This window comes from Giraffa tippelskirchi, chromosome X (assembly GCF_054371585.1).
Source record: "Giraffa tippelskirchi isolate mGirTip1 chromosome X, T2T-mGirTip1v1.2.pri, whole genome shotgun sequence".
Taxonomy (NCBI): Eukaryota; Metazoa; Chordata; class Mammalia; order Artiodactyla; family Giraffidae; genus Giraffa; species Giraffa tippelskirchi.
The window spans coordinates 112,042,849-112,331,206 of record NC_137289.1 but is presented as its reverse complement, the minus strand read 5'-3'; the positions used below and the strand labels follow the sequence as shown (position 1 = coordinate 112,331,206).

At 41.1% G+C, this 288,358-nt stretch overlaps 2 protein-coding genes, 1 long non-coding RNA gene and 1 pseudogene across 9 annotated transcripts; 2 read left to right on the top strand and 2 right to left on the bottom strand.

Moving 5' to 3' along the window:
* Window positions 1–54,778: 54,778 nt before the first annotated feature.
* Window positions 54,779–58,895, bottom strand: LOC145535728 (prostaglandin E synthase 3 pseudogene; annotated as a pseudogene).
* Window positions 58,896–60,517: 1,622 nt separating this feature from the next.
* On the top strand, window positions 60,518–190,929 carry TSPAN7 (tetraspanin 7). Of its 3 annotated transcripts, none has more exons than XM_081565121.1 (8): window positions 60,518–60,601; window positions 166,409–166,597; window positions 170,780–170,854; window positions 173,604–173,699; window positions 175,593–175,748; window positions 181,459–181,542; window positions 189,643–189,715; window positions 190,763–190,929. In XM_081565121.1, the coding sequence occupies exons 1-7, from the start codon at window positions 60,521–60,523 to the stop codon at window positions 189,709–189,711; spliced, it is 750 nt and encodes a 249-aa protein (XP_081421247.1). In that variant the 5' UTR covers window positions 60,518–60,520; the 3' UTR covers window positions 189,712–189,715; window positions 190,763–190,929. The 3 variants fall into 3 exon arrangements, with proteins under 3 accessions (XP_081421247.1, XP_081421246.1, XP_081421245.1); XM_081565120.1 differs by having other exon boundaries at window positions 189,967–190,929; XM_081565119.1 differs by lacking the exons at window positions 189,643–189,715; window positions 190,763–190,929 and having other exon boundaries at window positions 181,459–182,281.
* On the bottom strand, window positions 176,493–285,033 carry LOC145536228 (uncharacterized). Of its 2 annotated transcripts, XR_014075708.1 has the most exons (10): window positions 284,923–285,021; window positions 241,720–241,805; window positions 234,897–234,986; window positions 189,599–189,850; window positions 188,541–188,765; window positions 186,271–186,347; window positions 185,094–185,221; window positions 183,341–184,157; window positions 182,191–182,256; window positions 176,493–177,560 (listed from the first exon to the last, which is right to left on the bottom strand). It is a non-coding gene; the product is annotated as an uncharacterized LOC145536228 (long non-coding RNA). The 2 variants fall into 2 exon arrangements; XR_014075707.1 differs by lacking the exons at window positions 186,271–186,347; window positions 241,720–241,805 and adding an exon at window positions 187,962–188,066 and having other exon boundaries at window positions 284,923–285,033.
* MID1IP1 (MID1 interacting protein 1) lies at window positions 284,439–286,762 on the top strand. 4 transcript variants are annotated; one of them, XM_081565123.1, is made up of 2 exons: window positions 284,439–284,695; window positions 284,969–286,762. In XM_081565123.1, exon 2 carries the CDS (start codon window positions 285,230–285,232, stop codon window positions 285,776–285,778), a length of 549 nt encoding a protein of 182 aa, XP_081421249.1. In that variant the 5' UTR covers window positions 284,439–284,695; window positions 284,969–285,229; the 3' UTR covers window positions 285,779–286,762. The 4 variants fall into 4 exon arrangements, with proteins under 4 accessions (XP_081421249.1, XP_081421248.1, XP_081421250.1 ...); XM_081565122.1 differs by having other exon boundaries at window positions 284,966–286,762; XM_081565124.1 differs by having other exon boundaries at window positions 284,439–284,816.
* Window positions 286,763–288,358: the final 1,596 nt, after the last annotated feature.

The following is a 288,358-nucleotide window of genomic DNA, read 5'->3' as shown; positions in this document are numbered from 1 at the left end:
CATATGTCAGCTGCCTGCCTCACAATAGGCTTGATCCTTTCGTTCTGGTTCTAACTTCCAGAAGAATATAAAGTAAGTCCAGCCCACCTTCCCTCTGATATAAGGTTGCCCCTCCCCATCTAAACAGGCCTGGCTGGCTTCCTTTACCACTGCTCTTACAGCCTGCCTCTGTGGGCCTCTGTTCTCTAGTCACTCTCCAGAAGGGAGTCGAGTTCCCCCCAGGAGACAGCTTCAACTACCTCCTTACCTGGGACAACACATATCCTTTTAATTTTGATCCATGTGCATCAAAATGAGATCTGTATGGAATAGTGTTCTCTTTTAACCAAAAGGAAAAAAGTCTGCCTATATGGGAAAAGAATTTTAAAAAGAGTGGATATATGTATAACTGAATCACTTTGCTGTACACCCAAAACTAACGTAACATTGTAAATCAACTATACTGTAATAAAAAACTGTGTAGTCAAGAAAGGAAGGCACAAAATGATTTTTTTTTCTTTCCTTACCATGCTCTATTTTAACTCTTGCAAATGTTTATTCCAACCTGCACTTACCCCTTAGCCCTCCATGATGAGAAGTGCTTTCTGTTCATTTTCAAAGGGAAAAATGTAATGCTTCATAGAAAGAAACAAGATTCACATTCTGAATAGAGGTGGCCTCATATTTCAGAAGTGCTGGCAAGCCAGCCCTTGGTGGTTGCCAAGAGTTGGGTTGGACAGACACAGCTTGTGCTGGAAAGAACATCCAGCCTTGAAATTTGAAGTAGCAACTTTTGCAATGCCACTCTCCCTTTTCCTGCTTGAAGCCCCTGGATGTTCCTTCTGATCACGCTGACATCTGGCTGACGAAGAGAATCACCCAGCAAGAGATGTTGCTTTTCCTTATCTGTAACATGATCTCATTTGTGTGTGTGTGCATGTGTGTGGAGATGTAAAGACATATACCAAAATGTTAATGGTGGTCTGTCTCTGCCTGTGACCAATTTGTTACTTTCTACCTTCCTATATTATCCAGATTATTTTGGCAATGAGTATGTATTTAAAATTACTGCCGACATGAAAAGATGTTCAACACTGCTAATTATTAGAGACATGCAATTCAGAACTACACTGAGGTACCACCTCACACCAGTCAGAATGCCAATCATTAAAAAGTCTACAAATAACAAATGCTTGGAGAGGATGTGGAGAAAAGGGAACCCTCTTATACTGTTGGTGGGAATTTAAGTTGGTACAGCCACTATGGAGGTTCCTTAAAAAACTAAAGCTAGAATTACCACCCAATCCAGCAATCTCACTTCTGGGAATATACCTGGACAAAACTATAATTCAAAAAGACACATGCACCGGAATGTTCATAGGAGCACTGCTCACAATAGCCAAAACATGGAAACAACCTACATGTCCATCAACAGAGGAATGGATAAAGAAGATGCTGTGTATATATACAGTGGAATACTACTCGGTCATAAAAAGGATGAAATAATGCCATTTGCAGCAACATGCACGCAACTAGAGATTATTATACTAAGTGAAGTAAGTCAGAAAGAGAAGGACAAATACCATATGACATGATTTGTAGGTGGAATCTAAAATATGGCACAAATGAACCGATCTACAAAAACAGAAGGAGACTCACAGGCATAGAGCAGAGACTTGTGGTTGCTGGTGGGGGGAGTGGGAGAGGGTAGACTGAGAGTTTGGCATTGGTAGATGTAAACTATTATATTTGGAATGGATAAACAACAAGGTTCTAATCCATAGGGATTATGGATTAATCCACAGGGAAATATATCACGTATCCCATGATAAACCATAATGGAAAAAAATATAAAAAAGAATGTATATATGTGTGTAACTGAGTTACTTTGCTGTACAGCGGAAATGAACACAACACTGTAAATCAACCACACTTCAGTTAAAAACATTTTGTAAAGGTCTACAAATAACTAGCTCTGGAGAGGGTATGGAGAAAATGGAACCCTCCTATACTGTTGGTGGAAATGTAAATTGGTGCCACACTCTTGAAAACAGTCTGGAGGTTCCTATTTTTCTATTCCAAAAATAGAGTTGCCATATGATCCAGCAACACCACTCCTGGGCATATACCCAGATAAAACCCTAATTCAAAAAGATAAATGCACCCCCATGTTCATTGCAGCACTATTTACAAGAGCCAAGACATGGAAACAATCTAAATGTCCACTGACAGATGAATAGATAAAGAAGATGTGGTATAAGCACAAACAATGGAATATTACTCAGCCATCAAAAGAATGAAATAATGCCAATTGCAACAACACAGATGGACCTAGAGATTATACTAAGTGAAGTAAGTCAGAAAGAGACAAATACCATATGATTTCACTTATATATGGAATCTAAAATGTGTACAAATCAATATATCTAAGAAACAAAAAACAGACTCAGAGAAATAGAGGACAGACTTGTGGTTGCCAAAGGGAAGGAAGGGTGAGGGAGGAAGGATTGGGAGTTTGGGATTAGCAGAGGCAAACTGTTATATACAGGATGTGTAAACAACAAGGTCATACTGTATAGCACAGGGAACTATATTCAATATTCTGGGACAAAACATAATGGAAAAGAATATGAAAAAATATAAACGTATAACTGAGTCACTTTGTTGTACATAAAAAAATCAACACAACATTGTAAATCAACTATACATCAATAAAATTTTTTAAAAATTAAAAAAATAAAATTACCTCCCCAAACTCAGGAATTAAAGACATGTTTCTATTTTCAAAGGAAAAAAGGAAACTTGTTCCCCTTCTTTCAAGTAGGTTATGTGCTCTTGGTCCACAGACCAATGGAGAGGACTCACTGTTTGTCTCCTGGAGCCAGAGCTGGCTTGATGAATGGCACCCTCCAGCCTTGTAAGTACCAAGCTATTGTACTTTGCATTTGAGAAATTAAAATTCAAGAAAAATGAAAAATGAAGGATGTCTCTCTCCATGTCACCTCTCCTACTCCCTTGGGACTTCACTGGCAGTCCTTTTACCCCTCACTAGCCACCAGTAACCTGTGGTTCAGTCTAGGGACTGAGAAGAGAATCCCCACTGGGACTGAGGTGACTTGTAGGGCAGGGTTGCCGCCTCATGCTGCTGCGGCTGCTGCTAAGTTGCTTCAGTCGTGTCCGACTCTGTGCGACCCCATAGATGGCAGCACACCAGGCTCCGCCGTCCCTGGGATTCTCCAGGCAAGAACACTGGAGTGGGTTGCCATTTCCTTCTCCAATGCATGAAAGTGAAAAGTGAAAGTGAAGTTGCTCAGTCGTGTCCGACTCTTCACGACCCCATGGACTGCAGCCCACCAGGCTCCTCCATCCATGGGATTTTCCAGGCAAGAGTACTGGAGTGGGTTGACATTGCCTTCTCTGTAACACCCACTAGCCAACCTGAAAAAATGACCGTTAGTTATTTAAAAGAAAGAAAATATTCTTATCAGTGACCACGAGTCAAGTCATTAAAGTCTCAATTTGCAGCCATGATGTCACTGTGAACAGTGACTTAGCTTGAGAAAGTAAATGTTTATGAAACCCTCAGTATTACTGCTAAGTAAATGCCGCCTTATACTTCTTCCTTATTTCCTGTTGAGCCTGGCACTGTGATTGACACAAAGAGTCACAAATTCTCAAGCATGATGAAAACTCAAAGGTCACTTGATCCCAGTCTTTATCCCCATTGTCAATGCTTAGTCATTACTTCATGAACAGATTAAATGTGACTACTGGTCACGTTGGCTGCTCAAGAAGTTTGAGCCACAGTCAGATGTCCCAGTTCACCTAGACACCATCCCCGGCCAGTCCCTTTTGCCAATGTCCAGGTATTCAAAGACATGATTCAGCATTTTATGTCTCTATGACTGAGGGGCAGGAGAAGAGGCCACCAACCCACGGTGGGACCAGCACCAGCAACAGGTCCCATTTACAGCTTCAGGGGCTGGGCGTGATTGCCTGTCTGGCATTGGTACAAAGCTCCCCTCCCACCTCACCCCTGCCTCCCTCCTTGGGGTGCCTGGACATGGCTGCAGGCCAAGACACAGCACTATTCCCCAGTTCAAGATAAGGAAATATCTATCTGGGCCTGATGCTCTGTATAAGCACCAGATGGCAATGATTAAAATTAAATTAAATTAATGTTTGACAGTCCGTGAAGGGCATAAATTGCATGGTGTGCTGCTTGTCCAATCTGTCATCTTGTTTCCCTTGGCTCAGGTCAACAAACAACAGCCGAAATCTCCCTCTCTGGGTCAAACAGTAGCTCATTTCTCTGCTATGGAGATGGCTGCTCAGTTTTCCAGGTTGAAGGCTCCTATGCTGCCCAAATCATAATTAAGATGCCTTAAAAGGGAGAGAATTGAATTCTATCTTCTTGCCACATCTCCAGCAGCCATCACCCCAACACAGTATAACAGCAATTACTGGTTAGAATTCAGAAAGTGGGAAATCGGAACGTGGCCTAGGAGCAAACCATTGCTAAAAATCTCAAAGCAATTTCCAGCTCTAATGACAGCCTTCTTCATTCACATGGTTTCTAGAGCATGTGGGCAGTGCTGATGTGTTATCAAGTTGCAAAAGGATCCATGGTACCACATTTTAAAATCATCCATCTGCCAAGTACTCCCTTCCGGAGAACGGGCAGATTTAGGCTTATGCTCTTTCCCTCTGTGTTATTCGGGAATCAGCATTCAAATATTTACATTGTACTTGAAGCTACTTGCATCTGAAGAAACATTTCAACCTTAGTGCTTTTGCACAGCTACTTCAATTAAATGTGCAAAATGTTTAGCATATATTCTTTGGTGACAAAGATCCATTTTTCCAGGAGTTAAGCCAAACGGTAGGACAAGGAACTGAAGCACAAAGAGGGTGATGGAAGCTGGGATGTGCCAACCAGATGGCCCTTGTGTGTGTGTATGTGTGTGTGTGCGCGCGCGTGCATGCACGCACTAGTCATGTCCGACTCTTTGCGATCCCATGGATTGGGATCTGTAGCCCTGCCAGACTCCTCCATCCATGGGATTCTCCAGGCAAGAAAACTGGGGTGGGTTGCCATTTCCTCCTCCAGGAGATCTTCCTGACCCAGGGATTGAACCCATGTCTCCCTCATCTCCTGCATTGCAGATGGATTCTTTACCACTGCACCACCTGGGAAGCCCTTAAGGAATGAAACACTTATTCCCCGGGCTGCTGGGAACGCAGCCGGAGGTGGCCTTTGGCTGTCAGCCCACCTTGGGGATTGCCTCTGCTGAAGACCACTGCCCTGCCCCAGATCTCCTCTCCTTCTGAAGATAGCCCACATCTCCCAACTCAGTACAGCTCCAAGGGGCGGGCTTTTCTCACTATTTTCTCTGCCTGGGCTTGTCTTCCAGATTACTACCTGACTCCTTCCCTGACACATCCAGGCCTCTGCTCAAATGTCGCCTCATCAGAAAGGCTTTTCCTGAGTTCTTTTTCTAAAGTAGCACACACTTGCCCTTTCCCCACAGTCTACCTCCACAGCTTCCTGTGCCCTGATCCTGCTTTCATTATTTTCATAATTCTTACCACTACCTGACATGATTTAGATATTTGTCTGTCACTTAGTTGATGGAGTATCTCCCCACTAGAATATGAGCTCTGGGATAGCTGGAACATTAGCTGTCTTGTTCATAGCTTTATCTCCACTACCTAGAAAAATGCCTAGCACACATATATAGAGGTACTCAGTAAATATCTGTGAATAAGTGAATGAATGAATGATTAGTTGCCTAATATCTTAGCTACTTCCTAGTACTTAGGCTGGTTAGGTATCTCTCTCCATGTCCTGAGAATCCACATCCTGCCAGGGTAGCATAATAGTTAAGAACATGGGCTTTGGAGTTAGGCTGACTTATTCATTTAGTTCACACACAACCACATAGCTCTTAAGCAATGCAATTGCTTGGTATTTTACTGATATTAATGTATTTAATACTTATAACAGCTGTAAGAAATAAGTATTATTATTGTTTCCATTTTTAAAGATGATACTGAGCAACAGAGAGGTTAAGCAACTTGCTCAAGGTCACATGTTTAGCAGGAGCCAGAATTCAAACGCAGGCAGTCTGTTTCCAGAATTTCTCCCACTTACCAGCCATGTGATTTTCAGTAAGTTCCTCTCTGAATTTGTTTCTTTGCCTATAAAAATGGAAATGGAGATAATAATACCTGCCATACAGAGTTGCAAGCTGGAAATGAGATGATGTGTATGTATCAAGTCCTTAGCGGGGTCCTTGATCCACATAGTTCAGTTCAGTTCAGTAGCTCAGTTGTGTCTGACTCTTTGTGACCTCATGGATTGCAGCATGCCAGGCCTCCCTGTCTCTCGCCAATTCCCGGAGTTTACTCAAACTCATGCCCATCGAGTCAGTGATGCCATCCAACCATCTCATCCTCTGTCATCCCCTTCTCCTCCCGCCTTCAATTTTTCCCAACATCAGGGTCTTTTCAAATGAGTCAGTTCTTCGCATCAGGTGGCCAAAGTATTGGAGTTTCAGCTTCAGCATCAATCCTTTCAATGAATATTCAGGACTGATTTCCTTTAGGATGGACTGGTTGGATCTTTTTGCAGTCCAAGGGAGTCTCAAGAGTCTTCTCAGTTCAAAAGCATCAATTCTTCGGCTTTATAAAGCCATTGTAATCATTTTTGTCCCAGTGCATGACCTTCCAAGTGTTACCCCCACCTGATTTTTGTTTCTTTTCTTCTTTTTTTAAAAAAATCTTTCAGCTGCACCATGTGGCATGTGAGATCTTAGTTCCCTGACCAGGGATTGAACCCAAGTCCCCTGCATTGGAAGTACAGAGTCTTAACCACTGGACCACTGGGGAAGTCCCTGTTTCATTTTGGATGTCCTATATTAATGGCTTGACTACATTCTACCCTGTGACAGACCTTGGGCCGGATCCACAACTAATCACTTCTGCTCCTCCCTGTCAAATCTCAAAAGAAAACCATTCTTACAGGCAGAAGGAACCCAATTCAGGCTGCACGACTTGTCTTTGACAACTAGCCTTGCAGTCCTTCTTGGTTGCCATTAACTTGGCAAATCACTCAGATAAGCCACAAGCCCAAATATGACCAGGTGTGGTGGCCACTTTCAGGCACTTCCCAGTTCTTCCTTCAATGAAGTCCTTGTTGTCCCAGCTGCTAAGACTCCTGGGGGTGACAACCCTGAGCTCTCTGCCTCTTCGGGGACTGCCTCAGGTGCAGAGAGCCACAAAACCCAAAGGCAGGGTCCCTGATCACTTTCTGAGGTGGTTCATATCCAGTGCTCAGTGCAGAAATATCCACTTCCAGCCATTTGAGCCTAGCTGAGGACAACTCTGAAGGGTCATTCTAGCTCCCAAGTTGCTTGTGGGTCAGCCAAAGCTGTTGCTGGGCCCACATCACAGCTCAGCTTCTTCTTCTGCCCGTTCTTTCCTCCTTCCCCTTCTTTCCCCAGGAGTTGATCTCAAGAGCACAGCGCAAGAAGTATCCTGCCTCCATGCTGTGTCTCAGAGTCGGCTTTCTGAAAGCCCAGCCTACAGTACCAGGTCTAGGCAGATTCACTCACAGTCTGTGTCATGATCTCTGGAGTCCTCCAGAAACTTATTAAACCCAAGACACAGAATGGCCTCCCAGAATTACAGCTGCCCGGATAACTTCCCAACTCATCCCCCATCATGTTTTACTTTTGCTCAGAGGCATGGCTAGAGTAGCTTGCCTGCTTACACAAGCATATAAATGAAGTCGGAAAAATGATTTTTCTTCCTGATGCCTACTAATCAACGTTCCGCCTACCGTACATTGCCTCAGCTCAGAGCTTTTCATTCTTCAAGGAAGTGAGACAGATGATCACAGGATGCACACAACACTGGTCCTTTCCTTTGACCTATTGACTCCTAGGAGGATTTGTCAGCAAACAACAAGCTTGTGTCACTATACATCAGAAGCAGACAAAGAGTCAGTCATTAAGGGAATATAAACAACGAGGTGCTTCATCCATTTTGTAAAGCTGGTATATTTATAAGCATGCCCTAGGGCAAGGGTCAGCCTCAATGATACCTCCTTTGGGAATAACAGATCCCAAAATATGTATTTGTCATGACCATAAATGACATTTTGATCTGAGTTATCATTAAAATAGTTATACCTTTAATGGTCCGTAAAATCATAACATGCTTCCTTACATGTCAGATTTCCTAAACTACAATCGGATAAACCTTCCATCTGGTCTTGAAGAATAGAAAAAAAATAACTTCCCTATTTAAGTGTGCAGTACTGTGTGTCTGATAAGATAATAAAATCATAAAGGGTGAAAATGCAGTAGAGTATAACTGCTTATTTTCTTAAGATTTTCTGTGGAAAGATACTTTATCTTATTAAGCAGATCTTCCTAATAAATCCTTTCCTCTCCCAGCATGCAGCCTAGTTCTTACAAAGGAATTAAAGGAACGCTTGATAGTCTATTGGTTTCTCATATTAGTTTTTGTTGCATTATAGCCCTTTGGAAATATCATTTCATTTCATTTTTGATTTAAGAGTCTGTCGAGATATCCAAAATGAAGCTGGTATTGTTAGGAAGGCTTAGGTACTGATCAGTATTCTGTCCTTTCTGTGAAAAATGCTATAATTGATGCTGACCTGAATATGTATGGACAATTACAACTGTAAAAACAGATGCTTCTCTCCCAGGCCCACCCCAGCCATATGTTTTGATTCCTGGTGCTGGGCACTTGGCAGAGATGGGCATTTTGTGTCAGTCAGCCTCTGAGACTCCTGGACTGCCTGAAGATTATTTTTAAAATGTTATGATTCACTGCCAATGATGCTAGCTGCCTCTATTGCCTTCTAGGATTCTGTGACTCCTATGGTTCATGCTCTGAGATTGTTTTTGCACCCTAGATAGGTATAACCACTTCATTTCAGGCTCTCATAAAGCGGTTACTGGGATCACTGGAAGAGTGAATTGAAAGGGCTTTTAAAAAACATCCAATATAAAAAAATATATATATATATGGTTGTGAACATCGCTATAGGAAAAACTACTGAAGTTTAACATCTGCCCTTAGAAGCTTCAGATGTATTGAGGGAGACAAAATTAAGACAGAGTGATGTTTGCCATCATTGAAACAGGTTGGGTTGTATGACCACTCAGAATCTCAGAGGGCATCATGGAGTTCCTTGTTAAGATGCCGTTCTCGCAGATCTACTGAATACAAATATAGGCATTGTTGCTGGAATCTGCATCATTAACAAGTTCTCTAAGTGATTCTCATGCACACTAAATGTTGATAACCATGGCCCTAGAGGCTGATTATTTCAGCCTGGGCATGGTTCTTGCAACACCACGGCTAGTTAGTGGTCCTCTATGTTTTGGAAAGAAATCGGGCATTCAGTGATGATCACCACTGAAATGTATGATTAATCATTATAATAATGATGCTGACGCCCCACCCAGAGTTCCTTTACCACTCTATCCCATCCCCCAGCTCCTGACTCCATCTTCCTCAGAACCAAGATCAGCTCTATTTATTTTATATTTAGCGGCTGTGAATGTTGGCTGCTAATGGCTTACAGCTGCACTCTTCTATGGAGACGTGTTCTCTGCTGACAGAACCCACCACACTCAGAGATGCCTTGTTGTTGCTTAGTCATTCAGTCATGTCTGACTCTTTGTGACCCCTATGGACCGTAGCTCGCCAGGCTCTCTGTCCATGGGATTCTCCAGGCCAAGAATACTGGAGTGGGTTGCCATGCCCTCCTCCATGAGATCTTCCCAACCCAGGGGTTGAACCAGAATCTCTTGAGTTTCCTGCATTGGCAGGTGGATTCTTTACTACTGAGTCATCAGTGAAGCCTCAGAGATGCCTAAGAGGTCATATACCCACCAACACAGCCAATGAGTGACTGGTATTAAGGAGCACAAGGCCAGCCCCTTTGCCTCAAGGGAGACAACTCTGGTGCCATCTTTGCTCTAGAGCTCTCTATGGAATCAAGGCTGATGCTAGACCTCTGCTGAAACCACTTCTTTGGTTAGCTTCTTCTCCAGCTTTTCCTGCTTCTTCCCCTTCCTTCCTTAAAGGTTTCTCCTGAGAACACTCCTTCAGTAAGAATCCTAGTCTCCTTATCTACTTCTCCATTACCTGAGGCAATATTGCTATTCAGGAGTTAAGAGGATTTTCCAAAAAGAAAATGTTATAAAAGTACAAGAGAGATTTTATGAATAAATAGAGAGACATATTTGTGGCAAGATATAAAAGAAATAGGAGGTTCTGGTTTCAAGTAAAATGGGGTAACTTTGCCCTGTCTATTTCACTCAATGCAGCTGTAAAACCTGGACAGAATGCATAGGGCAGCTATTTGAGGACTCTGAAAAGTAAACTGCTTGTGGATTGGGAAAGAAGACATATCAGAATCCAAAGCACTACCAAACTGGTCCTGAGTTTATCATTTCTTTTTTCTCTGCTATCCCTGGCCTAAAATCAAGGCAAGCCCAAAGCTAGGAATGGATACTAGGCAGGGACAGAGAAAAGCCCTCTAGTTCTGTCTGGAAGGCCAGGAAAGAGATCTCCTGAGGCTCAGAGAAAAACAGAGGAAATCTCCTGGAGGAAACCATAATTCAAAACGATACACGCACCGCAATGTTCATTGTAGCACTATTTACAATAGCCAGGACATGGAAACAATCTAGATGTCCATTGACAGAGGAATGGATAATGAATGTGGTACAGGTATACAATGGACTATTACTCAGCCATAAGAAAAAGAACAAAATAATGCCATTTGCAGCAACATGGATGGACTTACAGTTGATTATACTAAGTCAGAGAAAGACAAATATCATATGATATCACTTATATGTGGAATCTAAAATACAGCAGAGATGAACTTATTTACAAAACAGAAACAGACTCACATTTTGAAAACAAACTATGCTTACCAAACATGAAAGGGAGGGATAGATTAGGAGTTTGGGACTAACATATACACACTACTATATATAAAATAATCAGTAAGGACCTACTGTATAGCACAGGGAACTCTAAATCTCTGTAATAACCTACATGAAAAAAGAATCTGAGAAAGAACAGATGTACGTATATGTATGACTGACTCACTTTGCTGTACACCTGAAACTAACACAACACTGTAATCAACTGTACTCCAGTATAGAATAAAAAGTAAGAAGAGTTCTTTAGAAGAATAATTGTCTACCTTTATATATCACACCACACATAGAAAGTGATAATATTTGTAAGACATTTTAGGACAAGAAGAGGAGAGTGCTCCTGGCCAGAGGGGTTTTCGTTCCTCTATGTTGCACTGAGCTAACCTGAAGGCCATGGGGAACCAATATATCTCCACACCTATAACTCACTTGTGGAAAGCTTCAATCAGAAGGATGGGAACAATTTTACCACAAAATGTAAGTTCTTGTTATAGCAGTCACTGTGAGTTTCCCTTTGAGTTTCTATAATTCTCTGCTTAATTGTACTTAATGCCTTTCACTTTTTAACACTTCAAAAATGTAAAGTAAAAGCAAATATTATATACAGGGATTTACTCACAAATAACTATCAGTACCCAGCTATGTGTTTTAACTTCCCATAGGAATGACAGACAGAGAAATGATATGGATTTGGGACCCAGTTTCCAAAATTTTGGAAAGTTACAGACCCTTTATGACTTCAGTTTTCCCTTGTATAATGTAGATAATATCATCTATGTGATACGGTTGTTGTGAATATTAAGATACCTTATGAAGATGCAAACTAGTACATATAGGATGGACAAACAACAAGGTCCTACTGCATAGCAGAGGGAACTATATTCAATATCCAGTGATAAACTATAATGGAAAAGAATATGGAAAAGAATATGAAAAAGAATATATATGTGTATAACTGAGTCACTTTGCTGAACAGCAGAAATTAACACAAGATTGTAAATCAACTATACTTCAATCAAATTTTTAAAAAAGATACCTTATAAGATGTGCTTAGCATAGTGCCTGGCCCATTGTTAGTACTCAATGAACATAGATTGCTTCCTCTTCATTTTCATTCCCTAGAGTTATTTTTGCTAAATAAATTGAGAGTAAGGAGATATCATGTCAGCTTTGAAGTTCCAGGGAAGGCTTTATGGTGGGTATGTAATGATCTTGGCTTTGAGGGGAAGCTGAGATTTGACAGACAGTGAAAAAGTAGAAAGGCCTCCCAGGGCCTGGTAATAAGATGGGATGAAGATAATCTTTGAAGTCTCAGGCAACCAAAGGTAGGATTAATGAATAAAGAACACTGGATAAGTAGGAGAGATACTGATTTGAAACCTAGCCTTAAGGAAACACAATGAAAACATCTTACTTGTGTTGGTGTGAGAGCTGACTTCAGGTTAGCCCACAACTACGTGGTAAAGCAGGCAGAATTTTCCTTTGGTGATTTTCCAACATGGCATTTCTGCCTCTCCTCCCCTTTCAGCATCACACCTTCCAAAGACTCCATTATACTACTTACGCTCACCTATTTGGGAAGAAAGTGGGTTACAAAAGACCCAACTCATACTCAAGGGTTTTTGGCCTAATGGGTGAATCCTCCTAGGTCATCATTAAAAGAGAGTCTTGGATTGCCTTAGGATTAATCAAGAGAAAAGCTGTCCAGTGACTGAATTTCCAGCACTTCTCCTGAGTAGGGAAGATAGCTTTGATTATTGAGGCTACTCACTCAAATCATACCACAAAGATGACGTCCCACTCCATCTATTGGTGATAAGGACCCTAATTAATAGACCTGGGAATGCACACTCGAGACATAATCATGCTTTAATGTCAACATTCTAAATGAAGCTCTGGAATAATTTCTCTGAATCACCCCCTATGTGAGTATCAGGGTTGAATAACAGGGAGAATGACTGCAGGGATTCTGGGACGAAGTAGCCCAGAAATGGAGGCACAAGTAAGGGGAAAAAGGCCAAGACTCAAAGTAACAGTATTAAATCCAAGCTATGGCTCAGACGGTAAAGCATCTGTCTGCAGTGTGGGAGACGTGGGTTCAATCCCTGGGTTGGGAAGATCCCTTGAAGAAGGAAATGGCAGCCCACTCCAGTATTCTTGCCTGGAAAATCCCATGGATGGAGGAGCCTGATAGTCTACAGTCCATGGGGTCGCAAAGAGTTGGACACAACTGAGCAACTTCACTTCTATAAAGATGTGAGAGTCAGACCATCAAGAAAGCTGAGTACCAAAGAATTGATGCTTTCAAACTATGGTGCTGGAGAAGACTCTTGAGAGTCGCTTGGACTGCAGGGAGATCAAATCAGTCAATCCTAAAGGAAATCAACCCTGAATATTCATTGAAAGGACTGATGCTGAAGCTGAAGCTCCCATACTTTGGCCACCTGATGTGAAGAACTGACTCTTTGGAAAAGACCCTGATGCTGGGAAAGACTGAGAGCAGGAGGAGAAAGGGGTGGCAGAGGATGAGATGGTTAGATAGCATCACAGACTCAATGGACATGAGTTTGAGTAAGCTCCGGGAAAGAGTGGAGGACAGAGGAGCCTGGTGTGCTGCAGTCCACAGGGTTGCAATAAGTCAAACTTGACTTAGCAACTGACAACAACAATTGAATCCAAAGGGCGGGATGCATGATTGCCAATTATCCTCCAAGTTTGGGGAGGTGGGGTGCGAAAATGGGAACTGGTCATGAACAAATGTTAAGTCCAAGGGGATTGTGGTGACCAGTCCATCCGTAAGATCCATGGCTCATGTTTCTTATTCAGTAGCTGCCAGCTGTGATTGGCCACTGGATGAGCTTAAAGGGTTAAAAGCATAATGAGTATAGAGGATGCAGCAATGGACTTGTGATGCTATGGGACAATTTTTAAATGAATATTAGAGAAGAATTAGTAGCTATTAAAATACAGAAGCTAGGAAGCTATTAGAATACAGAAGTTATGGCACATGCATCCAAAGAAGGTAGTAAAATCACTACTTAAAGACTCATTAGACACCCATTTATATTTAAGACAGGATTTAAGAAAAATAATGAGATCTATCTTCTGGTTGTGCTGAGATATGAGCTAAATGACCCAAGAGAGGTTTCTTCAAACCCAAGAGATTCTGTTTAAACGTTAGAATTCATCTGCCGGAATGGAAATTAAATCCGATAAGCATTCTCCTCAGAAAAACATTGCTTTATATGAACAGTGCTCTATTTGCTCTTCTCTTCCTTTCTTTTCATCCCTTCCAAATTAAAAACTCGCTCAAACTTATCTCAAAAGTAATTTTCTTGACATTAACCCCAAAGAACAGGATTCATAGCTTAATATACCAAGAATGGCAAATAGACTTCATCTTGATAGAGGTTTCCTGAACTTTGTGTTGGGAAATATTCTGAAGCTGCATTCAGAGGGCTACATCTGATTAGCAATGCCCGCCCTGTGCAGGAAGCAGGGATTAGAGCATGCTTTCCAAGTGTTTGCTACTCCTGCTGTATAACAACCCAAGCAATATTTATAATTAAAAGCAATAAAAAGGCAATCTAATACTTTAATATTCAAGGCATATACAATCTCACAAGTATCAGTGAGGTTCAGTGCATGATATTAATATAATGGACCCCTTCCAAGAATATGGAAATAAGGGGCTAGTTATTGTTCAAAAGAAAAAGACCTGGCAGAAGAGGGGAAGACCTAATACTGGTGCGTTAAGAATAGGTAGTTTGTTTGCTTTTTTCAAATCCACTGGCCTAAGGTTAGAACCGTAAGGAAAAAATTTAGGTGTGATTTAAAGGAAAGAGGAAACAGAATTGATATTGTTATGACCATAATGAACACATAGGTAATATTCTTCTAATATTGATTACAAAGCCGATTTTATAAGCAAAGAGATGAACTGCAAATATCATTCACTTCCAGAGCCATCTTGTTAACACAACTATGCTGCCTAAATCATTGCTGCAACTCTGATCCCCTCGCCATGCTTAATAATTTTTATTTCTTTTGATAGCCAAACCTGCTCAGCTGCCTAATAGCCTTTAGGGTCCAGAAGGTAAATCTTTCTGGTGAAATCACTTTGGTTTCCTGAAGAGTTCTTTCAAGGGACTCAACCCAGAATTTCACAATCCTGGAGTCAGTCCCCACCATACCATCTTAAGTTGTGGCAATCTGTCATGTGGTCTGGTAGCTGGGGTAACATGGAAGATCCCAGCACAGTACATACATTCCTCCAGCCTTCTATCAGCTTTACCTGAGGTGAGTCAAAGGGATACGTGTGTGGTAGTTGGGGGTGTTGGGACAGGGGGACTTGAGGGGATATTGCCTGATATATTGTTGGAACTCGAAGATTTATCAAATGAATAAACACTTGAATGAATGAGTGGAATTTGGGGGAAAAGTGTCTTCCGGCTTTGGAAAAATAAATACAGCAAGCCAGAAAAATAGAAGCAGGCCACTGTATTTAAGACCAGTGTTTTCTTATCCTGCCATCACCAAACATTCTCTTCCTAATAAAGGAAAACTAGGATAGCTTTGCACTGAAGGCTTGTCTGTCAGTTGGGAGAATCCCAAGACAGGAGGTTAACCTTCCAATGAGCAGGGGGAGGTTTATGCGGGCATGATGAAATCTGGCAGCACTTAATCTTCGAGTTCTCTAGAAATAAAAGGGTCATGCACAGGATCATTAAAGTGTACAGTTTGTTCTAATTTCAAATCTGGGCATGGATACATAGACTTTACCCTCTTCAACAATACACTGGTGTGCTGGGAGAGAAATAACATCTAAAATTCTGCACCCTTTAACAACTCTATTGGAGGAAACAATTGTGCTTTGTTTTAGTAAGCAGAGATGAACTTGAAATAGTTTCTCAAAAAAAGTTGATTTTTGTTTTCAATTTCAATCTGGGGAGGGAGGTGGGAGGGGGATTCCGGATGGGGAACACATGTAGACCCATGGCTGATTCATGTCAATGTATGGCGAAAACCACTACAATATTGTAAAGTAATTAGCCTCCAACTAAAATAAATAAATTAATAAAAAAATCTTTTCTGAATGGTTTATTTTGGATTTTAAGCCATGCTGCTATTGTCACTTTTAAAGAGAGTTTGGTGATGTTTGACCATCTAAGAAAATTAGTGCATAAGGCTATATGGAATTGGCTATGAAAAGTTAGTGCATAAAGCTGTATGAAATTGGTATGTTTAGGCTTCATTTTATATATGAATAGACATATTTATATATTTATTAACTAAATGAAAGTCGCTCAGTCGTGTCCGACTCTTTGTGACCTTATGGGCTATACAGTCCATGGAAATCTCTAGGCTAGAATACTGGAGTGGTAGCCTTTTCCTTCTCCAGGGGATATTTCCAACCCAGGAATCAAACCCAGGTCTCCCACACTGCAGGTGGATTCTTTACCAGCTGAGCCACAAGGGAAGCCCATTATATTTATTACATTATATATATCTATAGCACCTTTTCAGAGTATATACAGGACAATCTTGGTAAATTTGGTGCCTAGAATCCAAGTTTTACCTTAGCAAGAGCAAGTTTTGCTTTACAACAACTTGGACAATGCTTCTACCTTTTACATTTCATCAGTTTCAGTTATTTACAAGCAAAATATTAATTATGGAGTTAAATATATAACAATCTCCATTTAGGTTTTCATACCATTCTAACTGAAATAACTAGCTACTTGGTGGGGATGTATAGAAGAAAAACGTATTCTCAGCTCCAACTTACCCATTAGCATGAATTGTTGTCAATTGAGAAAACCACTTCATGCCCCCAGCTCTGTTCCACAAAGGCAACATATTTTGAGCCTAATGATCTCCTATATAACTTAGATTATATAGACTGCTTAATTCAATCCATTGGAACATAGGTAGAAACATTTAATTTATTCTGCGCTCTTGGGCTCAAAATGGAACTGAGTTTTCTCATGAATATAGAACACTAGGAATTTGTAAAATTAGGAAACTATGTACTTATGTCATTTGGAGTTGAGAATGAACTAGCACAGAATTCAGAATACTTGGATGTTCTGCAGGGCAGGCTATAGGTGCTGGGAAATGAAAGCCCTCCAGGATCAGCCCCTGTGCACTGACAGTGGGACTTGGTGGGTAAGGGTGCCAGCTCTCAAGCCTCTGAAGTGAGATACCTCAGAGGTGCTTTCTACATCATGGGTAGCAAACCACTTCTGTAAAGGGCCAGAGAGTATACATTTTAGACTTTGCCACCACATGGTGTCTACTGCAACTATTTTTTAACATTTTTTTTTATGTATTTATGTTTATTTTTGGCTGTGCTGCGTCTTCATTGCTGCGTGGGCTTTCCTCTAGTTGCAGAGAGTGGGGGGCTACTCTCTAGTTGTGGCGCACAGGTTTCTTGTTGCAGCAGCTTCTCTTGCTGTGGACCATGGCTCTAGGGTGTGCAGGCTTCAGCAGTTGTGCCTCCTGGGCTGTAGAGCACAGGCTCCATAGTTGTGGTGCATGGGCTTAGCTGTTCCATGGCATGTGGGACCTTCCGGATCAGGGATCGAACCCGTGTCTCCTGCCTTGGCGGGCAGATTCTTTACCACTGAGCCACCAGACAGGCCCCCTCTATGGCAGCTATTCAACTCTGCTCTTGTAGAGTGAAAACAGTCATAAACAATTCGTAAATGAATGAGCATGGCTATGTTCCACTAAAACTTTATTTATGGACACAGAAATTTGAATTTCACAATATTTTATGGGTCTTCTTTTGATGCTTGTGACCATTAAAACGTGTAACAAACCATTCAGAGCTCATGGGCTGTATAAAACCAGGCTGGATTTGGCTCATGGGTTATAGAGTGCTAATCCCCGGTTCTATAGTTGTTGCAGTTTGCCTTGGGGATTCCATAGTGCCATCTTGCTGGGAAATTCACCCTTTATTGCTTTCCTTATCTTCCCTGTCTCACTCCCCCATTCACTCAGCAGTCTTCCCAGGAATCATCCCCAAATGAGCTGCTTGCATTTGGACACTTGTCTTCAGGTTTGCTTCTGGGGGAAGCAAAACTAAGACAACCAGCTTGGCCGATTAATCACTGACTTGAACACTCGTTGCTTTGACATCATGAAGATCCTGCAGAAAGACTCCTGGGATTCTAAGAGTAGAGTCAACAAAAGTCTCATTTCATTATATTCTCAGACTGACAGTGCAGTGGGTGAAATGTGTAAACTTTACCATTCTAGTCTTCTGACTTGCAGCCGAGGTAAAACTAAGAGTGGTAACACCTGCAGTGAGCCCAAGGCAGCCATTCTGTCTCAGATCCATCGCTCTCAAACCCTCATGTATCTACAACGAGGACATCAAGATGCTTTACAGCAGCGTGTGCTGGTGAATCAGAGTCAACTGAGCCATGTAACAGTGCACAGGAACCCAGAGGCACGGGGGGTGGGGGGTGATGAGAACCACTGAGCAATCTCTGTAGCCACATGGATTTGTGAAATGGGTTTTCTTCCCAACACTCCTTGACAATAACTGAAGGACTGCATGATTTCTAGATCAAGAACAGTAGGTGGGTAGATGGGGCATTCATTTTTTGGTCCCACCTTGCTCATTTTATGTAGTAATTTCTTTCTTGGCAAATTGAAAAAGCTTTCCTCACTCTGTTCCAAGCTGTCCCAGGTGGCTGTACCCTCTCAACCTGGCAGGTGCCTGTATATTGGCAGTGAGGCTGTGAACTAAGTACAGCAATTTCTGATCTTCAGACACAAATGATGCAAAGTAGATTCTTTATTAATGACAAGCTTTTCTAATAGAAGGCTAAGCCCTGACATGTGGGCTACAAGGAAATTGTGTTTCCCTGTCTGGCTTCGATGTGCTAGAGTCTTATGCACTGTCTCAAAATTGATTAATAGACAGAGGCTTCTCCTAGCCCTACTTGGTATGCAACTTGCAATAAAAACATAATTGTAAATGTAAAAGGGGGAAAAAAAGCTGACATTCTAGAACTAACTCTGGGATGTTTATAAGTTCTAACAAAATCCTTCAAAAATGTGTTTTAATTGGGTTCCTATTAGCAAGTCTGATCCATTGGGACTCCCTAATTACTAAGGTAAGTCTTGCTTTTATCATTATATTCTCTCTCTCAGTCCAAAATAGAAACGAAGACATTTTCTTTATTAACCTGTGAATTTTAAATTGAACTTGAGTCCAGCAAAGTAAGCTATCACTGGTTTTTTCTGACCTAAACCTCTGGAGGGCTTCATTTTAAAATTCAAATTCAGGGAGATTATTTATCACTGTGGTTTTTGCACTAACATACTTGCCCCTTGAAGAACACAAATTGGCAGACTTGCAAAAGAGGAAGTGATTTTTATTTATTTATTTATTTTATACAGGAATTAAGTTCTGCAAACAAATACCTCTGGCTACTGGGGCTTAAAACATGCTGTATGGTGTTCAAATAAAAAAACAACATGAAGCCAGTAAATGCCTATGGTCACAGGGTGTGGGAGGTGTTACCATACTAATAATAACCAGGTGTCAGGGAGTAGCAAATGAATGCCCGGATCTATAGGCCAGCTGAAATGTCTACCCTAGGCTCCACATTCCTGCTTGAAAAAAATCTTCATTCTTTTTTAAATTGTATTTCATATTTTATTTGTATATTGAGAAATACTAAAATTAAATTAAAAGGACTCAAGTAATTATTCAGATATTTGAATATATCCAGACTTAGAAATATCCAAGGAGAATCAGCAGCATTTTTCTGATATTCCTTACCTTGTAAACATGTCCCTAGAGGCTGCCTTTCCAGTAAATTAATGAAACAAATTAAAAAAGCACAGATATTCAAGGCATTATAATTTTAAATGGTTGTAGTAGCTGGATTTTAATAATTAAAGATTTCCCATCAGAAACCTTTCCTAAAAGATTTCAACAAAAATGAAACACTGACCATCACACGTTCCTGAAGGGACACAGGAAGGCCTGTGTTTCTGTGATGTAAGATGCAGCTAGGGTAGACTAGAGGGAGAACTGGCTTCTTTCTGTCCATCACAGCCTCTCCATCCATATGCTGCAGACTAAGCGGGAGGAGAGAGAGGAGCTATTTCTTAGCATCCACCAGCTTCCCAGCTCTGGCCTTTTTGCATCAATTTGCATAACTGGGAACAGCAGGTCTATTTCAGAAGCATATGGACCACTGCCCCACTTCCCCATCGCACACATACCTTCACCTAGGTCTCCCTCCAGGCACACTCTATCATGTACATTCCCATCTGCTTTTTAATGCTGAAAAGTTCACAACTAGGGATCTATTCGTTGGATGTAAGGCCGTGTTTCTTAGCAATATGCATATAATCCTGGGATGTATCACACCTTAACCCCTTAGCTTTGGAATTTAGACAAACCCATGATGTTCCTTGAAATTACTTTAAAATAATCACAAAATTAAAATGAGCAAGGTCTATTAATTGCTTACGTGTTACTGAATACACACACGGGGAGGATTAGGCAAAGGAGGATACAAAAAGGGAGATTGTGTGATCTCCATCATGATCAGGTAAACGGAAATGAAAACTGCCGTTATTCTATTCAACCCAATCTCTCACTGACGTAAGGAAAGAAGATTCTACATAGATGTTCACTTTTTATACTTTCTAAGGTATACTCTCTTCTGTGGATAAAATACATAATAAATATACAGTAAAAAATAAAATTCTGCTCAAATCCCCTGTTTGGAAGCTAGAAATGAAATTCATTGGAAAAACTCTTCATGATTTGATTTTATCCATTTGGCCAATAGAGATATTGTTATATGGCATTTCTCCAACTCTCCAAGCTTATTTATATCACTGTGCTAGCCTCGTAACATCTGTGCTCTTAGGAGAGTAGGAATATACTTCCCTGAATACGTTTCTGTGTAGCTGGGAGAAGCAGCAGTAAAAATGTGGAAACCTCATAAACAGTTGGTAAGAGCATAAGATGGAGGAGAAATTTGACCATTTCATCAAACTATCATGTGATATAATTTAATGTAGTGGCATATTTTCCAGAAAGTTATTGTATAGAAACACCCTAACAAACAAGTGAACCAAGGTATAAAATATATGTGAGAATAAAAAATATTCATTGTAACATTGTAAATGGGGCAAAGGCTGGAAACTTCCTGTTTGTTAGTAGGTTAAATAAACTATGGTTTATTCACACAATGGAATATTATGCAGCCAATAAAAAGTTAAGTTTTTATGTATTGATATAGAAAGGTACCCAAAATATTTTAAAAGTAAACTGTACACACACACGCACGCGCGCGCGCACACACACACACACTCTTTGGCTACACGATGTGAAGAGCCGACTCATTGGAAAAGACCCTGATGCTGGGAAAGATTGAAGGCAAAGGAAGAAGGGAGTGGCAAAAGATAAGATGGTTGGATAGCATCACTGACTTAATGGACATGAATCTGAGCAAACTCTGGGAGATAGGGGAGGACAGAGTAGCCTGGTGTGCTGCAGTCCATGGGGTCACAAAAAGTCAGACACGACTTAGCAACCCAACAACATATATGTGTATATATATATATATATATATATATATATATATATATATATATATATGCATACTATCATTATATATATATGTATATGTACATATGTATATTTTAACAAGGGGAAATGGACAGACAGCTATTCATGTGATTACTTGTGAGGAGAAAGATGTTAGCAGGAGAAAATTTTACTTTACTTTTCATAGTCTTCTGAACTGTTTGCATATCCTTTTTGAAAGTGCTCATTCATTACTTCTCTAAAACAATTACAACAAAATAGTGAAAATTTAAAAAGGGAAAAAAGATGAAGTGAATTGTCCTTCTGGAAGCCTATCTCGGTGTCATTTGAGCCTACATTCTCTGTGTGACAGTGGCCATACTGGGTTAGAAGAGGTCAGAATTTACTTGCTGTATGTAGCCTGAGTATCAGTGTTTCTACATAGGTTACAGATTTGTTACCATGAAAGAATACCTATCCTGTTTGAATCAATATAAATTGCTCAAGCACTGCTTGGGAGTGACACGTTTCATAAACTCATCACTCCCACTTTACATTCCTATCATGGGTACAGAGGGGAGAGGCCTCTAAATTTAGTCCTTTGAATCTTCAAGAGCTGCTTAGAATAGGTTTGATTAATAAGCTGGTGTTCATCACTCCACTTCTCAGAAATGTATAGTTTTTGACTCTATCTCCCACTGCAGCTTGCCTTTCCAGGCAGAAGAGTAAGAAATCTTTTCATTTGCCTTCAAATAGACCTTCTGTTTTTCTGGTAATGTTACCTGCTGTTTTCCGGGCACTTTCTAGCTCCAGTATGAATTTTTTTGAGAGGTTTAAGAATCAGAATTGCAAATGGTTTACTCAGCAGGGTTGTTCAGGGATCTTTTCCAGTGTTCACTGTGTCGTTCCCACTGCTAGGCCAGCCTTCTGGAACAAGCTATCCAACTCCTTTTAGCCATTCTTCTCCCCCTGCAAGACCCCAGACCTCTAAGATGAAAATGGAAAACATTCAGATGTTTCTAAATCTTAGAATCCCAGAATAGAACTCAAAGGGTCATTACCTATAGTCTTGGTCACACCACCCATTTCATAAATGGGGGAAACTGAGGCTCAGAGAGGTTAAGCAAGGACCCCACCTGAAATCCGGAGAAGGCAATGGCAACCCACTCCAGTACTCTTGTCTGGAAAATCCCATGGACAGAGGAGCCCAGTAGGCTGCAGTCCATGGGGTCGCGGAGAGTCAGACATGACTGAGCGACTTCACTTTCCCTTTTCACTTTCATGCCTTGGAGAAGGAAATGGCAACCCACTCCAGTGTTCTTGCCTGGAGAATCCCAGGGATGGCGGAGCCTGGTGGGCTGCCGTCTATGGGGTCGCGAAGAGTCAGACACGACTGAAGCAACTTAGCAGCAGCAGCAGCAGCCACCTGAAAGCTCCCAATGTTGATGTCAGCCCCCTCTCCATTCCATCTTGCGTGCATGAGAGATATTAAAAATATTTCATAGCTGTACATACTTCAGGCACCAGACTGAAAGCCCACCCAAGTGTTGGCGTTGAGTCCTGAAGGTACCCTACTGTGGTGGGTGATAACCCTTTATTTGCTGCATCAACGAATGGTGTTTGGGGCTCCGGAGGGGGCGGACAGAGGTGACTGGGGTGGTAGGTAGGGGGAGCTTGTGGAACTCAGAACAGCATCTCTTCACTAACCCATATGGAAGTTTTTAAATATGTTAACAACTGGGACAGTCATCCAAGTGTGTCCCACTTGTGTAGCACTTGCATTTATACAGTTCTTTGGTCTAATTTAGATAAAACAAAGGTATAGTTCTTTTCTTTATTGGAATTCTCTGATGTGTGAAGACTCATGAGTTTCTGGCAAAGTGATATGCTTTAGTTTTTCTTATTTTATCCATTTTTTTAAAAAATTAATTTATTTATTTTAGTTGGGGGCTAATTTATCTATTTTTTAACTTTACAATATTGTATTTGTTTTGCCATACATTGACATGAATCCACCACGGGTGTACATGTGTTCCCCTTCCAGAATCTTTTAAAATTTAGGCATCACGAACTGACTTCCAGGTATACTCATAATTAACCAAATTCTAGGGGTCTCACACCTCCAGTGGCATTACAGTACTTTTAATATCAGTCATAAAAATGAAATATTTAAATTGCAAAATAGATATATCAACACAGAAATATGAGCACTCTAAAAATGCACGTATTGACACAGAAATGTGAGCTCTGTAAAAACGGATGAGCTGATGCTTATCCGTCTTCAAGGAAAAATGAGTCACTGTAATGTTTCCCTCTGTGAAAAAGATTTTAAATTGTGATTTATGCAGTTGAAAAGCAGCTAAGTATACCTTGTCAGGAAGACTCTCATGAGGTTGTTTGATGGAGACCACTTTGTACAAATTACCTAATCAACTCAATTCCCCTTCCTCAGAGCAGAAGAGTAAAGAATATCCAACCCCAGGCATGGGTGAGGGGGGCTGTGTGTATGAAGAGGCTCTTTGTTCTCTTACTCTGTTTTTCTCCCTCGAGCTCCTCAGGAGGTAGTGCCTGAGACACAGCATATGTGAAAGCTAAACAATACAATGTAAGAAGTGTTCTTCCCCTGATCCCTAAGACCAAAACATCTCTCCTACAGCTTGAAATCCCAACATTCCTTTTTGTCTGTAAGAGTCTCCAAATAAACGACATTATTGCTGATGAGCCATAAATATTTCTTTCTCTGGTAACCTTTTCTCCTACCAAAAAAGAAAAAAGGAGATCTGAGTTCTCACAAGAATTTATTTTCTCCTCTATTTAACAGGTCTTTCCAGAACGTCAAAAGTTTAATTATACTTAGTCATACTGTTAAAGAAATAGTCTTTGTTGAAAATAAAAAGATTAGATGAATAGAGGCATAGAAGAGGCTCAACAGAATATCTGTTGAATGCTGGATGAGTGAAAAATGAATATGTTTGTCAATTACACCTCAATATACCATTTAAAGCTTCCCTGGTGGCCCAGACGGTAAAGAAACCACCTGCAATGCGGGAGATCTGGGTTTGATCCCTGGGTTGGGAAAATCCCCTGCAGGAGGGCATGGCAAACCATTCCAGTATTCTTGTCTGGAGAATTCCATGGACAGAGGAGCCTGGTGGGCTGCAGTCCATGGGGTCACAAAGAGTCAGACATGACTGAGTGACTAAGCACACACATACTGTTTAAAAGAACAATTCATGGAAACTTGCATGTTTGAACTGGAAAATTCTGATTGCAAATTCTGTATCATATAGGGTTCAATCAGAGAAGCAAAACCACTACACACACAAAGGGATTTGTTACAGGGATCTGACCTTACACAATTGTGGAAGCTAGTTAAGCAGTCTCTGTAAGAATGTTGTCTTTGCTTCTGATGCTGGAGCTTAAAGCCCACAGAGCAGGCAGTGAGGGTGGGGAAAGGGAAGATGGATATGAACTGAGGAAAAGCAAGAACGAGCTGGAACCCACAAGCACCAGCTGAGGACCACAAGGATGGGTTGAAACCCGTTGCCTCTGACCTTGGTAGAGTGGCTGTCTTGTAGAAGCTTGGGAACCTTCATCACAGAGCTAAACCCCACACACCTAGCCAAGGAGTGGAAGCAGCTGGAAGAGGAGCTGGGGGAAGGTAGAGCAATGGAAAACCCAGCTGCTGTCTCACTCCCATGAGGTAAGAAAACAAATGAGTGACAATATGTGTGAGCTACAAAATGGCTGCTGTTTTCTTCTCCCTCCAAGTCTCATATCAGAATCTCTCTTGTGGTCCACCATAATCAGAGACGTAAAGGAAAGAAATATGTAGCTCAGCCTAGGCAAGTTGACACATTGCAAAGCCATCGTTGTTGTTTAGTTGCTCCGTCATGTCCAACTCTTTGTGACTCTATGGACTGTAGCCTGCCAGGTTCCTCTGTCCATGAAGTTCTCCAGTCAAGAATGCCAGAGTGGGTTGCTACACGGAAAGGCCACCTGTAAGTGTCCAGGCCAACGATCCCTGCTGGAGACAGTTTGCTAAGAGGCTACAGGAAACTAATGACCTCAGTATGTTCAACACTTGCAATCTCCATTCCTTCCATCATTTTTATTCTAGTGATTAGAAAAACAGACTAACTTAAGCTTTATCGCCATTACTTTTACTTACCTATTTTTTTGGCAAGCAGCTAATGAAAGTGTTTTTTTTTTTTTTTTTTTAATAAGTCAGCAAATTGCTTCAATCCCCAGAGGAGCCTCTCAAAGCCAGGAAAGAGAATTAAGTGTACTCTTCATAGCAAAAATAGGTTAGAAAAATCTTTGAGAACCTAAGAATTTGTATTTAATTGTTTATAAAGCTAATTATTATTATTAGCATTACTTTAGAGATGCCAGAATACAATTTAATAAAATAGTTTGTCTTGGGCAAATTCTGTTTTTACTTGACTAATGTTCCTGAGTCTGTTGTTTTTGTTTAGTCGCTAATTCATGTCCAATTCTTTGCAACTCCATGGAGTGTAGCCCTCCAGGCTTCTCTGTCCATGGCATTTCCCAGGCAAGAATACTGGAGCAGATTGCTATTTCCTACTCCAGGAGATCTTCCTGACCCAGGGATCAAACCCATATCTCCTGCACTGCAGGTGGATTCTTTACCACTGAGCCACCTGCGAAGCCCTTAGTCTTCAAGTATCATCCCCCAGATTGATGCCAAAATGGAGCAGAGAGATGAATCTCACTCAAATTACAGATTTGAGGCAAAATAAATGTCATTATTTCAATCCACCCATGATTGGGGATAATTTGTTATACAGCCTTAGTAACCAAAATAGGCTCTGTGCCAGACCGATAGGGGATATGATTACATTATTATATCCTAAATCCTTTTGCTAGAATATCAGATCCATCAGCTTGAAGCTAAGTTTTTGATCAGTGAAAAGTGGAAGTGTTAGTAGCTCAGTCGTGTCTGACTCTTTGCAACCCCATGGACTGTAGCACACCAGGCTCCTCTATGCATGGAATTCTTTAGGCAAGAATACTGGAGTGGGTAGCCATTCTCCAGGGGATCTTTGTGACCCAGGGATTAAACCCACGTCTCCTGCATTGCAGGCAGACTCTTTACCATCTGAGCCACCAGAAAAGCCCCTTTTAATCAGTACTTTTATATAAATAATGGTATGTTTTAAACTTTTTATCCTGAAGTAATTGTAGATTTGCCTGCAATTTTAAGGAATAATACAGAGGGATCACAAATACTCTTCATCTAGTTTACCCCAATGGTGGTAACATTTTCCCTAACTAGAGTACAGTATCACAACTGTGATACTGTGAGATTGATGCAACTGACTGATTTTCTTCAAGTTTCACCGGTTTTATACATAATGTGTGTGTGTGTATTTAGTTCCATACAATTTTATCACATGTGTAGTTCCATGTGACACTCATTAGAGTCAAGATACAGAACAATTCCATCACAGGGATCTCGTCTCCCCTTCATAGCAACAACCATCTCCCTCCTACCCCACCACCCCACTCAATCCCTGGCAACCATTAATCTGTTCTCCATTTCTATGATTTTTGTCATTTCAAGAATGTTATATAAATGAAACCATATAGTATGTAAACTTTTGAGATTATCTTTTTTTCACTCAGCATAATTCCCTAGAAATCCATCCAGCTTGTTATGCATATCATTAGCTTGTTCCTTTTTGTAGCCAAGTTGTGTTTCATGGTATGGATGTCACTTTAAGTTCTTTAAGCATTCACTCATTAAAGAACAATTGGGGAGATTATGTTTGGGGAGATCATAGTTCTTGAACATCCATGTACAGTTTTTTTATGTGAACATACATTTTCACTGCTCTGGGATGAACATACAAGAATGAAACTGGTGGGCTGTATGGTAAGCATATGTTTAGTTTTGTAAGAGACTGTCGGACTCTTTTCTAGAGTGGCTCTATCATATATTTCCATCAGCAGTTTTTGCGTGATCCAGTTCCTTTGCATCCTCACTAGAATTTGGTGTTAACCCTATTTTGAATTTTATCTATTCGATAGGTGTGATGTAGTGATATAATAACATATTTTATAATATGATTTGGCCAGATGTACATGAACTCTTGTTCCCTCCTGTTTATACCCATGTTATATGGTGGGAGAAGACTTTTTTTTCACTACCATTTCTTCCCTCTCGATCATCTTCTCTGAAATGGACAGAACAATGAGTTACTTGGGGTCTATAGCTAATGGCTGGTTTTATTTTCTTAGAAGTCATCCCTAATACCAATGCAGAGGCAGAATTCATCACTTTAAAAAATATTTAAATAAACTTTCTACAACAAGATATTTTAAGTTGCTGAGGAAAGTGAACGTGAAGTCACTAAATCGTGTCCGACTCTTTGCAATCCCATGGACTGTAGCCTACCAGGCTCCTCTGTCCAGGGATTTTCCAGGCAAGAATACTGGTGTGGGTTGTCATTTCCTTCTCCAGGAGATCTTCCTGACCCAGGGATTGAACCCGGGTTTCCTGCATTGTAGGCAGACACTTTACCATCTGAGCCACCAGGGAAGTTAAAGAAAGATAAGCTTGGGAAAAGATTAAATCTGGAATAAGGTTAAATATACAAAGCGCATAAGGTTTCTTGAAACTGAGTCACAGGTTCGTCTGTGCATTTACAGAGTTTAGAGGGAGATGCAGGAAGTGATCTAGTTCACAACAATCCTAAGGAATTAATAAACTGGTAGCTCAGAAGAGGTGAGCCTGGTTCTGAGACCAGGATGAAAATTCACCCATGCTTACAGAGGCCACATAGGTACTGTAAGTGAGTGAAACAACTTGGGACTAAGATGACGAGTGAGGATGGTGCTGAGGCTGTGCTAAACTGGAAAGCATGTGCATCACCTAAGAGGGCAGCTACTGCTCAGTTTTAGCTGATATTTGCCAAGAGGGTAAAATCCCAATATATTGAGATTTTCCAATTTCTTAAGAGAGACAATAAAGTCAGATTTTCCAAAGTTATTGCCTCATAAAAAATTAGAAACTATATCAGTTAAAATACTGGCTTAATAAGCAGTTTTGCTCATTAAAGTTGGCCTACCACTGTCAGTTGAAAACCTGTGGCCTTGATACGTAGGCAGGAACATGTAATGTGAGATAATCTTTATAAATATGACTTTTCTCTATATCAAAGCTCAGCTTTGTCACTTTTGGGTAGACAGTGAATGGCACTGAGTTGGTGGTTATGCTCTCTGATGTGGATATAGAATCACAGATTTTCTGTGTAGTCAGTCAAGTATGGTGTCACAGATTTTCATAGTCAGCCAACAACAATAAAGTGAACAAAAGACTTGAATAGGCACTTCACAAAAGGTATACAAATTGCCAACAAGCATTTGAAAAGGTCCTCAACATTATTAATCATTGGGGAAAGAGATAAAACTATATACCCACTAGAATGGAAAAGATCAAAAATACCAAGTGTGGGTGAATATGTGGAGCTGAAAGTCTGAAACATTACTGATAGAATGTAAAATCGTACGTCCTAGTTTCTAATAAAATTTAGTATATTCCTTCCTCATGACCCAGCCATTCCACTTGTAAATATATATTTCTTGTAAGAAAGGAATGCGTACATCTACAGAAAGACTTGTACAAGAATGTTCAGAACACCTTTCTTCAGACTAGCCATTAACAAAATAACCTGACAGGAAAATGAATCAGCAAAAAACCTCGTGGTATATTCATACAGTTAATGAGCAATAAAAGAATGAATTAGGATGGATCCAATAAAATGGGTTAATCTCAAAAACATTAGGCTGAGTAAAAGGAGGCTTAAACAAATAGCATAGATTCAAATTCTGGCTCCCCCAGATATTACCTGGTGGTGGTGGTTTAGTCGCTAAGCCATGTTCGACTCTTGCAATCTCATGGCCTGTAGCCCTCCAGGCCCCTCTGTCCTTGGGATTTTCTAGGCAAGAATACTGGAGTGGTTGCCATTTCCTTCTCCAGGGGATCTTCCTGACCCAAGGATTGAACCCAGGTCTCCTGCACTGCAAGCAGATTCTTTACTGACTGAGCTACCAGGGAAGCCCGAATATTACCTGGTGACCTTAAATTCATTTACTGTTGTAAGCCTTTCATTTCACATGTATAAAATAGGTGTAATAATACCTTCTTGGAGGTGTTGTCATGGGGATTGTTTACAAGGTGCTTACCTAACACAATGACATACACATGGCAAAGTATTCAATAAACAGTAGCATTTCATTCTATAGGCTTATGGAAATCAAATGTCAGAACGTCTATCCTTCAAGGCTTGTCTACTGCCTTCTCCGTAAAGATTCTTTCACCATTCTGAGACTCTTAGGAAGAGTAACACACTAAGTCCTTAACACCTTCATGCAAATTACCTTTAGGAAGAAATGTCTTCCTCACAGACAAGCAGGGTGGGCAGGTTATAGAGTAATTCACTTGCAGTGGATATAAGAAAAAGCATTGCTAAAGGAGGATGTGTCAGTCAGAGTTCTCTGCTGACCAGTAACCCACACAAACTGTGCTTAACTGAAGATAGAGGTTGGGAAGTCAGGTTTGGGAGTCTGTAGAAACCAGGGTCACTATAGACACAGGCCATGCATTCTATAGCCACTGACACAAAGCAAGAAGTGACTAATCAGTGCATGATCTCAAATTGTTTTTGTGTATCATTTTTTCAAGATTCAAGTTTAGGAGACAACATCATGTTAGCCAAGCTCAGGTCAACTTCTCCATCCTGGCTGTTAAAATAGGCAAGACAAGGAAGGAGCAAATGCCTTTGGTTTCCAAACAGTGAGGCAGAAACCTGGAATTATATTACACCAAGACAACCTTGGGCTTCTATGGTGGCTCAGTGCTAAATAATCCACCTGCCAATGCAGGAGATGAGGGTTCAATCCCTGGCTTGGGAAGATCCCCTGGAGAAGGAAATGGCAACCTATTCCAGTATTCTTGCCTAGGAATCCCATGGAAAGGGGAACCTGGTGGGCTAGAGTCCATGGGGTCACCAAGAGTTGGACACAGTTTAGCGACTAAACAACAACAAAGACCACCTTAATGAGGGAGAGATATTCCCCAAAAGAAAACTGGGGAACTCTTGGGAAGTGGCGGTGGATGCTGGGTGTTGAAAACAACAAATGTCTACCAGAGAGAACACAGGGCAGAGTAGTGAAGGGCCAGGAGAGGTCCCATTTCCCTTCTTGGCAGGTTCTTAATTGACTGTATTTAGAGCTTAATGACCTTTTCAGTGATCCCATTGTTAAATTCATCTCAACAACAGCTCCGAGCAGCAGAGAGGGACCACTAATTTCTCTTATTACTTACCTGTTCAGTATCTTACTGTATTTCTTAAGAGTCTAAGTGCTTTCTATGGAGATTAGCAAGATACCTAGAACAATGTTGAAGAGTGTTATTTTGTGATACATATTTTACACATATGAATGTTAAAAAATAGAGCAACTTCTTGCACAAATCACAGGAAAGCAACTGTACTAGTAAGATACACATTTTAGTCATCAGTAGAAAGAAATATAGAGAAATTTAATTTTCAGTTCATGTACATGTCACCAGAATAAATGTCTTACTTCCATAGAAATATTACTTTGCTGTTGCCCACTACTTGAATGGTCTAGTGGTTTTCCCTACTTTCTTCAATTTAAGTCTGAATTTGGCAATAAGGAGTTCATGATCTGAGCCACAGTCTGCTCCTGGTCTTGTTTTTGCTGACCGTATAGAGCTTTCTCCATCTTTGGCTGCAAACAATATAATCAATCTGACCTTGGTATTGGCCATCTCATGATGTCCATGTGTAGAGTCTTCTCTTGTGTGTTGGAAGAGGGTGTTTGCTATGACCAGTGCATTCTCTTGGCAGAACTCTATTAGCCTTTGCCCTGCTTCATTCTGTACTCCAAGGCCAAATCTGCCTGTTACTCCAGGTGTCTCTTGACTTCCTGCTTTTCCATTCCAGTCCCCTATAATGAAAAGGACATATTTTTGGGGTGTTAGTTCTAGAAGGTCTTGTAGATCTTCATAGAACTGTTCAGCTTCAGCTTCTTCAGCATTACTGGTCAGGGAATAGACTTGGATTACCATGATATTGAATGGTTTGCCTTGGAAACGAATAGAGATCATTCTGTCGTTTTTGCGATTGCACCCAAGTACTCCATTTCGGACACTTTTGTTGACTATGATGGCTACTCCATTTCTTCTAAGGGATTCTTGCCCACAGTAGTAGATATAATGGTCATCTGAGTTAAATTCACCCATTCCAGTCAATTTTAGTTCACTGATTCCTAAAATGTCGATGTTCACTCTTGCCATCTCCTGTTTGACCACTTCCAGTTTGCCTTGATTCATGGACTTAACATTCCAGGTTCCTATGCAATATTGCTCTTGACAGCATCGGACTTTACCTCCATCACCAGTCACATCCACAACTGGGTGGTGGTGTTGCTTTGGCTCCATCTCTTCATTCTTTCTGGAGTTATCTCTCCAGTGATCTCCAGTAGCATATTGGGCACCTACCAACCCGGGGAGTTCATCTTTCAGTGTCCCATCTTTTTGCCTTTTCATACTGTTCATGGGATTCTCAAGGCAAGAATACTGAAGTGGTTTGCCATTCCCTTCTCTACTGGACGACGTTTTGTCAACTCTCCACCATGATCCGTCCATCTTGGGTGGCCCTACATGGCATGGCTCATAGTTTCACTGAGTTAGACAACGCTGTGGTCCATGTGATCAGATTGTTTAGTTTTCTGTGATTGTGGTTTTCAGTCTCTCTGCCCTCTGATAGAGAAGGATAAGAGGCTAATGGAAGCTTCCTGATGGGAGAGACTGACTGAGGGGGAAACTGGGTCTTGTTCTGATGGGCAGGGCCATGCTCAGTAAATCTTTAATCCAATTTTCTGTTGATGGGCGGGGCTGTGTTTCCCTGTTATTTACCTGGGGTCAAACTATGGTGGAGGTAATGAAGATAATGGTGACCTCCTTCAAAAGGTCCCATGCATGCACTGCTATACACTCAGTGCCCCCAACCCTGCAGCAGGCTACTGCCGCTGACCCATGCCTCCACCAGAGCAATGGAAACAATGACAGACTTTATTTTGGGGGGCTCCAAAATTACTGCAGATGGTGACTGCAGCCATGAAATTAAAAGACGCTTGCTCCTTGGAAGAAAAGTTATGACCAAACTAGACAGCAAATTAAAAAGCAGAGACATTACTTTGCCAACAAAGGTCCATCTAGTCAAAGCTATGGTTTTTCCAGTAGTCATGTATGGATGTAAGAGCCGGACTATAAAGAAAGTTGAGCACCTAAGAATTGATGCTTTTGAACTGTGGTGTTGGAGAAGTCTCTTGACAGTCTCTTGGACAGCAAGGAGATCCAACCAGTCCATCCTAAAGGAAATCAGTCCTGAATATTCACTGGAAGGACTGATGCTGAAACCCTAATACTTTGGCCACCTGATGCAATGAACTGACTCATTGGAAAAGACCCTGATGCTGGGAAAGATTGAAGGTGGGAGGAGAAGGGGATGACAGAGGATGAGATGGTTGGATGGCATCACTGACTCAATGGACATGAGTTTGAGCAATCTCCAGGAGTTGGTGATGGACAGGGAGGCCTGGCATGCTGTAGTCCGTGGGGTCGCAAAGGGTCGGACATGACTGAGCTGAACTGTTGCCCACTACAGCCTTCTAAGGAAAGAGGCCAAAATATCAGTTTGAAAACTGCAATATATCCAAAGTTTATTTTAATTCAAAAAATTTTACCAGTCTTTCCTATATGAATTTTCCTCAGCTTGAGAAAAACCATGTACAGCCATGCTAAAATATTTTTATATTCAGTATGAACTTAATTGCAATAGTTTTTTAGTTCAGTTAATGTGTGCATGTATAAAGTCTTTGTGAATTTTGACAACTGCCTTTTAAATTTTCAAGATTATAATATCATAGCTTTTTAGACTCAGTTGTGTGTCATTCGTGCATGTCAACCAGTTCCAAGTACACTTCTGCTCCATCTTCACTTTGTAAAAATCTTTTTGCCATGACACTGAGCTTCACAAAGTGTTGTTTTCATTCTGTATCATAAAAAAGAACTGTGTTGTCAATGCTGAACTTTTTAACTGAATTTTCAATTGAATTAATAATAATGCCATATTTTCCCCTTTGACAGAATGAACTTCTAAAAACTTCACTTTGATTCCATGAACTGAGTAAAAATAAAATTAAACCAGCATTGAGATTACCAGATTTTCCATTTGAAATTTCCAATATTACTGATATAAAACTGACCTCATTTAATTCTTTATTGCAGTTCTTCTTTCTGCTAATGGTGTTAACACAGTAGCATCTATCATTTCACTTTTAATGTGTGCACATGAAAACTTGGAGTAGAAATGAATGGCATTAATTTAGTAAATGAGTGATCTAAATTAAAAGTCATGCTTCACAGTGTGTATATAAATACACCTTCTGACACGATGTACATGTTAAACTGCTGACCTCAGGCTCAGGCTTCTTAAATAAATTACTAAGTTTCAAAACAGATATCTATGTATTCCTCACAGATTTATGTCTCAGGATTTTATATAATTGATTATTTTGGCTCCCAGGGTAGATGGTGAATGTCTCCAAAAATTTTGTGCAATTTACATGTCCACGATCAACTTTCTTGAGAAATGAAAATTCAATAGTTCATTTGCCATTAATAATCACATACTTTATTTTTTAAAGCTTATTATAACTGAAATGATTTATTACAAAATAAAAAGCATCACTAAACAAAAGAGCTGTTGATCAGCATCATAAAATAAAGGACAAAACAACTGTTGCAGTAATGTTTAGGCTATTCCTCTGTATCTGTGGACCAAATCCAGCTTACAACCTGTTTGTGAAATAAAGCTGTATTGGAACATAGACTTTATCTTTCATTTATGAGTAATGTCTATGGTTGAAACAGAGACTATGTGATCCACAAAGCCTAAAATATTTACTACCTGGCCCACTAAAGAAAACGTTTGCCAATCTCTATACACAACACAACAGAGTTGGTCAGTTTCTATTTCCCGTACATATTTTAAGTATTTGTTGTTGTTCAGTCCCTCAGTGGTGTCCAACTCTTTGTGACCCCCATGGACTGCAGCACACCAGGTTTCCTTGTCCTTCACCATCTCCCAGAGCTTGCTCAAACTCATGTCAATTGAGTCAGTGATGCCATCCAACCATCTCATCCTCTGTCCCCTTCTCCTCCTGCCTTCAATCTTTCCCAGCATCAGGGTATTTTACAGTGAGTCAGCTCTTCGCATTAGGTGGCCAAAGTATTGACACTTCAGCTTCAGCATTAATCCTTCCAATGAATATTTAGGATTGATTTCCTTTAGGACTGACTGGTTTGATCTCTTTGCAGTTCAAAGGCCTCTCAAGAGTCTTCTCCAACACCATAGTTCGAAAGCATTGGTGCTTGGGCGCTCAGCCTTCTTTATGGTTCAACTCTCACATCCATACATGACTACCGGAAAAACCAAAGCTTTGACTCTATGGAATTTTTGTTGGCAAAGTAATGTCTCTGCTTTATATATATTCTACGTATACCTAACCCCAAGTTTCCCAACCTTGAGACTATTGCTATTTGTGGCTGGATAATATTGTCACCCTGATTATTTAACTTATATGCGGAGTACATCATGAGAAACGCTGGGCTGAAAGAAGCACAAGCTGGAATCAAGATTGCCGGGAGAAATATCAATAACCTCAGATATGCAGATGACACCACCCTTATGGCAGAAAGTGAAGAGGAACTAAAAAGCCTCTTGATGAAAGTGAAAGAGGAGAGTGAAAGAGTTGGCTTAAAGCTCAACATTCAGAAAACTAAGATCATGGCATCTGGTCCCATCACTTCATGGGAAATAGATGGGAAAACAGTGGAAACAGTGTCAGACTTGATTTTTCTGGGCTCCAAAATCACTGCAGATGGTGTTTGCAGCCATGAAATTAAAAGATGCTTACTCCTTGGAAGGAAAGTTGTGACCAACCTAGACAGCATATTAAAAAGCAGAGACATTACTTTGCCAACAAAGGTCCGTCTAGTCAAGGCTATGGTTTTTCCGGTAGTCATGTATGGATGTGAGAGTTGGACGGTGAAGAAAGCTGAGCACTGAAGAATTGATGCTTTTGAACTGTGGTGTTGGAGAAGACTCTTGAGAGTCCCTTGGACAGCAAGGGGATTCAACCATTCCATCCTAAAGGAGATCAGCCCTGGGTGTTCATTGGAAGGATTGATGTTGAAGCTGAAACGCCAATACTTTGGCCACCTCATGCAAAGAGTTGACTCATTGGAAAAGACCCTGATGCTGGGAAGGATTGGGGGCAGGAGGAGAAGGGGACGACAGAGGATGAGATGGCTGGATGGCATCACCGACTCGATGGACATGGGTTTGGGTAAACTCCGGGAGTTGGTGATGGACAGGGAGGCCTGGCGTGCTGCGATTCATGGGGTCACAAAGAGTCAGACACAACTGAGCAACTGAACTGAACTGAATACTTTGTTGGGGAAGTGGGGGTTGTCTTATATGCTATGGGATGTTTAGCTGCCTCCTTGGTCTCGGATGCCAGTAGCACCCTCCCATTTGCAGCAACCCAAAATATCTATAGACATTGCCAAATATCCTCTAGTGGGCAAAAATCACCCCTAGTTGAGAATCACTGACCTAACCTATAATTTCCCACTGACTGGGACCTGCCAGCTTCCTGTACCTTGCAAGGTATGGCTTAACACATACCACAACTGACTGGTACTCCTAGTGGCCACCAGGGGCAAAGCAGTGTCAAATACTTTTCCCACCACCTTCCAAAACCAGTGGGCATTAGCTGTCTACTCACTGATGAAGCACACTTCTTCAGTGTGTGAATTCTGTTCTTGGAAAGGATGTGTTAGTTACTTTGTCTCTGAAAAGGGTCAGAAAAATGAGTCCTGGGTTTTTGCTAATCATTTTTCAAATTTAACATTGAATGTTAAACCGAGAATATGGTTCACTTCCTATGTTTGTATGGTTCAGTTCACTTCGCACACTACTGGAAGAAAATATGGCAGAAGTTCTAAGTGTAAAGTACCAAGAATGAGTGAATAGGTAATGTATGAGTGAATAGGTTATGTAGGTAATCCACTACAAAATTTCTACCTTCCTGTCTTTGGATTCCTTCATCTGTATCATACTAAGAAACTTTTAGCATCTCAGCTTCCTTTGCTTGTGCGTGTGTGCTAAGTCACTTCAGTCATGTCTGACTCTTTGCAACCCTATGGACTGCAGCCTGCCTGGCTCCTCTGTTCATGGAATTCTCCAGGCAAGTACTCCAGGCACCTTAATTGAGTCCAGCTGAACAAACCATTGAATTCCCTTCCAGCATCTTAAGGTGGCACAATGAAATCAGAATCTCCTCATAAGTGCTTCTTAAATAATGAATTCAGCCTGATCTAGTGTGTTGTTCTGCTTTCCTTAGTATAGCACTCAGTGAATCTATTTCGATTTCTGCCAATATACATTAGTAAATTTGCAATTTGCCAACTGCAGCCTGTCGCGACTTGATTCTAGTTTAGATGTGGCAATAGTCAGAATGAGTGGGCTAAGATGTCATAAGGAATTTTCTCTCCTTTTCAAACACTCTCCCAAGGCTGTTACAGTCTCTTCAAGGAATGAACAGCCTCATCAACCAGGAGAGGAAAGAAAACTCTATGGGGTTTCAAGTACTGAGTTACCTGAGTCCCACCTGATTCCATTCCAATTCTTTTTTAGAGTTGTTTTGTTTTGTTTTGTTTTTTTTAATGTGGACCATTTTTAAAGTCTTTATTGAATTTGTTACAATATTGCTTCTGTTTTATATTCTGGTTTTTTGGCTGCGAGGCATATAGGATCTTAGCTCCCCGACCAGGTATCGAACCCTCACCCTCTGCATTGGAAGGCAAAGTCCTAACCACTGGACTTCCAGGGAAGTCCCTCCATTGCCATTCTTGGGATCCCATTCTCTCTCAATGAAATCTACCTTTTATGTAAAATATCTGGTAAATGAATGTTTTTATACAACAGCCTGAGAATCAAAATTTGAGTTTTGTTTTAGCTATCTCAGCCCAGTGGCTACAAGTGGTAAGAGATTCTTTGAATAAAATCATAGAAATTCCACAAATTTCTGCCTTTTCTTTGATATGAGCTCTCATCTTATTTTAAACTGTGACGTTCAGGTAGAAGCAACTACCTTCCACCACAAATTTTGTATTTCTTAAGCTTTGCATATTATCCTATGACAACTGCCTCCGCATACATTAGAACCCTACCCCAAATGAGCATGTTATCCCTAGTGAGAACAGGAAATAATTTAATTAGCTATTTGATTGATGCATGCCTTGGGCTGACTCAGTACCGGTCAGGTTTTCAGAGACATCAGCAAAAACGAAAAGAGATAATCAACCTGAGATTTCCCCCTACTTTCCTGAGGATCCTTTGCCTGTGACCATTTCTTGTACCATTTTCTTGATCAAGTTTATTATTAAGCAGAAAAGTCACTCATCCACAGTTCTCCCAGTTGCTTGGAGGGCTGCAGAATTGTCCAGGAAAAGAACTTGCAACTATAACTCAAAGCGGACTTGGTAAACTACTGCCACTGATCCCTAGAGGAAACCCTCATTGCTGCTTTCCTGATGCCAGATCTGTGGCAGGAACTCAGTTTTGCAACCACCAAGAAACTACTGCTGTTGCCACCACTAGAGGCTAGACATGTCTCCAGAAGAAATGGAAGCAACAGATTTCTCACTTCTAAACAGATGTCTCACATGGGTGCCTCTGATTGAGGGGGTCTAGGTCCTGTCTCTATATCCTAGATGCAAATGGGTCTGTAAATTGAGTGTTTACTCCTATGTTGGAAAAATTGGACTCAGATATGGTAATTTCCTCATTCTGGTTATGTATGGGTATGTGTAAACCATCCTAAAATTCAGTGGTTTAAAGCAACAACATTTATTTTGCTCACAAATCTGCAATGTGGGTAAGATCTGTTTGACTCAGTGTAACTGCAGGCTAGAATCATCTGATGGCTCACTCCCTTACAAGTCTCTTGACTGATGATGGCTTTCAGGCTCTGACTTTACCTGGGGCACTGGCCAGACAGCTACACATCTCCTCTCCATAAAGAACCAAACTATTTACCCCTACACAGCTTACTTTCTACATTCAACTGACTTTGCTATTCCATTGTAATCGTTAGCCTAACTTCCTGTTACCCAGGAAGATAAAAGTTGCAGATAAAACCACTGTTCTTTATAGGAACTTCCTGAAAGACTTACCACTCTTCAGTGGACAAGTTTACATGCCAAGAGTCTTTGAGCCTCTAACCTCAAAATACTCAGCTTGTGGCTACCAATCCTAAGATCCTTACCCAAACAGAATCAATCCCTGTATGGAAAGATCCAGTTTAAAGCCAACCTGCCAACTCTCAAGATAGCACCAGATGTATTGTCTTCTTTCTCTGAGACTCTCTCAGACTCCATGAGGTAGTATTTTAAGCAAAATACTCAGCTTTCTCTTATCAATGTGATACCTAAAGACAGAAAGAAAGAAAGTGAAGTCGCTCAGTCATGTCTGACTCTTTGCAGCCCCATGGACTGTAGCATACTAGGCTCCTCTGTCCACAGAATTTTCCAGGCAAGAGTACTGGAGTGGGTTGCCATTTCCTTCTCCAGGGGATCTTCCCGACCCAGGGATCGAACCTGGGTCTCCCACATTGCGGGCAGACACTTTACCATCTGAGCCACCTGGGAAGCCCTGTGATACCTAGAAAGCTAGTATTTGATATGATGGGGCTTGGGCTTGGTTATAACATGATGATTAGGTTTCAGGTGTGAGCATTCCCAAAGAGAGAGTTATGTAGAAGTGATATAGCCTTTTATAATGTAGGTCCAAAATCACACAGCATCATTTCTGCCACATTCTAGTCATTGAGATAACTACAAATGCTCACCCAGGTTCAAGAATCAGGAGTACAGACTCTATCTTTTGATGGGAGAGAGGAATCAAAAACTTGCAGGTAGGTTTTAAAATCACCATATTCTCCAACTATAGAAAGACTATCCAGCCTGCATCCCTATGTTCACAGCAGCACTATTCGCAGTAGCCAAGACATGGAAACAACCTAAATGTCCATTGACAGATGAGTGGATAAAGAAGCTGTGGTACATACAATATATACAATAGAATACTACTCAGCCATGAAAAAGAATGAAATAATGCCATTTGCAGCAACATGGTTGGACCTAGAGATAATCATACTAAGTGAAATAAGTTGACAGAGAAAGACAAATATCACTTGGAAGTTGTACTTTGGTAGAGCTCTTTTTCTAAGGTTTGAAATTGAAAAGGCAGTTGTCCAATAGCTGATAATAATTTAGTTACTTTAGAAACCTTGTAAATTGCATCCTGACCACCAACTTGGATCAGGAGAAAAAGAAACAACATACAAGAGGACTAAATATATGCTGGAAAAATAAAACAAATCAACACATTTAATACACGTCTTTACCACTGGTTTAAATTCCAGTAGCATTGAATACTGTTTTGCCTCAATTATCTAGAGATTGGGAATCAAAGTACAAGAGCATATTTTGCAAAATGATAGACAAAGGGTTTTATGAGATAAGCAATTTGTATTTCAAAAGGAAGGTCATAGTTCTGGATTTTAATTTCATAACCAAAAAGCAAGTCATTTTAACATTTTATCTGCATGTGGGTGATTTTATCAATGTAAAATAAAACAGGTGGCTTAATTCAGCAAACATTTACTGAGCATCTGTTAAATGAGGCCCTGTGCTAGGTGAGGCAGGGAATATAGGGACAAGAATAATTGTTCAATTGTGGTTTATTAAATAAGGTAACAGATAACCCAAGTGTTGAGTTGTGCAAGAAAATATTAGGAGTTACTACTGATAAGCTCGATTCTGTGTTCTGCTAGTGAAGAGTAAAATTGCATAAGAAGATATAAAAATGAAACTCTGCCTCAGTTTCGGCTGAGTCCCCAAAGGAGGAGAAAAACCAGTATATTCCAAATACATTCCTGTGCCTGAGGACTTGCAAAGAGGATGGAACAAAAACAACATTTTTCAATCCTTAGCACATCATCGTTTTTGAAGATATAAATGCTTTGAGGGGCCCACTTGGCTTCACACTTGCCTCTGGGTTTGGGAGACTGATGTCTGACCCTCTCAGAGACAAGTTCAAATGCTGAGAAACCATTTTTTCAATTATTGGTACATTTCCTTATACAGAGGGGAGGACTGAACAGATGCATGTTATCTCTACTTTTGAGAAAGTGAGTATTCTGTTTGCTTGTTTATCCTACCAGTGTTTGAACATAAATATTAATATTTCTCCCCTTTTTACATAAAAGTTAGTATATGTACTGCACTGCATCTTGACATTTTTACTTAATGATATATTTCAGAATTTGTAGTACATCAACACATAAAAAGCAACCTCAGTCTTTTCATAATGGCATAGCATTTTACCGTGTGGGTGTATCATAATTTCTTAAACCAATCCTAAATTGACAGACATTGGGTGGCTTCCAAATTTTCATCTATTACAAAATTAAAAAAATAAACACTATAATGAACAACCTCGCACATAAACTTTCTTATATATGTGTGTGCACACATATGGTAAGTAAATGTTCACTTTGATGCCTGCAAAAATTTTCTAAGTCTCCCTAGGTCTGCTTAGAGATCCTGTATTATCTATATAATCTATTCAACTACAAAAGAAACACTTGACAGAATAAATGACACATATGTGCACACATGTACATGCCCAGAAGAATTCCTGGGTCCAAACTATATATGGAATTTTGATGAATACTGCCAAATTGCCTTTCATAAAAGATATACTATTTTCCACAAGAAAGTACAGGAGTGCTTACTTCTTTACAGAGAAGGCCATAGTTTTTAATGAACTCAGTTGTTTTTTTAACTAAAAAAAGTTAAAATAAAAACTAGTTTTACAGTCTCTCGGCCAGAATCAGGCTTTATTTTTTCCCTGTGTAGGCAAATTTATTCTTCTAATCTACAGAGAGGCTAACCCAAGTGAAAATAGGTTCTTTTCTAAATATAGGCTTCAAGTTATTATATTTTAAAACATCCTTTCGTCTGGTTTCTGATAAAATATCTGTTTACATGATCCATTGAACTGTTTCTCCTTAAAATTTTGAAATATTTGATCCATCAAGACAGAGTGGTACCGGCTCCAAACGGAGATACAGACTCATGTTAATACAGACTATAAAGTCATTACACTTCTCTCCTCAAAGAAATGTCCCTGGAGGCTAAACATCATCAAATTCTCTCTTACTGTCAGAAATATTACCAGATTGTGACATACAATGAACTAAAACCCCTCACTTATTTATAATTTATCCTTTTATGTTTTTCCACATACCTAAAAATTACTTAAAATATTAAATCACTCATTTAGAAAAAGATCTTTTGATAATTTTCCCATAAGGAAAAACCGATTTTTTTCAGAGGAAAAACATAGAAACAAGGTTGGTGGTACTATTAATTTTAAAATAATGACATGAGGTTAATCAAAAATTCATAATGCTTTGATATATAACCCTATATGAACCAGCAGGTGCTAATAATAATAAGGTCCTATTAATCTGTAGTGCTAAAACAATAACCACAATGGCTCACATTTTTATGGTGCTTTATAGTTTACAAAGCACTTCCATGTACATGACAGTAATTCCAGCTGCTGTTGATTATATGTGTGCTTAGTCACTCAGTCATGTCTGGCTCTTTGCGACCCTGTGGACTGTAGCCCGCCAGGCTCCTCTGTCCATGGGATTCTCCAAGCAAGAATACTGGAGTGGGTTGCCATACCCTCCTTCAGGGGATCTTCCCAACCCAGGGATCGAAACCAGGTCTCTCGAATTGCAAGTGGATTCTTTCCCATCTGAGCCAACAGGGAAGCCCGCTGTTGATTATATAAACCAGGTATTTTGATAAACTGTACCCTAGAATGCAGAGAAGGCAATGGCACCCCACTCCAGTACTCTTGCCTGGAAAATCCCATGGACGGAGGAGCCTGGTAGGCTACAGTCCATGGGGTCGCTAAGAGTCGGACACGACTGAGTGACTTCACTTTCACTTTTCCCTTTCATGCACTGGAGAAAGAAATGGCAACCCACTCCAGTATTCTTGCCTGGAGAATCCTAGGGACGGCGGAGCCTGGTGAGCTGCCGTCTATGGGGTCGCACAGAGTCGGACACGACTGAAGCGACTTAGCATAGCATAGCGTACCCTAGAATGGGACCTCCCTAGGTTCCCAGGTAGCGCTAGGGGTAAAGAACCTGCCTGTCAATGCAGGATATGTAATAGACGTGAGTTTGATCCCTGGGTTGGGAAGATCCCCTGGAGAAGGGCATGGCAACCTACTCTAGTATTCTTGCCTGGAGAATCCCATGGACAGAGGAGCCTGGCTGGCTACAGTCCATAGGATCGCAAAGAATCAGCCATGACTGAAGCGACTTAACATGCACGTACACTAGAAAGTATTAGTTTCTTTTCATTCAAGATAAGGGGAATGAAAATGCATTATTTGCTCAAGGTCAAAAAGCCAATGAGTGGTAAATCTTAGAGATGGGAAGTAGAATGGTGATTCCGAGGGGCTAGGTAGGGAGGGAGATGGGGAACTATTGTTTAATGGGCATCGGGTTTTATTTTTGCAAAGCTGTAGAGTTCTTTAGATGGATGGTGGTGATGGTTGCACAACAATATGAATGTGCCTAATACCACTGAGGGCTTCCCATGTGGCTCAGCAGTAAAGAATCCACCTGCCAATGCAGGAGATGTGAGTTCGATCCCTGGGTTTGGAAGATCTCCTGGGAAAGGAAACGGCAACCCACTCTAGTATTCTTGCCTGGAAAAGCCCGTGGGCAGAGGAGCCTGGTGGCCTACAGTCCATGGGGTTGTAAAGAGTTGAGCACGCCCACATGCTCATGAACTATACTTAAAATGGTTAAGGTGGTACATTGTTATGTGTATTTCATCACAAAAAAAAAAAAAAAAAACTGCAGGGAAAAAGCCAGTGAATTGTGAAGCCTGAATTTGATTTCATTTTGATCCAACCTTTTTTACGACTCAGAGCTGTTATTACTCTCACGTTGCAGATCAGGGGACTAAAGCCCAGAAAGACTGAACTGTCTTATGTCACACAATTATCAAGTGGCAGAGTTGAAGTTCAATCCAATGGAAGTGATTTTATAGCCAGAGGGCTAAGTACAGGAATAAATAAAACTAAGTACTCATCTAACTGCTAAGGGTTGGGTAATACTGGGTTGTGACTTTACCTGCTTGGGCTATAGTTGACTCAGTTGTAAAATGAAGGAATGGCTATAGATCAAACTTCAAAAATTTCAACATTTTTGACCATGACTTACAGTAAGAAATGTTTTATATTGACCCATTCTGCAAACACACATACACACACACATACACCATGGTTTCCCAGAATCACACCTTGAGATAAGGATTTGAGTGTGAGTGATTAATCAAAGATGCTTTCTGGAGAAAGTGGTATGGGAATAGACGAGGTAGAGCAAGAAAGGTGCAGAAATCAACCAAGGGTCCGATTTCAGGTGAAGTCTCAGCCCCAGCCTATTCTCATGGGGAGCTCTGAAGCATAAAATAAACTCAAGACTGACTCGCCCTGAGCCAAGAGAGCTGGTTACAGGCCACCTCAGCAGGATGTAACCTCCCAGGAACTGAAGCTCATGGTACCTATGGTAGCCAGTCCTCAAAGATGGCCTCCAATGATCTCTACCTTGTACAATTCACACCTTTGTGTAGTTTCCACCTATGCTGTTCCATGGTTGGTCACTGCAACCAATGAAATACAGCAGAAGTAATGGTATGTCACTTCTCAGATTAAAATATGAAAGACTGTGGCCTCCGTCTCGGTCTCTCTCTTCCCTGTCTCTGGGGGAAGCAAGGTGTCATTTTATGAGCAATCCTATAAAGAGGCCCATGGCATGGACTCTTAATAACAAGGACCTGAGGCCTTCAGGTGACAGCCAGCAAGGAACTGAGGCCTGCCAACAAGCATGGGAGTGAATCTGAAGGCAGATCCTGCAGCCCTAGCTATCAAATTTACTTAAATCTTACGAAACTCCCTGAGCCAGAATCACCCAGATAAGTTACTTCCGGATTCCTGACCCTCAGAAATCGTGTAACATAACAAATGCTGTCATTTTAAGTCACTAGGTTTTTGAAAAATTTGCTATGCGGCAACAGATAAACAATACAAATATATTAGGCTATGGTGTTTCCAGTAGCTGAAGGGAAGTTTTATGAAAAACTACAGGGAAGATTCTTTAGGAGAGAAGCACAAAGGCACTGGAGGATGGACAGAACCAGCAAGAGACCTGAGGTGATGTGAGCAGGGATCAATCATGTCTGCTCTCTCTCCAAAACAAATGTTGCATGAAACAACACTTACTCTTACTACACGCAATGCACTTTGATAATTTCTATTTGATTATACTCTTATTTGGTTTATGAAGTGCTGGAAGTGAGCCCTTAAATTGATTTCACAATTCACTAACAAGTTGTGACCTGCAGTTGAAAACTAGCGAACTTAATCATCTTTGAGGTCTCTTTTAGATCACAACTTTTGTAACTAGGAGACTGCACAGTGTTATTACAATGACAACTAACATTTACTGAACACCCACTATGCCATAACTATTCCAAATAAGCTAGTAACTATTGATAGTCCCATTTTACAGATGTGAAGACTGGTAAGTGGCAGAGGCCAGGAGGAAACCCAGGCAGTCTGACTTCAAAACCTGTTGTCAAGAGTGCAGGCTCCTAAGTGAGACTGGGTTCAAATCCTGATGCCAGTGGTTGATCAATAAATACTTGTAATGATGATCACGATATACTACACTCATTGGCAGCCATCAGCTCACTGATGGGGACAGTTCTAACAAAAGGAAGTTTAGGATCAAGGTCATGTATATTGACTGAATTTAGAAGTTAGTCGTTGATAATCAGCTCAATATTCTGCTCTGTTTCAGCCATGCTGGCCCAGTCTTCATCTTAAATTTAGCCACTTAGACCAGATGGGGCTCTGGCCTGGATTATATAACATCTGCATGCTTGAATGTCTAGAGTATATTTCCCTGTAACTAGATAGAAGGAATTTCAACATACTCATTTTTATGTATTGTTTTATTAAAGTACAAAGATACTCCTCTAATAAATAAATCTAACTAAAACACATTAGTCACCATTATGTAGAGGGTATCCCTACTGAAGTCAGTGAACAGTAATCAATCTCTGGATTTTAAAAATAGGGTCAATAAATGTTATGATATAAATGACTAAAATGGTAAATAAAAAAAAAAAAAAAACACTGCACAGAATCTGGATACCTGGAACTATTATCTTTTTGGCTGAATTCCTCTGAGCCATGTCTCCATCAATCATATCTTTCATGGCACAGGATAAATACAGCGTTTATCACAGGTAGCAAAGTCAGTATAGAAGCATAGCATCCTTTTAATAAAAGATTATCAGTGAGCAAAGATTTATACTCCTGCTGAGTGAATTATCTAGAGCTGGACACATGTAGAGGATACATGTCAGGAAGATATTTCAGCAGCTGCTTTGTTGTCAGGTGACTTGAAGGATTTAAAAAGAAAGAAGAAACAAAAATTGTTTATGCTCCAATTCATATGCTACTGTGTGATGAGAAATTACAGGGCAATAACAGTGACTGCAACCTAGCTTGGGGTACTGTTAGCAGATATAAAACACTGTTCTCCTGACACCTATTTTTTTTAAAGTCATTTTGTATATATTGCTAAAGAGAGAGTTACATAAAACACCATGGCGCCCCCAAACCAAATATCAATCTAGATGTCCTTAAAAATTAACAATTTAAGATTATTTCTGGACAGAAGACCTAAATAGATGTTTCTTCGAAGAAAACATACAGATAGCCAACAGGCACATGAAAGGATGCTCAACATTGCTAATTATTAGAGAAATGCAAATCAAGTGCCATGAGGTACGGCCTCACACCAGTCAGAATGGTCATCATTAAAAAATCTACAAATAACAAATGCCGGAGAGGGTGTGGAGAAAAAAGAACCCTCCTACACTGTTGGTGGGGATGTAAATTGGTACAGTCACTGTGGAAAACAGTATGGCGGTATCTCAAAACACTAAAAATACAGTTGCCATATGACCCAGCAATCCCAATCATGGGAATCTACCCAGACAAAACTACAATTTGAAAAGGTAAATGCACCCCTATGTTCATAGCATCACTGTTAACAATAGCCAAGACAAGGAAACAGCCTAAATGTCCACTGACAGAGGAATGGGTAAAGAAGATATGGTACATATATATAATGGAATACTACTGAACCATCAAAAGAATGAAATAATGCCGTTTGCAGCAACGTGGATGCAACTAGAGATTATCATACTAAGTGAAGTAAGTCAGAAAGAGAAAGACAAATATCATATGATATCATTTCTATGTGGAATCTAAAATATGGCACAAATGAACCTGTCTACAAAAACAGAAGGAGACTCACAGACAGAGCAGAGACTTGTGCTGCTGGTGCAGGGGGAGTGGGAGAGGGATGGCCTGAGAGTTTGGGATTGGTAGATACAAACTATTACATTTACAATGGATAAACAAGAAGGTCCTAATCCATAGCACAGGGAACTATATGGAGTATCCTGTGCTAAATCATAATGGAAAAAATATAAAAAAGAATGTATATATGTGTATAACTGAGTTACTTTGCTGTACAGCAAATTAACACAATATTGTATATCAAGTATACCTCAATTAAAATTTTTTTAAAAGGTCTACAAATAACCAACACTGGAGAGGCTATGGAGAAAAGGGAACCCTCTCACACTCTTGGTAGGAATGTAAATTGGTGCTGCTGCTGCTGCTGCTCAGTCGCTTCAGTCGTGTCCGACTCTGTGCGACCCCATAGACGGCAGCCCACCAGGCTCCCCCATCCCTGGGATTCTCCAGGCAAGAATACTGGAGTGGGTTGCCATTTCCTTCTCCAGTGCGTGAAAGGGAAAAGTGAAAGTGAAGTTGCTCAGTCGTGTCCGACTTCTAGCGACCCCATGGACTGTAGCCTACCAGGCTCCTCTGTCCTTGGGATTTTCCAGGCAAGAGTACTGGAGTGGGGTGCCATTGCCTTCTCTGTAAATTGGTGCAGCCACCGTGAAAAACAGTATGGAGGTTCCTCAAAAAACTAAAAATAGAGTTGCTTTTTATACTAAGCAAAGCAAGTCAGAAAGAGAAAGACAAATACCATATGATGTCACTTATATGTGGACTTTAAAACAGGACACAAATGAATCTATTTATGAAACAGAAACAGTCTTACATACATAGAGAACAGACCTGTGGTTGTCAAGGGGTGGGGGATGCAGTGGAAGTTTGGGATTAGCAGATGCAAACTAGTAGATTTAGATCGATAAACAGCAAGGTCCTGTTGTATAGCACAGGGAACTATATTCAATATCCTGTGATAAACCATAATGGAAAAGAATAGGAAAAAGAACGTGTATATACATATATATATGTATATATATATAAGTGAATCACTTTGCTATACAGCAGAAATTAACACAACATTGCAAATCAACTATATTTCAATAATGGAAATTAAAATGAAAAAATTTTCTAATTATACAGGAAATACATGCTTTTATACAACATTTAGTAAATGCAGAAAATGTAAGAGTAAAGGGAAAGAAATCACAAAGTGATCAGATATCAGATCACATGAGATAATAATTACCACTATTAATATGTGGTATGTTATCTTTAAATTAGCATCATACTATATGTACTTTTTATAATTTCATATTTTCACTTAAAAACATCCTACAGGAATTTTCCTGTGTCAACATATTCTACTTGAACATTACTCTGATGACTGCACAGAATTCCATTCTATGCACATAGCATTTTAACAGTCAGTATCCAGTAGGCAAACAGAAACCACTCTATACATTTAATACAGAAACAGACTTAATGCTAGTATTTTGCTATAAAGTTATAAAAAGTGCTGAAGGAGGAAGGTGTGTCTTTGTGAGCTATCACTGTGTGACAAACCACTTCAAACTTACTTGTGTAAAGCCAGAATTTAAGAAAAATTCTGTGGCTAACAATTTACGCTGGGTTCATCTCAGCACTGTAGTCTCAGTTGAGGGCTCTCATGCATCTATGGTTGGCTGTGGGCAGGCTTTGATGATCTTGGTTGGGCTCCTTTACATGTTTGGGGATTTCAGCTGGCACAAGGTGACTGGCTAGACTCAGACCCACATGGTTTGTCATTCTCTGGCAGGCCAGCGTGTGCTTATTCCACAGCAGTCAAGGGGCTCCAAGAGAAAGAGCAGAAGCCAGAGGGTCCTTTTGGGGCCTAGGCTTGGGACTACCACAGGGCCTTTTTCTCTGCCTTCTACTATTTTAAGCAAGGAACAAGGCCAACCCAGATTCGAAGAGTAGAGAAACAGATTCTGCTTTGTACGTGGAAGTTGCAAAGTCACATTGCACAAGGGCATGGAAACAGGGAGAGAAAGAGTTCTGGCTAGTTTTGCAAATGACTGATAACAGTGTGTCTTACCTAGGAAACCTGAAAGCTGCCACCATCCCTGGGGCTGGAGCCCATATGTGGGTGATGGCACTTGTGGCACTTAATATTGATCTGTGAGAGGTACTGCTATCACTGAGTAGAAATCTAGGCGTCTATAAACTTATGAATCTGTTAAAAGTGCCACAGATGTTTTGGGAACAAATAGTTGCCTGTAGTCATTGTTGCTGCCTCTAGAGGACCCCTTGAGACAGACTAAAAGGCTATTCTCTTTTCCACCTTATGGTCTCCCCACCAGTGCCTCCCAGTAGCAAGCCTAACGGGACGCAAGCTGAAAGGGACCCTGCAAAATGGAGTTTCCTGGTTTCTAACCACCTGTGATACAGAGAAGAGCATCAAAAGTATAGCTGAGACTCAAGTGAAAAGTGACTGTACAATAATATCATTCATTTAACAAATCCCCCATTGCTGGATATTTAGACTATTTCTTTGGAAATACAACATAAATGTGGAAAGCAGAGTCATCAATGGGATAGTTTCAGAGCTCAATGGACAATGATATTTAATTTCTAAGAAAGGCATTTAAGAAGGGATGTATCCTCCTTGAGCTTAGCAATAAACAAATGATACATAAAACAGAATGGCTCAGAGTAGCTCTGCTCTGTCCCTCCAAGGGTAGATTTATGTCTTCGAGACAGGATGAACACCAGAGTTCTGTCCATGTGGAGTTATCATCACATAGTTTATCTCCAAAATTGTTTCCTTCACATTGCATTCCCATATGCAAAAGCTTTAGCTGCATTTCCCTATGCCCAATAGTCACAGTATAAACATAAAATCCCAATGGCAATGTTGCAAACAGTATTTCTAAGGTTAAGCCTCTGTACACAGTGTTTCATTTCACTAACTTATTTTTTATTATAAATGCAATACTGCTTGTAAAAAATCAAACAAGCATTTTCAGGGGTGAAATTCCATTCTAACAGCATTCCAAAACTCATCATGTATATTTCATCTTGAGTTTTTCCTATGAACACTTTAATACATTATTATAGTCACAGGTTACAATTCTCTTCTATAAATTGCCTTTGTAAGTAAAAGATTATATATTATGTATTATATTTTGATGAAACTTTTGTTTTAATACAGTTAAATATATGTAATATATAAAAACCATATCATGGCATTCTATAGGATGGATGTGCTAAAATTCATGTTATTATTCATTTTCCTCAGTAGAGTACAAGCTCCCTGAGGACAGGAACCTGGTTTGGTTTGATCGCTGAATCTCTAATGCTTAGATAGTTCAGTTCAGTTGCTCAGTCATGTCTGACTCTTTGCGACCCCATGAATCGCAGCACGCCAGGCCTCCCTGTCCATCACCAACTCCCAGAGTCCACCCAAACCCATGTCCATTGAGTCAGTGATGGCCATCCAACCATCTCGTCCTCTGTTGTCCCCTTCTCCTCCTGCCTGCAATCTTTCCCAGTATCAGGGTCTTTTCCAATAGACAAGCACCTGGCAAATAGCAGATGTTTCAAAATTGTATAGAATGAATGACTAAAAGGCAAAACACTACAGATGAATAGTCATATTGTTCTCCATCTTTCACTATTCCAATAATGAATTTGGCAATTAGCAATCTTATAAATATATGTTGAATGCATTGCCAAGACCAAAACAAACAAAAAAACTGAAGCACTTCAACCCCTCTCAAATTCATCCCAATATTTTCAGGAAGTCCCCAGTGGGAAGGGAGATGGCACTTGTATTTATAAGTCTGGTCTTCCTAGCTATTACTTAGACCTGCCAGTACAATTTCACAAATGTAGTCCTGTTACAAAGTAGCATGGGCCTTTTCCTTCTTTTTAGCTTGTGTTGCTTGGGGAAGTCGTCTGAGTCTCTTATGTTTCTACCCCATGTTTTGAGACATCTGGCTGTCATTCTGTGGAAATGAGAACAGTACCCTTTGTCCCTGCAATTTTTTGTTAAGCAGGCTATACTGGCTGTAAAACTTTGTGCTCTTGATATCTCTATGAAATTTTTTTATCTAGTTTTTATTTTTGGAACATCTGCTTTCCCCCAAGGCTCAGGGGTAAATTCCCAATGAGGAAATACAAGGGCCTGCCTCATTCATTCCACGTATAATATATATTGAGCTGTCCTCAGAACAACCCTTTGATGCTCACATTAAAGCTCCTTAGACTAAATGTACAAACCTTAGTTCTCTCCTCTCTTTGGTTGAGTGCTTTCCTGAGTGACTTTCACAGACATACCTTTAGCAGGTCCAGTCTCTGTCCTGTAGACACTTCTGAATCCCAGGGTAAAAGTCATTTGTGGTGTTCAGGTGGGAGCTCCTGGAAACACACAGATATATTAATAAATACAGACATTTAGATGAATGGACAAATGTTCAAAATTCACTTCAGCAAATTCTCAAAACAGTTAAGGTTTCCCCCCTCCAACCCCTAAAATTTTTAATACTTTAACCTTTTATGTAGAGGGCTTCCTTTATAAAAATATCCTTTTTATGATAATTGTTATATATGATCATTTAGAAATTTGGGGAAAGGAAGTAAATACAAAACATAGGAAATAAAATCACCTATAACCCCCACCCCCAGAGCTACCAGTGTGAAAATTTTATACCTATTTTCTTCCAATTTCTTTTCTATATGCTCTTACCTGGTTCAGATCATAGTACATATATATTTTTCTACTTTTACATTTTTCCTTAATATTCTAACAAAAATGTCCCTTTGTAACTAAAAAAGTTCTCCATCTACATACCTGCTAACAACTGTAAACAAACCCCTTGTTTGGATGTACCATTTATTGAGATCATATAGTATTTTAAAAGCCGTCCTCCAAGTTTACTCACACTAGAAGTCAGTCATATTCAATTCCTCCTTTTCCTTCATTACCCAAAGCCTCTTAGTCTTGAGGGCTGTCTATTCTATTTCTGAACAATTTCTTTTACCTGTCCCAGTGGTTTCAATCCCAGCTAGAACATATAGAGAGCTTTAAAAAAACAATGATTGCTGGGGCTCCACCAAAGACTGAGCTAATCAGAATCTCTGGGGGATGGAGACCAGGTATCCACAAGTCTGAAAGCTTCCCAGTGAATTTTTAGAGAAGGACAAAACATTTAGTTTTATTTCAATCAAATCACACTTTCTTTTCCAACTGTTGCAAAGTGTGTCTACAATTTTCTATTACAGATCCACTTTTAAAAGGTTTTCTGTGACATTACAGCAAGCTTTTCTTTTTCAAACAGAGGAATATTCCCAAATTCTTCCTCCAAAATGCCAGCTCTTGATGAAAGTGAAAGAGGAGAGTGAAAAAGTTGGCTTAAAGCTCAATGTTCAGAAAACTAATATCATGGCATCTGGTCCTATCACTTCAGGGGAAATAGATGGGGAAACAGAGGCAGACTTTATTTTTGGGGGCTCTAAAAACACTGTTGATGGTGATTGCAGCCATGAAATTGAAAGACCCTTACTCCTTGGAAGGAAGGTTATGACCAACCTAGATAGCATATTTAAAAGCAGAGACATTACTTTGCCAACAAAAGTCCATCTAGTCAAGGCTATGGTTTTTCCAGTGGTCATGTATGGATGTGAGAGTTGGACGGTGAAGAAAGCTGAGCGCCGAAGAATTGACACTTTTGAACTGTGGTGTTGGAGAAGACTCTTGAGAGTCCCTTGGACTGCAAGAAGATCCAACCAGTCCATCCGAAAGGAGATCAGTCCTGGGTGTTCATTGGAAGGTCTGATGTTGAAGCTGAAACTCCAATACTTCCAATACTTTGGCCACCTCATGCGAAGAGTTGATTCATTGGAAAAGACCCTAATGCTGGGAAGGATTGGGGGCAGGAGAAGGGGATGACAGAGGATGAGATGGTTGGATGGCATCACCAACTTGATGGACATGGGATTGGGTAAACTCCAGGAGCTGGTGATGGACAGGGAGGCCTGGCGTGCTGCGATTCATGAGGTCACAAAGAGTTGGACACAACTTAGCGACTGAACTGAACTAGTAAATGGCAATACATGAAATTACAGTAAACCAGACACTTGAAAGGATAGCCAAGAAGTCTTCCAACAGTTTATTAGATAGAATGTAGACATTTTTAACGGAGAAGGCAATGGCACCCCACTCCAGTACTCTTGCTTGGAAAATCTCATGGACGGAGGAGCCTGGTAGGCTACAGTCCATGGGGTCGCTAAGAGTCGTACACGACTGAGCGACTTCACTTTCACTTTTCCCATTCATGCACTGGAGAAGGAAATGGCAACCCAATCCAGTATGCTTGCCTGGAGAATCCCAGGGATGACGGAGCCTAGTGGGCTGCCGTCTATGGGGTCGCACAGAGTTGTACACGACTGAAGCGACTTAGCAGCAGTAGCAGCAGCAGACATTTTAAAAAAATTCCCCACTGCCATGAACATATATTAAGGTTTTCAGCCCAGGTACAAGCTGAATCGAAAAAAGAAAAAAGAAAGAAAGGAATGAAAAAAATCCAGTAGTGCATTAACACTTTTTCCCACTCATTTGTCATAATGACAGTGCAAATACAAATTTGGTCTAAATGTACAGACTCTCAAACAACAATGTACATCCTTTCTTCATCCTCTGTGCTAAGAAATGTAGAAGTTTAAGGATCAATCAATACCAAACATGTAGGCTTCAAAACCATCTAAGTTACAGCATTGGCTAGTTTTAGCCAAGATACATCTGGAACACTGACAAATGATCACTTATGTACAATAATGTGAAGCAAATTTTTTGAAAAATAAAACTTTGGTGAAATAATTCTGAAAGATATACCAGAGGAACAACATGTAACTAGTTTAAAGTATCGGAGAGGGAAATGGCAACCCACTCCAGTATTCTTGCCTGGAGAATCCCAGGGACAGAGGAGCCTAGTGGGCTGCCGTCTGTGGGGTTGCACAGAGTCAGACATGACTGACGCGACTTAGCAGCAGCAGCAGCAGTTTAAAGTATCAACCAATTGTTTCAGTCACTTTGAGATCATGCTCTAAAATCTAAAATTTAGTTCCTTTCCCTAAGCTAAGTGCTTCCTATCATGTCAGTATCTAGGTTGTGAAGTAAAGGAGACTTTGGTGAAATGTTTTTATTTATCACAACTGCTTTATCAACTGCCTAGGACCTCAACAGCATCATGGAAAAAATGGTGGTGGTGGTTTACTCACTCAGTTGTGTCTGACGCTTGTGACCTCATAGACTGCTGCCAGGAGCCTCTGTCCATGGGATTCTCCAGGCAAGAATACTGGAGTGGGTTCCCACACCCTCCTCCAGGGGATCTTCCTGCTCCAGGGATTGAACCCAGGTCTCCTGCATTGCAGGCAGAGGCTTCACCAACTCGGTCACCAGGGATGCCCCAAAATTGCCCAGTACAATGTTACATACCAACCCTTAGTGAAGCCTTTAAAAAAGCAAGCAGGTTGAAAAATGGGTTATAGGAGGCAAATATAGCATCTGCCTTTAGAGCTATCAACTGAGGAAATCTCTCAATTACAGAATCTTGCAGAGAATTTATTTTTCTTTCTCAAAATCCAGTGATGACAACATTCCTTACTCCAGATCTGGCATTTTTTCTTCATCACTGTCTTGTGAATCATCACCTGCTCCATCTACTGCTGGTAAATCAACATTCTCATCACCACCTATGTTGCTCATCATCTTAGAGAAACATCAAAATTAGACATGTCTGCAACTGAATCTTCACAGTCTTTCCAAGTATTGAAGTTCACACTAAGCCAATTAAGCTTTGGCCTCTCTTTTGTTAACCTTGATCATGACTGGCCAGATTCTCCTTTTCATAAACAATATAAAATTGATCTGTCCATTCTTTTATGCTTGGAATCATTGGGATCAATACAGTGAAGAAGATCAATTTCATTTAAATGTTTAAAATGATCAATTTCTCCAAGACAACTGAATGTAAGTTTGGCGTTCTCAAAATTTACATTAACATCTTGACAGTCTTCAACACAAAATTCAGTGAAGACATAGTCCCTTTGATCGTAGCACTTTGCAGAAGCAGGCTGTATCGTGAACGGGGCAGGGGGACTGGCTAATGGGTGGGCGGGCCTCTCCAGTGGCCTGGAAGTGGAGGTTTTCTCCTCAGTGAATTTTAATACAGCCAGAGTTGAGATGCACTGCCCCAGCCCCTCCTCCAGCCCCAGGCCACTTCCCAAGCCCCAGCCCTGATCAACTCCCAATCAGGTTATTGCAGTTACCTCCTCTTTTCTTGTTTCTGTTTTGTACATAATTTTCTTTATTTATCTAGGCTGTGCTGAGTCTTCATCGCTGTGCAGGCTTTTCTCTAGTTGTAGCGCATGGGCCTCTTGCTGCAGTGGCTTCTCTTGTTGAGGTTCATAGGCCCTAGGGTGTGTGGACTCAGTAGTTGCAGCACATGGGGTTGATAGTTGAGGTTTTGGGGCTCTATGGCATGGGCTCAGTAGTTGTGGCACTTGGGCTTAGTTGTTCCATGGCATGTGAGAGATTCTTCCTGGACCAGGGATCGGACCCTTATCTCCTGCACTGGCAGACAGACTTTTTATCACCGAACCACCAGGGAAGCCCCTCTCTTCCTCTTTCTAGTTTCTCTCTTCTGCAACCTCCACCCCTGCATACTGCTTCCCAAACTTCTTTGGGGAGTAACTGCTAAAACATGGGTCAGATCACGTCACTCCCCTACTGCCTAAACAGCAGAGTCAAACTTAGCCTGGGCACGGTCCTCCTCCAACCAACATTTCTGCATCCTTTCCTCCTCTGGGTCTTCCACTCCTCAAAGACCACCACTATCCTCTTCTTACTTCAGCGTATATTTCACACACCACATCCTTCTTCTATCAGTCAGCAATTGTCTATTGAGTGGCTACTATGTACCACCCATCTACTCAGTACGTTTTATGAATTGCTACTGTATCTAGGTATTGGGGATATGGCAGTGAATAAGACAGACAAAATTACCTGCTTGGTGGAGCTTAGTGAGAGAGGCAGACAACAAAAGAAGTGCACAAATAAGAAAATGTTAGGTAAGTGTGATGCAGAGAATTGGAACATATAGCGACTAGATGGCTATTTTTGACTGGGTGGCTATTTCCATCTGAAATGGCCTTTCCGAGGAGGTGACATCTATACTGAGATCTAAACGACAGGAAGGGAGGGACCAGCTATTCAGAGTGTAAGGGGCAAAGCATTCTAAAGAGAGGACCAGCCACTGTGAAGGCTTTCAGGTGAAATGAAGTCTGATTGAAGGGCCAGAAGAAGGCAGAGCAGCTGAAGCACAGGGGTAAAGGGGGAGCCGTGGGAGATGAAGTTGGAGTCAGCTCACACATGCTTTCTAAGTCAGGGTAAAGAGTTGGAATTTGATTCTTTGGGCAATGATGGGAAGCCACTGGAGGGCTTTAAGTGAGAGAGTGACATGATGTGCTTTGTGTTTGAACAAGATCACTCTGGTTGCTGTGGGAACAACACATTGGGGGTGACAGTAGGAGCAGGGACCAGGCAGGTGCTTTGGTGCTTCTGGTTTTCCTTGAAGTACTTGCTCCATTTAAGACAAATACAAATCAAAAGCTCCCCTTGTTTTTAAGCAAAATATTAAAATTCTTATTATCATCTAACAGGACCTGGATGGGCTGGCCTCTCTCCAGCCTCCTGTACACCATCTTTGCCCCTGCTATTGAGCCTTGCTGACCTTCTCTCAGTTCTTCAAATGGAGCAGGCCACAGGACCTTTGGACTTGCTGTGGTTATGTTATTTGCATGTGTGACAAAATATACATAGCATAAAATTTACCATGTTAACCATTGAAAAGTATACAACTCAGTGGCATTAAGGATATTCACAATGTTGTCATCATCACGCTCTAGCTCCAGAACTTTTTCATCATCTCAGGAGGAAACAGTGGACTATTAAGCAGTCACTTCCCATTCCCTCCTGCCCCATCCCCTGGGAGACCATTAATCTGCTTTCTGTCTCTATGGATTTGCCGGTTCTGGACAGTTCACAAAAATGAGTACAATATGTGGTATTTGTGTGGCTTCCTTCACTCAGTATAAAGTTTCCAACATTCATTCATATGGTAGCATGTGTCAGTACTTCATTCCTTTTTATGACTGAATAATATTCCATTGTATGGATTTATCACATCTTGTTTATCCATTCCTTAGTTGATGGACATTTGTTTAGGTTGTCTCCACCCTTCAATTAATGTGACTAGTGCTGCTGTGAACACTCATGTACAGGTTTTTGTTAGAATCCCTGCTTTCAATTCTTGGGGGTATACACCTAGCAGTGATCTGCTACGTGATATGGTAGCTGTGGTCATATTTTGAGGAACGAGATCAGTGAATCTTCGACATGGATTAGTTTCCTGTGGCTGTGGTAACAAAGTACAATTAAAATAATTGCAGAAAATTTATTGTCTCCCAGTTCTGAAGGCCAGAAGTCTGAAATCAAACTGTCAGGAGGGCCAGGCTTCCTCTGAGACCAAGTAGAATCCTTGTTTGCCTCTTCCTAGCTTCTAGTGGGGAGAAGGCAATGGCACCCCACTCCAGTACTCTTGCCTGGAAAATCCCACGGACAGAGGATTTTCCATTCATGGGGTCGCGAAAAGTCGGACACGACTGAGCGACTTCACTTTCACTTTTCACTTTCATGCATTGGAGAAGGAAATGGCAACCCACTCTAGTGTTCTTGCCTAGAGAATCCCAGGGACGGGGGAGCCTGGTGGGCTTCCGTGTATAGGGTCGCAAAGAGTCGGCCACGACTGAAGCGACTTAGCAGCAGCAGCAGTCTGGGTTTTACCAATAAAAATTCAGAGTTAAAGGAAACCCTTCAGTCCTGGGAAAACTGGAATGTTTGTCACCCTATTATATCACAGACCACATTTTGAGTAGCAAGGCTCTAGTTATGAACTATGGTGATTTACCCATTAATTACATTACTGAATACTCAGTATTTATCTTTACATTTAAATAAATTATTTTTTGCTAGAATAGCCCAAGATTTCAAGAATCTTGACCCCAAAGAGCTTCAGACAAACCGTGAAATGGTGACTTAGGTTGAGTTCATGGGCGCCATATGTGAATATCGTATATTACCTCATGAAATTATCTATGATGCTCAGCGTTGTCCCAGTTGGGTTGAAAACTGAGGGTTTTGACCCCTTTACAGAGTAATTATGCACGGGAAAGATCTTTTTGGATAAGGATACTCACCGGGTTTGAAGTCTTCAGTATCCTTTTCTTGTGCTGCCCAGGGACTGTGAAAGTGGAGGTGAAAGCGCCTTTCTGAGGGTGGGTTTGAGCATGTTGTGGTTTGAGCTCTTGATTCCCATTAGGACCACCTGAAAAACTTTGAAAACTGCCACGCCCTCACTCCAAAGCAAATGATTCAGGCCACCTGGGATTGGGCACAGACAGTCAAGGCTTTGTTGTTAGTGTTTATAAGTTCTCCAGGTGATGCAAATAAGCAACCAGAATAGAAAATCACTCTGCAAGCTCTTCCTTTATTAGAGAAACATTGCCAATCTGTCCTTTAATCTTTTTTTCTACCTGCACCCATATTCCTCTCCACTCCCCTCAATGCCCACTTACCTCTTTGTCATGGTTGGTCATTACCTTAAGCAAGTTCTCCTCTTCCTCATATTTGTGTCCTGTTTATACAATGACCTCACTGACCTGGGACCATGTAGAACCCTCTGGCAGTAATAATTACTCCTGCAACTGACCTTGGCAGGCTTTCTTCGAGCTTTATTGACTTTGTTTTTCATTCTTTCACAAAAGGCATCCTTAGCATCATCCACAATTAAGTTAGCCTGTGATAGTGTCACTGTTTTGACTGCAGTCTCTTAGGAATCCAGCGAAATCTCCCACAGAATCTGTACTGTGTGTTCCTATGCAAACCAGCCACAGGAAATCTGGGTGGAGTGCTCATTGCTTTTTTATTGGGATATAATTCATGTGCTATAAAATTCACCCTTTTAAAGTGTCCAATTCAGTGGTTTTTAGTGTATTCACAAAATTATGCAGTCATCACCACAATCTAATTCCAGAGAATTTTTGTCACTCCCCAAAGAAACCCCCTACTCATCAACAGTCGCTCCTCATTCCTGTTGCCCCCCTACAACTACTAATCTATTTCTGTCTCTATGGATCTGTCTATTCTGGACATTGCCTATAAATGGAACATTCAGTATGTGGTCTTTTGTGTCTGGCTTCTTTCACTTAGCATATTTTCAAGGCTCAAACATATTACAGCAAATATCAGTGCTTCATTGTATTTTGTGTGTGTGTGTGACCAAATAATTTTCCATTGTATGGATGTGCTACATTATGTTCATCTATTCACAAGTGATGGACATTGGGGTGCTGTGAACATTCATGGGGAGGCGTTTGTGTGGACATGTTTTCATTTCTCTTGGGAACGGAACCACTGGGTCATATGGTAACTCTGTGTTTAACGTTTTGAGGAACTTCTGAATTGTTTTCCAACCTTATTTTTTGACCTTAAAACAGTTCTTTCCTGAGTGTGAGCTGGTCTGTACTTGTTAGGGTGGGGAAAATGAGTCTCAGGGACTGGAAACTTTTTTTTTTTCTGTTATACATTTTATGTGAAGAATGAATGGTATTTTCATATAGAACCTTGTCATTCGGTTTCATCATTTCAAAATGTCAAGAAAGCATGGAGCGCCTGTGGTGGCAAGGATTGGGAGTGTCTGTCTGAGCTCCCGTGTTCCTAACCATCCCTCCAGCTGTATCTCCGGCCACCTGTCACAGTCTGTTACTGGCACAGACAAGGCCAGCTTGTTCCAAGGACACGACTACCGGGCCACTTCCATCTCAGATGGCCTGGTGGGCCGTCCAAATGTAGAAATCTGATTGCTTTCCGGGGATGGCAATAAACCAGGTGCAGACAGTCCTGCAAATGGAAAGCCCTCCTGCGTACAAAGCAGAAACTCTCCTACTCACTCCCGGGGGCCCTACCCCACCCCTGGGCTGGCTGGCTGAGCCTGTACGGACTCGCGCGGGCAAACGGCCTCCTCCGCATGCGCAGTTTCCGACTCCTTAAGTGGGCGCTCTGCCGGGTGCGCGCTCAAGCACGCGCGCAGTCTCGCGTGCACGCGCGCACGGGGCCTCTAGCCGCACGCGCCCCTGCCCCGCCCCGCCCCGCCCCGCCCCCTCCCCCCTCCCGCGCGCCCGCCCGCCTCCAGCCGCCGCCGCCGCCGCCGGAGCTCTGTAGTATGGCATCGAGGAGAATGGAGACCAAACCTGTGATAACCTGTCTCAAAACCCTCCTCATCATCTACTCCTTCGTCTTCTGGGTGAGTGGCCAAGCCGGACTGGCGGCTGCGCTGCCGTCCATCAGTCAGTGTAGTGATGCTCCGGGAAGGGAAGGGGGAGGAAAAAAATCAAAGCAAACATCAAATCTCGGTCCCCTCCTTACGGAGATAGGCGCAGGACTGGGGCTGCAGGATGGCAGGGTGCAGCCTTGGGGCTGCTCGGACCCTGCACCCCGCCCGGTGTAGGTTGCAAGGGGCTGCGTGGTGGCGATGACTGCAGGTTGTCGACCTTTCCAAAATATTTTCATGCATTGACTTATTCTTTTAAGCTCGCGGGTTAGGGTCAGCCTCTGGGGAAAGTTGCGGTTTTATTCAGCTGTTTTCCTCTCTGGATCCCCCTCCCCACCCTCCCTTACCAGCCCGTTCGCGGCGCCTCTTGGAGCTAACCTGTGGCCGGCTGGGAGCAGGCGCGAGAGCGCAGGGTTTGATCCCAGATTCCCGGTTATTCCCGACCCCGCGGGGCTGCGAGAGGCAGGCGACGGGAGCCGTGAGCTGCTTGGCTGGGCAAGGGAGATCAAAGGCCCCCCTAAGCGCACTGATAGGGGGTGGGCGCCGCCGCCGCGCCGAAACGCACGAAGGGAAGGGGGTCTTATATAAACCAGGGGCATCTTTGCGCTTTCTCGGAGACCCAGGTCTTAGGACCTTTTGCCCACTCGCCTGCACCCTTACACTCATCTTTCTGGCGTTGTGTGAACCCATTCCGCAGAGCCCCGGGGGAGGACCCCCACCACTTGGTGACGGCAATAGCGCCCCAACTCTACTCCCCATCTAACTGGTGCTGCTATCGGTCCTTGAACCTCAATGCAGAAGGGTGACGTCAACCCCTCAGCAGAAGCCTCTGCGCGCTGGAGGAGGAGTGGGGGGGGGCGGACTCCAGGCTTGTGCCTTACCTCATCCTATTTGGCAATTCGTGGAATCAGTGCAGGGCTGACACTGCAGTGATTCATTTGAAGTACGTGGAACCTAAAGACCATTCCCCGTTATTTCTCTTTCCGTGTAGATGACTCCCTTCTCCCCAAGTTTTCCTTTCCTGAACCAAGCCACAGCCACCCTACAGGAGAATGAATGTCACTACCCACCCCCCAATAATCTGGGTCACTTCAGCTTTCAAGGCAGTCATTTTGAAACCTGAGGCTCTGCAGAAAAAGCCAGTCCCCTTCTTTGGTGGTTTTTCTCTTTGCCTTCCCCCCCGCCCCCCAATTAGCCCTAATTTTGGTTTGAAAGAGGGGCACAGTGCTTTATGAGGTACTCAGACTCGGCCTGATGGTGAAACAGGCTGTTTGTAATGACCAAGGCAGGAACTGAGATATGTTAAGGATGAAAAAAATTCCTAATGCGCCCCCCGCCCCCTGCGGACATTCCTTGTCATTGGCAATTCTTCAAGTCGGGAAGCTGTGGACTCTGGGGATCAGGCATACCAAGAAGTCTGCAATGAGATAAGATAGATTAACTAGTATATCACACAGGCAACCACAGGAATGGAATTTAGGCTGAAATTTCAGTAGTGGAATGGTGAGCTCTGCCCAGATCCTATATTATGTTCTTGGAAAAAGCAAGAATGCATGCTGGTTGCTGAAACTTCCCAGTAAGCTTTCCTGGGAACTGGTTTAGCTTTTTTGTTTGTTTCATTATATCTCTTTGTGTTTGGCCCTTCATATTTACTTGACTTCCTATTTGTTCCTGGAGTAAATCATATGGGTAATTATTTTTAGCTTCCTGAAAAATCTTCCAGCATCTCTGCTTGCTGGTAAAGAAGGGAGCCTTCCAGAGGAAGGCTTTTCATGGGAGCTTTTTAACTCTTGTTTACTCCCTCCCCTCCTCAACCTCCTGAATCCAGTTACTTAATGCACCCTAATACATCTTAAGCACAACATTTTATGCCCTCTGAAGTTCCTTGATGCCTGCATTTTCATTTTTTTCCTACTTTCAAGATTTCTGTAGTCTCTTAAATGTTTACCTGGCAAATTTAATAGTTTAAATAGCATTCAATAATCACTTCATACTTCACAACCAACAAATGAGATCTCTCCAGATGCAAGGGTATTTTTAAATAAGACATTTTCGTGAATAAACCATGGTACAAATGCTGTGTTTTCCATTATACCTTAAATGGCAAGAAAAAAAAACAGCTTTTTTGAGATCTAATTCACATACTTCACTCCTTTTAAAGTGTACAAATTAGTGGTTTTTAGTATATTCACAGATATGTGTAACCATCACCCCAGTCAATTTTAGAACATTTCATTACCTGAAAAAGAAACCCCATGCCCTTTAGCTATCACTCTCTTTTCTGCTCTCAATAACCCTCAGCACCCTAAGCAGTCACTAGTTTACTTTTTGTATAGATTTCCCCTTTCTGGACGTTTCATCTAAATGAAATCATATAGTATGTGGTCTTTTGTGAATGGCTTCTTTTGCTTAGCATAATGTTCTCATTCATGTTTATTCCTTTTAATGGCCAAATAATACTCCACTGCATGCTTACACGCTGTATCACATTTTGTTCATTCATTTGTCCACTGATAGACATTTGCGTTGTTTCTATCTTGTGGCTATTATGAGTCACAGTGCTATAAACATTTATGTGCAAGTTTTTGTGTGAACATATGTCTTCGTTTCTCTTGGGTATAGACCTAGGAGTGGATTTGCTGGGTCATATGGTAACTCTGATTAATCATTTGAAGACCTGCCAGACTGTTTACCAAAGTGACTGCACCATTCGACGTTCCTTCCAGCAGTGTATGAGTACTGTGATTTAAAGTATTTCTCCACTTTCTTGCCAACATTTGTTATTATCTGACTTTTAAAATTCTAGCCATGCTAGTAGATATCTCACTGTGGTTTTGATTTGAATTTCCTTGATGAGCAGTGATATCCAGCCTCTTTTTTTGTGCTTATTGGTCATTTGTATATCTTCCTTTAATAAATGTCTGTTCATGTCTTTGGCCCAATTTTTATTTCAGTTATTTTTTAAACATTGTTGTATGTGTTGTATGTTGTATGTGTCCTTCATATATTCTTGATTCAAGTCCCTTATCAGATACATCATTTGCAGATATATTCTCCTGTTGTTCAGTTGCCCAGTCATGTCCGATTCTTTGTGACCCCATGGCCTGCAGCACACCAGGTCTCCCTGAGGCTATGGGTTGTTTATTCACTTTCTTGGTGGTGTCGCTTGACGTACAAAGGGTTTTTTATTTTGATAAAGTCCAATCTACCTATTTTTTGTTGCTTGTGCTTTTAGTATAACATTTAAGAGAGTTAATGAAGTTTACATTTACTCTTCATAAATGAGAGTTTATGAAGAAAATACTGTTTATAAGAGTGATTTGTCTATTCAGTAAATGAAGTTGATAAATGTATCTTTCTCTGCCATGTAGTAGGTACTCAAATATTTGTCAAAACTTCTGGGATTATGTCAGGTAATGAACAAGAAGGATGATCTTGGTGTTCTTTTAAGTGGAAGATGGACAAAAGATTAGGCAGAATTTTTTCCTTCCTGTTTTCTTTGAATCATTTTCATGTGACTACTTCTCTTCCCATACCTCAGATTTAGGACTAGAAGACATTTGAGCTTAAAATGGTGGTAGACCACTAGCATATATATGTTAATATACTGTATTGGTGTTTATCTTTCTGACTTACTTTAGAAAGATGGTAACGATGACTCTATATGCGAGACAGTAAAAGAGACACAGATGTAAAGAATGGACTTTTGGACTCTGTGGGAGAAGGCGAGGGTGGGATGATTTGAGAGAATAGCATTGAAACATGTATATTATCATACATGAAATAGATCACCAGTCCAGGTTCGATGCATGAGACAGGGCGCTCAGGGCTGGTGCACTGGGATGATCCTGAGGGATGGGATGGGGAGGGAGGTGGGAGGGGGGTTCAGGATGGGGAACACATGTACACCCATGGCTGATTCATGTGAATGTATGGCAAAACCCACCACAATATTGTAAAGTAATTAGCCTCCAATGAAAATAAATAAAAAGACAAACAAAAAAAGAAAGAAAGAGAGATCTTGTTTTATTTGGCCTCCTCTTCTATCTATAATCACTCTCCCTCTCTGAGATGTTCCTCTAAAGCAGTGGTTTTCAGCAGCAAACAATTTTGCCTCTCCCCTCCCCCAGTATTTGGCCAAGTCTGCAGACATATTTTGGTCACAGCTGGGAGTAGGGTGCTACTGGCATCTCATTGGTAGAGGCCACAGGTGCTGCTAAACATACTGTAAGGCACAGGACAGCCCTTCACAAGAAAAAATTATCTGGCTCAAAATGTCAACAATGCCCACAACCTCTGCACTAGTGGACTTTACATAGTAATAAGTTAATACGTAGAAAAAGAAAATCTTATGCAAAACTCCCTATATTTACTATTGTTTGGAACCACCATTCCCAAGCACTCGCGACACAATTGCAAGTGATTCTCCTTTTTATTTGGAGATAAAGGTAGGTGTTGTTTATGTAATAGTATTGAAATGGATGGGATGATCCTCCAGTTAAATAGTATTACCCGAATGTTAGGTAAGTGGCTTCATTATGGTCCTTGATTTGTATGTTTTATTTTCAGAGGAGGAAAAAACACACCTAGTAGTAAGTTATCCTGAGCTTTAAGACTAGCAAACAGTGCCTGACATATAGAAGGTTTACTCATTAACAAATGAATGAATAAATGAAATTTTATTAACTACTCTTGGGCTCATGTATTTATTTCAACTCACCTCAATTGGGAGGGTTTTTAAAAGTGATATTTTCTGTCTACCTGTGGTGGTTTAAACGTGTTCCTGACAGTGATGTGTGGAAAGGTGGAGTAGAGAACTTTATGAGACTTGATCTTCTGATGATAGTTCAGTTATTATATTTTTGTGATAAGCTAGTTTGCCAGCCACTTTAATTATCTAAAATTTTATTTGGAATTTAATTTTTTAAGCTTGAATAAAAAAAAGATATCTATCTTACTCTAATACAGAAAAAATCTCCATGACAAATAGTTTTTTCAGCAACAAACAGGAGAACTATAAATGTGATGCTTACAAGGTAAATTCTGTTTTGATTTAGAAAATTTTTTAATGTATTTTAAACACTCATCTGAGTTCTAAGCTAAGATTGAAATCCACTATAGTTACATCCACTAAATAATATGGTAAAGAGAAATATCGTTGCTTCATTCCAGTGTATATTGGATTTAGTTTCTTCTTTGATGATCCAAAGAGGAGCTTGATCAATTATGATACCAAATTCTCTTATGGTGAAATATCAGTGGTTTTTTATTTTTTAATTTTGGAAGCATCTCTAATCTTTCTAGGAAGAAGATTAAAAGAAATAATGATCAGAATATTTCTTTTCTTTTGTCATCCAGGAAGTTTAGGTACTTGAATTAAATAGAGGGGGAAAAGTCTTAAAGAACAGCCCCCAACGTTTTACAAAGTGTTTGAATTTGGGCGCACACTGAAGGCTACACTTAACCTTTTGCGTATCTTTGGAATTCAACAAACATTCATTGAATGTCTTGTATGCCAGGTATTTCAATAGAATGTTTACCAACTTTTACTAGCTGCTGCTTTTACCATGTTACCTTCGTTTCTCAATAAAGCAGTTAATCTGTTACTGCTGGACTTTTCAGTACTAGGTGTTATATATTGTCTTCCTACTATGGAAGATCACGATCTAGTTTTCTTACCCCTTTCTCCCTCCCTCACATCTTTCCTAAATTGAGTAGACCCCAATATATTTTTTATCAATATCATATCAACTTGGTTAGAGCAGTAGTCAGTGATCATATTAATTAGGTAAGCTGATTCACAGCTGAACCTTGTAGTGTGTCTATTATGATTGCTTGCACAGCTTTTCCCTTCAGTTAAAAGTTGCCTTGTTTTATCTTTTACTTGTTAATTTTCTTCATTCACCACTAAATTATCCCCATATTCTCCCCTAGGAACTGCATATCTTCACTTAGTGTATTGAAACATGTCGTGTATCCCCTCAGTTTCCTATTCTTAAAAAAACAATCATTAATATTGTTAGAGATGTTTCTCACAGAGTAGGCTAGTGCTTGCTGGGCCTTTGAAACAGCTGACATCATTATAATTTCCCTTTACCATTAACCTGGGGAATCTTGTCTCCTTTTATGTTGAGTCTTCAGTTTCTTAGATGTCCTGTCTTCCTCTTTTTTGGTTTGTTCATCCATTTTGGTGAAGCAAACCTTCTAGTAACTTTCTGGAAAAGAGTGCATGCGAGGTTAATTTGTTGAGGTTTTGCAGGTATGAACATCTTATTATGCTCTTGCACATAATTTGATAGTTTGGCTGGGTATAGAATTCTAGTTCATACATCATTTACCCTCAGAATTTTTCTGTCACTTCCTCTTCTCCCCCAGGTCTCTTGCTCTTGTTGCTCTTGAGACATCCAAATGAGTTTTATTATTATTATTCTTAAATTCTGCTTTTCTTTGAAAGCATCTGGAATCTTTCTAGTTCCTAGTGCTCTGAAATTTCACAGTACTACCTCTTGCCATATGTTTATTTCTATCTTTTCCTCTGTACCCTTTCAATGTGCAAACTCAGGTCCTTCCATTTGGGGAAATTTTCTTGAATTGTTTTGTTTTGCTTTATTTTAAATTTCCTTTCATTTTCTCTGTTGTGTCTGTTTCAGTGTTGGACCTCTTAGATCCTCTAATTTTCCTCCCTTCTGTTTTCTAATTCTTTGCCTTTTCTGCCTTCTGGAAGATCTCTCCCAGTTTACCTTGCCTGCTATTGCATTTTTCATGTGTTTTATATGTTGATTTTTAGGAGCTCCCTATTGAGGTCTGAGCATTTCTTTTTCTAGCATCCCACTATTGTTTCATAAATGTAATATTTTAGATCCTTCTTACAATATTAATGATGGTTTTTTTTTTTAAAGTTTGCTTCTTTCTGCAGTTTCCTCCCAGCTTCTCTGTTATCTGGCATACTACAGACTGACCTCAAATTCCTGGTAACCATTTGCTCTCTGTTCTGTATATGTTCACGAGTGGAACTCTAGAAACGCTTACTGGAACCTCTTAGCATGAAGTGAGTGTTTTTAAGTTGGATGATTTAGCTGGGCCGTTGAGTTTTGGAACTGAGTCTTTTCCTTTGGTCTAATCAGATTCCTATAGAAGAATCTTCCAATCTTCTCTCTGGATGAACAAGGCTAGGGATATAGATGTCTCCAAGTGCAGTATAAATACACCTTTGTTTAAGCTCCTGTTTCAAGTGTAGAATCCAGTGTCCACTGTGCTTTTGTTCTCTAGTTTATTCTCCCTAGATAGTAAATCTCGGAACCCATGATAGAATGGGGGAGAAGGCAGAGACTGGAAGTTGGAGGGGATCTAATTGCTTTTCAAAAAGCTTTTCCCAGATTCTCCATATTTTAGCCCCCTTTTGTGCCTGGTTCCAAGAGTGTATGGAGTTGCCTTCTGGGGGTGCTTGTGTGCAAATATTTTATTCTTGGATTTGCTCACAGCTGCCATAAGATTTGGCTTTTTCTCAGCTTCCAAAATGTCATTGTGGTTGTCTCCTCTTCCATTCTCTTTGCTATTGTGGGTTTAAAAAAAATCCAGTCATTTCAGTGGACTTTTGGGAGCTAGCCAAGGTAAATGGATGTGTTCAATCCATCATCTTTAACTGGAAGTCCTTTATATGTGTATCTCTACCTTGCATGTAACTAATTAAATACGGAGTTGATTGTGAGTGATTGAATAGAGCATCTGAGATGGCAACAGTTGGGATCTTCTAATAGATATTGGTACCTACTTTTCAACTTTTAAAGAGTTTTTGGATGTTAAGGTGGGGGTGTTCTAGGTTGGAACAGGCTTACTAAACCACATCCTCTTCAAGGTTATCTGGTCATCAGGGAATGGAGTTGGATAAATGGGAATGAAGCTCTGAAGGTTGCTGCTGTTTTTTTCTGCTCATTGAATTTCTTCCCATCAAGTGGAGGCCCATGTATGTGTCTTCTGGTCTAATTCAGACCTTGCTGGATTAATTTAATGTGGAAGCAGCAGAGTTTCAAAGTATGGTGGGAAACTTGATGTTACATGGATCAGGGCTCTTCTATTTTTCTGTTACCATAATGATAACCCTCCGTGTTTATTATACAACTTGTGCATTATACTCTGAAGAGTTTTTTTTTCTTATTTAATTCACTTTACTTACTGTATGCCACGTGCAGTTAGGCCACTTGCACTACCTTTTATAGCATTTGTGGGACATTAAGTTTTTTCCACTTCGTACTTGCTTAGACACAAGCAGATTTTTATCCAGATAGATTGAAATACTCTGCTCAATTTTAATTACAGCTAGAGTTCTTGATTTGACCCTACCGTGGGCTCCATTACTGATGATTCATTGACTGTTCAGCATTATGTACTGTTTTAAGGAAGCACTTAAGAACGTGCTATAAGTGGAAAGTCATCTGTGACTGTGTTTCTCTGTTTAAACATGTTAAACCTTTGACATAGGTGACTAATGCACCACTAAAGCAATTTGAATTGCACTGTAAAAAATATATTCTTATGTCTTTTTCTCCTTTGGACCCATTATAACAGCTTCCAATTTGGCTTATCTTCACATGACAGGGAGATTGTTGGATTACTGCTCTTAAATTTCCTTTTTTGGCTGTTATCCTACTTGCCTTGACAGAATGCTTTTCATTCTTGGCTGAACATTTTTGTACCTTTTTATATAGAGTCCCAATATTCATCAAGAAAATGACATAAAGGGGGGAAGATAGGAAAGAGCTTTTCTTTGTCTTGATTTCTCTTCGGTTATTTGATCACTTGAACTTGTAAGCCTGTGAAAGAGTTTGGTGACAGAATTAAGGATCCCAGTTCTACTCTGGAAGATTTTCTTTGTGCTTTTTCTAAGGTGTGATAGGCTTTTTCATCATCATTTGTTGTAGGGGAAATTGCAGTGGCCTTGTACTAAAATAAAAGATGGGCTGTGTCAGGTGTGCAGTCTACATTTATGGTTGTCAATACTATTTGCCCATCAGGGTTGCCTTCAGTTCAGTTCAGTTGCTCAGTCGTGCCTGACTCTTTGCAACCCCATGAACTGCAGCACGCCAGGCCTCCCTGTCCATCACCAACTCCATGAGTCCACCCAAACCCATGTCCATCGAGTCGGTGATGCCATCTAGGCATCTCATCCTCTGTCGTCCCCTTCTCCTCCTGCCCCCAATCCTTCCCAGCATCAGGGTCTTTTCCAATGAGTCAGCTCTTTCCATCAGGTGGCCAAAGTACTGGAGTTTCAGCTTCAACATCAGTCTTTCCAATGAACACCCAGGACTGATCTCCTTCAGGATGGACTGGTTGGATCTCCTTGCAGTCCAAGGGACTCTCAAGAGTCTTCTCCAACACCACAGTTCAAAAGCATCAATTCTTCAGCACTCAGCTTTCTTTATAGTCCAACTCTCACATCCATACATGACTACTGGAAAAACCATAGCCTTGACTAGATGGACTTTTGTTGGCAAAGTAATGTCTCTGCTTTTAAATATGCTATCTAGGTTGGTCATAACTTTCCTTCCAAGGAGTAAGCGTCTTTTAATTTCATGGCTGCAATCATCATCTGCAGTGACTTTGGAGCCCCCCAAAATAAAATCTGACACTGTTTCCCCATCTATTTCCCATGAAGTGATGGGACCATATGCCATGATCTTAGTTTTCTGAACGTTGAGCTTTAAGCCAACTTTTTCACTCTCCTCTTTCACTTTCATCAAGAGGCTCTTTAGTTCTTCTTCACTTTCTGCCATAAGGGTGGTATCATCTGCATATCTGAGGTTATTGATATTTCTCCCGGCAATCTTGATTCCAGCTTGTGCTTCATCCAGCCCAGCGTTTCTCATGATGTACTCTGCATATAAGTTAAATAAGCAGGGTGACAATATACATCCTTGACGTACACCTTTTCCTATTTGGAACGAGTCTGTTGTTCCATGTCCAGTTCTAACTGTTGCTTCCTGACCTGCATACAGGTTTCTCAAGAGGCAGGTCAGGTGGTCTGGTATTCCCATCTCTTTCAGAATTTTCCACAGTTTATTCTGATCCACACAGTGAAAGGCTTTGGCATAGTCAATAAAGCAGAAATAGATGTTTTTCTGGAACTCTCTTGCTTTTTCGATGATCCAGCGGATGTTGGCAATTTGATCTCTGGTTCCTCTGCCTTTTCTAAAACCAGCTTGAACATCTGGAAGTTCACGGTTCGCGTATTGCTGAAGCCTGGCTTGGAGAATTTTGAGCATTACTTTACTAGTGTGCGAGATGAGTGCAGTTGTGCGGTAGTTTGAGCATTCTTTGGCATTGCCTTTCTTTGGTATTGGAGTGAAAACTGACCTTTTCCAGTCCTGTGGCCACTGCTGAGTTTTCCAAATTTGCTGGCATATTGAGTGCAGCACTTTCACAGCGTCATTTTTCAGGATTTGAAATAGCTCAACTGGAATTCCATCACCTCCACTAGCTTTGTTCATAGTGATGCTTCCTAAGGCCCATTTGACTTCACATTCCAGGATGTCTGGTTCTAGGTGAGTGATCACACCATCGTGGTCATCTGGGTCATGAAGAACATTTTTGTACAATTCTTCTGTGTATTCTTGCCACCTCTTCTTAATATCTTCTGCTCTGTTAGGCCCCTACCATTTCTGTCCTTTATTGAGCCCATCTTTGCATGAAATGTTCCCTTGGTATCTTAATTTTCTTGAAAAGATCTCTGTCTTTCCCATTTTATTGTTTTCCTCTATTTCTTTGCATTGATCACTGAGGAAGGCTTTCTTATCTCTCCTTGCTATTCTTTGGAACTCTGCATTCAAATGGGGTTGCCTAAGGAGCCCTAAAATACTATATGCTTAGATTTCATGGTAAGAGGTTCTGATTCCTTTGGCCTGGAGGAGGGTGCCAGCTTTCATAGTTTTAAAAATAATCTTCCAGGTGATTCAGTTGTGCAAATAGGATTGAGAGCCACTGATTCAGAGAGAACTGTGTAATAGCAGGCCTGGTTCATCTTGGATCTGGAGATAGCTATGGAATATCTAGCTATTGAATAGCTTGTTATTGTTCAGTTGCTAAGTCGTGTCCAATTCTTTTGCAACCCCATAGACTGTAGCCTGCCAGGCTCCTTCTGCCCATGGGATTTCCCAGGCAAGAATACTGGAGTGAGTTGCCATTTCCTTCTCCAGAGGATCTTCCTGACTCAGCGATTGAACCCACATCTCCTTCTTGGCAAGTGGATTCTTTACCACTGAACCACCAGGGAAACCCTATTGAGTATCTAGCATGGGCCTATTGACTTGGTCTGCTTTGCCCAAAATTCTGAGGCTAGGTGTCCAGTATCTCTTAGTAAACCAGAATCGCCTTGTCACTCTTAGGAGACCTCCCTAATCATTCCTAACTAGAGGAGTGCTCATCAGAATCACTAAGGGGCTTTGAAAACAGTTGTTTGGTCCTATCTCATAAAGTTTCCATTTTAATTGATCTGGAGAGGGACCTGGGTATATATTTTTTTAAACCATTCCTAAGGTGATTCTGATTTCTGGGATATGACTCTGGCCTGTGATAGTTTGTTATAAATAAATTCTTAACATATGCTTTCCTGTGATCTGTAGTACCATGAAGCTAGTATGGGGAGAAGGTTCCATAAGCAAGATGCAGCCAATCTAGTATTTTTCTCACCCACTGAATTGGTGTCTGCCACGTGTCTGCAATTGAATGCTTGGAGTTTGGAGTAGTTTCCATTCCTTAGGGGCAATGTGTTTGTTTATAGCTGCACTGAGAAGTTAGGAAGTCTTAGTTTTCCCTCTATCAAAAGATTAGACTATTATTCAATATGTAAAACAAAACCCTGAGTTTATTACTTAACAAAGTAAGAGAGCAGTACTGGTCAAGCAGAGTTTATGAGTGAAACAGATTGCTGATCTTTTGGGGAAGCATGCTGATGTTTGATGGTTGCTTTGGTTACAGAAGGAGTGGTTGCCCTTGGCCTTAGAATCATGGCTATTTGGGTGAGACTATTGTTGATTGCCTCTGGGAAGCATAGTCACTGCTGTGCTGCTGATTGGTTGACCTTGAGTTGTGTGAGGCTGTCACTGTAATTAGCTTCTAGAAGTATGTTCCCTGAAACAAGGGGAGTTGTCACTGATGATTAGACTAAGCTGAATTGCCACTGATCGAATCCGTTTAGAAGTGGGTGCTGGTAGTTACCATGCCTACTGAATAATCAATCTTCTTCCCCCCAGGAGTATAGAGACTTTTATTCTTGCCTCAGATTACCAATGCTTATTTCTCAGTGAGATGAGTTTATCTCTTCACAGATGCAATTGTTGTATCAGAAGAAACCCAATAGAGTCTAAAGATAAACTAATATGAGAATTTGGTAGAGTGGTTAGATACAAGATAAAAATACAAAAATTAATTGCTTTTCATTATTTTGCATAAGCCTTAGAAAAGAAAAGGGAGGAAAAATTTCAGTCTCAGTAGCAACAAAAATCATAACTACTTCAGAATAGTTTAAAAAAAGTAAGGCTCTTATATGAAGAAAACTAAAATCTTATTGAAGATTATAAGATCTGAACAGATTAAAGAACATTGTGTTCTTCAGTGGGGAGATTTAGTACTATAAAATTTTCAGTTTAAAATGTGTTTAATGTAATTCCAAATAGAGTCCCAATGGAATTTTTTGGAGGAGGGAGCGGCACTTGATAAAAACAATGTTTATGTAGAAGAATAAATGCCTGAGAAGGCAAGAGACATATGGGACAGGGGGAAGGAAGTATATGCGTTACCATTGTTATCAGAATATACTATTGTATATAAGATGGCCACCGTCATCATCCTCGTTTCTGGTATTTAGGTTCTGGTGTAATCTCTTTCATTTGGGTTTGGGCAGGACCTGTGACTAGTTTCTTACTAAGAGAATACAACAAAGGTGTTTCAATGTGTGTGAATACATGTACATTATTATATTAGATCAGATTGTAACGTCTTCCTGAGAGACTTTGTCCCAGGCTGGCTTCAAAGAAACAAGTTTCTTTGGTTGTGATCTACCCTATGGAGAAGACCACATGGCAAGAACTGAAGGCAGTCTTCTGCTGACAGAAAGAAACTGAGGCCCTCAGTTTGGCAGTGTACAAGCAACAAAACGATTCCATCAGTCAAGTGATCTTGGAAGCACATCCTTCCCCATTTTGGCTTCAGATGAGACTGCAACCACCCAACAACTTTACTGAAGCTTAATGAGATCTTGAAACAGAAGTCAGAGTAAAGTTGTGCCCAGACTCCTGACCCCACCAAAACTCTGAGATAATAAGTGTGTGCTGTTTTAAGTCTCTACATTTATTGTAATATTGTTACATAGCAATCCATAGTTAATAAAACTATAAGGTCCCTAGTTAATTCAGTATGATGTTGACTTATAAAGAGAGAAATGGGTCAGTGGAATAATAGAGAATCCAGTAATAAATTCTAGTGTGCATAATTTAATATATGAAAATGGATATTCATTTTAGAGAAGGCTAGGTTTAAATGATTCTAATACTACTGTATGGAGAAGGCAATGGCACCCCACTCCAGGGTTCTTGCCTGGAGAATCCCAGGGAAGGGGGCTCCTGGTGGGCTGCCATCTATGGGGTCGCACAGAGTCGAACACAACTGAAGCGACTTAGCAGCAGCAGAATACTACTGTATATTTGGAAAAAATAAAATTGGAGCCCTTACTTTATTTTATTAAAAAGTCTAGTTGGCTTAAATGCTTAGATATGAACACAAAACAAAATTCTGTAAGAAAGTATAGAGATCATATATAAATACAGGAATCAGAGAAACTTCTTTGTCCAAGTTGGAGCCTCAGAAGCAATAAAGTTAAAAAATCGGGCTTCCCTGGAAGTCCAGTGACTAAGAATCTGCCTGCCAGTGCAGGCAACACAGGTTCGATCCCTAGTCTGGGACGATCCCACATGCCATGGAGCAACTAAGCTTGTATGCTGCAACTACCTTGCCAGTGCTCTGGAACCCGTGAGCCGCAACTACTGATGTCTGTGCACCCTAGATCCTGTGCACCACAACTAGAGGGTATCCCCTGCTCACTGCAACTAGAGAAAAGCCCAGGCACAGCAATGAAGATCCAGTGAAGCCATAAATAAATGTATTATTTAAAAAAAATAATTGTATTTGCCTATACAATTTTTTAAATTATATGACGTAAGTACAATAAAATCAATTAAATAATTATGGTGAGAAGCAGACCCAGTGCCAGACTATTAGCTAATATACTGCTTTCTTCATTAAGAAAATCTTCTTATAGAAAAAAAAAATTACATTCTGATGGAACCTCCTTCTCATTTGAGACTGATAATGGCTTGCTGACCAGCTCTGGCCTACTGACCACACTTTGTAAATTACTGCTCTGTGGAAGGAATCAGCAAACTGTTTCTGTAAAGTGCCAGGTAGTGAATATTTTAGGCTTTGTGGGCCATATGGTCTCTGTTGCATCTACTCAACTCTGCCATTGTCCTGTGAAAGCAACATAGACAAACGTAAATGAATAAGCAAAGATATTAAAATAAAACTTTTATTTACAAAAAGAGGTGGCCAGCTAGGTTTGACTCTTAGGCCTTAGTTTGCTGACTGCTGCTCTAGAGGATACCAATATAAGGAAGGTATAATAGCCTGAAAAACTAAAGTTTAGAAGACATCCCGATGGCCAACAGGCACATGAAAAGATGCTCAACATTGCTAATTATTAGAGAAATGCAAATCAAAACTACATTGAGGTAGTATCTCACACCAGTCAGAATGGCCATCATCAGAAACTCTACAAATGACAAATACTGGAGAGGGTGTAGAGAAAAGGGACCCTTCCTGCACTGTTGATGGGAATGTAAATTGGTGCAGCCACTATGGAGAACAGCATGGAAGTTCCTTACAAAACTACAAATAGAGCTACCATATGATCCAACAATCCCACTCATGGGCATATACCCAGAAAAGATGAAAACTAATTTGAAAAGGTCCATGAATCCCAGTATTCATAACCGCACTGTTTACAGTAGCAAAGATATGGAAGCAGCCTAAATATCTATCCACAGATGAATAGGTAAAGATGTGGTGTGTGTATATTGATATACATATGTATATATATATATATATATATATATATACACACACACACACACACACACACATATATACACACACATACACAAACAATGGGATATTCAGTTCAGTTCAGTCGCTCAGTCCTGTCCACGATCCCATGAATCGCAGCACGCCAGGCCTCCCTGTTCATCACCAACTCCCGGAGTTTACCTAAACTCATATCTATCGAGTCGGTAATGCCATCCAGCTATCATCCTCTGTCGTCCCCTTCTCCTCCTGCCCCCAATCCTTCCCAGCAGCAGGGTCTTTTCCAATGAGTCAGCTCTTTGCATCAGGTGGCCAAAGTATTGGAGTTTTAGCTTCAACATCAGTCCTTCCAATGAACACCCAGGACTGATCTCCTTTAGGATGGACTGGTTGGATCTCCTTGCAGTCCAAGGGACTCTCAAGAGTCTTCTCCAACACCACAGTTCAAAAGCATCAATTCTTCAGCGCTCAGCTTTCTTTATAGTCCAACTCTCACATCCATACATGACTACTGGAAAAACCATAGCCTTGACTAGATGGACCTTTGTTGGCAAAGTAATGTCTCTGCTTTTAAATATGCTGTCTAGGTTGGTCATAACTTTCCTTCCAAGGAGTAAGTGTCTTTTAATTTCATGGCCTTTCATCACCACCTTCAGTGATTTTGGAGCCCAGAAAAATAAAGTCTGACACTGTTTCCACTGTTTCCCCATCTATTTCCCATGAAGTGATGGGACCAGATGCCATGATCTTAGTTTTCTGAATGTTGAGCTTTAAGCCAACTTTTTCACTCTCCTCTTATTACTCAGCCATGAAAAGAATGAAATAATGCTATTTGCAGCAACATAGATGAACCTAGAGATTATCATACTAGGTGAAGTAAGTTAAAGACAAGTATTGTATGATCCCACATATGTGGAATCTAAAAAAAAAATGATACAAACGAACTTATTTACAAAACAGAAACAGACTCACAGACCTAGAAAACAACTTTATGGTTACCAAAGGGGAAAGAGGAGGAGTGATAAATTAGAAGCTTGGGACTAAAAAAGGATTAAAGTTTAAAGTCTTAACATGGGCTTATGGAGTGGGAATGAAGGAAGCAATGCCATCTTTAGCTTGAAAGAGCTTGTCATGCCTTATCCAATAAGGCAGCCACTTGAGCACTTCCAATATGGCTAGTACACAATGGAGATATGCTCTTAGTGTAAAATACATATCAGATTTTGAAGATGTAATATGGAAACATATAAAGTATCTCACTTTTTATATTGATTACATGTTGACATGGTAGTATTTTTGACATTGAGTTCAATATTTTTAAATTTCATATTTTTGGTGAAGAAAGCTGAGTGCCACGGAATTGATGCTTTTGAACTGTGGTGTTGGAGAAGACTCTTGAGAGTCCCTTGGACTGCAAGGAGATCCAACCAGTCCATCCTAAAGGAGATCAGTCCTGGGTGTTCACTGGAAGGACTGATGTTGAAGCTGAAACTCCAATACTTTGGCCATCTGATGCAAAGAGTTGACTCATTGGAAAAAACTCTAATGCTGGGTAGGATTGAGGGCAGGAGGAGAAGGGGACGACAGAGGAGGAGATGGTTGGATGGCATCACCGACTCGATGGACATGGGTTTGGGTAAACTCCGGGAGTTGGTGATGAACAGAGAGGCCTGGCATGCTGCGATTCATGGGGTCGCAAAGAGTCCGACACGACTGAGCGACTGAACTGAACTGAACTAGAAAATTTAGACACATCTCTACTGGACAGCACTGGACTAGAAGTAATAGAAGTTTCAATTAAGTGCTATGGGACCAAGCAAGAGAGCTCATTTTAATAGGGCATTTGGAAAGGCCATGTGCACAGAATTGACCTTGGAGAATGACAGGATTTTGGCAAGTGGTGCCCTAGGAGGGTAATAAATGCTGTCAGATGGAGGAAGTGTTATAAAGAGAGGTCTGGAGACCACAGAATAGTTTGTGTATTGGGACAGAAGTGAGTTTAGCTGTAATAAGGGACAAAGCATGTGATGAGTCTGGGAAGTAGGCATAAGCCTTATTGTGGGTCGTCTGCGTGGGTTAGCATTTGGACCTATTTTGACTGCCAGCAGGGGAGGGAAGGAGGATGAGATGACTAGACCATAGCTTTGAGCAGGGAGTGGTAACGTTGAAAGTTGTTTATAGATCTAATCTAGGAAAAAATAAACTGATTGGGTTGGAATAAGAAAGGCAATAAACAGTGAAACCAGGTTAACTAGGAAAGACCAAAGGTCTAACACAGGATGAAATGGGAATGGATAATAGAGGACAGTGGAAAGCCACTTTATATTGTGGCAAGGATATCTGTGAATGAATGAGAACCCCAGTGTTATGTGCTTGACGAACTGGATATTGGTAATGCCTTCATGGAACTGCAGACCTTAGAAGTTGGTTTGAGACTAATATATGTTTAGCATGAGATACCAGTAGCTTTAAAAGACCAGCCAGCTCTCAGAAGCTTGCTCACTTTAGTCTTCTGCTGGCAAAAGTGGCCCGGGCAGTTCTTTAGATTTGGCTGTTTCTGTACTTCTGACCCTTCCCACCATCCACCACGGTTGCAGTTATTTGATCGAGGAAAAGGATCTGGACTTGGCTATTTGCTTGTTGGCTGGTCAGTGGAACTTGAGATCATTAGACTTGTAAGATCCAAGTGGAGCAGTTCTTTTTTAGGCATTTGAACTTGAGATACAAGAGAGACAGCTGGTGTAGGGACAAGAGAAAGAAACAGGGAGAAGTCACGGGGAAAAAGTTTAAAGTACATCAGTGGGAGTGATGGAGAGGTGAGTGGGATCAGTGAACTCCTGGCCACTAGACTACATAGATTCCTGGACATATCTGCTGCATCTCATACTTTTCCTTTCCAGCCTGGAAGAGTGCTTTTCTAGGTTCTGGTGAGGCATGGCCAAGTGGGCATGATTCCTCTCCTCCTTATCCCCCCCACCTCCTTTTTCTTTTTCCTAACAGTAATGTTCCATGGCCAAGCAAGGAGGGTGATTAGGTGGATGTTTGGAGTTGTTAGAAAAGCAGGTTTGGAATGAAAAGAGGAGGTTTTTGTGGAGATGCAAAGTTGAGAAAAGCTCAGTTTGTTCATGTAAGAGGCATGAGATTATAAATGATATTCTTTCCAGCTTCCCAGGAGGCTCAGTGCAGTTGATGCTAAATTACTTGCTGATAAGAAGTGTAGTAGATGTAGCACAGCATTCAGCCAGCAGCCATAAACTCTGGCTTAAAGGAACCCTGAGTTTCCAGTAAATCTTGTTCAAGGGATGAAGGTTCTGCTATAGGGTAGGAGCAAGTTACTTATTAATCTCCTTAACAACAGCTGCTCTGTTTGCAAAGGTTGGCAGTTGTTTTAGTTTTTATCCTTCAGAGATGTTTTCATGATCAACAAGCAATAGTTTTGTATGCTGTATTTTTCATTAGATAGTCTTGGTCTACAGCAGTGGTAGCTAACTTGACACTTTTTAGAAACAGCTTAGAATAAGCAGCTCTGAGTGGTGACTCAGTGAGGGCTTTGAGGAAGCTTCGATTTGGTCTAGATGACAAATGGAGGTGAAATGCACTTCTCCGCTTGGCTGACAAGTCCGATCAGTCTTTTAAGCTGTCAGGACTGAAGTCTGTATATATAGCATGTGTACTATTTTGAGATAAAAATCCAGGAAAAGAGAGGTGCATCCATGAATATTCTAATAAAAAAGCTGTTCAAATAAGCTGTCTACAAAACAGAATGTATATATGGTACACCATTTTTGTAAGTAAAAGAATGCACATAACAAATCCTAGACAGCTACTCCCATCAGAATATTAATAGTTATGGTTGGGTGATAGGGTAATTCATGGGTGACATTTTTCTTTGTGTTTTTTTTTTCCCCAAAGTTTTTCTTCTCCTCTTACACATAGCACGAATTCTTTTATAATTAAGAAAACAGTGAATGCTGTTTTAAAAACAACTTTTTTCTAGGTGTTTTATAGTACATAGTTTTCTTTCTCAGAGTGTTTGTTTTTACACCTGGTCTCCTTTATAATGTAGCAGTTCTTTAGTCCTCTGTTGTAGCGATTGGATTAGATTAATGCAGAGCAAAAACACATTAAACTTGATTCTTAAGCCTTGTCTCCTCAAAATAAAGGGAAATGCCTGTTCTTACTAAACATTTAAAAAATTTTTGAGGTGCATTTCAAATATAATCCTAAGGGAATAATGTGATAATTAGCTGCCTCTCCCACCCAGCTTTATCAGGTCTTGGCATTATGCATTATTTGCTTTGGAGTTGGATATTTGGATTTTAAAGAAATACTAAAAAAAATTGCAGTTGATTCTCCTACATCTCTCTGTCATGAACTCAAGAGTTTATCAGTTGAGCCTGTTTTTATACATTTACTAATATGTACATACACACAAATATTAGGAAGTAGTTAGTGCCTTCAGATATTTAAACTTTGTGTTAATGAATCATGCCATGCATATTGTTTTGAAACTTACATATTTGGGTCTACATTGCTTGACGTGTGTCCGTTTTGATGGATGTGGATCAGGTTCAGGGGTTAACAGACTGTGGCCACTGGGCCAAATCTAGCCAGCCACCTCTTTTTGTAAATAAACTTCATGTATTATCTACAACCGTTTTCACACCAAGCATCAGAGTTTGTGACAGAGGCTGTACTGCCTGGAAAGCCTAAAATATTTACTATCTGGCCCTTTGCATAAAAAGTTTGCTGACCCCTTATCTAGTCCATTCTTTGTATGGATATATCATTATTTATCCATTTTCCTGCCTGTGGACACTCATTTCCTGTTTACTTGTAAGAAATGGTGTTTTGGTGAACAGTAGTATGGGATTGCACAGAGTCGGACATGACTGAAGCAACTTAGCAGCAGCAGTAGTATATATATTTATCTTCTTACCATGTGACTTGAGAGGGTTTCTTGTGTGGCATATGGATCATGAAACAACTGAGCTTTTACCATATTTTGGTGTGTTTTTCATACTTAGCAAAACAAACAAACAATAATCCAAGGCAGATTGGATTACCAGCCCTGTAGCTGATAAGTATGTTATGTAGTGGTTTGAGAAGGAAAAGATATTTTAATTCTTGATTTAAATGGTTTTTCTAAAAGTGAGTTTTTATTGCTGGAAGAGAGAAAAGTGCTGAGTGGTTCAGATGGAGCAAACCAAGATTTACAAAATGGTCCTGGTAGCAACACAGGACTACCGACTGTATGCACTTAAGTGTATTCAGGTTGTGGTGATGTTGTTATTGTTGGTACTATTAATAGTTGCTACATGATTATTGAGCATTTCTTAAAGGACAAGGATAAACATTTCACATGCATTATCTTATTTAATCCTCTTAACAGCCTGTTGAGGTAGTAATTGCCATGCCTCATTTTGAGAAGAGGCAGCTGAGATTCAGAGTTTAGCCCAAGGTCATGTTCACATGAGGCTTTGGTTTGGACCTCTCCACCTGCCCTGACCTGATGCTCAATGTCCAGGGGCACAGTTCTCCAAGGTCGACCTTGATAGATGGGTTAGAGGGTATATTTTGAGAACCCACACTGCTGTAAAGTAAACTCCTTATTGGTTTCAGCCTTGGCTCCCATAGGCTGGTCAAGGCTTCATACACAAAGGAGAAGTCTAGGTTTTCCAGAAAGGTCAAAGTTTACAACTTCAGTGGGAGTAGTTATCCCACATGATTCCTTTGTAGAAAATGGAAGCCAGGGCCATCTTGTCACATTTTGTCCTGTCCTGCCACCTCAAAACTTCATTTCCCAAGTGAGACTTATAATGTTTTACAGATAGTGGATGCTCAAGACTGTCTAAGGGATCCTAATGTCAGGTTCAGGGTTCCTCCTGAACAACTGGGCAGCTGCCCATTCACTTCCAAAGGTTTGAACCTGTAAATGTCTTTTCCCCTTTATAGTTTGTGGCTTGTGTGGTCAAGACATAAGAAATCCTGAGAGTCTTTCCACTCTCATTTAAAAAAAAAAAAATCATATGCCTGAAAGGCTCCAAATTACTGGCCCAAACTGCATGGGTATACTTTTTCCTGCTGCTGGTAAGAACGGTAAAGATGTGAACTTGTCTTTTATGCTCCCAACCACTTTGAACAAGATGGAAGTCAAGACATTAAAAACTGATGGAGATGCAGTTTCTCTTTGCTTTAGGGAAACAAAGCTGAAAGCAGTGGCCATCATCAGGCATTTTCTTGTGGAGCTGACACCAGCTTAAATACAGTTATCTAATCCACAAATAGACACACAGATAAAGCTTACAGGCAGCATTACCAAGTAAAAGTTTGTTAGCTCGAATGATCTTGCTTCCTCCCTTGAACTTGCTTTCAGGCGGCAATCTGACCAGTCATTTTTACTCTCTATGGGTGGCAAAAGGAATTCTTGTCTGTATGAGGGTAATTAGCGGTCTTCGCTCCAATGAAAAGAATTTAAGACATTGGAGTGCACTGGGGAAGATCTAGTTTTAAAAAGGAAGTCCCTTCCAGGCTGCTAAAATCATATCCAGTAGATGGGCCTCCTTTTCTGCTTGTAAAATCAACCATACACAGATACCAGTGATAATAACCTGTCATACATTACAAAGATAATTAACAGAAATTAGCCCTTGAACTCTAATTAGTTAATGTGCTTGTATTCTACTTCTACCATCATCCAAACTGGGATACTGTTCTCCCGTCCCAGATCACCGTCCCAGATCAATCAGGTAGCAGAAGAAGTGATTTGAACCTTGGGGCCTGTTGACTTGGGGCCCAGCTTCAAGGGACCTGTCTTCAGTCTAGTGTTCCTGTGTAACCATGGCAACATTTTCTGACCCTGCTCTGGGGCCTTCTCACTTCCCTCTGCATCAGGTCCCTACAGTTGTAAAGTGTAATAAAGATTCTGGAGGACTTAAAAAAAAAAAATCTGTAGATGGGGCCATTGATCAGAGAGACAGAAAAAGCTGTATTCAGGTTAAGTCCAGGTTGAGCAGCTATGCCAAGTTATGTTGTCTTTTTATGTGAGCCTCCCAACAACCCCCTCCAGCAATTAATGAATGGAGTTAGTCTTGTTTTCCCCCCTTTCATTCCTATCTCTCCCAAATCTTCTTTGCTTATATATGTATTTGTTATTTCCAGTTGGCTAAGTTACAAATGCTGGATTTTTGCTTGGCCTCACCTTCACTCTTATCCTGTGAATCACTACGCTCTGATTCTCCAATAGCTCATGTGTCACTTTATTTTTCTCCATCTTACTACCACTGTCTTTTCTCTTCTCTTACCTTTACAGCGTTTTCCTGTTTTCCCTATCTCCTCAATACATCCCATCTCTTCCATTGAGGCAATTGTTCTGAAACAAAACAATCTGCTGAAAACTGGTAGTTCTTTCATGTTACCTGCCTAAGTTAGGTTTATCTGTCTCTCTGTGTGTGTTTGCTGATAGTACTCGTATGATAATCATTTACCTGCTTACCTGCCAGCCTTCCCTATTTATTCATTGCGTTTGCTCAAGGAATTTTCTAGGAATATTGGATGCCTGTTCTATGTCAGTTTCTGGGATTTAACAGAATGAACAAGATACTCTGTTAGGAAGAGAGGAAAATGGACAATAAAAAGAAAGCAGAGATGACATTTTCAGTGATATGTTCTCTGAAGGACAGAGTTCATGGGAGAGTGGCATGGGGGCTTACTTGATACAGTGATCGCAGAAAGCCTCCCTAAGCAGGTGACATTTGAACTGAGTCCCAAAGAAAAAGGAGGACCCAAAATTTTGCATTTGGGTGATGCAGAATTCAGTGTGTTATTTGCTGTTTGCTGACCATTGTTAATCTGATCAGTCCAGTTATCTGTGCTGAAGTAGGTAACTTAGCAAATTTATTCTTTTGGGTGGCTGACACTGCCCCCTACCCCCAATTGACAGCAGCACCAGATTTGTATTCCTAATTATTCTTTTAGCATGAAAAAACACAAACCTGATTTTTAAATTTATTTTTAAGAGAGGTATATAAACCATGGAGTAGAAATGGAAAAGGACTGTCTTGGTTAATTTACACCTGGGGAATTAAGAGATGGTAATCCCATGGACAGAGGAGCCTGGAGACTACAGTCCATGGGATCGCAAAAGAGTCAGACACTACTTAGCAACTAAACAACAACAAGCAACATGATATAAAGCACTCTGGTGTTAAATATAATTGTGATTGGAATGAGTGAATAAAATTAGGGTGAGCCTGCCTGCCATTTCCTGAAACTTCCCTTTTGGTTTTCATTCAATGTGTAGTGTGAAAAAAAAAAAAAAAACCAAATACACCAAACCAAACAAAATAAACTCTTTAAAAGTGGTTGTAAGTTGGTGGGAATTCTAATTATTTTACATCTTCTCCAGCACTTGATCTTGTTAAACTCTTCAACATTTTTCCAATCTGCTGGATGTTTAATAGCATCACTGTGCTTTTAATTTGTGTTCCCCTGGTTAATAATGAGCAAGTCTATATTCTCATATGTTTCTTGCTGATTCTTATATCAATTCTGGGGCCATATTTCATTTCCCTATAAAAAGTCATCTCATTTTTTCCATAACTCTGTAATCTGAAAGATTTTTTTGACTAACAAATTATAGTTTGTTTTTATAGATCTAATTGTTCATGTTTATCTATATTATATAGTATTTGCATACAAATAATAATTTGTATGCAGTACAAAAATATATAATGGCTAACCAGGTCATTTATCCATCTGACTGTGCTTGTTTCTTTGTTTTTCTGAATCTTGCAGCTTAACACCACTATCTGGATGGTAGTGGTGCTACCACTTTAAAAAAAAAAAAGTTCTGCAAATGGCCAGTAAGCCCTCTTTCGTACCTTCAGGTCCCCTCAGTGGTTTGGAGACCAGACATTGGACTAGAAACTCAGGTTTCTTTCAACCATCATCTATGTGTCTGATAAAGTATTATGTCTATTGCTTTGCCTTAGTTTGCAGCACTGGGAGTTGTGCAATAATTGCTATCAATAATGCTTTGAATGTTTGTGATATAACTTCTTTTGGGGGTTATTTCCTTGGAATATATTTCCAAACATGGAATTATTAAACGGTTTATTTATTTTAACCTTGTTCTCTCTTGTGTTAGGAGGTGAACAGTTCAAACTAGTTATTTACTTAGTGTGTCTCACATATGGCCTTAGTTAATAGGCATTTTATTAGTTTAATTTGTGGGCAGAGGTGGTGTCAGTTTTTTTTCTTTTTTAAAATGCATTTATTTTTAATTGAAGGATAATTGCTTTACAATATTGTGTTGGTTTCTGCCATACAGCAACATGAATCAGCCATAGGTATACATATGTCCCCCCTCCCTCTTGAACCTCCCTCCCACCCCTCTAGGCTGTCACAGATCACTGGTTTGAGCTCCCTGCATCATACAACAAATTTCTACTGGCTCTCTAATTTTACATATGGTAATGTATATGTTTCAATGCTACTCTCTTAATTCGTTCCACCTTCTCTTTCCCCCACTGTGTCCACAAGTCTATTCTCTATGTATGCGTCTCCTTTGCTGCCCTATAGATAGGTTAATCAGTACCATCTTTCTAGATTCAATATATACGCGTTAATATAACTTGTCTTTCTTTTTCTGACTTGCTTGACTCTGTATAACAAGCTCTAGGTTCATCCACTTCATTAGAACTGAGTCAGATGTGTTCAATTTTTATGGCTGAGTAATATTCCATTCCAGTGGTCATGTATGGATGTGAGAGCTGGACTATAAAGAAAGCTGAGCGCCAAAGAATTGATGCTTTTGAACTGTGGTGTTGGAGAAGACTCTTGAGAGTCCCTTGGACTGCAAGGAGATCCAACCAGTCCACCCTAAAGGAAATCAGCCCTGAATATTCATTGGAAGGACTGATGCTGATGCTGAAACTCCAGTACTTTGGCCACCTGATGCAAAGAGCTGACTCATTTGAAAAGACCCTGATGCTGGGAAGGATTGAGGGCAGGAGGAGAAGGGGATGACAGAGGATGAGATGGTTAGATGGCATCACCAACTCGATGGACATGGGTTTGGGTGGACTCCGGGAGTTGGTGATGGATAGGGAGGCTTGGCGTGCTGTGGTTCATGGGGTTGCAGTTGGACATGACTGAGCGACTGAACTGAATATTCTGTTGTGTATATGCACCACAACTTCTTTGTCCATTCATCTGTCGATGGACATCTAGGGCTTTGAATGTCACCAAATGTTGAATTTAAGGACTTGAGTTTTAAAATGTCATTTTCATTGAAAGTCTGGGGCTTATTTGCATTCTGTCCTCAGAGTGTGTAATCAGTTCTTTAATTCCTTTATGTTCCACCAGAACAAATGACCACTTTACAACGTTATTGAGAGAGTTGGTCCATGGTGATGATGTATAGCTATGAAACCTTAACAATAACTCCTGGAAAAATGGACTTGAAGTGTTTTCAGATTTACTCGTCTTCTTTAGCTATGGAAGAGGGCATTGATTGTATTCATTTCCTATATTTGAAAGTGTCCTGTATAACTCCTAAGTCATCATCATTCACCATTTTTTTCTTTTTCTGTGATTGTTACCTTTCGCCTCTAGCTTTAGCTGAATTTACATAATAGATCTTGTAAAAAGAAGCTATGCAGAGTTCTCAACCTGGGGGTGGTTTTGCTCCCAGGGGACATTTGGCAATGTCTGGAAACATTTTCAGTTGTCACAATCAAAGGGGGAAAGATGGAACTGGTATCCAGTGGGTGGAGGCCCCTAATGCTGTTAAACATCCTACAAGATTACTCCTCCACAACAAAGGAGCATCTGGCCCCAAATGTCAGTAATACTGAGGCTGAGAAGTCCTGCTGTAGTATAAATTAGTTTTTCTCTTTCCCTCTCAGTCACTGTTATATCCATATTTTATGAGTGAATTATCAGTTCACATTCATGTTCCATGGAGCTCTAATATGATTCATATTGTTGGAGAGATTTTATACACACAAACACCCTTATACAATAAAATTTGCTAATTTTAAGTGTAATGTTTGGTGAATTTTGACAAATGTATACAGTTGTGCAACCAGCACTGCAATCTTGGTTAATGTGTTTAAATTTTAATTCTGTAGCTTCAAATATATGTTTATTAAATGATACTATATTCCAGGGCAGAAGGAAACTTATTAAAGTAATTCAAGTACTAATGAGTAGCTCATGGCTAATGGGTGGAATGTATATGGTAGTTTGTGAAGAATAATGCCCTTGAGCTGAGTTCTGAATTTCACTCTATTTTAATATGAATCTAGTAGGTGCTTTATTTTTACTGGGGGAGGAGTCACTTTCAGACCTCTGAAAGACTGGCTTAGATGATAGTTGCTTCAGTGTAAAACAGAAAACCTATATTAGCTTCTATCTTTAGTACTGAGTTTTATGGTCTATAACTTTCTGGATTCCCTTTGTACTTTGTAGTGTTTTTTTGGTTTATGCAGATTAAAATAAAACTGGTATTTGAAAGCAAACACAAAATATGCATTTTTCGCCTAGAGGCTAATTTCCAAGATGTTGGCTATTTTGGTGGTTGACTTTAACCTCGGTAAGTAGTAGCAGTTGTCTGCGGTAAAGCGAATGGAAACCCTTGCTTATTTTGCTGAACCACATTCTTAGAGGGGGAACTTTGCCTTGACCACTAATTGCCGTAATTGGAGTTTGGGAGATGGTTTGAGATGAGACTTGGAGTGATAAGTGAGTCTGAGTGCTTAGCTAGTGTTTTCACTTTTCCCCTTTAGTTCGCTTTCTAGTAAAGGTGGTATTCATATTTCAGGTTTCATGGGGAGTTTGTCCACATGTCTCAAAGAGAAAACTGAAAAGCTAGATGGAAAGGTGGTGTAAAGCAGTTACTCTTGATTTATGGTCATATTGTGCTCTAATGAGAATATAACAATTGTTGTATAATAAAAAATGAGGTAAGGATTGGAGCATTGCAACATTTAGGAGGTATTTAACTTTATTTTAACTCTATAGGCTATGGCTTGGAACAACCATAGAAATCTTGCTGGTTTTATTTGTGGGTTTGTTTTAGGCAAACTATCAACAGCACTGAAATGATACTCTGTGAAAAGGGAAAAAAATGTGCACCCAAGTTGAAAATGCTGTGTTTGCTGATTTTCCTTTCTTGGTCTTATGTGACCATCAAGAATTGCTGGATAAAGTCATATTGAATAATTCTGCCAATTCCACCATATAATCTTGGGATCATTTCTGTCATCCCTTATGGTAATCTTAGTATTTCAGAATACTCAGGATGAAAAGGTTTCCGACTTAAGAACATCAGGACTCTTTGGAACATTTCAAATGCTAAGAAAAGATTTTTCTGTGGGAATGTTTGTCCTCAGTCCTTTATTCCTTGGCCTCTCAGTCCAAGGTGCCATCTTGGCAATTGAGTTCCAAGAGTGAATGTTTTATCACTCTTGGAAATGTGTGCTATTCACTTGGAAGAAGTGATATTCTATTTTAAGGAATGACCTTATCTTTGTTTGAAAGAGGGTATTAATATTACAGAATGATCCCGGATTATTTTTGATAATGGACTAGAGTCTGGGCAAAAATCTCAGGCATTTGAATTTCCCATTTGCACCTATTTTTCTTCACTGCTTTATTTCCTGTCCCTCTTGACATGGAGGGTGTTTTGTTAATGGATCTGTGGTTATTTAACCCCCAGACTGATGCCAGGTTAGCATTAGAAGGATGGATTGGATTTTCTGAGTTCAGAATTTTTGTTTGATGATGCTCAGGCCTTTAGTTGGTTAGCCATATGGTTGGCAGTAAGTCACTAAAAGATCATAATTTGATGAAAGTACTTAAAGAGCAGGGCAAAACTTTAAAAATCTGGAGGAGTGAGAGATTTGGAATCATGCTGTTCTAAACAGATTTGTATCCGGATATTTCTCATTCTGTTAGAATTTTCCCATGTTTAAAAAAAAATTCTTTAAAAATAGCTTTAAATGGCCATGTATTTTTCCATCCTGAGGTTCATTTATTTAGAAGTTTCCCTGCTGTTGCATTTATAGGTTGTTTCTAGTTTTTTGCTAATAGAAGATTGTGATTAGTAACTTTGCATTCAAATCTTTTGGTTTACATTTCATTACTTGCTTAAGCTAATTTATTTATGGTAGAATTAAATATAAATGTTTTTAAATATTAAAAGCTTTGGCTTGAAGAACTTTCAGGAAAGATGTTTGCCAATATCCCTCTGCTAAATGTGTAAGAAAATGCCAATTACAGTACTCTTTTGCCATTGATAAATATTTCTAAAAATTTAGAATTAATAGATTAAAAATGGTAAATTATATATAAATATATTTCATTATAAAGTGACACTTTGAAAATCTATTTGTTTTTCATGAATTGTCTGTTCTTTTATCTGACTGTCTTTCTGTTAGTATATTATTGTTTTATAAGAGTGTTTATAGAGTAAAGCTATCAATCCATTTTGTTATTGTTGTTGCAGATTACCCAGTTTGTCATTCCTTTCTACTTTATGAGGTAGGAGCCATATAAATTATGAATTTGATAAAATAAAAAATAAACTCATATATAGCTATAATGCTGTATTGTATATTGGCATAAATGTCCATTTCTCTGTGATCCAACTGGTCATAGTTCTAAGTCGTTCTAACTGAGCACTTCTGGTCTGGTCTGGATTCTCCTTTTCTCAAGCAATTTTATGCCCCTCTCACCCATTTTTTCCTAATTGTCTCATATCTCATGAGCTGGAATCGGAGAAGGCAATAGCAACCCACTCCAGTACTCTTGCCTGGAAAATCCCATGGACGGAGGAGCCTGGTAGGCTGCAGTCCATGGCGTCGCTAAGAGTCAGACACGACTGAGCGACTTCACTTTCACTTTTCACTTTCATGCATTGGAGAAGGAAATGGCAACCCACTCCAGTGTTCTTGCCTGGAGAATCCCAGGGACGGGGGAGCCTGGTGGGCTGCCGTCTATGGGGTCGCACAGAGTCAGACACAACTGAAGTGACTTAGCAGCAGCCGCAGCAGCATGAGCTGGAATAAAATTTTACTGTATTGTATTAAAGTCATTACTTTTAATTGCATAAAGTTATTAATCTTTGCTACTTGAGTTATTGATTGAAGTTACCTAATAAATGCTGTCTTTTAATTTCAAAGAAAATTTCCCTTTAGTTTTACAGTGTCATGAGCTTTGGAAATGGTTTGTGTCTTTTAGCCTGGACATGAGTGTCTAACATACTCGTTGCTCTTAAAGGAGTTTATATTCCAATGGGGGGTGGCATGAAATAAACATGGAAATAAAATGTAGGATTTTGTTTGTTTGATTGTTTTTAATGATATTATTGACATATAATTGACATACAGTTAACATATTTAAAGAGTACAATTTAAATTTTGGTGTATATGTGTGTGCGTGTGTGTGTATACACACACGCACACACATACATACATACATACATGCCTGGGAATCACCACAGTTAAGAAAATGAGCATATTTATCATGCCATTCCCCATTCCTGGGCAACTACTGATCTGTTTTACTATAATTTACATTTTCCAGAATTTTATATACTTGGAACATGCAGTATGTATTTTTTAATCTGCCTTTTTTCACTCAGCAAAATTATTTTGAGATTCATCTTGAGGCGATGTGTATTTATTGCATTTCTTTTTAAATTTCATTTCAAGTTTATTCATTTTTATTCCTGAGTAGTTTTTCATTAAAAGGTTGTATCTCAGTTTGTTTACTTATTCGTTTGTTGATGGACAGACATTTGTATTTTTTCCAATTTTTGGCAGTCAGCAATAAAGCTGCCATGTATATTTATGTACAAGTGTTTCTCTGGACATATGCTTTCATTTCTCTTGGGTAAATACCAGGAGTGGAATCGCTGGATCATATGGTAGGTATCTGTTTAACTTTTCTAGAAACTGCCAAACTGGTCTCCAAAATGATTATAATGTTTTATATTCACACCTAAAGTTACAGTTTCTTCATATCCCCACCAACGCTTGGCATGGTAAGTTTTAAAATTTTTATATATTTTAAAGATGTGTAGTGATATCTCATTGTAGTTTTCCTTTGTATTTCCCTAATGGTTAATGATATTGAGCATTTTTCCATGTGCTTATTTGCATCTACATATATTCTTTGGTGAGATGTCTATTCAAATATTTTTCTCATTAGTTTTTGAAGGGTTATTTTCTTAAAGTTGAGTGTTGAGAGTTCTTTATATTTTTTCCATACAAGTCCTTTATTAGATATTGGAATTACAAATATTTTCCCCAGTGTGTGGCTTATTTTTCATTCTCTTAACAGTGTCTTTGAAAGAGCTTATGTTTTTGATCTATATCAGTTTATCCCTCTAAGGATCATGTGTTTGGTTTCATATGTAAGAAATCTTTGCCTAACCCAAGGTCACTAAAGTTTTCTCCTGTGTTCTCTTCTAGCTGTTCTATACTTTTATGTTCTGTATTCAGTCAGGTCTATAATCAATTTTGGTTTGTTTTTTTGTATAGTACAAAGTATGGATCCAAGTTCATTTATATATCTTTTGCATATGGGTATCCAGCTGTTTGAATATCGTTTGCTGAAAAAACTGTTTTTTTCTACTAAAGGGACTTTGCACCCTTGTTGATAATCGGTTTCTATTTGTATAGGTCTATGTCTATACTCTATTGTGCTCCATCCATTTTTCTATACTTAGTCTACCCCCATACTGCCTTGATTACTGAAGCTTTATAATAATGCTTAAAATCACGTGGTGTTATAATCAACCTTGCTCTTCCTTTTTATTCCATTTTATTCCATTTTGTGAAAATGATCATACAAAATTGGTATTAATTCCTCCTTAAATATTTGGTAGAATTCACCAGTGAAGCCATCTGGGCCTAGAGTTTTCTTTATGGGAAGGTATTAAACTATAAATTCAATTTCTTTAAAAGACATAAATCTATTCAGTTTATCTAATTTTTTTTTTGGGGTGAGTTGTGGTGGTTTGTATCTTTCAAGGAGTTAGTCCATTTCATGTAGGTTATCAAATTTATCAGCATAAAGCTTTTCAGTAATATTCCCTGATTATGCTTTCAATATTTGTAGAATCTATAGTGATGTTTCCTTTTCTCATCTTCATGTTGTAATTTGTATCTTCTTTCTCTTTTTCTAGATCAATCTGCTAGAGGTTTATCAACTTTATTGCTCTTCTCAAAGAGCAAGTTTTTGTTTTATTGATTTTTCTCTATTGTTTTTTAAATTTTTCCAATTGTATTGATTTGGCTCTGATCTTATTTCTTGTCTTCTACTGACTTTGGGTTCAATGTTTTTTCCCCAAGTTTCTTAAGGTAGAAGATGAAATCATGGATTTGAGATCTGAGATCATTTTTCCTTTCTAATATAGGCATTGAATGCTGTAACTTTCCCCCTAAATACTGTTTTAGCTGTATTCCCAAATTTGTATATCTTGTCTTTTCATTCCGTTCAAAATTTTTTCTAACGTCTCTGATTTTTTTCTTTAACTCATGGATGATTTAGAATTGTGTTACTTTGTTTCCAAATAGCTGGAATGTGTTTTATTGATTTCTAAATTTCTTTGTGGGAAGGACACACTTGATATGACTTGAAACCATTTTAAATTTATTGAGAGTTGTTAAAACGCCCAGAATAATAAGGTCTTGGCAAATGTTTCATGTGTGCTAGAAAATAATATGTATTTTTCTCTTGTGTGGAATGTTCTATGTATGTCAACATTGATAATGGTCAAATTTATCCTTAACTAGTTTTCTCAATACTTGTTTTATCAATCGAAATATTCTTTTGAAATCTTCAACTATAATTTTGGATTTGTCTAATTCTCCTTGAAGTTCTATCAGTTTTGCTTCATGTATTTTGAAGCTCTGTTCTTAAGTGTCCTTGTGATAAATTGAACACTTTTTCCATTATGGAATGGACATTTTTTATCCCTAGTAATATTCTTTACTTTGAAATGTACTTTGTCTGATATTAATATAGCTTTTCCAGTTCTCTTTTGACTGTGTTTATATGATATATATTTTCTATTCTTTTACTTTTAACCTATTTTTGACTTTATATGTAAAGGATGTATCTTGTATTCAGCATATAGTTGGATACAAGATACACATTTTGCTTTTTTATCCAAATTGACAATCTCTCCCTTTTTATTGGGGTGTTTAAACTATTTACATTTAATATGATTATTCATATGATTAGGTTTAAATCTAAATATTATATTGCAGTGTTTCCTATTTGTCCCACCTTTTCTTTATTCCTTGATTCTGCCTTACTTTTGATTATTTCTTAATGATTCTGTTTTATCTCATCTGTTTGCTTATTAGCCAATATTTCTAGAAGTCCTTTTTCTGTCCCCACCTTTTCTTGTTTCCTTTTATTGCAGAATGGTATTTAGAAGTTAGGGCCAGGGTCCTAGTGTCCATATGTGGTACTGGAATGTTATTGCTTCTAGGCCCTCCCAAGGGTTAAGACATAACTAACCATGCAAACACATATGTCTATATCTGTCTTCTTTCATTCTTTAGTGTGTCTGTTCTACCTATCTATTATCTAGTCATGAGCTCATACTGATACCTCTGATTCTAATCCATGGCTTATTCTAGCCTTCTTTCTCTGATGTGAGAAACCAAACTCTCATTATCTATAATATATGTAAATATATTTGCTAACTTCCTTAATCCTAGTATACAAAAGTAGTTTGAGAATTTCTAACCCCAACTCTTGTGGGAAACACATTTACTAGTTAGAGTACAATTCTAGGCACAGTTTCTTTTTGGTCTTAACAGTTTCAAGTTAAGATTTTATTTCCAGTTACTAAGACTAATTCTTTTTTTTCCTCATCCTCTTCAGTGTGGTTACATTATTCACTTGTGATACAGTTGAATTCTTAGTGTTTACATTCCATTTTGCTCTCTTGCCCTAAAGCACACACATGCTGGTTGATTTTAATTATCTATATTTTTGGTATGTCAACATCACCATGGTTCTCAAAGTCAGAGCTACACAAAAGGGTGAACTCACAAGTGTCAGTCCCTCCTCGTCCCTACTATTTCTTCCCATTGCTCCCCTTTCCATCCCTTCCTGTCCATCTCATTAAATAACCAGTTTCTTTAGTTTCTAGTTTAGCCTTACTGTATTTTTTTGCACAAATGAGCAGCTACATGAGTGTTTTCTTATAGCCTCTTTTTTCTTACATGAAGTGTAGTATAACCATAGATACATTTTTTTTGCGTTTTGCCTTTTCACTTAATAGTCTATCCTGCAAACCATTCCATATCAATTTATGGAGATCTTCCTTATTCTTTTTTATGGTAGCAAAACACTCTGCTGCGTGGCTGTTTCATAGTTTATTTAAGCACTCAACTGTGTATTGATGTTTAGGCTTCCAATATTTTATAATTACAATGATTTTACAATGAGTAACCTTTGCCTAAGTATTTTTGTGTTGGAGATGTCTCCTTAGTATAGATTCCTAGAAGTGGGATTCATGGAACACAATATCCCTTTTTGTCCCTCTGTATGCTTGAAGAATTTCTCATTAATATCAGAAAATGGTAGCCTGTCTTTGCATTTCCTTCCTCTCATGGTTTTGAGTGAAGCAAAAATAAATTTGTATAGGAGTGTAGATGAGGACTTTCTCTAATGTGGCTAGTATTTCATATAGGGCTTCCCTGGTGGCTCAGTCAGTAAATAGTCTGCCTGCAGTGCGGGAGAGCCAGGTTGGATCCCTGGGTCAGGAAGATCCCCTGGAGAAGGAAATGGCAACACACTCCAGTATTCTTGCTTGGAGAATCCCAGGGACAGAGGAGCCTGGTGGGCTACATATAGTCCATGGGGTCACAAAGAGTCAGTATTTCAAATACACCCCTTGTAATATCTAATCTTCATCCCTTGAGCATTAGATTCCTGTAGTCATTCCTCCCTCTTTCTTTAAATATCTGTTTTCCTAGAACTCTCTTATGTATGTTCTGAAATGTCCTTAATTTGTAGCTGAAGCTGGAATTGGCTCCTCGAAGTATAATTATCTGCATTTTGTCAAGTTTAAAAATACAGCAAAACTGGGGTTACCGTCATGATAGTCAGTTGAAGATAGTAATTTTTTCTTCTTAGTTGCATCTGGTGCCATGTGTGCTGAAAGAAACTTGGTTTAAAGGGAAAAGACCACTATGGATGGTTTTCAAGTGGCATGGAAAATCAGACTTGCTTACCTGATGGAGAACCCTAAGCTTGGTCTCAAATGGAACTTGGAATTTTTAAACACAAAGTATCAAGTTGCAATCAGTAGCCTGGAAGGATCCCTCTTGAATAGCCCCAAAGGCAGTTCTTACTCTCTGCCTTCCATTAATGTCTGCCGGTCTGAAGAAGGCTTCCCTGATAGCTCAGTTGTTAAAGAATCTGCCTGCAATGCAGGAGACCCTGGTTCGATTCCTGGGTTGGGAAGATCCCCTGGAGAAGGGAAAGGCTACCCACTCCAGTATTCTAGCCTGGAGAATTCCCTGGACTGTATAGTCCATGGGGTCGCAAAGAGTCAGACACGACTGAGTGATTTTCACTCATTGAAGCACCAGTGAACCCGCTCTTCTTTTTATCTGCTGTGCTGTTATTTTTGCAGCTTTGCAAATCTTTGTGGGAGACTAATGTTCCTCTGAACTCTATCTTGGGAGCCAAATTTCCACTGGGGCTTTTGCATCACACTGTTCTCCTCACAGGCTCCTTGGTGCCAGATTTCCTTCCACAACGACAGGTCACCAGACATGCACTTCTGCTGTTCTTTATTTCACAAAGTCATCTTTGATTGATAGTGTGCATCTGGGGGTAAGAGCTCAAAGGCAAGGAGAAGCAAATGCCTTTATCTGCAGATAACAGCTTCCTAATAATCCTAGCCCTTATCTGCATGTTAAAATGGTCAAGGGGTACTTTGCCCACTTATGTCAGCTGCCAGGAGATGAAGCATTCTGTACCTTTCAGATGACTGTTCCTTTACTTCCTTAATGCTGCTAATGGTCCGTTGGAAGAAGAGAAAAATACCCCCAAATCCGAGGTCTTATTGGGAAAGCAATATTGAGATTCTAATATGTGTGCTCAGTTGTGTCTGACTCTTTGCGACCCTATGGACTGTAGCCTGCCAGGCTTCTCTGTCCATGGGATTCTCCAGGAAAGAATACTCGAGTGGGTTGCCATTCCCTTCTCCAGGAGAGTTTCCTGAGCCAGGGATCAAATCTATGTCTCGTAGGTTTCCCAAATTAGCAGGTGGGTTCTTTACCACTAGCGCCACCTGAGAAGCCCTTCAGAGATTTTAATACTCTGCTTTAATTTCCCTACAACACTGATAGACTTGAGTAGGAAGTTGAATGCCATTGTTTAGACCATTTTACATATAGCACTGTTGATATTCTGAAAGCTTAGTTACATTTTACTATGTAACCATAATCTTAAACTGAAGTGCTTTTTTTTTTTAAATCTAAGTCACGATTATTGAATGTAGGTCCATGGTGGGGCTGATGAATTTCTTGAGTAGAGAGAAATTTTGCTGCTCAAAGTATGTGCAACCTTGGCATCATCTGGGAGTTGTTAGAAATAAATAATTCAGACCTCCTGAATCAAAATTTACATTATTTACAAGATTCCCAGGGAATTCATGAGCGCAGTAAAGTTCAAAAAGCACTAACTTAGAAGATGAAAAATTTGTTGAGGAATCAGGGCATCAAGAATTTCTTCTTGATTCTTTTCATTTTTCTTTTTCTGAAACAAGAACATCTTTCTTAATTCTCCAAAGTTTTGCTTTTTCTAACATTTAAAAAGTGATTTATAGGGACTTCCCTGGCAGTCCAGTGGTTATAACTCTTCACTTCCAATGTGGAGGGCATGGATTCTATCCCTGGTTGGGGAAATAAGATCCCACATGCCATGCAATGTGGCCAAAAAAAAAAAAACTGATTTATAACTGGGTTTTTCCTGGCTCACAGGAGATGAACAAAAGGGTCCTTCTGATATAATGTCTAAAGAGACACATTTGAACTCATTGGGGGAAAGTACATAGCTAAAGATTTGGCATTGTGAAGGAAATCTAAAAAAAAAAAACAACCCAAAATCCAAAAAACAAGGGATTATATATATATATATAGTGGATTCACTTTGCTGTACAGTAGAAACAAACACAACATTGTAAAGAGACTATATATACTCCAATAAAAATGAAAAGAAAATTACTTGGGGAATGGTGAAAAAAATAAAGATTTCACATTGTGACTGAATCCCTGTTGATACCTTAAGGTTGAGAATGACCCCTTGGAGATGTAGTCAGCCCTCATTTTTCATGGATTCTGTATTTTTGAATTTTTGCTAAAATCCGTTTGTAATCCCCAAATCAATACTCACCGTGCTTTTACAGTCATTCATGGAAGTGCAGAGTTGTAAAAAGTTTGAGTCACCTGACACACATCCTCCCATTGGAGGCCGAAGGATGCACTGCTTGGCTTTGTTTCAGCTCTCATATTTTAAGTAAGTGTCCTCTTTGCAGTCTACTAAGTACCACTTTGTTCTCATTTTTGTGCTTTTTGTTGGTGATTTTACTTCTTAAAAATGACCCCCAAGCATAGTGCTGAAGTGCTGACTAGTGTTCCCTCAGCATAAGAAGGCTGTGATGTGCCTTACAGAGAAGATGTGTGTGTTAGGTAAGCTTCCTTCAGGCATGGGCCCTAGTGACTTTGGCCATGAGTTAATGTTAGTGAACCAACAGTATGTTTTAAAATAAGTGTCTTTAAACAGAAACACAGAGTTTGGGATGGACATGTACACACTGCTATATTTAAAATGGATAACCAACAAGGTTCTACAGTATAGCACAGGGAACTCTGCTCAATGTTATGTGGCAACCTGGATGGGAGGGGAGTTTGGGGCAGAATGATTACGTGTATGTGTATGGCTGAGTCCCTTTGCTGTTCACCTAAACCTATCGTAACATTGTTAATTGGCTATACTCCAATACAAAATAACATGTTAAAAACCAGGAACACACATAAATCAAGGTTATATGTTGATTGGTTATTCAAATTGTTGTGACCCAAAGTTCTTAGGAAGCAAACTGTATTTCCATTAGAAGCAACAGGTCAGTATTTGTTAAACTCGGTGTTTATGGTGACTTAATAGAGCATAACTTCTGCAAATAATGGGCATCCAGTGTATGTTGAAAAATCAATTAGGCTAGGCTTCCAGCTGAGCATCATTTTCTCTTTTATGGATGGTGACAAGAGTAACTTGTTATAATAAATTTTTAATTATATTCTGGGAGTGCAATTTCAAGTAAAGACACCTGGTAGTTTACAGAAACCCACTTCATCAGTATTTGGAGGGTTTCTTGGGACAGAGGCAATGTGATAAGGAGGCTTTGGTCTTCCTGTGAGTGTGGTTGCCTTCTTTGAGGCGTGGCATGTGAAGGCAATTGTGCTACAGCTACTTTCAGACCACCAATTTGTGTGTTAAGCTCATTTTCTTTTGGGTCTGTGTTGTCTTTTTCAAAATCCATATCTTCCTTCCTGCATCCATGATCTATGTGGCTGCCTCAGTCCAGATCCACATCTTTTATTGCCTGGACCCTAGACTGATTTCCAAATGCGCTTACTTACAGTCCAGTTTCCAGTGCAGCCCACTTGCTACTATAGTCAATTGGATCCTTTCCCTTTTCCCTATGAAATCTCTCAGTGACTCCTAGTTACCTTGGGATAACGCTCACAATTCTCTGAGAGATGACCTCTGTCTCTCTGCTTCCCTTTCTTCTTCATCTACCAGGAAGTCACCTGTGAGTCTAAGATGCTGAAAAGTACCTCTCGTGCTGGGACTGTAGAAATTTAAAAAAAAAAACAACTCACTTCTCTGTTAGAGCCTTGATGGAAAGGAATGTTCAGCTAGGTGTCACTTTGCCTTTCATAAGAGTATCCGGCCATGAGGTCACTCTCAGTATTGAATAAATGAGAATTTAGGAATGAGTCTGATCTGATTAGTATCATAACAAACTAGTTTTGTATCAGCAGCCCATTTCTCATATCACTTATCTTCAAGGAAACCCAGCATAGAATAAATCCACAATGAGCATTCAATCCTGGAAAATTAAAAAAAAAAAAAAGAGGTTGAAGAGATTAGCTATGAAGTACAATTAAAACAGTAGCAACTTGTTTTATGTGGTCAGTTGTTTTAAAACATGTGATGTTTAGTGTAGTAATTGTTCAAGAAGAACATAGAGTGAATTAATGTAATAGAGCATTGATACACTCTAGATTTTAATTCCTCCTTTCCCTGATTCACACAATGAGTAATATATGGCAGTCAAAATGAATGAACTATTGCTATATACAACACTATGGATGAATCTTATTAATGTAATAAATGAAAATAAGTCCCTCAAGATTACATGATGTGTGTGTGTGTGTGTGTGTGTATCAATGTTCAATATAAGATTGCAGATAGCGGTTACCTTGGGAAGGAGGGAGGCGTGGGGAGGGGAGGGAAATGACTACGTATAAAGAGATAAGTTAATGTCCATGTTCTAGTTTCTGTGCTAAGTAGTGGATTTGTGTGTGTGTGGGTGTGTGTGTGTATGTATGTTAATATAATAAACGCTAATAAACAAGGCCATGATGAGTAGTCAGGAACTAAAGACTTTGATTAATATGACTTATAAAATTCTCTTTACCTGAGTGCTACAGTGAAAAAAAATCCCTGTTTGGAAATGTTAGGGAAGCTTCCACCGTTTTACCCTATCTAGAAGGTGAATCAAGCACATACGTAAGAATTTTTAAGTATTGCATATGGGGAAGAAAGTGAATAAAATGATGATATAAAATGGAATATTAACAGTGAATTCCAAGACAATAAGCATTATGAAAATGAATAAGTAAAGGGAACAGGGCACAAAGATCCTGTCTTATTTGAGTCAATCAAGTCCTGGAGATGTGGAGATGAATTGCAATCAGCTTTAATGCTGTCTCTCATTTTGTGGTGTTCGTATTAGCTTGTCCTACATTTTCTTGGCAGCAGGAAGCAAGCAAAGGGCACTGTTCAAAGAAAAGCAACTGTGTGAGGCTTGTAACAAAAACACGCATCCTATCTTTTGCCCATTGCAGACCACAGAAAAAGAGCCTTGTCTACCAATTTTCTGAGAAATGTCCTTCCTTTGAAAATGGTTGCTTTTACATTTCTCCCACCAGTACTTGCTCTCATGCTCAATTTCTCGTCACTCCTACATTCCCTTTTCTGCTACAATCCTTGAAATCTCTTTCTAGTAGCAGTTGGTACAAGACAATGCGCATTTATTTTGGTGGCAGCATTTTCGAGTTTTCATGCCAGAATGTCTGCCTTCACAATGAGCTCATTTTAAGGCCCTTTAGATTTCAGCTGATTCCCAGGATCTGATGCGAACAGACAAAATTCTATCTGAATTCTCCCTCTCTCTTTCGGCAGGAGCTTTCGTTTGTCCTCTTGGCAGAATCCAGAGAGAGGAACTGAGTGTTGCTTGGATTCCAAAGTCATTTTAAAAACTACATCATGAGGGTCTTCCTGTCTCCTTGGTGACTTGTGACCATTTTCCTCCTGGAATAGCTTGTCCATGTATTTTTAGTAACAGCAGGAGAGGATAGATACTTGGGTGAGCTGTGTATCCAGCTGGGAAGCCTAAGCAGACAAAGGGTCTTAAGTTTCCCTTGATCTTGTTTTTCTCCCCAACCCCCTACCTTCTTCTTCTTGTTTTTTTGTAAAGCACAGAAATGGAAGGACCTCTTGTGAAAAGCACCTCGGCTTACTGGCTGCCGATCTCTTCTTTCGCCCTTTGTTCTGTTTCTTCCCTCTTGTAAGGGAAGCTCTTAAGCTTTGCCAGCTGTTTGTCACCTCCAGAGATATTATGCTGTTTCTGTCATGTCTGTCCAGCCCAGCTAAGAGGGGAGTCTTAATTGTTTGCCTCTCTATAAATAGGAAGCCTGAGAGAGTATAATTTAGCAATGTTTTGTGTTTTCCAAGCCTCATTTCTCTTGTCTGGGCAGCCAGCAAGTGTCATAGACTTATTGCCTGATTGAATTTGGGTAATTTCTAACTTAAAGGGATTTCCCCCCCCCTAATTAGCAGGAAAGCTGCTCTATGTTCTTTCTAATAACAATAGGCATTATCTCCTCATTCTCTCCTGTCCTCCAGGGGACCAGCTTGAGCTTTTTCACATCTTAGCAGGAGAGTTCCTGGCAGTAACACACCAGCACTCTTCATGCCGGAATCTACCTTATGTTTACCAGAGTCCCACTCACCACAGCAAATCCCATCACCACACCCAGAGGCCTTGTGGGAGGGAACCTTACACTAGGGCTTGGATAGGGGAGGTGTGACTTGTTGGGGGTGTGAATGGCATTATCTCCAGTGGACTTTGGGAAGGATTTTGAGCCAAATGCTTTCCGTGAAATGGAAGCAGATTTTCTCGTTGCTGTGATGAAGGATGAGAGCTGAGGAGAGAGGAAGATGAAGTTTCTTGGGTGATGTGACACTCTGGCAAATGGATTTATTTGGAAAGTCTCTGAAATATAAACCAAATCCTTTCACTTATTCTTGAAAATAAGGCCCCCAAAGCAATGAATAAATGTAAAGACTCATAGATTCTCTACATAAAAATGAACTCTTATATGGCAAGTGCTGTGAATGAGTAAGGAAAATACAGCTGGGAAAATTATAAACAGTAGACAAAGGGATAAAAATCCTAAAAATTAACAAGAAAGACATCTGTCCATAGAAAAAAATCAGCAAAAGTCATGAAGAGGATGTTTACAAAAGAATAAATATAAATATACACATGGCTGGCAGTATACACATAAGAAAACATTCATGTCAACCAGTAATCAAACAAAGGCAAACAAATTTAAGGTTCTGACAAACAAATATCAATTCCTGAAGTATTTTCAGAGCACTTAAATAAAGGAGGGGTTTGATGCCTGGGTCGGGTAGATCCCCTGGAGAAGGAATTGGCAACCCATTCCAGTATTCTTGCCTGGGAAATCCCACGGACAGAGGAACCTGGCAGACTACAGTCTGCAGGGTCGCAAAGAGTCAGACATGACTGAGCAACTAAACAACAACATATAAAGGAGGGGTAAGGGAATGGAGCGGAGAAGGCAATGGCACCCCACTCCAGTACTCTTGCCTGGAAAATCCCATGGGTGGAGGAGCCTGGTAGGCTGCAGTCTGTGGGGTTGTTAAGAGTCGGACACGACTGAGCGACTTCACTTTCACTTTTCCCTTTCATGCACTGGAGAAGGAAATGGCAACCCACTCTAGTATTCTTGCCTGGAGAATCCTAGGGACGGCGGAGCCTGGTGAGCTGCCGTCCATGGGGTCGCACAGAGTCGGACACGACTGAAACGACTTAGCAGCAGCAGCAAGGGAATGGAGAGGTTGGGATGGGGAGTTGCAATTCTAGGGCGGGCCTCTCTGAGCTGGTGCCATTGGAGCAGAGGCCTGAATGAAGTGAGGGCACAGCCCATGTGCTCTAGAAGCATTTCAAACTGAGGTCAGAGCCTGGTAAGGTCCTGAGCTAACACCAAGCAATGGGAAACCTGGCTGTACCACTCGAGCTGGAAAGCAGTAGAAGATATTTTGATATTGGCTTGGCCAAAAAGTTCATTCAGTTTTAAATAAAAAGCCATTTTCACCAAGAACTTCATTTTTATTTATTGAAATAATAGCAGCTTTATTTTAAATCTATTTTGATTAGATAGCTAAGTCCATGCATAACATTGCATGAGGAAACATATCCAGGTTTCAAATAACTGATTTAGAAACGATCTTTTGGGAACCCGGCTTTTTTTGTGAGATAGAACCTCCTACCGCACCAGCTCCTCTCTGAGGCTTGGTGTGGATCCAGAGGAGGACAGCCTGAGAAAATAAGATAAGGAGTTGCCATTCTTCTGGTAGATTCATGCATCAACAAATTCCTGTTCTAGTGTTTGCTGGTCTGACGTTCTGGGAGCTAATGTAGAAGTTGGTTCTTTAGCTTGTTAAATATGATTTCCTTGCAGTAACCATCCACCAGCGATTTTTAAAAAGAGTTTGAATTAAATGCTTCTTCATGCTCCAGAGACTGCATTGGGCTGCTCTGTCTTGGTTACCTCAGTTTCTCTAAGTGTAGTGATGGAAAAGGAAAAAGATCGCTAGGACGGAAAGATAATCTAGAGACCTGTAAGTACAATATTTGTGGATCTTGAAATGGGATTATAGCTTTATCTGGGTGTCTCACTTAGAACAACTGCTTTTTCTCTCTTTCAGTTTTGTGAAGAAAGACAATTATACCCTCACTGTGCTTCTGTTTCTTACTCTGTAATGGTACTTTTCCCCTGTGCATGTCAGTCATGTCAGATTCTTTGTGACCCCAAGGACTGTAGCCCACCAGGCTCCTCTGTCCATGGGATTTCCCAGGCAAGAATACTGGAGTGGGTTGCTATGACCTCCTCCAGGGGATCTTCCTGACCCAGGGATTGAACCTGCATTTCCTGTACTGCAGATTCTTTACCTACTGAGCCAACTGGGAAGCCCCTTGCCCTTTGTTTTCCCCTAGATGATCCTTAAGCACATAGAGAGCTCATAAACTTGCAGACACCTGGACCCCTCCACCCCAAAGTTTCTGGTTCAAAAGACCCGTGGTGAAGCCCGTGAATTCATACCCAGGCAATGCTGCTGAACTCCCATGCTTTCGGTCACATTCACCTGTAAAATTGAGAAGGCCCAGTTCAGCTCTACAGTTCTGTAAGTTGATGTTTCGACACAGGAGGCGTCAGCACTGCCTGATCATTGAATTGCTCAACCCATCTTTAGGACTCACTTGCTGACCCTGCGGAAACCAAATCATAGCCATGCTTAGGATCTACAGACAGACTGGTTTCCGGTCTTATTTTAGCCTTGAGAGAAAAAGAGAGGACAAGCCAACTCTGACTTGGAATTAAGATTACCATGTGAGTCTTGAATGGCTTCAATGTTCTATCTTTTTGCCTCCCAGGCATCCCCAAATTCTGGCATTACCTGAATCTTCCCTGACTTAAGCTCCTGGTCCTTGGTAAGAAAGGATCCCGCCTATGGGAAAATATGGGAGAATTGGAGAAATAAAAGGGAAGATGAAGAGGGCAAAGTGTTTAATAAGTCCAAGTAAGTTGAGGACACTAAGCTTTTAGTTCCTTTAAATATTTGTTTCTTATAGACAATTCACACCCCTGGGAGAGTTCTTGAGATGTCATTTAAAGAAAAGAAAGCAAGGGTAACTGAACTGTTAGCATTTGTCACAGCTAGGGTCTTGAGAACTTGACATTCCAGAAAAACCTGGCTGCTAACCACCCCAGCAGCAAAATCCAGTGTGGAAAGCCCTCACTTTCGAAGATAGTATTTGGTTTGAAATGTTCATTCCAACTGTCTGTCTTTTCTGGCCATTTCTTGTGAATAAGAGTCATGTGATATTTTCCTTTCCTAGGTGTTATTCCTGAGGCTTATCATATAGAGCACTTGTGAAATGGGAGAAAAGTTAAAAAAGTAGTCTACTCTCTTCTTTATAATATTATTTTATTCACTGTTATATTGTTTAAAATGTTTCACATTCTATTCATTTATTTAATTGAAAAGCCATACATAATAAAATAGTCAGAAATTACTCCTCAAAAGAAAAATTCTCACAGTCCTATTTATCAGAGAGAACTTACTGTAACATTTTGGTATAAAGCCTTTCATACTTTTTTGAAATTTCTTTTTTTTAAGATTTATTCAAATGTGGTTGATTTACAGTGTTGTGTTAATTTCAGCTGCACAGCAAAGTGATTCAGTTATACACACACACACACACACACATTCTTTTTCATATTCTTTTCTGTTATAGTTTATCACAGGATATTGTATATAGTTCTCTGTGCTATGAGGTAGGACCTTGTTGTTCATTCATTCTGTATACAGTAGTTTGTATCTGCTAACCCCAAACTCCCAATCCTTTCCTCCCTTATTCCCCTCCCCCTTGGCAACCACAAGTCTGTTCTCTGTTTCATGTATAGGTTCATTTGTGTTCTATTTTATATTCCACATTTAAGTGATACCATATGATATTTGTCTTCCTCTTTCTGACTCACTTCACTTAGTATGATAACATCTAGGTCCACCATGTTTTTTTCTGTGACTTGTTGCCATATTTTCTACAAAATGAAGTTGCCATATTTTCTACAAAAATGGAGTTTGACTACTCAAATAATTTAACCACCTCTTTTTGCTAAGTTTATTGCAGGTGTTTTTCTGTCTAGCTCAATACATGTCTGTGCCTCATGACTCCATTGTGAATATATCATTCTCTAGGTAACCAGTGCTCTATGATACTTTTGCACCCTTTTTGCTATTAAGCAATGTGATAACCTTCCTGGCATGTGCATTTTTACATGTGTGTCCAGTTAGTTCCCAAGGATAAATCCTTAGAAGCTGAATCCTGGATCACAGGATATAGTCTTTCCATGATTTTGATTCCCAGTGCCTAATGGCACTGTAGAGATGTCGGCTCCCTTTACACACACTCTCAGCAGTGTCTTGTTAGTAATCTGTGTGTTTCAAAATGAGTTTTTAAATTATTTTTAAGAAGCTACTTCATGGCATTAGAGAATTTAAGTGATGGTTCTTGAATGAAAGCTTTAGCGAGCTGAACGCGTTTGAAGTATTGCTGGTGAATAACATTTGGAGCTTTCTGTTCACACAGACTTTCTGCAGCATTTTTGCACTGCCTTAATGAAGCAGTCTTGATTAATTAGTAGAAGCCAGGGGGCAAGACTCTGAGATGTTTACCCATCAGGCTTCCTCTGTATTTAGGAGCTGCATGTATGAAAATATCTTTCCTCAAATACTATTTTATATTTATTCATGTAGTTAAAAAGCTTGTGCAGCCCAATATCTGTTCACACATACATTTCAAGACTATATTCAGTCTTGATCTCCTGTTTTAAATATATTTTTAGAATGAATGGTTTCCTGTGCGTGGTGCTTGGCATACAGCTTAAAAAAAATTGAAGATAGAAAAAAATTCAGGGACCTATTTTCCTACAGCAGTGCAGAGAACCCTTTGGAAAAAATACTGCTTTATCTTTTGAGTGAGGCAGGGATATATTCCTTTTGAAAGGACAAACTTGGAATTCTAAAACCACTCTTGCCAAGTCCTGCAAATACAGAGCTCAGATTTCACACCAGCTTATTAACAAAGACATGGATGTCTGAAACGATGAAGAGAAGGGTGGACATGGCAAGAGAGAATCTTGCCATGTTATGTTAAAGTTCCCTCTTGACCTCAGAAATGCCTCTTTCACGAGAGCTGAATAAAGTTCTTTATAAAAGTAAGAGGCAGTGGAGACAACTTTAGGAATTTCTGTCCCCCGAATGTGCAGTTGGCATCCCAAAGAAAGTTTTATCTGATTCTGAATTATTTCAGTTAACACAATTGCCAATTTCTTTTTTAGTTTGTCTTGAGGAGGACTTGACATAAACCTGGCTTGATATTTTATTAAACAAACATTTCTTTGTTATAGAAGGATCATTTTACTTTATTATTAGAGTATAATTGGTTTACAATGTTGTGTTAGTTTCTACTGTACAGCAAAGTGAATCAGATATATGTATACGTATACACCTTCCCTCTTGAGCCTCCCTTACACACCTCATCCCACCCTTCTAGGCCACCATAGGGCATCGAACTGAGCTCTCTGTGCGCTACCCCGGCTTTTTCTGTGTCATAACTAGCATTGTAAATATTCTGTAAAAAATAAAAATAAAAAAATCAACTAATTTATTAGGCTGGCCAAAAAGTTCAGTCGGATTCATCCGTAAGATGGTATGGAAAATCCGAACGAACTTTTTGGCCAACCCAATACTACCCATCATCCTATGAGATCTGGGTACTAACATTAGTTCATTTCACAAGTGAGGAAACTGAGGCACAGAGCAGCCTAATAAATTGCCCAAGAATACTGAGTGATACAGCCAGTAGGCAAACCCAGGCAGCCTGACTCCTGGTCCCTCAGCTGTGCTGCCTGGCAGGTAAATGACAGTGATGGGTTTTAAGAAATGTTAGCCTCTATTTTTGACAGGAAGAAACTGGACACCATTATTCTCTGATAGACTAGTAGTTCTCACCTTTGGCTGCACATTTCAATCACCTGGGATCTTTTCAAATTCAAGGAGCCCCTGGCCACACCTCTGACCCAGGAAATCAGTGGGACCTAGGCCTGGTAATTTTTAAAGCTTGCCAGGTGATTCCAATGTGCAGCCAAGGTTGCGAAGCCCGGGTCTAGGAGAAGATACATTACTGATGGCCATGACTTTGCTGAAACATCTCATGAAAGAAGCACTGCCTCCGCGTCTTGATTTGCTCCAGAGGTGAGCTTATTCACAAAAGAGCAGTCTTGTTTCAAGCAGAGGCAGTTTGAGCGTGGGAAAGAATGATTCCTTCTGAAGATTCTGGTTCTGACACTATTTGAGACAAGTCTGGGGAGGGGGCTGTGAATCCATCTGTGGTCTTATAATTCAGCCAGCTATTTCACTTTATTACCTGGGTGAGTGGGATCGATGCGCTTACTTGAATCCGAGCCCAGTTAGTTTTGATCTCCTCCAGCTGAATCTCACAAGAAGGAACAAAATCAGTGGCAGTCAGGAAGGAAGGCCAGGTTTCAGGCAGATGGCAGAACAGCAAGAGGCTCAGGCTGTGGCCTCTTCTGCTCTCTGTGAAAAGCTGGAGTACTGTCTTTCTTTAACTGACCAGAAAAGGGAAGGTGAGAATTCGGAAAGAGGTTTTCTGTTGGAGTGACATTGTGAAATTGAATAGCCTTTCAAGAATAATGCCTTCCAGCCATGGCGGGGTGAGCAGAGCATCCATAGCATTTAAGGAAATCTACCAATCCTGGGTCAGTAGTTAATGGTCAATATGGCTGCTGTTCCATCTGAATCATGCTGGGAAAGTGAACCTGTGGGTCAGGGCATTTATTTTAGAATTGGCAGCCTGTTCAAACAAGACTAAAATCTGTCGAGGAAATGGTGAGCACAGTCATTTCTTCTGGACACTCGAGTTTGTCTCAGAAGTCCATCAGGCACACAGGGAATCCCACTGGCAGAGGTGCGCTAGGGCATTTCTTGTTATGACTGTACACAAAAGCTAATTACACAGCATCCTTTTTCTCTTTGTTCCTGTTGTCAAAGTGTCTTTGAGGATTGCATTTGTGTGATGGGTGTCTCAGGGCATATAAAAGGGATGCTGGTGATGGGAATAGATGCTTTCTACCACTGTTTAGCAGAGACAAACAGTACAGATTCTGTGGGATTTGTAATATAATCTGTGACCTGAATCATTTCCCAAATGGCAAAGATTGGTGCATGTGAGCTCAGTCGTGTCTGACTCTTTGTGACCCCATGGACTGTAGCCCACCAGGCTCCTCGTCCATGGGATTTCCCAGACAAGAATACTGGAGTGGGTTGCCATTTCTTCCTGCAGGGGATCTTCCCAACCTGGGTATCAAACCCGCATCTCCTGCATTAAAGGTAGATTCTTTACCACTGAGCCGTTGGGGAATTCCCTAAATGGCAAGATATATGCTAAATACAGAAGACTATTTCGTAGCTGGAACTGGAGTATAGAGAATAATAATCTGCCACGTGCCCACCCCCTAGTTTAAGAAATGGGACCCTAGCAGCTCCCTAGAGACCTCTTCCCTCCGCCCTGCTGCAGCTGCATGGTACCCCCTTCCCTCCAGAGAAAACCATTGTCCTGCCTTGTGTTGCTCATTTTCTTATTTTTTAGTATCTGTGTGTGTGTGTGTGTGTCTCCCTACACACTGTATTGCTTTGAAAACCAAGTAGTGTGCACATACCTAGCTGTGGAAGGAAAGGGAGACCGCACTTCTTGTTGCTGAAGGTCCCAAGGCGGGGGTGGGGGTGGGGGTCACTTGAGCCACATCTCTGGGAGAAGTTGGGCTTTAGGTTCCATGAAGTTATTCTGGGGAAGTTGATGGGCAAGGCCACGAATGAATCTGAGGAATAATGGGGGCTTCTCCGCATCGGGACCTCTGACGGTGCTGTGGTGTAGGGCCAGGTACTAGGTGCCCAGTAGGAAGTTGGGGGGGGATGGGCACCTCGGCATTTGCTTCTTTTTAGCTCACTGGGGCCTGTTCCCAGTGCACAGTAATAGGTCAAAGCCGAACGCTGCTGGGGAGTGCCTGATGGGGAGAGTGGGGCTGACATCAGCCAATGGTCAGGAAGAGCAACACAGGATCTGAGGATCTGAGCCCTTCTGGGTCACTCTGTCCTCAGGTTTAACAGCAGCAAGGGTCTAGTGAGGACAGCCCTCAGTGTGCCCATCTCTGGAGTCTCCTTGCTCCCATCTGGACTTCTCTTGATGCCTGGCTGTCATCCTGGGCGCCTCCTTCTCTCTCATCCTGGGTTCCCTTGACCTTTCCTGGGTTAGAGTTGCTTTCTTAAGAAAATCTGTTTATTTTTGCATTTTTGCCATGCTACACAGCATGCAGGATGATTCAGTCCTATGAGGGATTGAACCTGGGCCTCCATACTAAAAGCACCAAATCCTAACCACGAGGCCACTAGGAAGTCCCCTCGAGTTGCTTTTCCTTCAATCTTGTCTTCCTCTTATTCTGGTAATGCACATCCTCCAGTAACTCTGTGAGGAAAGGTTCGTGGGAAGTAAATTTTTTGAAGCCTAACTGGCCTAAAAATGTCTATTCTACCATCACACTTGATTGGCAGTTTGGAAATAGAATTGCAAGTTTGAAATCCAAGTCCTGAAGGGAAATTAACACATTGCTGTTTGTTTTCTCTTTCCACTGTTTCTGTTGCAAAGTACGAAGTTCTTCTGATTTCTGATAGGCTATTTGTGATCTGATTTTTTTTTTCTCTCTGGAAGCTTGTAATGTCTTTTTTGTCCCCAAGGATCTGAAATGTCACACTCATGGGCCAAGACATGGGTTTCTTTTCATTCACTGTGCTAGATGGTCTCTGACATACTATGTGGCATTTCCCTCTGACACCTCATTTCGTTCAGGTTTGGGAATCCTTCTTGAATGTTCTTTTTGTTCTCCATGTTCTATTCTCGTCCTGCAGGTAGCATTCAGGAGCTAGACTCTCCATAGCAGTTATTTGATTTTTCATTTTCTCCTCTTTTCAATCTCTTTATACTTGAATTTTTAGAAGATACCATCTAACACTTCTAGTTTTTAATTTGTCATAATATTCTTCAAATTCTGTGAATTTTTTGGTTTTTAATTTTCTGGATTTTGTTATTTATCACTTTTTTATTTTCATGGATACTCTATTTTCTCTAAGAATATAATTAATACACATTTGCTGACATTTGCTTGAAGCTCAGGCTTTCTCCAGCTTGCTCCCTTCTTTTTGCTTGTTTTGATATTTATCACCTTTGGTAGAGGGTTTTGCCTGCAATGCAGGAGACCTGAGTTTGATCCCTGGGTTGGGAAGATCCCCTGGAGAAGGGAAAGGATACCCATTCTAGTATTCTGACCTGGAGAATTCCATGGACTGTGTAGTCCCTGGGGTTGCAAAGAGTCTGACACAACTGAGTGACTTTCACTTTCAGAGGGTTTTCACAAGTGTTTGATAATCCTTGGTTGCTTGGGGACTAGAAAGCTGTTGTGAAGTTCTGAGCAGGCAGGTGGACCTTGTCAAATTTATTTCCCCATAGAGTGATCCAGGTTGGGTATTTGGTGGAAAACCCCAATGTTGGTCTCTTTAGGCCTTCCCCCTTGGTCTACTTAGATGTCCAAGAGAAGCTTCCAGTCTCCTCCCTGGAGGGGTGGATCTGGAGTTCAGCCTGGCAGCTTCTGCGGGTAAGAGATCTGGGGTGGGTGCTGTCTATGTTCAGGCTTCAGTGTGCACGTCTGCTCATGTGACACCCCTATTTTCACCAGACTGCCCATGGCTTCGTGATGCCTCCCAGGCCAGATGGCCCTGTATTTTACCCTCTTCAGGAAATACATCGCTCTGAATGTTTGCGAAACCTGTATGCAGGTCAGGAAGCAACAGTTAGAACTGGACATGGGACAACAGACTGGTTCCAAATAGGAAAAGGAGAACATCAAGGCTGTATATTGTCACCCTGCTTATTTAACTTATATGCAGAGTACATCATGAGAAACGCTGGGCTGGAAGAAACACAAGCTGGAATCAAGATTGCTGGGAGAAATATCAATAACCTCAGACATGCGGATGACACCACCCTTATGGCAGAGAGTGAAGAAGAACTAAAGAGCCTCTTGATGAAGGTGAAAGAGGAGAGTGAAAAAGTTGGCTTAAAGCTCAACAGTCAGAAAACTAAGATCATGGCATCTGGTCCCATCACTTCATGGGAAATAGATGGGGAAACAGTGGAAACAGTGTCAGACTTTATTTTTTGGGGCTCCAAAATCACTGCTGATGGTGATTGCAGCCATGAAATTAAAAGACGCTTACTCCTTGGAAGGAAGGTTATGGCCAACCTAGATAGCATATTTAAAAGCAGAGACATTACTTTGCCAGCAAAAGCCCGTCTAGTCAAGGCTATGGTTTTTCCAGTGGTCATGTATGGATGTGAGAGTTGGACGGTGAAGAAAGCTGAGCGCCGCAGAATTGATGCTTTTGAACTGAGGTGTTGGAGAAGACTCTTGAGAGTCCCTTGGACTGCAAGGAGATCCAACCAGTCCATCCTGAAGGAGATCAGTCCTGGGTGTTCATTGGAAAGACTGATGTTGAAGCTGAAACTCCAATACTTTGGCCACCTCGTGCGAAGGGTTGACTCATTGGAAAAGACCGTAATGCTGGGTAGGATTGGGGGCGGGAGGAGAAGGGGACAACAGAGGATGAGATGGTTGGATGGCATCACCGACTCGATGGACATGGGTTTGGGTAAACTCCGGGAGTTGGTGATGGACAGAGAAGCCTGGCGTGCTGCAATTCATGGGGTTGCAAAGAGTCGGACACGACTGAGCGACTGAACTGAACTGAACTGAATGTTTGCCTTGGTGGGGAAGGGGCAGTCACTCCGTGGAATGGGATGAGAAGCTAGAAGTTTACAGCTTCTAAAACAGCTTTCTTTCCAGCCTTTTGCACTTTTCCTGTCCTGTGTTTTCCCAGCTCTGGAGGAGCAGTGTGCCCATTTTCAGCTTTCCTCCCTGATTGCTTGAGATCATTTTCTTTTCCTTGCCTCCTGAATCACTTAGCTCTCCTCTCTCTGCTTTGCAGATTCTGAAACTTTGTTGCTCCTTACTCCTCTTTTCTCTGAAACTTGTATTTTTAAAACAGCAGTTCCTTTATGTGGTCTTGATGGGGTTATAGGAGAGTGAAATTAGATGCATGTGTTTACCAATTTATCAACTTAAGCTGAAACTTGTCTTTTTTTTTTTTTTTTTTTGCCTCATTGGATCCAGTACACGTCTTGCCAAAGGCCAAGTCCATTAACAAGGTTTCTGACCATTCAGCCAACACCTTTGTGCCAGGTGCCATCCAGCCCTTGGCATGTGTAGACATCCAAGTAGGAATGGCTGCCATCCTTAGTTTACAAAAGACAAAACTGACCTCAGCTTCAGCCCGTGCACCCAAGGTCACTGCTAAAAGAGTGGCAGTGCTGAGATCTGAATGCAGTCCAAGGTTTGCTTTTTGAAACCCTGTGAAAGTTTTTTAACAAACCCAGTAATTTCCTTATCCTAGGAGCTGATATGAACGACTGCCTGTAAATTCTATGAGGAGCTCTTGAGTTCTTTGGACTTTGAAGGAGCAAAAGATTTTGATATGTATGGGGCTGAGTAACCTAGCCTGGGCTTTTGAAAAGTGAATGGGGGGCACCGACAAAGCCTGAGAAGCATCTGCTTTCCCCATCCGTAGCTTCCTGGCTAGCTGGGCGTGCAGCTGAAGGTCTTTCATGGGCACTGTTATACCATCTGTCTGTAGAACAAAGTGTACATGATTTTCTGGCCCACCCAGGAGAAGGTGTGTCCTCTGGTGAGACTGTGTGGTGACCAAGGGCTTCTTTTCTGTTTAGCCACAAGTCTGGGTAACTCTATTGTCCATTCAGTGTCCTTAGCACCAGCATCTCATTTTCCTGTTGACAGTTTTGCTTCTGCTCTGCAGCATTATGAAGGCATTGATTTGGAAAAGACATGCAACCAGAAATAGAAGCTTTAAAGTCTGTACAGATTTAATTATTTATTGTGGTTTTTTGCAACCCCTATTCCAACCAGAATTTTCAGACCAAATTGTGTGTCCCAAAGAAGTGCACTTCAGAGCTTAAGTGTTGCCTAAAGCTTTAAGGTGGGACTTGATAGGTTTGCATATTAGAGTATTAGAAATATTAATAAACAATGAGACTTTTTCCCCAAATGTGGAGAGTGTTGTCATTCTTGTAGCAGGTTTCAGCTTCAGTGAGCTTTCTAAACATGGCTGCTTGCTTGTTAAGAATATGATTCTGTTTGTATTCTTTCCCATAACTAAAGGTAGTCCTTTGCCTAGAAGAATGTAATATAAAACACAAATGCTCAGAAATAGTTTTTTTAAAAAATACAAAGCACTATTAACTTGCCTCTGCCTATGAACCCTTGAAATTAGCTGGGGTTACATTTTAATACAGCATTTTGAGGCAAATTATTTTTAGTCTCTGTGGAGAGAACCCTTTTCATTTAAAGGGATTAAAAGAGTGCTGGACCAATTTCAGCTGCTTTAAAATGCACATTTGGGGCCTTTTTTAATGTTCCCTCAAGTTCTGAAGAAAAGAACATTTTAAGGGCACTCTGTAAACTGCTTTACAGTATTGGCTTTCAAATGTAAGTATAGCTTTACTTAGGAGAGAAAATGATGGATAACATACGTCTTGAATATTTTCTTTGGGAGTAATAAAGTTTTACCTTTATATTTTAATTTCTTTTTTTAAACATTTTTCATCATGGGAATATCGTCTCCTCTGTTCTTATTACCCAAAGGAAAATATTTAGATGTCTCATATCAGAAACATCTGCTATACCGTAGCCAAACTTTGAATCAGAAGAGAAATTTAGAACATCTTGTCAGCATAGACCTGCAGTCCTGAGGTCACCATCTCTTTAGACCTTGCAGGAGGGAGCTTCTACTGAAAAAAGCCTAGACTTCAGAATTGTAGGTTTTAACTCTGCCCACACCTTGCATTCTGGGAAATGTCATTTGACCTCTCTGGGCTTGTTTCTGCAGCAGTAAAATGGAAATAAATCTCAACTTGCATGGTTACTGTACAGTTTAGAGAGAATGCACATGGGGAGTCTATTGTAGCATCTGGTGTATAACTGGGAGCTCTGGTCATAATATAGCAGTAATTGACAGTGTTTACTGCCTATTAGCCTCTGTTCTAAGGGTTTTATGTGTAACTCATTAAAGCCTCATGAAAACCTTTTAAGATAGATACTATGTTAATACCCCCATTTTATGAGAAAACTGAGGCACATACATTAACATCCCCATTTTACAGATAAGAAAACTGAGGCCCGGAGAGTTTTGTGTGCTCTGGCTTATACAGCTAGTAAATGTGTGCTGTATGCAACAACAGTAGATGCCCCATAAGTGCTTGTTGAATGAATATGTGAAGGAATTTCCATAACTTACTAAGATGGGAACTTTTTCTGGAGGTCCATGCTTCCTCCACAAAATGTGTTTTCTTCAGAGCCCCATACTCAATTTTCCTGTGAACCTCCTTTCACCTTAGAGAGCTGGTGCCAAACCCTGCATCGCCATTTCTATTGAGTTTTCTGCAGCATAGCTGATCCCCATAGCCGGCCTAAATCTAATTGCCTCGAAGGGACTATGAAAGATTCACTTGGTAAATACAGATCTTTGAAAGCAACACCCCTAGAGCAAGAGCTGGCACCATGTTTCTATAAAGGACCAGACAGTAAAGATTTTCAATTTTGCAGACCATAGCGTCTCTGTCACAACTTCCCTGTTGTAGGTTGAAAGCAGCCACAGACAAGAAATAAACGGATGGGCGCAGCCGTGTTCCAAGAAGATTTTATTTACAAAAAGAAGCTGGCTGGCCACATTTGACAGGAGAGCTATCTTTTGTCAACCCTGCTACACAGCAGCGCTTTTCCCCACTTTGCAGTGCCTAGGCATACCTTTTTAGATAGAGATGCCTGGGTGCTACCCCAATAAAAGGATGATATCCAGAAAAAGTAAAATGATTTCTCTCACGCAGTTGTGAAAATGAACACAGGTTAATGAATCTGTATTACTTGGGTTAAGGAACTCAGGAGACGCTGTAAGCAATTCAAAGGGAAAAAGTCAAAAAGTATATGCTTATATTGAGTGAAGGGATTGAATTGCATATGGCGGCAAATCTGATTTTTTCCTGCAGGGTGGGGAGGGAAGTCAGTCAAAACTGGACAATGACCATTGTAATGTCTACCAGTCACCTATCATTTAAAGAGTTGCGTGTGTGGCTTAGCGATAAACAATCTGTGTGCAATGCAGGAGACGCAGGAGATTTGAGTTTGATTCCTGGGTCAGGAAGATCCACTGGAGGAGGAAATGGCAACCCACTCCAGTATTTTTGCCTGGGAAATCCCATGGACAGAGGAGCCTGGTAGGCTACAGTCTGTGGGGTTGCAAAAGAGACACGACTGAGTGACCAAGCGACTGAGCACCCACACACACCTAAAAGCTCAAGGGCAGTGAGAGCTTGGAACATGATGATCTGGAGGAGTGTGCCATGTGTAGACAATGCAGAGCTCTCCTTTGAAACACATATTTCATACACCTCCAAGAGACTGGTCCTGTAGGTTCTGTGTTATGCTTAGAAATCTGCATACTCAAAGCGATGGTCCAGCAGGAAGGCTTCGTACCACACTTTGAGTAACATCATATGAAGGTTCATTGATTGCTTGCTCTTTTTCCTTCTTTCTGCTCCATGCTCCTTTTCTCTGATTTAGGGAAACCAACCCCATCTTGTGAGGTTCTCCCATACAGTTGACCAGACAGGTGACAACTAGTTTTTTTTTGTTGTTGTCAGATGCAGTGGGGACAGGGGAAGTTTGGATATTGAACAACATTCATTCTCATCTTCTATCTTTACTGTTTGCTCACGTCAGGGAGAGGGACTGAAAGGATGGAGGGGGAGACTTAACCTGAATTGATAATAAAAATAGAGGAACTAAGGAAAGGATGCTTGCCACAGAGGATGAGTGAACCTTGAATGCTCTTGGTACAGTTGGAGGAAGGTAGAGGGAGACTGGGAGAATTAGGCCAGTGCTGGAAGGGGCTTTAGGGTGGACACAGACTGGGAAAGCAGGAAGCATGAGTTTTAAACAATCAGGAGTACAGAGACTTCAACAAACACATTAGGGAACTCAGAACTCATTAAGTTGGCCCTCGTTTGTAAGTTTGCTTTGCCGCATATCTTTAACCGCCAGCCCTGTCTTGGTCCATCAGATGCTGTTCCTCTTTGGCCAGACCAGCGAACCTGTCTTGTGAGTTTCTGGAGGATGGGGAAGTCCAGAAAAATCCGACTGTCAGCAAGCTGACTTCCTTTTGGCTAAGTTTTCTCTCTGTCTGAAAAAGCAAAGGGGCGGATGGGTGGGTGTCCTTGACACAGAGTATCTGGAAATTATCAACAAGTCAGGGTGGTTGAGATGGAATTTCCCTCTGACTTGCTTTCCAATGGGAGCATTCCTTTGTATCAGAGTGAAGGTGGGAGAGAGAAGAGTTCAGTGTCCCCTGCCCCTTCAAAGTCTTTCATTCAAACAGTTCAGGCTTCTCAGACTGGAGCCCTAGTCCCAGAGTGACCTTGGAAATGGTATCATTTCATTTTCATGCTAGTGGGAGAGCCTTCATGTGAATTCCTTAGCTTGGTGAGTTCAGCATTTAAAGGGCAGACATTTTTCCATCCCCTCATTCTCTGAAAGATGCTGTGCAGGGGCTTTCAGGGAAAAGGGACACAGGGACACCAGGGAACACAAGGGAAAATGGCTGTGTGGAGTTGGGAGTCGGTGGTGGTAGGTGGGAGGCGATCCTGGTGCCAGACACTGTGGACAAGGGGTTGGTGATACTGCAAGCTGAATGGCTTTACTTCCTGGTGTCTAAATGCTGGCTTTGAACACAGTATGCTTCTTCAACACCTGCATCTTACTGAGGGTTTCATCCCTATCTTGTCTTCTCCTTGAGAGTAAATCTCAGAACTTGCCTGTGTTGCTGGCAATGTCGAGTTATATTCACTCTGAGGTCTAAGCCAAAGATATGAGTGTCAAGAGTGTAAGTAATAAGAATGCCCTGGCAGTAGGCACTGCTGCCCCTGGGCTATCCCAGGTCTCCTGCTTGAGCAGGAGGCAGAGGTGGCAGCAGCCATGGAAGCTGTCTGGGCCCTACTTCTACCAGGAATGTTGCACCAGGGCCTGCCCTGCCTGGATCAGGGATGCCCATGTGTGCATAGCTGGCTGGCACCCAGCACCTGCTGTGTTCGCTCTGCTCACAGTACTTGGTGCCTCGTGAAAGAACCCGGCAAGTGTGCTGTTCCCTTTTTGCAGGAGTTATTCTGCCTGCCCTCACCTTGTTTCCACTCCAGGGCACCTGGGATGGGGAGGGTGATCAGTGTTATTCAGCTAAGTAAGGCATGCCCTCTGCCTTGAGTCCCTCTCAGAAAGTGACTCAAAAGCTCTTTGGGTTGTTTCTGAAATGATCCTTGGCCACTTAATTTTAGAGTTAACCACAGAAGCTGAGAAGGAGCTGATAGCTGTGTGAAAGGCAGGAGCCTGTTTCCAGGCAGGACAGATTGTCCTTTGAGATTCGGAACCCTTACTTCCTAGTTTGGACTGGAAATCCAAGCAGCTCTGTGACTTCCACCTTCTGTGTTGTTATTCTCTGTTCTGTATTCATGGACTGCCGGCTCAGCATACTGAGACTTAACTGCAAAATTGTATACAGTTGAAGAATGGAATTTTATGATTGTTTGGGGCTGTCCTGCATTGTATACATCATCTTTTTATTGGGAGGTGGTAGATACCAATAGGCTTCCCTGGTGGCTCAGATGGTAAAGAATCTGCCTGCAGTGCAAGAGACCTGGGTTCAATCCCTGGGTCAGGAAGATCCCCTGGAGAAGGGAATGGCAACCCACTCCAGTATTCTTGCCTGGAGAGTCCCATGGACAGAGGAGCCCGGTGGGCTACAGTCCGTGGGGTCGCAAAGATTCGGACATGCTCAACTTAGTGACTAAACAACAAACAAATGTAGTACTCTGCTTCTAGATCTCTGAAGCGAGTCCTAAAATTTTCAGGCTGCCAGGCCTTGGCCAGTATGTTGATTATCAGTCTTGAAATTAGTTTTTTAAAAGAATTTGAAGTTTTTCCTGCTTACTTCTAAGATCTAAACTTTCTTTAATTTGCCTGGGACTGAAAGGCTACAAGTAACTGAATTTCTTTGACACTAAATAAAAAGCTGTAACTTTGGTTAAGACTCTGCTAGTACATGATATCTTGCTTTAGGTCAGGATTGAGTCCTACTTGGAAAGGTAGAAGTGAAGTGTTAGTTGCTCAGTCATGTCTGCCTCCTTGTGATCCCATGGACTGGGGCTCACTAGGCTCCTCTGTCCATGGAATTCTCCAGGCCAGAATACTGGAAGGGGTAGCCATTCCCTTCTCCAGGATATCTTCCTGACCCAGGGATCCACCCTATGTCTCCTGCATTGCAGGCAGAGTCTTTACCATGTGAGCCACCAGGGAAGCTCTGGAAAAGTAGAGGAAATGATAATCATGTTAGCAATTCACCTTCAGTAGAGTGTAATGTAAGATGATGGCAAGGCAAAGAAAAACAGCCATATTTCTTGCATCTGTTTAATTTTGCTTTCAATAACTCATTCAGTTGAGGCTTGGTTCTTTTCTTTCTTTCTTTGGTAATGAGCACATGATAGCATGGTCCACTGCTGCTGCTGCTAAGTCGCTTCCATCGTGTCCGACTCTGTGCGACCCCATAGACGGCAGCCCACCAGGCTCCGCCGTCCCTGGGATTCTCCAGGCAAGAATACTGGAGTGGGTTGCCATTTCCTTCTCCAGTGCATGAAAGGGAAAAGTGAAAATGAAGTTGCTCAGTCGTGTCCGACTCTTAGCGACCCCATGGACTGCAGCCTACCAGGCTTCTCCGTCCGTGGGATTTTCCAGGCAAGAGTACTGGAGTGGGGTGCCATTGCCTTTTCCCATGATATACTAAGCAGTGTGCAAATATTAGTTGTGCACTTCTCTGTTTCTGGGAAAAACTTGCCTACTGAGGTTTAGAAGAAGCTGGTTTTTGTCCTCATTTACATAGCAAGCAATATGATTTGAGAGGTGGAATCCAGAGATCTGAGGTACAGAGGAGTCAAATTCTCATCAAGCTTTTCTACAGTCTTAAATGGCTGGCTTTGAACAAATTGCAATGAAATTAGTTTTTTTTAAAAAAATTCAGTCTGCACACTTGGGGACAACCTTTCCTCATGTCACAGGGAGGTTGTAGGGTTCTACAGGGAGCCTGCGTGAGATATCACATTGTAAACATCGAAGTGTGATCCTGGTCATTCAAATTTTTTTTTTTAATTTTATTTAATTCATTCATTTTTCAATTGAAGTATACTTGATGAAAGTGAAAGAGGAGAATGAAAAAGCTGCCTTAAAACTCAACATTCAAAAAACTAAGATCATGGCATCTGGTCCCATCACTTCATGGCAAATAGATGGGGAAACAATGGACACAGTGGTAGATTTTATTTTCTTGGGCTCCAAAATCACTGCAGGTGGTGACTGTAGCCATGAAATTAAAAGACACTTTCTCATTGGAAGAAAAGCAATGACAAACCTAGACAGCATATTAAAAAGCAGAGACATTACTGACAAAGATTCATCTATTCAAAGCTATGTTTTTTCCAGTAGTCATGTATGGATGTGCGAGTTGGGACCATAAAGAAAGATGAGCGCTGAAGAATTGATGCTTTTGAACTGTGGTGTTGGAAAAGACTCTTGAGAGTCCCTTGGACAGCAAGGAGATCAAACCAGTCCATCCTAAAGGAAATCAGTCCTGAATATTCATTGGAAGGACTGGTGCTAAAGCTGCAATACTTTGGCACCTGATGGGAAGAGCCAACTGGTTGGGAAAGACCCTGATGCTGGGAAAGACCGAAGGCGGGAGGAGAAGGGGATGGCAGAGGATGAGATGGTTGGATGGCATCACTGACTTAATGGACATGAGTTTGAGTAAGCTCCGGGAGTTGGTGATGGACAGGGAAGCCTGGAGTGCTACAGTCCATGCGGTTGCAAAGAGTCGGACATGACTGAGTGAACTGAACTGAACTGATAATTGATGTACAATACTGTGTAAATTTCAGATGTACAAAACAGCGATTCACAGTTTTTAAAGGTTATATTCCACTTATAGTCATTATAGAATATTGGCTGAATTCCCTGTGTTGTACAAGATCATAGTCCATTTTATTTATTCCCCTTCATAAGTGTGACTGGAAGACTGGATGATTTCTGAGAAGCTGGGCTTTCACTGCAATGACGAGATAAGCTACTGGAGCGAAGGGCATGTGGTGAGTAAGATCAAAGGCCTTCCTGGAGCTCAACTTCCTTTCCCCCAATTAAGCAAGAATAGGACTGAACTTCAATGGCTGAGAGTTTTAAAGCTTGCCATACATTTTAGGAATTTTTCTTAACTTAGCTTCCAAAGCAGCCCATTCGCTAGCTTTCCCTTATAACTCACTGGTTTGCTCAGCCTCCTTTTTTAGGTCCTCTTCTCCTCAATCTCTATGTAGCTGGGTCCCAGATCCCAGTGTGTGCCTCTTTTCTTGAAAGTAGTTCTCTCGGTGACTTTATTCCATGTCATGACTTTTTAAATACTAAGTAAATCCTCCAAACTCCCAGACTTTCTCCTGTAATCCAAACTCCTGTCCCGCTGCCTTCTCTATTTCGATGTCTCCATCTCAGTGTGTCCCCAGTCTAAACTGATCCTCTTCTTTCAACAACAACAAAGACCCACCAAGAACCAGTTCTACTTGCAGTTGTACCCTTCCTTAAGCTCCCACTTCTTTCTCTCCCAAATTATTTTTTAGATATTTCTTCATGTTCTTCCCCCTCCTCACCAAGGGTGGCATAAAGGAGAAATAAGTATCCCAGTTTTAGAATTGGAACACATCGTCATCCACTTATTTGAAAGCTGAGGCCACAAGTCCAGGGTCTCCCAGCCAGGTATCATGGATTCTTGTTTTCTCAGCAAACAGCTGTATGAACTTTGGGGTTGTACCTTTCCCAGCCATCTCAGTGGAATTATTTATAGAGTCATAATAGCCCAGGCTGGCTCCAGGAAAGAGGTGCAACCAAATAATATATCAGCCATAATTTTCCATTCAGCATTTCCATTTTCTCTCCAGTCAACCACAATCCTCAGCCCTCAAGAGTGCTGTTATTTAAAACTGTGAGTCATAAAGCTGTATCAAGCCTACCAGCCAGAGGAAATGTTGCCAGTCGGTTTCTGACCAGGTACATCTCTTGTGACCCTGAAAACCAGCTTCATGATGCAAGGTGATTTGCAAGGGCAAATTATTGTATTTATTTTCAGGTTATTAAATTATTTATGCATGCTAGCAGTGGAGATATTTCTCTGCTTTCCAACTAATAAATGTTGACTGCTCTTACTGGGGTCTCAATAGGACTGAGTAAGCTCACAGTAACCTGTGAGTTCTGAGTAACCTTAGAAGTAGGTTTCAGTATTAATGGCCTCTGAACTAAGAATAGTTGCCTAGAAATATTTCCTATACCCTAAAAGATTAAGGCTAGAAGAAACAAATCAAGGCAAAATCTGGCTTGATTATAAGTACTATATTTAATCTTTCTGTAGCTTGCTTACTCAAATTAAAAAGCAAAAATATAATAAGGGGCCAGTCACTGCAGGTGGTGGTTCTCAACCTTGGCTGCACATTGGTGTCCCCAGGGTGCCTGAGGAACCCTGCTGCCTAGGTTCTACCCCCCAGAGAGTCTAATTGAATTGGTTTTGGGTGGGAACCAGGCATCAGGATTTTTGAAAACTCCCCATGTGCTCAGATGCTCAGTCATGTCGCACTCTTTGTGACCACGTGGATTGTAGCCTGCCAGGCTCGTCTATCCATGGGATTCTCCAGGCAAGAATACTGGAGTGGGTTCATTTCCTCCTCCAGGGGATCTTCCAGACCCAGGGATTGAACCTGCATCTCTTATATCACCTGCATTGACAGGTGTATTCTTTACCACTAGCACCACCTGGAGAGCCCTGTGTGATGCTAATGTGCAACCAAGGATTGAGAATTCTCCTAACAGGGACTTAAAATTACTTTGTAGTTCAGTTCAGTGACTCAGTCCTGTCCGACTCTTTGAGACCCCATGAACCGCAGCACGCCATGCCTCCCTGTCCATTACCAACTCCCGGAGTCCACCCAAACCCATGTCCAGCGAGTCGGTGATGCCATCCAACCATCTCATCCTCTGTTGTCCCCTTCTCCTCCTGCCCCCAATCCTTTCTAGCATCAGGGTCTTTTCAAATGAGTCAGCTCTTCACATCAGGTGGCCAAAGGATTGGAGTTCAGCTTCAACATCAGTCCTTCAAATGAATATTCAGGACTGATTTCCTTTAGGATGGACTGGTTGGATCTCCCTGCAGTCCAAAGGACTCTCAAGAGTCTTCTCCAACACCACAGTTCAAAAGCATCAATTCTTCGGTGCTCAGCTTTCTTCACCGTCCAGCTCTCACATCCATACATGACCACTGGAAAAACCATAGCCTTGACTAGAAGGACCTTTGTTGACAAAGTAATGTCTCTGCTTTTTAATATGCTGTCTAGGTTGGTCATAACTTTCCTTCCAAGGAGTAAGCGTCTTTTAATTTCATGGCTGCAATCACCATCAGCAGTGATTTTGGAGCCCAGAAAAATAAAGTCAGCCACTGTTTCCCCGTCTATTTGCCATGAAGTGATGGGACCAGATGCCATGATCTTAGTTTTCTGACTGTTGAGCTTTAAGCCAACTTTTTCACTCTCCTCTTACACTTTAGACATCTGTCCTATTTTTTTGTTTTCTGGAGGAGACCAGAGCCTCCTTGGGATTTTCCAGATCTTTAACTTATTTGTGGGAGATATGAAAATGAAAAACAGTTCCCCTTCGCCTGTAAACTTGATACTTTTGTAGACTTTGGAGCACTAGCCACATGTCTATCACCAGTTCCCATGGCATGGAGCAGATACATTTCATGCCCTGTTCAGTGTAAGAGGTTCTTATTAGCATCTCCCGTAATGTTTGTAAGTCCTGAGACCAGCTCACCATTACCTAGTTGGTAAATGGCAGACTTGACATTTGAACCCTGATCCCATTTCACCCTCCATTGTTCCCCATCTGGTGGCTGCAAGAGAGGACGTCTTTGCTAAATAGCCACCATATAATTCCACATGAACAAGAAAAATAATGTTAAAGGAGACATTTAGGGGCTTAACTGTATGAGCAGCTAGGTCTACATGAAGGTAGCTACTGTGCATTGATGACTCAGTGAAAGACTGAAGATGAACTGGATGGGAGAAAGAATGGAGTAGACAGCCTGGGACAGGGGACTCAGAGCACAGGTGTAAGTGTTAGTCTTGAACGGGTGGAAGGACACATCTTAGGGAGGAAGGAGCAGTGTGGTTACAAGAACTTTTAGAGGTCTGGCAGGAAGTTAAGGTGAGCTTTATTTCTGATGGCTTCCATTGTTCTTTGTGAAGTCCCCTACATAGCCACGAGTTCTATTCTAAGAGCATGTTCAGAAGTCCAATTTATAAGTCCAACAGAGTTAACGGAGGTGCCCAAGTAACACAATCAGCTATATAGTATTGTACTGTAATAGGATTATAATACTTGCCATAGAAAGCAAACAAAAAATAAACATTTTTAATCTTACAGTATGATATCTTGAAAAGTACAGAAGTACCAGCTACACCACAGCTTTTCCACTTGCTTCCAGACATCCTGGCCTTGAAATAAAGAAACTGTGCTCCTGTACTCTCTGGAGTAATGTACAGTAAAGTACATATAAGCACAGCCACTTGTAGAGGATGCATGCATGTGCCAATGTTCACCAGATATGTGAACTTATGTGATTGGACATGTGAACACACGTTTGCATTTTTGAAAGTTTGCAACTTGAAAAGGTTCGTATATAGGGGACTTGCTGTATTAAGAAATAAGTTATCTGTGGGAACTTCATGAGGCGGGATGGGTGGTTTGAGGGCATGTTTGAAAAAAATCCTTGTGGAGAGTGGGAAAGAGATACTAGGGAGATAATAGAGGTAGTGTCAAGAATTCATAAAGGGTGGAAATTATGTGAAAGTGTCACTGCACAGACTGTGTTTCTTATTCACTGCTAGTTTTTCTTTCAGTGCTCAGCATTGTGCCTGGTAGATTTTGAGTAAATGGCTGACTTATCGAAGAATAAATATAGTAACACTAAGGAAGTGAGAGATGGGAAAATGGGAGGATATGGACACAGAGTGGGATTTTAACTTAGTCTTCTGGATGGTGAGTGTTTTCAGGTGCTGACAAATTTTCGGTTGTGGCCACAGGAGTAGATGGCAGCAGTGGCACGGAGGTAAAGACCATTGCCTTTGGGGGATACCTCAGGCCTGAGATGCTAAAAGTAAGAAGTCACCCTGGATGATAGGGAATGGGTGTGTGGGTGTTAGTCACTCGGTCGCGTCTGACTCTTTTGCGACCCATGAACTATAGCCTGTGTCCATGGGATTCCCCAGGCAAGAATACTGGAGTATTCTTCTCTAGGGGATCTTCTCGACCCAGGGGTGGAACCTGGATCTCCTACAGGCAGATTCTTTAACATCTGAGCCACCAGGGAAGCCCTATTAGGGCATGGAGTGGAGAGTAAAACTGCCAACCACCTGTCTATCTTCAAAAACATACAGAGATTGGTACTTTATAGGAAGAGGTAGAGTGTGGTCTGAGCATCAGCTGTTTACAAGTGGAAGGACAGTGGCCTGGAAGTGACATTGGGTCATAATAAAGATTTTAAGAAGCTTCATGGCCATGAGTATGTTGGGTATAGGAGCAGAGGCCACAGAAGACATGGTATCCTCAGAGGAGAGCTGGGTTCTGAAGAGGGCAGGAGTTGAAAGGGACATTCCAGGGAGAGGAGCTTATTCCTCAACAAAGGAGCTGAGTTTCACTGAGAAGACTTTTTTTTTCCCCAGGAGACCTGCAGTTGGAGTCACTAAAGCATCAGTATAAGTTTGAGACATCCAGACTTAACATGATAATCTGGCCCTGACATTCCTCAACATGGCTCTGAGGATCTTGGCTGGGTTTACTCACATGCAGGTGGTTAGCCGGCTGTCAGGTGATCTATGCACACCTATCCCCACACCATAAGTTCATCATTCACAAGATATTTTCAACCGTATTACCTCATTGTGATTTTAACAATCTGAAAACTGTTAACATCTCCAAGACTGAGAACTCTGACCCAGTGTACTTTCTTCTTCCTAAATTCTGTACCCCATTGCTAAATTCTGTCCCCACTTGCTTTTCTTGACCACCTGCCAAAGTGGCTTTCTTGGGTGCATGCATGCTAAGTCACTTCAGTTGTGTCCAACTCCTTGCAACCCCATGGACTGTAGCCCACCAGGCTTTTCTGTCCATGGGAGTTCTCCAGGCAAGAATACTGGATTGGGTTGCTGTGACCTTCTCCAAAGGATCTTCCTGGACCAGAGATCAAACTCACATCTCTTACATCTCCTGCATTGGCAGGTTCTTTACCACTAGCATCACCTGGGAAGCTCGGCTTTCTTGGGAGACAGGACTAACAGCAGGGGAGGGGCGTTATGAGAGCCTTACTGAGAGGGATCCAGAGCACCTCTGCCTGTGGCTGAATACAAATGAAAACCTCTGACCTAAGGAAATTAGTGGAATGAGGGATGTTTTGCATTTTTATAGCTGTTTTTGACAGAGAAGGCAATGGCACCCCACTCCAGTACTCTTGCCTGGAAAATCCCATGGATGGAGGAGCCTGGTAGGCTGCAGTCCTATCATGGGGTCGCGAAGAGTCGGACACGACTGAGCGACTTCACTTGCACTTTTCCCTTTCATGCATTGGAGAAGGAAATGGCAACCCACTCCAGTGTTCTTGCCTGGAGAATCCCAGGGGCGGTGGAGCCTTGTGGGCTGCCATCTATGGGGTCACACAGAGTCGGACACAACTGAAGTGACTTAGCAGCAACAGCAGCTGTTTTTGATGGCCATTCACTTTTAGGTCTTAGGTAATCTTTGGCTTGGGCTAAGTAGCCTAAATATAGACAAGAACTATGCTGTGTATTTCAAATTTTTCTCTTTTATATTCTTATTAAAGTTTGCAACAGTTTTGTTCAATAGAAATAGAACATGAAAATACTAATATATAATCAACAAGGACCTACTATATAGCAAAGGGAACTATATTCAATATTTTCCAATAACCTATAAGGGAAAACAAACTGAAAAATAATATATATAACTGAATATATATATACTCAGTGATTCAGATATATATGTGTGTGTGTGTGTGTGTGTGTGTGTATCTGTGCTATATCACTGTGCTGTACACCCAAAACTAACACAACATTGTAAATCAGCTGTACTTTGATTTTTAAAAATGTCAAAAAATGGGACTTCTCTGGTGGTCTAGTGGTTAAGGTTCCACACTTCCACTTGCAGGGGGCATGGGTTTGATCCTTGGTCAGAGAACTAAGTCCTGCATGACACACAGCATGGCCAAAAATAAGCAAAATAAAATTTGTTCAAAAACATTTAAAAAGTAAAAAAAAAATATATATATATATAATGTGAGCCTCATTTTTCTGGTGCCCACATTGAAAGGTAAAAAGAGGTAAAATGCATGAAATGTTTTTTATTCTTATTTTGCAGGCTGTCTTTGAAACCCGGTGTGTAGGTTGCACTTATGGCCCATCTCTGTTTGTATTAGCCATGTTTCAAGTGTGTGGTGGCCACGGTGGCTGGTGTTTTCTTCCTATAATGGGTAGCACAGACCTGACAGTATGAAGAGGGTGGCATGTCATGTGGAGAACTTCTCACCACAGTTCTAATATTTTGTTATTGTTAGCCACATCATTTTGATTAAATTTGGGGTGATAACTTTCAAGTGTCTCAATTATGTCCATAGTCATCACACTGTTCATTTGATTATGCTTCAGCACCTTGTTGCTTTTTGAGTAGGTTTGGAGGAGACCTTGTGGAGAACCACTGCTGTTTCTGAAAGAGCCCCAGAATGGCAAAGCTAATCAAAAATAATTCAGCCTGACTGTGATGCAGGACTGCATTCATGTGGCCACATATTCATGATTACAGATTCAAGGCTATAGTCACTCCTCTTAGGAAATTGGGCGGGAGGAGTGATACTCAGCACAGAAGTATCTAAGAGCATTAGAACTTGTTGCAGCTTAATGCTGCTCTGACCTAAGGGCCTGCAGTGCCCTGAAGCTAGTAGTACACCTGTAGGTAGGACTTTCAGAAATCTGGCCCTTCTCATGGCCATTTTTCCACCCAGACTTGTTTAATCTTTAGATCTCTGCTCAATTTAGTATTTGTTGTTTTACAATGGTGGTAGAGTTTCCTCTAGAGCTGGAAACCAGGCCATTCTCCTCTAAATGGCATTGGTGGGGAGAGGAATAAATTAGGAGTTTGGGATTAACATATACTACACTATTGCATATAAAGTAAATAAACAATGAGGACCTACCATATAGCACAGGGAACTAGAGGAAAAAATAAATGTCACTGGCTTTTTTGTTTTTTGGTAAAGGGAGAAGCCAGAGGAACTCAGGAATTGGTCTAACTGTATAGTTATGGCCAAATGAGTCTGGCTTCTAGCTTCGACGATATTGTACTATGGTAGATTTAGGATTCTTGTGGTGGTGCTTGAGAAAAAGAATGAGGCATCTTCAAGCTTTGGATTGTTTGTTACAAAGGAGAAAAGAGCAAAAAGCGATCATTTTAGTTTAGCTAGTTTATGTTCAGTTACAATCCACAAGGGCTTCCCAGATGGCACTAGTGGTAAAGAACCTGCCTGCCAATGCAGGAGACATAAGAGGCCCAGATTTGATCCCTGGGTTGGAAAGATCCCCTGGAGGAGGGCATGGCAGCCCATTCCAGTATTCTTGCCTGGAGAATCCCATGGACAGAGGAGCCTGGTGGGCCATAGTCCATAGGGTCACAAAGCGTCGGACATGACTGAAGTGACTTAGCATGCCCACACACACAATCCACAATGTCCAAGTCAGTTTAGAAAATGGTTGTGTCCTTCCTCTAGTCTAAAATGTGTTGCCACGCTCTGTTACATTTGTGATTTTGATTTGTGGCTGAACGTGTACTTGTTTCTAGGAGAAAATAGGTATCAGATATACCTCTCTGGTCTATAGCTGTTTTATATTAATGATTTTAAAAAATCAACAGACTATGGGTTTAAAGAGTGGTAAATGCACAGGCTTTCCTAAGAAATATTATTATAAATGGGTTTGGTATTTTTGTTTTGTTTTATTTTTAGTTTGTGTTTCCATTTCCCATGGTAGGACCACATTTACCCTCATTTAGACTCAAAGTTGGGCCCAATAGTGAGGATTATGCCACAGTGATATGCCTGAGTAAAGACTTTCTGGCTGTAGCAATGTCCTTAATATAATGTGATTTAAAACCAAAACATGTCTTCAAATGGGGACTTAATATATATAGGGCACTTTTTGCACATAGCTCAACAGTTCTGATATAACAATTATCTTATGTTTATAATATACCTTTAGACTATTTAGGGGGCAAGCATTTCTGTCCTTCTAAATCCCCATGATTTTTTTCCTTCTACTTTTTATAGTTTTCTTTTTGGTGTAGTCTAGGATAGATTTGGGCTTCTGTGGTGGCTCAGATGGTAAAGAATCTGCCTGCAATGCGGGAGACCCGAGTTCGATCTCCAGGTCAGGAAGATCCCTTGGAGAAGGGAATGGCAACCCACTCCAGTATTCGTGCCTGGAGAATCCCATGGACAGAGATGCCTGATAGGCCACAGTCCATGGGGTTGCAAAGAGTCAGGTATGACTGAGCAACTAACACACACACACAGAATAGATTCAGATGATCTATTATTATTCCTGAGTCACTTGGAGAAGACCACTGTAATACTGCATCACTGTCATGCAGAAATGTTCCGTCTGTGACAAGTGAGCAGTGCTTCTGTCCATATGTACACAGTGCAAGAGCAGGAGAACCAAGAGCTGAATTCATCTTCATTTATACCTTTCTTTGGGGCAAAGTGAGACAGCTAGACTCCCCCAACCCCCACATTTTTGCTTCTGAATTTTACGATTTTTTTCCCGTTGAAATCAAGTATGTGATCAGTTTGCTAGATTCTTCATTAATCATAGGTGTGAGAACTTTTTACACACAAACTGCTTTAAATTTTCTTATTATTTAAATCCACTGACCTTAGACATATCTTCCATCTGAGTCTTTAAACATCAATTATGAGTTTATTTTTTTATTCTAGCCTCCAAATGGTGGTGGTCTCAGGGCATTTTTTGGCAGGAAGCTTGGGGACAAATTAAAGGTGAACTGCTGAGGATCAGCCTTTGAATTGCCTCAGTCCTTTTGGAAATTTCACTTCCTCACCTATTTGCATAGAGATCATTCAGTGAGCATTGTCTCACTGTTTGTTTGGAAGTTTCTCCAAAATGCAGAAGTTGCTATGGTTTTAAGACATCGCCTCTATTGCTCTCCTAACTTGGGAAATGCAGGTTGAAGAAAGAGCAGTTACTTCTTGGCTGTGTGATCTATTTGTCGTTGTTGTTTAGTCGCTCAGTGTCTGACTCTTGGCAACCCCATGGACCGTAGCTCGCCAGGCTCCTCTCTCCATGGGATTTTCCAGGCAAGAATACTGGAGTGGGTTGCCATTTCCTTCTCCAGAGGATCTTCCTGACTCGGGGATTGAACCAGCTTCTCCTGCATTGAAAGATGAATTCTTGACCACTGAGCCACCAGGGAAGCCCACGTGATCTGTAATACCTTAGGATAAAGTTGAATGTATTTGCCTAAACTCTCAGCTTTCATTGGTGTTATGACATTACTTGTCCAGGACAATGGTTCCAATAGGTGTTAAACTTCCAAAGGCTTTTTGCAGATCTAATAAATCTGTGCTGTATCTTAAGCAGTGATATCTGTAGTCTTAGAACTGTGTAGAAGACACATCAGTTAGAGAACATTCTCTAGTGAATTGGTTCTAAAATTACACATACCTTAATTGGTGTAAAGTGCTTGCCATCTAATTGAGCTAATACCATTAAGGTTTCATCAGTCTGGCATTCTGAAGTCACCCCAGACAATTGATCTTCATTTTGTACCTGTAGCAGTGATGATGCTAATTGGTAAAATTCCACAGCACAGAGTTGTAGGATTCCAGGATAGTGTTTCTTTGGTTGGTTTGTATAAGACTCTCCTTTTACATCCAAATCACTGGCTATTAACCCTTTTTAGACCATTTTATTTCTGAGCAATGCTGCTACAAGATAATCTACAAAGTAGAATCATCAGAATATTAAGTTTGAGCTGGGGGCAAAGAAAATTGTGTTAATAAGCAGAGCCAGAGTTCATTTTAGCTATTAATTCTGTTGAGCTACTGTACTTTCCAGAGTTCACTTCCATTTGCCCGCTGGCAGCTAGACAGGAAGGTTTGAAATGGTTGGCCTTCTGGCATTTAATTAATCTTCGAAAAGGTTGAAGTCCAGTTTGATTTCATGATTGAATGCCGTAATAGTCGTTGACTGTCATTTGTCAGTGTTAACTCTGTCAGGAAGCTATCTCTACCGAGTGTGACACGTGTGAATGTCTACAAAATGGCTCTTATCATGGAGGGGACACCTTGAAGATTTCATTGAATATTGAGTGATTTCATTATTGTCATCACTATTAATGAGAAAAAATTTTGCTCTACTATTCAAGAATATAAACCAGATTGTTAACGGATAAAGAGGAAGAAAGATCATCTGTAGGAAGGCAAACCTCAGGGGGATATTCAGCCACATAGGGAGAGAAGACTAGAGTCATTTGGTTTAGATTTTCTTTTTAACTGAAGAAGTCTTTCCCACTGTTTCCTGGATCAAGGAAAATCCAACCTCCAGAGATGGGGCACATATAACCCCATGAAGTAGTCTAAGGCAGTGTACTATAGGTTTATATACAAAGACATTTTATTGTTTTGTTCTTTTAAAAAGAATTTATTGAAGTATAGTTGATTTATTATACAATGTTTTGTTCATTTCTGCTGTATAGCAAAAATTTATTCTTTTTCATATTCTTTCCTATTATGGCTTATCACAGAATATTGAATATAGTTCCCTGTGCTATAATAGTAGGACCTTGTTGTTTATCCATCCTATATATAATAGTTTGCCTCTGCTAATCCCAAACTCCCAATCCTTCCCTCCCTCACCCTTCCTTCCTCTTGGCAACCACAAGTCTGTCCTCTATATCTGTGAGTCTGTTTCTGTTTCATAGATAGGTTCATTTGTGTTGTATTTTTAGATTCCATATATAAGTGATATCATTATGATATTTGTCTTTCTCTTTCTGACTTGCTTCACTTAGTGTGATAATCTCTAGTTGCATCCATGTTGCTGCAAAGCATTATTTCATTCTTTTTTTTGTCTGAGCAATATTCCATTGTATGTATATATGTGTGTGTGTGTATACATACACATCTTTATCCATTCATCTGTCAATGGACATTTAGATTGTTTCCATGTCTTAGCTTTTGTAATTAGTGCTACTATGAACATAGGGGTGTGTGTATCTTTTTGAATTAGAATTTTGCAAAGACATTTTCTTGAACGTGCCTTCTTAAAACGTTTATCTTTTTGGTCTTGGTTTTGTTTTGGGGAGCAAAGCAGAATCAGTTCACTTGTATTTGCATGTGATAAACAAATTTTTAAAAGAGACCTTTAATGATTTCCTGATGCTAAAGCCAGCTCAGTTTAAACTGTTAGGGAGACGATGTATTTTAGTTTTCTAAGAAGCAGGTCATCCTCATTCATTCAATCATCAGCTAGTTATTGAGTACATCCTTTGAATAAGACCTTACTACAAAGTTAGATAATACCTGAATTTGCCTTTAAGAGCCATAGTCCAATAATAGAAGCTATATACACAAATGGTGGTTACAAAGTGGACTCCTATAGATGGTAATCAATTTAAATTTTAAAAGTGCTTCTAATGTTTTTCTGTGAAGTAATTTTTACATCAGAAAACGTTTGTTAACTGGTTAGTATAGAATTTACAGTGTTGGCTGAGGTAGAGATTTAGATACTTCTCCAAGTAAATCTAGATGGTGAATTTCATCATGAGAAATTTTTTCAACATACACATTCACAAAGAAAGTATGTTCTGACTTTAAAAAAAAAAAAAAAAACTTTTTTCTGTTTATTCATTTGTTATGGAATTTGAAATTTGGATATTTTGTTCATGTCATTGTGAACTAATTATTGGGTTATATAGCTAATGGAGCATTTCTTATTTATGTGTTAGTGCCATCCGGTCTCTTAGGATTTGTTTTCCTTTTATATTTCCAAATACTTTCTCAATTTGGATAAAGTAGTCTTGCCTGGGGGCTCAGACAGTAAAGAATCTGCCTACAATGCAGGAGACCTGGGTTCGATCCCTGGGTTAGGAATATCCCCTGAAGAAGTCAATGGCAACCCACTCCAGTGTTCTTGCCTGGAATAATCCTCAGGACAGAGGAGCCTGGCGGGCTACAGTTCGTGGGGTTACCAAGAGTTGGACACGACTGAGAGACTAACACTTTCATGCAGACCATAGAAAACATATATTTAATACCTATATTTTGTATTGCTGTTTTGTTTTTAAAATGCTTATCATTTTTCAGTTCAGTTCAGTTCAGTTGCTCAGTCGTGTCCGACTCTTTGCGACCCCATGAATTGCAGCACGCCAGGCCTCCCTGTCCATCACCAACTCCCGGAGTCCACCCAAACCCATGTCCATCGAGTCAGTGATGCCATCCAACCATCTCATCCTCTGTCGTCCCTTTCTCCTCCTGCCCCCAATCCTACCCAGCATTAGGGTCTTTTCCAATGAGTCAACTCTTCACATGAGGTGGCCAAAGTATTGGAGTTTCAGCTTCAACATCAGTCCTTCCAATGAACACCCAGTATTGATCTCCTTTAGGATGGATTGATCGGATCTCCTTGCAGTCCAAGGAACTCTCAAGAGTCTTCTCCAACACCACAGTTCAAAAGCATCAATTCTTCGGTGCTCAGCTTTCTTCACCATCCAACTCTCACATCCATACATGACCACTGGAAAAACCATAGCCTTGACTAGACGGGCTTTTGTTGGCAAAGTAATGTCTCTGCTTTTAAATATGCTATCTAGGTTGGCCATAACCTTCCTTCCAAGGAGTAAGTGTCTTTTAATTTCATGGCTGCAATCACCATCAGCAGTGATTTTGCAGCCCAAAAAAATAAAGTCTGACACTGTTTCCACTGTTTCCCCATTTACTTCCCATGAAGTGATGGGACCAGATGCCATGATCTTAGTTTTCTGAACGTTGAGCTTTAAGCCAACTTTTTCACTCTTCTCTTTCACTTTCATCAAGAGGCTCTTTAGTTCTTCTTCACTTTCTGCCATAAGGGTGGGGTCATCTGCATATTTGAGGTTATTGCTATTTCTCCCCGCAATCTTGATTCCAGCTTGTGTTTCTTCCAGCCCAGCATTTCTCATGGTGTTCTCTGCATATAAGTTAAATAAGCAGGGTGACAATATACAGCCTTGACGTACTCCTTTTCCTATTTGGAACCAGTCTGTTGTTCCATGTCCAGTTCTAACTGTTGCTTCCTGACCTGCATACAGGTTTCTCAAGAGACAGGTCAGATGGTCTGGTATATCATTTTTAAGGATCTTTTATTCCAGGTTTTTAGATATCTACCTCTTTGCTAATATATATATATAGAATTTTGTGACCTAACTCCTACCTTCAAGTTTTATTATATTTGAGATGACTTACAGATGCCTATGTCAGAACTAGTTCAGGCATATTTGGAAAAGATTGATGTCAGATAGCACTATTATCCTAGTTCATGGTGGTTAATACTTGGAAAGTATGCTAATCAAAATATTTAGAATGAGTCATTCTCACTTTTTTACTTTTATTTAAAATTGTTTTTGGCCATGCCTCGTGGCATGTGGGATCATAGTTCCCTGACCAGAGATTGGACCTGTGCTCCCTACATTGGAAGTGTAGAGTCTTAACCACTGGACCACCAGGGAAGTCCCTTGACTGGCTTTTAGGAATGGGCAGGAGAGAGTCTCCATGATAGCAGCTTTCCTGATTCCCCTGTCTGCTTAGGGACTTTATTCTCAGCATCCAGAGTTTTTGCCTTCTTGCCCCCTTTCCTTCATGAGGGGCCTCACATTTATTGACACAGCTCTTTATAGTATCCAGAGGGTCCTCATAAAACTTCTTTCCAGCCTCTTTGTGCCTTGTGAGCTAGGCCAGGGGCATCACAAAACCGAGACTCAGAGGTGTAAAAACTAGCACTTGAACCTCAGCTGTCTGATGCTGCTAACACTCAATTGCCTGTTACATAAACTGATAAGCTGTGGTCAGGAGGGGTCTGGAAAGTGAGCCCTTCTGCTCACTTGAACAAATGTGAGGACACTTAGCTCAGACAAAGGCCACAAGAGAAGCAGAGTGTGGTCCAGCAGGCAGGGCCATAGCCCTGGTTCTCACTCCACTGTGAAAATCCAGGCAGGGGTCACTGTCTGGTCCTGGAACTTTGATATCTGCTGACTGGATTCCATGCAGCTTCTATTACTGCCCTCTCATATCCTCCTGGTTTGATAGCAACCTTCCACAGAGGGGTTTCTGGGGCTTCCTCGATGGCTCAAGCATTAAAGAATCTGCCTGCAATGCAGGAGATGCAGGAGACTCAGAGTCGATCCCTGTGTCAGGAAGATCTCCTGAAGGAGGAAATGGCAACCTACTATGACTTATGATTTCCCACTACAAAAATAAAGGACATCTTTACCCTGAACCCCAAAGTTTGGAAAAGAGCTAATTAATCTAGTCAATGAAATTGATTTGAGGTTAATTTTATTTATTTATTTTATTTTTACTTGGCCATGCCATGCAGCATGTGGGATCTTAGTTCCCTGACCAGGGATCAAACCTGTGCCCTCTTTATTGGATGTGCAGCATCTTAACCACTGGACCACTAGGGAAGTCCCAATTTTAGATTAATTTTAAAGGAAACATACCCGAAGACCTAGTTTGAATTTTGTACTCAAACTTGAGTGGAGGAAGGATTTTCCAGCAGTTCAGTTGAGTCGCTCAGTTGTGTCCGACTCTTTGCGACGCCATGAATTGCAGCACGCCAGGCCTCCCTGTCCATCACCAACTCCCGGAGTTTACCCAAACCCATGTCCATCGAGTCGGTGATGCCATCCAACCATCTCATCCTCTGTCGTCCCCTTCTCCTCCTGCCCCCAATCCTTCCCAGCATTAGGGTCTTTTCCAATGAGTCAACTCTTCGCATGAGGTGGCCAAAGTATTGGAGTTTCAGCTTCAACATCAGTCCTTCCAATGAACACCCAGGACTGATCTCCTTTAGGATGGACTGGTTGGATCTTCTTGCAGTCCAAGGGACTCTCAAGAGTCTTCTCCAACACCACAGTTCAAAAGCATCAATTCTTCAGCACTCAGCTTTCTTCACCATCCAACTCTTACATCCATACGTGACCACTGGAAAAACCATAGCCTTGACTAGACGGACCTTTGTTGGCAAAGTAATGTCTCTGCTTTCAAATATGCTATCTAGGTTGGTCATAATAACCTTCCTTCCAAGGAGTAAGCGTCTTTTAATTTCATGGCTGCAATCACCATCAGCAGTGATTTTGCAGCCCAAAAAAATAAAGTCTGACACTGTTTCCACTGGTTCCCCATCTATTTGCCATGAAGTGATGGGACTGGATGCCATGATCTTAGTTTTCTGAATGTTGAGCTTTAAGCCAACTTTTTCACTCTCCTCTTTCACTTTCATCAAGAGGCTCTTTAGTTCTTTGCTTTCTGCCATAAGGATGGTATCATCTGCATATCTGAGGTTATTGATATTTCTCCCAGCAATCTTGATTCCAGCTTGTGTTTCATCCAGCCCAGCGTTTCTCATGATGTACTCTGCATATAAGTTAAATAAGCAGGGTGACAATATACAGCCTCGACGTACTCCTTTTCCTATTTGGAACCAGTCTGTTGTTCCATGTCCACTTCTAACTGTTGCTTCCTGACCTGCATATAGGTTTCTCAAGAGGCAGGTCAGGTGGTCTGGTATTCCCATCTCTTTCAGAATTTTCCACAGTTTATTCTGATCCACACAGTGAAAGGCTTTGGCATAGTCAATAAAGCAGAAATAGATGTTTTTCTGGAACTCTCTTGCTTTTTCGATGATCCAGCAAAGGCGCCTTTAAAGAAAGTAAACTGTCGTGGACTATCTCTTCTGTTAAATTTTGAATTTTGGCACAACTTTTTGGGGGAGAGGCAATGTCAGAAAAGGATGTTGCTTCTGAACTATTTCCATTTCCCTGAAGAAAGATGGTGTAGGTGTCTGGTTAAATCACTTGTGAAACTGACACCACTTCCCATCCTTTATTGACAAAAATTAATGATATTTCACTTTTAGAAATGTCCTTGCCAGAAAGAGAAGAAAAATAAAGCAGGCTTTGGAAACCTTGAGGAAAGTGATACTGATACTTTATGTTTGTTGAAAACTTACTGTATGCTCCACACTGTGTCACCTCATTTAATCCTTGGTAGAACCTTGCATTATACTACCGTTTTAGATAGTAATTTAACTTATAAGGAAACTGAGGTAGAGAGTGTTTGGCTCCCCCATTGCAAACTCCAGAGAGGGGCTATACAGGCCTTAGATGGTGACTAGTACCCCCACAAATTTCACTGAAAGCTTCCTATTTCTGGTCAAGGATTCAGTTAGTCATTTCAAGATAAAACTTTGAATATTCCTTACTGGAAGCTCCACTAATGTGTGCATGTGCTTAGTCACTCAGTTGTGACCAACTCTTTGCAACTCCATGGACTATATAGCCCGCCAGACTCCTCTGTCCATGGGATTTCCCAGAAAGAATACTAGAGTGGGTTGCCGTTTCCTTCAGGGGATCTTCCTGACCTGGGGATCAAACCCGTGTCTTCTGCATTGGCAGGCAGATTCTTTACCACTGAGCCACCAGGGAAGCCCTACTATTGTGTACACACTTGCTAATTAGGAGGTTATTTTTCAAACTTCTACAGATTGTACTCTAGCCTCAGACAGGCCACATTTAGGCCAAATAGTGCACAACCCTCTTGCTTTTGATTAGAATAGCTAAGAATATCTGCCCTCTCCACACTTTGAATAAGTCAAGCTACTTAGCCATAAGACAGAAGCCGTTTGTTTTTTGTTTTCTTTTCCCCTTGCTCAAATTGTTTCATAACCAGTACTCTGACTTTGAGTGAATTGCTATTATTCACCCTTTCCTGGGAGAGAAACATTTAAAATTGCAGATTAAGGTCTGTTCGAAAGAGTTGTCACTGTTTTCAGTCAAATGTCTTAACACTTAGAATCAGTGAGACCACCAGGCAAATCTCCAAGGTTATGTTTGGATGAGAATTAACACGAAGACAGTAGAACAATGTGGAAAAAGTTGGAACTCGAGCCCCAAGGCCATTGATGACACCAATATTGAGGTCAACGCTGAGGCACCTGCTGGAATGCGCCAGGCTAGGGGTCTCCCAGGCCCTGTACCCCCTTGTGACCAACAGTCAGAATGAGGGCCAGGCAGGGATTTTTTCCCCCATTCCTTCTCTCATCAGACTATTGTCATATTGTAGAAACATGCCAGGGCACATTGCCAAGCTGTCACAAAGCGTGTGCCTGTAAGAAATTACCCTTTCATAACTCAACATAATTGTTGCATCCTGACTTTCTGAGAGGTTTTTCCTTAGCTGGCCACACTGGGAGTTCCTGTGTCCTGGCTGTGATCACAGCTTACTGCTGCTTTATCCTGCAAACTGGCCTTTGGGTATCCTAACGGGCAGGTGTCCTTCCTGTCAAATTCCAAAAGTGCTTGTAAGTCTCTTATATTTCAACTGAAACAAACAGACAAACAAACCCAAAGTGTGGTTTTTAATTCCTATGACCCATGAGTTCTCGTGAATCGACTTATTCTGATGTGGCTTTAAACCTCATACACTATGGCACATATTTGCTTCCGCTAAGATTTCCCCAGTTGGCTTCCATTTTGCATGTTCAACGCGGTGTCTATATCTAAGAGATATGTAATCTTGCACCTTTGGTCCTAGGCTTAGAAATGTCATGACAGGCATTGCCTCGATTCCATCCTGAGTCCCTAGGGTGGCCCAGTTCAGTAGAGCTTGTTTTCCTTCCCACACTGCTTTATGATTGTTACGGTTGGGGATGCTGAACTTAGATTTTCCTTCCCGGTTGCCTCTTGAAACGCCGCCATCTTTCCCCACAGGAGAGCAAGCCCTGCTGATAGGAACTCTCTCCATGTGCGCGGGGCAGTTTGCCAGCGTCGATGGCTGCCAATGGTTTTGTCTAGTTGCAAGCAGTTGATTTTCCCTGGATGGTGGACTGGGCCACACAGGTGGCCCACGGCACAGGAGGCTCTTCATTGAGAGATGATTCTTGGTGGAGAAGTTCCTCTGCTGTGCTTGGGGTTCCCACACACATTTGTGACAGTTGAGTGATAGGAAAAGAAAAAAGCTTTTCATGTTGCCGTGGTTTGGGGCTTATTGTGAGGCAGAGGACATGTCAAGATTAGGGTATGCTGCAGGCCCCTCAAGAGGTAATGGATTACTCCAGCCCCAAGTGGGCCAGCTGGCGGTTACATTGGTGCTGGAGCCCCCCCCAGGAAACCACTCCCCCCACTCTCTAGAGCCTGTTTAAGAAAAGTATTAAGGATTCCGCACTGTGTGCCCTGGCTTGGCTGGACAATAGGGCCCTGGCTAATAACTCTGTGAGGGCAAAAACAGAGCAGCTCCCTAGAACTGGGCACCTTTGGGAGCTGAACCTCTCTCTGCTCTCACTCCCCAATTCTGGCAAAATGCTGCAGCCTCTGATCTTCAGTTTTTTTAATTGAAATTGTATGGATTTTTGTCCTTAACTCTATGTGGTACACTCTCTAAAAACACAGAGCAGGAGGCCCTCTGGGGTACAAGGAGTGCTACTTATAAAAAAGTTTTTCAGTAGAGTAGAAAACACTAGTATACATGCTCAGAGTGAGGGTAAATATTGCTTTGAGAAACTCTCATTTACATTGTATATACAGGGTTTCGAAATAAATCTTATTTCTTACATAGATTGATTGTGGTCAAGTCTGAAACCCTTGACTGTGAAATGAATCTCAAATTGTCTCCCACTCCCATAAACAGAGTCCCTGGTGTGGCTCAGATGGTAAAGAATCTGCCTGAAATGCAGGAGCCCCGGGTTCGATCTCTGGGTTGGGAAGATCCCCTGGAGAAGAAATTGACAACCCACTCCAGTATTCTTGTCTGGAGAATTCCATGGACAGAGGAGTCTTGGCGAGCTATAGTCCATACGGTTGCAAAGAGTTAGACATGACTGAGCGACTAACACTTTCACTCTCCCATCAACTTGCTTTTCCAAGTGGCCCAGCTTCTATCCTGCAAAACCTCCACTGTGCAGAACCAGTCTTAGTTATATAACCTGGGGCACTGCTAGATCTTAAATCATCAAAGACAGAGGCCACACTGTACTTTCTGAGGCGAAGGATATACTCATGGACTTAAGATTTTTTTTTTTTTTATGAGTTACAACACATTGGTTTTTCTATTAATTCTCAGTTAATAAGAAATTTGGGCCCCAACACAACACTGTAAGCACTTTGGTTCATTGGCACTTCTCCCTAGAACCCAGGAGGAGGGTAAAGTGGGCAGCAGACCGGGACCTTCTCTGGGGAAAGGGCAGGCCTTGGCACCTTTGGTGTTCATGTTGTGATAGGCGGGGCCTTCCTAGTGGGAGTGGTACAATATCCTGGGCCTCTGACCCAGAGCATAGGTAAGGAATTGTTCTAGCAAGCTCCTCTGAGCCACATCAAGAAAGTATCCTCAAAGACATATTTATTTAGTCTTTAGAGGGAGAATGAAATGACAACAGTGGCAGTTGCAGTTGCTTGGGTGTTGATTGTTAGGCATGGGCCTAAGTGACTTAGTTCATATTATCTCATCTGATCCGCTTAACAACCCCTCCCAGGTGGCTGTCATCAACCCTCTTTGAGGAAAAAGAAAACTGGGTGTTAGAGAAATTGAGTAACATCCAAGGTTGCATGCCTGAGTGCCAGAGCAGGAAGCCCAGCACATTAAGCTAGCACTCACATGCCATGGGGAGCAGGGTGGCCTCTTTATACTGATTGTATAGTCCCTCCTGTCTGGAATATTCTCTCCTGCTTATCCCTTGCCGTCAGAATCTATTCCATCTGGCAGGCACCAGCCTGAATGTTAACTGTCGTCAAGCGATTTCCTGTTCTCTGTACCCACAGGGCACGTGTTTGTCCTTCTTGTGGCATTTCACATTCTGCTGCATGTCGACTTATTGTTGTCAGATGTAGTACCTGCTCTTATAGTGCAGTTCTCAGTGGATGGTTCTATTGCTGCTGCTTTGGTTTCAGTGAGGAAGTACCCGCTCTCGTCATCAGTGGGGCCTGCTTTGGCAATTTCAAGTTCAGGCTCCACCTTTCCTTCATCTCTGAGCAATGATCCTTGTTCTTTTCTTTTTTTAAAATTTTTATTGGAGCACAGTTGCTTTACAATGTTAGTTTCTGCTATACAGAAAAATGAATCAGCTTATATGTATGCATATGTCACCTGTTTTTTGAATTCCCCTCCCATTTAGGTGACCACAAAGTGCTGAGTAGCGGTGCCTGTGCTATACAGTAGGTTCTTATTGTGCTTGTGCTCAGTCATGTCTGACCCTTTGTGACTCCATGGACTGTAGCCCACTAGGCTCCTCTGTCCAGGCAAGAATACTGGAGTGAGTAGTCATTCTCTTCTCCGGGGGATCTTCCTGGCCCAGGGATCGAACCCAGGTCTCTTACATTGCAGGCAGATTCTTTACCATCTGAGCCACCAGAGAAGCCCCTCATGTTCTCATTACTTACCTATTTTATACATGGTATCAATAGTATGTATATACTAATCCCAACTTCTCAATTCCTCCCATATGATTCTTGTTCTTGAGGGGTGAGAATATTTCACCTCACAGGAATCACTATGAAGTGATTTTATGTGACAATCATTGATTTTCTGATTGTATTTGTCAGACCAATTCTTTTAGGAACTTCAGCTGTACTGGGATTTTTTTTTTTTTAATATATACTCAAGCAAAAATGAACAGATCTGGTCCACTTTTTGCTGTTAACATACCTTCATGCGTTTTGAAAGGGAATGGAGAGGAAGGCAGAAAAAATAGAAGTAGGTTTAAATATGCCAGTATCAAAACTGGGTTTTCTTTGCATTTTGAAAGTCTGAAAGGTAATTGAAACTTGGTTTACCAGGATTAGATGCCTAGAGAGCTTTCTTTGTAAGGTAAGGAAAGCTATAATTTCTTGAACCCCTGCTCTGTGCTGGCTCCCCATTCAATGTGTTTCTGCTCCTTCTGGCTTCCCCCCACCCCCTTTGAAAACTCATAAGCAGCATTAAGAACAAAATATGAGAACAAATGGACCATTCCCAAGATCACATCTTATCACTGTTTTTAGAGTGATGGAAGCAGGCTCCGTGAGGTGATGCTCAAGGGTACATTGGCTCCAATCTGATAAAGCTGGCTTGACTCCAGGCCCACCTTCCCCTGGGCTTCCCAGGTGGCTCAGCGGAAAAGAGTCTGCCTGCAATGCAGAAGACCCGGGTTTGATCCCTGGGTCGGGAAGATCCCCTGGAGAAGTGAATGGCTACCCACTCCAGTATTCTTGCCTGGAGAATCCCATGGACAGAGGTGCCTAGCAGGCTACAGTCCATCGTGTTGCAAAGAGTCAGACATGACTGAACACTGAGCACACACGCATATCCCCAAAGCTCTTTGTCCACAGCATTTGTTGTTCATGGAGAAGCCCTGGAATTTTCTGTGTGGGATAAGAGAGAGACTCTTTCAGTGAGTTTCTCCTGAACAAGATCTCTCCTCCCCCTTGCCGAGGCTGACTTGATCAAATCACTTGCACTTTGAGATGAATTGCTATTTTATTGCCTGTTAAGGGTATTTTTTTTCTCGCATAATGCCAAAATTTAACTTGAAATATGCCTTTTAAAGTGACATTTCAGGGACTCTGACATTTATCTGGGAAGGAAAGATTAGAGCAGGATCCCACCTCATGCTTCTCAAATTACATTAAGTAGAAGATCTGCCTGAGAGTTGAGGCAGACTCGGCTCTGGAGGTTAAGTCACAACAGTGAGCGGTACATTTCTTGAGCACTTTCTACCCTTTAGGTAGGGTCCCAAGCCTATGAGCCCGTATTTCACATAATCCTGACTATCCCTCCATGAGCTAAGTCTGTGATCCCCAACTGACACATGAGAGATGGGGGGCTTTGCCCAAGGTCACACATTAGGGCATCACGTGCATGCATGTTAAGTTGCTTCAGTCGTGTCCAACTCTTTGCAACCCCATGGACCATAACTCACCAGGCTCCTCTATCCATGGGATTCTCTAGACAAGAATACTGGAGTGGGTTGCCATGCCCTCCTCCAGGGAATCTTCCCCACAGAGGGGTGGAACCCACCTCTCTTGCCTCTCCTGAATTGGCAGGCAGATTCTTTACCACTAGCACCACCTGGGAAGTTACATTGTGACAGTTGAGTGATGGAAAAAAAAAACAACCCAAAAACACCACTTTTCATGTTGCGGTGGTTTGAGTCTTATCATGAGGCAGAGGACATGTCAGGATTGGGTATGCTGCAGGCCCCTCAAGAGGTAATGGATTGCCCAAGCCCCAAGTGGGCCAGCTGACTGTTATGTCAGTCCTGGGGCCCCCAGGAAACCACTCCCCCCACTCTCTAGGGCCTGTTGAAGACAAGTGTTAAGGATTCCCCACTGTGTGCCCTGACTTGGTTGGACATGGTTGGCGGCCCTGGCTAATAACTCTGTGAGGACAAAGACAGGGCAGCTCCCTAGAACTTACATATCTGATTTAAATGTAGGGGATTTAAACCCTAGGAGAAATTATGACCCAAGTTGGGTTTTAAAGGCTGGCTAGGATATTGATAGGCAGGAAGGAGTGCTTTTCAGGTTTCAGAGAGTGTATGAGCCAAGGTATAGAGTTGAGGCTGTTGGCTCAAACAAATACAGAAGAGTATACAAAAAAGATTGCAAGCGGGGGTCATTTCCAGCCACGTGGTTGGTTGCTAAGTCTCAGGAGAAAGGACTTCATACTAAAACGTGGAATTGAGATGTTCAGTTCAGTCGCTCGGTCATGTCTGACTCTTTGTGACATCTTTGGAATTGAGATGTAGCCTAAAATAAACTTGAGTTTCCCCGATTTTACTAAGGAAAGGAAAATTGTTGGGAAGGAGGCTGGGCATGAGAGGAAAGAACTTGGTGACAAGAGGACAAAGCACAGGTTAAGGAGGGAAAATTGGGAATTTAGGCCAGTTTTGCTTTCCTGGTAATGAATGAAAGGTTAGAAGTAAGGGCAGAGAGGCTGGTTGGTATCTTTGCTGTAAAAGACCAACGAGGTAACTCGCCAGAGTTCACAGCATCCCAGGAGTGCTCCACGCTTCTCTCACTCCAGTGGTATGAATTTTGCCCTCAGTGTAGGATGGATGCCTCCAGTGCGTGTGATAAAATGAGTGGAGCCCAGACTACCCCCCGCTTCTTCTCAGACTGCGCTGACCTCAGTAAACTATGCACAGGAGAGAGATTTGGATTCAATAGGGTGATGCATAGGTTAAAATTATTCTCAATCACCTGTTTAGGGGATCATTTTGCTGAGAAACCCTGATACTTCTGACCTTGAGTTTAAGCAGCAGCAGCAGCACGGTTATTCTGGTGGTGCTCTGTGATATATGGGCTTTCCTGGTGGCTCAGACAGTAAAGAATCCACCTGCAATGCGGGAGACCTGGGTTCAACCCCTGGGTTTGGAAGATCCCCTGGAGAAGGGAACTCCAGTATTCTTGTCTGGCGAATTCCATGGACAGAGGAGCCTGGCAGGCTGTAGTCCATGGGGGGTTGCAAAGAGTGGGACACGATATATAATGACTTGAATTCTGTGAAAAATAATCTCTTTTTACAACCTTCTGTGACTGCAGGACAGTGATTGGGAATGGGGAGAAATCACACTGACATCAAAAGAAATCTTCGTATAGTATGCCCGTAGCTTGGTTTTCACTAATTCAATGTGTCTTTTTAAAAAATTTATTAATTTAATTGGAAGATAATTACTTTACAATATTGTGATGGCCTCTGCCGTACATCAACATGAATCAGCCATAGGTATACATGTGACCCCTCCCACCTCCCTCCCTACCCCATCCCTCCTGGTTGTCACAGGGCACTGGTTTTGGGTTCCTTGCGTCATATATCAAACTCCCACTGGCCACCTATTTACATATGGTAATCCTTTTTAAATTTGTGATGTTTTCAATTTTTTAATGATTTTTTTAATTTCAGAGTAAATGAAATAGTATCACTGTACACAGTCCTGATATTTTAATTTGTGACATTTGCAATTCTTAATGATTTTTTAATTTCAGAGTAAATGAAATATTATCACTATACACAGTCCTGATAAATCTACCCATGTTCTCCAGAAACTCTCTTACACCCCTCTCTGTAAAAGAAATTGTTTACAGGCCTTTAAAGGGGACACTTTGAAGGTGTCTGGATGGATTGATGAATGACTTGGATTCTAGTTTTGGCTCTGTGTTTTGTCTTTTGGTATCTGCCTCTAACTAGCTGTGTGATCTTGGGCAAACATTTTGGTTATCTGGGCCTCAGTCTTCTCATTTATCAAATTGTGGGAGTTGGAGTAGGTGATGATGTTGATGAAGATAATGGCTCACATTAATTGAAAGCTTCTGATGCAGCAAGTGAGTACATCAAGTACTTTATACATCTTAACTCAATCCTCCCATCAGCGCAGTCAAGGAGGTACTATCACCCCTCATCCCACAGGTAACTTGCCACACGCTGGGGTAACTTGAAACAAATCTCTCAGATGGTAAGTGGTGTAGACATGATTATTCTAACCCAGGAAAGCTGCCCCTGAGCCTGTTCTCATGGCCACCGCTGCTCCCAGCCTCTCACTCCTTCCCTGCTGACATAGGTGACTTCTAATGTGGTATCCAGGGGGCAGAGGGCTAGGAAACGTCCTGACCTCAAGTGTTTGTAGTGAAGCCATCCCACTAATCTTCACTCATCCTCTGACAATCCCAGGTTGAACCCTCTCTGGCAGCTCATTGCTCCCCTGATGTGTGGCATCTCCTGAGACGCTGGTTCTTTTAGGAACTTTTAGTCCTGCTGCCCTAGAAGCCCGTTGCTGCCTGGCCGAGTCCAACCCCCCCTTGACCAGGATCCCTGCAGAAGAATCCCAAGCAGACCTGCAGTGGAAGGAGCTGCCATACCCTGTGCCTGTTCCAAGAGCTCAGGTTAAAACAACTTGTTAGCACAGATTTGAAAATGAATGAAAACAAGCCTTTTCTCGAGAAGGCAGAAATTTGGCCATGCAGAAAATGAGGAGATGGATATTCTCTAGCTGCAATAACCATATGTTTTTTTTTTTTCCCTAAAAGTCAGAGCAGACTTCTGGATTTATAACTATCTAGATGCTTAACAGAATGAAAGACTCTTTGAAGAGGCAATTCAAAACGTAAAAGGATTCTAGGCAGTCCAGGTTCTTGGTAGCATTCATGGCTGCGGAAATATTTGAAAGAGTTAATAAGATCAATAGTAATAGAATAACAATGGAATAGATGTGATTTTTGTTTAACATTTCCTGCTTATCAGGTGTGTACTGCTGAGTACATTAGCCATATTGTCTGTTTCAACCACTCATCAACCTTATGAAATAATAGAGCCATTGTACACGTGAAGAGCTCGGAAGTGTAGGGTTGTGTTTTTTGGTGTCTGCCCAATTTTTGTTCAACTTAGAGTACTAAATGTCTGTTACCTGGCAACGAGTTACTGAACTGACAAGTTTCAGACTTTATATTGGCCAAGTGGACTTAAAACTGTGGACTTAAAAACATTTTTTTTAATTTAAAATTTTTTTGTAATGAAGTATAGTTGATTAACAATGTTGTGTTAGTTTCAGGTGTACAGTAAAGTGACTCAGTTATGCATATACATGTATCTATTCTTTTTCAAATTCTTTTCCCATTTAGGTTGTTACATAACACTGAGCAGAGTTCCCTGTGCTATACAGTAGGTCCTTGTTGTTATCCATTTTAAATATAGCAATGTGTACGTGTCAATCACAAGCTCCATAACTATCCTTTCCTCCTGCCTGCCCCCCTCCCATAACCATAAGATAGTTCTCTAAGCCTGTGAGTCTGTGTGTGTTTTGTAAATAAATTCATTTGTATCATTTTTTTAAAATTCTGCATACAGGCGATATCATTTGATATTTCTCTTTGTCTAACTTACTTCACTCAGTATAACCCTCTCTAAGTCCATCCATGTTGCTTCCAATGGCATCATTTCATTCATTTAATGACTGAATAATATTCCGTTGTGTTACATGTACCACATCTTGGCAGAAAATTCTCTGACATAAATCACAACAATTATCTTTTTTGATCCATCTCCAAGAGTAATGGAAGTAAAAACAAACAAATTAGACCTAATTAAACCCAAAAAGGATACCATAAACAAAATGAAAAGACAGCTCACAGAATGGGAGAAAATATTTGCAAACAATATGACCAATAAGGGATTGGTTAGTCTCCAAAATTCACAAACAGCTCATGCAGCTTATAACTGTTGGTCATTCTATCTGGCCATCGGTGGTGCATTTTCGAATGAAGCCTCTAAAGCTTTGGGGAAAGTCTTCTGGCAAAAAATATAGATACAGGACCATAGAACTTTTGCTCTAATAGCTTTTGTATTGCATGTTCACTAATGAAAGGAAAAGCCCCACAATTTTGTGGAGAATGGAATGTGGCTGTGGATCTTAGTAAATTTGGTGTGGCCAGAAATTAACATGTAAGCTGTGTGATTTTGTGAAGATGGCATTTGTTTTGGGGCTTCCCAGGTGGCACAGTTGGTAAGAATCCTCCTGCCAGTGCAGGAGATGCAAGAGATGTGGGTTCAATGGCTGGTTTGGGAAGATCCCCTGGAGGAGGAAATGGCAACCCATTCCAGTATTCTTGCCTGAGAAATCCCATGGACAGAGGAGCCTGGTGGGCTACAGTTCATGGGGTCACAAAGAGTCAGACACGACTGAGTGACTGAGCACGCATTTGTTTTTACTCTTTCCCTAAGGTGGCAGTGGCTTTGAGTGGAAGGATTGGGAAGGGATGGGTGTGTGTAAAATGGGAGTCCTCAACCAGAGATGTGAGAAACCAGATTGAGAGTGGTGGGTGTAGCTGGAGAAAAGGAGTTCACATTTACCGTTGCTTGGAAGAGTTTTTGAAATTCCAGATTGTCTTAAAGGAGGGCATGAGCTTTTTTGTGCTTGCCAAAAGGAGTATAATTTTAAAAGATTAGATGCTCCAGTGGCTTCACAGTTTAAGCACATAATGATGTGATTTATATGCTTTAATTATTTGCATTCCTATGGACTGAAATGCCTATAAATTTTAAATATTGCATCCAAGTGCAATTTGAATGGGGTGTTACTCGATTTTAAAAATTTCACCTTTCAGAGAGAGCAAGTGAGCTGGCACCATTGCAACATCCTTGCTCTCTTTACTTCCAGAATATTCGTTGCCAGAGATCGGTACCCATGGGAGAGCAGGTTGTCGCAACTCAGAGTTCTTTACTAGGATCACTTACATCCCTGTGTGCTCCACTTAGAAAGAACAAAACTGGTGTGTGTCTTAAAGATAACTCAACCCCAAAGCCATCTGACCTTCAGAGAGAATTAAGATGCTCTGAGGAAAAGATAGGCATTGAAGTTTGGAAAGGGCTGTCCTGACTAGAGCTTTTCTTCTGATGATGCTCAGCTAGAAATGCAAACATTTGAAAAATTATCCTCACTGCTGTTCTAACACAGAAGTTTTGATAGGTTGGTTTCATCAGCTAGAGTCCTTTGGTTACACTGTCAGTTATTCTCCCACCTGGATTAAGGGGAGAGGACACACACAATTAACACACAAACCATCACAGTAAATTTGTCCTGAGGTTTACTGAAGTACATTTCTGTGATACAGAATTTTGTGTCACAGGATTCTGTTTTTAGCACTGTTAATTTTGAAAAGATACCAAATCTATTGATAAAACAAGCATTTCTTTAGTGGGTACTGTAAATAGGGTGCCATACTGGTGGCTACTGGAAATGTAAAACACAGTGGCTCAGTTCCTGACCACCACTGCTTGCATGCTATTAAGATGACAGAGTGTTGGGATTGACATACACACACTACTATATATCAAATGGATAACCAACAAGAACCTACCTTGCAGCACAGGGAAGTGTACTCAATATTTTGTAATAACCTATAAAGGAAAAGAATCTGAAAAGCATATATGTATGTCTGTATATGTGTGTGTGTGTGTGTATAGATATAGATATATACGAATACATATGTAAAACTGGCTTGGCTTCCCTGGTAGCACAGTTGCTAAAGAATCTGCCTGCAATGCGGGAGACCCAGGTTCGATCCCTGGGTTGGGAAGATCCCCTGAAGAAGGAAATGGCAACCCACTCCAGTATTCTTGCCTGGAAAATCCCATGGAGAGAGGAGCCTGCGGTTACAGTCCATGGGTCACAAGAGTTGGACACGACTTAGTGACTAAACCACCACCATATGTAAAACTGAATCACTTTATACCTGAAATTAACATGATATTATAAATCAATTACACTTCAATATAAAAAAAGAAAAGATAAAAGAATGAAATTATATGTCATGACAAAAAAATGACAAGATGGACACTTGGAAACTTTCAAGACAGATCAAAACTACAGTTTATGAACTGACATGGTTGTAGCAGTGTTCATTGAATAGGTTTTATTTTAGCTCTTTGCTTTGGAGTCTTTATTCTCAGGGTTTGACTGCTCGAGAGCCCTAGACACTGGATTTCAGCACAGATGGAGTTCTGTAGTTGGCAGCAGATTGTCAACCCTGATTCCTGTACATTAGGGTGATGTTGTTAATAAACTCACTTCAGAGGAACTTCACGTTTGGAGAACCAACTCAGGCCCAAGTCAGATACACAGAATAAAATGAATGAAACTAAGTGTCAGGCAAGTTAGTTTATAAAAGTTACTAATATGGTATAATCAAAAGGACTTGGCCTCTGAACCAGGGCATTGGGTTTTAGTTGTGTCTTGGGGTCACAAAGAGTTGGACATGACTGAGCAACTGAACTGGTCCCGTACAGACATGGGACTTTGGTGAACACTTAAATTTTCTATGAACCTGCTCCTTCATCTTGCAAATGGCAGTGTGAATTGTGTGTGCCTCATGGGGTTATTACGAGTATTCAGTGGAATTTTCTGAATGAAAATACTTTCGAGATGGCAAAGCACATTTCAGACATGAGGTGATATTTTAATGTTACTATTTACATAAGATCCAAGAGCCATTTTCTTCCTCCTGCTGTCTCTAATGATTATATAACACTATTTCCTTCCCTGCTCTTTTTCTCCTTGTGTTTTGCAGTCCCCCCTCAAAACACATCTCAATCAAGATAAAGATCATCTCTATCACTCCCTTGTGTCCTCTCCTGTTATTCTCATCCCCTCTGTCGAATATCACTCTTATGATCGCTATCAATGTAGGTTAGTTTAGGCTCTTGCGGTTTAAATGACTGAAGAATCAACAGATGCCAATATTATGTTATCCCCGTGATGTAATGGGGGCCCCTGGTGCAACCTCAGACTTGTTTGCCTTTTTTTTTTTTTTTTACTGTATCATTTACTTAAATTTTTAAAAAATTAATACCCTCTAGCATTTTGGAAGGTGCTTGTTTCACATGTACTTGATCCTCAGGCTCTCGCGTCTTCCCAAATGGTTGTATTAACAGATTGTGACACAGCGGGACACCTTTTCCTATACAGTATTCTCCACAGTTACCCATTTCTTTCCCAGCAGCCAAGCTCTCATCCTCATGTCGGTAGAGTCCCGGCTGCAGTAGTGGGAGCTACTGTCGGCTGAACTGGCAAGTGAGAAGAGGATTGGGTTTTAACCCGATGTGGCGATAGGAGCAGTGTAGGCATGAGGGTGTCCGAAGGATCCCGCTAGCCCCATTGGAAGATTTAATAGAGAATGGCTTTGGTCCATAGAGTGGAGTCTGTTCTGGAACCTACAGGTTACGTTAGGGTTGTGTCTTCATTTATTTGAGGTCCCTTGGCAGTGAGCCTCGGGTGTGGTCAAGGGCCCAAGCCACATTTTGAAGGAGGAGCTAAGGGCGGGATCTGATCTCCTGGGAGTTGCCAACGCTGTACTCTCCCCACCAGGCACCTCAGTTAGGGCGTCAGGACTTAATGCTCATGTAAGCTGGTTCTGGCTGCCCAACTGAGGTTACCCCAGGGCCTCTTCTGGGCAAAGGCTTGTGCTGGTGATGGCACTCTCTTAAGAGGCAGTGACTTGGTTTTTCTTCCCCCAGAATGCCCTGGTGCTGCACAGATTGTAGAGCATCTAAAGCGAGGCCAAGCAGGTAGACTGCGTTGCAGCTCCTCTCCTTTGTTCCCTGAGGAAGGGGGAGGCCAGGCCGATCAATGGGTTGCCCAGCTCACAGGGGGTGCAGATTTGATTCCTGGCTGGGGAACTAAGATCCTGCATGCTGTGTGGTGTGGTCAAAAAAAAAAAGAGTAAATTAAGCAATGTTCAAAGGAGATAAGTACAGTGGAGGAAAATAAAGCAGGGAAAGAAGGAAGTGAGGAATGCTGGAGGACCAGGGTTCTCACTTTAAAGAGTCACTAGGGGAGGGCCCACGGAGGAGCAGAGACTTGAATGAGTGATCTTTGGAAGTCCAAGCAGAGGGAAAAGCAAGTTCAAAGTCTCAGATAAGCTGAGGCATGGGGACATGGTCTTGCCCCCATCACAGCTGGTTGTGTCAGAGGTCACCTGACCTGACTTGGGCCCCTCACATTCTCTCCTCCACAGATTTGAAATCAGTGTCCTTCGATCTCTGTTGGATGTTCCCATTAGGTGGTGTTCTCCAGGGAGGCTTTTGTCACTGTGTGGAGAGACCCAGTCTACACACATGGAGAAGAATGTGGCAAATGTACAACGGAGGCACAAGCCAGAGTGCTTGCTTCTAGAGGAGGGAAAGTGTATGTCCCTGGTACCTGTCCCCAGAGCTGCCCCCTAGGGTGCCCAGGGCCCTCAAGGAAAGTGCCCCCCTTTTGCTCCAGGTGGCTGGTAATGCTTTTCCCTGCAACCTCGCAGTCTAGGGTTGCAATATTTTCTGGTTGAACAATGCAAGGTCAGATGTGTTGAAAGAAGAGTTTAGCCAAAATAACAATAGCCATTGGTCTCAGAGGTCACAATATACCTATGGTGCCTGCTGGCCCACCCGGGCAGCAAGGCAGTCACTCACAGTGTATGCCAAGCCTTCGATGGCTCTTAACGTTGAGTGCCAACATAGAAGGTCTGACAGCTTCCCCTGTGCCCAGGAAGGAGTGTTGTTGGTCCTTAGCTCGTGTGGAGTACGGGGGCTTCAGCTGATCTGGTCCCTTACACGTTCCTTGCAGTCACTTTCAGCCAGTACTCTCTTTCGGTGGGGAAGAATCTCTGGTTTTTGCTGGGAAGCCTTTAAATTTTTTTTTTTAATTTTTATTGGAGTGTGTACAGAGTTATGTTCATTTCGGGTGTACAGCAAAGTGAATCAGTTATACATATGTCTACTCTTTGTAAAGAGTCTTTCCCCATATATGGGAAGCCTGTTTTTCAAAAGAAGATAGATGGTGACTGTCAGGGAAAGAAGGGACTTAGATTAGCGGCCCCTGAGTTTGGGGTGCCTGGTGACTTTTCAAAACTGCTCATTTGCCAGAGCCCACAGCAGTCATGTTTGTTTCTAAGCACAACCTGGAGGCAAGCATTAACATTTGATGCAGGTACCATACCTGACTGTCGGTGTGTCTTCAGTCCTTTTTATTTGGCCAGACCCCCACCCACCTCACCCATCCCACGCCCTCTCAGCAACCTCAGGGGCTAAGGTCAGGTGCCTGTTGATTTGTCCTCCATGAGGTTTGTGCTATGAAAGCACTCTCTCTGATCACATTTAGTCATTGAAAGCAAGTGCTCAATGCCATAGTTACTAACACATGAGGGGCGCATCTGGGGTTGGGCTGGAAATGGGGCAGTGACTTGGTCGCCAGCAGAATGTTCTGGTGCCGCAAGGTCCACAGAGTGTTTAAAGTGAGGCTGACCAGGTAGCCTGCTCACAGCCCCTCCTCTTCAGTGGGAAGGGGTTCCCACCTTCAGTGGGAAAGTATTCACAGAAGCTTAGAGTGCAAGGTACTGGGTTGGCCAAAAAAAATTGTTTAGTTTTTTCTTACCATGGTATGGAAAACCCAAATGAACTTTTTGGCCAACCCAGTGAAATGGCAGTCATATGATATAGGTGGTGAATCCTAATTGTGTTAAGGAAATGATTACTATCTTGGAGCATCAGGGAAGGCCTCTGTGTGGAAAGGGCAATTTAGTTGTGTTTGAAGGACCCAGAGGACCTGGCTGGGCAATGATGGGGCAGGACGGTCGAGCACACAGAAGCAGCCTGTGACAGGCAGGGGTGAGCTTCGGGTAAATAGTGGAGCTGTATTTGTCCACATAACCAAGTCCTAATCACACAGCTCTTCTGAGGAGCTATGTACTTATTTTAGAGAGAAAAGATTTCTGATACAATGCACCATTACTGGTAGCATTTTATTGGACACCTTCCTTTTTTACTTTCAATGTCATGTTTTTGAAAGAGTCTTTGCCTCTATGTGAAAAGTATGAGGATTGCCTCTAGCTTTTGTACATTTATCTTTAACCAGCTTCACTGATGCTGAAAGCCAGCCAGGAATGCCTGACTGAGAATTTGTGGAGGGTGTGCCTATTTGCCTGGGAAAGATGGCAGGATTAGAATAATCGAGCAAACCTTCCTTCAAGTGCCGTTTCCCCTTTTTAAAGAACACAGCTCATGTTAGTTGTGATGTCATTTCACTGAGCAGGTATTGCTTTTGCTCTTCATGTGACAGAAGTATGTGGCCTAGCATTTATGCTTGCAGATCAAAGGAAATGTTGTGGGACTTCCCTAGTGGTCCAGTGGTTAAGACTTCACCTTCCAATGTTGGGGGTGAGGGCTCGATCCCTGATTGGGGAACTGAGATCCCACATACCTTGCGGCCAAGAAACCAAAAAAGCAATATTGTAACCAATTCAATAAAGACTTTAAAAATGGTTGGGATGATCTCAGTTCATTTCCAAGGCAAACCATTCAACATCACAATAAATCCATGTCTCTGCCCCAACCACTAATGCTGAAGAAGCTGAAGTTGAACGGTTCTGTGAAGACCTACAGGATCTTCTAGAACTAACACCAGAAAAAAAAAAAAAAGTCCACACACACAAAAAGACTTCTTTAATTAAAAAAAAAGGAAGGAAATGTTGCTTGGAGTCTGGGAAAGTGATTGCCCTGGTTCCTGTGTTGCTGCAGGTACTATTTATTCATGTATGGAAATCTAGGGAGGTAATCAGCCAGGAAAAACACAAGGCTTCCAGAGCACTAGGCAGGCTCAGAATGACTTTTCAGGCAATTCTGCATTTGCTGCTGGCTTCCCATCCGTAGGACTTCCTTGTGTGGAGACAACAGTCTGTTTCCCTCTAACTTTCCCCATTACTGGCTTAAATAGAGACATTTGAGGACTGGCCTACAAACACAGGCACCAGGTCTAATACAGTTTCCAACAGAAAATGCATTCTGAGTTGCACACAAGTAGTGTATCAATAATCTTATGGAATGCAGCTCCATTCATCCATTGGAACATGCTCAGTAGGGGACTTGGGGGAGCGAGGCCCAGGCCCTAAGAAAGGAGAAAGAGGAAGACCGTTGCTCCCAGGGGCAGTCTGTAAGATCCATCTCTCCCCATCCCTGCCTTTTCCCATATTTCCTGCATGTTCAACATTAGAAATTGCCTAAAGAGCTCATGGAAATTGGTTCAGAAAGCTGGTTTTCTCATCATGCCCTCTTAAGGTGCACTGGGGCAATGTAAAGAAAACCAGGCTTCTCTTTCCATCACTCACCCACCTGGAGGGGAGGACCAAGGACTGGGTAATATTGGGCCAAGAGGACCCCAGCTCTAGAAGGTGGCCCACTTTGTTCATACCGCCACAGGAGGCAGAGATGGTGATGGTTGGGGAAACTGCCTTGAGGTAGGACAGAGATGAATTTAACTCAGGCCTGTACCACTTAGCTTTGCGGCTTTGAGCACATTGCTGAACCTTTCAGAGCCTCAGTTTTCACAGCCTGCTTTTTTATCTGCAAAACAGATGAATAGTAAATGTGACAACCCTATATAGAGAGCACAGTGCATGTGTGCTCAGTCCTGTTCGACTCTTTGCGACCCCATGGACTGGTCTGCCAGGCTCCTCTGTCCATGGGATTTCCCAGGCAAGAAGATTTGAATGGGTTGCCATCTCCTCCTCCAGGGGATCTTCCCCACCCAGGGATCAAACCCATGCCTCCTGTGTTTCCTGCGTTAGCAGGCAGATTTTATACCACTGCACCACCTACTCAACAAATACCATTCATCACAGGCCTGTGCACACAGTTAAATGTGTTTCTGGACTGTGCCCTTAGTTCGTGAAGGACTGATCGCATCCCCCTTCTGGGCTGTGGGGCAGTCAGATATGATACCGCTGCCTCAGCTGGTGACAGCCCATCGCTTTGGGTCACGCCTACTTTGAAAATCAGATGACTTCACAGCTCCAGAGTGGTTCTCCTCATGTGTGTTTCAGCCATGGTCTCTCATTCCTCTTCTCTGGGGGAAAGCTCAAACCCAAAAGTACCTTAACTTTCCCCAGAACATGCTATGGTTCTCTGTTTGCATGTCAAGCTTTACTGATTCTTCAGATTGGTCAGCATGTAGATTTGTATCTGACGTTTGTGATTGTTAACCTTTCTGGCTCATTCCGGTATACACATCTGTTTCCCGCCCCCCTCCTGTTTTTTAAAGTATCAAGCTGTAGCTGGAACGGAACATGTTTCCATTTCTCTAGCTTTTCCTGCTTGAAATGGGAGAAATAATGGACAGCATTTTTTAGATAAATAAATTGGAAACCAGCCTGCAGATTTGAGTTTTTAATTGTGGCAGCCAAATTCTCAGGGTTGGGAATCCAACCTGGCCTCTGTGCCAGGATGCAGGATACTGGCTTGTAAGCTTTTCTTTGTTGAGTGTGGAGGGTTTAGGAGAAAGAAGCTTAAGAGGACGTGCAGGTAAGGCAATGGGTTGAGGGCCAGGACTGTGAGTACCTATTCTGCCACTTGGTGGTGACCACCTCAGGCTAGTTTCATAGAGTTATTAGGAGGATTGAGCTAGATAAAGCATTAAAGCACTTAGCTTCGTGCCCATGCCCAGCACATAGTAAGCACTCGTCTCCCCAGCCCCCTGCCGTAGTACATTTAAAAAAAAAAAAAAAGAAATCTTGCTGGTATAAGCACTGCTCATTCTCTCGACTCCCAACTATCAATTATAGACCTCATGGGGTTACAGGATGTTAGGGCTTTGATTTATGTTTCCATTAGTGGTGATGGATTTAGGTGGAACTATTCCATGCTTTCTCACTTAGTCCCCCTTGTGGTCAAAAGCAGACGTGGATGAAACAATGTGCTGGATAAGAAGCCAATGGGCCAAAGACTTGAATTGTATCTCAGTGCAACTGCCCGGGCCTTGTAAGAGTCAAGTCCACCACATGGCTTCCTTAGCGCTGACCCATCTCATGGCCTCCGAAGCTCCCCCTTGCTCACCTGCCTGTCATCTTATATTCAATCACTTAACAACTATTTACTGAGCACCTACTATGAGTGGGCATTTGTTTTGGCTCTGGGGCTACATGAATAAAACAGGGCCCAATTGCCAGCCCTCATGGAGCTTGCATTCATTTTTGGGAAGCAGACTAAGAAAGTAAATTAAGGGACTTCCCTGGAGGTCCAGTGGTTAAGACTCCACGCTTCCACTGCAGGGGGTGCGGGTTTGATTCCTGGTTGGGGAACTAAGATCCCGCATGCCATGTGGTGTGACCAAAAAAAAAAAAAAAGTAAGCAGTGTTCAAAGGAGATAAGTACAGTGGAGAAAAATAAAGCAGGGAAAGGAGGAAGTGAGGAACGCTGGAAGACCAGGGTTCTTGCTTTAAGAGTTATCAGGGAAGGACCCACGAGGAGCAGAGACTTGAATGAGAGATCTTGGAAGTCCAGGCAGAGGGAAGAGCAAGTTCAAAATCTCAGAGGCAGGAACCAGGTCAGGAGTGGTGGGAGCCGCAAAGAGGCCTGTGGAGCTGAAGTGTGGTAAGCACGGGGGAGCCACTGGAGGTCCTGTTAGAGGAGTATCAAGGGGTGCAGGTCAAGTAGGGCCTTGCAGGCCAGGCTGAGAACATTGGCTTTGGTTCTGAAACCTGGAATGTATGGAATAATTTTGTTTGTTGTTGAATTTTTTTTAAATTTATTTTTAATTGGAAGGGGAGGAGTTTTGAGTAAAGGACTTCGGTTTGAACAGATCACCCTGACTGGGTTGAAAAGAGAGCATGGGGGCAAAGCTGGAGGCAAGGAGAAACAGCGGAGATGGTGGCTTAGCCTAAGTAATACTGCTGGAGATGGCAAAGTGTGTTGGGAGTTTGGAGTCTTAGTCACTGGACCACCAAGGGAAGTCCCCTCTCTGTGTGTCTTATTTGGTGTGTGTAGTGTAGATATTTGATGTTGAAAGTTACTTAAATCATAAATAGAAGTGGGTTTTTTCTTCCCCCATAAATCATCTCTGGAGGAAGTTAGGACCACTAAAAGGACAACACCATCTCATCACTGATGTAAGAATCTTGTTATTGAATACCACACGCACATTTCTCCCACAGATGATGTTTTTACTCATTTAATACTAGGTCCTCTGGCATGATGTCTTATCCAGTTTCACCTGCAAAGAGGCATGAGTTCCCTCTAACACCCCACCCCCTCCACCCCCATCAACACATAGCCAGACAGAGCACAGGCTTTCAGGGATTTCTTCACTGACAGACTCCCAGCTTCTTCTGTTTCCTTTTTACCTGTATGTATAGGGCACATGGATAGGTGTAGTTGTTTGAAAGATGATTCCATATAGAAATTATGCAAAGAATGTTTTCATTTTTGGAAAAAAAATAAAACGGAACTCCCAAGAAGCTAAATCTGCTCAACATCATAATCCCGAGAGAGATGTGTGCTCTTTGGTCACAGGTTGGCATTCTGGGTCGTGTTTAAGGAATCATTGTTAGGACTAGTTTAGCCAGCTTCATTCCCATGCAGTGACTCCCAAGGCCTTGGGACAGAATGTCTGATTGACCTGTTGTCCGGGAAAATCAGGCGCAGGATGTGGGTGAGGCTTTGATGGAGACAAAGGAGGTAAAGGACCTTATTTCCTCCCATAAGACGCTTCGAATCTTGATGGACACACAGTTAACAATACAGGGCAATACAAGAAGATACAAGGCAATACAAGATAAATGCATGGTCAGCACCAACTGTCTGTCAACACGCACCAATAATAGACTTGTAGCTCTTGTGTGCACGCTTACCCCGATGTGAACTTCTTTTAAAATATCTTTTCTTATTAGTGTGGAATTTGATCCCTATTTTCAGAGCACTGATCCAGTCCTAGATCACCTGAGGAATGGAAGTAAGGGACATGGTGTCTGCCCACGTTGGCTGGCCCTTGCTAAGGAGGCTAAGGTTTGGGACTCCTGCCACTCTCCTGCCTTTCTGTGTGTGAACTGGCCCAGCAGATTTTAAATATGAGTGAGATCAACTTGCAGGTTCCACGGAGGAGGCGTGGCATAAAGGGAGTCCCCCCAGTGTTGAGCTTCTGTCACTTTAGCCACTGCAGCTGCTCCTGATTTCTAAGCACATAAATCTTCTTGTAAGTGCTGGCCCCCATTCTTAACAGGCATTCACCTATATGCCATCTATTTAAATATCTGAGTCATTGGCGAAACCAGAGGTGTGAACTACATCCAGACAGTCTTAACCTCTGGTTTGCTCACTTCTTTTTACATGCTCCTGGCGACTGGAAGTCAGAGTAAGATGCTTCCTATTAGTGTAAATAAAAAACCTAAGTTTGTTTTAAACATTTGCAAGAACAGTAATACTTACCAATAAAAAGCCATGCCAAGAGGCTCAGAAAAAGCTGCCTGATATAATGGAATGTTTCTCAATGTGCTAATAAACATGGAGGATTTTTTTTTTTTTATTCTGGGGCCTTTCTTAAGAGATTTGTTTAAGAGGGTGGAGACCTAAAGTCCAGAATCTTTTAGAATAATATCCAGGAAATGTGAAACCAATTCGGGGCTGCCCATTCTTTCTCATTTCCTAATGGAATATACAGAGTCCCTAATAACATGTTTGCAAATTTCCCATGACCCTTTGTTGAATAATGCAAGTAAGTATAAGGTGGAACTGCTTGGGCTGCATTCAAAGGGGGTGAGTTTTTCAGCTAGTAAAAGGCTGTATTTTGAGGAAGTGGTCTTTATTATGATTTGAGCAGCAGCAGAGCCCTGATTTTCTATAATAGGCCTATTTCAGGTGTCTCTAATGTGTTCAGACCCAGTTTTTAATTCAGAAATCACTGTGACCCTATTGATCCATTTCCACCACTTTCTGCGCCTCTAGGACATTAGAGAGATGGTTCAGTCTCCAGCCAGCCACCTGCATGAGCCAGTCCCCGGCTGGACTCCCCCAGCCTGAGCACAAAGCCCAGCCACACTGGCCCCTGGTAAAAGCTATTGACCTGTGTGGTCTGCTTCCACTTCCTGAGATGGACCCCTCCCTCACTGTCACTTCCAGCCTCAGCCCTCACCTGCATCTCGGACTCCTCCCAAACTCCAGTCCCACATCCACAACTGCCTTCTGAACCTGTTACCCGCATGGCTTTTGGTTACCTCAAACACCATAGAAAACAGGACCCGGACCATATGGTCTTCGGGTTTCCTGTTGATTCTCAAACTCAGTCTTAACCAGTCAGCGTTTAAGAGCATCTCAATTCTCTATCTTCCCCTTCACAACTTCCCTAAATCTTTTTAATGATACCACTAACCTCCCTGCCATGGAATGTGTGTCCTCTTCTGTACATATACACATTCATCCATGCTCATATAAACATAAAAGCGACAGATCAAAGGGGTTGCGTTGGCTAACATACTTGCCTAGAAAGAAATTGTTGTTTAGTCACTAAGTCCATGTGACCCCGTGCACTGTAGCCCACCAGGCTCCTAAATAGAACAATGCATGTGTCTTATTGCTCTTAAGATGACAGTGTCATCTTTGTATAAAAAGTAAAGCTTGTTGATATGCTGGTGACCTTATGCATTCTTGGATGTCTGGGTATAACTACAGTGCATGACCCTCTTTCTCTTTCCCAGCAAGCACTTGTCACCTTGGAAAGCTGGCAGAACAGTCGACTGGCCTTGAATCCAGAAATAAGCTGACCTTCCTGTCCCCACTGATGATGGTTTGTCAGTCACAGGGAGGAACTAATAAACTTCCTGGTGCTTATTCACCCAGTGGCACATGTAAAGATGCATTTCAGAGAGAATAGGCATGTCAGATTTGAAATTCGGACTTGTTGTATCAGAGTGTAGTTGCTGGAGGAAGCCCTGAAAATCAGGTTTTCCCACCTCCCGATCTTACTGAAGGGGGAACTGAGGCCCAGAAAGGTTAGGCGATCTGCCCAAAGTCACACAGCTTATTAGTGACAAAACTGCATCTGAAGTGCTAGTATTGTAACCCCAAGTCTAGAGCTCTTGCATTCACCTGACTTTTAAATATGTTGAATCTCTTTCTGCTGCTCATCTGATGTGAGTCCTCAAGCGCACTGAAAAACCCCAGTAAATCCTGGTCCTTAGGCTATTTGAACATATTAAACATTTACACAAATAACTCATAATAATAGCATAAGTTGTAATATGACAGCTTCACACTGTTACTTCTTCACACTTAAGAAGTAAACTTCCATCAGCTCGTGGGTGGAAGTTGCTAGCTTCTCTGTCTTTCTGATTGCTTTATCTATCTCTCTGAAATCAGGTCAGTAAACTGCAAAGACTTGCTCTCCCCTGCTGTCCTCTCAGCACACACACACACGTAAGAATGAACTGAAAGCAGGGTTGGTTGGATACTTTTCCTTTTAAACTCTAACTTCCAAGGACCTGGGTTTTCATTATTGATGATATGTATGGAGTTTCTGTGTCAGGCATTTTTTCCTGCATTACAGAATCATCTGGAATGGAGGAAGAACATTTCCCCATATCTGGGTGTCGTATAGAGTGAATTAACCTATAAATCTCTGGGATAATTGAATTGTGGCTTTCACCTAAAATGGCTACCTAGCTGAGATTTCTGCCCACAGTTTCTTCTGCCTGTTCATTTCCATTAGTTTTAGATCCTGTGTTTTCTATCCCATATAGCTTCTTAGGGAAGGGTGCATCTTCTAGATAGCTTGTGCTTCTATAGTTCAATTTTCTGTTATCTTTTTCCCCTTAATTTCATAATACATGGCTCATGAGCCCCACCTTCTACATGAGCATCTTCACATTATCCTCATGATGCCACAAACTCCTATTTAGTATATTGTGTAGCTAAAGAAAAAGAAAATATGTGGGCTTTACTCTGTCAAACCCAAACCTGGCACAGCCTTTCATTGGCAAAAGAGGAGTGGCTACAGTTTAATCAGGAGGTCTGTGGTCTGCATGCAGAAAGGGAGTAGGCTCAAGAAAATGCCTCTTGATAAAGAAGATGTGGTATATATATATATATATATATATATATATATATATATATATACACAATGGAATACTACTCAGCCATAAAAAGAACAAAATAATGCCATTTGCAGCAACATGGATGGACCTAGAGATGGTCATACTGACTGAAGTCAGACAGAGGATGACAAATATATGAAATCACTTACATGTGGAATCTAATAAAAGAGTACACATGAACTTATCAAAAAAAAAACAAATACAGTTACAGATGCAGAAAATAAACTTATGGTTACTGGGTGGTAAGGGGTAGAGGAGAGATAAATTGGGAGATCATATACATGTGGGCATATAAATTGAGATTGGCATATACACAATCCTATATATAAAATAGATAATAAGGACCTACTGTATAGCATAGAGAACTCTACTCAATACTCTGTAATGACCTATATAGGAAAATAAGCTTAAAAAAAAGAGTAGATATAAGTATGAGAGACTCACTTTACTGTACACCTGAAATTAACACAATATTGTAAATCAACTATGCCCCAATAAAAATTTTAAAAATAAAACAATAAAAAAAAAAACACCTCTGGGTGTGTGAAATGGACGGCACTGCTATGTCCCTGTCTGCTCTCCGAGGAGCAGGATGCTGTGAGGAGACTTCCCAGTGTTCGCAGTGCTGACCTGTCAGGAGCAAGGGGGCTCATTCCTCTCTGCTACCTGTTCCCCCTCTGTATCCACTTCAAGATGAACATAAACCTCAGTAAGTCTCTTCCAGGGCATTTCAGACACCCCTTGGTACAGTGGCAAACCCATCTATGGTTTTCTTTCAGTATAATTTTCAAGTAATGTGAACGATCACACCAAACCTTTTCTAGCTCTGATCTACCTTCTTTGATGCTACCATTACAGTTTTCTCAGTTCCTCACCAAGCCTAAATTAGTAGTAGCAGGAAGTGCTCTGCTCCCTGTACATTTTGAGCTGTGTTGTAGGCATGCAGAAAATATTGAGCCACCATGAGAATTCTGGGAGTTTAAAAAGACCAAGATTCAGCCTGGCTGCTGCTGGTGGGCACCAGGCCTGCCCTCGTTGCTTGTGGTTGATGCAGGAGCACGGAAGGTGGCAGGGCCTTCACCAGGCCATTCAGCATGCTTTCGGCTCTAATCTGTCCCCTCCTTGGCCGCACTATTGGCTGCTTGCAAATTGATTCTTCTGAGAAGGAAGCAAAACTTCCATGAGAAAGCCAAGTCAGTGACATGCTGCTTGATTTCAGAATTTAAGGTCTCCGAAGAGCTGAGACTCAAAATTGCATGGGTGAGCTTTGAACCCACTTACTCACTGCAGCCCAGTGCATAAGAGAGAGGTCAAGAGAACCTGTTCTTTACTTTGCACTCTGTGGGTGCTCATCAAGGCACATGTAGGGGTGAGTGTTGCTGTGTGTGTTAGCAGGATCCAAGGAAAGAAAATCCTGGGACTTCCTTGGTGGTGCAGTGGTTAAGATGCCACACTTCCAATGCAGAGGGTGCAGGTTCGCTCCTTGGTCGGGGAACTGAGGTCCCACATGCCCTGTGGTGTGGTCAAAAAAAAAAAAAAAGAAAGAAAGAAAATCCTATAGTATGTTTCTTTTTCTTGCCAAGAAACATTATTATAGTAGGAAAGATGTGAGTAAGTGCTCATTCGCTGTATTTTATGGAGATTCCCAGGTGGTGCAGTGGTAAAGAATCCACCTGCCAATGCAGGAGACACAGGTTAGATCCCTGCATCAGGAAGATCCCATGAAGAAGGAAATGGCTACCCAACTCCAGTATTCTTGCCTGGGAAATCCCACAGACAGAGGCACTAACAGGCTACAGTCCAAGGGGCTGCAAAGAGTCAGACATGACTGAACACACACACGCACTCACGCACACATTGCCTCTTTAGCCCTTTGCTTGTGTTTTTATTTTCCCTTCAACTACTTGGCAATTTCTTCCAAGGCTCATCCCAAGTCCACCACCACTATTTCTAGCAAATACGGTTTTACTCACTTCAGGGTCTGTTTCGACCTAACCCCTTTCCTCCCTTGTCTGCTTGTTCTTTTCTTCTTTCTCCTTTAACACTGTTGTGTTTGTTTGTGCCCACCGGCGGTCGTTAAGAGGTACCCTTGGAGGTCTGCAAAAATAGTCCTTTTGCAAAAAAATAAAAAAGAGGAAGATTTGTATAATTTACATTATATGAACATTCTAACATGTTGATATTATATGAGGAGACATTTTATACTCAAAGCAATGGCTGCATTTGCAGAAATTATTTTTTGAAAGAAAAGGAATAAAACTGTTAATACTGTTTGCCTTCAAGTCGGGATTTGTGTTAACTTTGACATACTGCATATATAATCTTTGTTAGGTTATTAAGTGAACTTCATGAAATCACTGGCCACAGAAGTAAAAGATAATATCAAACTCTTATACTTGGTGAGTAGTATACACTTGCATTAAAGCCATCATGTTCCAGTAATAACTGGCAATAATAGTATATAGAATACAGCGACTCAGTGTATGTATGAAGGGTAACTAAATCTTTGGGGGCAATCATATGAAATCACAGGTGTCTGGATGAGACATATTCAGTCTAAACAATGCCTAGTTTAATGGGATTTTGGGTTTTGTTCATTACACTTAGATTATAATATTACTGTTTACATCTTTAGGCAGTTAATGCCAAAGAGGGACATAGGGGAGAAAGATTCTCTTTAGTTGCATTTTAAGTTACCTCTCAGTATTTACTTGATGGAAAAGTTTTGTAATTGTTTGGCATGTGAAAGACTCTTTTATAAAATAAAGGTCTAAGACCCAGAAAAATGAAATGTGTTTATCAATGAATATTAAGCATTTATCCTGTGCCTGGCACTGTGCTAAGCATTGAGTAATAAAAGATGGCACTATCCTTACTACCTACTGTTCACTGCATTCTTACCCCTAAGGAGTAGAGTTGAATCTTCTATTTTGATTCTAGTGGACAAAAAGAATTCTGTTTCCCTTTGGAGGAGAGTGGCAGAAAAGGTGTTCCAGGGAGATACTTTCTTTAGCAACCACCAGGTGTCAGTAGAGGACTTGGAACTCTTGACGACAAATGTGTTCTTGGTTTTCCTAACTCACTAAGGCCATCCCTGTTTTGACTTTTCAAAGGCGGTAGACCTCCATTGGGCCGCTTTCTCCCAAATATTAATGTCAAACACTTTCTCCTCAAAATTGTATCACATTCCCTCACCTTATAAAAGTAGCACAAATTCCTTGACCTTTTTCTACTTTAAAGATTTTATTTTTGTCTTTCACAGTGATGGTTCTCCAAAGTAGGGGTAGGGGAGATTCACCAAGCTCCTGTTGTTTCCACTGATCCCGTTCCCCAAACTGCTGGAGCCACTGTCAGCTGATATGGGGAAAGGTGGAGGGTCTGTTCTTTTTCCTGCACCGAGAAACAATCTGATGGTGGAGCATGATGGCTCCAAACTGCAGAAGGAAGTGTCAAGAGAGAAAGACCTGGAGATCCACTGGTCCAGGCATTTGATTCTTCGTGTAGCCTGTGTTCACTTACAGATGTTTAAGGAATGGTATGTTAATTGACAGGGGAAACCTTGGAGAGGCTGGTATTGATTTGTTTCATACAGATTTTGTTCAGTTTCTCATCTTGCCTCCTCACTCTATATTTATCTGTTTGTCTATCTACCTACCTATCTGTGCTTGCTTGCCTGCTAAGTCATTTCAGTCATGTCCGACTCTTAGCGACCCCATGGAGTGTAGCCCACCAGGCTCCTCTGTCCATGGGATTCTCCAGGCAAGAATACTGGAGTGGGTTGCCATTTCCTTCTCCAGGGGATCTTCGTGATCCAGGGATCAAACCCAGGTCTCCTGCATTGCAGGCAGATTTCTCTATCCGACTTACTTTACTCCATACAATCATCTCTACTTCCATCCACTAGTTCATTCTTTTTATTATTTGCCTCCTCACTTGACAAGCGGTAATAGATTTAGTAAAATGAAGAATCTGTATGTTGCCATGCCCTCTTTCAGTCCCAACCCAAGGATCAAACCCACATCTCCTGGGGAGCACTTGGTGTGGGTCATCAGCGGATAGGGTGGGAGAAGGTGCAGAAGGGCTACCTTGGACACTCAGGCCTCTTTTCAAGCCTTATAAGATGTCAGAAGTGGTGGCAGTTGGAGGGATGTCAGTTCAAATGAGCTGCTCAGCTGTTGGTAAACTGAGGGAGAGATGGACTGGGAAGCTGGAGACACAAAGTCAGCAGCTGGCTTCAGTAGCTAAGGCTGCCAGAGTGTGTGGCCTGCAGGGGTTGGAGAGTCAGACATGGTATGCAGCCCCAAGTCTATGCCCTGAAGTAAGAGCCCGACTGATGGACGGTTCTGTGGTTTAGTACACTGTGGGGATTCCTTCGGGCCAATCAGAACAATTTGGCAAATCGTATTATAGCTAACTCCAGGAACTATTCAGATTCTTCTGTTGTTTTATAGTGAAGGAAGTGTCACAAATAAGGCAGCACATCAATAGGGATTTGAAAATACTTTCAGTATCTTGCTTCTGTAGAGAATTTTGTCATGATAGTCCAAGAAGGTCACCTTATTCTTGAAAACATCATGCAGGATATCCTTAAAATATTCCATAAACACGTGTGCCATTGAAGAGGTCAGCTGATGTTCTTACTGCGGTCGTGCCCAGCTCTGTGTTGGGCAGCCGCTCTCAGACCAGACCTGGGAACGTGCTCAGACCTGTATTAGGATGTACTTTTAAATACATCATTGACCTGACTGAGAGATTTTTACAGAAGGTAATGCCTGTGGCATCAATAATGTGTTGTTGTTGTTTTTCAGTCACTCAGTTGTGTCCAACTCTTTGCAACCCCATAGACTGTAGTCCGCCAGGCTCCTCTGTTCATAGGATTTCCCAGGCAAGAATACTGGAGTGGGTTGCCATTTCCTCCTCCAGGGGATCTCCCCAACCCAGGGATCAAACCCACACCACCTTCATTGGCAAGAGGATTCTTTACCACTGAGTTACCAGGGAAGTCCAATAATGTGTTAAGCAGCTTTTTTTTTTTTTTAAAGTTCTTTAATGTTGGCTTGACTTGCAGTTAACATGGTACCTGCCTATGGGATTGTGTAAGGGACAGATCTAATTGTCCACAATCAAAGTGTCTTTCCTGTATGATGGCTTTGGCTCATGGGCTCTGGCCTTTCCCAGTGCTTCAGGGACTCCTACAGCAAGTGTCTGCTTGTTCCCGGAAACTGGAGTCTGCAGATTCTGGCCACGTTGCTTGGTGTCAATTCTCATGTCTCTCAGCAGCAGTCTTACCGTCCCTTCTCCTTCCTGCCCTTTTCAGATCACTGGGGTGATCCTGCTGGCCGTTGGAGTCTGGGGCAAACTTACTCTGGGCACCTATATCTCTCTTATCGCCGAGAACTCCACAAATGCTCCCTATGTGCTCACCGGCACTGGCACCACCATCGTCGTGTTTGGCCTGTTTGGATGCTTTGCCACATGCCGTGGTAGCCCATGGATGCTGAAACTGGTGAGTAGGTCACAATGGAATACTGCTTTCGGATTCTGTTTTGTAAAAATGCAAATCATGTGAAAATGAAGTGGCCCTTCTTGAAGCCGCAGACAAGACCTTGATATTCACTGACTCTAATTTTAGTCCAGACTCTTACCTAACCTACCCTTTAGTCCCCTAGAGGGACAGACAAGCCCAGACACATCCTGGCACAAAAAATCCAGTCCTGGTCCCTCGAGGTAGATGATGACAAAGCAGTGGCCAGCAGTTCCAATAAGCCATTTATAGCCATTTATAGCAAGATGCCCTGTTCTAGTTTTGAATTCAGTCTTAGAAATCTCTTGGAGCATGTGATGTACAGCCTTGGTGGGTGAGGCAGCACCTTGAACATAAGCAGCCTTTCATGCCCAAGTTACCAGTGGAGAAATACTTTTCTGCCTCCTTGAGCTTGGCCATGCTCGGATGCATGGGCGTGCTCTCCTCTATATCTGCATCCCCTGGCTCCATGTGGTGGGAGCTGAACTAAGCCAGAGCTTCCCCACTCAATAGAGGGTTGATATGGGACTAAGTATTGGCTACCAGGACATGGTAATAGGACAAACAGCAGTGATGTTTCCCAAAGAGTAAGGCAGGCTGTTGAAAGACTGTTACTGCAAGTCTCAACTTTTTGGTAAACCAGTTGCCTAATTCTCTATTCTCTTGCCCATTAATGTGGAAGATTTTCATAGATAAAATTGACTTCCCTGGTGGCTCCAACCGTGAAGTCTTCCTGCAATGTGGGAGACCTAGGTTCAGTCCCTGGGTTGGGAAGATCCCCTGGAGGAGGGCATGGCAACCCACTCCAGTATTCTTGCCTGGAAAATTCCGTGGACAGAGGAGCCTGCTGGGCTACAGTCCATGGGATTGCAGAGCTGGACACAACTGGGTGACTATCACTTTCAATACTTTTCATAGATAAAAGGCTGCAAGGGGCTCTCCTCAAAAGACAACTTTATTTAAAAGGATTTCTCTCAGATTTCTTGTTCTGAAAGAGGACCGAGTGGAGATTCCATGAGTGCTGTGTCGCCTGTCCTTTCTTGTTTAGCCCTAGATTGTAGTAACCCTTAATACTGTCTAGTGACAGATATGGGTGTGAAGATGATTCACTCCAAAGGACCCATCTTCCCAGTCTGTTTGTTGACAGCCTCATGGAGGTCGTGCTTGATTTGGCCACTTTCTGCCCTGCAGACCATGCGGGAAGCTGATACCTGGCCACCACTGATCCTCCGGTTTGGTGGAAGAGCTGTAGTGAGACCATATTGAGGCACTTCTGCTGCTGTCACTTCCACTAGCACCCTGAGTCAACCTTCACTTCTTACAGGCACTAGTATTTCCTTTGGTCTAGGGTTCGTAGTCTTCAACTTTGATCCATATCTAAGTCACCTGGGCAGCTTTTTTAAATCACCTCTGCCAGGGACCCACCCCCAGCCAATGGAACCAGAATCTATGGTGGTGAGGGTCTGACCGCATATTTTCTGAAAGCTCTCCAGGGGGCGCTATTGCACAGCCAGGGCTGAGACCCTCTTCCTGGGTACAGTGATTAGCAAGGGGAGAATTAACTTCAGAGGCACAGAAAAGAAAGACCTCTGCAAATCCACCTGTCCAGACAAGAAGCAAAGAGACCTTGACAGGCCCTGACACTAACTGGCTTAAGTCTTGACAGCAAGGATGTAACCTCTTTGGGCCTCTGTCCCCATTTATGAAAGAACACTATGGGACTAAATCACCAAGGTTTCTTCCAGCCTAAAGACTATGACTGAAGCAGAACAGGGCATGCAATAGTGGAACAGTCCTCTCTGGCCTCTTCTGAAGGTGGTTTCACACCACGCTTCCATTTTCTCCTAACATTTGTGAGCTTACTGACAAGCAAGCCTTTTGGGGAGTAGAGAAGTTTGGGGGTGGGGGTTGGTCTTGGTTCCTGTTCCCTGCTCATTTTATTTATTCCTCACCACCACTGTGAAGTGCAGGTTGTATTTTCATATTATGTGATAAAGACTTGGATGTGTGTGTGAAACTTGTCCAGGTTCACACAACTAATGTGCACAGACCTGGGTTTGGAACCCAGAGAAGCTTCTTTCCAAAGCCAGGATTGTTTCTACTGCAGTATTTTCATTTGGAGAAAATTTGAACCCTACCACCTGAATGTAATGCAGGCTCTCCCCAGTAGGCCTTCTGAAGGAGCAACAGCTCTTCTCTGGAAGCTTCCAGAAGCAGAGAACCTCCCAGGGATGCGAAACTGCTGATCTAGCTGAACAGAGCAGAAGTCACTTGATTAACTGTCTCTCTAGAATTTTACAGTCCTCATTTAACCTCATTAATTGCAAAACAACTAAAAATAACTATTTTCACTTTATGGAGGCTCAGAGTGGTGGCCTCTTGCCTAACAGTTACTCTACAACATGGCCAGGACTCAAATCCAGGAGGATTTCTGACCACAGAGTCAAAAGTTTTTCCTCCCACCTGCCTCCTAACAATTACTCTCTCACAGTACTGTCTCGTGGAGTCTAGGCCTGGGGTGAGACTCTCCCTAGAGTAAAGGGTGTTTCTAATTGTGCATTGTACCAAGTTGAGAGAGGAAGTTGTATACATGGAGCCTTCATTTCATTACTATGTGTTTGATAGTGCCTGTGCTTTCAATGTGCAGAGAGACTAACTGGCATTTTAAGGCTGCATTTCCTCCTTTGAATATAGATGTCCCTAGCAGAGAAAAATAATTTATGATCCTGTGCACACATGTGTACTTTACAAGTAAGCAATATGGCCATGTGTAGGGTACCCAAATTCCAGGGCATCACCAAGGACCATTCCCAACATTCGGGACTGGTGTATTTCATTTCAGGATGAGAAGAAGCAGATTGTAAGACATATGCCTCGTAGGAAAGGAATCAATTCTCTTTCCTTTTATCTGCTTTTCAAAGTCACAAAAATGGAAAGCCTTAATGTCTCATAAGTACCGTGTAATATCCCTGAACTTGGGCACACATGCTCACATGCGTGCACATACACACACACACATACACACAATCGCCTTGGAAAGTACAAGAAGCATGAAATGTATAAGAAGCAGTGAGGGTTTTCGATGCTTGCAAACATTATTTGTCAGTAGCGTAGCTGATTTGCTTTTCAAAAGGCTATCGAGTCTGCAGAACACAGAGGTAAGAGGCCCATCGCTGCAGGAGCTGCATTCAGGCCAGAACGAGGAAGGATGTCATGTCCCCTGTGCATATTCCAGCCGCTCTGACAAAGGAAGGGGGTTTGAAGCCACTTCATAGGAGATGTGCCTAAGGAAATGGGAGGGGATGCCCAAAGAAAGAGAAGCAGCTGGGTCCCTCCATGACTGGGTTCCCACACAAAGGGCTGTAGCATAGAAGAGAAGTTGGACTGGTTCTGGTGTCTCCTGAAGGCAGATCTGACTCCAACCAGTGGAAGTTACAAGGAGGCCCACTGTGGCCAAGGGAAAGAAGGCTTTCTATTAATTGAAACAGTTTAAAACCTGAATGAGCTGCCAGCAATGGGAAGGTGGTGGGAGTGCTCTCAACTTGCAGACTCCAAGTGACCTTGATGAAGAATGTGATATAAAGTGTGCACGCCTCCCTCCCCCAGCACTCTCTACCTCGAGGAGCCTAACGTGAAGAATAGTGGATGAGAAAAGTGAAAGTGTTCATCGCTCAGTCATGTCTGACTCTTTATGACCCCATGGACTGTAGCCCACCAGGCTCCTCTGTCCATGGGATTCTCCAGGCAAGAATACTGGAGTGGGTTGCCATTTCCTTCTCTGGGGAAACTTCCTGACCCAGAGATTAAACCCAAGTCCCCTGCATTGCAGGCAGATTCTTTGCTATTGAGCCACAGTAATGGATACTTAGTTGTAAAAAGCCCTTCCAGATTTCTCCTGGTGGAGCCAACCTGAGAGGCCTGATGTTGGTCCCTGGATGCACTGTCCTCGGCCCATGTGCCCCCAAATGCTTATATGTATTGAATAGACACAAGCTAACATGGAGGGTCGTATGAGTACATCTGGAGAAGGGGATTTTCCCACTTTTCCACCTAGGGAATAGAAAAACTTGTCTAATTCCCTCTGACAAGAAGGAACTTAGTCCGAAGAGGCAGTCTCCTCCCTCCCACCATATCTGACGGTGTCCATGTCCACTTGCCTTGCAGTACGCCATGTTTCTGTCTCTGGTGTTTCTGGCTGAGCTCGTGGCTGGCATTTCAGGGTTCGTGTTTCGTCATGAGGTGAGTATACACCAAGTGGAGAACTCAGTTCAAGGGTCTCTGGGGGGAGACTTTTGAAACCTCTTGGAATGTGTAAAGGGTACAGAGAGGCTAGCTGGCATCTCCTGGGATATTTGCTAGTTTCCAAATGCCACCTACCGTGAGCTGAAACGCCTCAAAAATTCTACATGCCGGAATTTCGCCAAATCTGAAACCTTACTTGTTGACCCTCACTGTTTCTTTATTTAGCTGTGACATAAAAGGAATCTCTGGCTTGTTTTAAAACAGTAACCTTGCATATAGGTTAAATACCTTAAAAGCCGCTTCAGTGAGGCGCGAGTGTGTGTCCGTATATCAGAGGGCAAAGGCAAACCAGATGAGTCATTTGCCAAAGACAAAGCAGCCTGTGCTCTCCTGTCTGCTCCCCAGTCCCTGCACAGCACCCCCGGCCCACCAGGGTAAAATCTACACCCCAGTGGTGAGGAGCCTCATGGCTTTGCTTGGTGGTATGGGGAAAAGGAGAGAAGACAGTCATGATTGAAAACCCCTACAGCTGCACTTTGTTTCCCATTTACATGTAAAATTTGAGATTTCTACAGCTGGTGGAAAATCATTTTGAATCCTGTTTTGTGATCATAACTGCTCGTTTCAAGGATACTGCCAGCTGTCCTGTGTCACGTGTGGCCCTCTTTCCACGTACCATCACTGAGGCTGCTCTAAACAATAGAGAGATGCTAATGCAGAGATGGGCTGCTCTCATACAGTCTGTAGCCACTGAAGTATCACTTTTCAGATGTATATACTGATGAGAGGTCAGAAAGTGTATATGTTACAGTAAATTCTGGTTCTAACCCCCCTCCCCAAATTCATTATTGTCCCCTCTAAACGAGCGGTCCCCAACGTTTTTGGCACCAATGACCGATTTTGTGGAATACAATTCTTCTGTGGACCGAGGGTAGGGGGGTGGTTTCAGGATGATTCAAGCACATGACATTTATTGTGCACTTTATTTCTCATCTCATGCTGCCACTGATCTGACAGGAGGTACTGGTCCGCACCCCAGAGGTTGGGGACCCCTGCTGTAGATAACGGTAAAGATAGAAGCAGCCATACCTGTGTTAGGATGGAAAGAAATAGCAAGAGGGAGGTGAGAAAGACAGTGAGGTGGCATGTTACTGGGGCTCCTGAAGTCTGGCATCAGCTGCTCACAGGCCCTGCCTTTGTGCTTGGCCAAGTCTGGTGAGCCTGCCTTAGGCACTGCCTGTGCCTTTCCCCTACTGCCCTGTTTTCGCCCTTACCAGACATGGCCTCTCAGATGCCAAGGCAGACTTCTAGAACCGTTTCATGTGCGTGCTGCATCCAAAGTTAGATCCCCTCCCCCATTCTTATTCTCAGCTGAGGTAAAACCTGATGAAGTCACAGCCTTGACAGCCCAAGAGGTGTCCCCAATGCCTGTGTGAACGCCAGGCCCAGCTCCCTCCCGTGTGCTATTGGGACTGGGTTCCATGTAGGGGTTTTCCCCTCATGGTTCCTGATATGTAGGACCTGAACCTCCTCAGCTGCCTAAACTCTTTTCACCGAAAAAAAAATATGGTGGGAAGGGGTGGCTGGGGGTCGCAACACCACTCTTTGGCCACCAGTAGTGGTCTTCAGTTTGTCAAACACATATGATGAATGTGATATACACATGATGAACACATAGGCAAATACATATGATGAGAATAGGTCACAACCTGGCAGTGTTCACTGAGAAGGGCATAGTAAAGGAAATACAATATGCAGGCAGGGCAGCACTGGGTTGTTTCTTCATCAGGAGTCCTCAAAATGGTCTAGGCTCAAGCCTGTGTAGACATGCCCATGCCTAAGAGACAATGCACATGCAGTAAAACAAGAGGACACAGCTGGGTGTGGTGACCACCTTGATTTAGGAACTCCCTGTGGAGTTTTTTTTTATCTCTTGTAACTGTCCCATGGGCATAGTGTCCAGTATTTCAGCAAGGAATGCCTTGTTAGAAGAGTCTCCATGGTTAGCCCTAAACTTCCTGCCAGGTAATAATTGTCATTTGTTCTCCTCCAGGCCTGCATCATTTCACCAATCTGGGGCATTTTTTACCATTAGCAGGGTTGCTTGGTAACACACTCTGATGCTCCGCCTTCAGTAGGTTTCCAGGGAAACAGAACGTGAAAGTTAACCCAAGGTCAAATGTGTTCACAGAGGAAAAAGGGTTTGGTTAACCATTTATTAACAAGTAAAGTTCATGTCCTTTAGCCTTAATTTTTTATTTCAGTAAAGACAGGTAAGTGAAAGCTGGTTTTGCCTCACTCCTTTATGGTAGACCAGGGGTCTGATTTGAGTCAAAACATCAGTCTTTCCACCTCCCCTTGACCCCTGCCCTGCCAATGGCTTGTTCTTTGTCATTCTTCTGAGAAAGGGCAGAAAAAGTCATAGAAAGAAGAATAGTCATTAACCAATTCAAAGAAAATAACAAAAAAACCATCAGAGCCCTTTCTGAATTTGACCACTTTCAGTGGCTCATTTAACTAGGCAGGGTTCCTCTGAATTGGGAGTAATGGAAACAATTTGTTTAAACTCCTGAGCTGATAAACCTCTTGGTGAATTTTCTGAGCTCTTCTGTCTCAGAAAACAGGGCATCCCCTCCCTGGCCTACATTTATTCAGAAGAGGCTATTTTGGGGGTGTAAGTTGGTATAAATCTGTGTCCACCTGGGCCGTAGTAGACTGGAACCCCATCCCTCATTGTCTTCCCTAGATCAAGGACACCTTCCTAAGGACTTACACGGACGCCATGCAGAATTACAATGGCAATGATGAGAGGAGCCGGGCGGTGGACCACGTGCAGCGCAGCGTAAGTTCCAGCAAGGAGGTGGGGCTTGCAACGGCCTGCGAGGTTGGGGGACTTGTGGACTGCCGGTGACACTGGACCGGCAGTGTTTGTGGTTGATCCCCACTCCCCACCTCTTGGCTCACTTCCCTTTCTGAGAGTGGACACCCAGTACTTGTTCAGAGTCCAGTGATCCAGGTAATTAGTGTCAAGAAGCACTCCTGTCTGGTTTGCTTTTCAACCGTAAGGATGTGAGCATCCCAAGGAGAGCAGAGCTAGTTTGCCCTTAAAATTGCCATATGTAAAATAGATAACCAATGGCAATTTGCTGTATGACTCAGGGAACTCAAACAGGGGGTCTGAAATAAGCTAGAGGGTGCGATGAGATGGGAGGTGGGAGGGAGGTTCAAGAGGGAGGGGACATATGTATACCTATGGCTGATTCAAGTTGATGTTTGGCAGAAACCAACACAATTCTGTAAAGCAATTGTTGTTGTTCAGTCGCTCAGTCGTGTCCGACTCTTTGCAACCCCATGGACTGCAGCACACCAGGCCTCCCTTCCATCACCAACTCCCAGAGCCTGCCCAAACTCATGTCCATTGAGTCGGTGATGCCGTCCAACCATCTCATCCTCTCTCGTCCCCTTCTCCTGCCTTCAATCTTTCCCAGCATCAGGGTCTTTTCTAATCAGTCAGCTCTTCACATCAGATGGCCAAAGTATTGGACCTTCAGCATCAGGAAAGCGATTATCCTTCAATTAAAAAATAAATTAAAAAAACATCTTAAGCCTTGGAAAGGAGGTAGGCAGTGAGTGTAGGACAACCTTACTTTGAGTTGCCTCCCTAAGACCAGCCTACTGGAAACGGTGTCTTGAAGCTGGGCAGAGAACTCGGTTGAGCTGCATTCGTGGGCTTGGGGGCTACAGTGGGCATGGGGGTGGGGAGATCTCAGAGAAACTGGGGATCTTGCATGCATGTGAATGGCTTAGGCTGCGTGGTGATCTTTACAGAGGATATGAGGAAAGTAGGTGTTTCTTGTCTGGAAACAAGCCTGGTTTGTTTCAAGCCTGACTGCCCATCAGGATCACCTAGAGAAGTTCTTATTTTTTATGTTTCTGGTTATTCATTTTGGTAGGATTTCAAATCTACCCAGAAAAATTGCAAGGATAGTACAAGGAGCTGAACACCTTTTACCCAGATTCACCAACTGATAATATGTTTTGCCCCATGTGCTTCCCTATCTTCTGTGTCAGCAGTTGGCACATCTTTGCTGTAAAGGGTCAAGCAGGAATTATTTTAGGCTTTGAAGGCCGTGTAGCCCACCACAGCCACTCAGTTCTGCTTTTGGAGCACAAAAACCTCCCCAGACAACATGTAACACATAGGCATGTTTGTGTCCCAATAAAACTTGATTTACAAGACCAGGTAGCTGGGGGGCTGTGGTTTACCCACACCAGCTCTCTTCCTCCATGTGAATCTTTTTCTGCTCTAAACCACTTATGTACCTGTTAGTGCAGATCCTGGGGAGACCTTTGTAAAAGATTTTTGTCTCAGCTCCCCATCGACCATCTTGATTCAGTTGATCTCTATATCGGTCTCTTTAGCAGTGCCCAGTCATACGCTAGCTCATTTTGGTGCTCAGCCAGGCCAGAGAGTAGCTCTTTGGCTTTGTGGAGGTGCTAAGCAAACCAACATGAGATATTATCTAGAACTCGCTTCCTTCGCTGAGTTCACACGGGCTGGTCAGTAAGTAGAATTGTTAGCGGTGCCTCAGCACATCTTGGCTCACCAAAGCTGTGCCTGTCGCCTTAGGGCCTGGGCCCATGTTTTCCTTTTAACAGCTGCAAGGTGCTAAGTGTGGAGACCACAGTGCCTTTGATGTGCCACCCTTAATTCTTTTCCTTTCCTTGTTAACAGCTGAGCTGCTGTGGCGTGCAGAACTATACCAAATGGAGCACCAGCCCCTACTTCCTGGAGCACGGCATCCCTGCGAGCTGCTGCATGAATGAAACTGATTGCAACCCCCAGGATCTGCATAACCTGACTATCGCCGCCACTAAAGTGAACCAGAAGGTACTCGCTCCCTCTTGGCCCCAATGGGACTCAGTGGTGAACATCTGCAGAGGGCTTTTTTGTCTCTGTGAAATGATGACAAATAGGTTAGAAATGGTCATCTTGGAGAGAGTCAAGAATCTTCCTCTGTGGTTCTTTCCAGGCAGGGAAAGGCCCTGGGTGCCCCACTTCTGAAGGAGAAAGCTGTGCCTCTGCTTGCCTTGCATTCCTGTCCCTCAGCGAGACTCTCCAAGGCATAGTTAGAAAGGGTTTGCAAGTGGTTCCTGTTAACCCTGATGCCGATGTCAGGGAACACTGCCTTTCTTCTTTCTGGGTGTCTGTCTTCTGCTTAATACACCTTCAAAACATGAAATTATTCCCATCTGGGTGCCAGTCCTCAGCGGAAAGAGGGAGTTGAGTTGACAGACAGCATGTGGTTCTGCAAGGGGGGGGGCTTGATTTTAGGGACGTCACTGCTATAGGAAAAGAAATCAACAACTTCAATTCAGCTCACTGTCAACATCCTGACTCCTAAAGAAATTAGAGAGAGGAAAAAGCTGTCTAAGAGAAATCTTAGAGTTAGTACATAGTAGAAATGGGGAAAATGAAATTTAGGTAGTCAGAGGAAAAGGAAAATCAATTCTGTATTCCATTCTGAGTACATGGTACAGCTGTGTGTGAGGGCCATCTCTATTTTTAAAGATTTAGAGAAATGCCACATAGAAAATATGTTTTAGTGAAACAAAAGGGAGAAAAACTCTACTGTTGAGTTTACCTATGGTTATGCCACCATCAGGTAATTTTTTTTTCTTTTCTTTTTTTTTTTATAAATTTATTTATTTTAGTTGGGGGCTAATTACTTTACAATATTGTAATAGTTTTTGCCATACATTGACATGAATCAGCCATGGGTTTACATGTGTTCCCCTTCCTGGACCCCCCACCCACCTCCCTCCCCATCCCATCCTTCTGGATCATCCCATTGCCCCGGCCCTGAGCCCTTGTCACATACATCGAACATGGAATGGTGTTCTGTTTCACATATGATAATATACATGTTTCAATGCTATTCTCCCAGAACGTCCCACCCTCACCTTCTCCCTCAGAGTCCATAAAATTGTTCCATGCATCTGTGTCTCTTATTCTGTCTCGCATATAGGGTTATCGTTACCATCTTTCAAATTCCATATATATGCATTAGTATACTGTATTGTTGTTTTTCTTTCTGGCTTACTTCACTCTGTATAATGGGCTCCAGTTTCATCCATCTCAGTAGAACCGATTCAAATGTATTTTTTTTAATGGCTGAGTAATATTCCATTGTGTATATGTACCACAGCTTCCTTATCCATTCGTCTGCTGATGGACATCTAGGTTGCTTCCATGTCCTGGCTATTGTAAACAGTGCTGCGATGAACATTGGGGTACACGCGTCTCTTTCAATTCTGGTTTCCTCGGTGTATATGCCCAGCAGTGGGATTGCTGGGTCATATGGCAGTTCTATTTTTCTTTTCTTACTAAGGTCAAGTGCTACTTTTCTAAGATCTTCAAAATCCTATGGGGTCTGGGCCAACTACTGAATAATTCACAGAAAATAGCCATCCTTTCAAGATTTGAATGTAGAAAGATAATTTCTATATTTTACCCATGTACTGTCGATATTTGTAGCAGAAGTGCCACAAGGCATTGTTGCCATTCTAGAAGCTCAATTTGTCATTCTAGGCTTATTACTCAGGACCACAGGGTCTGGCATCAGACTGCAGTTAAGTTCTGGCTCAGCCACTTGCTGATCGTGTGATCTTGATCAAGTTACTGCAGCCTCGCTTTTCTCATCTGTAAAATGGAGAGAATAATTATTGCCCCTTAGGATTGATAGGATTGAATGAGATAAAGTGTCTAAAGCACAGTGTATGGTAGAGAGTAAGGACAAGAACATTTTAACTGTCATGTTAAATGCTAGCTGTGGTGTCAATGCCATGACAATGACAGTGACATCTGTCTTGCACTCTACCACACTGTGCCTTTCATTAGAAATGATGTAGCAGGTCCTTGGAGCCAGGGTCTTTTGTTTGTATTCAAAAGCAAGTTTAGAGGCAGCTTCTGTAGTGCATCTCTCTAATCCTGACAGTGATTGCCAGAAAGAAAGATTGGGGAGCATTTTTTTCACTCTACTGATAACCTACAAACTGACCTCGCTCTCAGCGCCATCCCCCCAATCCTACTTTACATTTTCCTGAACATCTCAGATACCTCTAAGAGGTACTTTTCCCTCACTTCCTGTTTACTCTCCTATCTGGCTCCCTCTCTGGAGAAAAAGTGAATGACAACTGAAATTGTCCTAGTTTAAGTTTCATTAGGTATTCTCATTGAATGCCCACCTGAACTTTGAACTTCTCAGACAAATTACTTCCCAGGTCTGAGTCTCTTGACACCTTATCTATAAAAGGTAGGCGAGGGACCTCCCTGGTGGTCCAGTGGTTAAGAATCTGCCTTCCAATGCAGGACACAGGAATTTGATCCCTGGTTGGGGAACTGAGAGGAACTAAGACCCCAGATGCCATGGGGCATCTAAGCCTGCACACCACAACTAAAGACCATGTGCTGCAATGAAGCCAATGGTGCCAAATAAACATATAAATATATATATTTTTTAATACGATGCATATGGGGTGGGATAGTCTTGTCCAAATAACTGGAAGAGAGCAGGCAAGAGGTGAGAACAGTTAAGCAGGATATTTATTGTTTTGAGGACAGCTTTGGTTTTGGTTTTGCTACACACAATGATGAAATGTCCACAGGTTCAGTAAGCTAATAGCACTGACCAAGCCACTACCACCTAGGAATTCCTTGCCAGTTTTTAAAGCCGCCAGGGCAAGAGGAAGACAGAAAGTTATTCTGAGATGCTTCCTCCCAGAGCCTGCCTGGGAGCAGCCGTCTACTCTTGCTACTGAAAAGCCTGCCCCTTCCAGGTGTTTCCCATCAGAGACCCTGTTGATTTAGACTTGCTGAGAGGCTGAGCAAATTACCTGTGCTGTTTCTGGCTGTTTCTTAGGACACTTAGCAGGTCTCTGTGGCTGGATCTCACACTAGACAACCAGGCTTTCATTTTAGGACATGAAATGAGATCGTTATGGGCAGATAAGATCATGGTTTCCCAGAGAATTTAAGGTGGAAGGCAAACATGCACTGGGGTTGTAGGATCAAAGCAGTTTGGGCAGAGCTAGGCCAGGTCCTGGGGAATGGGCTTGTGGGTCCACAGAGTCAATGAGGAGAAAAAACTGGAGACAGAAAGTATTTACTGCAACCTGGGTCTTGTATTGTTTAAACAACAAAGAAGCTAATCACTTTTATCTTCTCACCTTAACTAAATCTCTTACTGCTGTAATTTAATTTGTTCTTCCTTTGGAGTGAAAAGTAGTAGGGGAACTTAGAGAAGAGTGCTTCTCCAACTTTAACAGGCATGTGAAACATCTAGAGGTATTGTTAACATTCGTGAAAAGTTATTAAAACTGAGTGACCCCAGGATCTGATTCTGATTCAGTAGGTCTGGAGTGAGGCCTCAGATTCTGCATTTCTAACAAAATTCCCAGGAATACTGTTGCTGCTCATAGAAAACCCCACTTTGAGGAGCCAGATTTAAAAGGAGTGATTTTGCCACAGTTGTGCTCATGCAAAGCTCTTACTTCATTTTTCTGGTTTCTCTTACTGGTTGGAATGGGCTTATCAAAAATAATGTGACTGACTGAAGGGAGAAGAAATCATACTTTAGGAAAACCTATTCACCTTATGTGTAGAACTGAAGTTCACAGCAAAAAACGAAACAAAACAAAACTCTATTCCAAAAAACAGACCTATTCCAAACTATTTTGCATAGTAAGAAAATAGACCACTTGACTTCTCTCTGGTTTTTATTACTGGGTTTGTGCTTCTGTGTTTTGAGCTGATGTAACACTGGTTGTCTGAACTTCATCTCCCCACCTCCCCCACATCACTGTGGGGAGGAGATACAGCAGTGAACAATGACCAGCACAGAAAAACACTATCTCAGCTGCTGTCATTTGAGAAAGTGCTATTATGAATAGAATATCTACCTCTCTTCTTGCTTTGACTTCTTCTTAACCCAAACTGACCTCCTTTCTGATACTTGTTGGAAACGAGTGTGATGTATAATTTCACTAGTAGAAATGAAATTAGTGAGCAAGCTTCTCCTATAAAGAGAGAATCACAGTTCAAAACTTCCCATGAGCAACAATACACTTCCTTTGCCCCCCGCCCCTGCCCTGGCCTTCAAATTTGCACCAGGTAACTGAGGAGCATAGTTTGTTCATTGCATTGAAAACAAGTGTCAAAGCACTGCTGCTAAATGAATGCATCTTTCTTTGCAAACAGGATATGAATGCATAAAATATCACTTACTAGAAGATACAGCATTGGTGGGATTTTCCTAGGCTCCATGAGAAATGTTAAATCATTACATTTTGAATTAAAAAATGGGAGACATATTTTTCGTTGTTCTTGTTCTTCAGATGTTATTACAATTCAGTGGGCCTTTCTTGATAAACTACAATCCTCTTTACCCTGCTTTTGAAATGAATGTCTTGATTTTTCACAGGTTTCATGCATTCAAGTTTGAAGCCCTTTTCCAGAGAACTGGAAAAAGACTGTTTTCCAAAGCTGAATACATCACTTCAGAAGTCTTGGTTGATTTGGCCCAGTTCCAAAGAAAATCAAAATCAGATAATTTGTTTTAAAGAAATTGAATTTTATCCATTTTAAACTAAACAATTGAAATTGGTAAAATTGGTGTTGGTTTTAATCACAACATGGGCTCTGCCTGCAATGCATGAGATCCAGGTTCAATCCCTGGGTCAGGAAGAGCCCCTGGAGCAGGAAATGGCAACCTACTCCAGTATTCTTGCCTGGAGAATCCCATGGACAGAGGAGCCTGGTAGGCTACAGTCCATAGAGTTGCAAAAGAGCTGGACACGACTGAGCACAGCACAGTTGGGGAATGCAGCAGCTTAATCACAACATGCAGAGATTTCACAGGATGGTAAAGGGACACTCATTTCATTTTACGAATGAGTTTATTGACAGGGAAAGTGATTTGTTCAAGGTCACATAGTGAATCTGTGAAAAAGTGACTCTAGAACATTGGTTTTTCCCTACTAAAAAAAAAAAAAAAAGTAGTGGTCTTTGTATGAAGAACCCTAAAGTGCCATAAAGTTGGCAGGCATTCAACCACCTCCTTCTAACCAGATTTCACTTTACGATTTTGTCATTTGTTGTGAAAATGCTAGTAACTGTGTTTATCATGCTGAGTTTTCCTGATCAAGGTTGCGGGATGGTTTTTCATCTGTTCAAATATGCCTCTGTATCCTTACAGCATTGGTCTCATAGATCTTACAACCTTCTTGTTCAATTTCATACTATGATGGAAACATTCGTGAATGAAAGCGTATACCTTGGATTTGCTTTTAGATACTCCAGCCAGGGGATGAGTGTTGAAGCAATTGAAGTGCAACAAGACTGACCATATGTTCACTGTGATGTAAGAGGCAGGGTCACTTGGGAGTTTGTTGTACTACCCTCTGTTCCTTTTGTTTGTTGGAAATTTTTCATTGTATTTGTGAAATGAAGATTGGGGTGTATGTGGGAGTGTGGCAAGGTAACCCAGGCCCATTTGGCCTGGATAAAACATGTCTCTGAGACTGTGTCTCTGTGTTTTCAGGGTTGTTATGATCTGGTGACCAGTTTCATGGAGACCAACATGGGAATCATCGCTGGAGTGGCTTTTGGGATTGCATTCTCCCAGGTAATCCCGTGGTCGGGTCTAGCCTTTCCTCTGTCTCTTGCTCACTTTTCCTGGTCTGCAGATTCTCTGGTGGCCTCCCTGTGCCTGGGGAAAGGCTGATGGATGGGGTCAGAACTCCTTGCTCATTAGTCCTCAGGTCATCCGTTTATTGATTTTCCTTTTTCAACTTAAATGAAGTTTTGCCATCGAGGGAATATCGGTTACAGTTCAACTAATGACTAGCTCCAGAAAAACAACTCATTTCTTCGGTAGGTCAAATGGAGGTTAGCTGAACAAAGTGCTGCCTTAATTGGAGCATAAACAACTCCAAACATCAAATGGCTGATTTGGATTTGGGGGGAGAGGGGAGAGGCTCTTTTCCTGGTTGACCTGTCCGTTTTTGATTTCTTAGTTCCTGGGAATTGTGCATGAGATCTCTTCCTTTTAAAAAAAAAAAAAACATAGCCAACTTCATCTTGTGATCATTATTTTGATCTGAAGGTCTGATTGTTGTTTAAGAGGAAACTGAATTTGTATATAGGAAATGTTATATCCTTTTATCTCCACTTGGCCTCCAGAAAAGAATGAGAGAAGCAATTATGCAAACTAAGCAGGCCACATATACTCAAGGATGGAACATGGTTAAGTGAAATCTAAAATTTTGCCTACCTCCACCAGGCAGTGTGTTGTCCCATGGGCTTCTGATCTCCCAGTCAAATGACAGAGTATATATACCTAACAACAACAACAACAACAAAAACATAATGCAGAATTTTTTCAGATGAACAGATCATTTTTTCCAACAAAGCCCAATTAATGTCACTTCAGTCATGTTGCCATGGCTCTGGTTTTACCTGCCTGAATTCTACATCAGCCTTCCCAGACTATAATTACTATCCCCCTGCCCCTGCAGCCCCCAGACCTCTTTCTTCTTGCTGAACCAATACAGATACACTTTAATCCTATTTAAATTGGTTCCTTAAACTTCGCTATTGAAATATGGCATGTACAGAAAAGTGCAGACATTATAAGTATACAGCTTAATAAGTTATCACAAGATGAGCCTATCTGTGTACTTACCATCAAGGAATAGCACGTTAGCCTGGCAGTTTTTGCATATGGAGGGCCTGGCCTGAGGTAAGTCAAAAAGTTTTTCTGTGCTGCCTAGGAGAAACCCTTGATGCGGGGCTCACTGAGTTGGCTCTGTGGCCCTGTGGGCACTGAGAGAGGGAAGCTCCAAGGAAGCCCGAAACAGACTCTCTCCACAGAGAGTTTAGGTCTCATCAAGGTACTCCAGAGTTGTTGGAATAAGAAAACAAAACCCAAACCCCAGGAGCATCACAGAGGCAGTAGCATTCACCCACATGGCTGGTCAAGTGCAGAGATTTGAGATCTGCCATGTTCACCTTGGGGCAGGGAGAGGAATGGCCATGGGTGGCTCTTGGTAGTCAGATGCACTGGGAGCTGCAGCTTTGAATGGTGCCAGGAGCCTCAGGGAACCTGGAAGCTGAAGTGGGCTTCCAGATGCCAGTAGATCCAGGGCCTCTCTGGGACCATGGTGGCGACTTAGCAGATGTGTGTTCAAGAAGAACCAGCCCTGCTGATCCTGGTCACTGACCTGGCACCAAAGCTTCAGCCACACGTTCAGAAATTTTAGGACAAGTGTCATAGTGACACTTAGCAAATAAATATTGGCTAAATCAATCATATTGGCCTTTGCTGAGCTTTGCTGAGTAGAGGCCACAGGGAGATCAAAGTAGGTAGGAAAGAACAGAGCCCCCGTCCCCCGACTCCTCACTTGCCCCCACCTTCTCCTTACCCTTCTCCTCAGCTGCTCTCATGACATCCACGCTGTCCTTGGTTAGAACAAACCAGTCTTGCGTACCTATTGTCTTAGAAATTAAACATAAGTGTGGTATAATGTACCTAAATGTGGTATAGTGGACAAGAAAAACTAAGCTGAAGTCTAGCCTTTTAATAGACTTGTGAGTGCTCGGTCCCTGGTTAACTAACTTAGCTAACTTAAAGACCATAAGTGCTGGTTTTGGACAATAGGGGTTTGGCAGGCATTAAATACCTCTCTCCACAAATTCCCAGGTCCCTTTACCCTCTCAAGGCAAAGCCTGTTTGTCCAGACTTGATGCCCTATTAATTTATAGCAGATATTTGAGTGTGTTTTGATAGGGTACCTCCTCCCTTGCATCTTTGGCAGCTACTCTTTTATTCGAGGGGGCTTGGGGATGGACACACAGACACACACACAATCATCACCTCCCTCACCCCTAACATGAACTGGAAGCCAAGCATCCAAGTCCAGACACTGATATTACTTTGTGATACTGAGTTGGAACTTGGTTGGCCTTCTGCTATGGGGTCTCTGTATTTAGCACTTCTGTCTCCGATGTAATCAGCTTCACTAGACTTGGAAACTGTTAGGCTGGATTAATCCCCCCAAAGCATAGAATGTTACAGTCCTGAGTAAGGATGGGAAAGCTGTTTTCCAGAAGGGAGAGTTGAGCGGCTTGCTTGAGGTTGGGTGACTAGTGTAGATCCACTACAATTCTGATGATCTCATCTGGTCTGCAGCATTCAACATTTAGGCCAAATATAACCCTTGTTCTTGACTCACGTAGCACCTATTAAATGGAAGTCAGTTTGTGCCTTTATAATGAAAGTGTTTGAGTCTGTGAAATTGCAAGGAGAAAGGTACTCACTAAAAAATACCCATCCCTGTCCTGCCCATCCATTCCCCTGTCCTGCCCAACCCTCCCCTCTGCAGGGCCTCCTCCAGGGCCCACAGGCTGCTGCCATGATTTGTTATGGACCAAGAGTTCTTTTCCAGGACTTGTTTATCTTTTCTGTATCGAGGACAAGACAAAGGTGTCAGTAGCCTCAATGAGACATGGCCAGATAAGGCTAACAGAATTTTTACCTATCCCCCTACTGTTTGCAGGCTCTGAAACAGTCCCTAAAAGTATTTATATGGTTTTGTTTTAAATCGGATTCCTTGACATGTTCCTAAAGATGTGGAAGTTTTATTTACTTTCCCAGTTAGGCTATCAATATAAAATCTCTACAGGTATTATGAAAAGTGGAAGTGTTAGCTGCTCAGTTGTGTCCAACTCTTTGGGACCCCATGGACTGTAGCCCACCAGGCTCCTCTGTCCATGGAATTTCCCAGGCAGGTATACTGGAGTGGGTTCCCATTCCCTTCTCCAGGAGATCTTTCCAACCCAGGGATTGAACACCCAGGTCTCCTGCATTGCAGGCAGATTCTTTACTATTTGAGCCACCAGGGGAGGCATTGAGAAGATTGAAATTTTAGACCTATTGTTAAGCAAGTTGTCTTTTATAGCTTTGTTATCTGGCCTCTCTTTGCCCCTCAGGGATCAGGAACTGGCCCATTTGGTGGCCACGGTGATTGCAGGGGAAGATACCCCAGCCCCAATGCCTCTGACAGCCCTGGTCTTGGTTGAGCTAGACTCTACCTTCTCTCAGCCCCTCTCCCCAACCCCTTGGCCTCCACCCTGTTCCTGGGTATCTGCAGATTCCCACTGTGCGATCCCCGTTACTGGAGCTCTCTTTGTGGGGAAGCTTCGAGAAGGCTAGAGTTGGCTTTCTGTAAGTCGAGGGGCTTTTTTCTCTCCTTCCCTCTGTGGCTTCTCAGTTCGTGAAGGTCCTCCCAGAGGCTTTTGTGACCCTACAGAATATAGTACAGACAAGGCTGAGTGGTAGAAATAAAATATTACTTCCAACAATTAGACGAAGGCTAATTACAAAGTCTTAGATGACCAAATACCAGTAATCTGATCTCAAACTCCCTAGGCTGTATGGGATTTGGCATTTCAACCGGCCACAAGGAGAGAGAGGTGGCTCTGGTATCTCTGTCCTGAGGGCTTTTTAGCATAAGAGGGAAGCTCTCCTCTTCCTGCCTCTCTCTCTGGGGTTTGAAGCAGAAGTTTGTCCCTGTGCCCACATACTCCAGCCTTAACACATCAGCTCCAGAGCATACCTCTGTTCTTGAGGAATTTACATATATTTAACCTAAAGAAAGGTTTCATCTAAATAGGATGGATTTTTCTATCTACAGAATAATTGGGTCTAGTGGCAAGTGAGCATTTGGTCCTGATTCAGACTGAGGAAGAGCCTGTGTCTTTACCTTTAATAGGCTCTCAGTTATGTACCTAGAAATAATCTGTTAATAAATGGTATTAAGTATAGCATGTTCCCCCCTCCCCACTTTCCTTTAATTTGGTGATAAGGTAAATGAGAGATCAAAGTTCTCTCTCAAATATGATGAAACACTATAGCAGATGTGAAATCAGTAACCCTGCAAATAATGCAGAACACCCACCATATCCCAGATTCTAGGATTTTTGCACCAGAATCAACTAGAATAAAAGCCAATATGTGTAAACTACTGTTTTCACAAAGCTTGTATATACCCCAGCTCAGGACAGCTAAGGAACAATTTCTTAGTAGATGTTAAAAAATCATTTTTAAAAATCTGTCTTCTCCCATGGACAAACAGAAGAAGGTATGTTCTTTCCCTGCTCCTGCTGCTGCTAAGTCGCGTCAGTCGTGTCCGACTCTGTGCGACCCCATAGATGACAGCCCACCAGGCTCCCCCGTCCCTGGGATTCTCCAGGCAAGAACACTGGAGTGGGTTGCCATTTCCTTTTCCAACGCGTGAAAGTCAAGTCTTTCAGTCGTGTCCGACTCGTAGCGACCCCATGGACTGCAGCTTACCAGGCTCCTCCGTCCATGGGATTGTCCAGGCAAGAGTACTGGAGTGGGGTGGCATCGCCTTCTCCAATGTTCTTGCCCTAGAAATACAAAATACAGTTTGAAAGCAACTAGTTTTTATTTTTACTTATATTTTTAAAGTTATTATTTCTGTGAGAAAGTCTGTCCAGTGCTTTAAAAATGATGCTGTTTCTGTTTGGGGGTAAAAAGATAGAGGGACACAGTATATTCCCTTGAAAACAGTTTAGGTGCAAGATATATTGATGCATGCTACAGAATGTTTTGGCTGTGTAGCTTGTGAACTGCCATGGGGGCTGAGAGCATTGCAAACCACTGAATACAGGAGCATTGCAAACTGTGAAGTGGCATGGTGACTACTGTAAGTGCTAAAACATACAGGAGGTCAATGAAAAAAAAAAACCTGAAGTGCTAATAAGCTTACAAAGAAAGTATCTAGGAACTTGAGATCAGATAAAGAGATGTCTACTGAAAGCTCTCTCCCTGAAGTTTGAAATGTAAGGCAGGAAGGGAGCCCTGGTGGTGAGAGGCAGAGGAGTTATTCTGGAAAGGAAAGGGTCTAGGCTAGAAAGGGGGCTCTTCTTGGTAGAAGAGGGTGGAGCCATAAACTCTGTGTGGGCTTCCTGTATGGTTTGAGGGAGGTTCTTGAACCTCTCCTGAACCCATTTACTTATCTGGAAAATTGGGATGGTAGTACTGCCCAGGTGTGTAGTAGGGATTAAATAACTCGGTATTCCCAAGTGTTCAGTGTACCTCTGGTTTTTGGCTGGCATCTGATTTTTGAGAGTATCTAAAGTGTGATCATGTATGGATGTGAGAGTTGGACAGTGAAGAAAGCTGAGTGCCGAAGAATTGATGCTTTTGAACTGTGGTGTTGGAGAAGACTCTTGAGAGTCCCTTGGACTGCAAGAAGATCCAACCAGTCCATCCTAAAGGAGATCAATCCTGGGTGTTCATTGGAAGGACTGATGTTGAAGCTGAAACTCCAATCCTTTGGCCACCTCATGAGAAGAGTTGACTCATTGGAAAAGACTCTAATGCTGGGAAGGATTGGGGGCAGGAGGAAAAGGGGACGACAGAGGATAAGATGGTTGGATGGCATCACCAACTCGATGGACATGGGTTTGGGTAAACTCCGGGAGCTGGTGATGGACAGGGAGGCCTAGGGTGCTGCAATTCATGGGGTCGCAAAGAGTTGGACACGACTGAGTGACTGAACTGAACTGAAAATGTGATCTGGTGTATGTTGGTCCTGAAAAATAGCAGTTGTAATGAAAAAAGACAAACTATATGGTTCAAAATCCTTGTACTCATGGAGGGGATTTTATTTTCCAATTTGGCATAATATTCTGGTAGCTCAGAGGGTAAGGAATCTTTCTGCAATGCAGGAGACCTGGGTTTGATCCCTGGGTCAGGAAGATCCCCTGGAGAAGGAAATGGCAACCCACTCTAGTATTCTTGCCTGGAGAATCCCCATAGACAGAGGAGCCTGGCTGGCTATAGTCCATGTGGTCACAAAGAGTCAAACACAACTGACAACAACACTTTTCTGGAGGTTACAGCCATGGTTACTTTGGCCACTTGGTATAGGCACAATAGTGTGTATTTTGTGGCACAAAATGATGGCCAGAGCCTTGGTAAGAAATGAGTCCAATAAGGTGGTGACTTTTCCTTACCTGACAGACGTTATAATCTGCATGTTTCATAGCACAATTTCCATTTGATAAAGGAAGAGAAGAATCTAGGATTTGACCGAGAGAGGGAATCAGGTGGGCTGCAGCCTGCAGGGTTGAGCAGAGAGGAAGGAGAACAGAGTTTGGGTGTTGCCTTGATCAATAGTAGGACCCAAGGTGTAATCTGTAAGATAAGCGTGACCCGATAGACTGGGTGAATGGTTCTGTCACCTAGAAGGCTGGTTAAAACATCAGTTTCCGGGCCCCACTCCTAGATGATGCTGATTTGGCTGGTCCTGGGGCCACAGAAGTGTATGAAAGTCACTAAGTTGTGTCTGACTCTTTACAACCCCATGGACTATACAGTCCATGGAGTTCTCCAGGCCAGAATACTGGAGTGGGTAGCCTTTCCCTTCTCCAGGGGATCTTCCCAACCCAGGGATTGAACCCAGGTCTCCTGAACTGCAAGCAGATTCTTTATCAGTTGAGCCACCAGGGAAGCTGACATTATACTAGACTGTCTCTCAAGGTCTTTGCCACCTCTGAACCAATAACAATTGCTTAAGAAGAAGTGACTCTCACCTGGCCAAGAGAAGCTGCAGACATTCAGACTCAAGTACACAATCAGGGTCCTGTCCAAAAAGTGCTGATCTTCCTGAGTCAGGAATGAGAACTGTGGTCTCCAGTGAGCAGAACAGATACAGTGAAGTAACAGCTTTTTATCAGATTCACTTGTGTTGGAAGTTAAGTCAAAGCACAAAGTAGGTAGAAGATTGGGAAGGTGGAAGTACTCTGATATTGGTTGTGCTGAAAAACCAGGGGGTAGACATTGAGTGTAGATGGGCCCATTTAGGCCTAAAATATCTACATGGTTTTGAGATAAAGAGAAGTTCAAACCCGCCCATCCCTCAAAAACCATGACTTACTTCATGACTGACTGACTTGGCACACTCTCCAAGTCAAGAATAGCATCCCATTGTCTCAGAGAAAGAACTATTATCTTGTCAGCCAGGTATGGCTGGGGTATCAGCCTGTGCTGAGATAGCTTCCCAATGCATGTGGTTATGGTTCTAAATTCAATTCTGGCATTCAATTCTACCATACTAATGCCAGGTAGTTACTACTACCTTGCTGTAGTAACTTAATTTTTTTTCATTATTCTCAGAATATTCAGTTCAGTTCAGTCGCTCAGTCATGTCCGACTCTTTGTGACCCCATGAACTGCAGCACGCCCGGCCTCCCTGTCCATCACCAACTCCCAGAGTTTACCCAAACCCATGTCCATTGAGTCAGTGATGCCGTCCAACCATCTCATCCTGTGTCGTCCCCTTCTCCTCCTGCCCTCAATCTTTTCCAATGAGTCAGCTCTTCGCATCAGAACATAGGAACACATTTTAATATTACTTACATCAAAAGTCATTTTTCAATGGCCAGAGTGAGCTAGAACTGTAACCTTAGGGCCAGTTTGACACTTTCTAGCTGTCCTCCACCAGCACTTAGGCTTCCTAAGTCTTTGCTCCCACTACTGAAATCAGGCTTGACTGTTTTCCCTAGTGCCCTTTTCCCACTCATGTACAAAAGCCCTCAGTTGTTAAAAATTATATCTGGGTGGAGGGGGGCAGGTCAAAGAAATGTGTTACCTCAGTGACTTGAGAGCCTGTTGTCTTTTTCCTTCTGCCAACAGCTGATTGGCATGCTGCTGGCCTGCTGTTTGTCCCGGTTCATCACGGCCAACCAGTATGAGATGGTGTAAGGAGGTGAGTGGCGGTGGGGAGGGCTCTCCCTTTGGGGCCTGGACTCCCCCCTTCAAAGGGATGAGGGTACTGCTTGGTCACTTCACTCCTTGTTCTTGGTGGCACTTGGCCATGTGCCAAAGCCTCTTTTCTCTGGTGCTGGGCAAGAGATGTGATTACTGCTATTGTGGAAAACATCAAAATGCTCTCTTCAGCTTGTTACCTTAAGTCCTTATTAATGGTGAGTCATTTATATGTTTTAATTTCTCTCTTAGTCTTTCAAGAATGATGGAATAAGAGACCTGTTTTCAAAAGGAACTGCAGCAATGTTTGAAAGACTTCCAAAGAATGTTAGAGCACAGTACATAATACACCTGTCCTAACCCCCACCCCACCCCGCGTGCAACTGCAACTGACACTCCCACACAGCCTCTGCTCCACCTTTCAGCCTGCATCATGCGTAGCGTTCCATTTTGTGAAGCCCTGTTGTGCCAGAGTGTAGCCAGGTTCCCTGCATCTAGTCCTAGGGGACCCCACCCAAGGCCCTGTGCGTGCCAGCTCCTCCATCTGTACTTGGTCCAACTGCAGCTCATTGTAGGTGACTGGTTCTCCACACCATCACTGGCCCTGCTGGGCCCTGCATGTAGTGTGGGAGGCTCCTGTTAGCCCTTGATCATGATTGATAAACGCTGCACACCCCCTAGATATAGATAAGCAGATAGCTATCTGTTCTTTTGGCTTAATCTCCTTTGGTTGGGTTTTCCCTTTTACTAAGGCTCTTTCCTAACCTTCTTCAGGCTGCCTAGGGCATGTAATGTTTTGTAATTGTCCTTGAGGAGAAAAGGGCATGTGCCATGCACGAAGGAGATTATTGAGCTTTGGGTGGCCTCCTTGCTCCTTGCTGTTACATGCCTGGGAACGTATATAGGGTTTAGTGCGCCTGTATAACCCTGTTACAAAGCTGTATTGTTGCTTCCTCTGAAGGAAATAATTACTTCTGTTTTCCCTCAATTAATTGCTATTGTATTATTTTATGTCTTTCTATATTTTTTCTTTGCATTGACATTACAGACATCGAGGACCTCATCAAAATCAGTTTAAAAATGAGTGTGAAGGGGGAACAAAAGTCAAGATATTTTTAAAAAATCTTAAAAAATGCCTCTGTCTCGCATGCCAACAAGAATGCATTGATATTGTGAACATTTGTGATACATGTATTAATAAATAGTCATTACAAATTAGTGTGTTCTGGTCTTGTTCTTAAAGTTTTTAAACACATTTCTATTCCATTTTGTTCCATAGGACAGGGGTCTCCAACCCTCGGGATCTAATGCCTGATGATCTGAGGTGGAGCTGATGTAATGATAATAGAAATAAAGTATGCAATAAATGTAATACATTTGAATCATCCCCAAACCATACCCCCCCATCCCCCCAGTCTGTGGAAAAACTGTCTTCCATGAAATCGGTCCCTAGTGCCAAAAAGGTTGGGGACCGCTACCATAGGGGATTTGAGGTGGACCATCTTACACACTGACACATCCCCCCTTACAAGCTCCAACTCCACTAAATAGCATTGAACAGTATAAAAACTGAAGGGGTAGTTTTTTTTTAATGGACATTCCAGGAATTTTAATCATTTATCATAAACAGGATGTATTGTTGGCTGCAAAAATAGAATCTTCATACTTCAGGCTAGAGGTAGAAAGATTTCAGAGTTTTAAAGTCTGGATGTCACTTTAAAAAAGGAAACGAACATCTACTTTCCCCTTTGTTGTTCCTAATGATCATGTATTCTTCCCTTCCTTCATTCTTCTCTGGATTGAATAGACTCAGTCTAGCGAAGAGGTAACATCATACCATTCAGTTGTCCCAATGCCATGGCTTGTATTAATACTAAAGTATGAAATCCTTATACTTAAAGAGCATTTTAGCAATAGGTACAGTATATATTATCTGCAGTCTATTTTTTTTCCTTCTTAATATGTGTGCGTGTGTGTTAGTTGCTCAGTCATGTCTGACTCTTTGTGACCCCATGGACTATATAGCTCTCCAGGCTTCCCTGTCCATGGAATTCTGCAGGCAAGAATGCTGGAGTGCATTGCCATTCCCTTCTCCATTCCTTCTTAATGGATCATCCTTAAAAACTAATAGAAGCATTTATTGATCTTTTCCCAAACAAGTGGATCTAAAAAGCTCTGTCTTCTCTGTAATTAGGATGGAGATGGTGTTCTAACTATATCCACATATTAGCCTGAACTCTACCGGAAATAAACCCTAAAAGGCTTACAATATCTGACCCACACCCTCAGATATTCCCTTTTCAAAAGGTCAGCATTTTTAGAGAATTAGAGATCTCTTCTCTATAGCCCAAAACTTTTCAAAGTTTCATTTACATTTCTCTTTTGTTATATAATAAAATGAGGATTTTTCTGTAAAATTCTAAATAGAACCCCATCCATGGTTTGCCTTTTTGCAAACTATGCATTCACTAGTATACTAATACTGTTATACTTTGGTAAACAAGAAATCTATACACATTCTAAATTGAATTTGGATCTCACCATTATATAATTTCAGTGTGAAACATTTAACTAAGATTTATTTGACTTTAAAACTATAAAGTATTGATGTTTCAACCTTGCTCAGAAATAAGGTCTATTTAGCTTTAAAAGGTATTGCCTAACATTATTCCAAAGTCATTATACTAATTCATACTCCCACCACAGAGTAGAAAAGTTCTAGTTTGTTCAAATCCTCATCAACACTTGTTATTCTCAGACTTAGTTTGTTTTGCTATTCTGAATGTGTGGTGGTATCTCAGTTTGACTTCACATTATAATTGGTAATACTGAACATTCACTTTGTCATTGACTACCTTAATATCTTTATTTTTTGGCCACACTCTGTGGCATGTGGAATCTTAGTTCCCTGGCCAGGGATCAAATCTGTGCCCCCTGCAGTGGAAGCATGGAGTCTTAACCACTGGACTGCCAGGGAATTCCCGATATCTTCTTTTATGAGGTATTCAAGTCTTGTGCATTTAAAAAAAAAAACTCAGTTATCTTAGTTGATTTGTAGGAATTCTTTATGTATTCTGTATGCACATCCTTACTTGGATGTGTCAATATTTATTGCAAATATTTTCTCTCAGCCTATTATTTGACTTTTCACATATAGTCAATTAGTTTTTTCCCAGTTTTATGGGCTTCCCGATGGCTCAAGTGGTAAAGAATCTTCCTGCAGTGCAGGAGACACGGGTTTAATTCCTGGGTTGGGAAGATGCCCTGATGGAGGAAATGCAACCCCTCCAGTGTTCTTGCCTGGGAAGTCCCATGGACAGAGGAGCCTGGCGGGCTACAAATAGTCAGACATGACTGAGCATGCATATACTACTGAGATGTATTTGATATAATATTGTATAGGCTTGAAGCGTACAAGTTGATGACTTAATCCACTGATGTATTGTTAATTGGTACTAAACAACTAATGGATCACTGAAGGAATCAAACAGTAGATCAAAAAATACCTAGAGACAAATGAAAATGAGAGCACAAGTATCCAAAACCTATGGGACACAGCAAAAGCTGTTTTAAGAGGGAGGTTTATAGTGATGCAATCTTACCTCAGCAAATAAGAAAAATCTCAAATAAACAACCCAACCTTATGCCTAAAGCAACTAGAGAAAGAAAATCAAATTCCAAAGTTAGTAGGATATAACTCATAAAGATCAGAGCAGAAATAAATGCAATAGACTAAAAAAATAGAAAAGATCAATGAAACTAAAATATGGTTCTTTGAAAGGATAAAATTGATAAACCTTTCGCCAGACACATCAAGGAAAAAAGGGAGAAAGCCCAAATCAATAAAATCAGAAATGAAAAAGAAGTTACTACAGAAATAAAGGATCTTAGATTACTACTAACAACTATTTACCAATAAAATGAAAATGTAGAAGAAATACACAAATTCTTAGAAAGGTACAATCTCCAAGTCTGAACCAGGAAGAAATAGAAAATATGAATAGGCCAATTATCAGTACTGAAATTGAAAATTGTGATTTAAAAACTCCCAACAAACAAAAGTCCAGAACCATATGGCTTCACAGATCAATTCTATCAAACATTCAGAGAACAGTTAACATCTATCCTCGTGAAACTATTCCAAAATATTGCAGAGGAAGGGACACTCCCAAATGCATTTTATGAGGACACCATTACCCTGATGCCAAAACCAGACAAAGATACCACAAATTAAAAAAATTATAGGCTAATATCACTGATGAACATAGATGCAAAATTTCTCAACAAAAGACTAGCAAACTGGATCCAATAATATATTAAAAGGATCATTCACTGTGATCAAGTGGGATTTATCCCAGGGATGCAAGGATTTTTTCAATATTCACAATCAGTATGATACACCACATTAACAAAATGAATTAAAACCATATCATCTCAATAGATGCAGAAAATGCTTTTGATAAAATTCAACATCTATTTATGATTAAAAATACCTCTCCAGAAAGTAAGCAAAGAAGGAACATATGTTAATATAATAAAGGCCATATATGACAGACCCACAGTTAATATACTCAACAGTGAAAAGCCGAAAGCTTTTCCTCTAAGATGAGAAACAGGACAAGGATGTCCACTCTTGCCATTTTTATTCAACATAGTTTTGGAAGTCCTAGCCATGGCAATCAGAGAATAAAAAACAATTTAGAAAAGAAGTAAAACTGTCACTTTGCTGATGACCTGATACTATATGTAGAAGATCCTAAAGATGCTCCAAGAAAACTACAAGAGCTTATCAATGAATTTGGTAAAGTTGAAGGATCCAAAAGTAATACACAGATGTCTGTTGCATTTCTATACACTAACAATGAAAGACCAGAAAGAGAAATTAAGAAAACAATCCCACTTACCATTACATCAAAAAGAAGAAAACACCTAGGAATCAGTCAGTTCAGTCGCTCAGTCATGTCCGACTCTTTGCAACCCCATGAATCGCAGCACGCCAGGCCTCCCTGTCCATCACCAACTCCCGGAGTTCACCCAAACCCATGTCCATCGAGTCGATGATGCCATCCAACCATCTCATTCTCTGTGGTCCTCTTCTCCTCCTGCCCCCAATCCTTCCCAGCATTAGGGTCTTTTCCAATGAGTCAACTCTTCACATGAGGTGGCCAAAGGACTGGAGTTTCAGCTTCAACAGGAGTCCTTCCAATGAACACCCAGGACTGATCTCCTTTAGGATGGACTGGTTGGATCTTCTTGCAGTCCAAGGGACTCTCAAGAGTCTTCTCCAACACCACAGTTCAAAAGCATCAATTCTTTGGTGCTCAGCTTTCTTCACCGTCCAACTCTCACATCCATACATGACCACTGGAAAAACCATAGTCTTGACTAGACGGACTTTTGTTGGCAAAGTAATGTCTCTGCTTTTAAATATGCTATCTAGTTTGGCCATAACCTTCCTTCCAAGGAGTAAGCGTCTTTTAATTTCATGGCTGCAGTCACCATCAGCAGTGATTCTGGAGCCCCCAAAAATAAAGTCTGACACTGTTTCCACTGTTTCCCCATCTATTTCCCATGGAGTGATGGGACCAGATGCTATGATCTTAGTTTTCTGAACGTTGAGCTTTAAGCCAACTTTTTCACTCTCCTCCTTCACCTTCATCAAGAGGCTCTTTAGTTATTCTTCACTCTCTGCCATAAGGGTGGTGTCATCCGCATATCTGAGGTTATTGATATTTCTCCCGGCAATCTTGATTCCAGCTTGTGTTTCTTCCAGCCCAGCATTTCTCATGATGTACTCTGCATAGAAGTTAAATAAGCAGGGTGACAATATACAGCCTTGACATACTCCTTTTCCTATTTGGAACCAGTCTGTTGTTCCATGTCCAGTTCTAACTGTTGCTTCCTGACCTGCATACCGGTTTCTCAAGAGACAGGTCAGATGGTCTGGTACTCCCATCTCTTTCAGAATTTTCCACAGTTTATTGTGATCCACACAGTCAAAGGCTTTGGCATAGTCAATAAAGCAGAAATAGATGTTTTTCTGGAACTCTCTTGCTTTTTCGATGATCCAGCAGATATTGGCAATTTGATCTCTGGTTCCTCTGCCTTTTCTAAAACCAGCTTGAACATCTGGAAGTTCACGGTTCACGTATTGCTGAAGCCTGGCTTGGAGAATTTTGAGCATTACTTTGCTAGCATGTGAGATGAGTGCAATTGTGCAGTAGTTTGAGCATTCTTTGGCATTGCCTTACTTTGGGATTGGAACGAAAACTGACCTTTTCCAGTCCTGTGGCCACTGCTGAGTTTTCCAGATTTGCTGGCATATCAAGTGCAGCACTTTCACAGCATCACCTTTGAGGATTTGAAATAGCTCAACTGGAATTCCATCACCTCCACTAGCTTTGTTCGTAGTGATGCTTTCTAAGGCCCACTTGACTTCACATTCCAGGATGTCTGGCTCTAGGTGAGTGATCACACCATCGTGATTATCTAAGTAACTAAAAATAGAAATTCCATGTGATCCAGCAATCACACTACTGGGTATATCCAGAGAAAACCATGGTTCAAAATGATACATGCACCCCAGTGTACATTGCAGTGCTATTTACACTAGCCAAGACATGGAAGCATCCTAAATGTCCATTAACAGATGAATGGATAAAGATGATGTGGTACATGTATATAATGGAATATTACTCAGCCATTAAAAAGAATGAAATAATGCCATTTGCCTCAGCACAGATGTACCTGGAGATTATCAAACCAAGTCAGAGAGAGAAAGACAAATGTCACATGATATCACATGCAGAATCTAAAAACAATGATATAAATAAACTTATTTACAAAACAGAAACAGACTCACAGACTTAGAGAATGAACTTATGGTTACCAGTAGGGAGAGGGAAGATGGGAGGGGCAAGACAGGGGTAGGGGATTCAGAGGTACAAACCACTATGTATAAAATAAATAGGCTACAATGATATATTGCATAACACAGGGAATATAGCTAATATTTTATAATAACTATAAAGGAAGTACAACCTTTAAAACTGTGAATCACTATATTGTGTACTTGAACCTTATATAATATTTACAACTATTCCTCAAAAAAAAAAAAAACCTATGGTAATCAAAATAGTGTGGAACTGACAGACCAATGGAACAGAGAGCCAAGAAATAAACTCACACACTTATGGTCAACTAATACTTGACAAAGGTACCAAGTGTATAAAATGGGGATAGAATAGTGTCTTCAATAAATGGTGTTGAGCAAACTGTGTATCTACATGCAAAGGTATGAAACTGGACTGTTATATTTTACTCAAAATTCAAATAAAAATTGGATTAAAGACTCACATATAAGACCTAAAACAGTAAGATTCCTAGAAGAAAACAGAAAAAAGCTTCTTGGCATTGGCTTCAGCAGTAATTTCTTCAATACAATACCCAATATTACAAGCAACAAAAGCAAAAATAGAGAAGTGGGAGTACATCAAAACAATAAGTAAAGGCGATCTATGAAATGGGAGAAAATGCCTGCAACCCATAAATCTGATAAAGGGTTAATATCCAAATATATAATATATAAGCACACCTACAACTCAATAGCAAAAAACAAAATATTTGATTTAAAAATTGACAGAGGAACTCAATAGAAATTTTTCTAATGAAGACGTACACGTGACCAACAGGTATATGAAAAGGTGTTCAATATCACTAATCACCCAAGAAATGCAAATCAAAACCACAATGAGGTATCATCTCAGCTACTAGGATGGCTATTATTTTTAAAGAAGTAATTTTTGCCATGGGTGTGGAGAAAAATGAAGCCTTGCCTACTATTGGTAGCAATGTAAACTGGTACAGTCACTATGGGAAAAAGTACGAATGTTCCTAAAAAACTTAAAAATAGAACTACCATGACCCAGCAGTCCTACTTCTAGGTTTGTATTGAAAGGGATTGAAATCAGGATCTCAATGAGCTATCTGTACTTCCATGTTCATTGCAGCATTACTCGCAATAGCCAATTCGTGGAAACAACCCAAATGTCTATCATTGGATGCCTGGATTTTAAAATGTGATGTACACAAACAGTGTAATATTATTTAGCCTTAAGAAAGAAAGAAATTCTGCCGTTTGCAACAACATGGATGAACCTGGAGGACAATATACTAAGTGAAACAAGCCAGATACAGAAGGACAAATACTCCATGATACCACCGCTATTGTGAATTTAAAATAGTCAAACTCACAGAAGCAGAGTAGAATGGTGGTTGCCAGGGTCTAGGGGAAGGAGGAAACAAGGAGGGATTAGTCAAAAGATAAAAAGTTTCAGTTAGACGAGATGAATAACTCCTAGAATAATAGCATAGAGACTACAGTTAACAATACTGCATAGTTTACTTAAAAGTTTGCTAAGGGTAGATCTTATTTTAAATGTTCTCATCGCAAAAATTAAGTAGGTAAATAAGTCAGTTAGTAAGTTAATAATAGAGTGCAGGAGGGAAAAATGTATCTTCCCACAAAGAAAGCTCCAGGTCCAGATGACTTCACTGGTGAACTTTGCAAAACTTTAAGAAAGAGATAATACTAGTTCTACACAAAATATTCCATAAAACTGAAAAAAAGGGGGGGCATAATTCCCAAATCATTCTGCAAGGACAATATTACTCTTATACCAAAACCTAAACAAAATATTAAAGAAAACTACAGACCAATATCCCAGTGAACATGGAAAAAATTTCTAAACAAAACAGTAGCAAAGCGAATCCAACAATATATAAAAACAATGTTTTAACTCATCGTGCTTTATCCCAGGAATTAGCACTTCTCTTCTACCTTGTTCAGAAAGTTCTAGCCAGAACAATCACACAAGAAATGTGTCTGCAACATGGCTGAATCTCAAAATCATTACACTAAGAAACCAGTCAGAAAAGATCATATGTTATATGATTCTTTTTATATAAATGTAAATAACAGGCATATTTACAGAGACAGAAAGTAGATTAGTGGTTGCCTATGGGTGGATGGACGGGGGCGTGGATGTTGGGGAGAAACTGATAGTGTTAAAAGATACAGGGTTTCTTTTTGAGGTGATGAAAATGTTCTACAATTGATTGTGGCGATGGTTGCACAACTCTAAATATAATAAAATCACTGAATTGTACACTTTAAATAGGTAAATTTTATTACAAGTGCTTGTTTGCTATTTTTAAAAAGGTATATTTTGTGTCACTGAGTTCTTCTGAGTTTTCCCCTAAGCATGGGTGACTGGAAAAGTGAATAAAGTCCTTGTACAGATTAGCAAGAATTCTTTCTCCATTTCCTTGTGTCACATTTTCTTAAGTTTCTTCTGGCTGTAACATTATACAAAGATTTTTTTTTAATTCTTTGAATTCTGAGCTTATCTGCTTTGCCAAACAGTCATTTCTATTTGACTGAATAGTCATTTCTGTATCTGTTAGTATTTTAAAACTCAGTTTCCATAAGCAATTGTTTGCTTTGCCTGGCTATGAGATTGCAATCTTAAGTCTCTGAAGGGAGTATCCTTGTTTTAAACTTTTCATAGAAATGTAAGACACAAACAGGAAGTACTCCTATCATAAACATGTTTTTGATGATTTTTGACTAAGTAAACACACTCATATCACTGGCACCAAGATCAAGACATAGAACTTTCCCAGCTTCTTGGAAAATCACTCATGTTCAGAAGATAATTTTTTTTTTTATTAACTGTGGTAGAAAAGCACATAAATATTATCATCCTAACTATTAAGTGTACATTTCATTAAACATTTTCACCCTGTAGTACAATCAATCTGCAGAAATTTTCATCTTGTAAATCTGAAATTTTATACACATTAAATAAATCTTTCCATTTTTCTCTTCCCCACCATTCTACTTTCTATTTCTATAAATTTGATTATTTTAGATATTTCATGTAAGTGGATTCATGCAATATTTGTCTTTTTGTGACTGGCTTCCCTTAGCATGATGTCTTCAATGTTCATCCATCTTGTAGCATGAAACAGGATTTCCCTCCTTTATAAGGCTGAATAATATTCCATCGTATGGGTAGACCACATTTTGTTTATCCATTTGTCTCGTGATGGACATCTGGATCACATCCACCTTTTGGCTATCGTGAATAGTGCTTCAGTGAACATGGGCATGCAAAAGGAGAAATGTCTTTTAGTACTAAAAATATCTAATGTTGATTGATGACATTCATGTCAGGAACTGTTCAAAAGGCTTTATCCCATTTAATTTTCACAGCAACAATATGAATTAGAAAGCACTCTCATTATCTCCATTTTACAGATTAATAAACTCAGTAATGAGGTTAAGCAACTTTCCCAAGGTCACCCAGTAGAGTTGGGATTCTCACTCAATCAGTCTGGAACCAGTACCACACACTTAGCTACCATGCTATGCTACCTCTTGCTTATTTTCTATAATGATGCTATAAAGCAGCGGTCTCCAACCTTTTCGGCACCAGGGACCAGTTTCATGGAAGACAATTTTTCCATGGACTGGGGAGGGGATGGTGGCTTCAGGATGATTCAAGCACATTATGTTTGTTGTGAACTTTATTTCTATTTTTATTACATCAGCTCTACCTCAGATCATCAGGCATTAGATCCCAGAGGTTGGGGACCCCTGCGGTAAGTATCTCCTATGAAGTTTTGCTCATGTGTGTGCTCATAAAATGTTCAAGTCTCCCAATTACATGCCCCTTTAATTAAAAACATGAGCATTCCCTCTTGGAGCCCCAAATTTCTTTCAATTTGGACTCATTTACAAACTGCAGTATCATAAAGCATATTTATTAAGTACTCGACCTTCTAGAACTTCTTTTCTTGTTCTGGCCAAGCGTTTCAGATATGCTGCACATTGAAAAGAAGTAATCGAAATTAGCTTCATGTACTCCATTCTATTAAAAGTTATTAGCAATTAATACAGATTTAAGGGAGAGGGGAGTTATTAGCCCTCTTGCCCTGAAAATTAATGTGTCCTTTTCATTATACTCCTAAGGGGTATTTTACCCAATAACATTCCATTTCAGATTAATATAAAATGAAAACTACATTATTTGAGAATGCTGGCTACAAAATGATTACAAACCACAAATCTCACAAAGATTAACAGGGAAGGAAAATCAAGCAGAACAATGAACTATTAATAATTCTAGACAAGATGAAGGTAATAAAATCTATGTGTCAATCATTCTACGAGAATCAAGAAGCCACAATATTTTTTGAGGGCATGGCCAGGCTTATGTAAAGTAAGGGTTGATAATGTTTGTTCTATAGGTTAAACTAGGCTTTCAGGAATGGGTGATTTCTGGATAGTTACAAAAGAAATGAAATATACTCTATAAATTCTAATTTTAAAAATGCAAGGGTCTATATACAGAGATACTGTTTTCTTCATTTCTAGGCAAAACTGTCTTCCCTTTCCTGCACAAGGGGCCCCAAACTGCTCAAGGTTAAGCATGTCAACAACTCCAAATGAACCACTAGGGGGCAGAAGCAGACAGAAGCTGACCAACAGGTTCCCCTGAGAACCCGTTCACACTTGGAGTGACTTGAAAGACTGCTGATAATTGCATCCTATATGTTAAGCTGAATCTGAAAATTTATCGTATTTCCTTACTAAGAACCAGAAACCAAGATAAAATTGCCTAATTCTTTCTTTTTTATTCTGATGCCAGAGTTACCATTTGATAAGAAATACTGACCCAGGAGCCCTGATAGCAGCCACATGAATACAAAGCACTACTGTTTTGCTTTCTTTTCCTCTCCATTGCAAGTTTTATAGTCTTTATCCTGACAGCCGCTTGATTTATTCTAGCTTATGCTTGTGGTTACCCCCTCAACATTTGGCAACTTGCTCTTATTCCAGAAGCAACGTCCAGACAAATTTGATGATATAAGCAACCTATTGCCACGCACATCTAACCCATACCACAGTCATTTCATAACAGGCACAGAGGTCACACCTCCCACTCTGTCATGATGTGTTGAAGTTTAGCCAGAAAAAGTTCCACGGGAACAAACAAGTACCCAATATATGTAATAAAACATGGCGTTGACACCAATTCTAAAATCTTTATCCCACATAAACCCACAGACATATGTTCTGTAAGGCAGTAGAAGGTGGATTATAAAGCACCATAAACAATTTCATCCATATATCACTCAAGGCAATTATTTATATCCTGAGGAGGAATAAACACTGTTATTTTTTTCATTCAGCAGACTGGGTGCTTAATATGTGTCAGACTAAAGATGCATAAAATACAAACCCTGTCCTCAGGAGCTCACAATCAAGTGGGAAGCCAGATACAGAAAAAGAAAGATTGCGTGAATAAACAGAGAGTTGCATTTCACGTGAAATCACAGTTATTTGGATGGGGTATTGCTTAGCTGGGAATAGGAGGCTGAAACACAAGGGATCAGATATAAACAAATGTTGCACTTCCTGAAAAACAGTGCCCAGATACCAGTGCTAAAGGACAAACAGAGCTGGCCAGGTCAAGAGGAAGTGGAAGAAGGTTGGCGCCAAGGCAGGCATTTGGAGCAAGAAACGAGCTAAGAATAGCATGGGTGTGGTGTGGGTGAGCAGATAGCATCAGCTGTGTGTGCAGCAGGAGTCATGAGGGACAGGGCTCTCTGGGCCTTATACAACCGGTTGAGAATTGAGGACTTCACCTTGTAGGCAACAAAGAGCTGGGGAACTGTTTTGAATGGGGGAAATTTGATCATTCTGGAAGAAATTGAGAAGCAGGAGATTAAGGTCAGACAGACTAGATAAGAGGCTACAATTCTCCAGAGCTAAGGCACTGAGAGTTGGGGTGGGAGGGGGTGACACTGGGGGGTTCAAATGGGCAGGGTTTGATATGTGAGGAAGAATCATGGATGACTCTTAGATTTCTAGCTTGGATGGCTAGGAGGGCAGTGGGGCCACCGGCAGAGATAGGGAACACTGGAACAGAGCTGGGAGACAGCAAGGAGTCTGGTTTTAGATAGGCTGAGTTGGAGGTGCCTCAGCGCTGTCTACCTGCCGATGTCTGACAAACACGTGACTATAAGCCAGATGAGCCTGAGTTTAACTCCAGAGATTGGCTAGGCCTCTTGTCACTGCTGGCAGAAAATATGGAGTCAGTGAGATTTTTCCTGAGGATGAGTAGACCAGAAGAGCAAGGACTGAATGGTCAGAGAACCCCAAGGTTGAAGGGATAGGTGGAGGACATGGGTCACCAGGCTGAGGCAGAGAAGAAATGGTCAGAAGAAACCATCTGTGGTAGGAACCTCTGACAAGGACCTTAGATTACAGGCTAGAAGCACCCAAGTTCCTACTCATATCCAGTCAATAATTATTTGAAAGCTCGGCAGTGTGACAGGCCCCATGCAGGAGGGGGCCACTAAGAAATCGACCACAGGACTCTTGACTTCAGGAGCCTCATAATCTAGTTGGGAAAATGAAATGCACTTCCTAAAAGAGATGAAGTGAAAGCCTAAGGAAGAGGCAAACAGCTGTGAAGGGAAAGATCTAGAGGGACCCTGTGGGAGTGAGGGAACCAAGATTTCTAAAAGAAGCAAGATCCGGCTGACCTTGGGGACCAGGGTGGAGATTCTCCTAGGAATGGAAACTTGACCACAAAGGCCAAGAAGACAACAAGGTAATGTCTACTGTGGATGGAGCAGCCACTTGGCATTCAAGAAGAGAGACAGATCCTGCTGGAAATGTGGCTCAAAGCCAGGGCTGAAAGATGCCTGAATGCCCACCTGGGCCATGCAGATTGTGTATAGGGGAAATGAAAGTTCAGAGCAGGAAAACATTGCCTTCATTAAGAAGCAGCTACCAAGTATGCATTCTCCAAAGAGGAGAAAGCAGAAATGTTTCCAACCCTCATAGAGAAAGGAAAGCAGTGTTTTTATAAAATTATTACAATACTGATGTATCTCTTCTTTTCTACTTTTGAATAGTCTGACAAATCAAATTCTTATTTTCAGAAGGTATCAGTTCAGTCGCTCAGTGTCTGACCCTTTGCAACCCCATGGACTGCAGCATGCCAGGCTTCCCCGTCCATCACCAACTCCTGGAGATTGCTCAGACTCATGTCCATTGAGTCGGTGATGCCATCCAACCATCTCATCCTCTGTCATCCCCTTCTCCTCCCACCTTCAATCTTTCCCAGCATCAGGATCTTTTCAAATGAGTCAGTTCTTTGCATCAGGTGGCCAAAGTATTGGAGTTTTAGCTTCAGCATCAGTCCTTCCAACTGATTTCCTTTAGGATGGACTGGTTAGAACTCCTTGCAGTCCAAGGGACTCTCAAGAGTCTTCTCCAACACCACAGTTCAAAGGCATCAATTCTTTGGTGCTCAGCTTTCTTTATAGTCCATCTCTCACATCCATACATGACCACTGGAAAAACCATAGCCTTGACTAGACGGGCTTTTGTTGGCAAAGTAATGTCTCTGCTTTTTAATATGCTGTCTAGGTTGGTCATAGCTTTTCTTCCAAGGATCAAGCATCTTTTAATTTCATGGCTGCAGTCACCATCTGCAGTGATTTTGGAGCCCCGCCAAAATAAAGTCTGTCACTGTTTCCATTATTTCCCCGTCTATTTGCCAGAAGATATAGTTCCTAATTCTTTTAGTTATCAAGTTTCCTGGTTACTGTTATTTTCTGCCTAAACATCAGACTTGAAGAAAAAAAAAAGAATTGTAAGTGAGCTTGAGCCTGTGAGATTTTAAACGTCATGCTTTTAATAGTAGTTTTTCTCCATCAGAGAGCCTCAGAGAAATCTCTGCTCAGAATCTTCAGAAATCGCTAAATATGTGTACTTTATTATTCACCTGACTAAACTGTGATAATAGGGTGCTTTACAGCCGAAGAACTTTCTAAAATATGATTGTATTTTAATCCTTAAGCCTCACAATTCAAGAAAGGCTAACAAGTTAATGAAAAGTGGGGGAAAGGCATGACAAGGCAATTCAAAGACAACAATTGCAAATATCCATAAGCACGTGAAAGATGCTTCTCATTCATTCTTATACTTCACTAACATTTAAAGAAATGCATATAAAAACAGATACTTTCATATCTGAAAGTATTTGTTATCATCCTCTTGTTGATGTTAATGGTAGTTTAAGATTGTTGCATCTTCTGCGAACGACAACTTGGCATTGGCTTTCACATGTAAATGCATACACTCTTTGACCCAGCAATTCTACCCACAGATGTCTCCTAAAGATATTCTTGCTCAAGGGTTTTAATACCTGTGTAAAAGTTTCTCTGTTGCAGCATTTTTTGTAGACATTTAAAAAAAAATCTAGTAAGGCAGGGAGTTGGGGGTTGGTTAGGGACTTCCCTGGCAGTCCAGTGGTTAAGACTTAATCTTCCAATGCAGGGGTTACAGGTTTGATCCCTGGTAGGGGAGCTAAGATCCCATCTGCCTTGTGGCCAAAAAACCAAAACACAAAACAGAAGCAATATTGTAACAAATTCAGTAGACTTTTTTTTTTCTTAAAAAGGTCCATATTTAAAAAAAATCTTAAAAGAGGGGGCTGGTTCAAGTCACTATGCTATCTGCAGACACTGTGCTGTGCTTAGTCACTCAGTCATGTCTGACTCTTTGTGACCCCATGGACTGTAGCTCGCCAGGCTCCTCTGTCCACGGGGATTCTCCAGGCAAGAATACTAGAGTGGGTTGCCGTGCCCTCCTCCAGGGGATATCCCCAACGCAGAGATTGAACCCAGGTCTCCTGCATTGCACGTGGATTCTTTACTGTCTGAGGCACTAGGAAAGTCCAAGAATACTGGAGTGGGTAGCCTATCCTTTTTCCAGGGGATCTTCCCAACCCAGGAATCGAACCAGGGTCTCCTGCATTGCAGGCTGTTTCTTCACCAGCTGAGCTACCAGGGACGCCCTGGAGAGTCATAAACCAAACTGTACAGATCAGGGCATGCTGTTGTGGCCTTGGCTGTGATCTACAGTCTTGGAGACCCATTACATCCTCCCTCCTAGACCATGATTTGTTCCTGAAAGCCTGGCCACTAAGTGAAGAGCTGTTTCATGAAAGAGTATCTAGGTTAATGGTACTGGAGTAAACTGTGTTGTGCTCTAATCTAACTTTAAATACCCCCAAATGTTTTGTGAATTAAAAGAAGAAATCAATGGAACTATGAAAACAAGTTTGTGGAAATAATACACATCCTTTTGCAAGTGTGCACATAATTAAGGTTCATCGTTCTTACCCATAGTAGATGGTGGGTGGTGGAGGGGGCATAAGGAAGCTGTTCCTGTTAAAAATTCTGCTTTCTCTGCCATTTTCTTCACTTTTCTGTGGCTCAGTTACCTTGCCCTGAGACTGTTGTTAAAAATAAAGTCATAGCACAAAAAAACATAGTGGGAGCGAACTAAAGGCTAAAGTACAGAGTGCTTGGATCATGTGGAAATAGACCACCTGAACTCCAAACTGAAGATGTGCAGGAGGTGCCACTGATTCATCCCTTTCTCTGGGTCCCCATACACAAAACCAGATGGTTTTGGCTTCATCCAAACACAGTACACAGTTTAAAGTAGTTCATTTCCAACTAGAAACTGCTGTTATTCAAGTAAATTGGTGAGCATGTCTTTGAAACCACAGTGTCAAAATTCTCACTATATTGCATTTATTTAGTATGTTTTGTTTTATTTTATACCAATTGTAAAAAGGTAGTGTTCCCCCAAATGGTGTGGCTTTTCAAGGGCAGTTATAGAAAAGACTAGTAATTAAGTGAAGAAGAAGAAAAAACAAATTGCAGTATAATATAATACAATCTCCTTTTAAAAAGGACATATACCCATAATGCTTACATGTTTCTGGAAAGAAAACTCAGAAAATACATACAAGAAATTGCAGCAGTGGTCTTTATGGAGGAGAGGAGTGTGGCAAGAAAGAGTTATGGGCACTATTTTTAGTATGAAAGTAAGATTTTTAAATAGCTGCTGCTGTTGCTAAGTCGCTTCAGTCGTGTCCAACTCTGTGCGACCCCATAGACAGCAGCCCACCAGGCTCCTCCGTCCCTGGGATTCTCCAGGCAAGAATACTGGAGTGGGTTGCCATTTCCTTCTCCAAGGCATGCACGCATGCTAAGTCGCTTCAGTTGTGTCTGACTCTGTGCGAACCCATGGACAGCAGCCCACCAGGCTCCTCTGTCCATGAGATTCTCTAGGCAAGAATACTGGAGTGGGTTGCCATTTCCTTCTCCACTTTTAATAGCAAAACAGCAAAATATCAAATCCTTCAGTGATTTCCCACAGACTAAGATTTCGGGTCCAGGCATTGACATAGAGGACCCTGCAGGATCTATCTGGCCACATAGGCCTCACCCATATGTATCTCCTTACTGCTCCACCAAATTACTTGCCACTCCCAGAATGCACCAGGCAGCTCTGAACTTCTGTGTTTTTGTGCTAGTTGTCTCCCCTCACCAGAATGCCCTTTCCAATCTCGCCTGTCAGAAAACTCCCTCTCATTCTTCAAAATCAAGGTCAAGTACACTGTCCCATTGTTATGTCTTTTCTGACCTCCCCGAACCCCGATCCCTCCCCAGTCAGGTATGCCCAGATGTGTTTTCCTCGGGTTGAAAGCTTGTGATTCAGGTCATATGCTATGAATGGGCTCCTCCTGGGCCTGCCCAGCTGCTTGGGTCACCATTTTCCAGTCGAAGGAAGCAATGGCTGAAGGTAGGTATGGGATGCATGCCTCACCCACCCCAGGCTGGGTGGAGCATTCATTCACAGATGTCAAGGCATCTCTCCCAGCTTTCACTCAGAGCCAGAAAACTGCTTCCTGAACCCTTTCCCTTAAGACTGTTAGACCTGAAGCCAGGGGCTTATTGGCTTAATCCATTCTAGGACCAGGGAAGATGGTACTCTGACTACCATGGGTTCACCTATGCTATTTTTACTTGGTAAGACAAATTAATTCTTCATAACAAGCTTCCTTGGGGTTATATTAGCCATTGCAAACTTAACCTTAGATTCAAAAGAAAACTCCCCATCAAAACATTCAGCCTCAGTTAAAAAAAAAAACAAGGAGAGAAAAATAATCTATATAAAGAAGTTTCTATGACAAATGCAGAAGTTTGCTTCATCCTTCATGTCCTCACACCCAAGGTTAAATGATCACAAACAAAACTATAAGAAACACTCACTTAAAAATAAGTAAGAGTAGAAGTCCATCAGCAGACGAATGGATAAGGAAGCTGTGGTACATATACACAATGGAATATTACTCAGCCATTAAAAAAATACATTTGAATCGGTTCTACTGAGATGGATGAAACTGGAGCCCATTATACAGAGTGAAGTAAGCCAGAAAGAAAAACACCAATACAGTATACTAATGCATATATATGGAATTTGAAAGATGGTAACGATAACCCTATATGCGAGACAGAATAAGAGACACAGATGCATAGAACAATTTTATGGACTCTGAGGGAGAAGGTGAGGGTGGGATGTTCTGGGAGAATAGCATTGAAACATGTATATTATCATATGTGAAACAGAACACCATTCCATGTTCGATGCATGAGACAAATGCTCAGGACTGGGGTAATGGGATGTGCCAGAGGGAGGGGATGGGGAGGGAGGTGGGAGGGGGGTCCAGGAAGGGGAACACATGTAAACCCATGGCTGATTCATGTCAATGTATGGCAAAAACTATTACAATATTGTAAAGTAATTAGCCCCCAACTAAAATAAATAAATTTATTTAAAAAAAATAAAGTAATTATTGATAAAAAAAAAAAAATAAGTAAGAGTAGCCAGTGAAATTCTGAAAGGGAAAGACCATACAAGGACACTGACCCTATCAGAATTAAAACATACTGGGATGTCTCAGCAATTTAAAAAGTGCTTGTGGACTTCCCTAGTGGTCCAGTGGCTAAGGCTCCGTGCTCCCGATGTAGACGGCCTGGGTTCAATCCCTGGTCAGAGAACTAGATCCCTCATGCCTCAACTTAAAGATCCCGCACACAGCAATGAAGATCTCTCATGCCACAAGTAAGACACAGCATAGCCAAATAAGAAAAAAAAGTGCTTGAATAAAGAATGAGACCAATGGAAGAGAATTAGGAAGTCCAGAAATTAAACCATGTACATGACGTTAGTATTTGCTAAAGATTTCATCTCTAGTAGGTAGACTTATAAAGGACTTTATACTACTGGGTTGTGAACTGAAAAAAAGGTACAAAGTTGTATCTATACTTCAAACTGTACAACTGAACAAGTTTCAAATGAATTGAAAATTTAAATGGAAGCAAGAAACAAGAAAACAATAAAAGCATGTCAAGAAACATGGTAAATAGACAAAGAATATACACAGTTGCTATGCTGTGCTATGCTAAGTCGCTTCAGCCGTGTCCGACTCTGTGCGACCCCATAGACGGCAGCTCACCAGGCTCATGCCAAAAAACAAAAAAAAAACCCAATATAAATGGCCCTCAAAACATGTAAAAATATACTGAACCTCAGTCATCATTTTAGAAATGCAAGTTAAAATTACACTGAAGTATTATTTCTCACCTGTCAGTTGGACAAAACAATACATTGTACTGGTAAAGTTGTGGGGCAGCAGATACGCCCACACAGTACATGTGGAAATATAAATGTTATAACCTGAATCAAGGGCAAATTGACAATATCACAATTACCAACATATTTACCTTTTGCACACAGATGCAATTGCCCATGTAAGAAATGATACATGTTCATGATTATTCATTGCAGCACTATTTGTAATTGCAAAAGATTGAACACAACCCAGTTGTCCAATAATAGGGTATTGGTTAAATAAACTTTGCCACATCCACACAACGGAATACTATGCCATTGCTCAAATTGAATGAAAGTATTATTTTCTATGTACCAATATGGAAAAAATTTTTCTAGGTTATACTGTGAAAAAAGAGAGGCAGAACAACATCTAGAGTATGCTTCCTTTTGTATAAGAAATGGAGACTATAGGAATAATTACTCATATTTGCTTGTGATTGCGTAAAGAAGCACTGCAACACAATTAAGTAGGATGACTGATTGCCTAAAAGGGACTTGTGAGAAAGAAAATGGATGGAGACAGATTAAGGGATATGCTTTAATATATGTCTTTCCATATTACTTTAACTTTTGGCTACTGTGAATGCATTTCCTTTTCCAAAATAGATATAACATTTAAAAACATACTCTGCAGAAAATTTTTGCCAAAGTCAGAGCTAAATAACACAAAGGCAGAGTAGACTTTTTTCTAAAGCATAAGCTCCAAGTAAAATGTGTTTCATTGTATTTATTAACTTTGCTTCCTTATTAAGATCTATTGTGATCCTTTGCTTGGTGTGATGGCTCTGACATATGTCAAACGATGATGTCAATATTGGCTGGATAAGTGTGAGGAATACTATAGTACATTATTAGGTCCAAGATTATAAAAAGCGACCTATAAAATGTATAACATAGATTTCCATCAATTATTCATTGAGAATTTATATGGTATAGGATGGCTGAGTACTTTGTGGGTAAATAAAAATGTGATTCTTGGTTTCAAGCAAGTGACATTTGATGGTCAAAAAGCAATTAATCATTTCCAAGTGTGAACTTAAACCCAGGATTTCCTCACTAAGATTAAGCCACTAAACATCATGATTGTTAGGGAAACATACTTTGAAATCTTTTTCAGGCTATGTGGCCCTGAGGCTGATTTTATCCTCCACCGTACCAACCCAGGTTTTACAATGGTGTTCTGGATCAGAGGGGTATTATAAGTCAAGCTTTCCTTTTCACATCTCTATTACCATCTTTTTCTTCATCTTCAGCAATGGGGCTTGCTTGGTCCTCACTCTGTTTTTTGCCAGCATGTCTCTCTCTTCCATTCTCTTTGACGTTGTTCAGTCACCTAGAAAGATGTGCAGTGGCATTCACAGGCAATGATTGGCATCAGATTTCCCTCATTATTCTGCCATAGAGTCCGCACTGAAATCGATGGGAAACCAAGTGCAATCACATAAAATTGATTGCCATTTGGGTCCTATTGATTATCCTGCCAAAACTATGACAAGAAGAATAGCTGCACTGGATGGCAAAAAGGTAGTAACTACACATGCTTCAGATGCCATTTGAGGTTGGCTAACATAGCATCTGCCCATTGATCTAGATCAGAAAGCAAGAGAGAGATGCCCTTACAGAAAAGCAGGCTAGTGGAGGGAAAATGCTTATTCTTGTCCACTAATGATGACCTCTTAAACTTACCTTCAAGGACAATCATTCAACAATGCTTCTTTTTTCTAACCTCAAAATTTGTTTGAGAACTGAGGACCTCTAAGGACCATCTTGGACTGAGGTACTATAGACTACCCTCTCACTACAGACACACAGAGAGGCTGGATAGAATAAATGAACAATAACTTGCAAATATGTCAGTTCAGTTCAGTCGCTAAGTCGTGTCCGACTCTGCGACCCCATAAATCGCAGCACGCCAGGCCTCCCTGTCCATCATCAACTCCCGGAGTTTACCCAAACCCATGTCCATCGAGTTGGTGATGCCATCCAACCATCTCATCCTCTGTCATCCCCTTCTCCTCCTGCCCCCAATCCTTCCCAGCATTAGGGTCTTTTCCATTGAGTCAACTCTTCGCATGAGGTAGCCAGAGTATTGGAGTTTCAGCTTCAACATCAGTCCTTCCAATGAACACCCAGGACTGATCTCCTTTAGGATGGACTGGTTGGATCTCTTTGCAGTCCAAGGGACTCTCAAGAGTCTTCTCCAACACCACAGTTCAAAAGCATCAATTCTTTGGTGCTCAGCTTTCTTCACCGTCCAACTCTCACATCCATACATGACCACTGGAAAAACCATAGCCTTGACTAGATGGATCTTTGTTGGCAAGTAATGTCTCTGCTTTTAAATATGCTATCTAGGTTGGTCATAACCTTCCTTCCAAGGAGTAAGCGTCTTTTAATTTCATGGCTGCAATCACCATAAGCAGTGATTTTGGAGCCCCCAAAAATAAAGTCTGACACTGTTTCCACTGTTTCCCCATCTATTTGCCAGGAAGTGATGGGACCAGATGCCATGATCTTAGTTTTCTGAACGTTGAGCTTTAAGCCAACTTTTTCACTCTCCTCTTTCACTTTCATCAAGAGGCTCTTTAGTTCTTCTTCACTTTCTGCCATAAGGGTGGTGTCATCTACATATCTGAGGTTGTTGATATTTCTCCCAGCAATCTTGATTCCAGCTTGTGTTTCTTCCAGCCCAGTGTTTCTCATGATGTACTCTGCATATAAGTTAAATAAGTAGCTTAGTTCAAAATAAAGGAAAGCAAATCCTTACAATGCAAAACTAAGAGGAAATTGAAAACAAAACTCCACGGATTTAGGCTGGGGATAGGGTGCAGCATCCGACCCAGCTAAAGTTCCTTGTGGCCAAGTATTGGGATTTAATGGCCATATAGGGACAGAAGATATGGCCTTGGGTCAATGAAAGATGAGATGGATTGTTTTTTGTTTTATAAAACCAGATTTCCAAAAGAGTGGTCTCTTCATTGAGGGTAGAAGAACCCTGATCTCTCAAAGATTTAACAAGGTGGTCTCCACCCACAACTTTAAATGGATTTAAAGTTTCCAAGAAAATGAAGCTGCAGGTTTCTGTTAGATGTGTAGTATGAATTTTCACTACTTATATGGTATGAAAAAGCTGAAAAATCAATATTGGTTTCAGACCAGTAAAATCCGAGCCACCTGGCTGAAACAAATTTGAAAGATGGTAACGATAACCCTATATGCGAGACAGAATAAGAGACACAGATGCATAGAACAGTCTTATGGACTCTGAGGGAGAAGGTGAGGGTGGGACGTTCTGAGAGAATAGCATTGAAACATGTATATTATCATATGGGAAACAGAACACCATTCTAGGTTCCATGCATGAGACAAATGCTCAGGGCTGGGGCAATGGGATGACCCAGAGGGATGGGATGGGGAGGGAGGTGGGAGGGGGGTTCAGGATGGGGGACACATGTAAATCCATGGCTGATTCATGTCAATGTATGGCAAAAACCACTACAATATTGTAAAGTAATTATCCCCCAACTAAGATAAATAAATTTATTAAAAAAAAAAAAAAAGAAATGGAAACACATTCTGTAGGGATCCTTCTACAATCCAGGACACATGGGACTTCAGAAATGTGATGGCTTGAAAAATATTGGTCAAAATATTGTTGATATTGTGCTTAATTCTGGGCAGGCTCATGACTGCATTGACCAGAGTATAGCTGAAGTGATGCTACATTATATTTTTTCATTCTTTTAAAAAATTTTTATTTTATACTGAAGTATAGTTGATTTACAATGTTGTGTTATTTTCAGATATACAGCTAAGTGATTCAGTTATACATATACAAGTGTCTATTCTTTTTCAAACTCTTTCCCCATTTAGGTTATTACAGAATATTGAGCAGAATTCCCTGTGCTATACAGCAGGTCATCATTGCTTATCTATTTTAAATATAAGCAGTGTGTGCATGTCAATCCCAAACTCCCAGTCTATCCTTCCCTCCCCACATCCTTTCCCCCAGTAACCATAAATTCATTTTCTAAGTCTGTGTGGTTTTTTTTTATAAATAAGTTCATTTATATCATTTTTATATCTACCTATGAGATATTTGTCTTTCTCTGATTTACTTCACTCAGTATGACAATCTCTAGGCCCATTCATGTTGCTGCAAATGGCATTATTTCATTCTTTTTATGGCTGAGTGATATTTTAGTGTGTGTGTGTGTGTGTGTGTGTGTGTGTGTATACAAGGCTTCCCTGGTGGCTCAGCGGTAAAGATTCTGCCTCCATCTGTTTGTGTCATCTTTGATTTCTTTCATTAGTGTTTTATAGTTTTCTGCATACAGATCTTTTGTCTCTCTAGGTAGATTTATTCCTAGGTATTTTTTTTTCTTTTCATTGCAATGGTGAATGGGATTGTTTCCTTAATTTCTATAATTTTTCATTGGTAGTATATAGGAATGCTAGGGATTTCTGTGTATTAATTTTATATCCTGTGACTTTACTATATTGATTAGTTCAAGTAATTTTCTGGTGGTATCCTTAGGGTTTTCTACATATAGCATCATGTCATCTACAAACAGTGAGAGGTTTACTTCTTTTCCAATCTGGATTCCTTTTATTTCTTTTCCTTCTCTGATTGCTGTGGCTAGGTGAGATGGGGTGGGAGGTGGCAGGGAGGTTCAAGAGGGAGGGGACATATGTAAATCTATGGCTGATTCATGTGGATGTGTGGCAGAAACTAACACAATATTGTAAAGTAATTATCCTCCAATTAAAAATAAATAAATTAACAAAAGGAGGTCTTTAACCTACCACCTTGTTTGCTGAACCACTTACGCACGAGCCCTAAACCTCCATGTAAAGAAGTATCACCATTCTGAGACTGCCATGTTGGAGAGTTCACATGTAGGTGCTCCCATACTACATGTCAGCTGAGCTGTTAACTGATAGCCAGAATCCAGAACCAACTGCCAGCCCTGAATGTGAGCCATCTTGGATGTCTAACCCAGTAAAGCCTTCAGATGACTCTAGGCTCAGTTGGCATCTAACTGCCAAAACATGAAAGAACTCAAGTAAGAGCTACTTAGTCAAGTCCTTCCTGAATTTCTGACCCACAAAAACATGAGCAACATAGTCATTTTAAACCACTATGCTCTGGAGTAATTTGTTTGTAGCAATAGATAATCAGAAAAGGTGGGGGGAGAAAATCTGAGGAAGAGATGCTCACTAAGACAAATTATGAACATGAGAAGAAAGGATCCTCAATGAGGGAGAAGACCACAAACAATATTCAGGAAGATAGTAAGAACTAGAGACATTGTAATAATCTAAAAGAGAAAATGTGATGTATGTTAAAATGATTAAAGATGAGATCAGGCATTCAGGGTGGTAAAGAATATATATGTATAACTGAATCACTTTGCTATACACCTGAAACTAACACAACATTATTAAATCAACTATAATATAAAATGAAAAAAATTAATTATTAAAGAAATTTGACACACACTCTGCTAGTGATACCCACCAGGGCTTCCCTGGTGGCTCAGGCAGTAAAGAATCTGCCTGCAATGTGGGAGACCTGGGTTTAATCCTTGCATCAGGAATATCCCCTGGAGAAGGGAATGGGAACCCACTCCAGTATTCTAGCCTGGGGAATCCCATGGACAGAGAAGCCTGGCGGGCTACAGTCCATGGGGTCGCAAAGAGTCGGAAACAACTAAGAAATTAACAATTTCATTACTAGTGATACTGTGAAAAATCAGGAAGGCACTTTCATGATTGTTGATGGGGCACAAGATGTTCTAACCACTATGAAGAACAATTGAGTTATATCTATTAAAATTACAAATATAGCTACGCTTTGACCCAGCAATCCCACTCTGTGACTATTCCATATAGTTGAGTGCTCTTAAAATGACATTCACTACAGTATTATCTTTAAGTGTAAAAAAAAAAAAACAACAACAAAACGAAAAACTAGAAACAATCCAAGTGTAGGGTACTGGTTAAATTAACCATGATATATCCACACAATGGAATGCTATGTAAAGGCATAAAGGAATGAGGTCATGTTTTTACAAACAAAAAGCAAAACAGACCAATGTTAATATAGTATATAAAGTTGCCTTATGGTAAACAAGGGAGAAAAATCAATACACATTTAAAAATCCTTATATTTGTATAAAGAAACACTAGAAGGATACATAGCAAAATACTTAATGAAGTTATTATTGAGTAATGCATAGACTTTTAAGCTATACATAAAAGGAGACTTTCAAGTGAGACATTTTAAAATAGAAGTTAAAACAATAATGAAAAACGTGAAATAAATAGTATCTGAAGAGAGTTATTTGAAAAAGAGTAATCAAAATTGAAATTTAATGTCTATGTTAAAGACAGCTGAAAACAAACCTGTGAAAATTACTTATAATCCAGCAAAGAGAAATGAAGAGTTGGAAAATATAGCCAAAAAAACTAAGAAACATGGAGGCAAGAATAAGAAGGTACAATACACATCTAATAAGATTCCAATAGGAGAGATTAGAGAGAATGGGGTAGAGGTCAACACAGTGAAACAGCAAAATACCAGAAATATGGTAAAACAGGAAAAAAGACCAAAGAACAAAAATTAGACTGAGACTTAACAATAATGTCAAAAGATAACTGAATACTATCTTCAACTGTTAACCTCAATTCTATTGTCAACAAGATTGAGTTCATTCAAGACTGAGTCAAAACAAAGATAATTTTAGACAAACAAAGAATGAGAGAGTTGACATGCATAGAACCTTGCTGAAAAAACTCTAAAGGATATATTTCAATATGAGGAAAACTGAACCCAAGATAAAGAACTGGGATATAAGAGTGATATGAGTTGTCATTGCTCAACATGGAGTTCAAATCTAAATAAATATTAACTATAAAAACAATAACAATGGAGGTTAAGAAACAAGGGGCACCTAAATACTAGACAACAAAAACATGGAAGATAGGAGGATTATGTGTAGAATTTGTGTTCCCAGATCTTCTCTTGTTCAGGTGGATACTAACTTCAGGTCAAGTATGCATGTTAAGCATTTAAGGGTTCCCATTAAAACAGAAATGGAACGATAACTTATAAATGAAAACAAATGAGAAAAGAGAAAGAAATTTTAAAAAATCAATAAAAAATAGAAACCACGAGAAGGCATGATACACAGAAAATGAAAAAAAAAGATGTTAGAAATAAAGATATTAGTAATCACAAATATATGTAGTTATTCAACTCAGCTATAGTGTCTCACCTCAGATTTTTTCTATCAAGAATACTTTTTATTACACAGGTTTCATATATACAACAATTATTTAGGGAACACTGAGAGGCAAGGAGTTCAATTCTAAAACTCCTTGTTCACCCACACACACATCTTTGGGTTCAGCCCAACAGAAATGAGACAAAGTTATTGCTTTGTGAACTGAAAGCTTCAATTAAATAGATCTTCCAGAGTCAAGAACAAAGCTCAGGATCCTCTTAACTCTTAATAGGAGTGTACACACAAATAAAACCTAAAGATGTACCTTAGATTACCCTGTCACCTTTAAAAATTAATATTAAAATCAAATCCCATTTCTCAAAACATCATGAGAAGTGCACCCTTATTTACAGACTCCATTAAATTATGCATAAATAAAATCTGTACATTCAATGCAGTTTCTTAAAACACAGAGCCTCCTCTGGGACTTGGGCATGACAGATAGCAAAAAACAATGCTTCATGCCTCCCTTTTCAAGTTTCTTTGAAACACCAAGATGTGAAATAAATATGCAGAATAAAGCTTCTGTACCTTAAAAAAACATGTCATTTCAAAGAGTCTCCTATTTGAAGAGTTAACTTTCAAAGTTGTTTTTTTTTTTTTTTTTTTAAGGAAAACGTAAAATCATCAGCAGGCTTTGTTTCTACAAGTTTCGTAAAACCCAAAGGGTCCTTTTGAACAAGGGGTTTAAAGTGTGTCAAATACCACCTATTAACCACTTTATGTGGATAGGATCCTTGCCTTCTATGGTATGTAAGATGAGACTGAAGAAGCTATATACTTTTACCTTAACACTAAAAGTTATTGTTGATCTGAATCATATCAATTTGATATTTCAACAGCTGAGTTTGTGTGGGTTTTTGCTAGCCTGGGGAATTTATTTAAAAGGTTCTAAAACTTGTACCACCACTTTCAGAGAAAGGAAGAATGGAGTTCCACAAAAAATAAAACATAAGCTTAATGGGTAAAGAACCAGCACTTATCACCTTCTGACATCTCGTCCAGAGTTATGGAGACACTTCAGCACTCCTTAATTACTGAGGAATCTAGGTGGGAATGTGAAGACCCAGAAATCCATAGGAATTCCAGGGGAATTTTCCATAGGAAGGTGGATGACAACTCTGTCCCCCAGGCAAGCGAGGTGCCAGTCTGCCCTGGTGGAGATGGTTTGGGAGTCCTTTTCCTTCTAGACTCTTTGGCCCGTGGTTCACCACCATTTTGGAGAAGGAAATGGCAAACCACTCCAGTATTCTTGCCTGGAGAATCCCATGGACGGAGGAGCCTGGCAGGCTACAGTCCACGGGGTCGCAAAGAGTCGGACACGACTGAGCGACTTTCCTTCCTTTCACCACCATTTTACTTCTTGTGCTTCTCCATCTTCTTTAGGGTTTTGCTAGAATTGGCTGGACTGTGGTCTCCAGGATGGTCCATGACTCTCAGGGCTTCTTTTATGTAGTTCCGCAGGGTAGACACAGCAGCACAGATGACCTGGTTGCCAAATCCATGAGTAATCAGGCTGAAATGAGACAAGCAGTTCTGGATGTTGGTCTCTAGGAATGGGGTGGGCTGGTTGTTCCCATTGGGAGTTCGGTCTTGATTGAGAAGGTCTGTGAATCCTTTACACACTTGATGTGCAGCCAGCAGCATATTCTTCCTAGCTGCCATCACATGCTGTCCTCTGAGATGAGGTCTGGTTAAATACTCAGCCACGGATTTACTAGGAAATTCTGCTTTGTAGACATGGGCAAAGTCCTAGGCCAAATGAACAGCCTCACCTTCTATTAAAGATGTCAGGAGGGTGACATGAGGGATGATATTAGTAGTTTTCTGTCCCTTGGCTGGAAGATTCAACTCATTTTGTCCAACTTCTCCTGGAAGGACTGGCCAACATTTTTACACTTGGCTTTTCTAAGAATACTTACTGGGGCTTCCCAGATGGCACTAGTGGTAAAGAACCTGCCCGCTAAAGCGTAAGACTTAAGAGATGCGGGTTAGATCCCTGGGTTGGGAAGATCTCCTGGAGAAGGAAATGACAACCCACTCCAGTATTCTTGCTTGGAGAATCCCATGGACAGAGGAGCTTGGAGAGCTACGGTCCATAGGGTCACAAAGAGTTGGACATGATAGAAGTGACTTCACACACATATACAAGAATACCTACTAGTAATGATGCATCTAAGTACTCAGGTGGGGACAGTCACTCTGGACTTCAGCAACTGTCACTATGTATTTCCATGCAGAGCTGCAGATGGACAATCTTCCAGGGACCAAGCAGAAGACCTTACTGAGATTCATCAGAGCCCCCACCAGCTCCTCCTGACAAGGCAGAGTCAAGGGGTTCTTGGTCATTGAAATAGGACCTTTGCTGAGTAATTGTCTGATCATGCGGAAATAGATGCTGGTCGTGGACACACCGCACTTGTCAACATCCTGCATCTCCTCCACCTGGGGCCCCGGTTCTCAGCCAAGCCCATGGTGTCCAGGGTGTGCATCACCTCAGATTTTTTTAATCAATAAAAATTCTTTAAATATGATGACAAAAGAGATGAAGAAAATAGGCCAACCCAAGAACAGAAAGAAATGAGATATCCACAATATGCATGTCAAATGAAATAATCCTCAAGTCAAAAAGGCATTATTTGGGATAAAGTAACTTGTTACATGGTATTAAAAAGGAAAAAAAAAATATATATATATATATAACAGTCATGAATTGGAATGCATCTAACAGATCTTCCAAATATATAAAGCAAAAAAAAAATAAAAAATAAAAGCCAATACTGCATAGAGAATTTTAAAACTATTTTTTAAATTTAAAAAATTCTAAAACTATTCCATTAGTGGGGAATTTTAACACACCTCATTCAGAGAGATATAGATTAAGAAGAGGAAAACTTAAGTGTATAGAATAGTCAAACAACACAATTAACAAGTTTCACCTAATGGATTGTGTAGAACCAAATCCAACAGCTTGTGAATAGATATTTTTCTCAAACACTGGAGACTGCTTACAAAACCTGACTACATACTTAATTATAAAAAATCTCTCTAAAGCATTTTTAAAAAGTCTCAGAAATGTCAAATAGGACTTTCCATGGTGGTCCAGTAGTTGAGAATCCGCCTGCCAGTGCAGGAGACAGGGGGTTTCATCCCTGGTCTAGGAAGATTCCACATGCTGCAGAGCAAATAAGTCCATGCACCACAACTACTGAGCCCACGTGCCAGAACTCCTGAAGCCTGAGCACTCTAGAGCCCATGCTTCACAACAAGATAAGCCACCACAATGAGAAGCCTATGCACCACAATGAAGGGTAGCCCCCATTCGTCACAACTAGAGAAAGACCACAGCAGCAAGGAAGACACAGTGTAACCAAAAAATAAATATAATAAATAATTTAAAATGTCAAATGGTATCTCACTACCAGGCAAAAATTGATACAGCAATCATTATACTATCTTACATCATCTACCGTTTGACTTATTTAGTGTTTGTTCACACATGCATGTGTACATACACCAAATGCACATATCTTTGGAGAACAGATGGAAAGCTTTCTAAAAAGAAAGGTTATTTTTTCCTGTTTGCTCGAGATACTGTCTCGTATGATTCACCATCCATGTGTTGCTATTTTCATTGTGTTTTTCAGCTGTTCATCAGAAGGGTGGTGTTGGAAACATTTGTTCTACATATCTATGAATGAAATTTGTGAGCTCTTGGTTTGACCTCAACTGAAAGTTTTGGTAGCAGGATAAAATGGAAGATAGAAGACAAAAATAAGAGTTCTTAAAAATATTTTTTTCTTTCTTGTCAACATATTTAAACAGCCTCATTAGCTTTGTAGTCTAAGAAGAAACTAGCTGGAAAAGAGAAACTGATTCCTTTATTAAATACTCTCTTGATATTAGACCTGTTAACTTGATAGCCTAAGAGAGCCTGTATTGGCAGAATGATGACAAACAAATAATGAATTGAATCTGACCTCTTTCCTTATCATAGGATGAGTTGCTGTATTGATATGGTAGGAAGACACTTCTGTTCCTTTTTACATCAAACACAGAACAAAATTCTACAGTTCTTAAGCCTATAATTACTGCTCTTCATGTATGACAAGTTTAAGAATTAGGACCATGTTTTTAAAAAAGTTTCAGATGTTACAATTTTCAAACAATATTCTAATGGTACGTGATAGGGGCTTGAGAGGAAAGATCTCATCTATGTGACAGGAAGCTAAAGACATTCTCTAGATCTGTCCCATAACTATAGAAACTTTGGGGGCCCTAACACAATTTTAGAACATCAATGCAAAGCTTGTATAATAGTATCAATTGATGCACAATGTTGAGACTTGTAAACCTATTATATTGAGCTGAGTTGAGAACATAAAAAGAATGCAAACCTGTAATTGTACACAAAATACATATAAAGACATGAGGCAGATTGAGTGATGGTCATTAACTTCTCCAAGACCACCTAGTTGGTGAATGACATCTCAGCATTTGATTCTAGGTACCGCTTATTCCAAGGCTTATATTCTTCCTACTTCACGATTTTGCTATATGCTCTACAAGCTGTATATTCTGAGGTAGGAATTTAACTCACTTGAAGGTACATTTTGTATCAGTACCAGAATCCTTATTTACCTTGCAAAAGAAAACCAATATGGGCCAATACGATTGTATCATTTAAATCTCAGAAGCCGTTCCACTCTCCCACATTTGGAAATATGTGTGAACAATTTAATCAAATTTCAGGTAGCAAACCAAACTTAATTGAACATAAACACACCTTATTTTTAGTTTGCAGCAACTGAGTTCTCTAACTTCATTTACTCACTTATTTCTTCCCTTTTTAACAAGTACTTATTAGATGTCCATTGTGTATCACATTCTATGTTAGAGAAGATAGAAGTTACATCTTCAATTGTCTTTTCTTGTGGAAATGCTTATAGTTCAGCTGGAGAAAAGCAATATACAAATAAACACTCAAAACAACTGTAGACTGGTTCTACAATCATATATAGACAAATGAAACTGTGTTGTGGACTTCAGAATTTAAAGAAAGGGCAATGTCGCTATAAAATGGTATTGAGGAGGTAAGGCTTAACTAGTAAGTAGAATCACTAAGACTTGATGAAGAGTGTGATTTAGTTCAAATTGGAGGGCAGCTTGAGTTTAGAAAATAGGAGGAACCAAAGTCAGAGTGTGGACCCGAGCCCTCTCTGACCTCCCAAACTAATACAGCTTTCCTTCTTTTGGTCCCTGATTGAGCAACTGGTTCCAATTTGGGAAAGGAGTACATCAAGGCTGTATATTGTCACCCTGCTCATTTAACTTACATGCAGAGTAAATCATGCAAAATGTCGGGCTGGATGAAGCACAAGCTGGAATCAAGATTGCGAGGAGAAATATCAATAACCTCAGATATGCAGATGCCACCACCTTTATGGCAGAAAGCAAAGAACTAAAGAGCCCCTTGATGAAAGTGAAAGAGGAGAGTGAAAAAGTTGGCTTAAAACTCAACATTCAGAAAACTAAGATTATGGCATCCGGTCCCATCACTTCATGGCAAATAGATGGGGAAACAATGGAAACAGTGAGAGACTTTATTTTGGGGGGCTCCAAAATCACTGCAGATGGTGACTGCAGCCATGAAATTAAAAGATGCCTACTCCTTGGAAGAAAAGCTATGACCAACCTAGACAGGATATTAAAAAGCAGAGATGTTTCTTTACTAACAAAGGTCCATCTAGTCAATGCTACGGTTTTTCCAGGAGTCATGTATGGATATGAGAGTTGGACTATAAAGAAAGCTGAGCACTGAAGAATTGATGCTTTTGAACTGTGGTGTTAGAGAAGACTCTTGAGAGTCCCTTGAACTGCAAGGAGATCCAACCAGTCCATCCTAAAGGAAATCAGTCCTAAATATTCATTGGAAGGACTGATGCTGAAGCTGCAACTCCAATATTTTGGCCACCTGATGTGAAGAACTGACTCATTTGAAAAGACCCTGATGCTGGGAAAGATTGAAGGTGGGAGGAGAAGGGACCAACAGAGGATGACATGGTTGGATGGCATCACTGACGTGATGGACATGACTTTGAGTAGGCTCCAAGAGTTGGTAATGGACAGGGAAGCCTGGTGTGCTGCAGTCCATAGGGTCGCAAAGAGTCGGACACGACTGAGTGACTCAACTGAACTGAGCATCCATCACATTTTCTGAGCACTTAGTAGACTACCTGCCTGGTTTCTAATAAGCAGGGGCTCTTGTCTTCTTATCTAAGCATCTCTGGCACATGGTACATTTCACATTTATCAGTGAATGAATGAATGGCAGTTGAATTTTTGTTGAAGAAGGACTTTGTTGGGATATCATGTGTTCTGATTTTATACTTCTGTAAAGGACCTATTTTACAGTCCTACTCTGCCAAAATATTGCATATACTAAGTGAAAATTATATATTATTGCCTCATTTTGTTTGTGTTATAATTTTTAAAAAACAATGGTGTGTCCTCCTGGGCACATTTCTGGAGAAAACCATAATTTGAAAAGATACATGCACCCCATGTTCATTATAGCACTGTTTACAATAGCTGAGATATGGAAACAACCAAAATGCCCATCGATGGATGAATGGATAAATATGATATGGTACACACACACACACTGGAATACTACTCAGCCATAAAAAAGAATGAAATAATGCCATTTGCATCCATATGGATGGACCTAGAGATTATCACTAAGTGAAGATACGTAGAGAAAGACAAACTCATATGATATTGCTTAGATGTGGAATCTAAAAGAAAAAACACAAATGAATTTATTTCCAAAACACAAAATGACTCACAGATACAAAAAACAAACTTATGGTTACCAAAAGGGGAAGGGGGGTGAAAAGAGGTATAATTTAGTAGGCTGGTATTAACAGATACTACTATGATAACCAACAAGGTCCTACTGTATAACACTGGAAACTATACTCAATATTATATAATAACCTATAAGGGATAAGAATCTGAAAGTGAGTGTGTATGTATATATGTGCTGTGCTTAGTTGGTCAGTCATGTCTGACTCTTTGTGATACCATGGACTGTAGCCTGCCAGGCTCCTCTGTCCATGGGGATTCTTCAGGCAAGAATACTGGAGTGGGTTGCCATGCCCTCCTCCAGGGGATCTTCCCAACCCAGGGACTGAACCCAGGTTTCCCGCATTGCAGCATTGCAGGCAGATTCTTTTCTGTCTGAGCCACCAGGGAAGCCTGTGTATGTATGTATGTATGTATGTATGTATGTATGTATGTATGTGTGTGTGTGTGTATTGAATTGCTGTGCTGTACACCTGAAACTTACTTGATATTATAAATTAATTATATGTCAATTAAAAAATTAAAATAATGGTGTGTCTTTTTCTAGGTGTTGATTGGGTGACTTTTATCTGCTTCAGTTATCCCAGGGTTTACTACTTTGCCAGATTTGGAGAATGTAATGGACATATTTATGTTCTCAGCTAACAAGACCCATAGATGGAAGCCTTAATGAAGGTTTTTATTTTTTAAAGCAAATTTTAAAACTGTAATGTTCAGTATATAAATGAGAGCACATGTGCCCTGCCAGTTACAATAACACTACTTTTCCTATCGTTTACTTCAGCCTCTTAGATAATATATGCCTGGATAAAGACAGTTCGAGAAAGCAGTCCTTGGAAATTTGGTGTAGTACTTACCTAATGGTTAATGATCCTGTAATAAATACATCAAACCTAAACATTCTTGTCAAAGCTTCTAGTTGTGGGCAAGATCATGATGGTAATATAGTTTTTTAATCTCTCCAAGTCACCTCATAGCAATTAGGATAGCAAAAGAAACAGTCCACAGGCAACATCTTCAAGCAAAGCAAGTGACTGGTACGCCCATGAATTCCAGAATATGGGTGAGTGAGTCCAAACTCTGACATCAGCAGGATCCCTATGGGTTTAATAGAGGGAGCATAAAGTGGTGTTCTGATCACCTTAGCATACCCAGGACACAGAAATTGTCAACAAATCCTTCTAAAAGAAGTACTCCACTTTGAGTGGAATGTTCAGTAGGCAAATCTGAGGACAACCTGAGAAACATCTTCATAGTTTCCATTTGCAAGTAAGTCCAGAAAGAACTACAAGAACCCACTAAGGGCTGTCATAGGGTACTAAGGTAAATTAAACTGACAAGAACTTCAAAAATACACAATAACATCTCCCATCCAGAAGAACTGAGACTCTCTCTGAAAAAGAAGCTTGTTGGGAGTGGAATCTGAATTGAGCAAGCCAGAAACACTGGTGGGAGACAGAAAGTTTTCACACACTGGCCAGGAAAGGTTCTGAATTGGGCAGGTGGCTACAGAAAGGCCATGATTTTTTAACAATCCCTGGCAGGATCAGTTACGTAATTTGCAGAGCACAGTGCAAAGTGAAAAGCCAGAGCTCCTTGTTCACAAGTGATTAAAAATTTCAAGATGGTAACAAGAGAGCATGAAACCTGGAGCAGGACCCTGTGTGGCTACACAGGCCACATACCCATGAAGCCAGCCCTGCTTTGGAGCCAAAGCAGAAAGGGAACCCTCAAGCAGGGAAGCTAGAAAAGCAGCTCTGGTTTGCCTCTTCCTTATTTAGCACACATCTCCTAAACACACAGGAAAACCCATCTACTTTAAACATAACCAGTGATTATGATCAAATCTTTTTACAATGATATAATAAGGAAAAAGAGGCAAATTTCCCTGGTGGTCCAGTGAATGAGAGTCTGTCTGCCAAGGCAGGGGACAGGGGTCTGATCCCTGGTCAGGGAAATTTGCGCATGCTGCAGGGACTGATGCCGCAACTCAACTACTGAGCCAGCATGCCCTTGAGCCTATGCTCTGCAACAAAAGAAGCCATCACAATGAGAAGCCCACACAGGCTTCTCAGAGGAGAAGCCCCACCCCGCTCCACAAGTAGAGAAAGCCTGTGTGCAGCAACAAAGACCTAGCTCAGTCAAAAAATAATAATAATAATTTTTAAAAAAGAAACAAAGGAAAAAAGAATCAAATAACAAGCCAACAGATAATGAAGGCACAGCAGGCAATTATGATACAAAACGTTTCAGGTAATAATACAAAATGAGGTTAAAAGAAAGTAATAAAGCTATGGAAAAGTGTTACTTACTGAATGGAAGTTCTTGTGCCCTTCGCCCCATGAGGCCAAATAAACCAAAACGTCAGAGTTTGGAGCAGGAGACTGAGTGGTTTGTGCTAAAAAAAAAACCTCCAACTTCCAGAGGGTTTCAGCTAAGCATTTTCGAAGGTCAGGTGACGGTGCAGCGTCCCAGGGTAGTCATCAGTTGGTGTACAATTCTCTGATTGGTTGATTGCGATCACTTAGGTGCCAGAAGGCCTGGGGGCCAGTGGCTCAGGATGGCCAACTAGTCAATTAGTTCCAATTGGTGGTGGTATTAGCATCTGAAAAACTCAGGAGCTATGCATCAGATACTATTACCCAGGTACTTTAGAGAGGAGCTACTACAGAAGAGGATGTGTGTGTGTGTGGGGTCTGACCCAGGAAGGGCCTGTAGGGTCCTGCTCAGTTATAATTCCTCCCTTTACTTTGTACCCCTCAATCTTGAGGAGAACAGGTGTTGGACAAGAAAGGGAGTAATGTGAGAATTCCCTGGTGGTCCAGTGATTACGAGTCTGCCTTGCAATGTAGGGGACACAGGTTCAATGCTGCGGGGGTAACTAAGCCTGAGCGCCACAACGAAAGATCCTTCATGATTCAGTGAAGATTCAGTGAAGTGCTGCAACTAAGTCCTGATGCAGCCAAGTACATAAATTTATATATATAAAGGGAATAATATTTTGGATAGAGGTTCATCGTAAACTTGGCAGAGAAACTCAGTTTCAATCTCCAATCCTGTTTCATCCTTCCCCAAATCTTACAGGGGATGGGGAGAGAACTCCTCTGGCTACTCCCTGCTCAAATGGGGTGTAGTCCTGTCTCAACTTCGGGAACAGATGTAACCAAGCAGAACCCTATGGGGCCTTCCCCAACAGACCCCTCCCCTACATCCTCTGTTTTTAGCTCCTGTCTGAGGTTCCTAGATAATAGTATCTGATGCGTATTTCCTGAGTTTTTCAGATGCTAAAACCATCACCAAATGGAAGAAATTAACTGCTTGATGATCTGAGCAGTAGCCCCCAGACCTTCTGGAACCTAAGGATAGATCACTATCAACAAATCAGAGAATTGTGCATGAGTTGATCACATACCATGGGACACCCCTCCTCACCTGGCCTTTAAAAATGTTTTGCTGAAACCCTTTGGGGAATTTGGGAGTTTAGAGGACCAGCCGCTTGTCCTCCTAGTATTGGTGCCTTTACAATAAATGCTCCTTTTTTCTTCACCACAGCCTGGTATCAATAGGTTGGCTTCACTGCATGGGGGTGAGTGGACCCAAGTTTGGTGTGGTAACATGGAGACAGAATTGGAAACATTTCCGAGTTTCAGGTCCTAGATCCAAGTCTTGTATAATTAAAATCTCAGTCCCTTAGTCTACCTTTTTGGAGCTAGCCGACCCAATTAGAAGTAGCTGGAGGAGTGACAACTGAAACTTAATAGACAAGTGTTGGGCTGCATCCCACAGGCCTACAAAGCCTGTACTTGCCCAGTTTTAAGACCGAAGAAAGGGCCTGGAGACAGCACCAGAGACATCAGTGGGTTAATGGGTGGGGGAGCTCACATGTCTGAGGCAAGATCCTGGAGCAACACCTCACCATGTGAAGCAGATGGTGGGCAGGGCATGGTGGCAGTTTTTGCTCCCAGTGGGAAGGGTAAATTACCAGTTATAGGGTAATTGACTTCAGGTGGGCTCATTGGTTACCAGGAAAACCAGTATAAGAATAGTCAGTAGTTGGGGTCTGGGACAGGTATGTAGGAACATCAGTCATGTGGGTCTAGTATAGGTGAAGCAGACACTGGTTGGGCAGGGTGTGTACAGAGAGCAAGACAGCAGCCATTTTGAGTAGCCTGACGTTACACCAAGATAGATATCATTTCCTGAAGACTTCAGGAGAATAAGTCTGAAAACCAGTCTGGACCTGGCAGTTTGGGGGAGACTTGTAGCCGGGGAGCCAGTTGTCTACTTTTATCTAAGCTGATTTTAACTTCTGATGTGGTATTAACATATACATAACAGGAGCTGATGGTCACTACACATGTCTCCTTTTTTCTGCTAACATTTGATCCAAAGCAATTTTATTGTCTAAAAATTTAAGAGTTACAAGAGAAGACCTTGAGGTTATAAGCTTGTAGCTGCTATCTGCCATCAGAACACTGCTTTGAGAATGGCTGGTGGGGTCCTAAGTATGACACAACTCAGAAAATTCGAGTTCTCAACATGCCAGAAATCATGTCCATAATGGCAACCTAGTTTTATCGCAGATGTCTGAACCACAGCTACTCCATTTTGATTTTCAAATGCATTCCCCATCTCAAGATGTACATCTCAAAAGCAGATGTACAGTGTATGTTCAAAAAGCTATAAAACAGGCTACTTTGATCAGTAAAGTTTAAGTTAAACCAGGTATAAGCCAGAATTACTTCCCCACACCTCAAAATGTGTGGATTTTTCCATCATTTTCCCTTTTGATTGCAAGTACCCAAAGGGGGTCAGCAAAACATTTTTAAAGGCAAGGTGCTCATGATCATTAAGTAGTTAATTTCTTCCATTTGGTGGTAGTTTTAGCAGCTGAAAAATCAGGGAATAAGTGTCAGATACTAATGAATCAGGCTGCCAAGGTGACTCAGTGGTAAAGAATCCCCCTGTCAATGCAGAGCCATGGGTTGGATCCGATCCCTGGGTTGGGAAGATCCCCTGGGGGAGGAAATGGCAGCCCACTCCAGTATTCTTGCCTGGAAAATCCCACGGACAGAGGAGCCTGGTAGGATATAGTCCATGGGGTCAAAAAAGAGTTGGACATGATTTAGTGACTAAACAACACAACAGTAACTAATGTATTATCTGGGTACTTCAGAGAGGAGCTAAAGCAGAGGATATGGGGGAGAGGTCTGTCCCAGGAAGACCCCTCCTAGGGTCCTGCTCAGTTACAAAAGCAGTGTAAATCAGAAATGAAAAAGCTCTGAAATGCTATGGCTAATCAAAAGGGGAGTTTGAAAAGAGCTTTCAGGACTTAGAGGCGAATGAGCAGATAAAGAAAAAATAAATTTCAGAAACAAAGACTCAAAGTAACACAAGAATAAATAGACTCCATGTGAAGTACAGTAAGAGAAATAGGGGATAAGAAAAGAAAATGAAACAAACAGAAATAAAATCCTTCTGTGAAAAGCAAATTTCACACCCTCTAACCACTTGAATCCTACTTGACAAAAAACATGAAGTTTGTTTTTTCTCCTTTATTTGTTGAAGTTTGATTAATCTTACCCAAAGAGGTTATGATTAATCTTACCCAAAGAGGTTATAGTTAATTAATTTTTTAAAAATCCAGTTTCAAGGAGATATTCCAGCAACCAATTCTGCATCCATATTCTTTGCAATTCATTAGATAATTTGAAAGCATTAACAAAAACATTTTTAATCTGCTTTTCAAAGGGAACATCTGTGTGTTATTGTTTGTGACAGTAGCTTTGTTATAGCAAGTGAAACATCTGGAGAGACTTGATTACTTGTTGACAGAAACTCCAATGCAAAATGTAGGTAAATGGCAGTGTATTCTCACTGGTTCAAATAAATAAGCCCAGCCAATGGAATTGTCCTAAGCTAATACATTTTGGAACATGGGAGTACTTGGGATCTTTATCTCTGAGCCATTTCTTGTAGTGGGTCTAGATCTGTGGCCAACATTGGTTCGGACCCAATTTAAAAGAATCAGAATTAAGACCTCTTAGCTTGTGACTTTTACTCTGGATGTTAGGAGTGGCTTGTTTAGTCTCATTAGCTTAACTCCCTGCTAGAAACAAAGAAAATCCGAGTCTTAACAATCCAGGTTGTTTGAATCCATGTTAATGGAATTTTTTAGTCTTTAATACTGATTTTTAGCTCACTTGATTATTAGAATAGATTGGGTAGTATTCTCATTCACCAATGAACAGCTCAGGGGTTCAGAGATAAACAGATGAACAAGTTGCCTCTAAGACCCCAACAGGTAATTTACTGACCATTCTAACTTGATTACAGCTTAACTAGGTAAGTAATGTAAGGTGCCTAGCAGCGTGTGAAGCCTGGGCTAAGACCTCAATAAAAGTTGAATCTAAGTGGAGAACAACACTGCTGATTATCAGCACAAAGGCCATCTCCTCCTCCTTTCTTGATGGCAGAGAACCTCTCATCCCAGAGACTGAAAATGCCAGCTTCTCACTTTCCAGCCTCCCTTGCAGCTAAGACAGGGACACGTGACTCAATTCTGGCCAATGATAACTGAGGAAGGGGACTTCTGGGGAAGACTTCCTCCCTAATAAGAAATACTTCATGAGGAGAAACACTTCCTTTCTTTAGTTGGGCATTATTATGTTTGCACTCAATACTTGGGACCATGACAGCCACTTTGCAACCATGCAACCATGAGGGGACATGCCTAGGTACCCTGAGGGGGACAGAGCAGAAAGATGGAGGGAGTCTGAGTTCTTGGTGCCATTGTAGAGCCACTGAACTGACTCTGATCCCACCCACCTCTGGATTTTTTGTGTGTATTAAATAAGTCAAAGCTATAGTTTTTCCAGTAGTCATGTATGGATGTGAGAGTTGGACTATAAAGAAAGCTGAGTGCAATTGATGCTTTTGAACTGTGGTGTTGGAGAAGACTCTTGAGAGTCCCTTGGACTCCAAGGAGATCCAACCAGTCCATCCTAAAGGAAATCAGTCCTGAATATTCATTGAAAGGATTGATGCTGAAGCTGAAACTCTAATATTTTGGCTACCTGATGTGAAGAACCGACACATTCGAAAAGACCCTGCTGCTGAGAAAGATCGAAGGTGGGAAGAGAAGGGGATGACAGAGGATGAGATGGTTGGATGGCATCACTGACTCAATGGACATGAGTTTGAGTAAACTCCAGGAGTTGGTGATGGACAGGGACATGCTGGCGTGCTGCAGTCCATGGGGGTCGCAAAGAGTCAGACACAACTGAGTGACTGAACTGAACTGATTAAATAAGAAGTATCCTAGTGGTGAAGCAGTTATAGTTAAGTATACAATTATCTACAGCCAAAAGCTTAACTAATACATATTAAAGGAGCTCTCTCCTTTTCAAGTATCTCAATAGAACCTAAACCCAGTTTTACTTTAATATGCCGGACAAAATGTGCCGAAGTTGCCACTGAAGGGAATGGGCCCTTTCCAAACCCCCACCCATTTCCACATTCACCACCGTGTGTCCTCAAGTCTTCTTCATCCACAAAATTGAGATGGTTCCTGTTTCTCAACTTATTAAGTGTTTATGATGACTGGTAACCTAATTGATTTGTGCCCCCCCCCAATTAAGGGCATTAGAAAAGACTTTTTTACATGGTAGTTTTCCATATGAGCTCTGTGCATGCTGTGTTGTAGTTTATGGATGTGCTAACAGGGGAAAGGACAAAGTGATCTATAATTCACTGGCAGAGCCCTGAGAGGCTGTATAATGTCCATCCCTCCCCATCATCACACGAGTAATAACCATCAAGCCCACTGGTGGGCACTGAGGGACTTCCTTGCTTGTGAGCTTGTATCCTGCATTGGATCTAAGCCCCCTGCCCAACAGCCTTCGGTGATGACATCCCTAAGAAATCAGCACAGTGTCTCACTGAATCCAGCCCAGATTGAAAAGTAATGAACAATTACAAGATACCAAATTAATATTTAATGAAGATGTAAATTATTAGAGTCAATACTGAATTGCTCAGTGAAATCTATTCCAGTCAGAGAGAGCAGCAGTGGTCTGTAGAGGCAGGAACTGTCTTTCTTATGAGCCATTGTTCTCTAACTTCTCCCCAGCTCTAGCTGAGGCCTTGGCTCAGATTCCCCTAACAGCTGACACTTGCAGCTAGATTGAAATCAATCTTAGAATCCTCCTAGCCATTTTATTCCTAATTTCCTTCTTTGTCCACTCTTTCTCTCTGTTCTCTCTGTGCACTCCGAAACAAAACTCCATGTAGGGTTTCTGACATTAGACTTGCCAACTGCCAACACTCTGTCCCTGTGTTACCTGGGTGTCTGCCCCGTTGAGAGGGACATGATGACTCCAGGGCAATTCCACACCTTTGCAGAGTGGGAAGAGTGGCTGAGCCCGCTGTGTCAAAAGAACCTGCAAATTCCTCAGTCAGAGCTGGGGGTGGGTGTGAAGGTGCTGGTCCATGAAACTACACGGGACACGGGGAAGAGGCAGGGGAGAGAGAATCCTGGGCTGCAGGGTGTATGGAGAATGACAGCTGGTTGTGCAGGACACTGAGCCCCTGAAGGGCCAAAAAATGCCCAGGGCTGTATCTGTTGCTCAGTTTACTCTCAAGCCCCCATTCATAAGACGCAATAACAGCACTAGGGGCTGGAAGCAAAAATAGTCTCCCAGGAAAACAGTTTCCCAGCCAAGAGCCCCTGCACTCGACTGAGAAATGAGGAAGTTAGCCCAAAGGCTTCTCTGCTGTTTTCCTAGTTGGTCTGGCAAAGAGCTGCTTCTTTGTCCACTAGGGATAATGAAGACAGCACCTTTGCCAGAGCACAAGTCCTCCAGCAGTCTGGAGAAACTGTTTCAACACGTTGCAGGCTGAACTCCATCCCCAGGGCAGCTGGGCCACGTGTAAGAAGTATGGAGCCCACAGTGAAGCCATCTAAGTCCCAGAGGAGGTGGGCTCCGCTTCCTAGGATCATGATTGATTGTGTCCAGAGCTGTGAGACCTCCTCTCACCCTACTGGAGCCTCAGGGAGCCTCGGCAAAGGGGAATCCCCAGGATAGCTGCAGCCACTGGGGAATACATGCTCCGGCTCACACACCCTCTCTCCCTGGCCGAGAACTCTCACTGCAGACTGGAATGTGAGAAGGGCTGCTCCGTCACTCTGTCATCACCTTTCAGAGCTGTTACTGTGCTATCTGGTAGCTCAGCAGGTGGCTTTCTGTCTTAACCTATTTTATTCATGAAGACTGATTCTAGGACCTACAAGGCTCTCAGTCCCACACTAATTTCTTTCTCTTTCTAAACAGCCTTGTGAAGGCTCAAGTGAGCCTGGGTGTCACAGAAGATGAAATGTTTCCCCCTGCAATGCTAGAAACCACTCTAGGTATTTCAAACAGAGAGGGGTTAACACCAGTAGCTGATTGTGTGGGCCACAGAAGAGTAAAAAGCCAAAGAGTTGTCCATCAAGCAACACAGAGATTGTTGTTGTTTATTTGCTAAGTTGTTTCCAACTCTTTGCAACCCCATGGACTGTAGCCTGCCAGGCTACTCTGTCCATGGGATTCTCCAGGCAAGAACACTGGAGTGGGTTGCCATTTCCTTCTCCAGGGGATCTTCCCAACACAGGGATCAAATCTGCCTCTCCTGCATTGGCAACACTTAAGCCATATTCTATTTGTAAGAAGGGGGTCATTAGGTAGAGCCCACACTCAAGAAGAAGGGCTCACCAAGGGCATGAATGCCAGGAGGCAAGATCTTAGAGGCTGCCCATCACAGGATTATAGCCACAGAGGCACAGGCAGATTTTGGTTTGGGGGTCCACAGCTTATGCAATCTGGGGAGCCCTTGAAATACAAAGCATTAAAAATTACAAATATAAAATCATGGTCAGGTCCAGTAACTGGTGAAAGAATAAACAAAGTGGGGAGAGCCATAAAATAGAATACTATTTGGCAATGAAAAGGAATGAAGTATTGATTCATACTACACCATAGATGAACCCCGAAAACATGCTGTTCAGTGAAGGAAACCAGTCACAAAAGACCACATACTATTTGACTCCATTTCTATGAAAATGTCCAGAATAGGCAAATCCAGAGACAAAAAGTAGATTAGTGGTTTCCAGGGACTGGGAGCCAGAATTGACTGAAAAGTCACAAGGGAAATTGGGGGTGGACTGTGGTGACGGTTGCAGAACTCACTAAATTTACTAAAAACCATTGAACTGTACACTGACAATGGGTGATTTTCATGGTTTGTAAATGATATTTCAATAAAGCTGTTAAAAAATTATACACACAGGGCATTGGAAGAGGCCTGTGCAAGGGAGAGGCCCTGGAGCTTAGGCTTCATTAACTTTTTAGAAAATGTATCTCTGTGGAGGAGATAGAGCTATTGCAGAGACACTGCCTGAGGCAGTAAGGGGAGGAGGTGATCACTGGGCTTCTTCCTTCCTTTCTCCCTGCAGTCTCCTGCCTGGGCCTCCTATTGTCCCGACCTTCCCAGAAGCCAGGGAGGTGGAGCACTTCATGATACCGAGTGGAGATACTGAGGGCTGGGAGGAGACCTGAGAGCAAAGAGGCAAATGACAGACTCGTGGGCCCCATCCTGCAAGGCTGCCTCCACACCCCAGGCCAAGGCAACTTGGACCAACTCTATCTTTTGATGTTGAGACATGTCTCAAGAGGAAACCCATAGAAGGCCCACGTTTCCAAATGAAGACCTCAGCTGTTGATTATTTATCATCAAACAGTATAGACCGCTGGGTTGGTTGGTTCGCTTGAGCTAAAGGTTCAAAATCATTTATTCATGCATATATATGTATGGAAGGATGGAGAGCAGGCTTTGGGTGGGTAGGGGGAAGGGAACAAGGAGATAACTCATGGAAGAAGAATATTGGATGTGTTAAATACTCAATATTGGAGGTATTGTCCTGGCTGCTTTTCTCATTTAGTGGTTGCAGGCAATGGGTAACAAAAGCAGGGCTGTGAGAGCAGTCAGCCCCAGATGCAGGCCAGAAGAGAATTCATTGTTTGTGGAGAACTTAAAAAAAATAATAAAACCTACTAAAAGTTGGTGGCTTTTATTATCAACATGTCCAAGTAATTCTAAACAATGTAAGTCATAATATTCCTCCCCTCATATCCCAAATACCTTATTAAAGTTCTAAAATTGCAGAAGTTATTGTTGAACTTTAAATAATAATATATAAGCTTCAGATGAGCACATTTTCATTACTTATCCTTTAAGAAACATTGTTTTCTGCATGTGAGGTGATGCAGAGAGCCCCAATTATATAGTAGGTGATGGACACAGTGATCTCAACTACACACACATTTGATTCTAGAGTAAGATCGTGTTGGTTTGAAATTGTGTGAGCTTACCTGGGCTGAAGTTTGTGTCTCCAGTCCTGGTGGTACTACAGATTCCTTCATTCAAATGGGGGATTCAGAAACACAATGATAGCACAGTGACTGTGAACACAAAGAAACAGAAGTTGAGTTGCTTCAATCTGTCATTCTAGGGGCAGTGACTCTAAACCATGAGGGACTTACTCTATTGGACATGTTTTTTCATGTGGTTTCCCCCTCCTTCAAAAAGACATTAACGTATGACAACCTATATGAGAAAGGAATCTGAAAAAGAATGAATACATGTGTATGTCTAACTGAATCACTTTGCTGTACACCTGAAACTAACACATTGTTGTAGGTCAACTATACTCCAATAAAATTTTTAAAAATACATTAACATAAATAAAATATTAATCCAATTAATTCAGTTTCTTTTTCCTTTTGGCACTATTTATTTTTATTTTACTTGTATCTTTATGCATTTAATAATTTATTTTTTAATTTTTATTCAATTCGCTATTTCTACTAGAAGGAAAGTTCAACAAAAGACAGATTTTCACTCTCTGTGTTTCTTTGTTGGCCATTATAATCATTTGTTTTATTTCATAATTATTACTGAAAAAGATTTTGTCATATAGAGGAAGTGTGTGCTCAGTTGCTTCAGTCGTGTCTGACTCTTTGTGACCCTATGGGCCATAGGGCACCAGGCTCTTGTCTATGGGATTTCCCAGGCAAGAATACAGGAGTGGGTTGCCATGCCCTCCTTCAGGGGATCTTCCTGACCCAGGGATCAAACCCACGTCTCTTATGTCTCCTGCACTGGCAAGCAGGTTCTTTACCACCAGCACCAGCTGGGAAACCCATAGAGGAAGGGAGATTTAAAAATAATGTGCTCTGGGTGTCAAGTATTGATAGGTATGTGATGCATGGAACCGAAAGGTATCCTCCCCATAAATAAGGAACCTGAGGCTCAAAGAGGTGAAGAAATTTGCTGAAATCCACAAAAGTAGCAAGTAAGAGACCAAAGATTCAAACAAGATTATATAGTCAGCAGGAAACATGTATTCTTTACATGTATGAACTCATTTGGTACTAACCACAACCAGTATCATTATTCCCAATTGACAGATGAGGGACAAATTACTTGCCCAAAGGCCCATAGCTAGTAAAAGGCAGAACAAGGATTTGAACCCTGGTAGCACTGCTGACTCAATGGACATGAATCTGAGCAAACTCCAGGAGATAGTGGAGGACAGAGGAACCTGGCTTGCCACAGTCCATGAGGTTACAAAGTGTTGGACACGACTTAGCGACTGAACAACAGCAACAAAGCATTGCCTGGAAGCAAGCTGTGTAAACCCTTACTCCAGGCTTCCTCACCAACTGAGGTTCCCTTCCAAAGCCATGCTCAGTTCCCATGGCTGTTGTGCTGGCCTCTCCACCATCTACTCCCATCAAGAAGGAACTCTAGCAGACGCATGTGGGTGATTTCTAAGGACACAACTGCCATCTGGTCTGAAGTTAGCTCAGCCTGGCTGTTCACTTGGTTTACTTTGAGAATGGAAGGATGAGAAACAAGACTGACTTTTTAGGCATCGATACTTGGTGTTCTAAGATATATTTACCTCCTACAGACTCAGACGTCTTGGCAAGCTTTCATAAAGGCTGAAGCCAAGTGCATGGTGCTTCCATCACAGGTAATACTGACCTGCAACACTAGATGGCAAAATGGTGCTATGTTACTGTGCTCTTATCTGAAAAAACTTCGTATAAAAGTGTTCCCCCAAATCCAAATCCATTGAACTGTCCTTTGAAAAAACAATGTTTATTTTTGGAAAATAAAGTTCTATGTGGAGTTAATATCTTATTTTTTAAAAATCATTGTTTAGAAATGCCCTATTTTGGACAGTCTCAGTCGCCTAGGCTCTATCAAGTAGGTAAATATATGTCTCTTTGCCTAATGGCCAGCTGGTCAAAAGCTACCTCCTAATTGATCAGATAAAAACGGGAGGATAACAGAAGATAATGGAGATAGTACGAAATGTACTTTCAAAAGCTGCATGTTAACATAAATGTGACATAAATGTGACAAATGTATATGGCACAGATGTCATCTGTCATGGCCTCTTTTGTTGAAATAAACATAGAAGCCAATAACAAATTGGACACACTGCTCTTTCTCATTTCATTCATTCAAGAATAAGCACTTCTTATGTACAAGGCAGTTGTAGGCAGCACAGAATACAAAGAGAATTTTCTTCTGGCATTTAAGAAATCTGTGTTCTAGAGGGAGACAAAAGACAAATGTGCCACTACTGTCAACCATCAGACCCTTAATCATTCATTCTCTGGAGCCTTACAGTTAGACCTGCTAGTCCCTTCTTCCTCCCTCAATCCCTGCAAGTGGTGGGACCACCCAGGGTCCTAACCCGGGCAAGCAGCACATCAGCGTATCAAGACTGGCTCCATCCAGGGGCTCTGGGCTGAGTTGGTATTGCTCCATGATTTGCCTGGGCAGATCAAATCTAGCAGAGTCCCTGCTTGTCAGAAATGCAGAATAACTATCAGCGGGAGGGAGGGAGGAATCAAGGTGTGCAGCCGTTGAGGAGAACTTGTCCAGGAAGTTTTCTTGAACATTGCCATGGGCAATGAAGAGAAGATGAAACTGTTGTTTAGTCGCTAAGCTGTGTCTGACTCTTTGTGACCCCATGGACTGTAGCCTGCCAGTCTCCTCTGTCCATGGGATTCTCCAGGCAAGAATACTAGGGTGGGTTGCCATTTCCTCCTCCAGGGGATCTGCCTGACTCAGGGATTGAATCCGTGTCTCCTGCACTGCAGGCAGATTCTTTACCACCGAGCCACCTCGGAAGCCCCTGAAAGTGAAATTACAGGCCCAGAATATTATCCACACAGAGACAGAGAGCTCTGTCTTGGTCAGGGGAATCTACAGGGATTAAAGCAATGGTCCTTAAAAGTATGGTCCAGTCACCAGCCTTAGCATCTCTAGAAAATTGTTAGAAATGTATATTCTCAGGCTCCACCTTAGATCTACTGACTGAAAAACTTTGGGGGCAGGGCTGAGCTATCCCTGTGTTAACAAGTCCTTCCTGCCATGTGATTCTGATGCATGTTTAAGGTCCAGATCCACTGGGTTAGAGGATGGCCCCTGCCAGGGAGGGGTGATAGACAAGAGAAGCTAAGCAGGGATTAGACCTTGAAGTGCTTTGCGCTAAGGAGATATTTTTTTTTGTTTGTTTTATCTTGTAGGCCACATGGGAGCCACCAAGGGTTTCTAAGGAAGGAAGTGGTCAGAACAAATCTGTGCTTCCAATCCATCATTCTCAGGATGGCGTGGAGGAGGATGTGGAGAGAGGGGAGATGCTTCCCCACCACCATCACCTTCAGAGCATCACTAGTTTATCTTCTGCCTTCACCACAAAGCCCCACTCCTGGCTCTCTTTGCTTCTTCTGTAGCCTTGTCTTCCAATGATCTCACCAGCTCTCCTGGTGTCAGCCATCCCCTCAGCAGGTGACAACCAAACCTACTTCTTTAGTCTGTATCTTGCACCAGGAGGACTGGTTCGACTTCCTGAATGTCCAGCTGCCATCTCACACTCAGCACAGCTGAACTTGAACTCACCACCCACAAACTACAGCTTCCTCTCCTGCCTTCTCCACTTCTGTTAGTGGCAAGGCTGTCTATACTGCCATTTAGTCAACAGCTGCCCTGGGGGGTCATCCCCCAAACTTCTTCAAACCCAGGCTGACAATCACAGCCTCTTCAGCATTCTAGGCATCCTCGGCACATACTTTTATTCCAACACATTGACATGAGTGTTGGGGTCTGAGGGTGAGCGCCTTAAGGTTAAAAGAGGCTCATTTGCATATGTGGCAAACTGGCACGCAGCAGAGAAGCTGGACAGGGTAGAACTAGGATTTTTAGTGAACAAAGGGGTGAATTCCACCCCTTAAAGCTGAGGGTAGAGACAGACCAGAGAACAGTAGGGAGATGCATGTGACGCCAATTCGTATGGTGACTGCAAACCCATAGAGGGTCCCTGGTAAACCCTGAAAGAATGCACAGCTCAGGGGCATGAGGAAAGATTGGTTATGAGGAAGTGGGAGGAAGTTACAAGAAATAACAGAGGGAGTGGGTATGAAAGCAGCGGCAGCAGGTATAGATGAAACTTTCTAGAAGACTGGGGAGGAAATAAAGGGAGACGGGCTAGCATTTCATAGGAGAAGAAAGAGAAAGGGAACGGTGTTTGGGCAGGGTCTTGTTTCAAAAGGTAGGGGAAACTTTGAATATGCAATTCAACAAAAAGCAAAAACAAAAAATCAGTGGAGTAGGAAAGACTTAAGATGACAGATAGGATTGAGGGAGTGCTCAAAAATCACAACGACCAGGGTAGATGACATCGTGGACACAGAGGAAGGGGCTGGTCGTGGAGCAGAGGATACCTCTCCATGGTGGAGAGCAGGCAGGCTGAGTTGATGCTTTCTGAACATGTCATCTCTGAGGTTGGTGAGGAGAGGTGGAAAAAGATCCGGAGATGTTGAAGTGGTGAGAAAGACAAGTCAGCAAGTTCACAAAGCTGTCTTGTGATGCTGGGGAGAGAAAAATGGAGGCAGGAGGAGGTGGGTGGTCTTTGAGAGAATGGAAAATGTTTAGAACTTGCAGAATTTGATTGGCAGTCAGTAAGAGGCCCCAGATACAAGCTTCCCAGCATCATCCACACTGGGCCCACACCCTGAACTGCCTCCGTTTCTCCCCTGCCTGTTGGAAGCCTTCTCCTCTTCAAGCCCCAGCACCAAAGTCAGTGTGGTTCTGAAATCTTCTTTGGAAGCCCATCCCCAGGCACAGCTGTTCTCGATAATAATAACGTTTATGTAGTGCTTTACAGCTTAAAAGCAATTACGCATACCTTTTCTTACATACATTTTCTTAATTAACTACTCTCGCCTCTGTAGTTATATAGCACTCTGTTCCTTACAGGAATGTTAACACTTTATCAGTTCATATGCCCCCCAAAACTAGATGTTCATTTTGTCTACTAGATTGTGAGTTTATTAAAAGGCAGCACTGCATCTGACTTACCTTTGTAACCCTGTGTCTAATATAGTACCTGGTCCTGATTAGCAACACAAAGGCATGGGTTGAACTAAATGAATGAATCTCTACTGAAAATATATTTTTACAACAGTCCTATGGATCCTTCAAGACCTAGTTCGATGACAATTTATCCTTATATCCCATTAGTAGTATCTTCTTCAGAGTAAATAAACATGCATGTATGCATGCTCAGTTGCTAAGTGGTGTCTGACTCTTCCTGACCCCATGGATCGTAGTCTGCCAAGCCCCTCTGTCTGTGGGATTTCCCAGGCAGGACTATTGAAGTGGGTTGCCATGCCCACCTCCAGGGGATCTTCCCAACCCAGGGATCAAACCCATGTCTCCTGCATTACAGGCAGATTCTTTGCTGCTGAGCCACCTGGGAAGCCCTAAATAAACATAATTCCTTCTATTTTTTTCTCAGAAACTATATTTTCATTCTTTAGGTTTCACAGTGATTTTGTTCAGACTTCTTGAAATTACTCTAAAACCTTTAGTGTTAAGGAGTCAGGAAAGACCTCAGCGAGTTCTGAACCATCAATGCTTCATTACTCCTGAATGAAGTTTGGCACAGGCTTGGGGTCAGCTTTGGGTAACTCCCTACTGGTTACTAAAAGATATTAACAGGCACAATGAGGTTCTTGCCCCTAAATTCAGTTAGCATTACTCTTCATTATTAAGTAGTAAGGGCTTTTGCCTTGAAAGACAGTAGAAAACCACCCTGCTTCTTGAGATGAACCAGAGTCGATTCTAAACATGCGGTTCAGTTTTAAGACATCCCAGTGATTTTGGTCTGTAGGCAACTCAGAACCTTCTACTTAACCTATGGCATCCAAGTGGAAATAAAAGAGAATGACCTCCTGAAAGTCTAAAAAAATACGAGGGCAGGTTGCCCCAATTCAAACTTCACCTACAGTTCCCTAGAGTTTGTGGGATTCCTAGCAGGAAGAAGGTGGTGGAAGCCATATTTTACCACTGTGAGTACAACTCCATTGATGGCTGCCATGTTCAGGAAGCCGTTCCTAGTTTCCCTTCTCACTGTTGAGATCTGCTGGGAGACAGGGATTGTGGTGAACAGATGTAGTGTTTCCCTAACTGGGTTACACATGAGGATCACTTATATGTGTTAAAACTATGGATTTATTGCAACTGTCTTCCCTGAGATATGGATGCAGTTGATTTGAGGTTAAACCAGAGAATATATAGATAGATAGATAGATATTAATTGTCTAAGGTTGGATTCTCTTAGAATCAGACCTTAAGATAAATTGGAGAGCAAGGAGTTTTTCTGAGCAAGAATTCCAGGGGGATGATAATAGGGAAATGAGGGAGGGGAGACATCCAATAAGACATGTGTAATTGAGCAGTCATCTTTGTTGATGGTTGTTGTCAAAGGATGGAGTGTGGTCAGCAAGATCATGGAAAACAAGTAGTTAATAAAAACTATTGAGTATTCACATAAAATCCTAGTGAGGTTTCCCACATCTGGTCTCTTGTGAGCCTTGGCTGTATCCAAAACACCAGGACGCTTGTTGCAGCTGACACTTTTAGTGCCCACCTGTATCTCTTGAGCATTCAATATTCCTGTGCAAGCCAATCAGGTGGCCTTCAACTGATCACATCTACAACTCTTTGCCTTTGGGCAAGGGAGCCAGAGCCTCCTCGGTTCACCTGTCAGTCAGGCTGGCAGTGCCAGGAAGTCAACAATGGAAACTGACTAATACCCCAGCTTATACCTACCTTGGGTGGAACATTTCTAAGATGTGACCTGTGATTTCCCACAAAGATGACTCCAACCTTTTACACTGAAATAGACTTCAATCCACCTGAAATTTTAACAAGAATACTTATTACCAAACAACTCAGGTGAACAACACACAGCTGACAAGAAATGGATGAGACAGAGGGAAAGATGAAAGCACAGTCTCTCATCTATTCCTGAAGAGGAGGGAAAGAAGGGTCCCAGTCCACATTGAGGTGTCTCAATTGTCTCAGCAGCTATGAAGCCAAGGACGTTGACATTTTCTATGCATCAAGACTGCCTGGGATGCCTTCCAGCTGCAGCATTGGGACCTTAATAAACGAGCCATATTATGTTTATACTTTACTGTTTAAGTAATGCTATTTCACTCTGTGTAAAGCCACTTAAAACACCAGTGGAAACACATGCATGGACCATGAAACAACTTTAAATGGATAATCAATTTTTATCACATATTGAGGGTTAGACTGCTATATCTGAGTGAATTATGAAAGTATGTGCTCTGGCTAGGCATGTTTGCATACCAAATCTTCTTCTTTGTCACAGAACCCATCTATTGTAAGCACACCGGGAGTTTTGCAACTCTAACACTGAAAAACTTCCATTCTGAAAGAATTTCTCAGAACTCTGAAACCATGGATGTATTTTATTTGGGCTTAACTGTGAAACACTGGCTTAGAACATTTTAATTCCCTTGTACAGTTCTCCACTAAAACAGAGGGAATAGGATCAACATGTAAGATATCAAGAAAGTATGGCCAGCATGAAGATGAACTTACTGATGGAAGTCTAGACTGTACAATGTACCCTAAAACTTATGGGATATGGTTTCAGAACAAACATGGAGAATTTGTTTAGGCAATGACAAGTAAACACATGGAATTCATTATATCTGCAAAGCAGGGCAGGATGAGAAGGTAAATGTGGTCAAGGAGAATTTGGACCAATTCATGGATAACAGACCTTTAACAGTTCATAAGGGGAAATTAGGGAAGTTCAAGTTACATCCTTAGCCCCTGAGGTTGAAGTCATGGATGCAAATTGCCGTTTTCTTACAAAGGAGTGGTATCACCTTCAGATAGAGAACACAAGATTGGTGGACCACTGATCTGACATGTTGTGACATTTCTTATGTGAACTAGAGGATGTTGAAAATGTCATAAAATCTGAGAGCCCTGAACCACCAAGAAGCTGTCAGTTCTTTGATCTCTCAAGTTCCTTGAAGCACTTGCTGTTCCTTTCCTGGTCCCCAAAGTGAATGGAATGGCCATGATTACCCTTCCCACACACCTGATACAATACACGCCAACTGTCAACTTCATAAAACACTCTCAAAATTGATGATCTCCTCTATTTATAAATAAGGATGCAGAATTGTGAAGGGTAATACAGGGGCTCGGGGCTGGTGCACCGGGATGACCCGGAGGGATGGGATGGGGAGGGAGGTGGGAGGGGGGTTCTGGAAGGGGAACACATGTACACCCATGGTGGATTCATTTCAATGTATGGCAAAACAAATACAATATTGTAAAGTTTAAAAAAATGATCCATACCTCAGACAAACATCAGTTCATTTATTTAGCTCATTTGACCATATTCTAAGTACTAAAATAGAATCAGGATCAATACTCCAGCCAATATAGCCTAATCACCAGTTGGCTTCACTTTTTTTTTTAAAAACTTTTGGCCACATTGTGAAGCATGCAGGATCTTAGTTCCCTAACCAGAGATCAAACCTATGCCCCCTGCATTGGCAGTGTGGAATCTTAACCACTAGACTGCCAGAGAAGCCCTCCAGTTTCAGTTTAAAAAAAAAAATATTGAAGTACAGTTGATTTACAATGTCATGTTAATTTCTGCTGTACAACAGTGACTCAGTTATAAACATATACATTCTTTTTCATATTCTTTTCCATTATAGTTTATCACAGGATATTGAATATAGTTCTCAGTGCTATACATAGGACCTTGATATTTATTCATCCTATATATACTAGTTTGCAGCTGCTAATCCCAAACTTCCCATCTAACCCTTCCCCAATCCCCTCCCCCTTGGCTGACTTCACATTTAAACCCAGTGTTAGATTAAGTTTGACTATGTGACAAATCAAGTGAGACTATTTATTTCAATCAAGTCCCCATTTGATATGTGACCATGTGATATGTTCACACACTTAGGGACAACCACAGGGTCTACACATGTTCCTCAGATCTGAACTGTCACATCATGATAGGTTTACATCAGAAACTCTCGTGTTAGAAGATATAATTTTGTGCATGTGATCATTTTAACTTGTATTAATTGATTGTATTAAATCATGGAATATTTTTTTAACCACAGTCTGACCTGTGTGCTGAAATGAATAAACATGTATCTTAATGTAAAACATTCTTACATGAGAAAGAACATTCTGATTTTGTTTTAGGTCATTGTTCATACAGGCCTTTTCTAACTCATATTATTTTTCAAAATGTTCATAACGCTCTGAGAATTTATTTCTATTACCTCTGCCCCCTTTATGATTTGCAGGTCAAGAAGCAGGAGGAGAAGGAGGAAGAGGAGGGGGAGAAGGAGAAAGAGGGTGAAATTTAAAGAGATGGAATTTATTACCAAAGAAGAAATGATTTGTGAATAACAAATGTGCATTCAGTCAACACATGACATAGGTCAAACCTCTGTTTTAAGTGATAAATACATTAAGTTCATTAAAAAAGTAAAATCAACATTAAATTCATCAAAATAATTTATAGATTTGGGTTTAAGAGAAAAACCACTAAAAAATTTCCATTTAAAAAAAGTTGTTATCAGATGCTGGACTTTCTGATACATGACAATGATTCTCATTAAATCAAGGAGTATTTTGAGTATGAAAATAATGCATGAAAAGCATTTTAAAAATTAAAATGGAAATGACTCTTCCTGCTTAGTTAATGTCATAAAAAAGGAGCAAAATTATATTTTCATTTACTTTCAGTAAAGTCTGAAACATCTAGCTTTTGTGCAAAATTGGATAAAAATATAAGAAAAACACGAACAACTGAAGAAAATATGAAAATGATTGCTATAACTAAAGCCAGGAAATTGCAGTGTTCTAAAGTTTTCTTTTTAATATTCCTGCACCAATTCCTTGAACTCTGAGTATAATCTACTAAGATAACTCAGTGGTAAATAACAGCAAAAAAAAAATAAGTCATTCTTTTGTTTAAAAGCAGATTTAAGTACCTACATGTCTTGTGTATTTAGTATTTTATGGGAGTAGCAGATGGGGGGGTTACAAAAGAAGTTTCAAATCATTTCTAAGTTGAAAATAAATTGGGAAGTAATATACAGAAAACAATCAGGAAATTATAAAATATTACATTAGTATGGAAATATAAAATAATATAGCATAATCTGTCTATACAAATGTAGAAAGAACATAGATGGAAATGTCTGATCTCAGGTTAGAGAAAGAATTCACAAACCCTAGTAATTAACCAAGTTAAAAAAAGATGTATACATATACACTCTAAACATACACATATACACAAACACATACACATAATTAGACATTCCTGTTGCTTCCAGATTACACTGATAATCAGGTATTTTTCTAGCTAAAACTGTATCCACTGCAGTTTCTATTTTTGAATTCTCTAGTTGGTGTTTGATAGTAATTCGGCAGTATTCAACAAATCGTAAATTAAGAAGAAATAACAGATAATCTTCCTAATGGGGAAATCCCTGTATACCCCTGAAATGAACTTCAGCTCTGCCAAATTCGTGTAAAATTCCCCATGTATTTGTTTCCGATTATTCCACATTAGGCAAAAATATGCAACATGACCATGTCCTGCCCTAATATTCTTCTTCTTTACGTCTCTAAATCCTAACACATCTCTAACATTTATTTGATGAATAATAACATTTTGGTGCACTAGGTAATACATATGTTTTTTATTTGCCACAAAGAACTGTATTTCCTCAATTGATTTATGTACCACCTGGACAAAATTATTTTTATTACAGTTTATTTCATTTTCTCCAGTATCCACAACTGAAAAACACTTGTAAATAGTCAATGACAATGGCAAGAAAGAAAGAAAGAAAAGAAAGAGAAGACAAACTTGAAATTCAAAATCAAAACTCCACATTTCTTCAGAGAACCCCTATGAAAAATGCAGCTGGAATACTTTTAAACTAACAAATTCAAGGTAAAATCAAACAGTCACCTACTTTTTTTTTCTGTGATTCCTTATGGACAACTAGATAAAATTCACTGGCAGTTCCAAATTTTTCCAAAACAGAAATAATTATTTGGTTTATAGTTTGCAGAAGGGACTTATAAAGAAACTATACAAGCTGCAAAAAGTTATCATGACATAATACAAAGAAAGTGAATGATATTTTTTTAATCGCATGACTTCATTTCCTGAATTATATTTCATCTGGGACCTGAGAAAAAGCGCAGGGAATATTCTACGACTTCTAACTTAAAAGTACTCCATGGATTATTGTGTCATGTATCATTTTGATGACTTCTATTGAATTTTCTTGATAATTTTTTAACCAATAAAATTGCAACATGTTAAAGTCAGCAATTCACAGAATGTTTGGAAAACATACCCTCTTTTGAGGCCTTTTGCTTAATGAATATAACATGGACTCATTTCATTCCTCCTTGCCTGGAATAGCTTTGAATTTCAAACATTTGTTAGCCATTAACTACACTTTGCATCTAATACTTCATATGTGTATAATGCAATTTGGAGTCCACATGTAAAACTAACTTATTTGTGATCCTATAACTCTAGCAATGGCCCTGCCCAGTAACCACTCAGGTCAACCCTCCCTTCCTCCCAGATCTGAACAATTGATCCTGACTGGAGCTAAACAGATTAACAGGATTTATCATCCAAAGATACTTCATGTGCCTTTCAAAGTTACCCAAGCCAAGTTCTCCAGAATCTTCTCTAAATGATTCATTGCTTTGTTTTTTTTTTTTTTTTTTCTGTTTAGCTTTAAGATCTACCCAAGTCAACATTTGTATCACTACAAGCCTGCCTTCAAAATCTGGTGACATGAGTTATTTTTGCATGATTCTCTGAAGCAATGAAAATAGAGACGCTGGTTTGCTAATGAACAGGTTCCCAAATACCAGCCATAACATGTACATGTAAACATAAACATACATTCTCATAATGTAGGTATTTCTTGACTCAGAAATGCCTAACTTATGAATCTCGTATACATACAAACAGCTAACCAGGGATGGCATCAACTGCTTTTGTTAGCAGCCTTAAGAGTCTTCTCTGTTGCCCAGTTTCACCCTCTCCTCACACTGATCCACAGACTTTGGGGAGAGGAGCAAGGTGGAGGTCCTAGACATTTGGAAGCTGTGGATTTACCAAGTGATTGCACACGTGCACCCCCACCCCCAACACACAAAGTGGTGGCTCTTTGCGTGATCTCTGAATGTTCACTCACATGCAGATAAGGTGTCTTAATATATGCATTAGGAATTACCCATTGGCTTCTAGAGCCTTTCAGATATGTTCCACAAAGCTGATTTGGGTCACTTACCCCAGGACAGGGCTTCCCAGCTAACGCTAATGGTAAAGAATGCACCTGCCAATGCGGGAGATATAAGAGACATGGGTTAGATCCCTGGGTTGGGAAGATCCCCTGGAGGAGGGCATGGCAGCCCACTCCAGTATTCTTGCCTGGAGAATCCCATGGACAGAGGAGCCTGGAGAGCTACAGTCCATGGGGTCGCAAAGAGTCAAGCAAGACTGAAGTGACTTAACACACACACACATGCCCTGGAATGAGCAGCGCAGAATGACCTGCGTAACCTAGTTAAGGGCTGCAGGCCAGTTCCCACAATGGTGCAACCCAGCTCTCATAATAGCCAGTAAAGTCTCCTGCAGGGGTTGAGTTATTCTTCAATGTGCCCATAACAAACAATGACTTTTCTTTCCATTGACAACCTTCTGTTTTAAGTCCCAAATAGCCAAACGGATAATCGTTCATCTATTGAAGAATGAATTTATTCTACATTTATTGAGCCCCTATGGTGCTCAAACTCAAAACCATTTTGCTTATGAACAAAGAGGGCACACACACACACACTACCAGAACAAGAAGAATATAGTAGTTGTTGTAACAGAGGCTCAAATGGAAATGAGAACTCAGAAGAAGATACTACTTTGGCCAATGAATTCAGGGACATTTTCCTTAAGGGAATCTTGGTTTGACTATGCCTTGAAAGATGGGTGTGAATTCAATTGGTGGGAATGGGGTTGGGGTTGGGGTTAGGCACAGAAGTGGAAAAAGTACAAAGTCACTGAAGAGCATAATATGATCAGAACATGAATTACATGATAAGGAGAAGAGGGGACCTGACAAGGCCGGGAACCGGGAGCAGATATGAGGAGCTCTGATGAATAAGATGAGGCAATGTGTGGGTGGTGGAGACACATAGCAGGGTTTTCCTTTATTTGTCTTTAAACTCTTTTTGTAATTGTGAAATATAAAAATTCAGAGAAGTGTATAAATCATAAGTTTAGCTAAGGGAATTATTATAAGGCAAACATCTCTCAAGGGCTTCCCAGGTGGCTCAGTGGCAAAGACTCCACTTGCCAATGCAAGGGACTCAGGTTTGATCACTGGGTCAGGAAGATCCCCCGGAGGAGATGGCAACCCACTCTAGTATTTTTGCCTGGAGAATCCCATGGATGGAGGAGCCTGGTGGGCTACAGCCCATGGGGTTGCTAAGAGTCGGACACGACTTAGCTACTAAACAACAACAACAACAATAAATACCTTTCAAATCACCACCCAGGAAACAGAATGTTCCCAGTGCCTCAGAGTCCTCTCTTCATGAGTCCTAGTCATTCTCTCACCCCCTTTAGGGTAACCACTAATCTGACTTTTATGAAAATGACACCTTTCGTTTTTAAAATAATTTTACTATCTAGGCATGCACTCCTTAAACATGGTTTAATTTTGCTTGTTTTGTGAACTGTATATAAATGCTATAAGTTAGTATATATTCTTTCCTGTGTCTGGCTTCTTACATGATGTTGTATTTTTGAGCTTCATCTGCATTGCTGTGGTAGCTGTGATTCATTGATTTGCATTGCTCTGGAGTATGCCTGTGTGTAAATATATCACATTTATCCACCCTACTGTTGATGGCTATCTGGATTATTTCTAGTTTGGGGCCGTCATGAATGATGCTTCTAGGAACCTTCTTTTGCCTGTCTCTTGATGCACATACCATCTCCTAATGTTGGCAGCATCACAGCAACACCTGAATGAGGAGTAGCCTACGTAGACACTAGTGACAAAGAAACTCCTTGGAAGATCAAGAAACTAGTTAGGCCACTCCTAACTAGTTTTGAGTATCTGACTCGGGATGTTGCCTCACTTGTCAAAATCTTACTAGGCAGAAAGTCTTCAGTTTCTAATATTCAAACCAAAGGAGGAATATTTTCTTTTATTTTCACAATGGATTATGGGAGCAAGAAATTGGATTTATCATAATCCTTGGTCCACAGTAGACTCTATTATTTGTCCATTCCTGGTCTACTTCAATTAGTTTTTTTTAACTGTTTACTTGGTTATTTGAAAAATAATCACCTGAAAATCCACAGTTCCAAACAAAAGCTAGGACCTTGGTAATAACTACAGCTCACTCTATGTTTTCCCCATCATTCCATCCTCTGGCCCCTCCCTACCTGGAGTAGAGGTATTTTTGAACATTACGTAAAACTCTCAAAAAGGACTATTGACCCCAAGTAAGTATCCATTTGTGCTAGGCAAGTAGAAAAGAATATTGATTTCATTCTCTTTATGTCCTGCTATTTCCAGGGAGGTAGATAAATGATAAAACAATAAGTTGTGTGAATCATGTGAACACATTCTCCCCAGACAAAGCAATTGCAAGGGCTCCACAATTTTTTTCATAGGTAACTACTCACTCCTTTTAGAAAGGTAGCAGAAATATAGCTTATGACACAACAGACTGAAAGACAAGCCAGATGTGAGAAATGTATTCCTTGATGATAAAACTGCACAGTGCCATGAAGTCTAAATTCCTTTTTATAAAAATATGATTACACACCATTGACATTCCTTGATAATAAAATGCAAATGGATTATTAAAACTAATTTTAATGGCAAAAATTCCTTTTTATATGTTATGCCAGCCAATTGCTTGCTTTTCAGTTTAACCATGAATATATACCTTTGGTGGACTGAGTATTGCCAGGACAGAGTAAAGGAATCTGAATATCATGGTTTTGAGAAAAGAACGATAAATCCAATATTACAAAGTTACAGTAGATGGTGCTAGATGGGTGCAAAAGATGCAACAGCCATTTGTGCCACCTTCAAGATTTCTCCTGAGCTTAGCAGTTTAGAAAACGTGCAATTTAGATTATATCAATTCAAGAGAGGCACTCAGATAAAACAGTTGAATTAGTGAGATCAATGAATGCAGAACCCTATAATTAGACAAATGTTAAGGTTTTTATGGAAATTAACAATGAAGACAACTTTAAAGTTAAGGTCAGATCGTCTGTCTTTCTGGGGTATTGGTGCCAATGTTAAACTACTAAAAGAATGATTTTCTATTCATTTAAAATAATGTCAGCTATAAAGTTAATTTTTAAGCTACTTTGCTCTGGTATTAGTTATTTATCACTTATAAGCTATTGGTACACTACGTAGGTTGGCTTGGAGATTTAAACGTCCCATATAATGTATACAAAGTGACTTACAAAGCATGACCTAGTATAAATCCTTCTATAGACGTAAATTATTATTTTTATTACTATTTACTTGAAAGTTTTTTTTAAAAATATTTGTTCATTACTTTTTAAAATAATTTTATTTATTTTTGGCTGTGCTGGGTATTCATTGCTGTGCATAGACTTTCTGTAGTTGTGGTGAGCGGAGGCTACTCTCTAGCAGCAGTGAGCAAGCTTCTCATTATGGTAGCTTCTCTTGTTGCAGAGCACAGGCTCCAAGGCACATAGGCTTCAGCAGTTGTGGCTCCCAGGCTCTAGAGCACACGCTCAGTAGTTGTGGCACATGGGCTAAGCTGCTCCGCGGCATGTGGAATCTTCCCAGACCAGGGATTGAACCCATGTCTCCTGCATTGGTAGGCGGACTCTTTACCATTGAGGCACCAGGGGAGCCCTCATTACTTTTTAATAGCCACTTTGGGCTGGGTATTCTTCCTCTGATTTTTCTTTCTTTTCTTTTCTTTTTTTTTTTTAGCTTTTCAGGTGAAATGGCTGAGTCATAGGATAATGAAGTGAATAATTTGGAACATGTCTCTTTTCTCCTTGTGGCCACAGTACAAAATGACTTTTAAATCAATGAGCTGGGAATCAGGCAAGCACCAGCCCTGAATGAGAGAGTGATCTAGGGTTAAGAAGAGCGGTTCCAAACCATCTCACTGGGCACATCTCTGTAACATATGCTTCCTTCCTATGATCCGCTGAATGCTTAGTGGATACTGGTCCTTGGCTTCCCTGAAGAAAGGAGCAACACACCAGCGCTAGCCACACTCTAGATGTGACTTATCTTAGAATCTGTCAATGACTGTGGGAAAATGTCACATGGAGCGTAAGTCACCCCTTGTCTCTTGCCAGAGCCATGTTCAGTCTAGGTTCATTTGTCGGACAGGGCATGAAGGAAATTCCTTTTCTCAAAGGTAACCCACATTCTCTAGCATTCAATCATATGTCCAGCTCCAAATACTCTCTTAAATGTATACTTGCATTGCATATTCTTGGAACTCAGAAGGCTTTTTCAGAGGCTGGGAGGTCCTATTTCTCAGTGAACTTTCTATTTATGAATCATCATGGCCTATTGATTGAATGTGTGGGCTGTAGTTCTAACACATCTATCTTCTTTATCTAAACAGAACAGAAAATGTCCTACGGGCAGGGATACTGTGTAAAGTGATAGGGCTTTGCTAGAGTTTTGCTTTTTATAGAATTTAGATCCTAAATGGTTAAAGAAATATAATATTAGTAATAGTACTAAATAATGATAGTAATATGAATATTTCTTTCATTTTTTCCCAGTATGTGTTTATTGTCCCTAGAAGAACGTGTCTCATCCCAGCTGCAATCAATAATGACAGAAGTCACAGTGCCCATGGCTTCTTCAGCTGCATTGATGGTATATCCAGAAACTAATATGCAATAAGCCTGTCCAGTAGGAAGGAGGAGAAAAATCCATATTTTTAAATGTCATACGAGCGATTCGTGCAGTTGCCCAGCAGCTGACTTTCAGATGTTAATAATTAGGCTGCAGGCCAGGCCCACAGCTCAGTGGCTAACGTACTGTGTGTGCTGTACACGGGAGACCTCAATCTGATGCTCCCTGGATGCTCTCCTATCTCCCCCCTGGGAGGAGGAGCCCCACGGAGGTGACACCAGGCGCCTTCAGAGGAGTGATTGGCGTGATGTATCACCACTCACCATCCCTCACCAGAGACCTGTTTAGAGCGAGATTACAGTCTCCGCAGAGCTTCTCATTTCTCCTGGTCACGGGGTGACGGAGCACTTCACAACTTGCACTCCAGGAAGGCAGGGAGGGATTTAAATGCGAGGCTAGAAGGGCCCCTCCATAAACCTCAGCCAGATCAGCTCTGATTCATAAGAGGTTTCTGCTTCCTCTGCCTTCTAGCCAGCCAGATCAACGTTTATGGAAAAATGTAAACTTGAAACGTGGAATGGAATACGAGTCGCCCATATTTCATCTGATAACAAATTTAACAGACAATTGGGGAAGCCTCTGAAGTTCTGGCAGGAAAATGGCTCTTTCTCAGAAGTGAGGTATCTTTACTACCCATCTCTATGGAGCCTCTACTACCACTAATAGGAGAACAACCCCTATAAGGTCAACAAAAATGTTCTTGTAATAGTGTTCATTAACAGCGCTGCTCAGTGACTGTTTAAAATCGTTCCTGCTATGATCTTTCCCAGGGATGAAATCATTTGTTTCATTTTTAACCATTGCTGGTAATTCTAGGATTTCCAAATCTTCCCCTATGCTCCTTATCTTGAAGACATGATCTAACATTATTATTTTTATTATTTGAGGCTTACTATTTCTGGGGATGGTCTCTCAGTGGTTTTTTGAAAGTTAGTCCATCACAATGATTAATGAGATAATATTCTTTTCTTGAGATTGCTATCAAAGGGCCCATCAGCTTCCCAAATTCAGAACTTCATCCCTTTTGTTTCCGTCTTACCCTTTGCTTCCTACATATAATTTACTACAAAGCCCAGCTGTTTAATTTTTTCCTGTACAATATCCCTAATATCTATTTGTTAAGTCACTAAATATATATTAAGTGACAGGAACAATTCTACAAATGCGGGTTTTGTGCTTGAGTTAGGCCTGGGATCTGCTTATTTTCATAGTCATTATCCTGGACCAAGTCTGAGGTGGATTAAAGATGGCCACACATACTTTGACAGTTCTCACACTGAGAGGTTTTATATATCTAATGAGATTATAAGTCTTTTAAGGTATAGACTTCATGTTCTATACATGGACTAAATTGGTGACACACAACTGACATTTAACAAACCAGAAATATTCATGTCAGTTAGAACCTGACAGAATCCCATCAGTGTTGATGTAATCTTTGAGGTCTTCCAAAAAGTCTGAAAAGCCTAGAATCAGAAACTCCATACAGCATTGTCTTAATTTTTATAAAATTCTCTTGAAAGAGCTCATTATAATGCTTTCTTATGATGCTTAATAAAATTTGAGGATTCTTCTCTTACAACAGAAAGAAGTAAATCAAATATTTCCAAGGATTTTCTAGTGGATTCTGAGAGATTAGATCTGTATACCTTTTAAAGAGACACCATAAATGATCTGACTCATTGGAAAAGACCCCAATGCTGGGAAAGATTGAGGGCAGGAGGAGAAGGGTGCGACAGAAGATGAGAAGGTTGGATGACATCACCAACTCAATGGACATGAGTTTGAGCAAATTCCGGGAGATGGTGAAGAACAGGGAAGCCTGGCATGCTGCAGCTCATGTGGTCACAAAGAGTTGAACACAACTTAGCAATGCAACTGAACAACAACAATAAATGGTTTGAATCTGCCGTATCAATTTCACTGGGAAATGGTAACTCATGTCCTTAAATTTAAGTGTTGATTTTCAGTTATCAGTAAACCACTTGAACTCTACAAGTGCTTGGCAGTCATTCTAGACAGAACCGAGCTAACTTAATTTGAAATTTAGTGTAGCTGGCAAAAAGCTATTAAGAGAAAGGTTGATGTGTCAAAGCATGGTAATTTTAAAACTACATAAATATGCTGTACAAACAAAAATAACAACCTTCATTTGTTCCGAGAATCCTTATTTCTTCAGGAACTGCTTTGGGCCCTCACCTACCACCCAGTGGAGTAAAACAAAGCAAGTAAAAGGATGAGTGAGATTCATTTGTTTTTCAAAGCCATAAGCTATGTTGGCTCTAGTTATTATGTGTGCTTTATTTTTACAGACATTTAATAAAAAAACAATTCAATGAGTATGTATTGAGTACTTAACCATGTAAAAGCTCTGTGTAGGAATGGCTTTTTCCATAATCTGCTGTTAAGGGGGTGAGTGTGGGGGAAGAACTGTACATAAATGACCAGAAAACACTCATGATGTAAATTATAAAAAGTGAAATATAAAAATACATGTACAATGCTTTGGAAAGACCATGGTGAAGTGATTAATTTCACTTGGGGGAAGGTGTGGGTGGGGGCACGAATCAGTGAAGGAGTCCCGAGAGATGTTTTCCTTCTAGGGATTGAGAAAAAATTCCAACCAGTGTGCAGGGGAGAGGTGGAGAGGGAGGGGCAGTAGGGAAGGGTATTTCAGTTGAGGGCACTGCATGAACAATGCTCAGTGCAGTACATTTGGAGAATGGAGTGGGCAGGTTCCACTGTGGCTGCCACACAGGATTACAAGGTGGATGGGGGAGAAACAAGTTAGGGAAGGTAGACTGTGATAGACTTTAGAAAGCCTCCTAGGGCATTTGACATTTGCAAGCAACGGAAAGCCATAGAGGTTTCTGAGCAGGGAGTGACATGACTACCAATTGTATTTTTATTAAATTTGTTGTCAGTAAAAGGATTTGAAATAACCCAAATGTTCAATACGGAGACTGGTTGGAAAAAGAACAGTTCATCCCCACAATGGAATATTAAGCCGCCATAAAAACGAATGAAGACAATTTCTATACATAATACATCTCTAGAATTTGTCATTAAGGAATAAAGATACAAAGCAGTGTATTTACCATGTTATCTTATATTTTAAAAGGGAGAAAATATGACTAAACATATGTCCAGATACACATTTTTGCTGTATTTGCCAAAAAAAGAAATCACTGGAAAGACAAATGAGAAACTAAGAAAAATATTTACCTATAGAGGAGAGGAAGGAAGCAGGGTGGAGGAAATAGTAACTGAAGTGAAACTTTCTGAACACAGCTTGTTAAATTACTTTGACTTTGAAAATAGAGATATATTTTAGATCATTAAAATCAGTTTAATGAAGGAACCAAATTGGTGGCAAATATAGCCAAGAGACTGGAAACAAGGATGCTGCTTAACAGGTTATTGAAAGAATTCAGCCCAGATATAAATGGGCTTTCCAGGTGGCTCAGTGGTAAAGAACCCACCTGCCAATGCAGGAGACTGGGGTTTGATCCCTGGGTGGGGAAGATCCCTGGAGAAGGAAATGACAACCCATTCCAGTATTCTTGTCTGGGAAATCCAATGGACAGAGGGGCCTGGCAGGCTACAGTTTGTGGGATTGCAAAAGAGTCAGATACAACTCAGCGACTACACAACAACAATCTATTCAATATTTAATCAATGTTCAAAAGACTATTCTACTGACACCTCAGGAGAATTTTGAGATTTTCTTTACCTGGGTTCAGATCCCAGCTCCAACACTTACCAGCTATGCGAGTCTGAGCAAGTTATGTAACCTCTCTCAGCCCTTATTTCCTTCTCTGTGAAATGGGAACATCCTAGTACCTCACAGATGGTTCCAAGGATTAAATGAGAAAATCCATGTAAAGCACTTAGCCAAGTAGTACTGGGTACAGAGTAAATGCTTATTAATATTCACTAGAACTTAAAATATAATGATGATGGCAAATGATAGCACAGGAACATGCTTATAATAAAGTGTAGAGTGGAAGAAGAAGTCTAAAAGATTCTAATTGCCTTAAAATTTTATATTATATATATATATAATATAACATAAACATAATATCTGGATGTTATGCATAGGAATAACACTGGAATAAAATAAGACAAAATGTTATCAGTGATATCTTTTAGGGAGCATGATTAAAAGTGATTTTCTTTTCTTTTTTATACTTCTCTATATTTCCAATTCACTACCACAGGATGCAGTTACTCTAATCATTTGAAAAAGAACAGTAAAAGTTATCTTAAAAGGAAAAAAGAATGACTGAGATATCCTAGATGTGGGGGGGGATGACACTGGAGAGCTAAGTACAAGGCAGACCATGTCAAGCCTTGTAAGCTATCTCAGGGCTTTGAGACTCTACCTTTGGCACTGGGAGGCCAGTCAAAGGCTTTTGCCATGGGAGGGGCAGTGCCAAATCTGGATTTCTAAAAGCTCACGCCAGATTCAGAGTTTCCAACAAAAGACGGTGAAGTAAGTGTGTATTTGTTACACCCTTTTGCTCCAAGCCCGCAGATTTGAATGAAGGAAAACAAAAGAAAACTCCACCCATGCTGAAAGTAAGACATGATTACTATGCCCCCATACAGCACAGTGAAGGATATTTGCCAAGTAAAGGGAACCTTGGGCAAAGTTATGGGCCAATGCCAGGGGAGTCGGGGGAGCTAAGAAATAACTCTCCAGATCTCAAGCAGGGTTCTGCACATAAGTGAGAGGGTTTTGAGGCATCTACAGGCAATGGGTTGGTTGAGAATGGGCTGAGGGGGTAAGTGGGCCATGATGGACTAGAGACCATCACTGAGTAGACTTATTTCCATCCTGAAGAATTACAGGGAAGGCAGTGGTAAAGAAAAGACAGCATGGACTTCCCTGGTGGTCAATGATTAAGATTCTGTGCTCTCACTGCAGGGGGCATAGGTTCTATCCCTGGATCCCTGGTTGGGAAAGATCCAGCATGCCATGCAACATGGCCAAAAAAAAAAAAAAAAAAAAAACACCATGGATATGCCATTTTTGTTTTCCCCAGACCAGATAAATTTTCACTAGATGAGGCAGGAGTAATAACAGCTTGCCATAAGGCAGCTGGTAGCCAGAGTTGTATAGCAAAAAATGTCAAACTAAACCAAACCAAATCAAACAAGACGAAAAACATGAATTGATGAAAGAAAAAATTTCAATGAGCTGAAAAGTTAAACCAACCAATCTCTCTAGTAAACAATATCTACCCCTTATCCTATAGAAGAGAGAGAGATTTGGACAGCTTTCTAAGCCATCATACCCGATTTAAAGCTGCAGGCTACCACAGCATATTTCCTTTTATTGTCCTCATACTATTCCTTTTGTTTGTTTGAAGTAAAATTTACCTACAATAAAAGGCACAAATCTTAAATTTACAATTCCATGATTTCTGGCAAATACATACACCTCTATAATTACCATCCTGATCAAGAATACAATAGTACATTTCCATCATGCAAGAAATCACCCTTGTGCCCCCTTGCAGTCAACTTCTACTCCTCTTTCCCCCTCCCTCCAATACAATCAATCACTGTTCTGATTTCTATCACTGTCAATTAGTTTTGCCTATTCTTCTACTTCATATCAACATAATCATTGAGTATGTACTTGTTTGTGTTTGGCTTCTCTTGCTCAACATAATGTCTTTAAGATTCATTCATGTTGTTCCATGTATAAGCAATTCATTAATTTTTATTGCTGACTGGTATTCCATCATGTGAATATACCACATATATTTATCCAGTCTTCTGTCAACAGACATTTGTATGGTTTCCAATTTTCGGTCATTATGAATAGAAAGAGCTGTAAATGGTCTTAAACAAATCTTTTTGTGGACATAAGTTATTTCTTTGAATGAACTAGAGTAGAATCAATGGTCATAGTACAGGTGTGTATTTCACATTACAAGAAACACAGTTTTTCGAAGTGGTTGTACTATTTTGTACTCCAGCTGTAATGCTGGATTTCAGTTACTCCACATCTACACCAAAATTTAGTGTTTTCAGACTTTTAGATTTGAGCCATTTTAGTGGGTATGAAGAAGTATCATATTGTGATTTAATTGCCATTTCTCTGATGACTGATGATGTTGAATATCTTTTCATATGCTTATTGGTCTTCATATATTTTCTTTTGCAAAGTGTCTTTTCAAGTATCTTATGCATTTTAAAATTGAGCTGCTTCTTATTTTATTATTTAAGGCATTCTTTATGAATTCTGGATATAAATCCCTTGTGAGACATATACATTATGAATACTTTCTTCTAGACCATAGCTTGCCTTTTCATTTTCTTAACTTACTTTGGATGAGAAGTTTTTACTTTCAATGAAACCAAATTTACAATTTTTAATGATTAGTTTCTTTTGTGTCCTAATTTGGAAATCCCTGCTTCTTTAAATTCATAAAGATACTTTCCTACATTTAATTTCAAAAGTTTATAGTTTTAGCTTGTTTGCTTAGGTCTATGTTTCATCTACAGGCAGAAAAAAATTAGTTGGATGAATAGTTGTTCTGGCAAACTTTTTGAAAATACTTTCCTTCTTTCCACTGAATTGTCTTGGCCTCTTTATCATAGGGTTTATCATAGGGTTTCCCCATGGTTCAGCGGTAAAAAATCTGCCTGCAATGCAGGATCCCCAGGAGACACGTGTTTGATCCTTGGGTTGGGAAGATTCCCTGGAGGGGGAAATGGCAACCCACTCCAGTATTCTTGCCTGGAAAATCCCATGGACAGAGGAGTTTGGTGGGCTACAGTCCATAGGGTCTCAAAGAGTCAGACACGACTGAAGCAACTTAGTACACAGTACACTTTATCGTAAATGACTTGACTGGGTAGCTATATCTATTTATGTATTACACTTTGTTTTATTAATCTATTTGTCTTTATGCCTTGATTTCTGTCTTGATTTGTAGCTTTATATTAATCCTTGAACTTGAATAGTTTGAGTACTACAACTCTTTTTTTTTTTTTTAAATCCCGACTATATTGGCTATTCTAGGCCCTGTTCTGCTCTGATCTCTCTTTAGTACTCTCTCAGAAAATTCCATACGCTCCAGCTACCCTAAACTCTGACCTCCTCAACTCAGTAACATGGGCATCTTCTGCTTGGTCTGCACCATGATCCAAAAAGTACTCTAAGTCAGAAAGGAGATGTGCATTTGAGGCTCCCCTCCTGTGTTTCCATCCTCTCAAGGATCATCCATCTCTACCACCTGTGGTCTAAAGTCAGCAAACTCTTGTTCTCCTATATATTGTCCAGTTTTTTAGTGTTTTATGATGGATGTTAAGTTCATTTCCAGTTAGTCTGGCATGGATGGAAGCCTAAAGCTCCATCACGCTTTTATTAAGTAGTGGTCTTTTTCAGAACTGCCACCATATAAAGATAAGCAAAAGGAAGGAAGGACCCTGCATGGCCTATATCAATATTAGTACCACCTCTACTCCCCCACTTGCAAAACTAGAAAAGAAAGAAGAAAATAAACATAAAACACAAGTTGGAGGAAGAATTTACATCAGAAGAAACAGCCTCAAAAACAAAAAAAGTCAGATACTCTAGAGCAGCACTGTCCAACAGGACTTTCTGCAATGATGGAAATGCCCTATTTCTGAGCTGCTCGGTATGGTAACCACCAGCCACATGTGGCTGTGGAGGACTTGAAATGTGACTGTGCAACTGAGGGACTAAATTTTTAATGATATGTAATTAACTTAAGTTTCTGCTGCTGCTAAGTCACTTCAGTCATGTCCGACTCTGTGTGACCCCATAGATGGCAGCCCACCAAGCTCCTCCGTCCCTGGGATTCTCCAGGCAAGAATACCGCAGTGGGTTGCCAGTTCCTTCTCCAATGCATGCATGCATGCTAAGTCGCTTCAGTCACGTCCGACTCTGTGCGACCCCATGGACAGCAGCCCACCAGGCTCCTCTGTCCACGGGATTCTCTAGGCAAGAATACTGGAGCGGGTTGCCATTTCCTTCTCCAGAATTTAAGTTTCAGTAAATTTTAATTAGTTTTATATTAATTAATTTAATTTTGGCTAGTGGTTACCCAAATGTTTGGTGTCACTAAATTACTGGGGAAGTCCCAAGATTTTGAACTGTTTAAATTGATAATATTTGTATGAGATTTTGGATTTAGAGTCAATGCTGAAATGTGACAAGACTTTTGGGTACGTATTTGCACACAAGACTGATGTGATATTTTTAGAAGGGGGTGCAGGCAGCGGATAGACTGTTCTGGGATGAGTGCTGTCCCTGAAAAATTCATGTCCACCCAGAACCTCAGAATGGGACTTTATTGAGAAATATGGTCTTTGCAGATGTAACTGGTTAGGTTAACATGTGATCATAATGCATTATAGTGGGCCCTAAATCCAATGACTGATGTTTTTATAAGAAGGCCATGTGAAGACACACAGGGAGGAAAGCCAGGCAATAATGGAGGCAGAGACTGAAGTCATGTGTTTACACGTTAAGGGAAGCCAAGGATTGCCAGCTACCACTAGAAGCTAGGAGAGAGGCAAGAGACAGGTTCCCACTCAGAGCCTCCAGAAAAAAACAGCCTTGCTAACACCTTGATTTCAGATGTTTAGAATTGTGAGACAATAAATTCCTGTTGCTCGAAACCATCCCGTTTGTGGTACTTTGCTATAGCAGCCCCAGGAAACGAATCCAGTGCTCTAGCTGAGCCCCTCCTTCAGGTCTAGTTAACCCAAGTGGGCTTTCTTCCATTAAATAACACTTGTTGGGGCTTCAGTCACATGTCCTTTGCCTGTGACTTCTCATTTATCTCTCTCCTTTTTCAATTTTGTAGAGGTATAATTGAAATGCCCTATTTCACTTCTCTTTTGCACACACTGAGAATTTGGGGGAAGCTCTGCACAGTGTCAAGAGATGATCCACCTCCCCCACTCAGCCTTCTAATGAATACACTGGCTTAGTGAGCACAGCAGTGTTTCTAGAACCGTTTAGTTCAATAAGTATTTAAACAGTAAAGGCAACCTCAAACAAAACTTTTGCATGACAAAGGATACCACAAACTAAGTGAATAAACAAAGAGCCAGAAAAATACTATATGGCATAAGACAATCAAAGGTATAGTTTCTATAATATACAAAGCGTTCTTATAAATTGTTAAAAAATGAAAAACAACTCAATAGAAAGCCGAGGAAAGGATATAAACAAACTAGTAACAGAAGTGCAAATTCAAATGGTGAAATCGTATGAAAAGATGCTCAAATTCATAACCAGTTAGAGAAAGGAAAAATGAAGCAGTAGTCATTTTATATACAACAAAGAAGTAAAGATTAATAAAGAGCAATGCCCCCACTTCTTAGGGGTAATGTAGGGAAGAAAGACGTAAATTGTTGATTAACCTGAAGCACTGCAGCTTTCTTTAAAAAGTAACCTGGAAATTTCTATTAAAATTAGCAATACAAATAACCTTTTACCCAAAAGAGAATTTTTTCTGTATCATTCAAAATGAACAACCAGAAAAAAGGAAACAAACTGAACACCCATCAGGAGAGAAATGGTTAAATAATTATAGTACATCTACAAAATGGAATAATATGCAGCATTTAAAAATTGAATCAGAGAGACTTCTCTGGCAGTCCAGTAGTTAGGACTCCACACTTCCACTGCAGGGGGCATAGGTTTGATCCCTGGTTGGGGAACAAAAATCCCACAAACTGCTCATGGGGTGCAGCCAAAAAAATTGAATCAGAGAAAGGAAAATGACTTGGAGGTATTTCCATGAGCATCATTGAGAAAAGAAAGATGCAAACAAATTAGTGTAAACTTATGTTTGTAAGGGCTTCCCTGGTAGCTCAGCAGTAAAGAATCCACCTGCTAATGCAGGAGACATGGGTTTGACCCTTGGGGTGGGGAAATGGCACCCCATTCCAGTATTCTTGCCTGGAGAATTCCATGGACAGAGGAGCCTGGTGGACCATAGTCTATAGGGTTGCAAATAGTCAGACAAGGTTTAGCGACTAAACAACAACAAGATTTGTAAAGCAAACACTCACCAGATGAAGGCATGTATGTTTGTTTATCATATCTGTGTATAAGATAGATAGTATCATGGTTCCAATTTTGTGCTCCTTCCTGTACTCATGCCCTTGCCATGTAACTTCACAATTTCTTCCATCAAGAGATGAAATACATATGTATACCTGTGGCTGATTCATGCTTATGTTTGGCAGAAAACAACAAAATTCGGTAAGGTAATTAGCCTTCAATTAAAAAATAAATAAGTTTAAAAAAATTTTTTAAAACCCCAAAACTTCAAAATGAAAAAAAAAAAAGAGATGAAACAGATTTCCCTGCCCACTGATTATGACATAAGCCAAAGGGATGTTCGCAGATGTGACACAAGCAGACACTTGAAAAAGTGCCTGGGTGACTGAACTTGCCTGCCTATATTTCTCCTATCTCTATGGGAAGGATATTCCTGGGTGAGCTCACTGATTCCAGGAGGATGATGAGGGATCCTTGAATCATAGCAACTCTAACAAAGATAAAAGCCAGACAAACCGGACCTAGAGTAGAGTCCCTAGCTGATCCTGAGATGTATGAGCTAACCTATCCAAGAGGAACCAAATCTCAATCTCATGAACTATGAACTACAATATTACGTAGCTGCCATATTGAATTACTGAGTTTTGGGGTAGTTCATTATGCAGATTAGCTGACCAATACTGTGTGTGTTCATTTATCTGTGTATATACATTGTGTTTGCATAGGATTAGATATCTGTGAATAAAATAAAAATATTTACAATAGGCTAACCTGATTTATGGATTATCAGTATGATGAAGTTTAATGTGGGAAGAGAGAAAGGGAGAATTAAGCAAAAAGTAAAATATAAAGAAATAAATTCATAAATGAAAGGACTGCTTTAAAACAAAAAATACACATATATTATCCCATCCACACACACACACACACACACACACACATAGTGAGTTAGATAGTACCTCTCATCAAATATATATCTACTCTGTATCTCAGGATATGGCCTTATTTGGAATAAAGGTCTTTATAATTAAGGAAAGGATCTATAGATAATGTCATCCTGGATTAGGATGGACCTTAAATCTAAAGACTGATGTCTGTATAAGAGATAGCAAAGGACAATACATAAAAACAGAGAGGAAGGCCACGTGAAGAAGCAGAGATCAGAGTAATGCACATACAAGCCAAGAATTGCTGGCAGCTGGTAGACACCACGAGAGAAGCCTGGAACAGATTCTCCATCAGAACATCCAGAAGAAAGCAACCTTGCTGACACCTTGATTTTGGACTTCTGGCCGCTAAGACGGTGAAAGAATAGATTTCTGTTTTAAACCACCAAGCCTGTGGTACTTTGTGATGGCAGCCACAGGAAACTAATATATATACTCCATCCATGGTGTTCATCAGTCAAGATGGTGCTCACCTGCACATATCATAACATTGACCATACGACCTTTTTTACAGAGCCATGCTTTATTATAGGCATATATGGTTATTTTCCTTATGGTGACAAATGGATGCTGCATCTGAGGCAGGAAACTGCTATTCCAATGGTAAGAAGGGAGGAACAGCAAATAGAAAAAGGCGAAAGGCAGATGCCAGTACAGTCTGTTTTCTTTTAAAAAGTTTTACCTGAGAGCCACTGAGAAATTTTGTCTTTCATGTCATTGGCCAGACCTCACCTCTCCTAACTGCAAGGGGACATAAAATCATATCCTGGAGATATTTTGAACTTTCACCCAGAGTGATGTATTGATGAGTTCAATGGGAATTTAAGAGAGACGTAAAGAAGTAAAAAACACACAACTGGAAAAACACAGCTGCTTTCAATTAAGAAGAAATGTATAATTATAAATAAATTACATGCTTAGCTACAAGGAGCTCACATTGGTCAGAATGGTCATCATCAAAAAAAATCTGCAAACAATAAACGCTGGAGAGGGTGTGGAGAAAAGGAAACCTCCTACACTGTTGGTGGCAATGTAAATTGGTACAACCACTATGGAGAACAGTATGGCGGGTCCTTAAAAAACTAAAAATAGAACTATCATATGACCCAGCAATCCACTCCTAGGTACATACCCAGAGAAAACCATAATTCAAAAAGAGGCATGCACCCAAATTTTCATTGAAGCACTATTTACAATAGCCAAGATATGGAAGCAGATTAAATGTCCATTGACAGAGGAATAAAGAAAGAATATGTGGTACATATATACAATGGAATGTTATTGAGCCATAAAAAAGAACAAATAATGCCATTTGCAGCAACATGGATGGACCTACAGACTGTCATAATGAGTGAAACAAGTCAGATAGAGAAAGAAAAATATCATATGTTGCTTATATGTGGAATCTAAAAAAAGAGTAAAAATGAACTTATTAACAAAACAGAAGTAGGGTCACAGATACAAAAAACAAACTTATTGCAACCATGGGGTATGGTGGGGAGGGACAAATTGGGAGACTGGGGTTGACATATCCACAATACTGTATATAAAACAGGTAACTAGTAACTTATAACTTGTAACTTATAGTACAGTGTGTAATGGCCTATATGGGAAAAGAATCTAAAAGGAGAGTGGACATATGTATATGTCTAACTGATTGACTTTGCTGTACACCTTTTCAGGTGGTACAACACTGTAAATAAAAAATACTCCAAATTTTTTTTTTAAAAGTTACATGTCTTTAAAGAGGAAAAGGAAAGGGGCTCAAGGAAGAGATAGTAAGGAATGATAAGGTACTGAGTAAGAAATATAATATACTGGCAGGACTCAGGAAATATGAATGATAACAAAAACAATTATAGAAATAACAACTACATTTGTAATGTAAACTATGAACTTTGGTCAATGTATGGTCATTGATTGTAACAAATGTACCACTCTGGTGAAGGATGCTGAGAGTGGAAGAGGCTGTGTGTGTGTAGAGGCAGGGAATATATGAGAAATCTCTACACTTTCCTTTCAATTTTGCTGTAAATGCCAGAGAGGGTGTGGAGAAAAGGGAACCCTCTTACACTGTTGGTGGGAATGCAAACTAGTACAGCCACTATGGAGAACAGTGTGGAGATTCCTTAAAAAACTGGGAATATAACTGCCATATGACCCAGCAATCCCACTGCTGGGCATATACACCGAGGAAACCAGAATTGAAAGAGACGCGTGTACCCCAATGTTCATCGCAGCACTGTTTACAATAGCCAGGACATGGAAGCAACCTAGATGTCCATCAGCAGACGAATGGATAAGGAAGCTGTGGTACATATACACAATGGAATATTACTCAGCCATTAAAAAAAATACATTTGAATTGGTTCTACTGAGATGGATGAAACTGGAGCCCATTATACAGAGTGAAGTAAGCCAGAAAGAAAAACAACAATACAGTATACTAATGCATATATATGGAATTTGAAAGATGGTAACGATAACCCTATATGCGAGACAGAATAGGAGACACAGATGCATGGAACAATTTTATGGACTCTGAGGGAGAAGGTGAGGGTGGGACGTTCTGGGAGAATAGCATTGAAACATGTATATTATCATATGTGAAACAGAACACCATTCCATGTTCGATGCATGAGACAAGGGCTCAGGGCCGGGGCAATGGGATGATCCAGAAGGATGGGATGGGGAGGGAGGTGGGTGGGGGGTCCAGGAGGGGGAACACATGTAAACCCATGGCAGATTCATGTCAATGTATGGCAAAAACTATTGCAATGTTGTGAAGTGATTGGCCCCCAACTAAAATAAATAAATTTATAAAAAAAAAAAAAAAAAAAAAAGTCTGTTTTCTAGAATTAATTAATTAATTTTAATTAGAGGCTAATTACTTTACAATATTGTTGTGGTTTTTGCCATACATCGACATGAATCAGCCACAGGTGTATATGTGGACACATATATATTCCGAACACCCCTCCCACCTCCTTCTCCATCCCATCCTTCTGGGTTGTCCCAGTGCACCGGCTTTGAGTGCCCTATTTCATGCATCGAACTTGGACTGGTGATCTATTTCACATATGGTAATATACATGTTTCAATGCTACTCTCTCAAATCATCCCACCCTCATATTCTCCCAGAGTCCAAAAGTCTGTTGTTTACATCTGTGTCTCTTTTGCTGTCTTGCATACAGGGTCATCATTACCATCTTCCTAAATTCCATATATATGTGTTAATATACTGTATTTTTTTTTTCTGACTGACTTCACCCTGTATAATAGGCTCCAGTTTCATCCACTTCATTAGAACTGTCTCAAATGTGTTCTTTTTAATAGCTGAGTAATATTCCATTCAGGTATGACCTAGATCAAATCCCTTATGAGTATACAGTGGAAGTGACAAATAGATTTAAGGGACTAGACCTGATAGACAGAGTGCCTGATGAACTATGGACAGAGGTTCGTGACATTGTACAGGAGACAGGGATCAAGACAATCCCTATGGAAAAAGAAATGCAAAAATGCAAAATGGCTGTCTGAGGAGGCCTTACAAATAGCTGGGAAAAGAAGAGAAGCAAAAAGCAAAGGAGAAAAGGAAAGATATTCTCATCTGAATGCAGAGTTCCAAAGAATAGCAAGGAGAGATAAGAAAGCCTTCCTCAGTGACCAGTGAAAGAAATAGAGGAAAACAACAGATTGGGAAAGACTAGAAATCTCTTCAAGAAAATTAGAGATACCAAAGGAAGATTTCATGCAAAGATAGGCTCGATAAAGGACAGAAATGGTATGGACCTAACAGAAGCAGAAGATATTAAGAAGAGGTGGCAAGAATACACAGAAGAACTATACAAAAAAGATCTTCATGACCCGGATAATCACGATGGTGTGATCACTCACCTAGAGCCAGACATCCTGGAATGCGAAGTCAAGTGGGCCTTAGAAAGCATCACTATGAACAAAGCTAGTGGAGGTGACGGAATTCCAGTTGAGCTATTTCAAATCCTCAAAGGTGATGCTGTGAAAGTGCAGCACTTGATATGCCAGCAAATTTGGAAAACTCAGCAGTGGCCACAGGACTGGAAAAGTTCAGTTGTCGTTCCAATTCCAAAGAAAGGCAATGCCAAAGAATGCTCAAACTATCGCACAATTGCAGTCATCTCACACGCTAGTAAAGTAATGCTCAAGATTCTCCAAGCCAGGCTTCAGCAATACGTGAACTGTGAACTTCCAGATCTTCAAGCTGGTTTTAGAAAAGGCAGAGGAACCAGAGATCAAATTGCCAACATCCATTGGACCATCGAAAAAGCAAGAGAGTTCCAGAAAAACATCTATTTCTGCTTTATTGACTATGCCAAAGCCTTTCACTGTGTGGATCACAATAAACTGTGGAAAATTCTGAAAGAGATGGGAGTACCAGACCATCTGACCTGTCTCTTGAGAAACCTGTATGCAGGTCAGGATGCAACAGCTAGAACTGGACATGGAACAACAGACTGGTTCCAAATAGGAAAAGGAGTCCGTCAAGGCTGTATATTGTCACCCTGCTTATTTAACTTCTATGCAGAGTACACCATGAGAAACGCTGGGCTGGAAGAAACACAAGCTGGAATCAAGATTGCCGGGAGAAATATCAATAACCTCAGATATGCGGATGACACCACCCTTATGGCAGAAAGTGAAGAAGAACTAAAGAGCCTCTTGATGAAGGTGAAGGAGGAGAGTGAAAAGGTTGGCTTAAAGCTCAACGTTCAGAAAACTAAGATCATGGCATCTGGTCCCATCACTTCATGGGAAATAGATGGGGAAACAGTGTCAGACTTTATTTTCTGGGGCTCCAAAATCACTGCTGATGGTGATTGCAGCCATGAAATTAAAAGACGCTTACTCCTTGGAAGGAAGGTTATGGCCAACCTAGATAGCATATTTAAAAGCAGAGACATTACTTTGCCAACAAAAGTCCGTCTAGTCAAGGCTATGGTTTTTCCAGTGGTCAAGTATGGATTGTGAGAGTTGGATGGTGAAGAAAGCTGAGCGCCAAAGAATTGATGCTTTTGAACTGTGGTGTTGGAGAAGACTCTTGAGAGTCCCTTGGACTGCAAAGAGATCCAATCAATCCATCCTAAAAGAGATCAATCCTGGGTGTTCATTGGAATGTCTGATGTTGAAGCTGAAACTCCAATACTTTGGCCACCTCATGCGAAGGGTTGACTCATTGGAAAAGACCCTAATGCTGGGTAGGATTGGGGGCGGGAGGAGAAGGGACAACAGAGGATGAGATGGTTGGATGGCATCACCGACTCGATGGACATGGGTTTGGGCAGACTCCGGGAGTTGGTGATGGACAGAGAGGCCTGGCGTGCTGCAATTCATGGGGTCGCAAAGAGTCAGACATGACTGAGCGACTGAACTGAACTGAATATTCCATTGTGTATATGTACTACAACTATCTTATCCATTCATCTGTAGATGAACATCTAGGTTACTTCCATGTCCTAGTTATTGTAAACAGTGCTGCAATGAACATTGGGGTACACATGTCTCTTTCAATTCTGGTTTCCTTGGTGTGTATGCCCAGCAGTGGGATTGCTGGGTTGTATGGCAGTTCTATTTCCAATTTTTTAAGGAATCTCCACACTGTTCTCCATAGCTGTACTAGTTTGCATTCCCACCAACAGTGTAAGAGGGTTCCCTTTTCTCCACACCCTCTCTGGCATTTATTGTTTGTGGACATTTTGATGGCAGCCATTCTGACCAGCATGAGATGGTACCTCATTGTGGTATTGATTTGCATTTCTCATGTACCTCCAACCCAATTTTATCAAATATTGACATATTCACCATGATTTTTAAAAATCTTTCTTTAAATGAAGTATTTCAGAATGCAATCACATTTGAAAGACACAAAGTAGAATAGATGTTACTGATATCAGAAGAAAGTAATATGGAGATGCCTTGAAAACAAACTGTCCAATTTGAATTGAAAAAGGGGAAATAAATGAAACTAAATAGGGAAAAAATGTGACAGCTATGAAAGGGAGACAAAAGAATACTGATAAGCACCAGAAGAAAAGGACAGAAAACCTAGAGGAGAAAAAATATTCAGTGATAAAATTAAAGGAAACTCGCTTGAAATTAAGGAAGACATGAATCTGTGGATTGAGTGTATACTAAAATCAAGGGAAAAGGTGATATAGAATAGTAAACAGTGAGACATATACAAGTAAAGTTACTGAACCTCAGTGAATACATAGAATCTTACGTGTGTGCTAGTCACTCTGTTGTGTCTGACTCTTGCGACCCCATGGACTGTAGCCCACCAGGCTCCTCTGTCCTTTGAATTTCCCAGGCAAGAATACTGGAATGGGCTGCCATTTCCTTCTCCAGGGGATCTTCCCAACGCCAGGATCAAAGCAGGGTCTCCTGCATTGCCGGCGGATTCTTTACCATTTGAGCCACCAGGGAAGCCCTCAAATCTAATGGGCATCCATGAAAAGAGCTAGAATAAATCAAGGAGACTTCAAACTTCTCCACAGTAATGCTCAGAGTTCTAGGGCAGGGAGTGAGACCCCATAATGTTATAGTCAGTCTGTTGTCCAGATATAAAAAAAGAAAGGCATTTTAAAACATACAAAAACTCAGAGAATATGGCACCCACAAGCTCTTCTTGGGAAAAAAAATCACCTGATGGCAAAATCAAGTCAACCAAGAGATGAATTGAAATTAAAAAACCAAGGACTGGGGAAGCTAGTAAAATCCAATTACTACAAAAACAGTTCAATATACAGAGATTTAAATTAAAACAATGGGCAAAAGCATCAGGCAAATGGAACCAAAATGAAAAATTGGTCCCCAAAATTAATACCCTGTAAGGCTGAATTTTTAAAAACACATTAAAATGACAAACAGAATCAATTTTTAATGATAAAAGGTACGATTCAAATAATGAACTAACACTTATTTGTGCAACAAATAATGTATATTCAACATGTATACATTTAAATCCTGAAGGAACTACAATGAGAAATAAACAAGTCCAAAAATTGGAGACTTTGACTTACTCTGCAGTACAAAAGATTGAGTATACCAACTCCCCACGTACCATTATCATCAAAATCTAAGTAAGGTTTTCCTAAGGATTTAAATAACATAATTAAGATAATTGATTAAATAGATATATATTGAACTTCATACCCTGAAAAGAGGTAGTACTTCCTTTTTTTTTTTTCATGTATCCGTAGAACTATAACACTTTGTCTTTCATTGTAAGATTTCATCAACAATAAGATACACCAATGATTTGGTAATAGCTGTAGGGAAAAAACCTAATAGCTGTCAAATTTCTTTTCGTAGAGATTTTGAGGCATGTTACAATTTTAGAGTGATTTAAACAAAATATATTCATTAAATTTAAGATGTCATCAGACTGTAAAATCTAATACTATTTTATGTCCCACTGAGAAAGTAAAAACACTACCAACAGGTAACTGCAAGATACCATTCATTGTTGGTAAGATGTCACATTTCATAAATATTAAAATGTCTTAGAATAAAAAAAAGCAGTAAAATTAAAGTTTATATTAGAATTGAAGGAATAAGGCATAAGCAAAGAAAACTTCAATAAGTCTCCCCAAGTACATTAATGGAGACTCTATTTGTTGACCCCAAATAATGAAGCTTAAGTTAATAACAAGTATAGAAACTAAAATAACTTAATTATATAGAACTTAGGACTTCCCTTGTGGGTCAGCTGGTAAAGAATCTGCCTGCAATGCTGGAGACCTGGATTCGATTCTTGGGTTCGGAAGATCCCCTGGAGAAGGGAAAGGCTACCCACTCCAGTATTCTGGCCTGGAGAATTCCATGAACTGTATAGTCCATGGAGTTGCAAAGAGTTGGACGTGACTGAGGAAATTTCACTTTTAAAAAAATCTCAAGTAACTTTTGGGCCAAAGAAGATATCAAAGCCACAAACAGAGTCTATCTAAAGAAGAACAATTAAAAGAAGTAAAGTAGGAATCAGAGAAAAATCCGTACACTCAAACAGTTGCATTACTAGATAGGAAAGATGAAAACAAATGAATTAAATAGCCAACTTAATGTTTTTAAAAACAGGAAAACAACTGATAAAAGCAGAAAAATACATTCATAAGATAAAAAATATAGTGAATTATAAAAATGACAGAATTCACAAATCAATCAAATGCAGTTGTTTCTTCAGAAAGGGGACATAAACCTAAAATATCCTAAATGAGAAAATAAGGAAGAATATGAGAATGAATAAAAAAATCTATGAATGAGATTAGGTTTATTATCATAGAAACAGAGGATTTTGAAAGAACTAGAGGAAAATACTTGGCACAACTCTGCTGATAACATGGATAATTCGCTAGGAAGATAAAAAGTATTGAAAACAACTTAAGAAAAGATGAAAAAACCCCAAATGGACTCATAACCAAAGCTGTTGTATCAGTAAGGGCCCATTTGAGAAAACAGAAACTGCCCTAAGTATTTTAATAGAGAGGTTTTAATATTGGGATTTAATTACATAGGTGGTGGAGGGTTGAAAGGACAAAAAGGCAAAACTGAGGCAAAGCAGAGAAAAGAGCTGTAAGACACAGTTACCACTCATAGGGTGTTACATATGAGCTACCACTCATATGTGTTACAGTATTGCTTCTGTTTTATGCTTCTTTTTTTTTGGCCCCAAGGCATATAGGATCTTAGATCCCTGACAAGGAATCAAACTTGCACCCCCCTCTCCATTGGAAGGCAAAGTCTTAACCACTGGACCGCCCTGGAAGTTCCTAGAGACACATACTTTTGAGTCAAACACATATGGATGATATTTGACACCATGAATGGACGGCACTGCCCAGGGCTAAAGAACAAAGGGGAAAGAGGATCTAAGAGGGAATCTTTATGAACTCCAACATTTAAAGACTGGGAAGAGAAGGATAAACTAGCAATGGAGGCTAAGCAAGAGAGAAAGGAGAAAATCTTGGAAGGTGAGGAAAAAGCACATCCCAACTAGGATGTGGTTGGTCGGCAGTCTCAAGTATTGACAACATCAAGTAGCAGGAGAACTGAAAACTTGATCTGCACTATGGACAGTGACTAGTAGCATCAGAGAAAACAATATCTGTAGAGTGACGGCACTAGAAGCCAGAGTGGAGTGGGTTGAGGGGTGAATACAGGGTGACAGAGATGCTTAGACAACTCTGGGGAAGGCAGCTTGTGCAGGGGACAAAAGAGATAGTGTGGCTGGTGAGGGGGTCAGGGATGTTTACTGTTGGTGGTGGATTTTTTTATCATCAAAACCTTTTGGATCCACTGCACTCTTACAAAAATGAAAACCTGGGACAGCACTTAACTATGATTCAACACTTATATGTGACCATCTATACAGAGTCCCTGCTTGATGTATAATAGGTATCTTGAAATTAACATGTTTAAAATTGGATTCTTGATCTTCTCACTCAAACATGCTCTGTCAGCAGTCTTTCCCATTTCAGTGTTAGCTCTTTTTGGTTGCCTAGATCAAAAACTTGTCTTCCTTGATTATCTTCTTTTTTTCTGACACCTAAATGCAATCCATCAGCAGATTTTACTGGCTCAACTTTTTAAATGTACCTAGAACACAACCACTTATCACCACTGCCATCTATGTCTAAGCCACTTTCATCTCTCTCCTGGATGATTTCAGTGGTCTTCTGACTGCTCAACTAGCTTCCACTCTTGCTCCTCTGGAGATTATTCTCAACCCGGAGAATAACAGAGGGTTCTTTTTATATGTAAATCAAATCATGTCATGCTTTTGCTCCAAACACTCCAATGACACTTCTTCCTCCAGTAAAAGTGAGTCTTTAAAATAGCTTACAAATCCCTCTGTGATCTGACCCCATCGCCTTTTGAATTTCATCACCTAGTACTCTCCCCTTTACTCTATCTGCTACTGCCACACCAGCCTCTTTGTCATTCCTTGACTATTTCAAGTACATCTCTGCCTCAAGACCTTTGCACTGGCTGTTTCCCCTGTCTGACCTGCTTTCCCCCCAGCTACTCACATGACTAACTTCCTCTCCTTCTTTCATTTATGATTTCTCTCTAAATTCCTGCTTCTTCAAATGTTTCCTTTCTTGGCTAAATAAGTTTGAGAGATTTAAATCATGAGTGTTGTACATATTCACATTATGTACGATTAGGAATTTGTGAATTGTTTTAAGAATGTGTACTGAGAGAGCATAGTGAGAGAGCTGAAAAGAGAGAGAGGGGAGAGAAGGAAGGAGGGAGGAGAAAAGAAAAAAGGCTTCATGTAATCCCAAAATTTGCAAGAGAAAGAGGTCCAAGACTTCCCCAAATGCTTCACATTACAAAAGATAGATGAGCTACAAGAAAATACAGGTATTTACTATCATTCACATATACAGCCTCATGATATAGACTAATACAATATACTGTAATATGTATATCATAGCCAGGTGACATATTTACTATCTACCATATGCTTGATATTCTATAAGGTGCATACTTCACCTTTAATGTTTTCATTAACTCGTGGTGAGGAAACTGAGACTTAGGGAGGGTATGTGTCTTCTCTGAGCCCACAAGCTAGGAAGTGGCAGAGAAGTGATTTACACTGGGGGTTGTGGGGTGGGAGATAGGGACGGGTCTGACTCCAGAAGCTTTGCTCTTTTCATTACACTATGTGATCTGACACCCCCACCCTCTCAAGTAAATACAATGTCTGTTAGAAAAACTTGTTTCTACCTAATTTTGGTATTATATCACAAATTTACATGGACATTTCTATGGCCTTAATAAGAATGCAGTCATAATTTTGGAATTAATCCCTTTGCAATGTGTGGTGGGTTTAATTTTTTGTTTGGTTAATTTATTACACCATCTTATATAGTATCTTGTGGGTGAACTTGACCTGCATGCACATCTCGTTTTGTTGAATGGGTTACAGGATTCCAAAATAGTGCAAGACTTGGGAGTATATCATACTCCTATTAAGCATTCCTCCCATTTTAATTTCTGTCCCTTTGGTGGGGAGAGAGAGAAGAGGAGGGAGGAGGAAGAGCAGGAGGGGGAGGACGAAGGGAAGCAAGGTGAGCGGAAAGGGGAGAGGAGGGGAAGGGAGGGGAGACAAGACTCTGGAAGGCAGGTCAAGGGTTTTGTTCTAGAAGAAGGGCAAATTAATATCTTATGCTTGAATCAATAAAAAGTAGAATTTGAGTAAATATAACATTAGGTAGTAATAACCCAAGCACTCTATTTTCTAGCCTTGGAGGAATTACACAAATGGCACAAAGAAATGTGAAGTACTTGAATCAACTGGTTGAATATACAGAAGGTCTAGTCCCTAGAATAGGTAAAGAATGACATTTATAGAAGCAGCTGAACTGGCCATTCTTAGGGACATCAGTTTGCTTCAATCTGAATCTAACAAAACTGAATGTGGAGTCAAATTAAATGAAAAAAAAAAAACAAAACAGAAGGGAATGAACAAACCCTAAACTCACACTAGAATTTCTTAATTTAATATTTCATAGATTCTGAAGAATCTTCAATTTGGAATATTCTGGATTCTGAATCCAAAGCACAATGATTGCAATGATTTAGTTAATCTGCTAGTGAAGGAGACTAAATGAGAGATATAAGTTTTCACACATAGCAACTCTGTTCAATTTTTTCTCTTAGAGACATTTTGTTAAGTAAATGAAGGTTGTTCTTTCTAAAACCCAAAATCTAATTACTATGTGAATTACCTCAGCATTTCCACTTATAGTTTAAATCAGGATTGGGATGATATTTGACCCCCTCCAACAGAAACCAAATAAGTCATTTCTAAAGACACCATGTAGCCCAAAATAAACATTTTTGGTAAATGTTGCTGACTGAACTCTACGCCACAAACAAACACTTTCTACTTCCAGCCAAGGAAATCATCCACTTGGTACAAAATGAAATTACACAAGACAGTCTGTGTCTTAAAGATGGAAAACGTTTCCCTGTCTAATATTCTTCCAGGAACAAAATGACAATTATAACAATGATAATTATGACGAAGTCGCTTATTAATGGTGTGTACACAAGAATTAATTTCCAAATTTCTACTAATTGTGAAACCATTTAGGAAAAAAAGGAAATTGATTATCTGTCCCAGTTGAATTTTGGATTACCCAGGACCAATGTTGATCTAGAGCCCAATCTCTGCAGGCCAAAGTGGCCAGGATAATCTTTACACAGTAGCATGGTAAACAGTATACACTTTACCCTTTAACAATGTGTGTTTGAACTGCCAGGGTCCACTTATATGTGGATTGTTTTCAATAGTAAATACTATAGCACTACACAATGTGCTGTTGGTTGAATCTGAAGGTACAAAACCTCAGATACTAAGGGTCCACTATGGGACTCAAGCATCCGAGGATTTTGGTATATGCAGGGGCTCTTGGAAGCAGACCCCACAGATACCGAGTGATGACTGTATGTGCTATAGATAAATAATATATTATTCTGGCCAGGTTCAGGATGTAGATGGGTGGGTAGGAGACTCTTAGAACTCCACTAACACGAACTTTTCTATTTTTAGGGTTAAAAAAGTACAGACTTCACAAACAGAATAGTAGATATCAGGTTTCCAGATATTTTGAATCATCTTAACAGATGAACAATAGAATAGTGTAACAGAGGCAGATACCTATTCAGAAATGTGCTGTACAAATGCAGTTTTAGAAACAGTATTTAGGGGGTTTATAGAAAAATACTGTTTTAACGGAATTGCCTCAGAGAATGTCATCTCTCTAAGACCAAGGCTTGGAAGCTCCCAACACTGGATTTCTTAAATTGCAAGTTGACAGGAGCAGACAGCAAGAATAGTAGTTTTTCCCCAAAGTTCAGAGGGCTTACTGCTTTTTTATTTCCACTTAATATTTGGGTTCACAAATGTTTTTTACCAAAACAATACTGAGAACATTTGATGCCAAACCAGATCACTATATCAGACTGTTGTCTCTCTCACACACACACTCTCACTCTTAGAGATTTTTATATTAATAGAATTTCAAAAAATATATTCAAGTATAACATATATGAAGGAAAACGTTCAAATGTGTCAGTTTAATAAATTTCTGCAGATTGAACACACCTCTATTACTAGCAGCTAGCACTCAGATGAAGCAATAGAACATTATTGCGCACGCTACTTGAAATGAAATGTGAAAGTTAATTTTACTTGAATTTTGAGTAGTGAGATGACACAGCAATACTGAACTTTAGAAGAGGTTCTTGCTGCAGAATATATTGGTTCCTAAACGATTCCTGTAGGCGTCCCAGGTGGCTCAATGGTAAAGAGTCTATCTGCCAAATGCAAGAGATGCGGGTTTGATGCCTGGGTGGGGAGGGTCCCCTGGAGAAGGAAATGGCAACCCACTCCAGTATTTTTGCATGGGAAAAATCCCATGGACAGAGGAACCTGGTGGGGCTACAGTCCATGGGGTCACAAAAGAGTCAGACACAACTTAGAGATTAAGCAACAGCAAAAAGATTCCTGTAAGTCAAGGAAAAAAACATCTTGAAAATTACTAAGACGTTGGTGTCTTCATTTTTTAAATGGCACAATTTGGTTTTCGATTCACTGATAGACCTGCTATGATGAAAGCTGATTAGCTCTGCCACTCTTTATTACCTCATCTACCAATTTTGTTGCTAGCATTATTTTTACACTGTCAGTGTTTAAAATATTTATTCTTTTCTGAAATCATAGTACCCTCACCGGTTAATCTTATTTCTAGATTTCAGTGGATTCAAGTTCACCATGAATCTCTTCATCAGAGTTTTCCATTCCTGAGTTATTTATTTTGATTCCTTTTTTTGTTGGCAGAATTTTATCACTGAGTATTCTTTTTCAAGAAAAGCTCTGAGTTCACATTTGAGAATGTCTGAGTATTGTTTTCACTTGAGTAATATTATATTCTTGAGTTACATTTCTTACTTATAGTTCCACTGTCTCCTGTCATTGAATGTTTCTCTAAAGCTGGTTTGATTCTATCCTCTCCTGTAACTACCATCTTTTTGACGATTTCTATTCCTGCTTGGATACTTGAAGACTTTTTTCTTCTTCCTTGAAGTTGAAAAATATATCTAGCTTGTTTTTCAATGTCAGCTTTTCTGAATAATTTTACCTGGTATACAGTATGCTTATTAAATCTGCAGAGGAACACGTTTAGAAAGTTTTCTATATCATGTCCGTATTTTTTTTCTAGTTTCGATTGTTGAAATCTCTACCTCAGTGATGTCAATTAGGTTTATATCATGTTGTTTTTGTTTCTATATCCAACATTTCCTCTCTGTTTTCTTTATTAATTCTCTGTGATTATCTAAACCCTCTCTCTATGCCAGTAATTTAACTTTTTGTCATGACTACTTTGTTTATAGCTTATTTATTAACTTTCTACTAGTTTGTTTGCCTTTGAGGGGAGGTGTTTAAATTTTGTTCCTTTGCTCTGCCATTTCCTTTTTAAAATCTTCCTAATGGTTTACTATTTTTTGTATTCTTACTAAGGTCTTCTAGAGCTGGAAGGATCTATGTGTTGTACTTACTTCCAGACTTATATCTTCTGCATACTATCTTTTTTTGTTTATTTGTTTTAGTTTGCCATACCATTGTTTTCTTCCGGCTCATAATTATGAGACTAGCCTAAATACTCTCTTGGATCTAATATGATGTAGATGGATTCCCCTCATCTCCAGTGAGGGGAATGGACAATTTCCTTTATTGTTAGGGTTAAAAGAGGAAATTATGGCATAGAACTATTGAAGTTTTGTATCAGATAGTATTGCATTAATGACATTGTAGCTTCAATTAAATGGGTTGTATATATAAGCCTATATAAAAATGTTATATAAAAATAGTAAAGTATGACATATATATACACACATATATATATATGACTCAGGTTAGGACTTGAACATACAAAATATTGATAATTATATCTTCTCTCTCAATGTTACTTTAGTACTATAAATTGTAAACTTTGAATTTAAGAATTCAAACTAAGCAAAGCAAACAGAAGAGAGGAAAGGAAGACCACTTCCATCGTCCCTTCTATGCTGATGGTGTAAGAAAGTCTTAGAATTCTAAGAGATCTAGGAATAATCAGATGGAGAAAAGCCTATATGGTAGGTAAGCAAACCTATAAATTGATAAAAAATATAATGAATTATAAAAAATTATAGAATTCACAAATCAATCAATTTTCTTATTTACCACATTCAAATTAAGTGCTTAATTTTCCATGTGGTTTAAAATTCCCAAAGATGCAGAAATACTAAGAGCAATAAAAGGTAGTCTTTAGTAGTCTCAGTTTTTCCTTTGCTCTACTCCTCCTGGATTCAAGTCTAAAAAGGCTTCTTAAAAATAAGATTGGGACAAAGTGCTAACCACAATATATTCAGACATGCCAGAACCTGAAAGCTCAAGGTTGGAGGCCTGCAGACTCACTACTGGCATGTTCCCAGGTTTTAGCATATTCTTATCTTTTCCCAACTAAATCTTAATGAGGGTGTTTCCTATGATGACAATTACACTGAGATTAATACCGCCCACTTACAAATTTAACTCAGAATATTATGATGCCATTTCTGCATTTTTGTATCATGTGACAGTGGTTCCTCCATGGCAGATGACAAAAATACCCAACTTCCCAATTCCATAAAAGAAAAACTGGCCATTAACTTGGAACTCTAGCAAGGCACTTAGCAGGGCCTCTCATAATATTCTGTGGTCAAGAAGAAAACTAAAGACTAGATGATTGTACAATTAACATGATTCATAGCTGGCTGAAACAACATATGCCAAAACGTGCTAATTAATTAATTATTTAAAGATGCTAATTAATGGGTTGATATCAAGCTGAAGAAGCTTTCCAAGTGTTCCAAAGTACTTTGCCCTTTGCCCAGCCAGTGTTCCCTGTAAATTATCAATAACTTGGATCAATATATAGTTATCAAACATATGTGTAAGATCCAAACACATTAGAACATTCTCTAACACCACATACAAAAATAAACTCAAAACGGATTAAAGACCTAATGTAAGACCAGATATTACAAAACTCCTAGAGGAAAACATAGGCAGAACACTCTTTGAAAAAGATCGCAGCAAGATCTTTTTGGATCTGTATCCTAGAGTAATGGAAATAAAAACAATGGGACCTAATTAAACTTAAAAGCTTTTGCACAGCAAAGGAAATCATAAAATGAAAAGACAACCTATAGAATGACAGATAACATTTGTAAATGATGAAACCGACAGGGGATTAATTTCCAAAATACATAAATGGCTCATATAGCTCAACATCAAAAAATGGGTAGAGGATCTAAATAGACATTTCTCCAAAGGAGACATATAGATGGCTAATAGGCATACGAAAAGATGCTCAATATCACTAATTATTAGAGAAATCAAAACTACAGTGAAGTATCACCTCACACTGATCAGAATGGCCATCATCAAAAAGTCTACAAATAATAAATTCTGGAGATTGTGGGAAGAAAGGAACCCTCTTACACTGTTAGTGGGAATGTAAACTGGTACAGCCACTATTAAGTACAGTATGGAGGTTTCTCAAAAAAACTAAAAATAGAGCTACCATATTATCTAGCAATACCCTTCCTGGGCATATATCTGGAGAAAACCATAATTTGAAAAGATACATGCACCCCAATATTCATTGCAGCACTACTTAAATAGCCAAGACATGGAAAAAACCTAAACATCTGTCAACAGATGGATAAAGAAGATGCAGTATATATATGTAAAAGCCATAAAAAAGAATGAAATAATGCCATTTGCAGCAACATGGATGGACCCAGAGATTATTATACTAAGTAAAGTTAGCCAGAGAAAGACAAATATCTTATGATATCACTTATATGCGGAATCTAAAAAACAAATGATACAAATGAACTTATTAACAAAACAGAAATAGACCCACAGACATAGAAAACAAAAGGGAAAGGAAGGAGGAGGGTTAAATTAGGAATTTGGGATTAACAGATACACACTACTGTATATAAAACAGATAATCAATGAGGACATACTGTAGAGAGCAGGGAACTATACTCAGTATTTTGTAATAACCTAGAAGGGAAAAGAATCTGAAAAAGAACTGAATCACTTTCCTGTACACCTGAAACTAACACATTTTAAATCAACTATACTCTGATAAAAAAAAAAAGGGATACACAGAATTTTGTAAAACAGCTACATGTGGTTGTAGCAGCTAAAAGAAGTCCATTTAAATGGTAGGTGGCACTGTAAACAAATAGATGTTTGTTGGGTAGTGGAAGAAACATTGGTTCTGGCACCAGTAAACTAGGTCAAATCCCAGTTCTGCTACTTTGGCCACACAAATTCTGTGATCCTTACTTCTTCTCAGAGTTGTTGTGATGTTTAAATGTGTTAACATGTCTAAGTTCCAAGCACTTGTGGGCAATAAATATGATATAGAAAAGCTACCCTTTAAAGTTAAATGGGTGGCCATGCCACTCCATTTAGTCCTAAAAAAGATAGTGCTTGAATTAATTCCAGGTGCCACACTTACAAGCAAAGTGAAGCTACTTCCAAAGACAGTGGCCAGGATGGACGAGCAACTCCAGAGACCATGAAGAACTGCTGCAGGAACTTGGAACAGCTGGCTTGAAGAATAGTGAATTGGAGACCCTGCTGCTGCTGCTGCTAAGTTGCTTCAGTCATGTCCGGCTCTGTGCGACCCCACAGACGGCAGCCCACCAGGCTCCCCCGTCCCTGGGATTCTCCAGGCAAGAATACTGGAGTGAGTTGCCATTTCCCTCTCCAGTGCATGAAAGTGAAAAGTGAAGGGGAAGTCGCTCAGTCGTGTCCGACTCCTAGCAACCCCATGGACCGTAGCCTACCAGGCTCCTCCATCCATGGGATCCTCCAGGCAAGAGTACTGGAATTGGAGACCTTATCTACCTTCAAATACCTGACAGTCCTCCATGGCTTCCTGGAAGGCTGCTCCAAGACAGGAGAGCTAACCTAGAAGATGGAAATTACAAGAATGTGGGCCAGGGTGACCACTTGGTGGGGATGTTGTGAGCAATTTCAGCACAAGTGAATGGTTGGACTACATGGCCTTAAACAAGACAGTCTGATTATCATCTTTCTAGGACACTTAGCATAAAGTGGTTCCTTCTACATTCTGCCTCATAGTAACCTAGAGTCTCCACTTTCTTGAGTTGAGTTGGTTTCTAGCTTTACAAGGATACCACCTTCACATCAGCTCTAGGCCAAATCTCTTTTTTCTCCAATCTGTCTTCTTTGACCAGTTTACTGCATTTGTTTATAAATTTCTGGTTACTTGAAATGCCATCTTTCCCCAAACTATCCAAAGGACACAGAAGGGGGCATTTGTGAACACCTATTGGGAGACAGACCAGCAAAATGTGACTTTCTGGTTGCTGAACAAGGTAAACGTGGGAATTAAGAATCTGAATTGAGTTCCAGAGTTGGAGCTGTGGATCAAGAAGTCGGGTGGGCGCCAAGATTCCAGACGAAGCTTTTAGAGAATTTAGCATATTTGGGAAGAAGCAGAGACCAGAGGCCTTAAGCCTGCTAGCCTGCAAAAAGTACTTAAAAGTTGTTTGCTCACTAGATGACTTCTGTTTTTCAGAGGCAAAATAAGTCCTGGGCAGGTTGTTCAGGATCTCCAGCCTGTTCCAGATTGCAATTGGTAAAGTGCCTGAGGCAACAGAGAGGCTGTTCGCCTCCAGCCTGGCCAGGCCCACCCGCTCTCCTCCCAGGTGACCACAAGGAACCATTTTAATGTTTTTTTTCAGCCTCTGTGCAGGGGAATATTGGCGGCGCTCCGGTTGCCAGGGACGCCGCCGCCAGTTCGGCGCTGCTGGGGTGAAAGAGGATGCTGGAGGGAGGGGGCCGTGTCTCCTGACTGGCTAGGGCACGAAGGATTATTTGCATAATACTCCCTGACAGCACCTGATTGGCTGAAGCCGGAGGGGCGGTGGTGGGGTGATTCCAAGGGCCGGGAGCTCTGGATCCCGACCTTTCCGTTCCGGAGTTACCCGGGTGGGTGTGAGTTCTTGTTCTGGCCGTGGGGGAACCGAGAAGGCCCGGTTTGGGAAGTTTTGCAGGCAGGTGCAAGAGCCATCTTTCTCTTACAGTGTTTAAGAAATGTGAAAGAAAAGGAGTCAAGAAACTAGGGGGATGGAGTGTGACCTCAACCCCAGAAGAAGGAAGGAAACGGCTCAGAGTGGGGAGTGGAGACCGAAAAGAAGGCATTAGGGGCTTTCTCTCAAGCTGGGAGGGGTTTTGCTGGGATTCCTTTGCTAGATCACTTGAATTTCTGTTTTTTTGCGAGTTATTATCACACTTTGCTGAAACGGGGAAGAAAAGAGACAGGATCTCAGCATTTAGTAACTCAAATCTGAATACTAAATTTTCATCCAGAGGCATATGTACTTAAAATATCAAGCTGGTCTGTCATAGGGGACAAAATGCGTTTTAATTTATAGATAATCAGTTATTGAAAACTGGATGTCTGTCTTTTTTTTTTTTTTGAGATTTCTTGTTGCAATGTTTTTTGTCTGTCATTGTGCATAAGGGCTTAAATTCAAGCTGGAGTATTTTGTACTCGCAAGTTGCCTAAGCATTGGGGGCGGTGGGGAAGGGTCTGTGAATCATCATGAACCATTTTCACGTGTTTAAGGTTTCTGACTCTTCATGTGAAAACCTTTAGACTATGAAAAGATCCTATATTAAGTACAATTTCACCTTTATACTTTACAGTTTACATAATAATTTTTATATCTATTATCTTATTCACCATTAACCAAAATTTGGCAGAGCCCATGGGAGAAGCTCCATTTTATTGAGGAGGAAATTGGGGCTGGAAGAGTTTTTAAGTTTCCACATGTGTAAACAGAGGATGAGATTATTTTAATACTTGAAATTTATATAATGCTTTTTTGGTCTACATTTTTCTTCCCACTGATTCTCCCAAAGACCCTGATAGGTTGAGCCAGTAACATGATTCCAGTTTTACAGATAAAAAAACAAGGGCTATGGTCTGGCAGAACTAATAAGCCCTGGGAGGGGGGCTCCGGGGCTGGGCTCTGTCTTCTCTGTCCCACCCTTGTAGCACCAAGTCAGATTTTCATTCAAAAGACAATTAGGAAGATGGTTTGCCGTGGGAAAAAATTAAATATAGATTATTAAAGTGAAAGAGAGGGGAAAAATAAACTTATTATGTGCTTCTCCCCTTTGGCACTTTTGTCCTGTGAAAAAACAGTACTAAAAGCACCCCTAAAAGGTTTTAGAGAAAAGACATTAAAAATTAGGAACTTGAGTCTTCTTGGATTATCTGTAGGACTGTTGGAGAACACTGTTGGATGAAGGACATGGCGTGGGAATTGAGATGGGAAAAACAAAACTGAAAACGAGCTGTGGTTTAGAGTCTCAAACTGAAATTTAAGGTGCAAGAGTGAAAAGTTAAATGCAGCAATTTGGTACATAGTTTTAGGCCCTATTGAATGACCTTGTGTTCTAAGAACTATTTTTGGAAAGGAACATTTCAAACTCCCTTCCTAAAAAAAAATACTGGATACCTCCCCCACTTTTCTGTTAAATGATGAAAGACACCCGGCACGGACCCTACCTACTGTCACTCTCTCCTGGCCCTTTGGCAGCCAGAAGGCCATGGATCATCTGAGTAGCGGGATTTGGGCAAAAGTCAGGAATTTGGCTACTTCCCATCGCCACATCTGATCTCCTGGAAGACTATGCAGATACAACGATGGGTCGCTTTTCATCCCTTGGCAACGGATGTTACTGGAAATATTGGGAAAGACCCAGCCAGAAGGGAGGCAAAAGCCTCTGAGGCTCCTCTCCCCGCCTCCGCAGTAGGCCAAGGCCAGGGCCGTGGCGGGAGCACCAAGCGTCCACGTGCAGCCAGCATGTCCCGTCACCCTTCTTTCACCCTTCTTACGTAAGAGTCTCCGGACGGAGTTGCTGCTACTGCGGGTCCCTTTTCCCCGACGGCTATTAATAAACCGGGTTGGTAGTTTCCGGGCCACTGCCAGCATAGATGCGGGGTTGAGGGGCCTCGCTTTACGACCAGGGCACCAGCAATTCGGTCTTCTCACCCCCGGAGTAGGAGCAAGGCCCACCCATCCCCCGCATTCCTGCCAGCCCACTGGCCGGAGGGGACGCCGGCGCCTCCTTTACCCACACAGAGCCTGACCCTCCCCCCCGAACTGGCTCGCTCTGCACTCGGCGCTGGCGGGTGCGGCTGGCTGCTCCATCTCTCCTCTGCCCTGCCCTGCCACGGCGCCCTTCCTCCTCCCGGGTATCAGGCGAGAGGCGGGGCTGGCCCAGCACGCCCCGCCCCCGCTGTAGAAAGGGCCCAGAGAGTGTTACTCCCGGTCATCCTCAGCTTGGGCCTTTTATCTCGGCGCTGCCGGGGAGGCGGGAGGAGGAGACACAGGGGGTGGCCCTGAGCGTCGGCGACACCTTTCCAGGGCTCTATAAATTGAGCACCTGGGATGGGTAGGGGGCCCACGCCACCACCACCGCCCACAGACACAGTTCGGCCACTGACCGCCGCAGCAGCCACAGGCAGCAGCCGCCGGGACCGGGAACACTGAGCTACCCAGCAGCAGGGGATCTCGAGGCGCCAGAGGAAGTGCGTGCCCCCTCCCCATTTCTGCCCGGTCTTCCGGGGTGCTTGGACTCCGGCTTTGCGGAGGGAGACGGGAGTGGGGAGCCCACTTTCTTTCTTTCGGAGGCACTGGGCGCGCTAGGAGGTGGGTCCGCCTGATTGCTGGGAGCCACCTGGGCGCTGTCCCAGAGAAGCAGTAACCGGGGGGGTGGGGGGGAGTAGAGGTGCGCGCAGGCGTGGGTACCGGGTACCTAGCTGGGTGAATAATCTTCTCTTTCGTCCCCGTCTTCCTAGCAGGCAAGGGCTCGACCCAGGGACCACGAGCTGATATCGCGAGCTTCCGGACGTCAAAGCCAGAAGTCGCGCATCCCGCAGGGCCGGGCTGCGATCCAGACGAGAGTTGGAGAGGGCGGAGGAGGAGCCGGGAATCCCGCCGCACCGGCTGTAGCCAGGCTCCTGGTGCGGGCCTCACAGAGCGCGTGAAGGCGGGCAGCCCCTCGCCCTAGCCGGCCATCCCGTGCCCCTGCGTCCCTGTGCTTCGGCGCCCACGCGGCCACCATGATGCAAATTTGCGACACCTACAACCAGAAGCACTCGCTCTTTAACGCCATGAATCGCTTCATCGGCGCCGTGAACAACATGGACCAGACGGTGATGGTGCCCAGTCTGCTGCGCGACGTGCCACTGGCCGAGCCCGAGCTGGACAGCGACGTCGGCGTGGAGGTAGGCGGCAGTGGCGGCTGCATGGAGGAGCGCACGCCCCCGGCCCCTAGCCCGGGCAGCGCCAATGGCAGCTTTTTCGCGCCCTCCCGGGACATGTACAGCCACTACGTGCTGCTCAAGTCCATCCGCAACGACATCGAGTGGGGGGTCCTGCACCAGCCGCCGGCGGCGGGGAGCGAGGAGGGTAACGCCTGGAAGTCCAAGGACATCCTGGTGGACCTGAGCAACCTGGAGGGCGCGGACGCCGGCGAGGAGGACCTGGAACAGCAGTTCCACTACCACCTGCGAGGGCTGCACACTGTGCTTTCCAAACTCACGCGCAAAGCCAACATCCTCACTAATAGATACAAGCAGGAGATTGGCTTCAGCAATTGGGGGCACTGAGGCGGGTCGCCCGTGGCTGTCCCGCACCCTTCCTGGCCCCATCTCTCACCCTCTCTCTTTCCTTAAAGCTGTTTTCTTTCTGGCTGTAGGGCGCGATGGGTGGACTGCAAAGTTGGGGGGCTGCGTACATGCTGGGGGCGCAGCAGGGCAGCATGGAGGAAGGGGCTTCTTTGGCGAGAGCAGAGAGGAAAGTGGTGATCAAGGAGGTGGGATAGTGCTCAAGGACTTCCCTCTCTCCCCCCGGAGGGGTCGGGGCGGAGGTGGGGGAATGAGGGGGCTGTGTTCTACTTTGGTGGGAATGGGCCTGAGTTGACGCCCTGCATTCAGTCTGTGCCTTTCCTGGAGTTTCTTTTCTTTCCGGAGGAGAAGGGCCGAGAATAGGCCATTCCGGGGCACGGCGGATTGTGTGGGTTGCCACACTTGGGAGCGCTGCCCGGAGCTGGGCGCTGGGGAAGGCGGGGCGAGTGCACAGCCTCCTACCGCCCTGTCGTTGGGCTGGTGGAGGCCGCAGTGTTGCTAAGGTTGCATCAGTTTTCCTGTTTGCACTATTTCTTTTTGTAACAGTGGCCCCGTCCTAAGTATTTCGAATCTCCTCCTTGCTCTGAAACTTCGGCGATTCCATTGTGATAAGCGCACAAACAGCACTGTGTGGGTAACCGGTACTAGTTTATTAATGATTTTCTGTTACACTGTGTAGTTATCCTGTGGCACCTCTATCCCATCCCTTTCACACCACCCCCACCCCAGTATGTGTAAGCTGGCACAGTGCCAGCTTGTACGAAGCTTGCCACTTGGTGAAAATAATAACATTATTATGAGAAAGTGGACTTACCCGAGATGGAACCAACTGACATTCTATCCATGTTGTACATAGAATGATGAAGGGTTCCACTGTTGTTATATGTCTTAAATTTATTTAAAACTTTTATAATCCAGATGTAGACTATATTCTAAAAAATAAAAAAAGCAAATGTGTTAACGAAACTTGACAAAAGTTTGTTGCTTTCTAATCTGCCAATGAATGGCTTAATCATTAAATAAAAATAGACTTTTTTTTAGCAAAAGCTAATTTATTTTTCTCTGCTATTTCAAAGTGGTAGATAAATCACCTTTGTAAGTATTCAGCTTTGTTTGGGAAGAAGCTACCAACAAGATTTACTTCCAAGCGTTTTCTTTCTAATTCAATACCAAGGTAAGTCTCAACAAAAAGTTCATAAATACTCAGAGTATTTATGGAAGGTACATATATTAGAGTTTTCAACCAACTTGACTAGCTTATCAGAGTGCTTAGCTAACATTTTGAATTTTTCAAGAGGCTCAAGCACACATTATGCATTTTGAGGCCTAGAAACTTATCTTAAAGGCAGAAATTTCACTTGGCTACTGAGAGGTAAAAATTGGAAGAAAAACACTAGCTAATACTAGTGCACACACCTTGCAGGTCTTGTATTTACAAGTCTTCTATGTTAATCTTAGGAGAGACTTAAATGTGTTATAACACTCGCTGTGGCCTCTTGGACTATTCCCAGTGAAGTGCTAAGCTTTGTGAAGCAGTGTCCAGCAATGCTTCCAGTTTTCCAGGGAGCCAGTCTGCGGCTGTGGACAGACGATCTTAGCAAGACTGCAGCAGGGCCCTTCCGAACACTTCCTTAGATGCCATTATGCTGCTCTTCTGGGATGGTGGAATGGGTGAAACACAATGCTCTGTGTTTTATATTTCATGATTAGTTTAGGCGGGCATAAGTATTAGATCAACTTCAGTTTTCGATCTTGGGAGTCATGAGACATTCTCTAAGCTCACAGAGCTTGAATTTAAAATACATGTAACTTTGAAGTTAAAAAAAAAGCAAGTTTTTTTGTGCTGTGGGTAGCTCAAGCCTATTATCAGTTTTTAGCAGCCGTGAAAAAATGGGGAAGTGTCAAGGCTGGTTTCTGCGTTGCCAGAGAAAGTTAATGGTTAATACATAAAGATAAGCTAGGCAGCACCAGAAGGAAGGTATATGGCCTCTTAACCTTGTATCCCCTTGAAAATATCAAAGTGCAAGCAAAAAATACAAAAAAAGGAAACTACAGAAGCCAAGTGGTAGAAATACCGAGACTTGGAGCCAGGAATTTGTGTGTTCAAGTCCTCTTGTTATCGTATTTAACTCTCCAAGCTTGTTGCCACATTTGAAATTAGACATAATACAAGATTTATTTCATGGAGTTGTAGCGAGAATGAAAGGAAATTGTATATAGAATGTGTGCTTCTTGGAAGTTTCTTTAGGCACTACAGAAGGGCACTACAGGTTCTTTCCAGCTCTCTGAATGTTGCTTCATATCTTCATCTCCCTCCTTGCCTTTCTCAAGGAATATATGAACCTTAGAACAATATGTTCACTTTAAGGAAAAGCATAATTTCCATTACATACATGAAACCACAGGTAAACTCTTTCCCTTCTCAAAGTCTCAGGGAAGAGACTGGATTAAAATCAAATAGTCATGGTTTAGGAAAGTGATAGCAAGGACTTTATGAGATGTTAAAATGTTTTCAGAACATTCTTGTATTTAGAATACAGAAAGGCAGATGTTGATAGCAAA

What these genes read in the sequence shown, in the direction of transcription:
- TSPAN7 (XM_081565119.1), top strand. Translation starts at nt 60,521, where the DNA reads ATGGCATCGAGGAGAATGGAGACCAAACCTGTGATAACCTGTCTCAAA. An exon ending in GGTTCGTGTTTCGTCATGAG is followed by an intron (nt 170,855 to 173,603) that starts GTGAGTATACAC and finishes TGTCTTCCCTAG; the next exon opens with ATCAAGGACACCTTCCTAAG. An exon ending in TGGACCACGTGCAGCGCAGC is followed by an intron (nt 173,700 to 175,592) that starts GTAAGTTCCAGC and finishes CCTTGTTAACAG; the next exon opens with CTGAGCTGCTGTGGCGTGCA.
- MID1IP1 (XM_081565123.1), top strand. Translation starts at nt 285,230, where the DNA reads ATGATGCAAATTTGCGACACCTACAACCAGAAGCACTCGCTCTTTAAC.